At 67.1% G+C, this 258,975-nt stretch overlaps 2 protein-coding genes and 111 non-coding genes across 127 annotated transcripts in view; 76 read left to right on the top strand and 37 right to left on the bottom strand.

Annotated features, from left to right (window-relative positions):
• Positions 1-13,098, bottom strand: part of LOC100147417 (low affinity immunoglobulin gamma Fc region receptor III) — a 20,201-nt gene extending 7,103 nt beyond the window's left edge. Inside the window, exons 1-2 of one of the 5 annotated variants that reach the window (XM_070266872.1) lie at positions 12,977-13,098; positions 10,374-10,432 (exon numbers count right to left, since the gene is read on the bottom strand). The gene's annotated coding sequence lies outside the window, so the exon portion shown is untranslated. Of the gene's footprint in view, positions 1-10,373; positions 10,433-12,222; positions 12,342-12,976 lie in introns of those variants that run through there. The other 4 variants (XM_070266874.1, XM_070266873.1, XM_023640848.2 and 1 more) reach the window with 4 other exon arrangements.
• A 420-nt stretch (positions 13,099-13,518) lies between these two features.
• On the top strand, positions 13,519-13,601 carry TRNAL-CAG (transfer RNA leucine (anticodon CAG)). The gene has a single exon. It is a non-coding gene; the product is annotated as a tRNA-Leu (tRNA).
• A 3,770-nt stretch (positions 13,602-17,371) lies between these two features.
• On the bottom strand, positions 17,372-29,724 carry LOC100065733 (low affinity immunoglobulin gamma Fc region receptor III). Of its 11 annotated transcripts, none has more exons than XM_070266867.1 (6): positions 29,533-29,724; positions 22,768-22,893; positions 22,294-22,314; positions 21,697-21,951; positions 19,406-19,660; positions 17,372-18,318 (listed from the first exon to the last, which is right to left on the bottom strand). In XM_070266867.1, exons 2-6 carry the CDS (start codon positions 22,850-22,852, stop codon positions 18,140-18,142), a joined length of 795 nt encoding a protein of 264 aa, XP_070122968.1. In that variant the 5' UTR covers positions 22,853-22,893; positions 29,533-29,724; the 3' UTR covers positions 17,372-18,139. The 11 variants fall into 11 exon arrangements, with proteins under 11 accessions (XP_070122968.1, XP_070122972.1, XP_005609948.2 ...); XM_070266871.1 differs by having other exon boundaries at positions 21,697-21,954; positions 29,533-29,694; XM_005609891.4 differs by lacking the exon at positions 29,533-29,724 and adding an exon at positions 29,150-29,411 and having other exon boundaries at positions 21,697-21,954.
• Positions 29,725-37,534: 7,810 nt separating this feature from the next.
• Positions 37,535-37,617, top strand: TRNAL-CAG (transfer RNA leucine (anticodon CAG)). Its single transcript has one exon. It is a non-coding gene; the product is annotated as a tRNA-Leu (tRNA).
• Positions 37,618-51,146: 13,529 nt separating this feature from the next.
• Positions 51,147-51,217, bottom strand: TRNAG-GCC (transfer RNA glycine (anticodon GCC)). The gene has a single exon. It is a non-coding gene; the product is annotated as a tRNA-Gly (tRNA).
• Positions 51,218-52,953: 1,736 nt separating this feature from the next.
• Positions 52,954-53,036, bottom strand: TRNAL-CAG (transfer RNA leucine (anticodon CAG)). The gene has a single exon. It is a non-coding gene; the product is annotated as a tRNA-Leu (tRNA).
• Positions 53,037-57,817: 4,781 nt separating this feature from the next.
• TRNAG-GCC (transfer RNA glycine (anticodon GCC)) lies at positions 57,818-57,888 on the bottom strand. Its single transcript has one exon. It is a non-coding gene; the product is annotated as a tRNA-Gly (tRNA).
• Positions 57,889-59,622: 1,734 nt separating this feature from the next.
• TRNAL-CAG (transfer RNA leucine (anticodon CAG)) lies at positions 59,623-59,705 on the bottom strand. Its single transcript has one exon. It is a non-coding gene; the product is annotated as a tRNA-Leu (tRNA).
• A 4,796-nt stretch (positions 59,706-64,501) lies between these two features.
• Positions 64,502-64,572, bottom strand: TRNAG-GCC (transfer RNA glycine (anticodon GCC)). Its single transcript has one exon. It is a non-coding gene; the product is annotated as a tRNA-Gly (tRNA).
• A 1,734-nt stretch (positions 64,573-66,306) lies between these two features.
• TRNAL-CAG (transfer RNA leucine (anticodon CAG)) lies at positions 66,307-66,389 on the bottom strand. Its single transcript has one exon. It is a non-coding gene; the product is annotated as a tRNA-Leu (tRNA).
• A 4,795-nt stretch (positions 66,390-71,184) lies between these two features.
• Positions 71,185-71,255, bottom strand: TRNAG-GCC (transfer RNA glycine (anticodon GCC)). Its single transcript has one exon. It is a non-coding gene; the product is annotated as a tRNA-Gly (tRNA).
• Positions 71,256-72,989: 1,734 nt separating this feature from the next.
• Positions 72,990-73,072, bottom strand: TRNAL-CAG (transfer RNA leucine (anticodon CAG)). The gene has a single exon. It is a non-coding gene; the product is annotated as a tRNA-Leu (tRNA).
• Positions 73,073-73,637: 565 nt separating this feature from the next.
• Positions 73,638-73,709, top strand: TRNAD-GUC (transfer RNA aspartic acid (anticodon GUC)). The gene has a single exon. It is a non-coding gene; the product is annotated as a tRNA-Asp (tRNA).
• A 710-nt stretch (positions 73,710-74,419) lies between these two features.
• Positions 74,420-74,491, top strand: TRNAG-UCC (transfer RNA glycine (anticodon UCC)). Its single transcript has one exon. It is a non-coding gene; the product is annotated as a tRNA-Gly (tRNA).
• A 299-nt stretch (positions 74,492-74,790) lies between these two features.
• TRNAE-CUC (transfer RNA glutamic acid (anticodon CUC)) lies at positions 74,791-74,862 on the top strand. The gene has a single exon. It is a non-coding gene; the product is annotated as a tRNA-Glu (tRNA).
• Positions 74,863-77,868: 3,006 nt separating this feature from the next.
• On the bottom strand, positions 77,869-77,939 carry TRNAG-GCC (transfer RNA glycine (anticodon GCC)). The gene has a single exon. It is a non-coding gene; the product is annotated as a tRNA-Gly (tRNA).
• A 1,736-nt stretch (positions 77,940-79,675) lies between these two features.
• TRNAL-CAG (transfer RNA leucine (anticodon CAG)) lies at positions 79,676-79,758 on the bottom strand. The gene has a single exon. It is a non-coding gene; the product is annotated as a tRNA-Leu (tRNA).
• Positions 79,759-80,323: 565 nt separating this feature from the next.
• TRNAD-GUC (transfer RNA aspartic acid (anticodon GUC)) lies at positions 80,324-80,395 on the top strand. Its single transcript has one exon. It is a non-coding gene; the product is annotated as a tRNA-Asp (tRNA).
• Positions 80,396-81,105: 710 nt separating this feature from the next.
• TRNAG-UCC (transfer RNA glycine (anticodon UCC)) lies at positions 81,106-81,177 on the top strand. The gene has a single exon. It is a non-coding gene; the product is annotated as a tRNA-Gly (tRNA).
• Positions 81,178-81,476: 299 nt separating this feature from the next.
• TRNAE-CUC (transfer RNA glutamic acid (anticodon CUC)) lies at positions 81,477-81,548 on the top strand. Its single transcript has one exon. It is a non-coding gene; the product is annotated as a tRNA-Glu (tRNA).
• A 3,006-nt stretch (positions 81,549-84,554) lies between these two features.
• Positions 84,555-84,625, bottom strand: TRNAG-GCC (transfer RNA glycine (anticodon GCC)). The gene has a single exon. It is a non-coding gene; the product is annotated as a tRNA-Gly (tRNA).
• A 1,735-nt stretch (positions 84,626-86,360) lies between these two features.
• On the bottom strand, positions 86,361-86,443 carry TRNAL-CAG (transfer RNA leucine (anticodon CAG)). Its single transcript has one exon. It is a non-coding gene; the product is annotated as a tRNA-Leu (tRNA).
• A 565-nt stretch (positions 86,444-87,008) lies between these two features.
• Positions 87,009-87,080, top strand: TRNAD-GUC (transfer RNA aspartic acid (anticodon GUC)). The gene has a single exon. It is a non-coding gene; the product is annotated as a tRNA-Asp (tRNA).
• Positions 87,081-87,790: 710 nt separating this feature from the next.
• Positions 87,791-87,862, top strand: TRNAG-UCC (transfer RNA glycine (anticodon UCC)). The gene has a single exon. It is a non-coding gene; the product is annotated as a tRNA-Gly (tRNA).
• Positions 87,863-88,161: 299 nt separating this feature from the next.
• TRNAE-CUC (transfer RNA glutamic acid (anticodon CUC)) lies at positions 88,162-88,233 on the top strand. The gene has a single exon. It is a non-coding gene; the product is annotated as a tRNA-Glu (tRNA).
• Positions 88,234-91,238: 3,005 nt separating this feature from the next.
• TRNAG-GCC (transfer RNA glycine (anticodon GCC)) lies at positions 91,239-91,309 on the bottom strand. Its single transcript has one exon. It is a non-coding gene; the product is annotated as a tRNA-Gly (tRNA).
• Positions 91,310-93,043: 1,734 nt separating this feature from the next.
• On the bottom strand, positions 93,044-93,126 carry TRNAL-CAG (transfer RNA leucine (anticodon CAG)). The gene has a single exon. It is a non-coding gene; the product is annotated as a tRNA-Leu (tRNA).
• Positions 93,127-93,694: 568 nt separating this feature from the next.
• TRNAD-GUC (transfer RNA aspartic acid (anticodon GUC)) lies at positions 93,695-93,766 on the top strand. Its single transcript has one exon. It is a non-coding gene; the product is annotated as a tRNA-Asp (tRNA).
• A 710-nt stretch (positions 93,767-94,476) lies between these two features.
• Positions 94,477-94,548, top strand: TRNAG-UCC (transfer RNA glycine (anticodon UCC)). Its single transcript has one exon. It is a non-coding gene; the product is annotated as a tRNA-Gly (tRNA).
• Positions 94,549-94,847: 299 nt separating this feature from the next.
• On the top strand, positions 94,848-94,919 carry TRNAE-CUC (transfer RNA glutamic acid (anticodon CUC)). The gene has a single exon. It is a non-coding gene; the product is annotated as a tRNA-Glu (tRNA).
• Positions 94,920-97,926: 3,007 nt separating this feature from the next.
• Positions 97,927-97,997, bottom strand: TRNAG-GCC (transfer RNA glycine (anticodon GCC)). The gene has a single exon. It is a non-coding gene; the product is annotated as a tRNA-Gly (tRNA).
• Positions 97,998-99,741: 1,744 nt separating this feature from the next.
• On the bottom strand, positions 99,742-99,824 carry TRNAL-CAG (transfer RNA leucine (anticodon CAG)). Its single transcript has one exon. It is a non-coding gene; the product is annotated as a tRNA-Leu (tRNA).
• A 568-nt stretch (positions 99,825-100,392) lies between these two features.
• TRNAD-GUC (transfer RNA aspartic acid (anticodon GUC)) lies at positions 100,393-100,464 on the top strand. The gene has a single exon. It is a non-coding gene; the product is annotated as a tRNA-Asp (tRNA).
• A 710-nt stretch (positions 100,465-101,174) lies between these two features.
• TRNAG-UCC (transfer RNA glycine (anticodon UCC)) lies at positions 101,175-101,246 on the top strand. Its single transcript has one exon. It is a non-coding gene; the product is annotated as a tRNA-Gly (tRNA).
• A 299-nt stretch (positions 101,247-101,545) lies between these two features.
• Positions 101,546-101,617, top strand: TRNAE-CUC (transfer RNA glutamic acid (anticodon CUC)). Its single transcript has one exon. It is a non-coding gene; the product is annotated as a tRNA-Glu (tRNA).
• Positions 101,618-104,623: 3,006 nt separating this feature from the next.
• Positions 104,624-104,694, bottom strand: TRNAG-GCC (transfer RNA glycine (anticodon GCC)). Its single transcript has one exon. It is a non-coding gene; the product is annotated as a tRNA-Gly (tRNA).
• Positions 104,695-106,437: 1,743 nt separating this feature from the next.
• On the bottom strand, positions 106,438-106,520 carry TRNAL-CAG (transfer RNA leucine (anticodon CAG)). Its single transcript has one exon. It is a non-coding gene; the product is annotated as a tRNA-Leu (tRNA).
• Positions 106,521-107,088: 568 nt separating this feature from the next.
• Positions 107,089-107,160, top strand: TRNAD-GUC (transfer RNA aspartic acid (anticodon GUC)). The gene has a single exon. It is a non-coding gene; the product is annotated as a tRNA-Asp (tRNA).
• A 710-nt stretch (positions 107,161-107,870) lies between these two features.
• TRNAG-UCC (transfer RNA glycine (anticodon UCC)) lies at positions 107,871-107,942 on the top strand. Its single transcript has one exon. It is a non-coding gene; the product is annotated as a tRNA-Gly (tRNA).
• A 299-nt stretch (positions 107,943-108,241) lies between these two features.
• TRNAE-CUC (transfer RNA glutamic acid (anticodon CUC)) lies at positions 108,242-108,313 on the top strand. The gene has a single exon. It is a non-coding gene; the product is annotated as a tRNA-Glu (tRNA).
• Positions 108,314-111,319: 3,006 nt separating this feature from the next.
• On the bottom strand, positions 111,320-111,390 carry TRNAG-GCC (transfer RNA glycine (anticodon GCC)). Its single transcript has one exon. It is a non-coding gene; the product is annotated as a tRNA-Gly (tRNA).
• A 1,744-nt stretch (positions 111,391-113,134) lies between these two features.
• On the bottom strand, positions 113,135-113,217 carry TRNAL-CAG (transfer RNA leucine (anticodon CAG)). The gene has a single exon. It is a non-coding gene; the product is annotated as a tRNA-Leu (tRNA).
• A 568-nt stretch (positions 113,218-113,785) lies between these two features.
• On the top strand, positions 113,786-113,857 carry TRNAD-GUC (transfer RNA aspartic acid (anticodon GUC)). The gene has a single exon. It is a non-coding gene; the product is annotated as a tRNA-Asp (tRNA).
• A 710-nt stretch (positions 113,858-114,567) lies between these two features.
• TRNAG-UCC (transfer RNA glycine (anticodon UCC)) lies at positions 114,568-114,639 on the top strand. The gene has a single exon. It is a non-coding gene; the product is annotated as a tRNA-Gly (tRNA).
• Positions 114,640-114,938: 299 nt separating this feature from the next.
• Positions 114,939-115,010, top strand: TRNAE-CUC (transfer RNA glutamic acid (anticodon CUC)). The gene has a single exon. It is a non-coding gene; the product is annotated as a tRNA-Glu (tRNA).
• A 3,006-nt stretch (positions 115,011-118,016) lies between these two features.
• TRNAG-GCC (transfer RNA glycine (anticodon GCC)) lies at positions 118,017-118,087 on the bottom strand. Its single transcript has one exon. It is a non-coding gene; the product is annotated as a tRNA-Gly (tRNA).
• A 1,744-nt stretch (positions 118,088-119,831) lies between these two features.
• TRNAL-CAG (transfer RNA leucine (anticodon CAG)) lies at positions 119,832-119,914 on the bottom strand. Its single transcript has one exon. It is a non-coding gene; the product is annotated as a tRNA-Leu (tRNA).
• A 568-nt stretch (positions 119,915-120,482) lies between these two features.
• TRNAD-GUC (transfer RNA aspartic acid (anticodon GUC)) lies at positions 120,483-120,554 on the top strand. Its single transcript has one exon. It is a non-coding gene; the product is annotated as a tRNA-Asp (tRNA).
• Positions 120,555-121,264: 710 nt separating this feature from the next.
• On the top strand, positions 121,265-121,336 carry TRNAG-UCC (transfer RNA glycine (anticodon UCC)). Its single transcript has one exon. It is a non-coding gene; the product is annotated as a tRNA-Gly (tRNA).
• A 299-nt stretch (positions 121,337-121,635) lies between these two features.
• Positions 121,636-121,707, top strand: TRNAE-CUC (transfer RNA glutamic acid (anticodon CUC)). The gene has a single exon. It is a non-coding gene; the product is annotated as a tRNA-Glu (tRNA).
• A 3,006-nt stretch (positions 121,708-124,713) lies between these two features.
• TRNAG-GCC (transfer RNA glycine (anticodon GCC)) lies at positions 124,714-124,784 on the bottom strand. Its single transcript has one exon. It is a non-coding gene; the product is annotated as a tRNA-Gly (tRNA).
• A 1,744-nt stretch (positions 124,785-126,528) lies between these two features.
• TRNAL-CAG (transfer RNA leucine (anticodon CAG)) lies at positions 126,529-126,611 on the bottom strand. The gene has a single exon. It is a non-coding gene; the product is annotated as a tRNA-Leu (tRNA).
• A 568-nt stretch (positions 126,612-127,179) lies between these two features.
• TRNAD-GUC (transfer RNA aspartic acid (anticodon GUC)) lies at positions 127,180-127,251 on the top strand. The gene has a single exon. It is a non-coding gene; the product is annotated as a tRNA-Asp (tRNA).
• A 710-nt stretch (positions 127,252-127,961) lies between these two features.
• Positions 127,962-128,033, top strand: TRNAG-UCC (transfer RNA glycine (anticodon UCC)). The gene has a single exon. It is a non-coding gene; the product is annotated as a tRNA-Gly (tRNA).
• Positions 128,034-128,332: 299 nt separating this feature from the next.
• On the top strand, positions 128,333-128,404 carry TRNAE-CUC (transfer RNA glutamic acid (anticodon CUC)). The gene has a single exon. It is a non-coding gene; the product is annotated as a tRNA-Glu (tRNA).
• A 3,006-nt stretch (positions 128,405-131,410) lies between these two features.
• TRNAG-GCC (transfer RNA glycine (anticodon GCC)) lies at positions 131,411-131,481 on the bottom strand. The gene has a single exon. It is a non-coding gene; the product is annotated as a tRNA-Gly (tRNA).
• A 1,744-nt stretch (positions 131,482-133,225) lies between these two features.
• On the bottom strand, positions 133,226-133,308 carry TRNAL-CAG (transfer RNA leucine (anticodon CAG)). The gene has a single exon. It is a non-coding gene; the product is annotated as a tRNA-Leu (tRNA).
• Positions 133,309-133,876: 568 nt separating this feature from the next.
• On the top strand, positions 133,877-133,948 carry TRNAD-GUC (transfer RNA aspartic acid (anticodon GUC)). Its single transcript has one exon. It is a non-coding gene; the product is annotated as a tRNA-Asp (tRNA).
• Positions 133,949-134,658: 710 nt separating this feature from the next.
• On the top strand, positions 134,659-134,730 carry TRNAG-UCC (transfer RNA glycine (anticodon UCC)). The gene has a single exon. It is a non-coding gene; the product is annotated as a tRNA-Gly (tRNA).
• Positions 134,731-135,029: 299 nt separating this feature from the next.
• Positions 135,030-135,101, top strand: TRNAE-CUC (transfer RNA glutamic acid (anticodon CUC)). Its single transcript has one exon. It is a non-coding gene; the product is annotated as a tRNA-Glu (tRNA).
• A 3,006-nt stretch (positions 135,102-138,107) lies between these two features.
• Positions 138,108-138,178, bottom strand: TRNAG-GCC (transfer RNA glycine (anticodon GCC)). The gene has a single exon. It is a non-coding gene; the product is annotated as a tRNA-Gly (tRNA).
• Positions 138,179-139,921: 1,743 nt separating this feature from the next.
• Positions 139,922-140,004, bottom strand: TRNAL-CAG (transfer RNA leucine (anticodon CAG)). The gene has a single exon. It is a non-coding gene; the product is annotated as a tRNA-Leu (tRNA).
• A 566-nt stretch (positions 140,005-140,570) lies between these two features.
• On the top strand, positions 140,571-140,642 carry TRNAD-GUC (transfer RNA aspartic acid (anticodon GUC)). The gene has a single exon. It is a non-coding gene; the product is annotated as a tRNA-Asp (tRNA).
• A 710-nt stretch (positions 140,643-141,352) lies between these two features.
• On the top strand, positions 141,353-141,424 carry TRNAG-UCC (transfer RNA glycine (anticodon UCC)). Its single transcript has one exon. It is a non-coding gene; the product is annotated as a tRNA-Gly (tRNA).
• Positions 141,425-141,723: 299 nt separating this feature from the next.
• On the top strand, positions 141,724-141,795 carry TRNAE-CUC (transfer RNA glutamic acid (anticodon CUC)). The gene has a single exon. It is a non-coding gene; the product is annotated as a tRNA-Glu (tRNA).
• A 4,821-nt stretch (positions 141,796-146,616) lies between these two features.
• Positions 146,617-146,699, bottom strand: TRNAL-CAG (transfer RNA leucine (anticodon CAG)). Its single transcript has one exon. It is a non-coding gene; the product is annotated as a tRNA-Leu (tRNA).
• Positions 146,700-147,267: 568 nt separating this feature from the next.
• On the top strand, positions 147,268-147,339 carry TRNAD-GUC (transfer RNA aspartic acid (anticodon GUC)). Its single transcript has one exon. It is a non-coding gene; the product is annotated as a tRNA-Asp (tRNA).
• Positions 147,340-148,049: 710 nt separating this feature from the next.
• Positions 148,050-148,121, top strand: TRNAG-UCC (transfer RNA glycine (anticodon UCC)). The gene has a single exon. It is a non-coding gene; the product is annotated as a tRNA-Gly (tRNA).
• Positions 148,122-148,420: 299 nt separating this feature from the next.
• On the top strand, positions 148,421-148,492 carry TRNAE-CUC (transfer RNA glutamic acid (anticodon CUC)). Its single transcript has one exon. It is a non-coding gene; the product is annotated as a tRNA-Glu (tRNA).
• Positions 148,493-153,313: 4,821 nt separating this feature from the next.
• Positions 153,314-153,396, bottom strand: TRNAL-CAG (transfer RNA leucine (anticodon CAG)). The gene has a single exon. It is a non-coding gene; the product is annotated as a tRNA-Leu (tRNA).
• Positions 153,397-153,964: 568 nt separating this feature from the next.
• Positions 153,965-154,036, top strand: TRNAD-GUC (transfer RNA aspartic acid (anticodon GUC)). Its single transcript has one exon. It is a non-coding gene; the product is annotated as a tRNA-Asp (tRNA).
• A 710-nt stretch (positions 154,037-154,746) lies between these two features.
• On the top strand, positions 154,747-154,818 carry TRNAG-UCC (transfer RNA glycine (anticodon UCC)). The gene has a single exon. It is a non-coding gene; the product is annotated as a tRNA-Gly (tRNA).
• Positions 154,819-155,117: 299 nt separating this feature from the next.
• TRNAE-CUC (transfer RNA glutamic acid (anticodon CUC)) lies at positions 155,118-155,189 on the top strand. Its single transcript has one exon. It is a non-coding gene; the product is annotated as a tRNA-Glu (tRNA).
• Positions 155,190-160,010: 4,821 nt separating this feature from the next.
• On the bottom strand, positions 160,011-160,093 carry TRNAL-CAG (transfer RNA leucine (anticodon CAG)). The gene has a single exon. It is a non-coding gene; the product is annotated as a tRNA-Leu (tRNA).
• A 568-nt stretch (positions 160,094-160,661) lies between these two features.
• On the top strand, positions 160,662-160,733 carry TRNAD-GUC (transfer RNA aspartic acid (anticodon GUC)). The gene has a single exon. It is a non-coding gene; the product is annotated as a tRNA-Asp (tRNA).
• Positions 160,734-161,443: 710 nt separating this feature from the next.
• On the top strand, positions 161,444-161,515 carry TRNAG-UCC (transfer RNA glycine (anticodon UCC)). The gene has a single exon. It is a non-coding gene; the product is annotated as a tRNA-Gly (tRNA).
• A 299-nt stretch (positions 161,516-161,814) lies between these two features.
• On the top strand, positions 161,815-161,886 carry TRNAE-CUC (transfer RNA glutamic acid (anticodon CUC)). Its single transcript has one exon. It is a non-coding gene; the product is annotated as a tRNA-Glu (tRNA).
• Positions 161,887-166,706: 4,820 nt separating this feature from the next.
• On the bottom strand, positions 166,707-166,789 carry TRNAL-CAG (transfer RNA leucine (anticodon CAG)). The gene has a single exon. It is a non-coding gene; the product is annotated as a tRNA-Leu (tRNA).
• Positions 166,790-167,357: 568 nt separating this feature from the next.
• Positions 167,358-167,429, top strand: TRNAD-GUC (transfer RNA aspartic acid (anticodon GUC)). The gene has a single exon. It is a non-coding gene; the product is annotated as a tRNA-Asp (tRNA).
• Positions 167,430-168,139: 710 nt separating this feature from the next.
• Positions 168,140-168,211, top strand: TRNAG-UCC (transfer RNA glycine (anticodon UCC)). Its single transcript has one exon. It is a non-coding gene; the product is annotated as a tRNA-Gly (tRNA).
• A 299-nt stretch (positions 168,212-168,510) lies between these two features.
• TRNAE-CUC (transfer RNA glutamic acid (anticodon CUC)) lies at positions 168,511-168,582 on the top strand. The gene has a single exon. It is a non-coding gene; the product is annotated as a tRNA-Glu (tRNA).
• A 4,821-nt stretch (positions 168,583-173,403) lies between these two features.
• TRNAL-CAG (transfer RNA leucine (anticodon CAG)) lies at positions 173,404-173,486 on the bottom strand. Its single transcript has one exon. It is a non-coding gene; the product is annotated as a tRNA-Leu (tRNA).
• A 568-nt stretch (positions 173,487-174,054) lies between these two features.
• TRNAD-GUC (transfer RNA aspartic acid (anticodon GUC)) lies at positions 174,055-174,126 on the top strand. The gene has a single exon. It is a non-coding gene; the product is annotated as a tRNA-Asp (tRNA).
• Positions 174,127-174,836: 710 nt separating this feature from the next.
• On the top strand, positions 174,837-174,908 carry TRNAG-UCC (transfer RNA glycine (anticodon UCC)). The gene has a single exon. It is a non-coding gene; the product is annotated as a tRNA-Gly (tRNA).
• A 299-nt stretch (positions 174,909-175,207) lies between these two features.
• Positions 175,208-175,279, top strand: TRNAE-CUC (transfer RNA glutamic acid (anticodon CUC)). Its single transcript has one exon. It is a non-coding gene; the product is annotated as a tRNA-Glu (tRNA).
• A 4,821-nt stretch (positions 175,280-180,100) lies between these two features.
• Positions 180,101-180,183, bottom strand: TRNAL-CAG (transfer RNA leucine (anticodon CAG)). The gene has a single exon. It is a non-coding gene; the product is annotated as a tRNA-Leu (tRNA).
• Positions 180,184-180,751: 568 nt separating this feature from the next.
• TRNAD-GUC (transfer RNA aspartic acid (anticodon GUC)) lies at positions 180,752-180,823 on the top strand. Its single transcript has one exon. It is a non-coding gene; the product is annotated as a tRNA-Asp (tRNA).
• A 710-nt stretch (positions 180,824-181,533) lies between these two features.
• TRNAG-UCC (transfer RNA glycine (anticodon UCC)) lies at positions 181,534-181,605 on the top strand. Its single transcript has one exon. It is a non-coding gene; the product is annotated as a tRNA-Gly (tRNA).
• A 299-nt stretch (positions 181,606-181,904) lies between these two features.
• On the top strand, positions 181,905-181,976 carry TRNAE-CUC (transfer RNA glutamic acid (anticodon CUC)). Its single transcript has one exon. It is a non-coding gene; the product is annotated as a tRNA-Glu (tRNA).
• Positions 181,977-187,448: 5,472 nt separating this feature from the next.
• TRNAD-GUC (transfer RNA aspartic acid (anticodon GUC)) lies at positions 187,449-187,520 on the top strand. The gene has a single exon. It is a non-coding gene; the product is annotated as a tRNA-Asp (tRNA).
• A 710-nt stretch (positions 187,521-188,230) lies between these two features.
• On the top strand, positions 188,231-188,302 carry TRNAG-UCC (transfer RNA glycine (anticodon UCC)). Its single transcript has one exon. It is a non-coding gene; the product is annotated as a tRNA-Gly (tRNA).
• A 299-nt stretch (positions 188,303-188,601) lies between these two features.
• Positions 188,602-188,673, top strand: TRNAE-CUC (transfer RNA glutamic acid (anticodon CUC)). The gene has a single exon. It is a non-coding gene; the product is annotated as a tRNA-Glu (tRNA).
• Positions 188,674-194,145: 5,472 nt separating this feature from the next.
• On the top strand, positions 194,146-194,217 carry TRNAD-GUC (transfer RNA aspartic acid (anticodon GUC)). Its single transcript has one exon. It is a non-coding gene; the product is annotated as a tRNA-Asp (tRNA).
• Positions 194,218-194,927: 710 nt separating this feature from the next.
• TRNAG-UCC (transfer RNA glycine (anticodon UCC)) lies at positions 194,928-194,999 on the top strand. The gene has a single exon. It is a non-coding gene; the product is annotated as a tRNA-Gly (tRNA).
• Positions 195,000-195,298: 299 nt separating this feature from the next.
• On the top strand, positions 195,299-195,370 carry TRNAE-CUC (transfer RNA glutamic acid (anticodon CUC)). Its single transcript has one exon. It is a non-coding gene; the product is annotated as a tRNA-Glu (tRNA).
• A 5,472-nt stretch (positions 195,371-200,842) lies between these two features.
• Positions 200,843-200,914, top strand: TRNAD-GUC (transfer RNA aspartic acid (anticodon GUC)). The gene has a single exon. It is a non-coding gene; the product is annotated as a tRNA-Asp (tRNA).
• Positions 200,915-201,624: 710 nt separating this feature from the next.
• Positions 201,625-201,696, top strand: TRNAG-UCC (transfer RNA glycine (anticodon UCC)). The gene has a single exon. It is a non-coding gene; the product is annotated as a tRNA-Gly (tRNA).
• Positions 201,697-201,995: 299 nt separating this feature from the next.
• Positions 201,996-202,067, top strand: TRNAE-CUC (transfer RNA glutamic acid (anticodon CUC)). Its single transcript has one exon. It is a non-coding gene; the product is annotated as a tRNA-Glu (tRNA).
• A 5,482-nt stretch (positions 202,068-207,549) lies between these two features.
• TRNAD-GUC (transfer RNA aspartic acid (anticodon GUC)) lies at positions 207,550-207,621 on the top strand. The gene has a single exon. It is a non-coding gene; the product is annotated as a tRNA-Asp (tRNA).
• A 710-nt stretch (positions 207,622-208,331) lies between these two features.
• On the top strand, positions 208,332-208,403 carry TRNAG-UCC (transfer RNA glycine (anticodon UCC)). Its single transcript has one exon. It is a non-coding gene; the product is annotated as a tRNA-Gly (tRNA).
• Positions 208,404-208,702: 299 nt separating this feature from the next.
• TRNAE-CUC (transfer RNA glutamic acid (anticodon CUC)) lies at positions 208,703-208,774 on the top strand. Its single transcript has one exon. It is a non-coding gene; the product is annotated as a tRNA-Glu (tRNA).
• Positions 208,775-214,246: 5,472 nt separating this feature from the next.
• Positions 214,247-214,318, top strand: TRNAD-GUC (transfer RNA aspartic acid (anticodon GUC)). The gene has a single exon. It is a non-coding gene; the product is annotated as a tRNA-Asp (tRNA).
• Positions 214,319-215,028: 710 nt separating this feature from the next.
• TRNAG-UCC (transfer RNA glycine (anticodon UCC)) lies at positions 215,029-215,100 on the top strand. Its single transcript has one exon. It is a non-coding gene; the product is annotated as a tRNA-Gly (tRNA).
• Positions 215,101-215,399: 299 nt separating this feature from the next.
• Positions 215,400-215,471, top strand: TRNAE-CUC (transfer RNA glutamic acid (anticodon CUC)). The gene has a single exon. It is a non-coding gene; the product is annotated as a tRNA-Glu (tRNA).
• A 5,472-nt stretch (positions 215,472-220,943) lies between these two features.
• TRNAD-GUC (transfer RNA aspartic acid (anticodon GUC)) lies at positions 220,944-221,015 on the top strand. The gene has a single exon. It is a non-coding gene; the product is annotated as a tRNA-Asp (tRNA).
• Positions 221,016-221,725: 710 nt separating this feature from the next.
• On the top strand, positions 221,726-221,797 carry TRNAG-UCC (transfer RNA glycine (anticodon UCC)). Its single transcript has one exon. It is a non-coding gene; the product is annotated as a tRNA-Gly (tRNA).
• Positions 221,798-222,096: 299 nt separating this feature from the next.
• TRNAE-CUC (transfer RNA glutamic acid (anticodon CUC)) lies at positions 222,097-222,168 on the top strand. The gene has a single exon. It is a non-coding gene; the product is annotated as a tRNA-Glu (tRNA).
• A 5,471-nt stretch (positions 222,169-227,639) lies between these two features.
• Positions 227,640-227,711, top strand: TRNAD-GUC (transfer RNA aspartic acid (anticodon GUC)). The gene has a single exon. It is a non-coding gene; the product is annotated as a tRNA-Asp (tRNA).
• Positions 227,712-228,421: 710 nt separating this feature from the next.
• TRNAG-UCC (transfer RNA glycine (anticodon UCC)) lies at positions 228,422-228,493 on the top strand. Its single transcript has one exon. It is a non-coding gene; the product is annotated as a tRNA-Gly (tRNA).
• A 299-nt stretch (positions 228,494-228,792) lies between these two features.
• Positions 228,793-228,864, top strand: TRNAE-CUC (transfer RNA glutamic acid (anticodon CUC)). The gene has a single exon. It is a non-coding gene; the product is annotated as a tRNA-Glu (tRNA).
• An 11,585-nt stretch (positions 228,865-240,449) lies between these two features.
• On the top strand, positions 240,450-240,521 carry TRNAE-UUC (transfer RNA glutamic acid (anticodon UUC)). The gene has a single exon. It is a non-coding gene; the product is annotated as a tRNA-Glu (tRNA).
• A 787-nt stretch (positions 240,522-241,308) lies between these two features.
• Positions 241,309-241,380, bottom strand: TRNAE-UUC (transfer RNA glutamic acid (anticodon UUC)). Its single transcript has one exon. It is a non-coding gene; the product is annotated as a tRNA-Glu (tRNA).
• Positions 241,381-253,996: 12,616 nt separating this feature from the next.
• TRNAV-CAC (transfer RNA valine (anticodon CAC)) lies at positions 253,997-254,069 on the top strand. The gene has a single exon. It is a non-coding gene; the product is annotated as a tRNA-Val (tRNA).
• Positions 254,070-258,975: the final 4,906 nt, after the last annotated feature.

The following is a 258,975-nucleotide window of genomic DNA, read 5'->3' as shown; positions in this document are numbered from 1 at the left end:
TTGAGCTAACATGTGCTGCCAATCCTCCTCCTTTTGCTGAGGAAGATTGACCCTGAGCTAACATCTGTGCCCATCTTCCTCTACTTTATATGTGGGACACCTGCCACAGCATGGCTTGCCAAGTGATGTGATGTCCCCATGTGGGATGCAAACCATGAACCTCGGGCCGTGAAAGCAAAACGTGCAAACTTAACCACTGCGGCACTGGGCCGGCCCCTCATTTCTGGGTTTACATCCCAAAGAATTCAAAGCAAGATCTGAATGAGATATTTGCACATTCATGTTCATTGCAGCTTTATTCACAATCACCACCAGATAGAAGCCACCCACATGTTCATCGACAGATGTATGGGTAAACAAAATATGGTTTATATACACGAGGAATAGAATATTACTCAGCCTTAAAAAAAATTCTGCCACATGCTACAACATGGATGACCCTGAGGACATCATGCTAAGTGAAATAAGCCAGTCACCAAAACATAAATACTGTGTGTGAAGTACCTAAAGTAGTCAAACTGACAGAAACAGAAAACAGAATGGTGGTTGCCAAGCGCTGGGGAGGCGGAAATGGGCAGTTGTTGCTGAATGCTACAAAGTTGTAATTTTCCAAGATAAAAAATTGTAAAGACCTCTTGGACAGCAATGTTAATGGACTTAACAGTCCTGAACTGTGCGCTTAAAAATTGTTAAGACAGCTGGTTCGTTGTTATGTGTTTTTTCTTTTTACCATGGTTTAAAAAATACTTTTTAACTCAGACTATGAGATCTTGGACAAGGTACTTAAATGTCCAAAGCTTCATCTGTAAAATGGACACTAGCTGGTACCTAATAAATGTTCAAGTCAAAATGCATGAGCATTACCAAGGTTTTTAGCATTTGAGTTTTTCTGGAAGGATTGATTCATTATTGTCAAAATCTTTATGGTCGAAATCTCATCAAGGAGACACTGGAAGGGACAAAAGGAAACTTTCGGAAGTGACGGATATGTTTATTACCTTGATTCTGATGACGGTATCATGGGTGTATCCATATGTTCAAACTCATCCAACTGCAGACATTAAATATATGCAGTTTTTGTATAACAATTATATCTCAGTAAAGCTCAAAAAATATATATATAACACAAAAATGGGAAGAAGAAGGTGTTGGAGTAGTTTGCCCCCAGCAGGAGCCAAAGATGCAGGGATTACCTACAACCAGCAATGCAGCCTGCTGGAGAAGAAGGGACCCAGAGCCTGGGGAAGATGGCAGTGCGCTGCTACTTGCCATGGACAAAGGACAGAAAGCGAAAGCAGATTACCCTGTCGTTCACAGCATTTTCTCCCACTGAAAGTTTCTCCCATTGAAATTGTAAGCATGAGGCTCTGGACTGTTTCAGGTGGACGCAGGCATTTCCTTTCACCTACATAATGTAACGCTTCTGCATTCTTTAGGGAGAATCCCATTCCCATTCCCAGGACATCCTTCCCTGGCTTATGTTCTCAAAGGGCAGTTCCTCCTTTGATGTCCTTTCATTAACAAGCTCTCCCCTTTGAGACGACTGGGGCTTTGGCAACCATAGAGAACTGATAATGTCGAGCCATTTCAAGATAGGACCGCTCTTGTTTCTTTATTTATAGGAGAGTCTTCCTCTGTGAGGTTCTGTTTTGGCCCAAGGAGAAAGGGAGTCCACACTTAGGATTCTATTAAGTGACTTTTCAGATTCAATTCAGTTGAAGGGGAAAGACTGGCCCATAAGAGGGATTTACCACTGAAGCATCGCTCAAGAGGTGCTGTGGGATAATGAAAAGGAAACACAAGCAGTGTAAACAGCCTAAATGAGAATAAATGGAAAATTGTGAAACCATGCTACGTTTTACTACACGTACCCTCCTCCACTCCCAGGAGATGGCTGTAAGTATGAAAAGCGGTAAGACAAGTGTGATGGTAATTTATGTGTGGGCAGGCATGACGCAAGCCTTTAAGGGCAGAATAGACCAAAAAGGCAGAGGCAGGGCAAATTCCAGCTCTCTCTGCATGAGCTGACACATCCGTCTTCTGCTCTCAGACATCAGAGCTCCTGGTTCTCGGGCTTTCAGACTCACACGGGGACTTACACCATCAGGCCTAGGATTCTCAGGCCTTTGGACTCTGACTGAACACCACCAGCAGCTTTCCTGGTTCTCCAGCTTGTACACAGCAGATCTTGGGACTTCTCAACCTCTGTCACAGCATGAGCAATTCATATCATAAATCTCCCCTTAAGTGTATCTCGATATATCCTATAGGTTCTGTTTCTCTGAAAAACCCTAATACAGCAAATAAAAGCTGGCAAGTCTCTGCTCATAAGTGAGAAATGAATGATAATTTGGGGTCACCCAAATAACAATGTCCTCGGAGCATGCTGGGTTGGAGGCCTTGAGAAACAAGGGAAAATCTAAACTGGAAGTGATACGGTTTCACCTTCTCGGAAGATCAGAAAAGTTCTTTTTTAATATTCAAGTAGATAGAAAACTCTAGCTACAGACTTCCCAGCAAAAAGGAGTCCCAGAGAACCAAGACTTACTACCCAAGAGGGATTTGATATTAGGGAGTCTGGGCATATGAAACACGCTAAGACTTTGGAGCAATCAGTAGTAGTGAATGAGGTGTGTTTCTTCCCAAACCTCAGCTCCAGTGTGTTTCATGCCCCTAACTCTGCTTTTGCCCCGATACGCTAATATTTTACCTGTCCCACTTCGCTCAGCATCTGACCATGGACGTGCTCCCCGGTTTGGGCTTGTTCCTACCCACACTGTGCTGAGAGAGTAACATGGTCTCACCCCACTGTGCAGTAGAGACAGGAAAGAAATTGGAATTCAGACTACAACAATGGAAGAACAGGGAGCTTTTGAGGAGGAAATCTAAAAAGGAAATGATAACCTTACCCTCAGAACACATTAAAACTTTAAGTGGCACCTCAAACGCCAATAGATGGATATTTGTCCCTTCGAGAGAGAATTAGGGAAAGGTGCAAATGCACACACACAGGCAGGAGCCCATGAATTTGAGAGTACAATGACACCGAGTATAATGACTCCTCGAATATACTAGGAGAGCCTGAGGTTGCTTGCTTGCTTGTTTTGTGGTTTGGTTTGGTTTTGTGTGTGTGGGTGTGTGGTATATTTCTCCTAGGAAATGAAGTCGATGGAATTGATAAAGAAGCCGTGAAGATTAGTTGTATTTGCAGCCTTCAGAGACAGGCTTTATAGAAGAACAGCTCTTGAGAAGAATGCATAGAAAAGAAAAGAATTTGCTATGAAGTCTCAGGTAGACTTTTGAAGGTAGATGTGTGTTGAACCTAATGTTTAAATGTGAGATGGGCAGAGGAAGATTCATTTCTTCCAGAAGATCCAGGGCCTTCATGTCCACCTGTTTCCTGGTAACCTCTTCTGCTCTCTCAGATTAAATTTTACAGAACTGTGTCTATCCCAGGCTTGGGTTTTTAACAAGGCCTTCTGTAAGATTTCCTGGCCACCTACCCCAACACATTTCTCAGAACTTATAGAAACTCTATTCAGCATTCCAGTCCCAGGAGTGGCATTTTTGTGGTGCTAAAGAGGACTTCAAGCTCTGTGCACAAGATCTACAACAGTTTGAGGGTGAAGACTGCCTGTGAACAAGGGCAAGAATAGGGGTGTCATGACTCACAAAAATATAGATACGAAAGCTTCTCCCACCTCAAGAAGAATTTCATCAACAGGCAGAGCATTCTCTCTGAGGTAGGACAGCTGAAACGTGTCTGAGCATGATTGTGAATGGGAACATGGTTTTACCTGGGATTATACATTTTTCTGACTCATTAGAACGACAAAGTACAAAACAATGCTCCCAGGGGTGTCCTCAGGTATAACTGTGAGTGTTGCCTGGGAAAAAGCCTCAGAGCAACCAAACAACAGATTTTCATTCACTCATGGAATATCTATAAGGTGCTTACTACGTGCTAGACTGTCCTAAACACCTGAGGTACATTCATGAATGAAACAGACAAGATCCCTGAATTCAGGGAGCTTCCCTTCCATTAGGGAAAGATATAAAATAAAAAACAAACCTATTAAATAAGTAGAGTATATAATATTATATGAGATAAGAATATGGGGGAAAAGAGCAAGGGAAGGGATTGGAAGGGGGGGTGGATTGCAATTTTAAATATGGTGAGAATATGACATTGAGTAAAGATTTGAAAGATGAAGGGAACTGAGCTAGTGAATATCTAGGGAGAGAACATTCCATACAGATGGAACAGTCAGTCAAGGGATCTGTTGAAAGATAAACTGAGGTCGGCCCGCCCTGGGCCAAGTGGTTAAATGTGGGCTCCGTTTCCCTGGCCCAGGGTGTCAGATCCTGGGGGTGGATGTGGCACTGCTCATCAGGCCATGCTGAGGCGGCATCCTACATGCTGCAACTGGAAGGACCCACAACTAAAAATACACAACTATCTCATGGGGGGATTTGGGGAGAAACAGCAAAAAAAAAAAAAAAAAAAAAAGATTGGTAAGTTGTTAGCTCAGGTGTCAATCTTTAAAAAAAAAAAACAAAAGGTGCTGGCCCTGTGGCCCAGTGGTTAAGTTTGCGCGCTCCGCTGCAGGCGGCCCAGTGTTTCGTTGGTTCGAATCCTGGGCGCGGACATGGCATTGCTCGTCAGACCACGCTGAGGCAGCGTCCCACATACCACAACTAGAAGAACCCACAACGAGAAATATACAACTATGTACTGGGGGGCTTTGGGAAGAAAAAGGAAAAAATAAAATCTTTAAAAAAAAAAACAAACGATAAACTGAGGCATATTAAGAATTTAAAGATTTTATTTGAGCAAAAATCGATTCAAATCAGGCAATATCCAAACTTACAGAGAGAAAGGAGCTCCCAGGAGCTGTACAAAATGAAAGACTTGTATAGCCAGAAGAGGCAGGCACAGGAAGTGATAGGAGCCAAAGGAGCAGATTGGCAAATGCAATGTTCCTTTCCTTTAGGGATGGTAGGGCTCTATCAGGCAGCTTACCTAACTAGTGCTGATCAGGTGGTTCCTGACTGACCGGTTTAAGATTCCACTTCTGGAAGAGCCAAAACGGTAATGAAGTTGGGTCTCGGTTTGGTGACATGGGGCTTAACATAAGGCCCTCCATTTCGGGCTTGTTTTCTTGTCTTTTGAGAGCTTGAAACTGCTTTATGCGTGGAATGTTCAAGGAACTGTTTGGAGGAGCGGAAGTGAGTAAGGGAGAGAGCAGTAAGTGATAAGGTCAGAGAAAACATGGGAGACCAGATCGAGGGTAAACACTCTGAAATCGTTCCTTTTAGTCTGAATAAAATGGAAGAACCAGGGAAAGATTTTGAGCACGGGAGTGACATGAGCTGACGTGCTGTAAAAGGATCATTGTGAATGCTGTGTTGAGAACAGACTGAAAGGTGGTGAGAGCGGAAGCGGGAGACAAGTGAAGAGGCTACTGCAGTGATCCACGCGAGAGAAGATGGAGGCTGGAACCAGGGGAGTAGCGGTGGAAGTGGTGAGAAGTGTTAACTTCTAGGTTTATTTTAAGATAGAACCGACAGGATTTCCTGACAGATTGGCTACGGGAGTGATAGAAAAAGAGGGGTCAAGAATGAGCCCAGTGGGGGCCAGCCTGGATCTGGGGTGTGGAGATGGCACCAAGTGGCAAGCCATCCTGTGGCAGGCATCCCACATATGAAGTAGAGGAAGATGGGCACAGATGTTAGCTCAGGGCCGGGCTTCCTCAGCAAAAAGAGGAGGATTGGCAGCAGATGTTAGCTCTAGGCTAATCTTCCTAAAAAAAAAAAAAAAAAGAAAGAAAGAAAAAAACAGAATGAGTCCAAGACTTTTAACCTAAATGTCTTAGTTGTTTATTGCGCCATAACAAACACCCCTCAAAATTAATGGCTTAAAACCACCAGCTTCTTATTATCTCTTCTGGTTCTGTCGATTGACTGGGTTCAGCTGGGCAGTTCTGGTCTGCAGCCTCCTATGCTGTTGCAGTCAGATATCCGTGTGCAGAGCCTCATGGAGATTTCAATGTGGACAATGACCTGGACACTGATGCTTCCTGTGTTGACTGATATAAACACGCATAAAGGACACAATGATACTCTTGAGATGGATAATGCCAGTGAAGCTATAAGAGTTGGCGTGTAGAGGAGAGTGGTTCTTTGGGGCTCCCTCTTGATCCCTGTTAGCAAAAGAGTGGTTGCAAGCCCTGTGTTAGTTGTCAGTGTGTTAACCGCAGCTGATAGACTCGTGGTTGCCTGGGTAGTCACACTTTACTCCAAATATGTGGCCATTCTCGACCCCTGGTACAGGGGGACAAGGGTAGAAGTCTTGGGTGATCTAAGATCTTAGCGCCTGTGCACAGGGTCTGATCTTGACTTCTCTTGGGGAATTAACAGTTTTATCCACTGTGCTTCCTCTAGACCTTTGCTAGCCAATATGACAGTAGGCACCAGTCACCTACGCCTGTGGAGTACTTGAAATGCGCTCAGTCCAAATTGACATGTGTTGGAAGTATAAATACACACTGGCTTTTGAAGGCTTAGGATGGAAAAAAGAATATATAATAGCTTACTAATATTTTTATGATTACATGTTGAAATGATAATGTTTTTAATATATTGGGTTAAATAAAATATATTATTAAAATTAATCTCACCTGGTTTTTTCACCTTTTTAAATGTGGCTGCTAGCAATTTTAAAATTAGATGCATGGTTCCCATATTCCCATTGCACAGAGCTACCCTACACCCATGATGGGGTTGAAGACAGCTGAGGAATTCAAGTGTCACCCGAGTGCACGAGATCCTGCTGAACCCTCCTTAGAAGCATTGCTCTCCTTTCCCATATGGTTAGACCTCTGTGATCTCCTCTCTCTCTCTTAGAGTCAGAGATCCTAGAACTTCCAGGCTTCTGAGAGTCCCCAGCCCGAATGCCTTTGTGCCCTCTCCAGCCTCCTTTGTAGGTAGAAGTTTGGGCACAAAGTTCCCTTATTTTTTTGTAGCCTGCTCACTTTCCCATGTACAACTAGGCTCTCTAAACTCTCTTTATCCCAGCTTTCTTTCCAGTCTCCTTTGGAATATTTCATCGGCATGACCTGAATTGTTAACTTAGCGTTATCACAATCCTTCGTAAATGCTGCCGTTATTCCTTCTCATAATGAAATTGTTAATGCTACAGCTTGGATCTTGGTGGTTCAACTTAGCATCACCTAAATCATCACCAGAACATGCCCATTCACTCTGGATGCAAGGGTACTGAAGCGTCTGCATCTTGTTTCCAAATTTGAATTTCATGTATTTTTTTAAATTATTGCAGTAACATTGGTTTATAAAATTATATAAATTTCAGGTGTACATCATAAAATATTCCAAATTCTGTGTAGATTACATCATGCTCACCACCCAAAGACTAATTACAATCTATCACCACACACATGTGCCTAATCACCACTCTGGCCCTCCTCCTTCCCCCAAATTGGAATTTATGATAAATTGTTTGGTAGGCTTCCCCTATGCAGAAAGAGAAGAAAAAAGCGTGAAATGTGACATCAGCTGGCAGCTGATTTAAGCTGCTGACACCAGAATTTAAGGGCAGAAGTTTCATTTATACCATCATACGAATAGAATGCTGAAATCCAAACCCACCTTTCATTTTATAAACGAGGAAACCGTGGCCCAGACAGAGGCTGTTCATTATCTTGATCTAGTGATGTTTCCATATGTCAAAACTTATCAAATTCTATACCTTAAAAATGTACATTTTATTGTATGCCACTTATACATCAAGAAAGCTCAACTATACATCAATAAAAAAAGTTAATTGTAAAAATGTTTAAATAATACAGTAGGACAAATGACATAAGCCCCTACTTGCCATTTTATTATGTTATGAAGTTCAAGTGCTCATACAAAAAATTATATATATATGATTTATCATAATATAGTATGATAATACTACGGTACAATTTACTTTTGTATGTGGGTGTGTGAGGAAGATTGGCCCTGAGCTAACATCTGTTGCCAATCTTCTGCTTTTTGCTTGAGGAGGATTGTTGCTGAGTTAACATCTGTGCCAATCTGCCTCTATTTCATGTGGGATGCTGCCACAGCGTGGCCTGATGAGCGCTGCTAGGTCCACACCCGGGATCTGGGGAGCCAACCCCGGGCCACCAAAGTGGAGACTGCAAACTTACCCACTATGCCACCAGGCTGGCCCCCAATTTACTTTTTAACATACTATTTGTACTACTTATCTATGACTACATAACATATTACCACAAAACTTAGCAGCTTAAAACAACAAACATTTACAACGACACAGTTTCTGGAGTCAGGAATCCAGGACCATTTAGCTTCCTGGTTCAGGCTCAGGGTCCTCACGAGGTTGTCCTCAAGCTGTTGGCTGGGCTTACAGTCATCCGAAGCTTCAACTAGACCAGAGGATCCAATCCTGAACTCAGTCAGGTGGTTGTCCACTACCTAGCCTTGGTTCCTCCCCCTGGAGCCTCTCCATAGGCTGCCTGTGTTTCCTCAAAATGTCAACTGGCTTCTCCCAAAGCAGGTTAGGAAGGTGAGAAAGAGAGAGTGAGAGAAAGAGACAGACCGAGGGAGTGAGAGCGAGAGCCCAAGGTGGAAACCATGGTCGTTCCTAACCTAATCTGGGAAGTGACATACCTTCATTTTAGCTACATTTTATTGTTCACATGGAGAAACTCTCATACAATGTGGGAGGAGACAGCAGAGGGTTTGGAACCAGGAGGTGGGAATCATTAGAAGCTGTCTGGGAAGCTGACTACCACAAAAGTAAAACTGACATATGTACTTATCTTATCTACTCACACTTTTACACAGCTACATTGTGTTGTATATTTATTAACAGGTTCTTAACTATGAACACATGGGATATTTACTAGTTTTCTGTAGTAGAAATAATGAAACAATGAACATATAAGTTTGCCCACTAGGGCAAACATTTGGGTAAGATAAATTTCTTCAATGCATCTGTTTGATAAAAGATAAACACATTTAAAACTTAGATACATCCTGGGGTGGGCCCTGTGTCCCAGTCGTTAAAGTTCGCGTGCTCTGCTTAAGCGGCCAAGGTTCCCTGGTTTGGATCCTGGATGCGGACCTAGCACCTCCCATCAAGCCATGCTGTGGCAGTGTCCCACATAGCAGAACTAGAATGAGATACAACTAGGATATGTAACTAGGTAGAGAGGCTTTGGGGAGAAAAAAAGAAAAAAAAGAGGAAGATGGGCAACAGATGTTAGCTCCTGGCCAATCTTCCTCACCAAAATAAGCATTAAAAAAATCTTGGAAAAATTAAATAAAATTTAGATAGATCTAAATTTTTCTATAAAAACTTGGGAGTATAAGTTTACTTCCAACACAGTGGATGATATTGATCATTTCCTTAGACCCTCAGCAACACTGAATTGTTAAATATTTAAAATGTGGATAATATCTGATAAGGCTAAAAATATCACAAACTAGAAGTTCGAATACATAGGTGGATATGTGATAAAGGATGTAGAGTAGAACGTGGATTGTAAAATCTAGATGGTGGCTATGGAAACCGCATTCCTTTCCTAGGGCTGCCAGAACAAATTACCACACTGACTGGCTTAAAACAACACAAATTTATTCTCTCACAGTTCTGGAGGCTGGAAGTCTGCAGTCAAGGTGTCAGCAGGGCCCTGCTCCCTCTCAAGGTTCTATAGAGTTTTACTCTTGTGATTTCACATTTGTATGAAACCATTCATATTAGAATGGGAAAAGGTATTTAAAACATCACAAGCTTGTTTTCATCAGTATTTGATAGATTATTAGTGAGACTGAACATGTTCACATACAGATTGTGTATTTGAAATTCTTCTACGAATACCATCATGGACTTCATGGATTTTTTCCACTGTTCCCGTCTCCTTTTTGTATTGATTTCTGAGAAAACAAGTGAAGAATAAAACTGATTTCCCTGGTCCAGATATTGCAAATGTTTTCGTTTTATCTTTACCATGTGACCCTGTGTATGGTGAATGGAACCAGTTATATGTTTTTCAAGTAAAAACATGTGACTTTTGTCATGCAAGGGAAGAATTTACACACACCAATATAATAACGGCTATGGGACCATGATTTGAATTATGTAGGTTTAAATATTTGAACCAACACAAGTGTATTGAGATGTACAGAGGAGTAAAGAAACAATGAGCCTAAGATCCTATAAGCCAGATCCCATAGAACCACATGATATTCTGACAATATGTGTAATTGGACGAGCAAATGAATTACCAAAACCAGGTCATAGTTGTAGTGTCCAAATATCAAAAAAGAAAGAAGAAACATACCAGCAACGTAGAGAAACAGTACATGTTTAATATGATACCAGCTCCTCCAAAGGACACATCTACAAAATTAGGAAAGAGACTCTAATTATTTTCAAGTTTTAAAATACATCTTTGAAAAGTTAACATTCATACAATAAAGCAGAAGTCACAGAGCATCCATACTACAGGAAAGGGAAGGCAGACTGTCCTAAGATGCCACAGCCAGTCTGTATCCGCTTGAGGGAGAGCCAGGGGTGGAACCCTCCTACTAGAGAAAGGAGGACAGCGAAAGCCAACTTTGCCAACAGGCACTCCCACACTTCCACCTAAACTCAGTCCCCGCAAATTAGCCATACACCGGCTCCTGGCCGCTGCCTGGGTATGCGCCAGACACTGAAAAACTGGGCTTCAGTACCCAACAGTGTGGGGAGTACAACACAGGGAGCGCTACCTGCTCTTTTCAAATAAACAACAGTACAGTAAGGTGAACTGTAAGGCTGCAGAAACTTCAGAGGCAGCGTGGGAGAAGAAAAAGGAGGCGAAGCTACACTCCTCAGTTGACCTCACAACCAGGCTGTACAGCTGCCCTTAACCACCTGCAGAAAAGAAGAAAGGTCTGGACAGGTCCAGACCCAAACAAGGCCAACTGGGAGACTTGCCAAGGAAACACCAAGACAGCAATCAAGATGTTCCTAGACTAACGTGTAGTATACTGTTTGCAAGGCTCTAGCTTCAACTTCAAACTACTGAGGTTTACATGAGCAAGGAGATGATTGTTAGAAGACTAACACAGCTCGAGAATATCAAAATTCACAAAAGTTACACACCAGGTTTATCATTTCCTCATACGTAATTGACCAAAAGTAAACACTTACAATAAAGTTAAACTAATGGCGCTAATACAGACCAGTGAAGGTCTGGCAAAGGCGGGAAAGCGGGCGCGAGGGGCAAAAGAAGGGACCACAGGCCGCAGCAGGTGGCCCTCGCTGAGCAGGGAGACCCCTGTCCTCTCCCGGCCCAATCCCTAACCGGCAGCCCCACTTGAGGAGCGAGGAAGGGGGTTCTTGTGGGCCGCGAGCTTTGTCCCGGCCGCATCAGGGCTGCTGGAGAGTCGAAGCACGTGCGGCAACCGAGGCTGTGTGCTCCTGGCCACGGCGGGAGAGAAGCGGACGCGGCAAGTCTCCTTCGCGACTTTAAGGAAGGAGGGGAGCGAGGGGAGACCTCCAGGGAGCGAGCGGGGGCCAAAAGGTTGGCTGGGGTGGAGGTGGCATGGACAGGACGTGGCGGGAGACGCGTGGCAGTGTCAAGACGCCGAGACCAGGGGGCAAGGGGCGAAGCGAGCGAGCTCTGGCGCGGGATAAAACTATGTGGAGGGGAGCACTGTCGTGGGCGCGCCCGCCGCGCCGGGGATGTGGAGGTCGGCCGGCCGGCAGGCGGAGAGAAAGAAGAACGGCTTCCCTGACCGGGAATCGAACCTGAGCCGCGGCGGTGAGAGCGCCGAATCCTAACCACTGGAACACCAGGGACAGTCGGGTTTCCTGCCTCGCCTGCGCCTCCACGACAAGGGGCCCGCAGCCCGCCCGCTCGCCGCTCCCTCGCCACCGGGGCCCCCAGCCTTGCGCAGGCGAACCACCCACCGCCAAGGCCCAGGCACGCGCCCTCGCCGGCTTCCTGCTCGCCGCGCCCTCAAAACGCTGCGCGCGCCTCCTGCCCGCACGCACGCGCGCGCGCACACGCACACACACGCACAGCCGCACGCCCGCCGCCCGCCTCCGGGGCAGGAGGGCCCCGCGGATCGTCAAAACGTCGGCCTGCTGCGTTGGCCGGGAATCGAACCCGGGTCAACTGCTTGGAAGGCAGCTATGCTCACCACTATACCACCAACGCCGCACAGCCCGGCCTGCCCCGAGACGCCGGCCCGGGGCTCGCGCCACAGCCGTCCCGCCGCCGCAGCCTCCGCCGCCGCCAAGGCCGCCCCCTGGCGCAGCCCTGCTCCGACGCCCCGCCCGCCCACAGCGCGGCGCTGCCACCGGCGCCACCAACCGCCGCCCCGCGCCAGCGCCAGCGCCGCGCCCGACGCGGCAGCCCTCGTCCGCCGGGACCGACCGCCTCTGGGGGGCGCCCTCGCTGCCACTCCACCAAGCGACCGCCATTCCGACGCCGACCGCCCCGCCAAACCGCCGGCCAGGCGCACGCCCTCCACCGGCCACCTCGCCCCAGCCCTTCTCCACAGGCTGCACGGCGAGGCAACTTCGCGCACCGAGAGGGGACCCACCCGCCGCCCGTCCCGGCAGCTGTGCAGCGCGCGTCGCGTCGCAGGGAGCCCCGTACGCCAGCCGCTTGGGGCGGGCCGCTCGTCGGGTGCTGCGGGGAGCAGAGGAAGCCTTGGTTCGTCCGTGCGGAACCAGCGCCGGACAATGAGGAGGCCTCGGGGAGGTGTCCCGGTGGGCAGGCAGGGCACGGGTTGGGGGCCTGCGCCTGGCTGAAGGGCGGGGGTGGGAGAAGAAGGGCGCTCCTGGGCAAGCGGCCGGACGCAGAGCGGCGCCAGCAACCAAAAATGGGCGTCTTTCCTCCCCGTGGGAGAATCGAACCCCGGACTCCCGCGTGACAGGCGGGATACTCACCACTATGGAAGGAGGATGGCGGCGGCCTCCCCAGCGCCCGACTCCTCTCTGGCTGCCTGCTGACGCCGACCCCGCCCTCGAGGCCCTGCCCACCACCGGTGCCCAGTACGTGTGCCCCATCTGACCCGACAGCCAAACGACCGCATCATCCAACAAAGCGGACCGCGACCCGCACCCGGACCCCCACACGACCCCGACCGCAGGCCCGGCCCTGGCGGCTGGAAATGCCGTGTGGGCTGCCTCTTGCCTCCCGTGCTGACATCGCGCCGCGAGAAAGAGGACCTCTCGAGAGGGCCAGCGAGGCGGCGAGGAGAAGGGGGGCGCGCGCCGGGCCGCGTCCTTGTCCCGGCCGGCGCCCGGGGTGGGCGACGGGGCGGCTGCGGAGCCGGGCGAGTCCGCTGGCCTTGCTCCCCGTCGGCCGGCGCGCGCGTCCCGTCCGTGGCGCGCCCACAAAGACGCCCGCCAGGCGCCGCGGGCGGCCAAGGGCCCCGCCGGCCGCGTCGGCTCCCAGCCAGGCGAGCGGCCACGCGCCCAGGCCCGCCGTCAGGATGGCCGAGCGGTCTAAGGCGCTGCGTTCAGGTCGCAGTCTCCCCTGGAGGCGTGGGTTCGAATCCCACTCCTGACACGCTGACATTTTTGCCCTCCCAACCAACGCCCGCCTCCCGGGCCTCCCGCACACCCGAGCGCCGCCCTTGACCGCCTTCCTGGCCGGCCCGGGCTGGCGCTCCGACCTCTGGCCGCCACGCCAAACTCCAGGCCCCTACACGCACGCCTCTCGACCCCACCAGCTTCTCACGCCTGCCGCTGTGCGGGCCTGGCGCACTCAGCCCAGGAGGCTGCCCCAGCGCCTCGAACCCACTGGCAACTGTTCTTCCCGAAACAGCGCGCGCGCCACCACCCACTCACTCACACACCCTTCCCACCAGACCCCACACGCGGGGGCTTCAGGACTTCGCGCCACATCGTTCCACGCCTGCTCTCGCCTTACCCCTCGGCACACCCACCCCATGTGGTGGTTGTGTAGCCCTCCCTCCTACTCGCACTCCCACGCCCACTCCCGTTCCCACTCCCACTCCCATTTCCCCTCCCCCACCCAACACTGCGTGAGCAAAGCCCTCCACGGGTCACCTTCTGACTTCTGCCTGGTGCACAGCGTCTCGCTCTTGGAGCACCACGCCTGCGCAATGGGCGGCACACCGTCCAACACGCTGTCCTTTCCCACAGCCCCCGGCCGCCCGGCCCGTCCATTCTCTCCACACCCTGCTCAGGTCGCCGTCCCCATCTCGCTGGCCTGTGGTGCCCACCACGACTTTTCACGTCGGGGCCTCGCCCCGGCCCCACGCAGCCCCGCCTTCTGCTCGCCAGCCGACCACAGCGCCCTCCTTGCACGGAGCCTTCCTGGCACGTGGGACCAACCTGGCAAGCTGGCTCCGGGGAGCAGCGAGCCAAAGCCCTGGATCCCCGTCGCCCACACGCACACGTCGGACCCACGGCCGGGGCCAAGCCCCGTCTGCACGCGCGAAGGCGCCTCGGGGGCCCAAACCCACGACGATGGCGCGCGTCCTCCGCGGGCGGCCCGCCCGGCAGCAGACACTCTGCAATAGCGCGCCCGCGATCCAACACCGCGCTCCTGCCTCGCCAAGGCACCCTGGAGCCAGACCCTTGCGGGCGAACCGTCGGCCAGAGCGCAGGCGCCAGGCTCAGGCCCCTCGGGTCTCTTGGCCTGAGCGCCGCTCAGCGGCGGGCGGCCGAGGCGGCGCTCCCCAGCCTGCGGCTCCCACGGCCGCCCCCACGCCACGGCCCTCCCACCCAGCCCTGCCCTGCACGACCCTGCCCTGCCCTCGCCCGGCAGGCCGCGCCGTTCGCCCCCGCGCACGGCCACGAGCCCAGCGCACCCGTGGGGAAGCCCGCCGCCCAGGGGACTTGGGCACGGGCCCGTGGGTCGTCGAAAGGAACGTCACCCGCCACACATCGCAGACCCTCATTGGCATTCGAGCGCGGGCCAGGCTGGGGCGGCTCCTGGCTTCCTCTGGCGACGCTGGCAGGGTCGCGGCGGCCCTGGGCCGGAGACAAGGCGCGGGATGGGCCGGACAGCCCTGCTGTGTCTCGGTGCATGAGTGCCCTGGGGCCTCAGCGCCTGCCCTCAGTCCGAGCGCCCTCCTGGTCCCTGGAGGCTGTTTCAGCTCCCTTGTCCACCGCTTAGCTCAGTTGGAGCATTTGGCCACAGAGGGCAGTGATCAGTGTCGGACGGCTGGTGGGGAGCGCTGCTGGCCTGGCGTCTAGTGGTGGCGGTCATCTGCGCAGGGGTGGTTCAGTGGTACAATTGTTTGCCAGGGGTCACGGCTGGGGTTCGATTGCTGGCCAATGCATCTCAATGTTTTCTTTCAATCCGCTATTCTAATTCTTTCTTTTTCCATTGCAGCATTTATAACGCTGAAACAAACGAAAGCCGTTAGCTGAAGACTGGGTTCTTTTGATTAGGCTCCTCCTCATTTACGAAGTGGGTTTCTTGAAGGCAGCAGAGACCTGGTGACACGGCGCAGCGACTCCGGGGTGACCTCGTCCCCCTGCCCCCTCCTGGGAGAGAACTCGGCAATCAGAGAAGGAAGACGCAGATGAACTGTGGTGAAATGTCCCTCCTGTTGTTCAGACCCGTCCCTGGTGCTTGTGTCACCGTGGAGCATCGTACCCAGAGGCAGGTTGGAAGGCACCGTGTGCATTTTTCCCTGTGGCCAGGAGTCAGGTGGGGAGTTACCTCCTGCAGGCCACAGTCCATCCTATGCCCTGAAAGCCAGAGGGTGAGTGAGTTCGCTGCTCTGCGAAGCCACCTAGCTCCCGTCGGTCCTGCGGCCTTACAAATTGGGTCTCCACCGTATCTCACTTTCTTTAATCCAGAACATCCTATTTGAGCTTTCTAGTGTTTCTACCGGGCGTGGACTTCTGCTGAGAAGCCAAAAGGAGGAGCCTTTCCGGAGACGTGAATGTGGAAATGGAGGAAAGAGAAGCAAAAGGTCTCTGTAAGCTCCTGTCTCCCGGCTGACAGGCAGGGCTTCCACTGTACTGACGAGGATGCGATCTAACGGGAACGTGATACTTTCTAATGGTGAACTTTAGCAGTGTATTTGTTATAATATATCGTTATTTGCCTGATTCAAGGGAAACTAATTTTTAAAAAGAGAAACTAAAAACCCATGCTCGATAGTGGCTCTTTTCTCCTCAAATGGCTCAGAACCCTTTGGAAAGTTCCCGGGGCCTTTGAAGAGGAAGGAGGGGGTGAGGATACAGAGGTCAGTCCCCCTTCTGGACTGGGTTTCTTGGTCAACCCTCTCCCAGTGTACCACTGACAAAGAGCTGGCAAAGTCTTCTGCTACAGAGATCAGCTGTACTGGAAGGTGATCAGTCCACGAAAAAAGGGAATGCATGAAGAAGAGTGCAGTGAATGACTTCCAGAGTGGAAAATGAAACCATCCTCAAAAAGGAGGAACCTATTCTCTTTCATAACTCCAGGAACAAGAGAAGCTGCCAGCTTGCAATTCGTTCACTCTCACATTGTAGGCCAGACAGGCCTGGATGTCAGAGTCCAGACATTTTGTCCAAGGACCTGCAAGAGAAGGGTCCTCCCCTCAGAAGGGAAAAGGTGGTCTGGCCGTGGGTCTGTGCCCTGCTCTGTTCAGGGACTGCCTTGTCCAAGCTCCTCTAACCTTTGCTCCTAGCCCTCAGCAGCCTCGAAACCCCACCTACCCACCCAGCCCCGAGAGTTCCAGGAAAAGCCCTAAAGCAAGCACCTCCGTGCCTGCACATCAACCACAGCATCACACAGGCATTCTTCCGATCTCGTTCACTTCTTTACTTTGTAAGTCAGAGAGGTTGGAGTATAGGGGAGCTTATATATGCATTGCTAACTTTACAACATGCTTCCATGTATCCATTTATGTTTAGGAAGTCAGTTTGAGTATCTTTAAAAGTAGAACAGACATTAAAGTGATGACTGAAATAGACACTGTGAAGTGGAGGCATGCTCATGACCCAAGACTGAGTATGAAAAGCAAGCTGCAGAACAAGATGTGTAGTATGACCCAAAACTGCGTATATGATGGTCTGTGACACCAACTACCTGTCTATCCTTGAAGAAGTCATTTCAACTATCTGGGCCTCAGCTCACTCAGTTTTAAAATGAGGAGATTGGACTGTGTCATTTCCAAGGACTTTCTAGGTTTAAAATTCTCTGATTTCAAATGCTGAAGAATTTCCTCATTCCACAAATATTTATTGACTCCTTTATCATGTGCCAGACACTGACCCGGACTCAGGAATACGGTCGTGAACAAAATAGACACAGGGCCTGCTCTCCCGGAGCTCACAGGCTGATGGGAGGAGGAGTCACACAGTAAACAATTACACAAGAGATTGTTTATTAAACAATTGTCAATTAAACAATTAAACAAGGGGATTAGGGGATGGTGGGAGACTGGGCTTATACTAAAGGATCAAGGAGACCTCACTGATAAGGTGACACTTGAGGAAAGATCATAATGAAGTACGATGTAGATATCTGTAAGAAAGAACCTTCCAGAAACAGGAAATAGCATAAGCCCTAGGCAGAAGTAGAATTCGTGTGTTAAAGGAAGCAAGGAAGAGCAGGAGATGAGGTCAGAGAGGCAGTGAGGAGCAAGATCATGTAGCGCCTAGTAGAACGTTCCAAAGGTCTTAGCTTTCCTCTTAATTGCAAGGGGGAGCTCTGGCATGGCTTTGAGCAAGGAAGGGAAAGAGACAACACACATCTTAAAAAGATCACTTTGGCCGGTGTGGTGAGAATCGACTGTAGGGTGGCAGGGTGAGTGTAGGGAGACCCGTCAGGGAGCTACTGCAGTAACCCAAGTGAGACATGATGCTGGCTTGGACCGAGGTGCTGGTAGTACAGTCCTGAGAAGCGCTCAGATTGCTGGATTGATTGAAAGGAGAGGCAGGATTTACTGAGTTTTTCTAGATTTGAGGAGCCTCTGTTTAGGGGCTATGAAAACACATTTGCTGTGAGTCCTTGTCAAGCTAGGTGGGCTGGACTGTGCCTTGACCTTCAGGAGCTCAGTCAGGGTGTGGCCTGTTGGCATTTAGCTCTGAAGATCACAGGTCACAAGGGTGGTTGGAGTCTCCTTGGCCCAGACCTCATTTGTTTTCAGGGCTCTGGCTCCATCTCACGTTGCAATTCTTCCCATCTCCCACTGATCTTGGAAGGTCTCTCTGCACAGAAACATACAGCCCTGTATCCACTGCAAACAGGAGTCCCATCACCAGGCAGAAAGCGATTTGAAACCAATGTAGAAAGAAGAATACAGTTGCCGGACCTAATAAGAGAGGCAGAGGGATGAGATGATTGACAGTTGTTAAGGCAGTAATTTGGAATAAACAGTCAGGTCCCTGTTGGGGAGCCTTTGTGAAGTCACTCAAGCCAGGGGCTAAGGCCAAGGCCAAGAGCAGACAGGAGCCCAGGAAGTCTTCCTAGGATCTCTTCATCTCTCGCCTTCCCAAATAAAGCTCTGGATCAGCATTTCCCAAAGGGTGACCTTGCACGTGTGTTCTGAGGGACATTAATAGAAGTTAAACAGGAAAAAGGTTTTGTGGTCACCTAGGTTGGGTAGATGCCTTATAAAACTTAAGTTAAAAAAGTTTTTTTTTACAATACGACTTCCAGAAGTCTTTAACGAGCATTATGAATATAAATGGGAGGAACAGAGTACTCAGCATCTTCTGCACTAAGGACCACACAATCATTCATTCTGAAAAGCCTCTCAAGGAGTTTATTTTGGGAAATATTGAACTGGGAAATCCACAGACCACATCAACACGTTGTCACCTCCTCTGAGCCCAGGACTGGGTGGTATTCATGGACCAAGACTGTAGCTTGTGATGCCTCCTGAAAGGGCATCATATGGATTTCACAACACACAGTTTCTCAGGAGCAGACAGAAGCCTAGTTCTTTGCTTGTGGAGAGAGATCCTCATGCCAACATGGATGCCCAGAGCTTAGATGGGAGCCTAGGCTGGGAGGGTGAGCAGGGAGGCACAAGAAGCCTCAGAATCCTAGAGACAAGAGGGCCATATGGCAAAGTGGAGTGGTTTGAATGAGGTGGGAACAGGGAGGGTGGTTATGTCTGGTGGATGGATTTGGGGGGATGAAAAGGTGGCTTCTGTCCCCTGAAAGTTAAAACTTCAGGTGAATCACACCTGTTTCTGTAATCCCTGAGGAATGAGCTGAGACAGAGCTGCAAAGCCACACAGCCATCATGTCCAGCTAGGAGTTTTAGACTTCCTGTTGACATCAAAGAGGCCCACTCAGGAGGAGGCAGGTACTGAAATTCAAAAAAGATTAGTGATCCTCTCCCTACGCATCCTTCCAAGGCTGTAAGCTCCTAGAACAGCCTTGGTTCTCACCTTGGACAGTGATCTTCACAGGCTGTGACGAGAGCTGCATCCGATCTATAGTTCCTGAGCAGCGGTACTCGCCACTGTGGTTGCAGTTTGCTCGTAGGATGGAGAAGGTGGAAGTGTTATGGAAAAACGTCAGGGATTTTCCATTCTGGAAGAATGTGATCCTGAACAGACGCTTGCTTTGCAACTTGTGGCACCTCAGGTGGATGGGCTCCCCCTCTTGGAACACCAGGCGAGGGGTCTGGAGCAGCAACCAGTCTGAAAGACACAATGTTGGAAGGAAAAGTTCTAAGGCTGGATACCAAGGCCCTTGGAGCCTCATGCGTGGGGTGACATTACTTACAGAATTTGAAAAGATGTTGAGCAGAGGAACTGAAGATTCTTCATGGCAAGAGTGAGTGCTCTCTTACAGGGAAGACATGGTATTATCTGTGGGACCTCTAAAGGATAGTTTTCAGAAGTTCCAAAGATGAATAGTAGGAATCCCAATCCCAGGGCAGGGGTGTGGGGTGATTTTGAGGAATTCAAAACACTGTACAGGATAAGGAAATGAGTGCATTTCAGTAACTGTAGAGGTTGCTGAACAGGACCTGAAACCTTCAGTTTGTGTGGATACAGCATTTGTGGTCAGGGGATTATTAATTTAATGGTAACTTTTGAACTGTTTTGGAAAAGGAAGGTGAGCAGCCATTAACCATATTAGCAAGGAAGCAGAGCTTTAATAATGCCTCACCAACCCTGAATGGAATCTTCCATCCACATTAAAATGGAAATGTGTGACCTTACGAATTCAGTATTCAGTTGTGACTCTGAACAAGAGGAGCATTAAAGAAAGCTTTTTAACTTAAAATCACTTTTCCTCCCTCCTTACAAAGAGTCCCACTCCCAACCAAGGGCTCCCTTCACTGAGGGCACAGGAATCAGATTCTGAAGTGTGGCTACCTTGGAGGGCTATAGAGAGTGTTTCAATAAACCAAATAGAGAAGAAAATCAAATTATTCTATTTATTATAAAAAGAAATACTAGAATTTATTACATCTTATTTAAAAGAAAACTCATTTAAGAAAACAGTATCCTGTACACGAAAGGCAAGGTACTGTTGTTCAGACAGCGTGAGACAGAAATCTGAAGACAGGATTCTGATTGTGGCCCTACCGTTTCCCTCTGTGCTCCTAGGGCTCACGGGCTTAATCTCTTTGCACAATGGAGGATGGGACGAGGTGGTTTCCCTCTAATGACCATTCAGAACCAAGTTTTGCTAAATTTATACTTTTACATTTTAGTAGGAAGACTCAGAAGTACAACCAGCTGTTTCTGAGGTGGCAATGCACCAAGAGAAGAGTTGGGTAGCTGTGATGTCATTGGTCAGGTGTGTGAGGTTGAGTCAATATTTATTTCCCTTTCCATTGAGCACCATCAACAGAAAGTGACTCCACCACCAGCATCTCTGGCACAGGACCTTAAAAGACTACCAGAAAATCACCCTCCTGATGTGAAACAGAATTAAAACACTGAAAGCTCACATGTGACCATCTTCAGGGTTTATGCACCAAGATGCAGCTGAAGTCAACTACAATATAAATGGCTCATATTTCAGACATTGGAAGGGGGGTAATACAGTGTCTAGGAGCATTTCCCTACAGAGTCTATTAAACTGAACACAGTCAGATATTTACATAAACCTACGTCAGATCCTGTGACTCCTTTAATTAAACCCATCTAATGAATTCTCATCTCCTTCAGGAATATCAGTTCAAGTCATCATACCAGACTACCAGCTGCCAGATGGTTGGCCCCTTCCCAGCCCCCTCCCCTCTGACCTCATCTTCCAGATTCCATATCTCCCTCTGGTCTCCTGCAGCATGGGCAGAATGACCTCCTCACCTGCCAGGCACACTCTCAGCTTAGGACCTTTGCAGTCTGGTTGCCTTCAATCCCTGAGTTTTACCACACAGCCATGAGGGTAGGATGGTTTTATGGAGCAGAAATTTCCTTCTGCTTCTCTCACCTCCGGCTGCTTGTTTATGGCCAAGTAACCTTCCTACTCAACTAGGACTGAGGCCAAACAGCCTAACGTGTTCTGAGGAATCTCTTAGGAACTTCCACCCTGACCACACACACCAAGCAAAGAGGGTTGGTGAAAAGTTAAGTGAGTGGGCAAGAACTATGTCAAACAATTCACAGCGATGGTTTCCAGTAAACAGGCACCCCTGTTTCCTAAAAACTTCTACCACATCAATAGATTTCATCTCTCCTTGTCCTCCCAGACCTTCCCCAGAACTTCCTCCACTGACCGGAAATCACATCCAGATGCACAGGGTCACTGAGGCTCGTGTGGCCCGTCTGGCACCTGTAGTCTCCACTGTCATTGTTTTGGGCCTTAAAGCTGTAGCTGGGCTGGACCTGGGTCGGGATGGGGCTCCCATTATGGAACCACTGAGTGGGGTTGTCCTCAGGGGTATGGGCCCCCTGGCACTTCAGAGTCACATAATCATCCTGCAGCACGTTGATCCATGGGGGCTCAAGGCTCACCACAGCCTTCGGGAGACCTGCTGAGGGACAGAGAGCAGAAAGGGATGGGAATAAATAACCTTGGAGGGACCATAGATTCCAAAGGAGTTCCCAGGGGAGACCAGGGGCCAGAGAGTCCTACTGCAGACCCAATTAAAGATCTGTGTACTTCTAGCAGCCTCATTCCCTTTAGATCTTTGGTGGATCCAATGGGAATCCAACCAAGAATCAAATCCCAGGTCCCACTAAAATGGGGGAACCACCCCTGCTGAACCCAAGCCTGGTTCTTGGTGGAACAGACATTTCCCTACATGGGAAATAGAGCCTCACATTGTGAGGCAATAACACCATAAACCCAAGGAAACAAAGAGCAAACTCACCAGCTCCTCTGTCTGCAGAAGCTATAAAAGAGAAGAGAATGGATCAGTGTAGAGCAGGAAAGATGAGGGGAGCGAACGTAGCAGGATGGGTGTGGAGAGAGGGAGAGGGAGGTGATGTTGGGCTCCTTCTTCCCCAGGACCCATCTCAGAGCCTGTTTCTAGTCACGTTGTTTCCAGTTTCCAGCCTGTTTCCAGTCCTCTTATAAGAGTACTCATTTCTCATGTCCTCCTCACCTCAGCCCTGTCTCTCCACAAGGCTACAAGGGAAACATGAATGTGTGGGGGCAGGGACTGTGAAAGAACCTCTGAATTCCAATCTGAGGAACCAGTGGAATGGTAATAATTCAGGGTTCTCTCTCCCCTTTCCATCTGTCCCCCACTTCCAGGGCCCAGGGCTGCCCCTCATCACACTGACCCCTGGAGCCCTCACAGAAGTGACTGAAACTGCCCTGTTCCACGATGACCCTCACTCACCCAGCAGTAGCAAAACGGTCAGTGGTTGAAGCAGCCACAGGTTACCAGGATGTACATTTGGAAACATCAGGATCTCCATAGTCATCCCAGAACTGGGCCTGAGTCCAGTGGCGTTTGGGAGATGAACTTAGAAAAGAGGAAGGAAATTGTTACATCCTTTCATTCAGTTTCATAAGTCACCAGACTCCATTTCTGCTAATCAGTCAGTAACAAATCAGAGGAGCAGTTGAGTCTGCTTTACAGACAAATCTTTCTTTCATGTATCACCTTGTTTGGTCCTGTGAAAACCCTGGGCAGGGGTTCTTGTGCCGGTGAGGAAATTGACGAGGGGAAACACCAGGAAGCAGAGCTGACAATGGAGCCCTTGTCTTGGGTTCTCAGTTCAGCCCCTTCCGACCACACTCCCTGTGCTGCCTCTCTGGCCAGTAGACAGGAAGTTTTAAATGAATTTCAACACAGGCAAGATGAAGAAACCCATTAACTGTGCAACCAATAAGAATCAATGTTAAATGACCACAACACAGTGGAGCAGTTATCTGCAGGAAAGACTCCATCCAAGGAAGTCTCTAAGTACCCTGCAGGCAGGGCTATCTTTCTTTCACCTGCCCTTCACCCCTGGCCCTTCTAAGCCAAAAGAAAGTTTTCAAGTACGAGAAATAATTTTGCTAAGAAAGCCATAAAGTGTAGTATACCTGGTGTGCAGAGTTCATTGACTTCCCCATCTTCCGGAGACACTGGGCCCTGGGCCCTACATGAGAGAATGTGTCTATGCTTAGGGCCAGAGATGACCACTTCGACCGTGACCCCAAGGCTCAAGTTAATAAGAACATGTCGTGCGTCATGTTTCTTGTCTGGGCTGGCCACCCTGAGGGACACCTGACTGGACTATAGAAACATCCCATCAGTGGGAACAAGAAGAAATCACTCAAAGTATCCAAATACCTGAAACCCTGAGTTAGAACCCAGATAACCTTAGGATCAAAGGGAGTAACATGCACAGAACAAACGAGAGTCTCACTGAGGAGAGGATGCTGTGCCCCAGACCTGAATAATCGGCACTCCCGCCTGCTGTAAACCTTTTGGGACTTGCCCAGCTGATTGTGGTGTGGATGTTGTAAGTACTGATTTGTAGCTCTCTGCCTTCTTTTCCCCACTTTATTCCCCTCACAAACAAACTCTGATTGCTTAAACAACGAAGTAGCTTTGGCAGTACCTGTCATTTCTTATCCCCTACTGTTGTGGGAAACATTTTTTGGGGTAGTCAGCAGGATCTGCACTTATGGCCTTCTTGTTTAAGAAATCAGAGATCATTAAAGCTCCTATTGAGGTCCTGGGATGGGAGCACCCCTAGTTTTCTGCATTGGCCCAGGAATGGGGTCATAGATCAGTACTGTGTGAGGCATGGGATAATAAGCTCCCTATGTGGGAGCCTATTCATATAATGAAGGCATTGCAGACAGTAAAAGGAAAAGATGACACTGCCTTCTCGGCTAGAAGAGGGTGGTGCCTGTTACACGCCTTCCGTAGGGCCATAGAAGATTGGGACCACATATTGAAAGAAAAAGTATTACTGGAGAAAGAGCTGTCTGGTTGCCAGTCTCGGCTAGCCATGATGCAATGTCAGAAGTATGTGTGAGGGGATCAAGCTAGGACCTATCAACATGTTGCCAAAAAGGCGGCTGTGAGTCTGGCAAAGTATAAGCACCACCACCGCCAGGGGCAAGTGAATGTAGAAAAGGTTCATATGGCAATTGCCCTGGCTGGCCCTGATTGAGACCCTGATATTAGGATGGCGACATCTGGGATGATGATGAGAATCCCTCCTCAGATGAGGAGGCTTTGCCGGCCAGGACCATCCCTGCTAGACCCCCACGACGCCACCACCTAGAACAACAGGGAGATTGGGAAGTGTGGTGAGACGTAGTAGAAGACTTTACCCAGTAAGAAATTTCCGATATCCGAATACAACTGGATTCAGGAGATGCCTATAAATTTGTTACTGTTTCCACAGAGCCTACAGTGCATAGTGCTTTTAGAGACCGGGGTGTAGTGCCCCATGATGTTCAAGACAATCGAGCAGCTGATGGCATTACTTTGTTATCCTTGGCTGTTCGGGGGGCCCAGGACAAATATCCCACTGATGACGTGTGGCCAGATGCTGATCAGCCTCGGCATACCTTGAGGGATTGTTGTCAACGGATCAAGGAAGAGGCGATGAAGTGACCTTTTTTTCTGGGAGTGGCGGATGCATTGGCAAATATGCCTTTTAGTGTCCAAATACGTAATCGTATCATCAAAACAGCTCCACATGCCTATAAACGCCTATAAACAAGTCATTATGACACTATTGTTAAAGGAAACTGATACCATTATTTCAGAGGTATTGGAAAAGATTTCACAATTAGGAGATTTCGGAGATTGAGCAAACGCTTCTGAGGAAGTTGGCAGTCGCCAAGAGGACTTGCAAAACCGAAAGGAAGGAATTTCTCAGAAGGATATGTTGTCAGCCCTTCTACAGGCAGGGGTTCCTAAAGAACAGGTTGATGGGGCAGAAACTAGGGATCTGTGGCGTTTGTTCAAGGAAAAGGGTTTGCATGTACAAAAAGCCTCAGGAGGAATTCCACCAGAGAAAAAGGAGGTACCCCCAAGTAAACGAAATATAACCCCCTCGGCTGACCCTCTTTTTGCTGATTTATTAGCTTGACATGAGGGCCAAACCACTGTACAGGAGGTTAGGGCTGCTGTTAAAACGGATGCCCATCCTCATGGAGCTCTAACAATTTTTTGGAAGAATGGTTCAACAACAGTGACCCGAGCATTGGTGAATATGGGGGCAGAGGCCACCCTGATTTATGGCAATCCTACAAAATTTAGAGGTCAAAAAATTCGTATTACAGGTTTAGAAGGAAAAGAAATTTCTGCAGTAGGCACACGTTTGACCATACAGATAAGACAGCTACCAAAGCAAACGTATCTGGTGATGATAGTTCCAATTCCAGAATATATAATTGGCATCGACATTTTAAAGGGATTAACATCACAGTTAACAGATGGACAATATCAATTTGGGATACGTTCCTTGACATACTTTAACCTTTCTGTCATCATTGGATGTATTAAACACAAGGTGGAACTACCCCCTGCCACCTCAGTTGTACATATGCGGCAATATAAAATTCCAGGGGGTCAAGAGGAAATTTCAGATACTATTCAAGAATATCTTAACACTAAAGTATTGATACCCATAACCACAGAATGGAATAATCCTATTTGGCATGTTAAAAAAAGTGATGGCTTCTGATACATGACAGTAGATTATTGAGAACTAAACAAGGTGTCTCCTCCCTTAATTGCTGCTGTGCCTGATGTGGTCACCTTAATAGAAAAAATACAAAGACATCCTGGTGTTTGGTAAGCAGTAATTTATTTACCAAATGCTTTCTTTTCTTCTCTTTTTTTTTTTTTTTTGAGGAAGATTAGTCCTGAGCTAACATCTGCTGCCAATTCTCCTCTTTTTGCTGAGGAAGGCTGGCCCTGAGCTAACATCCACGCCAATCTTCCTCCACTTTATATGTGGGACGCCTACCACAGCATGGCTTGCCAAGCAGTGCCATGTCCACACCCAGGATCCAAACCGGCGAACCCCGGGCCGCCAAAGCAGAACGTGCGCACTTAACCGCTGAGCCACCAGGCAGCCCCAAACGCTTTCTTTTCTATACCTATTGCTAAGGCAGTTCAATCACAGTTTGCTTTCACCTGGTTGGGATGACAATATACGTTTACTAGATTGCCACAAGGATATATACATAGTCCAACTATCTGTCAGAGAGAGGTGACGGAAACACTGTCTCACACTTCAGTAGATTCAAGTACACAGTTAATACATTACACTGATGACATTTTAATTCAGGGATTAAGTCACGAAAGGGTAACTTGTGCTTTACAATCAGTGTTAGAAGTCCTACGGGAGGAAGGATGGAAGACGAATCCCGCCCAAATCCAAGAACTGGCACAAACTGTTACCTTCCTGGGGATAGTTTGGAATAAAGGACAGCAAGAAACTTTATCCAAAGTGAAGCAAAAGATCTTGAGCTTTGCCCCTCCTTGAAACAAAAAGGAGGCTCAAAAATTTATCGGTCTGTTTGGTTTCTGGTGGCAACACATTCCACATTTAAGTTAAATTTTAGCCCCTCTATATCCAGTTACCCGGAAAAAATATCAATTTCAATGGGACCAGCAAGAAAAGGATGCTTTTGAAAATGCTAAGCAGGCCATACAAATGGCTTTAGATTTATGGCCAGTATGAGAGATCCGCCTGGCCTATTGAATTGCAAGTCCACACAGCAGGTGGATATGCAAATTGGAGTACTTGGCAAAAACAGGATGGATAAAGGTACCTTTGGGGTTCTGGACTCGGAAGCTACTGGAGGCTGCCAAATGTTATACCCCTTTTGAGCAACAGTTATTATCACGTTATTGGGGGTTCTTGGAAAGTGAAGCACTGAGTATAGGACATGAAGTTATATTATGACCCCAAATACCTATTGGATCCAAGGGACACCTGCATCCCACCGAATTGAGCATGCTCAAGAAGCTAGTGTAATTAAATGGAAATGGTATATTCAAGATAGAATGAAACCAGGGCCCAAGGGACAAGCATTGTTGCCTGAACAAGTATTTGATCCCACACTCCAAGGCTCCCCAGAAATTAATAAGGAAAGCCCTCAGGAACAAGAGTCCCCCATTGGATCGGGACTACCCTTTCAGCAATTAACGGCAGAACAGCAACGGCATGCTTGGTTTACAGATGGTTCAGCACGAGTGGTAGCTGGAGCTCGGTGCTGGAAAGCGGTCACTTATAACCCCACATCCCAGAAAACTTTAGAAACCCAGGGAAAGGGAATGAGTAGCCAATATGCAGAGCTGTATGCAGTTTACCAGGCCATCAAGCAAGAGCTAGGAGGACAATGTTATTTATACACTGACTCATGGTCAGTAGCTAATGGGTTAGCAGTCTGGACGCCAAGATAGGATAAACATGAATGGATGCTTGGTAACGGAGAAATTTGGGAAATGCCATTATGGCAAGACATCTGGCTGTGGAGTTCCTCAATGATTATTACTGTGTTCCGTGTTGATGCTCATGTGTTGCCTACCTCTACAGAACACCTATATAATCAGCATGTGGATCATCTGGCTACAACCACATCAGTCGTTACAACAGCTTCTTCTTCAGAACTAGCCCAATGGGTCCACCAGAAAAGCAGTCACTTGGGAGCAGAAACTGCTTCCAAGTGGGCACAGCAGCGTGGGTTACCTGTAACATGGGATCAGCTCGAGAGTGCCTCATCAATGCCCTACTTGCCAAATTCAGAATAAAAAAGCAATTCCCCATCCCAAAATAGGGCAAATCAAGAATGGGCTTTATCCTGCACAAATATGTTAAATATATTATATTGGACCTTTGCCCTCACATCATGGAAAGATTTACATTTGTACTGTAGTAGATACATTTTCTGGGTTTTGGGTGGCCCACTCACATAGGCGGGCTACCGGATAGAGAACTCCTAAAATTTTGGGAATTATACAACTCTATTTTGGCACTCCTCAGCAGATCCAAAGTGATAACGGTACCCACTTTAGAGGTGAGTGAGTTCAGTGTTTGGCTAACACATGATATTCAGTGGATATATTATATACCTTATGATCCAGAAGCTGCTGTTCTTATTGAGAAAATGAAGGGTCTCTTAAAAACCCAACTGAAATGCCTACAGCCGGAGTGGCAGGGCGAGTAACGTACGTGGAGGGTGCCAGGCGGCCTTGTCGGAGTGCCAGGACACAGGGTAAAAGCAACAAGAATGCGACCTCTGGCGTAGGCTAAAAGTGTGTGTGGTGGGGGGAAGGGGTCGCGGCCGCCCGCACCACGCCAGGGATCGGGAGGTCGGTCGGCCGGCTGGCAGAGAGGAAGAAAAAAAAAATTGCTTCCCTGACCGGGAATCGAACCCGGGCCGCGGCGGTGAGAGCGCCGAATCCTAACCACTAGACCACCAGGGAGCGTCGGGCCTTCCGCCTTGTCTGTGCCTCCTGGACTCGGGGCCCGTAGCCCGCCCGCTCGCCGCTCCCTCGCCAACGGCCCCCTGCCTTCCGCAGGCCAGCCGCCCTCCGCCCAGGCCCAGGCACGCACCCTCGCCTGCTTCCTGCTCGCCGCGTCCTCAAAACGCTGCGCGCGCCTCCTGCCCGGACATGCACACACAGCCGCATGAATGCCTCCCGCCGCCCGCCTCCGGGGGCAGGAGGGCCCCGCAGCTCGGCAAAAGGTCGGCCCGCTGCGTTGGCCGGGAATCGAACCCGGGTCAACTGCTTGGAAGGCAGCTATGCTCACCACTATACCACCAACGCCGCACGGCCCGGTCTCTCCCGAGATGCCGACCCGGAGCTCCAGCCACAGCCGACTCGCCGCCGCCGCTGCCGCCTGGCGCAGCCCTGCTCAGAGGCCCCGCCCGCCCACAGCGCGGCGCTGCCACCGGCGCCACCAACCGCCGCCCCCCCCCCCCCCCCAGCGTTGCGCCCGGCGCGGCAGCCCTCGTCCGCCGGGACGGACCGCCTCTGGGGGGCGCCCTCGCTGCCATTCCACAAAGCGGACCCCGACGCCGACCGCCCCGCCAAACCCGCGGCCGGGCACACGTCCTCCACCGGCCGGCTCGCCCCAGCCCTTCTCCACCGGCTGCTCGGCGAGGCAGCTTCACGCACCAAGAGGGGACCCACCCGCCCCAAAAACCACGAACGAAAAGGCAGCTGTGCAGCTGCGCGTCGCGTCGCCCGGAGCCTAGTGCGCCAACAGCTTGGGGCGTGCCGCTCGTCGGGCGCGGCGGGGAGCAGAGGAAGCCTTGGCTCGGCCGTGCCGAAGGAGCGCCCGACGACGAGGGGGCCTCGGGGAGGGCTCCCCGTGGGCAGGCTGGGCACGGATTGGCGTGGAGGGCGGGGCAGGGCGAAGAAGCGCCCTCGGGGGCTGGAGGGCGGGGCGCGGCAGGGCGAAGAAGGGCCCTCAGGGGCAAGCGGCCGGAAGCAGAGCGGCGCCAGCCACCAAAAAGGGACGTCTTGCCTCCCCATCGGGGAATCGAACCCGGGTGTTCCGCGTGACAGGCAGGGATACTCACTGGCGGGGTCGGAAAGCCGAAGAGTGGAAAAGAAAGATTTCTTGGACTCTCAAGGTCTGGCAGTAGTGCTCTTTTATTTAGAGAATAGTGTGGAATAGCATGGGGACAGGACCCGTGGGCAGTAAAGAGCTGCTGCATGGGGACAGGACCCATGGGCAGTCAGAGCTGCTGCTGAAAACATGCGTTGAGAATAGGGCTAAATTTATAAGGCATGGGTACGTGACTTTTTACTGGAAAAAGAAAAGATGATGTAAAAAGTCATTAAACGGTTTCAGTGCAGATGGGGTCTGGTTATTGTGTGGTCGTATAACTTTAGATATGAATCTGGTCATATAGATTCGCATTAGGCCAGGTCACCTTGGGCTTCTCTCCCTGGGGCAGCCTTGATCCACATCATAAAATCCCCCCGAACCCATTTGGTCCCGAAATCTTTTGCGGATATGGACGATGGTCAATATTCTGTAACTACTTCTGGCTGTACAAGGTCATAGAGCTGTCCCTAAATGGGGCCATAGGTACAGGTAGGCAGTTCAGCGGACCAGAAGGTTGCACCCGTGGAGCCCAAGGCTGACAAGGTATACAGATCCTCTGGAGATGAGAGAATCATTTGACGAGAGGTGGTCCAGAAGGTGAAACTTTGTTGACATGCAGAAGACAAACAACGAAATAGACAACAAATTATAATAAGAAATACAAGCGATATGATTAACCCAACGAATAAGGTTTTGATAGTAGTCCAGAAACCTGGTCCTGACCAAGAGTTCAACCAATCATTTAGAGGTAGGGTAGGGTCAGACATGGATTTAATTTGGTGGCTCATATCAGATAGGAAGCCAGAGATATTTTGATGGTAGTCAGGAATATAGACCCAACATTCGGTTTTTATAATGGTGCAAGTGCCCCCGTGTGTTGCTGTCAAGACATCCAGTGCCATTTGGTTTTGGAGGACTGCCTTGGGCATTTGGGATACTTCTAAATCGAGCAGCGAAAGGCTATGTTGTGTATCATTTAATGCCTTCATAGTGAATTTGTTTAGGACTTCCATGTGCAAGATGACACTTTTGATTCCTAATTGGGGAAGGAAAATTGAGGCAACATGGTCATACCAGTGGAAGACACAGCAGGTCCAGCGCTGTTGCAGGTTGGGTAGGTTAGCAGGAGGAGATATCGTAAATGTAGTTCTACCTTGCATCCAGACAAAGCCTAGGGTGCATCGTCCAATCCATCCAGGTGGCAGCCAAGGCCGTAAGTTGGAGCCACATAACCACTGAGTGCCATTAAGGGCTAAGCAATGTATGCTGGGCCGTCTATCCCAGTCAGTGCCAAACCAATCAGTATTTTTTTAAGGCTATGATATGAGAACACATGTAATGGGGAATTTATCCCATATGTCGGGTGCTATTAGGCCATGTATCACAGGTGTGATCAGTTTGTTCCCAACATAGAGTGGCCTTTTGACTGAGTTGACCACTAGTAGGAGTGAGGCAAACATATTCATCCCAAATTTGCTATAGTCCATCCTGTGTGTATCAATAAGTTGGGGACTTTAACTTAGGAACTCATTGTTTATGGTCCACCTGTGACAAGGCAAATCTTGTTAGTATTTGGGCAGTAGAGCTGAAGGAAAAGGTTTCATTGCAGCCAGGGAGCTCCCAGGTATCAGAGATGGATGGCCACAAGGAGACATTATGATTAGTAGTAGATGAATCTTGTAAAAGAGAAGAGCTAGGATCTAATATCCATGAATGCGTACCATAGTTTCTACTGAAACATATTTTTTTCTCTCTAAAGTCACCCTCATTTTTACAATGTAGATAAATTAAGATTAACTGGTTTGCAAATAAAGTGTAGTTTCAATACAACTTGGTCCAATTATTTACATAAGTGCAGCAAGAATACCAATTAATTATACAGGCTCTCTTACATCTGCTTTGCTGGAATTTGTTTTATGAGGAATCTCAGATTGAACTGTAAAGGCCTCTCGAGGTCAGAAAAGCCAAGCCAAGGACTTGCCATCAGATTTTGCCTGCAATACCTACAGGTTTGGGTGGACTTCTCTCTTCTCGAGGTCCCCCAAAATATTCTGAGGTTCCTTGCACCTGCCAGATAAGCAAGCTTCCTTACTTACCAGGTAAGAGTGCCAGAATCTCTGTAAACAATGTACCAGGCCCATCTTTCCAAGTGGCTTTATTTCCAGAAAGTCCAATCTTTGTTCCTGAAAAGCTGTCTTGTCATATCTGAGCCTGTATGTTTCTCTCAAATATGACATTCCAGTCAAGGCTTTGGTAAGATAACCAATGTGTCCTGTTATAAGGAGACCAAATTCTTAGTGAGCTTATGCAAATAACTATATTGCCATGAAATAACCATACTCATAAAGAGTTTCCAAATTCTGGAGGGATCAAGTAGGGAGAAAAAGATAAATGTTTCAGTCTTGCTCATAAAGGTATAATTTCACTAAATTGCTGTAAATCATAGTTAGCATAAGAGAAAAGATTTCCTTAAATCTGAGAAAGTAAAACAACACATCAAAACTCAACAATATTTCAAACAGAAGTCATAAAAAAATTATAATCATCCTCATCAGTTCACACAGTCCTGTATAATCAATTCTTGAGCTTAATCTTCTGTTAGCAGATCTATGAGCTCAGTTTCTCCATTAGAATTCTATAATTTCTTACCCAGTCCAGTTTTACAATCTGAAAGTTTATCAGAAACCTGTAGTTTAGAACCCTTGTGTCAGAATCCTTTCCAGGAATTTCTCTGAAGATGAAACATATTTGCAAAAGCAAAATGCATCACAGCAAAACAGCAACTATCTGTAAATGGACAAAAGACTCAAAAGGGCAATTCACAAAGAAACTTGGCTACTTCTGGGACATACAACACTTCCAGATAATAACTAGAATTATGACTGATAACCAGGGCAGATCAGAATTTTAGGAATGTTATATAATTTTAAGACACTTATATTAATAACATTCACCCACATAATACCACCTAAGAAAGTTTATCGTCGCTTATTTGACAATACTTCCCATGTAGTTTAATAGACCAAATAAGCCTAATTAGTTTAGTATTTTCCTCCTTATAGGAAGAGAGAGAACAAATTTCTTTGAGAAGTCTCGGGCCCTCTGAAAATCCTCAGAGAAATTTTTCTTCCTTCTACGAGGTCAAAAGAAAGCCTTCATTCAGGATTTGAATATTTTTGAGGGAGAAGCTTGTCAAAAATATCAAAAGTTTTTAAAGTACTTGTTCAAATAGGAAACAATGCTCACTGTGAAACAATGCTCAGGTATCCATTCAAAGTGACAACAGAAACAGTCAAGAGCAAACAACACAGTCAAAAACTTTTAGAAGAGACCTCTTGCTTTCTGAACATAGGAAATTATTTTAACAAAACATAGATTTTCTGTCTTTGAGGTAGAGTTAGAGCAGGCCAAAAGTTCAAGAAACTTATCCTTTGAGAGAAAACCAAATTTTAATTTCTGCATCAGCTTACTTTTAACATTAAAATTCATTTACTTAATTGGATTTACTTTAATCTTATTCTACTTGACCAGGCATAAAACTCCTTTCTGAATTTCTCTTTCACAAACCTTCTACAACTTTCTTTTTATATTCAGAATTTGTCCCATGCTTGCTTTCTTCCCTTCTAGTACATTAGGACAAATTTATCTGTCTTAACCAAACAAACAAAAATACTTCCATTCTTTATACCCTCTTTTCTGAAAACATACATTTTAACTTTCCTTGAATACAGAGCTGTTTTCCTTATTAATTTCCAGAAGCTTTAATTATATATGTTAATTAGAACTTTTAACCATTAACAGACCCTAGTAAACGCTAAAAAGGTAAGCAATTATGAATTGTCTTTTATGTCAGCATTCTAAACACTTCATAATTTCTAGAAATACGCCGCTTTACAGTAACAGACCCAAAGACTTTTAACCCCTCTGCAATAAGAAGCCAAAAGTAGATAACTTAGATATGTTTAGCAATAATGTTTGTGTTCTATCCAATACAAAAATGACCCAGATACTCAGATTTTTATCATTTAACTTAACTTGGCAAAACTCAAGATTGTTATCAAAAAGAATTTGGAAGCTTTTTTTTTCCTCCATGTACACAAACCATAAAACAGTTATTGTACCCACTTTTATCTATTTAAATTATTTGTTTCCAACAATTAAGTTCAGATTACCTACGAAAACCTCATGAGACATTAGACAAATCTGGTCATCATTTAAAGCTATTATTTTGCTGATGAATTTCTAAGAGACAACATTAACTTATTTGACTAGTAAACCCAGGCTGAATGCATGCATCGTATGCAAATACCGACAACTCTGACAACAAGACTATTTTCAATCAAACCATCAAACTTAAACAAGCTTTCATTTACCAAAGATTAATTCACATCACGTTAACTTGAAAGACATTGGATTAATTTCTACTACATTTAGAATTTATGTAAGCGCTTACTTTAAGCCAATTAAACAGAGCTCTTAATTTTGGGGATACCATCCGGAGGTAAAATACCATACATATATTACATACACACAGACACACATACACAGAATCTCCACAGCTATTGTTTTTTTTACCAATATTTGTGGAGAAGACACTCAAGATGCTAGATTTTTTGCAAGGGCATGCTTATGGCCATTCCCCCCCTCCTTTTTTTCTTCAGTCTTAGGAATTAGTGATGGGCTAGATAGTAGTTCCTGGAGAGGGGAGATGATAATCCTTTTTGAGATAAAGGAACTGAGCGGAATCTGAACTGCCTCTAGAGCTGTATTTCCAGTCTTGCAAGGATTTTCTAAGGACAGTTGCTCTTGATTTCCCAGAAACTGGATTGTAACTTGAATGACATTCTAGGTTGATCTACCTGTCCAACTATATCATAAAGGCACAGAGAAACCCTTCAAGTTTTCTCCAAGATGGAGTTTCTGGGGCATAACCCATCCAATTGAAAGTGTTTCAAATTAGTTAAAATGCACCTGAGCAGTCAGTCTGGTCAGTCTCCGGGGATGCTTAGGGTATTCCCCATGGTGGTAAAGCCGGTGTCCAACTAACAGCAGCTGGAGAAAGGGTGCAGAAGCTGATTGCAGGTGTCAACATAGTTGTAAGATTTAGTCAAGTCCCGCTCAGCCTGGGCACTTTGTCCCTGAGCCAGTACAAGGGGAGCCAGGGAAGCAGGAAGCAAAGGCCTGAAACTGACTACTGGCTGGAGGCTGGGGCTCCCAGCACCAGGGTTGAGAGTTAAGTCCCTGGCAAAAGCATTTCAAGTTTTCAATTTTACACAAGGTCCAGGTTCTACTCAGGGCCAGCCTGAACTTAACCTCGACTTGGTGACAACAGGGGAGATGATGAACAAGACAGACAAAGAAAGGAAGAGAAGAGATCAGACCTCGCCCTCATGGCCTCTTCCTGAGGGTCATCAAGATAAGAGTCACAGAACAGTTCCCGTGCCGGGGCACACAACCCCAGCAGGACAGCTCACAGAATGAATCACAGGTCTCCTACCCTCATAGCCGACTCAGTAGGTGACTAAAATACTCAATGAATCAACCGTAAAGAGAGGGCACCCCACTTGGGGTCCCTGGGGTGATCAGGCCAGGAAACCAGAGTGCGGGAGGGGCTCCCAGGGGTGGAGCCTTTGACTCTAAAGATTTCTTTGTTTCCTGGTTGCAAAGCTCAAAAGGAAACCAAAATGGCCACTGCAACTCTAAGAGAGAGGAAAGAAATGGATCCATTACCTTGAAAATACCCCCTGAACCTAGGGCAGCATCCTGCCCGTTGTTCCTCCTGTGGGGTTCCTATAGCAAGGGGTGATGGGGGCGTCCCCCAGCATTGCATCCCTTGTATACCTTCCCTATTATGCCTGGCAGTAACAGGTGCCTGGTGAACGGCACCCGAGAGAAAAGGAGCCATTACCTTGAAGATCCCCCCTGTTGGGGTTCCTGTAGCAAGGGATGATGAGGGCAACCCTTGTGTATCTTCCCTATTATGCCTGGCAGCAATAGGTGCCTGGTGAATGGTCCCCGAGAGAAAAGGATAGAGAAAAACAGTGAGGAATTTTCTGCCGGTCTGGGGTACATTCTACCCAATTGCATCCTGGAGCCCTTCTCCAAAGAAGGGGTTCCCATACTCAACCAAATGTTAGAGTCTGGTACTTTCCTTGAACCGGAATCCCGATTGGGACTTTCCCGCAGTTCCGAGTGTGGTCAGGAGCCATAGGGAGGCATCCCAATCCAGCCTTAGGAAAAGAAACCTTCCACAGGAGTCTTGGAGATTGACAACCGTCCTAATAACTTAAGTGGTTGACCTGTGCCCACATAAAATTTATATATTACAGATGGGATTAGGAAAGAATGGATTAATTCATTCTACATCACCCTGAGGCTTAAGGTACTGATTCTCTTCAAGCTGAATGCCATGATTTGCCCCATAGAGTAGCCAGGGCAGCAAATGTGGATTCATACAGCTGACCAAGAAGGTTCCCCATGGAGAAGTGAATTTAGATCCATCCTTAAAAAAGAGAAAGACACAAGGGGAAAAAAAGGGCACTTACCAGAACTTGAGCTCACAAGCCAATGAAGCAAGATCCACGAACGGGCCACCAGAAATGATGCGGGGTTGGCGAGCAGAAGAGTGGAAAAGAAAGATTCCTTGGACTCTCAAGGTCTGGCAGTAGTGTGCTTTTCTTTAGAGAATAGTGTGGAATAACATGGGGACAGGACCCGTGGGCAGTAAAGAGCTGCTGCTGAAAACATGGGTTGAGAGTAGGGCTAAATTTATAAAGCATGGGTATGTGACTTATTTTTACTGGAAAAAGAAAAGATGATGTAAAAAGTCATTAAATGGTTTCAGTGCAGATGGGGTCTGGTTATTGTGTGGTCGTGTAACTTTAGACATGAATCTGGTCATATAGACCACATGTAGGCGAGAACGCCCTGGGCTTCACCCCCGGGGGCAGCCTTAATCCACAACATAAAATCCATCGAGTGATATACTTGGGGACATAGCCCAGGTAACCATGGGCTTTTCTACCTGGGGCAGCCTTGATGCACACGACTAAACACCATACTAATGAGGACGGCTGCGGCTGCCGACCCCGCCCACGAGGACCTGCCCGCCACCGGTGCCCGGCACATGTGCCCCACCCGACCCGACAGCCAAACGACCGCGTCATCCAACAAAGCGGACCGCGACCCGCACCCGGACCCGCACACGACCCCGACAACGACCGCGCGCCCGGCCCTGGCGGCGGCGGCTGGAAATGCCGAGTCTGCGACGCCTCTTGCCTCCCGTGCGGAGATCGCGCCGCGAGGAAGAGGCCCTCTCGAGAGGGCCAGCGAGGCGGCGAGGAGAAGGGGGCGCGCGCCGGGCCGCGTCCTTGTCCCCGCCGGCGCCCGGGGTGGGCGACGGGGCGGCGGCGGCGGTGGAGCCGGGCGAGTCCGCTGGCCTTGCTGCCCGTCGGCCGGCGCGCGCGTCCCGTCCGTGGCGCGCCCACAAAGACGCCCGCCAGGCGCCGCGGGCGGCCAAGGGCCCCGCCGGCCGCGTCGGCTCCCAGCCAGGCGAGCGGCCACGCGCCCAGGCCCGCCGTCAGGATGGCCGAGCGGTCTAAGGCGCTGCGTTCAGGTCGCAGTCTCCCCTGGAGGCGTGGGTTCGAATCCCACTCCTGACACGCCGACCTTTTGGCACGCCCAACCAACGCCCGCCTCCCGGGCCTCCCGCACACCCGAGCGCCGCCCTTGGCCGCCTTCCTGGCCGGCCCGGGGGCGCTCCAGCCTGTGGCCGCCGCGCCAAACTCCAGGCCCCTACACGCACGCCTCTCGACCCCACCAGCTTCTCACGCCCGCCGCTGCGCGGGCCTGGCGCACTCAGCCCAGGAGGCTGCCCCAGCGCCTCGAACCCACTGGCAACCGGCCTTCCCGACACAGCGCGCGCGCCCCCGCCCACTCACTCACACACCCTTCGCACCGGACCCCACACGCGGGGGCTTCAGGACTTCGCGCCACATCGTTCCTCGCCTGCTCTCCCCTTCCCCCTCCGCACACAAGCCCCCCCATTAGGGGGTTGTGTAGCCCTCCCTCCCACTCGCGCTCCCACTCCCACTCCCCCTCCCCCTCCCCCACCCCACCCCATCCCACCCCACCCGACCCTGCGTGAGCAAAGCCCTCCACGGGTCACCCTCCGACTTCTGCCTGGCGCACAGCGCCTCGCTCCTGGAGCGCCACGCCTGCGCAACGGGCGGCACACCGTCCAACACGCTGTCTTTTCCCACAGCCCCTGGCCGCCCGGCCCGTCCATCCTCTCCACACCCTGCTCAGGTCGCCGTCCCCATCTCGCTGGCCTGTGGTGCCCACCACGACTTTTCACCTCGGGGACTCGCCCGGGCCACACATGCCTGCCTCCCGGGCCCCACGCAGCCCGGCCTTCTGCTCGCCAGCCCAGCACAGCGCCCTCCCTGCACGGGGCCTGCCTGGCACGCGGGCCCAACCCGGCAAGCTGGCTCCGGGGAGCAGCGAGCCGAAGCCCTGGATCCCCGTCGCCCACACGCAACGTCGGGCCCACGGCCGGGGCCAAGCCCCGTCTGCACGCGCCAAGGCGCCTCGGGGGCCCAAACCCACGACCACACGACGGCGCGCCTCCTCCGCGGGCGGCCCGCCAGCCGGCAGCCACTCTGCCAAAGCGCGCCCGCCATCCAAGAACGCGCTCCTGCCTCGCCACCAAGGCACCCCGGAGCCGGACCCTTGCGGGCGAGCCGTCGGCCAGAGCGCAGGCGCCAGGCTCAGGCCCCTCGGGTCTCTTGGCCTGAGCGCCGCTCAGCGGCGGGCGGCCGAGGCGGCGCTCCCCAGCCCGCGGCTCCCACGGCCGCCCCCACGCCACGGCCCTCCCACCCAGCCCTGCCCTGCACGGCCCTGCCCTGCCCTGCCCTCGCCCGGCAGGCCGCGCCGTTCGCGCCCGCGCACGGCCACGCGCCCAGCGCACCCGCGGGGAAGCCCGCCGCCCAGGGGACTTGGGCACGGGCCCGTGGGTCGTCGAAGGGAACGTCGCCCGCCACAGATCGCCGCCCCTCGTTGGCATTCGAGCGCGGGCCAGGCTGGGCGCGGCTCGTGGCTTCCTCTGGCGACGCCGGCAGGGTCGCGGCGGCCCTGGGCCGGACACAAGGCGCGGGATGGGCCGAGGCCGCCCCGCTCTGTCGCAGCTCCTCCGCGCCTCGGCGCACAGGTGCCACCGCGCCTCCGGGTCTCCCTGCTCCGCACCCCCTCCTACCGCGCCTGCCCCCCCCCCCCCGCCCGCCCCCGAGCGCCCTCCAGGGCCCCGCAGTCTCTCTTTCAGCTGCCCCGTCCGCCGCCTGGCTCGGATGGAGGAGATGGCCCCGCAGGGCCGTGACCAATGTTAGTGGCGCCAACCACCGGTGCATGGGTGGTTCAGTGGTAGAATTCTCGCCTGCCACGCGGGAGGCCCCCGTTCGATTCCCGGCCCATGCAGCACCCCGTTCCCTTTTGGTCCCGCGGCCCCGACGTCCAGGTAGGCTCCGTCTCTCCTATTTCTGGGCACCTTTCCCACACTCGTTTGTCCCCCTTTCACTTCACTCCCGCACGTGCTCTCTCCTCCGTCCGGTTCTGTCCCTTCCCCCTCTCCCGTCTCTTTTCCGCTCTGAATAAGCTTATACTGTCTTGTCCCAAGCACTAGTAAGGAAGTTGATACATTGCATTCTCCCTGAGGGTCACAAAGTCGTTGTTGCCCTGGAGCAATTCAAAATCGTTCCACAGCGTCGGTTCAATGCATTCCCTGTATACACTTTATCCCTCTTGGCTGACGTATGCAATGTTTCCTACCCACAACTACCTCAATGCCCTGGACCATGGTTCATTTCTTTTGTCATTGACTGTTCCTGCCCCTCAGAGACTCACACCCTACCAGTAACAGACCTTTGTCCTCCTTGATCCTGATTCCGGTAGTTTTAATCAGGGAGGAACTGGGGAGTGAACAACAGTGCTGGAAAGCAGGCATTCAGCAGGGTGAGAGAAGGCAGGCCAGTGAGCAGGGCAGTGAATACTGTGGTCCCGCCCCTGATGCCTCTGCTCTGTGAGAAAGACCAGGGTGGAGGCACTGACAGGGCCTTTTCTTAATTCTGAGGTTTTGAGCAGGGAAAGCCTGTAAATCCACAGTCAGACTTGGTGGCCTCAGTGCTCATTCTTGGAGGTCACAAGGGGGTCACATCCTTGGAGGTCACAAGACTTGGCATGGAGATTTCAGGGGGAGGTGACTCAAGCAGTCTGGTTGGGAAATGGTCTGACCTGGAAATATACTAGCCAGGACAGCACCAGCTCACTAAGTTCTCAGGTCAGGAGGACCCAGCTATGTAAGGCATTAGGAAAGTCGGGATTTCTCCTCTATTCAACCTCTGCTGTCTGTTGGCTCAACACTAACAGCAGCTTATCACCTTCAACTGAACTTATCTCACAACAAGGATATGCTCTGGGCAGCCTGCAATTCCAGGCTATGAGGAGTAGGGGGATGGTTAACGGTGGTATAGGGCTCTGAGTGCATTTTAGTTGACCTTTGCTGTCTGCATTGCTGCAAGATATTTTTCAAGACTGATGCTCACATTCTCTTGAACATCACCATTTACCCTCGAGGACCCCATTTCCAGAATTGTCCTCAGCCAACTCACCTGCCAACATGGGAACACTGCTTTTCTTGATGGTCTTGACTTCTTCAGGCCTCTCTCTTCCAGTCAACTTCCAGCATGCAATGTTTGTGTGTTTGTGCATTAAAATACACATAACATAAAATTCACTATCTTAACCATGTTTAAGGGTACGGTTTAGTGATATTAATTACATTCACACTGTTGCACAGCCATCATCACCATCCATCCCCATAACTCCTTTCATCTTGTAAAACTGAACGTCTATACCTATTAAACAATAACTCCCCATGCTACCCTCTCCCCAGCCCCTGGAAACCACCATGCTACTTTCTGTCTCTTTTCTATGATTCTGACTACTCTAACTACCTCATATAAGTGGAATCACACAGTATTTGTCTTTTTGTGACTGGCTTATTTCACTTTGCATAATATCCTCATGATTCATCCATGTTGTAGCATATGTCAGAATTTCCTTCCTTTTAAAGACTGAATAATATTCCATTGTGTGAATATGCCATATTTTGCTCATCCATTCATCCATCGATGGACACTTGGGTTGCTTCCATGTTTTGGCTATTGTGAATAATCTGCTATGAACATAGGTGTATCTCTTCAAGAATCTTAAACAAATATTTCTTCAAGACCCCGCTTTCAATTTTTTAGGGATATACCCAAAAGTGGAATTGCTGGGCTATATGGTAATTCTATTTTTAAGTTTTTGAGGAACATTCCTACTGTTTTCCACAGTGGCTGTACCATTCTCACCAACAGTGCACAAGGGTTCCAATTTCTCCATATGCTTGCCAACATTTGTTGTTTTTTGTTCTTTTGTGTGTGTGTTTATTTTTTGATAGTAGCCACCCTAATGGGTGTGAGGTGGTATCTCATTGTAGTTTTGATTTGAATTTCCCTAATGATTACTGAGGTTGAGCATCTTTTCATGGGCTTCTTGGCCATTTGTATATCTTCTTTGGAGAAATACCTATTTAAGTCCTTTGCCCAGTTTTGAATTGAGTTGTCTGTTTTTTTTGTTGTTGAGTTCCAGCATGCAATCTTACAGCCATTCTCAAATGCAGGATTCTGTTGGTAACCCCACTTTCCCTGGCTCTCACCAGATTCCAAGCGAAGGCTCAAGGCCTCCTCAGCAAAGCTAATGCTCTAAGCACTGATCATTCTGCCATTCACAGTCCCAGCCACTTCATCTGATTCCAGAGCAGAATGTCCAGAGATAAGCTTTTTAAGTTGCTATCATAACTTTTAGGTTTGCAGAAATTTCATTGAATGGCTTCTCTATATCCACCCATGGTGTCTCTGTGAATGCTAGATCAGCTTCTAACAATGCCGAGGCCTAGCTCTTAAAACCAGCCCCATTCTCAGATGTCAGAGGCTTTTTAATCCAAAGTCCTGTTTCAGTTATTTGTTATTGTGTAACACACCACCCCCTACTTAGTAACTTAAAACAACAGCCATTTTATTAAACTCATTGATTCTGTGGGTCAGGAATTCAGGCAGGGCACAACAGGGGAAACTTGTCTCTCTTCCCTAACTTCTGAGGAATTGATTCAAATGGCTGGATGAAACTGGAATGTCTACAGGATGGAACATGTCTGGCTCACAGGCTGAGGTGACTACTGTCTACTGGAGCATACTCCTCACTGCTCTGTGTTGGTTGAACTTCTCCCAGCATGCCGACTAGGCTGTGGGAGAGGGTGAGAGGGAGCATCCAGAGATGGAGAGTTTGAAGACACCAAGGCAAAGGCTGCAAGTCATCTTCTGGCTGAGCATCAGAAGTTGCCTAGCATCTCTTGTGACCCATTCCATTGGTTATAAGCAGTCACTAAAGCCAGCCCAGGTTCAAGGAGAAGGGAACTAAACTACACCTTTTATTGGAGGAGTGGCAAAGTTGTATTAACAAAGATACATGAGGGATGGGCAAAAATTTTTCTAGGATCACTGGAAAATGCACTCTGCCACATGTCCCAATATCGTATTTGGTTGGTGTGTTTTAAAGCCCTTTTAGTCTCTTTTAACTGAGACCAGTTCAACCACTTGATTTGTTGAAGAAATGGATTCAGTTGTCCTTCAGAATGCCTGCACTCTGAATTTGTCTAATGGCTTCCCCATGATGTGTTTCACCTTGTTTTCTAATGAATTTCTACGCCTTTCCAGTAAACTGGAAGTTAGTTCTAAAGGCTTTATTAGATCCAGATTTGACATTTTGGAAAGAATACTTCATAGATGGTGCTACATATTTTATATTGTGTCATTTCAGGAGGCACATATTATAGACTTGTTCCACTTTTAGTGATGCTAAGATTAATTAATGTGTTCGGGTGGTGGTGAGAGCCTGATACCCCCCTCAGAAAACTAGACCTTTTCCCTTAACAACAAATTACTGGGCAGTAGATACTCCATCTCCCTGAAACAATTGTAAAAGAAGATTTAGAGAGAGAAGTATTTAAAAGGAAAAAAAGTCAGTTATCTAATACAAATACAAGTAATTAACTAAACACACACCCCCAAAATTATCGAGGTTACCGAGTTCACATTAGTCTCTTCATGAGAGCAAAAGAGCAACTGTACCACGCGATCGTCATATTCACCAGTCACAACATATCTTCAGACATCAGCATTACAAAAACTAGGAGTAAAATTGTTTAGTTAGGGAACCCAAGTTGACAGGAAATATTCAAGGTTTTGTTGTTCAGAGGACCAGAACTAGTCAAGGTGACCTTGTTATCTCAGGTTCATCTCAGGGTACAATTTTAATTTTGACTGTAGTATGTAAAATGCTGGTGATATTTCTAACTTGTTTTCCCTCTGATTTAGGATCATATATTGCGTTGGGTAGTTAGTCTCTCTCAATCTCAAAGAGTTCCCTAATCCTTCATCACTCTGTTTGCCATTACATTGGCTTTTGGAAAAGTCCAGTCAAGTTATCTTCACTACCTCTTTCTAACTTTGCCCAGGCTCTATGGACTGCACCCTTGCCTGCCTTCCTCCCCATCCCTGAGTCGCACTGCCTTGCTCCACACCATTCCTACCTGTCCCAGCCACCCATCTCTTCCATTGTGCTTTTTTTGACCCAGCATTGACTCCTAGCTTGCCATCTGGCAGTCTTCCAGCCGGCTACAATGTTCTTCTCTCACATGCCTGACTTGAGAATGCAAACCACTTATCCTAGCCTCCTATAGGCTTCTTAGATACATGCCCCCGCCTGAGCCACCCAGCGCACACTAAGCATGGTGTTCCAGTTCCCCGAATCCTCTACAGAGCCCTCCCTGACTGGCCAACTACACTCCCAGCCACTCTCAGCAAGCCTGTCACCTCCCTACCTGAGGTCCACTTGGACACACTGGACTCCTTCTCCCCACCTCCAAGCACTCAGCAAACGTCCCTCCTCTTTTTTTGTTCTTGGTTTTATGTCCTTTGTCTTGTGTGGAATGCCATCCCAGCCTATCCTCAACCTCAGCCTGGCAAAGAGCCACTAGGGTTTGCAGTCCAACATTCCCCCTACCCCAAGCTGGAGCCCTGCAACACACCATCAATCAACTTCACTGGCATCCCAAACCCCTCCTGCTAGCCACCTCTTTTCTTTTTCACATCTGAGTCCCTCACCCATCCATCCACAAGTACATAAACATATTCAATTTGGGTCCTGGACAGTGAGTGCCAAGCACGGGCACATGGTGGAAGAGCCAGGAACATTGCTGGAATGAGTGGTGAGATTCTCAAGGACAAGTGCCCTGTGTGGTTTGGCTGACCCTTGTCCACCTCTGTGCCCAATGCTGGACTCTAGCAGGTGGCCAGAATTCTAGCTGCACTCTCCACCTTGCTGCATGCATACCAGGGTGGTCCGGTGGCAGCAGAATGTGCAGCTGAGCATCCTGGATGCACACACAACACAGGAGCAGAGGCCAGTTTTGGTCATGGAGAAAAGGGTGGCAGAAGGCTCCTGCTGTGTGCCAGGGCAGAGTGGATAACATGCAATGTGGGTCCAGTCTCGGAAGCCAAAACTTACCCGTCTCCTGTCTACCTGCTCTGCTCAGCTCTACAGAGTGACTAACAAAGGAGATCAGAAAAGATAGGTGAGATATGGCACCTTCATTTTGTCCTACAAACAGCTAGCCAGAGTCATTGCCTTGGGAGGTGATCCATGAAGCACAAAGAGCCAGTCACTGGACTGTGCAGGAAGCACAGGAAGGAACCTTGGCTAAAAAAATACTTTAACCCAGTCTAAATAGTTGATCCCTAGCAGCAAGAGAGCTTCCAGTCTGCGTTTCCTGAGCACCACCAGTCTGAGAATCGGAATCCTCAAGACTCGGCCCCAGATTACTATCTCGCTGCAGTTACGGGCTGCCTCTACAAACCCACCATTTCCTGGCTTTCCTGCTTGTTTCAAGATCCTCAAAACTCAGTGCTCCTCATTTCAACTCATGCATAAAGCCCCCCCTACATATTCCCTTCATATCTTCCTGACCTTTCCACAGAAGTCAGCATGCTGCCGTGCATGCTGGAGATGTATTTCTGTTATTGTGGTAGAGAGATTATATATCCATATTACCTACCTTAACATACAATATTCTCACTTATTTTTTCCACTTGACCTGTATTGGACAGAGAGAGGTGTATTCAAGTCTACCAACATTAAGGTGTTTCTATTATTTCTCCTTACACATAATGAAGATTCTTAAAAATCTGTATGGTGTTATCTGGAACATAAATACTTATTAAATATCTTCAACGTTAATTGTAGTCTTTAGCATTACAAAGTACTATTCTCTCCTCCTTTGGTGCTTTTTGGCTTGGATATCTGATATGACCATGAACCCAGATTTTTTTCATGTTTGTATTTTCTGGGTTTACCATTTCCCTTCTGTGAGACCACACCTCTGACACTAATTGCAAAATCAGGGCTCTTCAAGACCACACTTAGGTTCAAACACCTGTTAGAGGAACTCACAGAACTCACTGAAAGTTGTTATACTCACAATTATGGTTTAATACAGAGAAAAGATACAAATTAAAATCACTTAAGGAAAGAAGCAGATAGGGCAGAATCCTGGAAAGAATGAGACTTAGAGATTCCAATTGTCCTCTCACCTTGAAGTAATGGACAAAATTACTTTCCGAGCACCGATGTGTGACAACACCCATGGATTATGCTCAAACAGAGAAGTTCAACTGAGCTTTGTGTCCAGATTTCATATTGGGGCTTCATCACCAAGGCAGGATTGACTCCCTAAGCAGCTGCTCTCAGTGCCAGACCTGTGGAGGTCAAGTGGTACGAGAGGATACTAGGAAACCCAACAACTAAGCATAAATTATGTTGTTAAACATTCAACTATGGACTGTCATCACCCCAAAATAAAGACAATCTTATCAGGCTGGACATTCCAAAGGCTTAAATACTGCCTCCCAGGGACAAGAGCAAAGACAACACCTCTCCTTGGCCAAGGTTAAATACTTACTATAAGTATACCTGTCCGTTTTTAACATTGTGTATCATTTTAGGGGTGTGTCAGTTGTATACACCAAGGGTAATATATTCTGTTTTATTTGAAAATAATTATCTTAAGTGAATTAAAACCACTAAGTATATTTTATTATAATCATACATGTAATCAACTTCTGGTGAAGTTATTTCATATTATTTTACATACTAACTGTACTTATAACACTCCCAGTAAACTGTAATTTAAAAAACATCATAGGAAAGACATATTAACAATAAAAAAAACACGGGGCAAACTCCTGCGATTCCATTTGACATGCAGAATGCAAATTTTGTGTTGATAATTTCAAACTTAAATAAAATAAATTATTGTCCCAGATGAAATGTTATGAGGTATGTAGAAAGTCTTGTACTTAAAAAGGTTGAGCAAGGCAGTACCAGAACATCCTTTTCTCTCTAATACAAAAACAAGATATCTCACATACATCGGAGCAAAACACGCATCCTTAACATCACCTGCTGGAGTCTCTAGGAAAACAGAAAGAGAGAATCGAAGCCCGACAAGGGCCCTGAGGACACAGCCATAATCGAACTCTGCCTCACAACACGATCCCACATTGGAGGCAACAGGCACCGCTCTATCGGAGTTAACAGCAGCGCCCGAGCAGGCTGCGGGTAGGGGTCCGCTTTGTCTGGTGAACCGGTCGTTTGGTTGTCAGGTCAGATCGGATCGCGCACACCTGCGGGGCACCGAGGGTGGGCAGGCGCTCCGGGGTGGGGGGGGGGGGGGTGTCGGCAGGCAGCCGGAGAGCGGACGGGCGCCGGGGAGACCGCCGCAGTCCTCGTTACTATAGTGGTGAGTATCACCGCCTTTCACGCGGCAGACCGGGGTTCGATACCCCGACGGGGAGGCAAGACGTCCCTTTTTGGTGGCTGGCGCCGCTCTGCGTCCGGCCGCTTGCCCCCGAGGGCCCTTCTTCGCCATGCCGCGCCTCGCCCTCCAGCCCCCGAGGGCGCTTCTTCGCCCTGCAGCCAGGCGCAGGCCGCCAACCCGTGCCCGGCCTGCCCACGGGGACCCCTCCCCGAGGCCCCCTCGCCGTCGGGCGGCGGTCGTTCGGCACGGCCGAGCCAAGGCTTCCTCTGCTCCCCGCAGCGCCCGACGAGCGGCCCGCCCCCAGCGGCTGGCGCACGGGGCTCCCTGCGACGCGACGCGCGACGCGCGCTGCACAGCTGCACAGCTGCACAGCTGCACAGCTGCACAGCTGCCGGGACGGGCGGCGGGTGGGTCCCCTCTCGGTGCGCGCAGCTGCCTCGCCGAGCAGCCGGTGGAGAAGGGCTGGGGCGAGCCGGCCGGTGGAGGGCGGGCGCCCGGCCGGGGCTTTGGCGGGGCGGTCGGCGTCGGAATGGCGGTCGCTTGGTGGAGTGGCAGCGAGGGCGCCCCCCAGAGGCGGTCCGTTCCGGCGGACGAGGGCTGCCGCGTCGGGCGCGGCGCTGGCGCTGGCGCGGGGCGGCGGTTGGTGGCCCCGGTGGCAGCGCCGCGCTGCGGGCGGGCGGGGCGTCGGAGCAGGGCTGCGCCAGGCGGCGGCGGCGGCGGCGGGACGGCTGTGGCGCGAGCCCCGGGCCGGCGTCTCGGGGCAGGCCGGGCTGTGCGGCGTTGGTGGTATAGTGGTGAGCATAGCTGCCTTCCAAGCAGTTGACCCGGGTTCGATTCCCGGCCAACGCAGCGGACCGACCTTTTGCCGAGCTGCAGGGCCCTCCCGCCCCGCAGGCGGGCGGCGGGCGGCGGGCGGCGGGCGTGCGGCTGTGCGTGTGTGTGTGTGTGCGCGCGCGTGCGTGCGGGCAGGAGGCGCGCGCAGCGTTTTGAGGGCGCGGCGAGCAGGAAGCCGGCGAGGGCGCGTGCCTGGGCCGGGGCGGCGGGCGGCTGGCCTGCGCAAGGCAGGGGGCCCCGGCGGCGAGGGAGCGGCGAGCGGGCGGGCTGCGGGCCCCGGGTCCAGGAGGCGCAGGCGAGGCCCGAAGCCCGACGCTCCCTGGTGGTCTAGTGGTTAGGATTCGGCGCTCTCACCGCCGCGGCCCGGGTTCGATTCCCGGTCAGGGAAGCCTTTCTTCTTCCTCTCCGCCTGCCCGCCTGCCGACCGCCCGACCTCCGCCTCCCCGGCGCGGCGCAGGCGGCCGCGACCCCTCCCCCCACCACGCACACTTTTAGCCCGCGCCGGAGCTCGCTCGCTTCGCCCCTCGCCCCCTGGCCTCGGCCTCCCGACAAGGCCACCCGCCACGTCCAGCCCTGACCCTGCCACGCTCCCTCCACCCCTGCCAACGGCAGACCTTTCGGCCCCCGCTCGCCCCCTGGGCGTCTCCCCTCCTCCTCCTCGGACGCTCGCCTCGCTTCCCCTCTTCCTCGGTGGCTGGGGCCGCCTCCCTCCCGCCGTGGCCGCGGGCGCACAGCCCCGCCGCCGGCCCCCGCACGCGCTTCGACTCTCCCGCAGCCTGGCTTCGGCCGCGACAGTGTCGCGGCCCCCAAGCCGCCCCTTGGTCCCTCCCGAGCTGGGGCCGCCGGTGGGGGCTGGGGCTGGAGCCGGGGCTGGGGGTGCGGGCGGGAGGGGGCAGGGGTCTCCCTGGACCGGTCGGGCCACCTGCCGAGACCTGTGGTCCCTGGCTTCGCCCCTCGCGCCAGCCAAGGCGCCGGCAGCTTTCCCGCCGCCGCCTGCCGGGTCCTGGCCCCGCTGCGTGTCCCGGGGGCCCGGCGATTGGGCGCCAGGGGCGTCTGGGTCTCGCGCGGGCGCGGGAGCCGAGGGCCCGGCCGCGGCGCCCGAGAGGCGGAGATGGGCCAGTGACCCTCGAGCCGTCCGTCCGTCGGGCTAGCGAGACCAGCCCGCCGCGGAGGACACAGAGCAGGGAGCTACAGGAGGCCGTTCCGGAAAACGCCACGGGCAAGCAGGTGGGGAGGGGCTGGGGGCGGAGGGGTGGCGGGGGTGGGGTGGGGCGACGCTTGGCCAGCGTTTTCTTCCAGTGGCCTCAGCGACGCTCCGCGTCCTATGGCCAAGTGGCCAGGGCGTTCCCCGGAACTCTTGCCTCCCCCGCGCCCCTCCCCACACCGAGATGGGACTTTGGACGGCGTTCCCCTTCCCGCCTCGGCGTCCACCCACGCCATCCCTCTCTCCAGCCCCGCATCCATCTTCTCCTGCGGGTGCTCCCCAAAGGAGATGGCAGCTCTCCGGCCCCTTGCCGCCACGACGGGCGCGCCGCCGTCAGCCAGCGGAGCTGAGTATCTGTCCAGGGACCGGTTCCGGCCGAGGCAGAGGGGAGGGCCGAGCCGATGAGCGGCAGGAAGCTGCCGCGGGCCCCACGCTGGACTTTGACGGAGCCGTTCTCCCCTGCGCCAAGGCGCCCCCGTGGGCATAGGGGTGCGCCCCGTGAGCGCGGGAAGTTCCCCCACGGGCCCGGCCGGGGTGCTGGGCGTGCGCGTGCGGGGGCGGGAGACGGTGCGGGATGGAGGCGTCGGTCCCGGTGGGTGGCCCCCCACGCGGGTCAGGGCACAGGGCCAAGTGACCCCAGGAAGAGGGCACGGCGGTGAGCCGCGCGGTGGGTGGCGTGAGGAGGAGTCCCGGGTGTGCGAGCGGAGCGCCGCGGGCCCGGAGGAGGTGCGGGGCTTGCGGGAACGGGCCGCTCAGGCAGGGGCTCCGGGCGGCCAGGCCCCTTGGCCGGCACGGGTGGCGGCGGGTGAGATCTAGGGTTGGGGTGGGGACGAGGGGCCTGAGGCGGGGGGGCGGGGGGGGACAGGGCCGGGGGAAGCGAGTCCTCGGGGCGGGTCGTGCGAGAGAGGACCATAGGGTCCGCGGGGTTGTTGGCGGATGGTGGGGCGGGGGTGCCTGGAGGCGGTAAGGAGCGGCGGGTGGCAAGCAGGGGCAGTGGGCTCCGGTGCGAGGAAGACGGAAGCCCCTGCGGTGGGAGAGGACGCCGGCGGGCGAGACTGGCTGTGCTGTGCTGCGCTGCGAGGTGGTGAGGCTAAGGAGTAGGGTGAGAGGAGGGGTGGGGAGCGGGCAAGGGCGGGGAATGCCACTGCCCCAGAGACAGAAACGACCTGTCCTGGGGACGGAGAGTCGCGTCTCGGGTGTGCGTTGGGGGTTGAGTTGAGAAGAGGCCAAAGGGACCAACGGAACGGAGGATCCCCGGCCGGGAAGGATTTGGAAAGTGGGGGCGCGGGGAGGAGGGGCCTGACAGGCGTCGGGGTGTTGGGGCAGTAGGGGGGTGGTGAGGGTGGAGGTGGAGGGGCTGGGGCTGGGGGTGCGGCTTGGGGCTTGCAGGCTGGGGTGGCGGCGGACTTGGCAGTGTCCTCGGGGCGTCCTGGGGACGGGGGTGGCGGCGAGGATTCGTCGTGGTGCCGGTGCTGACCCGTGGTGGACTTGGTGCTGGCGCCGGGGTGTGGGGGGGGAGGGGCGGGGTGGGTGGACTGGGTCGCGGTGGCGGCGCAGGTGGTTTCGGTGGTGGAGGGGCCGGCGAGCGTTGGCTACCGATGGCGGCCGAGCGGGATCAGGTGAACACACGGCGGGCGTGCATGGTGACGATCTCGCGGAACTCTTTGGAAAGACTCGAGGGCGCGCCACCAGGACACTGGGACCCTCCGGGAGAAGGCGGTGGGTCACCCGTAGGAGCGGCACGTTCCTTCCTGCCGGCAGTGCCAACGCCGCGTAACTTGCCGGCCGGGGTCAGGGCGAGCCGGAGAGCGGGGAAAGGTGGCGGAGCGTGAGGAGGTGGGGCGTGCATGGGCCCGCGTGTGCTGCGGGAGAGTGTCCCTCGAAGGGAAACGCGTGACTCGAGCGGGGTCACGGGAAGGAAGAGAAGAGGGACAAGGAAGGAAGGTGCGCGGGCACGAGAGTGGCTGGGCCGTGAATGTGTCAGGGCACGGGGGGTTGGGGGGCGGGCGTTTGGTTCCCGGGGTGCGTGTTTGGCGGGGGTGGGGGGGGACTTTTGTCTCCAGGGCGAGAGCGAGGGCCCGGGGCGGGCGGAAGGTGTTGGTGTGTGGCGGCGGCCTCGAGCGCAGGAGAGAGGCAGCCTAAGCTGGACGTCGGGGCCGCGGGACCAAAAGGGGACGGGGTGCTGCATGGGCCGGGAATCGAACCCGGGCCTCCCGCGTGGCAGGCGAGAATTCTACCACTGAACCACCCATGCACCGGTGGCCGGCGCCACCAGGCGCCGCCCCAGCGGCGCTCGCCACCAGCCGCCCGACACTGGTCACGGCCCTGCGGGGCCCTGGAGGGCGCTCGGGGGCGGGCGGGGGGGGGGGGCAGGCGCGGTCGGAGGGGGTGCGGTGCAGGGAGACACGGAGGCGCGGTGGCACCTGTGCGCCGAGGCGCGGAGGAGCCGCGACAGAGCGGGGCGGCCTCGGCCCATGCCGCGCCTTGTGTCCGGCCCAGGGCCGCCGCGACCCTGCCGGCGTCGCCAGAGGAAGCCAGGAGCCGCGTCCAGCCTGGCCCGCGCTCGGATGACAACGAGGGGCGGCGATGTGTGGCGGGCGACGTTCCCTTCGACGACCCACGGGCCCGTGCCCAAGTCCCCTGGGCGGCGGGCTTCCCCTCGGGTGCGCTGGGCGCGTGGCCGTGCGCGGGCGCCAACAGCGCGGCCTGCCGGGCGAGGGCAGGGCAGGGCAGGGCAGGGCCGTGCAGGGCAGGGCTGGGTGGGAGGGCCGTGGCGTGGGGGCGGCCGTGGGAGCCGCAGGCTGGGGAGCGCCGCCTCGGCCGCCCGCCGCTGAGCGGCGCTCATGCCAAGAGACCCGAGGGGCCTGAGCCTGGCGCCTGCGCTCTGGCCGACGGCTCGCCCGCAAGGGTCCGGCTCCGGGGTGCCTTGGTGGCGAGGCAGGAGCGCGTTCTTGGATGGCGGGCGCGCTTTGGCAGAGTGGCTGCCGGCTGGCGGGCCGCCCGCGGAGGAGGCGCGCCGTCGTGTGGTCGTGGGTTTGGGTCCCCGAGGCGCCTTGGCGCGTGCAGACGGGGCTTGGCCCCGGCCGTGGGCCCGACGTTGCGTGTGGGCGACGGGGATCCAGGGCTTCGGCTCGCTGCTCCCCGGAGCCAGCTTGCCGGGTTGGGCCCGCGTGCCAGGCAGGCCCCGTGCAGGGAGGGCGCTGTGCTGGGCTGGCGAGCAGAAGGCCGGGCTGCGTGGGGCCCGGGAGGCAGGCATGTGTGGCCCGGGCAAGGCCCCGAGGTGAAAAGTCGTGGTGGGCACCACAGGCCAGCGAGATGGGGACGGCGACCTGAGCAGGGTGTGGAGAGGATGGACGGGCCGGGCGGCGGGGGGCTGTGGGAAAGGCCAGCGTGTTGGACGGTGTGCCGCCCGTTGCGCAGGCGTGGCGCTCCAAGAGCGAGGCGCTGTGCGCCAGGCAGAAGTCGGAGGGTGACCCTTGGAGGGTTTTGCACACGCAGGGTCGGGTGGGGTGGGGTGGGGTGGGGTGGGGTGGGGTGGGGTGGGGTAGCGGGAGTGGGAGTGGGAGCGCGAGTGGGAGGGAGGGCTACACAACCCCCTAATGGGGGGGGGGGCTCGTGTGCGGAGGGGGAAGGGGAGAGCAGGCGAGGAACGATGTGGCGCGAAGTCCTGAAGCCCCCGCGTGTGGGGTCCGGTGCGAAGGGTGTGTGAGTGAGTGGGCGGGGGCGCGCGCGCTGTGTCGGGAAGGCCGGTTGCCAGTGGGTTCGAGGCGCTGGGGCAGCCTCCTGGGCTGAGTGCGCCAGGCCCGCGCAGCGGCGGGCGTGAGAAGCTGATGGGGTCGAGAGGCGTGCGTGTAGGGGCCTGGAGTTTGGCGCGGCGGCCACAGGCCGGAGCGCCAGCCCGGGCCGGCCAGGAAGGCGGCCAAGGGCGGCGCTCGGGTGTGCGGGAGGCCCGGGAGGCGGGCGTTGGTTGGGCGGGCTAAAAGGTCGGCGTGTCAGGAGTGGGATTCGAACCCACGCCTCCAGGGGAGACTGCGACCTGAACGCAGCGCCTTAGACCGCTCGGCCATCCTGACGGCGGGCCTGGGCGCGTGGCCGCTCGCCTGGCTGGGAGCCGACGCGGCCGGCGGGGCCCTTGGCCGCCCGCGGCGCCTGGCGGGCGTCTTTGTGGGCGCGCCACGGACGGGACGCGCGCGCCGGCCGACGGGGAGCAAGGCCAGCGGACTCGCCCGGCTCCACCGCCGCCGCCGCCCCGTCGCCCACCCCGGGCGCCGGCCGGGACAAGGACGCGGCCCGGCGCGCGCCCCCCTTCTCCTCGCCGCCTCGCTGGCCCTCTCGAGAGGGCCTCTTCCTCGCGGCGCGATCTCCGCACGGGAGGCAAGAGGCGGCGCAGACTCGGCATTTCCAGCCGCCGCCGCCGCCGCCGCCGCCAGGGCCGGGCGCGCGGCCGGGGTCGGGGTCGTGTGCGGGTCCGGGTGCGGGTCGCGGTCCGCTTTGCTGGATGACGCGGTCGTTTGGCTGTCGGGTCGGATGGGGCACACGTGCCGGGCACCGGTGGCGGGCAGGGCCTCGAGGGCGGGGGTCGGCGTCGGCAGGCAGCCGGAGAGCGGTCGTGCGCCAGGGCGGCCGCCGCCGTCCTCGTTAGTATAGTGGTGAGTATCCCCGCCTGTCACGCGGGAGACCGGGGTTCGATTCCCCGACGGGGAGGCAAGACGTCCCTTTTTGGTGGCTGGCGCCGCTCTGCGTCCTGCCGCTTGCCCCCGAGGGCGCTTCTTCGCCCTGCCCCGCCCTGCAGCCAGGCGCAGGCCGCCAACCCGTGCCCGGCCTGCCCACGGGGACCCCTCCCCGAGGCCCCCTCGCCGTCGGGCGGCGGTCGTTCGGCACGGCCGAGCCAAGGCTTCCTCTGCTCCCCGCAGCGCCCGACGAGCGGCCCGCCCCCAGCGGCTGGCGCACGGGGCTCCCTGCGACACGACGCGCGACGCGCGCTGCACAGCTGCACAGCTGCACAGCTGCACAGCTGCCGGGACGGGCGGCGGGTGGGTCCCCTCTCGGTGCGCGCAGCTGCCTCGCCGAGCAGCCGGTGGAGAAGGGCTGGGGCGAGCCGGCCGGTGGAGGGCGGGCGCCCGGCCGGGGCTTTGGCGGGGCGGTCGGCGTCGGAATGGCGGTCGCTTGGTGGAGTGGCAGCGAGGGCGTCCCCCAGAGGCGGTCCGTCCCGGCGGACGAGGGCTGCCGCGTCGGGCGCGGCGCTGGCGCTGGCGCGGGGCGGCGGTTGGTGGCGCCGGTGGCAGCGCCGCGCTGCGGGCGGGCGGGGCGTCGGAGCAGGGCTGCGCCAGGCGGCGGCGGCGGCGGCGGCGGGACGGCTGTGGCGCGAGCCCCGGGCCGGCGTCTCGGGGCAGGCCGGGCTGTGCGGCGTTGGTGGTATAGTGGTGAGCATAGCTGCCTTCCAAGCAGTTGACCCGGGTTCGATTCCCGGCCAACGCAGCGGACCGACCTTTTGCCGAGCTGCGGGGCCCTCCCGCCCCGCAGGCGGGCGGCGGGCGGCGGGCGGCGGGCGTGCGGCTGTGCGTGTGTGTGTGTGCGCGCGCGTGCGTGCGGGCAGGAGGCGCGCGCAGCGTTTTGAGGGCGCGGCGAGCAGGAAGCCGGCGAGGGCGCGTGCCTGGGCCGGGGCGGCGGGCGGCTGGCCTGCGCAAGGCAGGGGGCCCCGGCGGCGAGGGAGCGGCGAGCGGGCGGGCTGCGGGCCCCGGGTCCAGGAGGCGCAGGCGAGGCGCGAAGCCCGACGCTCCCTGGTGGTCTAGTGGTTAGGATTCGGCGCTCTCACCGCCGCGGCCCGGGTTCGATTCCCGGTCAGGGAAGCCTTTCTTCTTCCTCTCCGCCTGCCCGCCTGCCGACCGCCCGACCTCCGCCTCCCCGGCGCGGCGCGGGCGGCCGCGACCCCTCCCCCCACCACGCACACTTTTAGCCCGCGCCGGAGCTCGCTCGCTTCGCCCCTCGCCCCCTGGCCTCGGCCTCCCGACAAGGCCACCCGCCACGTCCAGCCCTGACCCTGCCACGCTCCCTCCACCCCTGCCAACGGCAGACCTTTCGGCCCCCGCTCGCCCCCTGGGCGTCTCCCCTCCTCCTCCTCGGACGCTCGCCTCGCTTCCCCTCTTCCTCGGTGGCTGGGGCCGCCTCCCTCCCGCCGTGGCCGCGGGCGCACAGCCCCGCCGCCGGCCCCCGCACGCGCTTCGACTCTCCCGCAGCCTGGCTTCGGCCGCGACAGTGTCGCGGCCCCCAAGCCGCCCCTTGGTCCCTCCCGAGCTGGGGCCGCCGGTGGGGGCGGGGGCTGGGGCTGGGGCCGGGGCTGGGGGTGCGGGCGGGATGGGGCAGGGGTCTCCCTGGACCGGTCGGGCCACCTGCCGAGACCTGTGGTCCCTGGCTTCGCCCCTCGCGCCAGCCAAGGCGCCGGCAGCTTTCCCGCCGCCGCCTGCCGGGTCCTGGCCCCGCTGCGTGTCCCGGGGGCCCGGCGATTGGGCGCCAGGGGCGTCTGGGTCTCGCGCGGGCGCGGGAGCCGAGGGCCCGGCCGCGGCGCCCGAGAGGCGGAGATGGGCCAGTGACCCTCGAGCCGTCCGTCCGTCGGGCTAGCGAGACCAGCCCGCCGCGGAGGACACAGAGCAGGGAGCTACAGGAGGCCGTTCCGGAAAACGCCACGGGCAAGCAGGTGGGGAGGGGCTGGGGGCGGAGGGGTGGCGGGGGTGGGGTGGGGCGACGCTTGGCCAGCGTTTTCTTCCAGTGGCCTCAGCGACGCTCCGCGTCCTATGGCCAAGTGGCCAGGGCGTTCCCCGGAACTCTTGCCTCCCCCGCGCCCCTCCCCACACCGAGATGGGACTTTGGACGGCGTTCCCCTTCCCGCCTCGGCGTCCACCCACGCCATCCCTCTCTCCAGCCCCGCATCCATCTTCTCCTGCGGGTGCTCCCCAAAGGAGATGGCAGCTCTCCGGCCCCTTGCCGCCACGACGGGCGCGCCGCCGTCAGCCAGCGGAGCTGAGTATCTGTCCAGGGACCGGTTCCGGCCGAGGCAGAGGGGAGGGCCGAGCCGATGAGCGGCAGGAAGCTGCCGCGGGCCCCACGCTGGACTTTGACGGAGCCGTTCTCCCCTGCGCCAAGGCGCCCCCGTGGGCATAGGGGTGCGCCCCGTGAGCGCGGGAAGTTCCCCCACGGGCCCGGCCGGGGTGCTGGGCGTGCGCGTGCGGGGGCGGGAGACGGTGCGGGATGGAGGCGTCGGTCCCGGTGGGTGGCCCCCCACGCGGGTCAGGGCACAGGGCCAAGTGACCCCAGGAAGAGGGCACGGCGGTGAGCCGCGCGGTGGGTGGCGTGAGGAGGAGTCCCGGGTGTGCGAGCGGAGCGCCGCGGGCCCGGAGGAGGTGCGGGGCTTGCGGGAACGGGCCGCTCAGGCAGGGGCTCCGGGCGGCCAGGCCCCTTGGCCGGCACGGGTGGCGGCGGGTGAGATCTAGGGTTGGGGTGGGGACGAGGGGCCTGAGGCGGGGGGGCGGGGGGGGACAGGGCCGGGGGAAGCGAGTCCTCGGGGCGGGTCGTGCGAGAGAGGACCATAGGGTCCGCGGGGTTGTTGGCGGATGGTGGGGCGGGGGTGCCTGGAGGCGGTAAGGAGCGGCGGGTGGCAAGCAGGGGCAGTGGGCTCCGGTGCGAGGAAGACGGAAGCCCCTGCGGTGGGAGAGGACGCCGGCGGGCGAGACTGGCTGTGCTGTGCTGCGCTGCGAGGTGGTGAGGCTAAGGAGTAGGGTGAGAGGAGGGGTGGGGAGCGGGCAAGGGCGGGGAATGCCACTGCCCCAGAGACAGAAACGACCTGTCCTGGGGACGGAGAGTCGCGTCTCGGGTGTGCGTTGGGGGTTGAGTTGAGAAGAGGCCAAAGGGACCAACGGAACGGAGGATCCCCGGCCGGGAAGGATTTGGAAAGTGGGGGCGCGGGGAGGAGGGGCCTGACAGGCGTCGGGGTGTTGGGGCAGTAGGGGGGTGGTGAGGGTGGAGGTGGAGGGGCTGGGGCTGGGGGTGCGGCTTGGGGCTTGCAGGCTGGGGTGGCGGCGGACTTGGCAGTGTCCTCGGGGCGTCCTGGGGACGGGGGTGGCGGCGAGGATTCGTCGTGGTGCCGGTGCTGACCCGTGGTGGACTTGGTGCTGGCGCCGGGGTGTGGGGGGGGAGGGGCGGGGTGGGTGGACTGGGTCGCGGTGGCGGCGCAGGTGGTTTCGGTGGTGGAGGGGCCGGCGAGCGTTGGCTACCGATGGCGGCCGAGCGGGATCAGGTGAACACACGGCGGGCGTGCATGGTGACGATCTCGCGGAACTCTTTGGAAAGACTCGAGGGCGCGCCACCAGGACACTGGGACCCTCCGGGAGAAGGCGGTGGGTCACCCGTAGGAGCGGCACGTTCCTTCCTGCCGGCAGTGCCAACGCCGCGTAACTTGCCGGCCGGGGTCAGGGCGAGCCGGAGAGCGGGGAAAGGTGGCGGAGCGTGAGGAGGTGGGGCGTGCATGGGCCCGCGTGTGCTGCGGGAGAGTGTCCCTCGAAGGGAAACGCGTGACTCGAGCGGGGTCACGGGAAGGAAGAGAAGAGGGACAAGGAAGGAAGGTGCGCGGGCACGAGAGTGGCTGGGCCGTGAATGTGTCAGGGCACGGGGGGTTGGGGGGCGGGCGTTTGGTTCCCGGGGTGCGTGTTTGGCGGGGGTGGGGGGGGACTTTTGTCTCCAGGGCGAGAGCGAGGGCCCGGGGCGGGCGGAAGGTGTTGGTGTGTGGCGGCGGCCTCGAGCGCAGGAGAGAGGCAGCCTAAGCTGGACGTCGGGGCCGCGGGACCAAAAGGGGACGGGGTGCTGCATGGGCCGGGAATCGAACCCGGGCCTCCCGCGTGGCAGGCGAGAATTCTACCACTGAACCACCCATGCACCGGTGGCCGGCGCCACCAGGCGCCGCCCCAGCGGCGCTCGCCACCAGCCGCCCGACACTGGTCACGGCCCTGCGGGGCCCTGGAGGGCGCTCGGGGGCGGGCGGGGGGGGGGGCAGGCGCGGTCGGAGGGGGTGCGGTGCAGGGAGACACGGAGGCGCGGTGGCACCTGTGCGCCGAGGCGCGGAGGAGCCGCGACAGAGCGGGGCGGCCTCGGCCCATGCCGCGCCTTGTGTCCGGCCCAGGGCCGCCGCGACCCTGCCGGCGTCGCCAGAGGAAGCCAGGAGCCGCGCCCAGCCTGGCCCGCGCTCGGATGACAACGAGGGGCGGCGATGTGTGGCGGGCGACGTTCCCTTCGACGACCCACGGGCCCGTGCCCAAGTCCCCTGGGCGGCGGGCTTCCCCTCGGGTGCGCTGGGCGCGTGGCCGTGCGCGGGCGCCAACGGCGCGGCCTGCCGGGCGAGGGCAGGGCAGGGCAGGGCAGGGCCGTGCAGGGCAGGGCTGGGTGGGAGGGCCGTGGCGTGGGGGCGGCCGTGGGAGCCGCAGGCTGGGGAGCGCCGCCTCGGCCGCCCGCCGCTGAGCGGCGCTCATGCCAAGAGACCCGAGGGGCCTGAGCCTGGCGCCTGCGCTCTGGCCGACGGCTCGCCCGCAAGGGTCCGGCTCCGGGGTGCCTTGGTGGCGAGGCAGGAGCGCGTTCTTGGATGGCGGGCGCGCTTTGGCAGAGTGGCTGCCGGCTGGCGGGCCGCCCGCGGAGGAGGCGCGCCGTCGTGTGGTCGTGGGTTTGGGTCCCCGAGGCGCCTTGGCGCGTGCAGACGGGGCTTGGCCCCGGCCGTGGGCCCGACGTTGCGTGTGGGCGACGGGGATCCAGGGCTTCGGCTCGCTGCTCCCCGGAGCCAGCTTGCCGGGTTGGGCCCGCGTGCCAGGCAGGCCCCGTGCAGGGAGGGCGCTGTGCTGGGCTGGCGAGCAGAAGGCCGGGCTGCGTGGGGCCCGGGAGGCAGGCATGTGTGGCCCGGGCGAGGCCCCGAGGTGAAAAGTCGTGGTGGGCACCACAGGCCAGCGAGATGGGGACGGCGACCTGAGCAGGGTGTGGAGAGGATGGACGGGCCGGGCGGCGGGGGGCTGTGGGAAAGGCCAGCGTGTTGGACGGTGTGCCGCCCGTTGCGCAGGCGTGGCGCTCCAAGAGCGAGGCGCTGTGCGCCAGGCAGAAGTCGGAGGGTGACCCTTGGAGGGTTTTGCACACGCAGTGTCGGGTGGGGTGGGGTGGGGTGGGGTGGGGTGGGGTGGGGTGGGGTAGCGGGAGTGGGAGTGGGAGCGCGAGTGGGAGGGAGGGCTACACAACCCCCTAATGGGGGGGGGGCTCGTGTGCGGAGGGGGAAGGGGAGAGCAGGCGAGGAACGATGTGGCGCGAAGTCCTGAAGCCCCCGCGTGTGGGGTCCGGTGCGAAGGGTGTGTGAGTGAGTGGGCGGGGGCGCGCGCGCTGTGTCGGGAAGGCCGGTTGCCAGTGGGTTCGAGGCGCTGGGGCAGCCTCCTGGGCTGAGTGCGCCAGGCCCGCGCAGCGGCGGGCGTGAGAAGCTGGTGGGGTCGAGAGGCGTGCGTGTAGGGGCCTGGAGTTTGGCGCGGCGGCCACAGGCCGGAGCGCCAGCCCGGGCCGGCCAGGAAGGCGGCCAAGGGCGGCGCTCGGGTGTGCGGGAGGCCCGGGAGGCGGGCGTTGGTTGGGCGGGCCAAAAGGTCGGCGTGTCAGGAGTGGGATTCGAACCCACGCCTCCAGGGGAGACTGCGACCTGAACGCAGCGCCTTAGACCGCTCGGCCATCCTGACGGCGGGCCTGGGCGCGTGGCCGCTCGCCTGGCTGGGAGCCGACGCGGCCGGCGGGGCCCTTGGCCGCCCGCGGCGCCTGGCGGGCGTCTTTGTGGGCGCGCCACGGACGGGACGCGCGCGCCGGCCGACGTGGAGCAAGGCCAGCGGACTCGCCCGGCTCCACCGCCGCCGCCGCCCCGTCGCCCACCCCGGGCGCCGGCCGGGACAAGGACGCGGCCCGGCGCGCGCCCCCCTTCTCCTCGCCGCCTCGCTGGCCCTCTCGAGAGGGCCTCTTCCTCGCGGCGCGATCTCCGCACGGGAGGCAAGAGGCGTCGCAGACTCGGCATTTCCAGCCGCCGCCGCCGCCGCCGCCGGCGCCGCCAGGGCCGGGCGCGCGGCCGGGGTCGGGGTCGTGTGCGGGTCCGGGTGCGGGTCGCGGTCCGCTTTGCTGGATGACGCGGTCGTTTGGCTGTCGGGTCGGATGGGGCACACGTGCCGGGCACCGGTGGCGGGCAGGGCCTCGAGGGCGGGGGTCGGCGTCGGCAGGCAGCCGGAGAGCGGTCGTGCGCCAGGGCGGCCGCCGCCGTCCTCGTTAGTATAGTGGTGAGTATCCCCGCCTGTCACGCGGGAGACCGGGGTTCGATTCCCCGACGGGGAGGCAAGACGTCCCTTTTTGGTGGCTGGCGCCGCTCTGCGTCCTGCCGCTTGCCCCCGAGGGCGCTTCTTCGCCCTGCCCCGCCCTGCAGCCAGGCGCAGGCCGCCAACCCGTGCCCGGCCTGCCCACGGGGACCCCTCCCCGAGGCCCCCTCGCCGTCGGGCGGCGGTCGTTCGGCACGGCCGAGCCAAGGCTTCCTCTGCTCCCCGCAGCGCCCGACGAGCGGCCCGCCCCCAGCGGCTGGCGCACGGGGCTCCCTGCGACGCGACGCGCGACGCGCGCTGCACAGCTGCACAGCTGCACAGCTGCACAGCTGCACAGCTGCCGGGACGGGCGGCGGGTGGGTCCCCTCTCGGTGCGCGCAGCTGCCTCGCCGAGCAGCCGGTGGAGAAGGGCTGGGGCGAGCCGGCCGGTGGAGGGCGGGCGCCCGGCCGGGGCTTTGGCGGGGCGGTCGGCGTCGGAATGGCGGTCGCTTGGTGGAGTGGCAGCGAGGGCGCCCCCCAGAGGCGGTCCGTCCCGGCGGACGAGGGCTGCCGCGTCGGGCGCGGCGCTGGCGCTGGCGCGGGGCGGCGGTTGGTGGCGCCGGTGGCAGCGCCGCGCTGCGGGCGGGCGGGGCGTCGGAGCAGGGCTGCGCCAGGCGGCGGCGGCGGCGGCGGCGGGACGGCTGTGGCGCGAGCCCCGGGCCGGCGTCTCGGGGCAGGCCGGGCTGTGCGGCGTTGGTGGTATAGTGGTGAGCATAGCTGCCTTCCAAGCAGTTGACCCGGGTTCGATTCCCGGCCAACGCAGCGGACCGACCTTTTGCCGAGCTGCGGGGCCCTCCCGCCCCGCAGGCGGGCGGCGGGCGGCGGGCGGCGGGCGTGCGGCTGTGCGTGTGTGTGTGTGCGCGCGCGTGCGTGCGGGCAGGAGGCGCGCGCAGCGTTTTGAGGGCGCGGCGAGCAGGAAGCCGGCGAGGGCGCGTGCCTGGGCCGGGGCGGCGGGCGGCTGGCCTGCGCAAGGCAGGGGGCCCCGGCGGCGAGGGAGCGGCGAGCGGGCGGGCTGCGGGCCCCGGGTCCAGGAGGCGCAGGCGAGGCGCGAAGCCCGACGCTCCCTGGTGGTCTAGTGGTTAGGATTCGGCGCTCTCACCGCCGCGGCCCGGGTTCGATTCCCGGTCAGGGAAGCCTTTCTTCTTCCTCTCCGCCTGCCCGCCTGCCGACCGCCCGACCTCCGCCTCCCCGGCGCGGCGCGGGCGGCCGCGACCCCTCCCCCCACCACGCACACTTTTAGCCCGCGCCGGAGCTCGCTCGCTTCGCCCCTCGCCCCCTGGCCTCGGCCTCCCGACAAGGCCACCCGCCACGTCCAGCCCTGACCCTGCCACGCTCCCTCCACCCCTGCCAACGGCAGACCTTTCGGCCCCCGCTCGCCCCCTGGGCGTCTCCCCTCCTCCTCCTCGGACGCTCGCCTCGCTTCCCCTCTTCCTCGGTGGCTGGGGCCGCCTCCCTCCCGCCGTGGCCGCGGGCGCACAGCCCCGCCGCCGGCCCCCGCACGCGCTTCGACTCTCCCGCAGCCTGGCTTCGGCCGCGACAGTGTCGCGGCCCCCAAGCCGCCCCTTGGTCCCTCCCGAGCTGGGGCCGCCGGTGGGGGCGGGGGCTGGGGCTGGGGCCGGGGCTGGGGGTGCGGGCGGGATGGGGCAGGGGTCTCCCTGGACCGGTCGGGCCACCTGCCGAGACCTGTGGTCCCTGGCTTCGCCCCTCGCGCCAGCCAAGGCGCCGGCAGCTTTCCCGCCGCCGCCTGCCGGGTCCTGGCCCCGCTGCGTGTCCCGGGGGCCCGGCGATTGGGCGCCAGGGGCGTCTGGGTCTCGCGCGGGCGCGGGAGCCGAGGGCCCGGCCGCGGCGCCCGAGAGGCGGAGATGGGCCAGTGACCCTCGAGCCGTCCGTCCGTCGGGCTAGCGAGACCAGCCCGCCGCGGAGGACACAGAGCAGGGAGCTACAGGAGGCCGTTCCGGAAAACGCCACGGGCAAGCAGGTGGGGAGGGGCTGGGGGCGGAGGGGTGGCGGGGGTGGGGTGGGGCGACGCTTGGCCAGCGTTTTCTTCCAGTGGCCTCAGCGACGCTCCGCGTCCTATGGCCAAGTGGCCAGGGCGTTCCCCGGAACTCTTGCCTCCCCCGCGCCCCTCCCCACACCGAGATGGGACTTTGGACGGCGTTCCCCTTCCCGCCTCGGCGTCCACCCACGCCATCCCTCTCTCCAGCCCCGCATCCATCTTCTCCTGCGGGTGCTCCCCAAAGGAGATGGCAGCTCTCCGGCCCCTTGCCGCCACGACGGGCGCGCCGCCGTCAGCCAGCGGAGCTGAGTATCTGTCCAGGGACCGGTTCCGGCCGAGGCAGAGGGGAGGGCCGAGCCGATGAGCGGCAGGAAGCTGCCGCGGGCCCCACGCTGGACTTTGACGGAGCCGTTCTCCCCTGCGCCAAGGCGCCCCCGTGGGCATAGGGGTGCGCCCCGTGAGCGCGGGAAGTTCCCCCACGGGCCCGGCCGGGGTGCTGGGCGTGCGCGTGCGGGGGCGGGAGACGGTGCGGGATGGAGGCGTCGGTCCCGGTGGGTGGCCCCCCACGCGGGTCAGGGCACAGGGCCAAGTGACCCCAGGAAGAGGGCACGGCGGTGAGCCGCGCGGTGGGTGGCGTGAGGAGGAGTCCCGGGTGTGCGAGCGGAGCGCCGCGGGCCCGGAGGAGGTGCGGGGCTTGCGGGAACGGGCCGCTCAGGCAGGGGCTCCGGGCGGCCAGGCCCCTTGGCCGGCACGGGTGGCGGCGGGTGAGATCTAGGGTTGGGGTGGGGACGAGGGGCCTGAGGCGGGGGGGCGGGGGGGGACAGGGCCGGGGGAAGCGAGTCCTCGGGGCGGGTCGTGCGAGAGAGGACCATAGGGTCCGCGGGGTTGTTGGCGGATGGTGGGGCGGGGGTGCCTGGAGGCGGTAAGGAGCGGCGGGTGGCAAGCAGGGGCAGTGGGCTCCGGTGCGAGGAAGACGGAAGCCCCTGCGGTGGGAGAGGACGCCGGCGGGCGAGACTGGCTGTGCTGTGCTGCGCTGCGAGGTGGTGAGGCTAAGGAGTAGGGTGAGAGGAGGGGTGGGGAGCGGGCAAGGGCGGGGAATGCCACTGCCCCAGAGACAGAAACGACCTGTCCTGGGGACGGAGAGTCGCGTCTCGGGTGTGCGTTGGGGGTTGAGTTGAGAAGAGGCCAAAGGGACCAACGGAACGGAGGATCCCCGGCCGGGAAGGATTTGGAAAGTGGGGGCGCGGGGAGGAGGGGCCTGACAGGCGTCGGGGTGTTGGGGCAGTAGGGGGGTGGTGAGGGTGGAGGTGGAGGGGCTGGGGCTGGGGGTGCGGCTTGGGGCTTGCAGGCTGGGGTGGCGGCGGACTTGGCAGTGTCCTCGGGGCGTCCTGGGGGCGGGGGTGGCGGCGAGGATTCGTCGTGGTGCCGGTGCTGACCCGTGGTGGACTTGGTGCTGGCGCCGGGGTGTGGGGGGGGGAGGGGCGGGGTGGGTGGACTGGGTCGCGGTGGCGGCGCAGGTGGTTTCGGTGGTGGAGGGGCCGGCGAGCGTTGGCTACCGATGGCGGCCGAGCGGGATCAGGTGAACACACGGCGGGCGTGCATGGTGACGATCTCGCGGAACTCTTTGGAAAGACTCGAGGGCGCGCCACCAGGACACTGGGACCCTCCGGGAGAAGGCGGTGGGTCACCCGTAGGAGCGGCACGTTCCTTCCTGCCGGCAGTGCCAACGCCGCGTAACTTGCCGGCCGGGGTCAGGGCGAGCCGGAGAGCGGGGAAAGGTGGCGGAGCGTGAGGAGGTGGGGCGTGCATGGGCCCGCGTGTGCTGCGGGAGAGTGTCCCTCGAAGGGAAACGCGTGACTCGAGCGGGGTCACGGGAAGGAAGAGAAGAGGGACAAGGAAGGAAGGTGCGCGGGCACGAGAGTGGCTGGGCCGTGAATGTGTCAGGGCACGGGGGGTTGGGGGGCGGGCGTTTGGTTCCCGGGGTGCGTGTTTGGCGGGGGTGGGGGGGGACTTTTGTCTCCAGGGCGAGAGCGAGGGCCCGGGGCGGGCGGAAGGTGTTGGTGTGTGGCGGTGGCCTCGAGCGCAGGAGAGAGGCAGCCTAAGCTGGACGTCGGGGCCGCGGGACCAAAAGGGGACGGGGTGCTGCATGGGCCGGGAATCGAACCCGGGCCTCCCGCGTGGCAGGCGAGAATTCTACCACTGAACCACCCATGCACCGGTGGCCGGCGCCACCAGGCGCCGCCCCAGCGGCGCTCGCCACCAGCCGCCCGACACTGGTCACGGCCCTGCGGGGCCCTGGAGGGCGCTCGGGGGCGGGCGGGGGGGGGGCAGGCGCGGTCGGAGGGGGTGCGGTGCAGGGAGACACGGAGGCGCGGTGGCACCTGTGCGCCGAGGCGCGGAGGAGCCGCGACAGAGCGGGGCGGCCTCGGCCCATGCCGCGCCTTGTGTCCGGCCCAGGGCCGCCGCGACCCTGCCGGCGTCGCCAGAGGAAGCCAGGAGCCGCGCCCAGCCTGGCCCGCGCTCGGATGACAACGAGGGGCGGCGATGTGTGGCGGGCGACGTTCCCTTCGACGACCCACGGGCCCGTGCCCAAGTCCCCTGGGCGGCGGGCTTCCCCTCGGGTGCGCTGGGCGCGTGGCCGTGCGCGGGCGCCAACGGCGCGGCCTGCCGGGCGAGGGCAGGGCAGGGCAGGGCAGGGCCGTGCAGGGCAGGGCTGGGTGGGAGGGCCGTGGCGTGGGGGCGGCCGTGGGAGCCGCAGGCTGGGGAGCGCCGCCTCGGCCGCCCGCCGCTGAGCGGCGCTCATGCCAAGAGACCCGAGGGGCCTGAGCCTGGCGCCTGCGCTCTGGCCGACGGCTCGCCCGCAAGGGTCCGGCTCCGGGGTGCCTTGGTGGCGAGGCAGGAGCGCGTTCTTGGATGGCGGGCGCGCTTTGGCAGAGTGGCTGCCGGCTGGCGGGCCGCCCGCGGAGGAGGCGCGCCGTCGTGTGGTCGTGGGTTTGGGTCCCCGAGGCGCCTTGGCGCGTGCAGACGGGGCTTGGCCCCGGCCGTGGGCCCGACGTTGCGTGTGGGCGACGGGGATCCAGGGCTTCGGCTCGCTGCTCCCCGGAGCCAGCTTGCCGGGTTGGGCCCGCGTGCCAGGCAGGCCCCGTGCAGGGAGGGCGCTGTGCTGGGCTGGCGAGCAGAAGGCCGGGCTGCGTGGGGCCCGGGAGGCAGGCATGTGTGGCCCGGGCGAGGCCCCGAGGTGAAAAGTCGTGGTGGGCACCACAGGCCAGCGAGATGGGGACGGCGACCTGAGCAGGGTGTGGAGAGGATGGACGGGCCGGGCGGCGGGGGGCTGTGGGAAAGGCCAGCGTGTTGGACGGTGTGCCGCCCGTTGCGTAGGCGTGGCGCTCCAAGAGCGAGGCGCTGTGCGCCAGGCAGAAGTCGGAGGGTGACCCTTGGAGGGTTTTGCACACGCAGGGTGGGGTGGGGTGGGGTGGGGTGGGGTGGGGTGGGGTGGGGTGGGGTAGCGGGAGTGGGAGTGGGAGCGCGAGTGGGAGGGAGGGCTACACAACCCCCTAATGGGGGGGGGGGCTCGTGTGCGGAGGGGGAAGGGGAGAGCAGGCGAGGAACGATGTGGCGCGAAGTCCTGAAGCCCCCGCGTGTGGGGTCCGGTGCGAAGGGTGTGTGAGTGAGTGGGCGGGGGCGCGCGCGCTGTGTCGGGAAGGCCGGTTGCCAGTGGGTTCGAGGCGCTGGGGCAGCCTCCTGGGCTGAGTGCGCCAGGCCCGCGCAGCGGCGGGCGTGAGAAGCTGGTGGGGTCGAGAGGCGTGCGTGTAGGGGCCTGGAGTTTGGCGCGGCGGCCACAGGCCGGAGCGCCAGCCCGGGCCGGCCAGGAAGGCGGCCAAGGGCGGCGCTCGGGTGTGCGGGAGGCCCGGGAGGCGGGCGTTGGTTGGGCGGGCCAAAAGGTCGGCGTGTCAGGAGTGGGATTCGAACCCACGCCTCCAGGGGAGACTGCGACCTGAACGCAGCGCCTTAGACCGCTCGGCCATCCTGACGGCGGGCCTGGGCGCGTGGCCGCTCGCCTGGCTGGGAGCCGACGCGGCCGGCGGGGCCCTTGGCCGCCCGCGGCGCCTGGCGGGCGTCTTTGTGGGCGCGCCACGGACGGGACGCGCGCGCCGGCCGACGTGGAGCAAGGCCAGCGGACTCGCCCGGCTCCACCGCCGCCGCCGCCCCGTCGCCCACCCCGGGCGCCGGCCGGGACAAGGACGCGGCCCGGCGCGCGCCCCCCTTCTCCTCGCCGCCTCGCTGGCCCTCTCGAGAGGGCCTCTTCCTCGCGGCGCGATCTCCGCACGGGAGGCAAGAGGCGTCGCAGACTCGGCATTTCCAGCCGCCGCCGCCGCCGCCGCCGGCGCCGCCAGGGCCGGGCGCGCGGCCGGGGTCGGGGTCGTGTGCGGTTCCGGGTGCGGGTCGCGGTCCGCTTTGCTGGATGACGCGGTCGTTTGGCTGTCGGGTCGGATGGGGCACACGTGCCGGGCACCGGTGGCGGGCAGGGCCTCGAGGGCGGGGGTCGGCGTCGGCAGGCAGCCGGAGAGCGGTCGTGCGCCAGGGCGGCCGCCGCCGTCCTCGTTAGTATAGTGGTGAGTATCCCCGCCTGTCACGCGGGAGACCGGGGTTCGATTCCCCGACGGGGAGGCAAGACGTCCCTTTTTGGTGGCTGGCGCCGCTCTGCGTCCTGCCGCTTGCCCCCGAGGGCGCTTCTTCGCCCTGCCCCGCCCTGCAGCCAGGCGCAGGCCGCCAACCCGTGCCCGGCCTGCCCACGGGGACCCCTCCCCGAGGCCCCCTCGCCGTCGGGCGGCGGTCGTTCGGCACGGCCGAGCCAAGGCTTCCTCTGCTCCCCGCAGCGCCCGACGAGCGGCCCGCCCCCAGCGGCTGGCGCACGGGGCTCCCTGCGACGCGACGCGCGACGCGCGCTGCACAGCTGCACAGCTGCACAGCTGCACAGCTGCACAGCTGCCGGGACGGGCGGCGGGTGGGTCCCCTCTCGGTGCGCGCAGCTGCCTCGCCGAGCAGCCGGTGGAGAAGGGCTGGGGCGAGCCGGCCGGTGGAGGGCGGGCGCCCGGCCGGGGCTTTGGCGGGGCGGTCGGCGTCGGAATGGCGGTCGCTTGGTGGAGTGGCAGCGAGGGCGCCCCCCAGAGGCGGTCCGTCCCGGCGGACGAGGGCTGCCGCGTCGGGCGCGGCGCTGGCGCTGGCGCGGGGCGGCGGTTGGTGGCGCCGGTGGCAGCGCCGCGCTGCGGGCGGGCGGGGCGTCGGAGCAGGGCTGCGCCAGGCGGCGGCGGCGGCGGCGGCGGGACGGCTGTGGCGCGAGCCCCGGGCCGGCGTCTCGGGGCAGGCCGGGCTGTGCGGCGTTGGTGGTATAGTGGTGAGCATAGCTGCCTTCCAAGCAGTTGACCCGGGTTCGATTCCCGGCCAACGCAGCGGACCGACCTTTTGCCGAGCTGCGGGGCCCTCCCGCCCCGCAGGCGGGCGGCGGGCGGCGGGCGGCGGGCGTGCGGCTGTGCGTGTGTGTGTGTGCGCGCGCGTGCGTGCGGGCAGGAGGCGCGCGCAGCGTTTTGAGGGCGCGGCGAGCAGGAAGCCGGCGAGGGCGCGTGCCTGGGCCGGGGCGGCGGGCGGCTGGCCTGCGCAAGGCAGGGGGCCCCGGCGGCGAGGGAGCGGCGAGCGGGCGGGCTGCGGGCCCCGGGTCCAGGAGGCGCAGGCGAGGCGCGAAGCCCGACGCTCCCTGGTGGTCTAGTGGTTAGGATTCGGCGCTCTCACCGCCGCGGCCCGGGTTCGATTCCCGGTCAGGGAAGCCTTTCTTCTTCCTCTCCGCCTGCCCGCCTGCCGACCGCCCGACCTCCGCCTCCCCGGCGCGGCGCGGGCGGCCGCGACCCCTCCCCCCACCACGCACACTTTTAGCCCGCGCCGGAGCTCGCTCGCTTCGCCCCTCGCCCCCTGGCCTCGGCCTCCCGACAAGGCCACCCGCCACGTCCAGCCCTGACCCTGCCACGCTCCCTCCACCCCTGCCAACGGCAGACCTTTCGGCCCCCGCTCGCCCCCTGGGCGTCTCCCCTCCTCCTCCTCGGACGCTCGCCTCGCTTCCCCTCTTCCTCGGTGGCTGGGGCCGCCTCCCTCCCGCCGTGGCCGCGGGCGCACAGCCCCGCCGCCGGCCCCCGCACGCGCTTCGACTCTCCCGCAGCCTGGCTTCGGCCGCGACAGTGTCGCGGCCCCCAAGCCGCCCCTTGGTCCCTCCCGAGCTGGGGCCGCCGGTGGGGGCGGGGGCTGGGGCTGGGGCCGGGGCTGGGGGTGCGGGCGGGATGGGGCAGGGGTCTCCCTGGACCGGTCGGGCCACCTGCCGAGACCTGTGGTCCCTGGCTTCGCCCCTCGCGCCAGCCAAGGCGCCGGCAGCTTTCCCGCCGCCGCCTGCCGGGTCCTGGCCCCGCTGCGTGTCCCGGGGGCCCGGCGATTGGGCGCCAGGGGCGTCTGGGTCTCGCGCGGGCGCGGGAGCCGAGGGCCCGGCCGCGGCGCCCGAGAGGCGGAGATGGGCCAGTGACCCTCGAGCCGTCCGTCCGTCGGGCTAGCGAGACCAGCCCGCCGCGGAGGACACAGAGCAGGGAGCTACAGGAGGCCGTTCCGGAAAACGCCACGGGCAAGCAGGTGGGGAGGGGCTGGGGGCGGAGGGGTGGCGGGGGTGGGGTGGGGCGACGCTTGGCCAGCGTTTTCTTCCAGTGGCCTCAGCGACGCTCCGCGTCCTATGGCCAAGTGGCCAGGGCGTTCCCCGGAACTCTTGCCTCCCCCGCGCCCCTCCCCACACCGAGATGGGACTTTGGACGGCGTTCCCCTTCCCGCCTCGGCGTCCACCCACGCCATCCCTCTCTCCAGCCCCGCATCCATCTTCTCCTGCGGGTGCTCCCCAAAGGAGATGGCAGCTCTCCGGCCCCTTGCCGCCACGACGGGCGCGCCGCCGTCAGCCAGCGGAGCTGAGTATCTGTCCAGGGACCGGTTCCGGCCGAGGCAGAGGGGAGGGCCGAGCCGATGAGCGGCAGGAAGCTGCCGCGGGCCCCACGCTGGACTTTGACGGAGCCGTTCTCCCCTGCGCCAAGGCGCCCCCGTGGGCATAGGGGTGCGCCCCGTGAGCGCGGGAAGTTCCCCCACGGGCCCGGCCGGGGTGCTGGGCGTGCGCGTGCGGGGGCGGGAGACGGTGCGGGATGGAGGCGTCGGTCCCGGTGGGTGGCCCCCCACGCGGGTCAGGGCACAGGGCCAAGTGACCCCAGGAAGAGGGCACGGCGGTGAGCCGCGCGGTGGGTGGCGTGAGGAGGAGTCCCGGGTGTGCGAGCGGAGCGCCGCGGGCCCGGAGGAGGTGCGGGGCTTGCGGGAACGGGCCGCTCAGGCAGGGGCTCCGGGCGGCCAGGCCCCTTGGCCGGCACGGGTGGCGGCGGGTGAGATCTAGGGTTGGGGTGGGGACGAGGGGCCTGAGGCGGGGGGGCGGGGGGGGACAGGGCCGGGGGAAGCGAGTCCTCGGGGCGGGTCGTGCGAGAGAGGACCATAGGGTCCGCGGGGTTGTTGGCGGATGGTGGGGCGGGGGTGCCTGGAGGCGGTAAGGAGCGGCGGGTGGCAAGCAGGGGCAGTGGGCTCCGGTGCGAGGAAGACGGAAGCCCCTGCGGTGGGAGAGGACGCCGGCGGGCGAGACTGGCTGTGCTGTGCTGCGCTGCGAGGTGGTGAGGCTAAGGAGTAGGGTGAGAGGAGGGGTGGGGAGCGGGCAAGGGCGGGGAATGCCACTGCCCCAGAGACAGAAACGACCTGTCCTGGGGACGGAGAGTCGCGTCTCGGGTGTGCGTTGGGGGTTGAGTTGAGAAGAGGCCAAAGGGACCAACGGAACGGAGGATCCCCGGCCGGGAAGGATTTGGAAAGTGGGGGCGCGGGGAGGAGGGGCCTGACAGGCGTCGGGGTGTTGGGGCAGTAGGGGGGTGGTGAGGGTGGAGGTGGAGGGGCTGGGGCTGGGGGTGCGGCTTGGGGCTTGCAGGCTGGGGTGGCGGCGGACTTGGCAGTGTCCTCGGGGCGTCCTGGGGGCGGGGGTGGCGGCGAGGATTCGTCGTGGTGCCGGTGCTGACCCGTGGTGGACTTGGTGCTGGCGCCGGGGTGTGGGGGGGGAGGGGCGGGGTGGGTGGACTGGGTCGCGGTGGCGGCGCAGGTGGTTTCGGTGGTGGAGGGGCCGGCGAGCGTTGGCTACCGATGGCGGCCGAGCGGGATCAGGTGAACACACGGCGGGCGTGCATGGTGACGATCTCGCGGAACTCTTTGGAAAGACTCGAGGGCGCGCCACCAGGACACTGGGACCCTCCGGGAGAAGGCGGTGGGTCACCCGTAGGAGCGGCACGTTCCTTCCTGCCGGCAGTGCCAACGCCGCGTAACTTGCCGGCCGGGGTCAGGGCGAGCCGGAGAGCGGGGAAAGGTGGCGGAGCGTGAGGAGGTGGGGCGTGCATGGGCCCGCGTGTGCTGCGGGAGAGTGTCCCTCGAAGGGAAACGCGTGACTCGAGCGGGGTCACGGGAAGGAAGAGAAGAGGGACAAGGAAGGAAGGTGCGCGGGCACGAGAGTGGCTGGGCCGTGAATGTGTCAGGGCACGGGGGGTTGGGGGGCGGGCGTTTGGTTCCCGGGGTGCGTGTTTGGCGGGGGTGGGGGGGGACTTTTGTCTCCAGGGCGAGAGCGAGGGCCCGGGGCGGGCGGAAGGTGTTGGTGTGTGGCGGCGGCCTCGAGCGCAGGAGAGAGGCAGCCTAAGCTGGACGTCGGGGCCGCGGGACCAAAAGGGGACGGGGTGCTGCATGGGCCGGGAATCGAACCCGGGCCTCCCGCGTGGCAGGCGAGAATTCTACCACTGAACCACCCATGCACCGGTGGCCGGCGCCACCAGGCGCCGCCCCAGCGGCGCTCGCCACCAGCCGCCCGACACTGGTCACGGCCCTGCGGGGCCCTGGAGGGCGCTCGGGGGCGGGCGGGGGGGGGGGCAGGCGCGGTCGGAGGGGGTGCGGTGCAGGGAGACACGGAGGCGCGGTGGCACCTGTGCGCCGAGGCGCGGAGGAGCCGCGACAGAGCGGGGCGGCCTCGGCCCATGCCGCGCCTTGTGTCCGGCCCAGGGCCGCCGCGACCCTGCCGGCGTCGCCAGAGGAAGCCAGGAGCCGCGCCCAGCCTGGCCCGCGCTCGGATGACAACGAGGGGCGGCGATGTGTGGCGGGCGACGTTCCCTTCGACGACCCACGGGCCCGTGCCCAAGTCCCCTGGGCGGCGGGCTTCCCCTCGGGTGCGCTGGGCGCGTGGCCGTGCGCGGGCGCCAACGGCGCGGCCTGCCGGGCGAGGGCAGGGCAGGGCAGGGCAGGGCCGTGCAGGGCAGGGCTGGGTGGGAGGGCCGTGGCGTGGGGGCGGCCGTGGGAGCCGCAGGCTGGGGAGCGCCGCCTCGGCCGCCCGCCGCTGAGCGGCGCTCATGCCAAGAGACCCGAGGGGCCTGAGCCTGGCGCCTGCGCTCTGGCCGACGGCTCGCCCGCAAGGGTCCGGCTCCGGGGTGCCTTGGTGGCGAGGCAGGAGCGCGTTCTTGGATGGCGGGCGCGCTTTGGCAGAGTGGCTGCCGGCTGGCGGGCCGCCCGCGGAGGAGGCGCGCCGTCGTGTGGTCGTGGGTTTGGGTCCCCGAGGCGCCTTGGCGCGTGCAGACGGGGCTTGGCCCCGGCCGTGGGCCCGACGTTGCGTGTGGGCGACGGGGATCCAGGGCTTCGGCTCGCTGCTCCCCGGAGCCAGCTTGCCGGGTTGGGCCCGCGTGCCAGGCAGGCCCCGTGCAGGGAGGGCGCTGTGCTGGGCTGGCGAGCAGAAGGCCGGGCTGCGTGGGGCCCGGGAGGCAGGCATGTGTGGCCCGGGCGAGGCCCCGAGGTGAAAAGTCGTGGTGGGCACCACAGGCCAGCGAGATGGGGACGGCGACCTGAGCAGGGTGTGGAGAGGATGGACGGGCCGGGCGGCGGGGGGCTGTGGGAAAGGCCAGCGTGTTGGACGGTGTGCCGCCCGTTGCGCAGGCGTGGCGCTCCAAGAGCGAGGCGCTGTGCGCCAGGCAGAAGTCGGAGGGTGACCCTTGGAGGGTTTTGCACACGCAGTGTCGGGTGGGGTGGGGTGGGGTGGGGTGGGGTGGGGTGGGGTGGGGTAGCGGGAGTGGGAGTGGGAGCGCGAGTGGGAGGGAGGGCTACACAACCCCCTAATGGGGGGGGGGCTCGTGTGCGGAGGGGGAAGGGGAGAGCAGGCGAGGAACGATGTGGCGCGAAGTCCTGAAGCCCCCGCGTGTGGGGTCCGGTGCGAAGGGTGTGTGAGTGAGTGGGCGGGGGCGCGCGCGCTGTGTCGGGAAGGCCGGTTGCCAGTGGGTTCGAGGCGCTGGGGCAGCCTCCTGGGCTGAGTGCGCCAGGCCCGCGCAGCGGCGGGCGTGAGAAGCTGGTGGGGTCGAGAGGCGTGCGTGTAGGGGCCTGGAGTTTGGCGCGGCGGCCACAGGCCGGAGCGCCAGCCCGGGCCGGCCAGGAAGGCGGCCAAGGGCGGCGCTCGGGTGTGCGGGAGGCCCGGGAGGCGGGCGTTGGTTGGGCGGGCCAAAAGGTCGGCGTGTCAGGAGTGGGATTCGAACCCACGCCTCCAGGGGAGACTGCGACCTGAACGCAGCGCCTTAGACCGCTCGGCCATCCTGACGGCGGGCCTGGGCGCGTGGCCGCTCGCCTGGCTGGGAGCCGACGCGGCCGGCGGGGCCCTTGGCCGCCCGCGGCGCCTGGCGGGCGTCTTTGTGGGCGCGCCACGGACGGGACGCGCGCGCCGGCCGACGTGGAGCAAGGCCAGCGGACTCGCCCGGCTCCACCGCCGCCGCCGCCCCGTCGCCCACCCCGGGCGCCGGCCGGGACAAGGACGCGGCCCGGCGCGCGCCCCCCTTCTCCTCGCCGCCTCGCTGGCCCTCTCGAGAGGGCCTCTTCCTCGCGGCGCGATCTCCGCACGGGAGGCAAGAGGCGTCGCAGACTCGGCATTTCCAGCCGCCGCCGCCGCCGCCGCCGGCGCCGCCAGGGCCGGGCGCGCGGCCGGGGTCGGGGTCGTGTGCGGGTCCGGGTGCGGGTCGCGGTCCGCTTTGCTGGATGACGCGGTCGTTTGGCTGTCGGGTCGGATGGGGCACACGTGCCGGGCACCGGTGGCGGGCAGGGCCTCGAGGGCGGGGGTCGGCGTCGGCAGGCAGCCGGAGAGCGGTCGTGCGCCAGGGCGGCCGCCGCCGTCCTCGTTAGTATAGTGGTGAGTATCCCCGCCTGTCACGCGGGAGACCGGGGTTCGATTCCCCGACGGGGAGGCAAGACGTCCCTTTTTGGTGGCTGGCGCCGCTCTGCGTCCTGCCGCTTGCCCCCGAGGGCGCTTCTTCGCCCTGCCCCGCCCTGCAGCCAGGCGCAGGCCGCCAACCCGTGCCCGGCCTGCCCACGGGGACCCCTCCCCGAGGCCCCCTCGCCGTCGGGCGGCGGTCGTTCGGCACGGCCGAGCCAAGGCTTCCTCTGCTCCCCGCAGCGCCCGACGAGCGGCCCGCCCCCAGCGGCTGGCGCACGGGGCTCCCTGCGACGCGACGCGCGACGCGCGCTGCACAGCTGCACAGCTGCACAGCTGCACAGCTGCACAGCTGCCGGGACGGGCGGCGGGTGGGTCCCCTCTCGGTGCGCGCAGCTGCCTCGCCGAGCAGCCGGTGGAGAAGGGCTGGGGCGAGCCGGCCGGTGGAGGGCGGGCGCCCGGCCGGGGCTTTGGCGGGGCGGTCGGCGTCGGAATGGCGGTCGCTTGGTGGAGTGGCAGCGAGGGCGCCCCCCAGAGGCGGTCCGTCCCGGCGGACGAGGGCTGCCGCGTCGGGCGCGGCGCTGGCGCTGGCGCGGGGCGGCGGTTGGTGGCGCCGGTGGCAGCGCCGCGCTGCGGGCGGGCGGGGCGTCGGAGCAGGGCTGCGCCAGGCGGCGGCGGCGGCGGCGGCGGGACGGCTGTGGCGCGAGCCCCGGGCCGGCGTCTCGGGGCAGGCCGGGCTGTGCGGCGTTGGTGGTATAGTGGTGAGCATAGCTGCCTTCCAAGCAGTTGACCCGGGTTCGATTCCCGGCCAACGCAGCGGACCGACCTTTTGCCGAGCTGCGGGGCCCTCCCGCCCCGCAGGCGGGCGGCGGGCGGCGGGCGGCGGGCGTGCGGCTGTGCGTGTGTGTGTGTGCGCGCGCGTGCGTGCGGGCAGGAGGCGCGCGCAGCGTTTTGAGGGCGCGGCGAGCAGGAAGCCGGCGAGGGCGCGTGCCTGGGCCGGGGCGGCGGGCGGCTGGCCTGCGCAAGGCAGGGGGCCCCGGCGGCGAGGGAGCGGCGAGCGGGCGGGCTGCGGGCCCCGGGTCCAGGAGGCGCAGGCGAGGCGCGAAGCCCGACGCTCCCTGGTGGTCTAGTGGTTAGGATTCGGCGCTCTCACCGCCGCGGCCCGGGTTCGATTCCCGGTCAGGGAAGCCTTTCTTCTTCCTCTCCGCCTGCCCGCCTGCCGACCGCCCGACCTCCGCCTCCCCGGCGCGGCGCGGGCGGCCGCGACCCCTCCCCCCACCACGCACACTTTTAGCCCGCGCCGGAGCTCGCTCGCTTCGCCCCTCGCCCCCTGGCCTCGGCCTCCCGACAAGGCCACCCGCCACGTCCAGCCCTGACCCTGCCACGCTCCCTCCACCCCTGCCAACGGCAGACCTTTCGGCCCCCGCTCGCCCCCTGGGCGTCTCCCCTCCTCCTCCTCGGACGCTCGCCTCGCTTCCCCTCTTCCTCGGTGGCTGGGGCCGCCTCCCTCCCGCCGTGGCCGCGGGCGCACAGCCCCGCCGCCGGCCCCCGCACGCGCTTCGACTCTCCCGCAGCCTGGCTTCGGCCGCGACAGTGTCGCGGCCCCCAAGCCGCCCCTTGGTCCCTCCCGAGCTGGGGCCGCCGGTGGGGGCGGGGGCTGGGGCTGGGGCCGGGGCTGGGGGTGCGGGCGGGATGGGGCAGGGGTCTCCCTGGACCGGTCGGGCCACCTGCCGAGACCTGTGGTCCCTGGCTTCGCCCCTCGCGCCAGCCAAGGCGCCGGCAGCTTTCCCGCCGCCGCCTGCCGGGTCCTGGCCCCGCTGCGTGTCCCGGGGGCCCGGCGATTGGGCGCCAGGGGCGTCTGGGTCTCGCGCGGGCGCGGGAGCCGAGGGCCCGGCCGCGGCGCCCGAGAGGCGGAGATGGGCCAGTGACCCTCGAGCCGTCCGTCCGTCGGGCTAGCGAGACCAGCCCGCCGCGGAGGACACAGAGCAGGGAGCTACAGGAGGCCGTTCCGGAAAACGCCACGGGCAAGCAGGTGGGGAGGGGCTGGGGGCGGAGGGGTGGCGGGGGTGGGGTGGGGCGACGCTTGGCCAGCGTTTTCTTCCAGTGGCCTCAGCGACGCTCCGCGTCCTATGGCCAAGTGGCCAGGGCGTTCCCCGGAACTCTTGCCTCCCCCGCGCCCCTCCCCACACCGAGATGGGACTTTGGACGGCGTTCCCCTTCCCGCCTCGGCGTCCACCCACGCCATCCCTCTCTCCAGCCCCGCATCCATCTTCTCCTGCGGGTGCTCCCCAAAGGAGATGGCAGCTCTCCGGCCCCTTGCCGCCACGACGGGCGCGCCGCCGTCAGCCAGCGGAGCTGAGTATCTGTCCAGGGACCGGTTCCGGCCGAGGCAGAGGGGAGGGCCGAGCCGATGAGCGGCAGGAAGCTGCCGCGGGCCCCACGCTGGACTTTGACGGAGCCGTTCTCCCCTGCGCCAAGGCGCCCCCGTGGGCATAGGGGTGCGCCCCGTGAGCGCGGGAAGTTCCCCCACGGGCCCGGCCGGGGTGCTGGGCGTGCGCGTGCGGGGGCGGGAGACGGTGCGGGATGGAGGCGTCGGTCCCGGTGGGTGGCCCCCCACGCGGGTCAGGGCACAGGGCCAAGTGACCCCAGGAAGAGGGCACGGCGGTGAGCCGCGCGGTGGGTGGCGTGAGGAGGAGTCCCGGGTGTGCGAGCGGAGCGCCGCGGGCCCGGAGGAGGTGCGGGGCTTGCGGGAACGGGCCGCTCAGGCAGGGGCTCCGGGCGGCCAGGCCCCTTGGCCGGCACGGGTGGCGGCGGGTGAGATCTAGGGTTGGGGTGGGGACGAGGGGCCTGAGGCGGGGGGGCGGGGGGGGACAGGGCCGGGGGAAGCGAGTCCTCGGGGCGGGTCGTGCGAGAGAGGACCATAGGGTCCGCGGGGTTGTTGGCGGATGGTGGGGCGGGGGTGCCTGGAGGCGGTAAGGAGCGGCGGGTGGCAAGCAGGGGCAGTGGGCTCCGGTGCGAGGAAGACGGAAGCCCCTGCGGTGGGAGAGGACGCCGGCGGGCGAGACTGGCTGTGCTGTGCTGCGCTGCGAGGTGGTGAGGCTAAGGAGTAGGGTGAGAGGAGGGGTGGGGAGCGGGCAAGGGCGGGGAATGCCACTGCCCCAGAGACAGAAACGACCTGTCCTGGGGACGGAGAGTCGCGTCTCGGGTGTGCGTTGGGGGTTGAGTTGAGAAGAGGCCAAAGGGACCAACGGAACGGAGGATCCCCGGCCGGGAAGGATTTGGAAAGTGGGGGCGCGGGGAGGAGGGGCCTGACAGGCGTCGGGGTGTTGGGGCAGTAGGGGGGTGGTGAGGGTGGAGGTGGAGGGGCTGGGGCTGGGGGTGCGGCTTGGGGCTTGCAGGCTGGGGTGGCGGCGGACTTGGCAGTGTCCTCGGGGCGTCCTGGGGGCGGGGGTGGCGGCGAGGATTCGTCGTGGTGCCGGTGCTGACCCGTGGTGGACTTGGTGCTGGCGCCGGGGTGGGGGGGGCGGAGGGGCGGGGTGGGTGGACTGGGTGGCGGTGGCGGCGCAGGTGGTTTCGGTGGTGGAGGGGCCGGCGAGCGTTGGCAACCGATGGCGGCCGAGCGGGATCAGGTGAACACACGGCGGGCGTGCATGGTGACGATCTCGCGGAACTCTTTGGAAAGACTCGAGGGCGCGCCACCAGGACACTGGGACCCTCCGGGAGAAGGCGGTGGGTCACCCGTAGGAGCGGCACGTTCCTTCCTGCCGGCAGTGCCAACGCCGCGTAACTTGCCGGCCGGGGTCAGGGCGAGCCGGAGAGCGGGGAAAGGTGGCGGAGCGTGAGGAGGTGGGGCGTGCATGGGCCCGCGTGTGCTGCGGGAGAGTGTCCCTCGAAGGGAAACGCGTGACTCGAGCGGGGTCACGGGAAGGAAGAGAAGAGGGACAAGGAAGGAAGGTGCGCGGGCACGAGAGTGGCTGGGCCGTGAATGTGTCAGGGCACGGGGGGTTGGGGGGCGGGCGTTTGGTTCCCGGGGTGCGTGTTTGGCGGGGGTGGGGGGGGACTTTTGTCTCCAGGGCGAGAGCGAGGGCCCGGGGCGGGCGGAAGGTGTTGGTGTGTGGCGGTGGCCTCGAGCGCAGGAGAGAGGCAGCCTAAGCTGGACGTCGGGGCCGCGGGACCAAAAGGGGACGGGGTGCTGCATGGGCCGGGAATCGAACCCGGGCCTCCCGCGTGGCAGGCGAGAATTCTACCACTGAACCACCCATGCACCGGTGGCCGGCGCCACCAGGCGCCGCCCCAGCGGCGCTCGCCACCAGCCGCCCGACACTGGTCACGGCCCTGCGGGGCCCTGGAGGGCGCTCGGGGGCGGGCGGGGGGGGGGGCAGGCGCGGTCGGAGGGGGTGCGGTGCAGGGAGACACGGAGGCGCGGTGGCACCTGTGCGCCGAGGCGCGGAGGAGCCGCGACAGAGCGGGGCGGCCTCGGCCCATGCCGCGCCTTGTGTCCGGCCCAGGGCCGCCGCGACCCTGCCGGCGTCGCCAGAGGAAGCCAGGAGCCGCGCCCAGCCTGGCCCGCGCTCGGATGACAACGAGGGGCGGCGATGTGTGGCGGGCGACGTTCCCTTCGACGACCCACGGGCCCGTGCCCAAGTCCCCTGGGCGGCGGGCTTCCCCTCGGGTGCGCTGGGCGCGTGGCCGTGCGCGGGCGCCAACGGCGCGGCCTGCCGGGCGAGGGCAGGGCAGGGCAGGGCAGGGCCGTGCAGGGCAGGGCTGGGTGGGAGGGCCGTGGCGTGGGGGCGGCCGTGGGAGCCGCAGGCTGGGGAGCGCCGCCTCGGCCGCCCGCCGCTGAGCGGCGCTCATGCCAAGAGACCCGAGGGGCCTGAGCCTGGCGCCTGCGCTCTGGCCGACGGCTCGCCCGCAAGGGTCCGGCTCCGGGGTGCCTTGGTGGCGAGGCAGGAGCGCGTTCTTGGATGGCGGGCGCGCTTTGGCAGAGTGGCTGCCGGCTGGCGGGCCGCCCGCGGAGGAGGCGCGCCGTCGTGTGGTCGTGGGTTTGGGTCCCCGAGGCGCCTTGGCGCGTGCAGACGGGGCTTGGCCCCGGCCGTGGGCCCGACGTTGCGTGTGGGCGACGGGGATCCAGGGCTTCGGCTCGCTGCTCCCCGGAGCCAGCTTGCCGGGTTGGGCCCGCGTGCCAGGCAGGCCCCGTGCAGGGAGGGCGCTGTGCTGGGCTGGCGAGCAGAAGGCCGGGCTGCGTGGGGCCCGGGAGGCAGGCATGTGTGGCCCGGGCGAGGCCCCGAGGTGAAAAGTCGTGGTGGGCACCACAGGCCAGCGAGATGGGGACGGCGACCTGAGCAGGGTGTGGAGAGGATGGACGGGCCGGGCGGCGGGGGGCTGTGGGAAAGGCCAGCGTGTTGGACGGTGTGCCGCCCGTTGCGCAGGCGTGGCGCTCCAAGAGCGAGGCGCTGTGCGCCAGGCAGAAGTCGGAGGGTGACCCTTGGAGGGTTTTGCACACGCAGGGTGGGGTGGGGTGGGGTGGGGTGGGGTGGGGTGGGGTGGGGTGGGGTAGCGGGAGTGGGAGTGGGAGTGCGAGTGGGAGGGAGGGCTACACAACCCCCTAATGGGGGGGGGGGGCTCGTGTGCGGAGGGGGAAGGGGAGAGCAGGCGAGGAACGATGTGGCGCGAAGTCCTGAAGCCCCCGCGTGTGGGGTCCGGTGCGAAGGGTGTGTGAGTGAGTGGGCGGGGGCGCGCGCGCTGTGTCGGGAAGGCCGGTTGCCAGTGGGTTCGAGGCGCTGGGGCAGCCTCCTGGGCTGAGTGCGCCAGGCCCGCGCAGCGGCGCGCGTGAGAAGCTGGTGGGGTCGAGAGGCGTGCGTGTAGGGGCCTGGAGTTTGGCGCGGCGGCCACAGGCCGGAGCGCCAGCCCGGGCCGGCCAGGAAGGCGGCCAAGGGCGGCGCTCGGGTGTGCGGGAGGCCCGGGAGGCGGGCGTTGGTTGGGCGGGCCAAAAGGTCGGCGTGTCAGGAGTGGGATTCGAACCCACGCCTCCAGGGGAGACTGCGACCTGAACGCAGCGCCTTAGACCGCTCGGCCATCCTGACGGCGGGCCTGGGCGCGTGGCCGCTCGCCTGGCTGGGAGCCGACGCGGCCGGCGGGGCCCTTGGCCGCCCGCGGCGCCTGGCGGGCGTCTTTGTGGGCGCGCCACGGACGGGACGCGCGCGCCGGCCGACGTGGAGCAAGGCCAGCGGACTCGCCCGGCTCCACCGCCGCCGCCGCCCCGTCGCCCACCCCGGGCGCCGGCCGGGACAAGGACGCGGCCCGGCGCGCGCCCCCCTTCTCCTCGCCGCCTCGCTGGCCCTCTCGAGAGGGCCTCTTCCTCGCGGCGCGATCTCCGCACGGGAGGCAAGAGGCGTCGCAGACTCGGCATTTCCAGCCGCCGCCGCCGCCGCCGCCGGCGCCGCCAGGGCCGGGCGCGCGGCCGGGGTCGGGGTCGTGTGCGGTTCCGGGTGCGGGTCGCGGTCCGCTTTGCTGGATGACGCGGTCGTTTGGCTGTCGGGTCGGATGGGGCACACGTGCCGGGCACCGGTGGCGGGCAGGGCCTCGAGGGCGGGGGTCGGCGTCGGCAGGCAGCCGGAGAGCGGTCGTGCGCCAGGGCGGCCGCCGCCGTCCTCGTTAGTATAGTGGTGAGTATCCCCGCCTGTCACGCGGGAGACCGGGGTTCGATTCCCCGACGGGGAGGCAAGACGTCCCTTTTTGGTGGCTGGCGCCGCTCTGCGTCCTGCCGCTTGCCCCCGAGGGCGCTTCTTCGCCCTGCCCCGCCCTGCAGCCAGGCGCAGGCCGCCAACCCGTGCCCGGCCTGCCCACGGGGACCCCTCCCCGAGGCCCCCTCGCCGTCGGGCGGCGGTCGTTCGGCACGGCCGAGCCAAGGCTTCCTCTGCTCCCCGCAGCGCCCGACGAGCGGCCCGCCCCCAGCGGCTGGCGCACGGGGCTCCCTGCGACGCGACGCGCGACGCGCGCTGCACAGCTGCACAGCTGCACAGCTGCACAGCTGCACAGCTGCCGGGACGGGCGGCGGGTGGGTCCCCTCTCGGTGCGCGCAGCTGCCTCGCCGAGCAGCCGGTGGAGAAGGGCTGGGGCGAGCCGGCCGGTGGAGGGCGGGCGCCCGGCCGGGGCTTTGGCGGGGCGGTCGGCGTCGGAATGGCGGTCGCTTGGTGGAGTGGCAGCGAGGGCGCCCCCCAGAGGCGGTCCGTCCCGGCGGACGAGGGCTGCCGCGTCGGGCGCGGCGCTGGCGCTGGCGCGGGGCGGCGGTTGGTGGCGCCGGTGGCAGCGCCGCGCTGCGGGCGGGCGGGGCGTCGGAGCAGGGCTGCGCCAGGCGGCGGCGGCGGCGGCGGCGGGACGGCTGTGGCGCGAGCCCCGGGCCGGCGTCTCGGGGCAGGCCGGGCTGTGCGGCGTTGGTGGTATAGTGGTGAGCATAGCTGCCTTCCAAGCAGTTGACCCGGGTTCGATTCCCGGCCAACGCAGCGGACCGACCTTTTGCCGAGCTGCGGGGCCCTCCCGCCCCGCAGGCGGGCGGCGGGCGGCGGGCGGCGGGCGTGCGGCTGTGCGTGTGTGTGTGTGCGCGCGCGTGCGTGCGGGCAGGAGGCGCGCGCAGCGTTTTGAGGGCGCGGCGAGCAGGAAGCCGGCGAGGGCGCGTGCCTGGGCCGGGGCGGCGGGCGGCTGGCCTGCGCAAGGCAGGGGGCCCCGGCGGCGAGGGAGCGGCGAGCGGGCGGGCTGCGGGCCCCGGGTCCAGGAGGCGCAGGCGAGGCGCGAAGCCCGACGCTCCCTGGTGGTCTAGTGGTTAGGATTCGGCGCTCTCACCGCCGCGGCCCGGGTTCGATTCCCGGTCAGGGAAGCCTTTCTTCTTCCTCTCCGCCTGCCCGCCTGCCGACCGCCCGACCTCCGCCTCCCCGGCGCGGCGCGGGCGGCCGCGACCCCTCCCCCCACCACGCACACTTTTAGCCCGCGCCGGAGCTCGCTCGCTTCGCCCCTCGCCCCCTGGCCTCGGCCTCCCGACAAGGCCACCCGCCACGTCCAGCCCTGACCCTGCCACGCTCCCTCCACCCCTGCCAACGGCAGACCTTTCGGCCCCCGCTCGCCCCCTGGGCGTCTCCCCTCCTCCTCCTCGGACGCTCGCCTCGCTTCCCCTCTTCCTCGGTGGCTGGGGCCGCCTCCCTCCCGCCGTGGCCGCGGGCGCACAGCCCCGCCGCCGGCCCCCGCACGCGCTTCGACTCTCCCGCAGCCTGGCTTCGGCCGCGACAGTGTCGCGGCCCCCAAGCCGCCCCTTGGTCCCTCCCGAGCTGGGGCCGCCGGTGGGGGCGGGGGCTGGGGCTGGGGCCGGGGCTGGGGGTGCGGGCGGGATGGGGCAGGGGTCTCCCTGGACCGGTCGGGCCACCTGCCGAGACCTGTGGTCCCTGGCTTCGCCCCTCGCGCCAGCCAAGGCGCCGGCAGCTTTCCCGCCGCCGCCTGCCGGGTCCTGGCCCCGCTGCGTGTCCCGGGGGCCCGGCGATTGGGCGCCAGGGGCGTCTGGGTCTCGCGCGGGCGCGGGAGCCGAGGGCCCGGCCGCGGCGCCCGAGAGGCGGAGATGGGCCAGTGACCCTCGAGCCGTCCGTCCGTCGGGCTAGCGAGACCAGCCCGCCGCGGAGGACACAGAGCAGGGAGCTACAGGAGGCCGTTCCGGAAAACGCCACGGGCAAGCAGGTGGGGAGGGGCTGGGGGCGGAGGGGTGGCGGGGGTGGGGTGGGGCGACGCTTGGCCAGCGTTTTCTTCCAGTGGCCTCAGCGACGCTCCGCGTCCTATGGCCAAGTGGCCAGGGCGTTCCCCGGAACTCTTGCCTCCCCCGCGCCCCTCCCCACACCGAGATGGGACTTTGGACGGCGTTCCCCTTCCCGCCTCGGCGTCCACCCACGCCATCCCTCTCTCCAGCCCCGCATCCATCTTCTCCTGCGGGTGCTCCCCAAAGGAGATGGCAGCTCTCCGGCCCCTTGCCGCCACGACGGGCGCGCCGCCGTCAGCCAGCGGAGCTGAGTATCTGTCCAGGGACCGGTTCCGGCCGAGGCAGAGGGGAGGGCCGAGCCGATGAGCGGCAGGAAGCTGCCGCGGGCCCCACGCTGGACTTTGACGGAGCCGTTCTCCCCTGCGCCAAGGCGCCCCCGTGGGCATAGGGGTGCGCCCCGTGAGCGCGGGAAGTTCCCCCACGGGCCCGGCCGGGGTGCTGGGCGTGCGCGTGCGGGGGCGGGAGACGGTGCGGGATGGAGGCGTCGGTCCCGGTGGGTGGCCCCCCACGCGGGTCAGGGCACAGGGCCAAGTGACCCCAGGAAGAGGGCACGGCGGTGAGCCGCGCGGTGGGTGGCGTGAGGAGGAGTCCCGGGTGTGCGAGCGGAGCGCCGCGGGCCCGGAGGAGGTGCGGGGCTTGCGGGAACGGGCCGCTCAGGCAGGGGCTCCGGGCGGCCAGGCCCCTTGGCCGGCACGGGTGGCGGCGGGTGAGATCTAGGGTTGGGGTGGGGACGAGGGGCCTGAGGCGGGGGGGCGGGGGGGGACAGGGCCGGGGGAAGCGAGTCCTCGGGGCGGGTCGTGCGAGAGAGGACCATAGGGTCCGCGGGGTTGTTGGCGGATGGTGGGGCGGGGGTGCCTGGAGGCGGTAAGGAGCGGCGGGTGGCAAGCAGGGGCAGTGGGCTCCGGTGCGAGGAAGACGGAAGCCCCTGCGGTGGGAGAGGACGCCGGCGGGCGAGACTGGCTGTGCTGTGCTGCGCTGCGAGGTGGTGAGGCTAAGGAGTAGGGTGAGAGGAGGGGTGGGGAGCGGGCAAGGGCGGGGAATGCCACTGCCCCAGAGACAGAAACGACCTGTCCTGGGGACGGAGAGTCGCGTCTCGGGTGTGCGTTGGGGGTTGAGTTGAGAAGAGGCCAAAGGGACCAACGGAACGGAGGATCCCCGGCCGGGAAGGATTTGGAAAGTGGGGGCGCGGGGAGGAGGGGCCTGACAGGCGTCGGGGTGTTGGGGCAGTAGGGGGGTGGTGAGGGTGGAGGTGGAGGGGCTGGGGCTGGGGGTGCGGCTTGGGGCTTGCAGGCTGGGGTGGCGGCGGACTTGGCAGTGTCCTCGGGGCGTCCTGGGGGCGGGGGTGGCGGCGAGGATTCGTCGTGGTGCCGGTGCTGACCCGTGGTGGACTTGGTGCTGGCGCCGGGGTGTGGGGGGGGGAGGGGCGGGGTGGGTGGACTGGGTCGCGGTGGCGGCGCAGGTGGTTTCGGTGGTGGAGGGGCCGGCGAGCGTTGGCTACCGATGGCGGCCGAGCGGGATCAGGTGAACACACGGCGGGCGTGCATGGTGACGATCTCGCGGAACTCTTTGGAAAGACTCGAGGGCGCGCCACCAGGACACTGGGACCCTCCGGGAGAAGGCGGTGGGTCACCCGTAGGAGCGGCACGTTCCTTCCTGCCGGCAGTGCCAACGCCGCGTAACTTGCCGGCCGGGGTCAGGGCGAGCCGGAGAGCGGGGAAAGGTGGCGGAGCGTGAGGAGGTGGGGCGTGCATGGGCCCGCGTGTGCTGCGGGAGAGTGTCCCTCGAAGGGAAACGCGTGACTCGAGCGGGGTCACGGGAAGGAAGAGAAGAGGGACAAGGAAGGAAGGTGCGCGGGCACGAGAGTGGCTGGGCCGTGAATGTGTCAGGGCACGGGGGGTTGGGGGGCGGGCGTTTGGTTCCCGGGGTGCGTGTTTGGCGGGGGTGGGGGGGGACTTTTGTCTCCAGGGCGAGAGCGAGGGCCCGGGGCGGGCGGAAGGTGTTGGTGTGTGGCGGTGGCCTCGAGCGCAGGAGAGAGGCAGCCTAAGCTGGACGTCGGGGCCGCGGGACCAAAAGGGGACGGGGTGCTGCATGGGCCGGGAATCGAACCCGGGCCTCCCGCGTGGCAGGCGAGAATTCTACCACTGAACCACCCATGCACCGGTGGCCGGCGCCACCAGGCGCCGCCCCAGCGGCGCTCGCCACCAGCCGCCCGACACTGGTCACGGCCCTGCGGGGCCCTGGAGGGCGCTCGGGGGCGGGCGGGGGGGGGGCAGGCGCGGTCGGAGGGGGTGCGGTGCAGGGAGACACGGAGGCGCGGTGGCACCTGTGCGCCGAGGCGCGGAGGAGCCGCGACAGAGCGGGGCGGCCTCGGCCCATGCCGCGCCTTGTGTCCGGCCCAGGGCCGCCGCGACCCTGCCGGCGTCGCCAGAGGAAGCCAGGAGCCGCGCCCAGCCTGGCCCGCGCTCGGATGACAACGAGGGGCGGCGATGTGTGGCGGGCGACGTTCCCTTCGACGACCCACGGGCCCGTGCCCAAGTCCCCTGGGCGGCGGGCTTCCCCTCGGGTGCGCTGGGCGCGTGGCCGTGCGCGGGCGCCAACAGCGCGGCCTGCCGGGCGAGGGCAGGGCAGGGCAGGGCAGGGCCGTGCAGGGCAGGGCTGGGTGGGAGGGCCGTGGCGTGGGGGCGGCCGTGGGAGCCGCAGGCTGGGGAGCGCCGCCTCGGCCGCCCGCCGCTGAGCGGCGCTCATGCCAAGAGACCCGAGGGGCCTGAGCCTGGCGCCTGCGCTCTGGCCGACGGCTCGCCCGCAAGGGTCCGGCTCCGGGGTGCCTTGGTGGCGAGGCAGGAGCGCGTTCTTGGATGGCGGGCGCGCTTTGGCAGAGTGGCTGCCGGCTGGCGGGCCGCCCGCGGAGGAGGCGCGCCGTCGTGTGGTCGTGGGTTTGGGTCCCCGAGGCGCCTTGGCGCGTGCAGACGGGGCTTGGCCCCGGCCGTGGGCCCGACGTTGCGTGTGGGCGACGGGGATCCAGGGCTTCGGCTCGCTGCTCCCCGGAGCCAGCTTGCCGGGTTGGGCCCGCGTGCCAGGCAGGCCCCGTGCAGGGAGGGCGCTGTGCTGGGCTGGCGAGCAGAAGGCCGGGCTGCGTGGGGCCCGGGAGGCAGGCATGTGTGGCCCGGGCGAGGCCCCGAGGTGAAAAGTCGTGGTGGGCACCACAGGCCAGCGAGATGGGGACGGCGACCTGAGCAGGGTGTGGAGAGGATGGACGGGCCGGGCGGCGGGGGGCTGTGGGAAAGGCCAGCGTGTTGGACGGTGTGCCGCCCGTTGCGCAGGCGTGGCGCTCCAAGAGCGAGGCGCTGTGCGCCAGGCAGAAGTCGGAGGGTGACCCTTGGAGGGTTTTGCACACGCAGGGTGGGGTGGGGTGGGGTGGGGTGGGGTGGGGTGGGGTGGGGTGGGGTAGCGGGAGTGGGAGTGGGAGTGCGAGTGGGAGGGAGGGCTACACAACCCCCTAATGGGGGGGGGGGGCTCGTGTGCGGAGGGGGAAGGGGAGAGCAGGCGAGGAACGATGTGGCGCGAAGTCCTGAAGCCCCCGCGTGTGGGGTCCGGTGCGAAGGGTGTGTGAGTGAGTGGGCGGGGGCGCGCGCGCTGTGTCGGGAAGGCCGGTTGCCAGTGGGTTCGAGGCGCTGGGGCAGCCTCCTGGGCTGAGTGCGCCAGGCCCGCGCAGCGGCGCGCGTGAGAAGCTGGTGGGGTCGAGAGGCGTGCGTGTAGGGGCCTGGAGTTTGGCGCGGCGGCCACAGGCCGGAGCGCCAGCCCGGGCCGGCCAGGAAGGCGGCCAAGGGCGGCGCTCGGGTGTGCGGGAGGCCCGGGAGGCGGGCGTTGGTTGGGCGGGCCAAAAGGTCGGCGTGTCAGGAGTGGGATTCGAACCCACGCCTCCAGGGGAGACTGCGACCTGAACGCAGCGCCTTAGACCGCTCGGCCATCCTGACGGCGGGCCTGGGCGCGTGGCCGCTCGCCTGGCTGGGAGCCGACGCGGCCGGCGGGGCCCTTGGCCGCCCGCGGCGCCTGGCGGGCGTCTTTGTGGGCGCGCCACGGACGGGACGCGCGCGCCGGCCGACGTGGAGCAAGGCCAGCGGACTCGCCCGGCTCCACCGCCGCCGCCGCCCCGTCGCCCACCCCGGGCGCCGGCCGGGACAAGGACGCGGCCCGGCGCGCGCCCCCCTTCTCCTCGCCGCCTCGCTGGCCCTCTCGAGAGGGCCTCTTCCTCGCGGCGCGATCTCCGCACGGGAGGCAAGAGGCGTCGCAGACTCGGCATTTCCAGCCGCCGCCGCCGCCGCCGCCGGCGCCGCCAGGGCCGGGCGCGCGGCCGGGGTCGGGGTCGTGTGCGGTTCCGGGTGCGGGTCGCGGTCCGCTTTGCTGGATGACGCGGTCGTTTGGCTGTCGGGTCGGATGGGGCACACGTGCCGGGCACCGGTGGCGGGCAGGGCCTCGAGGGCGGGGGTCGGCGTCGGCAGGCAGCCGGAGAGCGGTCGTGCGCCAGGGCGGCCGCCGCCGTCCTCGTTAGTATAGTGGTGAGTATCCCCGCCTGTCACGCGGGAGACCGGGGTTCGATTCCCCGACGGGGAGGCAAGACGTCCCTTTTTGGTGGCTGGCGCCGCTCTGCGTCCTGCCGCTTGCCCCCGAGGGCGCTTCTTCGCCCTGCCCCGCCCTGCAGCCAGGCGCAGGCCGCCAACCCGTGCCCGGCCTGCCCACGGGGACCCCTCCCCGAGGCCCCCTCGCCGTCGGGCGGCGGTCGTTCGGCACGGCCGAGCCAAGGCTTCCTCTGCTCCCCGCAGCGCCCGACGAGCGGCCCGCCCCCAGCGGCTGGCGCACGGGGCTCCCTGCGACGCGACGCGCGACGCGCGCTGCACAGCTGCACAGCTGCACAGCTGCACAGCTGCACAGCTGCCGGGACGGGCGGCGGGTGGGTCCCCTCTCGGTGCGCGCAGCTGCCTCGCCGAGCAGCCGGTGGAGAAGGGCTGGGGCGAGCCGGCCGGTGGAGGGCGGGCGCCCGGCCGGGGCTTTGGCGGGGCGGTCGGCGTCGGAATGGCGGTCGCTTGGTGGAGTGGCAGCGAGGGCGCCCCCCAGAGGCGGTCCGTCCCGGCGGACGAGGGCTGCCGCGTCGGGCGCGGCGCTGGCGCTGGCGCGGGGCGGCGGTTGGTGGCGCCGGTGGCAGCGCCGCGCTGCGGGCGGGCGGGGCGTCGGAGCAGGGCTGCGCCAGGCGGCGGCGGCGGCGGCGGCGGGACGGCTGTGGCGCGAGCCCCGGGCCGGCGTCTCGGGGCAGGCCGGGCTGTGCGGCGTTGGTGGTATAGTGGTGAGCATAGCTGCCTTCCAAGCAGTTGACCCGGGTTCGATTCCCGGCCAACGCAGCGGACCGACCTTTTGCCGAGCTGCGGGGCCCTCCCGCCCCGCAGGCGGGCGGCGGGCGGCGGGCGGCGGGCGTGCGGCTGTGCGTGTGTGTGTGTGCGCGCGCGTGCGTGCGGGCAGGAGGCGCGCGCAGCGTTTTGAGGGCGCGGCGAGCAGGAAGCCGGCGAGGGCGCGTGCCTGGGCCGGGGCGGCGGGCGGCTGGCCTGCGCAAGGCAGGGGGCCCCGGCGGCGAGGGAGCGGCGAGCGGGCGGGCTGCGGGCCCCGGGTCCAGGAGGCGCAGGCGAGGCGCGAAGCCCGACGCTCCCTGGTGGTCTAGTGGTTAGGATTCGGCGCTCTCACCGCCGCGGCCCGGGTTCGATTCCCGGTCAGGGAAGCCTTTCTTCTTCCTCTCCGCCTGCCCGCCTGCCGACCGCCCGACCTCCGCCTCCCCGGCGCGGCGCGGGCGGCCGCGACCCCTCCCCCCACCACGCACACTTTTAGCCCGCGCCGGAGCTCGCTCGCTTCGCCCCTCGCCCCCTGGCCTCGGCCTCCCGACAAGGCCACCCGCCACGTCCAGCCCTGACCCTGCCACGCTCCCTCCACCCCTGCCAACGGCAGACCTTTCGGCCCCCGCTCGCCCCCTGGGCGTCTCCCCTCCTCCTCCTCGGACGCTCGCCTCGCTTCCCCTCTTCCTCGGTGGCTGGGGCCGCCTCCCTCCCGCCGTGGCCGCGGGCGCACAGCCCCGCCGCCGGCCCCCGCACGCGCTTCGACTCTCCCGCAGCCTGGCTTCGGCCGCGACAGTGTCGCGGCCCCCAAGCCGCCCCTTGGTCCCTCCCGAGCTGGGGCCGCCGGTGGGGGCGGGGGCTGGGGCTGGGGCCGGGGCTGGGGGTGCGGGCGGGATGGGGCAGGGGTCTCCCTGGACCGGTCGGGCCACCTGCCGAGACCTGTGGTCCCTGGCTTCGCCCCTCGCGCCAGCCAAGGCGCCGGCAGCTTTCCCGCCGCCGCCTGCCGGGTCCTGGCCCCGCTGCGTGTCCCGGGGGCCCGGCGATTGGGCGCCAGGGGCGTCTGGGTCTCGCGCGGGCGCGGGAGCCGAGGGCCCGGCCGCGGCGCCCGAGAGGCGGAGATGGGCCAGTGACCCTCGAGCCGTCCGTCCGTCGGGCTAGCGAGACCAGCCCGCCGCGGAGGACACAGAGCAGGGAGCTACAGGAGGCCGTTCCGGAAAACGCCACGGGCAAGCAGGTGGGGAGGGGCTGGGGGCGGAGGGGTGGCGGGGGTGGGGTGGGGCGACGCTTGGCCAGCGTTTTCTTCCAGTGGCCTCAGCGACGCTCCGCGTCCTATGGCCAAGTGGCCAGGGCGTTCCCCGGAACTCTTGCCTCCCCCGCGCCCCTCCCCACACCGAGATGGGACTTTGGACGGCGTTCCCCTTCCCGCCTCGGCGTCCACCCACGCCATCCCTCTCTCCAGCCCCGCATCCATCTTCTCCTGCGGGTGCTCCCCAAAGGAGATGGCAGCTCTCCGGCCCCTTGCCGCCACGACGGGCGCGCCGCCGTCAGCCAGCGGAGCTGAGTATCTGTCCAGGGACCGGTTCCGGCCGAGGCAGAGGGGAGGGCCGAGCCGATGAGCGGCAGGAAGCTGCCGCGGGCCCCACGCTGGACTTTGACGGAGCCGTTCTCCCCTGCGCCAAGGCGCCCCCGTGGGCATAGGGGTGCGCCCCGTGAGCGCGGGAAGTTCCCCCACGGGCCCGGCCGGGGTGCTGGGCGTGCGCGTGCGGGGGCGGGAGACGGTGCGGGATGGAGGCGTCGGTCCCGGTGGGTGGCCCCCCACGCGGGTCAGGGCACAGGGCCAAGTGACCCCAGGAAGAGGGCACGGCGGTGAGCCGCGCGGTGGGTGGCGTGAGGAGGAGTCCCGGGTGTGCGAGCGGAGCGCCGCGGGCCCGGAGGAGGTGCGGGGCTTGCGGGAACGGGCCGCTCAGGCAGGGGCTCCGGGCGGCCAGGCCCCTTGGCCGGCACGGGTGGCGGCGGGTGAGATCTAGGGTTGGGGTGGGGACGAGGGGCCTGAGGCGGGGGGGCGGGGGGGGACAGGGCCGGGGGAAGCGAGTCCTCGGGGCGGGTCGTGCGAGAGAGGACCATAGGGTCCGCGGGGTTGTTGGCGGATGGTGGGGCGGGGGTGCCTGGAGGCGGTAAGGAGCGGCGGGTGGCAAGCAGGGGCAGTGGGCTCCGGTGCGAGGAAGACGGAAGCCCCTGCGGTGGGAGAGGACGCCGGCGGGCGAGACTGGCTGTGCTGTGCTGCGCTGCGAGGTGGTGAGGCTAAGGAGTAGGGTGAGAGGAGGGGTGGGGAGCGGGCAAGGGCGGGGAATGCCACTGCCCCAGAGACAGAAACGACCTGTCCTGGGGACGGAGAGTCGCGTCTCGGGTGTGCGTTGGGGGTTGAGTTGAGAAGAGGCCAAAGGGACCAACGGAACGGAGGATCCCCGGCCGGGAAGGATTTGGAAAGTGGGGGCGCGGGGAGGAGGGGCCTGACAGGCGTCGGGGTGTTGGGGCAGTAGGGGGGTGGTGAGGGTGGAGGTGGAGGGGCTGGGGCTGGGGGTGCGGCTTGGGGCTTGCAGGCTGGGGTGGCGGCGGACTTGGCAGTGTCCTCGGGGCGTCCTGGGGGCGGGGGTGGCGGCGAGGATTCGTCGTGGTGCCGGTGCTGACCCGTGGTGGACTTGGTGCTGGCGCCGGGGTGTGGGGGGGGAGGGGCGGGGTGGGTGGACTGGGTCGCGGTGGCGGCGCAGGTGGTTTCGGTGGTGGAGGGGCCGGCGAGCGTTGGCTACCGATGGCGGCCGAGCGGGATCAGGTGAACACACGGCGGGCGTGCATGGTGACGATCTCGCGGAACTCTTTGGAAAGACTCGAGGGCGCGCCACCAGGACACTGGGACCCTCCGGGAGAAGGCGGTGGGTCACCCGTAGGAGCGGCACGTTCCTTCCTGCCGGCAGTGCCAACGCCGCGTAACTTGCCGGCCGGGGTCAGGGCGAGCCGGAGAGCGGGGAAAGGTGGCGGAGCGTGAGGAGGTGGGGCGTGCATGGGCCCGCGTGTGCTGCGGGAGAGTGTCCCTCGAAGGGAAACGCGTGACTCGAGCGGGGTCACGGGAAGGAAGAGAAGAGGGACAAGGAAGGAAGGTGCGCGGGCACGAGAGTGGCTGGGCCGTGAATGTGTCAGGGCACGGGGGGTTGGGGGGCGGGCGTTTGGTTCCCGGGGTGCGTGTTTGGCGGGGGTGGGGGGGGACTTTTGTCTCCAGGGCGAGAGCGAGGGCCCGGGGCGGGCGGAAGGTGTTGGTGTGTGGCGGCGGCCTCGAGCGCAGGAGAGAGGCAGCCTAAGCTGGACGTCGGGGCCGCGGGACCAAAAGGGGACGGGGTGCTGCATGGGCCGGGAATCGAACCCGGGCCTCCCGCGTGGCAGGCGAGAATTCTACCACTGAACCACCCATGCACCGGTGGCCGGCGCCACCAGGCGCCGCCCCAGCGGCGCTCGCCACCAGCCGCCCGACACTGGTCACGGCCCTGCGGGGCCCTGGAGGGCGCTCGGGGGCGGGCGGGTGGGGGGGCAGGCGCGGTCGGAGGGGGTGCGGTGCAGGGAGACACGGAGGCGCGGTGGCACCTGTGCGCCGAGGCGCGGAGGAGCCGCGACAGAGCGGGGCGGCCTCGGCCCATGCCGCGCCTTGTGTCCGGCCCAGGGCCGCCGCGACCCTGCCGGCGTCGCCAGAGGAAGCCAGGAGCCGCGCCCAGCCTGGCCCGCGCTCGGATGACAACGAGGGGCGGCGATGTGTGGCGGGCGACGTTCCCTTCGACGACCCACGGGCCCGTGCCCAAGTCCCCTGGGCGGCGGGCTTCCCCTCGGGTGCGCTGGGCGCGTGGCCGTGCGCGGGCGCCAACGGCGCGGCCTGCCGGGCGAGGGCAGGGCAGGGCAGGGCAGGGCCGTGCAGGGCAGGGCTGGGTGGGAGGGCCGTGGCGTGGGGGCGGCCGTGGGAGCCGCAGGCTGGGGAGCGCCGCCTCGGCCGCCCGCCGCTGAGCGGCGCTCATGCCAAGAGACCCGAGGGGCCTGAGCCTGGCGCCTGCGCTCTGGCCGACGGCTCGCCCGCAAGGGTCCGGCTCCGGGGTGCCTTGGTGGCGAGGCAGGAGCGCGTTCTTGGATGGCGGGCGCGCTTTGGCAGAGTGGCTGCCGGCTGGCGGGCCGCCCGCGGAGGAGGCGCGCCGTCGTGTGGTCGTGGGTTTGGGTCCCCGAGGCGCCTTGGCGCGTGCAGACGGGGCTTGGCCCCGGCCGTGGGCCCGACGTTGCGTGTGGGCGACGGGGATCCAGGGCTTCGGCTCGCTGCTCCCCGGAGCCAGCTTGCCGGGTTGGGCCCGCGTGCCAGGCAGGCCCCGTGCAGGGAGGGCGCTGTGGTGGGCTGGCGAGCAGAAGGCCGGGCTGCGTGGGGCCCGGGAGGCAGGCATGTGTGGCCCGGGCGAGGCCCCGAGGTGAAAAGTCGTGGTGGGCACCACAGGCCAGCGAGATGGGGACGGCGACCTGAGCAGGGTGTGGAGAGGATGGACGGGCCGGGCGGCGGGGGGCTGTGGGAAAGGCCAGCGTGTTGGACGGTGTGCCGCCCGTTGCGCAGGCGTGGCGCTCCAAGAGCGAGGCGCTGTGCGCCAGGCAGAAGTCGGAGGGTGACCCTTGGAGGGTTTTGCACACGCAGGGTCGGGTGGGGTGGGGTGGGGTGGGGTGGGGTGGGGTGGGGTGGGGTAGCGGGAGTGGGAGTGGGAGCGCGAGTGGGAGGGAGGGCTACACAACCCCCTAATGGGGGGGGGGCTCGTGTGCGGAGGGGGAAGGGGAGAGCAGGCGAGGAACGATGTGGCGCGAAGTCCTGAAGCCCCCGCGTGTGGGGTCCGGTGCGAAGGGTGTGTGAGTGAGTGGGCGGGGGCGCGCGCGCTGTGTCGGGAAGGCCGGTTGCCAGTGGGTTCGAGGCGCTGGGGCAGCCTCCTGGGCTGAGTGCGCCAGGCCCGCGCAGCGGCGGGCGTGAGAAGCTGGTGGGGTCGAGAGGCGTGCGTGTAGGGGCCTGGAGTTTGGCGCGGCGGCCACAGGCCGGAGCGCCAGCCCGGGCCGGCCAGGAAGGCGGCCAAGGGCGGCGCTCGGGTGTGCGGGAGGCCCGGGAGGCGGGCGTTGGTTGGGCGGGCCAAAAGGTCGGCGTGTCAGGAGTGGGATTCGAACCCACGCCTCCAGGGGAGACTGCGACCTGAACGCAGCGCCTTAGACCGCTCGGCCATCCTGACGGCGGGCCTGGGCGCGTGGCCGCTCGCCTGGCTGGGAGCCGACGCGGCCGGCGGGGCCCTTGGCCGCCCGCGGCGCCTGGCGGGCGTCTTTGTGGGCGCGCCACGGACGGGACGCGCGCGCCGGCCGACGTGGAGCAAGGCCAGCGGACTCGCCCGGCTCCACCGCCGCCGCCGCCCCGTCGCCCACCCCGGGCGCCGGCCGGGACAAGGACGCGGCCCGGCGCGCGCCCCCCTTCTCCTCGCCGCCTCGCTGGCCCTCTCGAGAGGGCCTCTTCCTCGCGGCGCGATCTCCGCACGGGAGGCAAGAGGCGTCGCAGACTCGGCATTTCCAGCCGCCGCCGCCGCCGCCGCCGCCGGCGCCGCCAGGGCCGGGCGCGCGGCCGGGGTCGGGGTCGTGTGCGGGTCCGGGTGCGGGTCGCGGTCCGCTTTGCTGGATGACGCGGTCGTTTGGCTGTCGGGTCGGATGGGGCACACGTGCCGGGCACCGGTGGCGGGCAGGGCCTCGAGGGCGGGGGTCGGCGTCGGCAGGCAGCCGGAGAGCGGTCGTGCGCCAGGGCGGCCGCCGCCGTCCTCGTTAGTATAGTGGTGAGTATCCCCGCCTGTCACGCGGGAGACCGGGGTTCGATTCCCCGACGGGGAGGCAAGACGTCCCTTTTTGGTGGCTGGCGCCGCTCTGCGTCCTGCCGCTTGCCCCCGAGGGCGCTTCTTCGCCCTGCCCCGCCCTGCAGCCAGGCGCAGGCCGCCAACCCGTGCCCGGCCTGCCCACGGGGACCCCTCCCCGAGGCCCCCTCGCCGTCGGGCGGCGGTCGTTCGGCACGGCCGAGCCAAGGCTTCCTCTGCTCCCCGCAGCGCCCGACGAGCGGCCCGCCCCCAGCGGCTGGCGCACGGGGCTCCCTGCGACGCGACGCGCGACGCGCGCTGCACAGCTGCACAGCTGCACAGCTGCACAGCTGCACAGCTGCCGGGACGGGCGGCGGGTGGGTCCCCTCTCGGTGCGCGCAGCTGCCTCGCCGAGCAGCCGGTGGAGAAGGGCTGGGGCGAGCCGGCCGGTGGAGGGCGGGCGCCCGGCCGGGGCTTTGGCGGGGCGGTCGGCGTCGGAATGGCGGTCGCTTGGTGGAGTGGCAGCGAGGGCGCCCCCCAGAGGCGGTCCGTCCCGGCGGACGAGGGCTGCCGCGTCGGGCGCGGCGCTGGCGCTGGCGCGGGGCGGCGGTTGGTGGCGCCGGTGGCAGCGCCGCGCTGCGGGCGGGCGGGGCGTCGGAGCAGGGCTGCGCCAGGCGGCGGCGGCGGCGGCGGCGGGACGGCTGTGGCGCGAGCCCCGGGCCGGCGTCTCGGGGCAGGCCGGGCTGTGCGGCGTTGGTGGTATAGTGGTGAGCATAGCTGCCTTCCAAGCAGTTGACCCGGGTTCGATTCCCGGCCAACGCAGCGGACCGACCTTTTGCCGAGCTGCGGGGCCCTCCCGCCCCGCAGGCGGGCGGCGGGCGGCGGGCGGCGGGCGTGCGGCTGTGCGTGTGTGTGTGTGCGCGCGCGTGCGTGCGGGCAGGAGGCGCGCGCAGCGTTTTGAGGGCGCGGCGAGCAGGAAGCCGGCGAGGGCGCGTGCCTGGGCCGGGGCGGCGGGCGGCTGGCCTGCGCAAGGCAGGGGGCCCCGGCGGCGAGGGAGCGGCGAGCGGGCGGGCTGCGGGCCCCGGGTCCAGGAGGCGCAGGCGAGGCGCGAAGCCCGACGCTCCCTGGTGGTCTAGTGGTTAGGATTCGGCGCTCTCACCGCCGCGGCCCGGGTTCGATTCCCGGTCAGGGAAGCCTTTCTTCTTCCTCTCCGCCTGCCCGCCTGCCGACCGCCCGACCTCCGCCTCCCCGGCGCGGCGCGGGCGGCCGCGACCCCTCCCCCCACCACGCACACTTTTAGCCCGCGCCGGAGCTCGCTCGCTTCGCCCCTCGCCCCCTGGCCTCGGCCTCCCGACAAGGCCACCCGCCACGTCCAGCCCTGACCCTGCCACGCTCCCTCCACCCCTGCCAACGGCAGACCTTTCGGCCCCCGCTCGCCCCCTGGGCGTCTCCCCTCCTCCTCCTCGGACGCTCGCCTCGCTTCCCCTCTTCCTCGGTGGCTGGGGCCGCCTCCCTCCCGCCGTGGCCGCGGGCGCACAGCCCCGCCGCCGGCCCCCGCACGCGCTTCGACTCTCCCGCAGCCTGGCTTCGGCCGCGACAGTGTCGCGGCCCCCAAGCCGCCCCTTGGTCCCTCCCGAGCTGGGGCCGCCGGTGGGGGCGGGGGCTGGGGCTGGGGCCGGGGCTGGGGGTGCGGGCGGGATGGGGCAGGGGTCTCCCTGGACCGGTCGGGCCACCTGCCGAGACCTGTGGTCCCTGGCTTCGCCCCTCGCGCCAGCCAAGGCGCCGGCAGCTTTCCCGCCGCCGCCTGCCGGGTCCTGGCCCCGCTGCGTGTCCCGGGGGCCCGGCGATTGGGCGCCAGGGGCGTCTGGGTCTCGCGCGGGCGCGGGAGCCGAGGGCCCGGCCGCGGCGCCCGAGAGGCGGAGATGGGCCAGTGACCCTCGAGCCGTCCGTCCGTCGGGCTAGCGAGACCAGCCCGCCGCGGAGGACACAGAGCAGGGAGCTACAGGAGGCCGTTCCGGAAAACGCCACGGGCAAGCAGGTGGGGAGGGGCTGGGGGCGGAGGGGTGGCGGGGGTGGGGTGGGGCGACGCTTGGCCAGCGTTTTCTTCCAGTGGCCTCAGCGACGCTCCGCGTCCTATGGCCAAGTGGCCAGGGCGTTCCCCGGAACTCTTGCCTCCCCCGCGCCCCTCCCCACACCGAGATGGGACTTTGGACGGCGTTCCCCTTCCCGCCTCGGCGTCCACCCACGCCATCCCTCTCTCCAGCCCCGCATCCATCTTCTCCTGCGGGTGCTCCCCAAAGGAGATGGCAGCTCTCCGGCCCCTTGCCGCCACGACGGGCGCGCCGCCGTCAGCCAGCGGAGCTGAGTATCTGTCCAGGGACCGGTTCCGGCCGAGGCAGAGGGGAGGGCCGAGCCGATGAGCGGCAGGAAGCTGCCGCGGGCCCCACGCTGGACTTTGACGGAGCCGTTCTCCCCTGCGCCAAGGCGCCCCCGTGGGCATAGGGGTGCGCCCCGTGAGCGCGGGAAGTTCCCCCACGGGCCCGGCCGGGGTGCTGGGCGTGCGCGTGCGGGGGCGGGAGACGGTGCGGGATGGAGGCGTCGGTCCCGGTGGGTGGCCCCCCACGCGGGTCAGGGCACAGGGCCAAGTGACCCCAGGAAGAGGGCACGGCGGTGAGCCGCGCGGTGGGTGGCGTGAGGAGGAGTCCCGGGTGTGCGAGCGGAGCGCCGCGGGCCCGGAGGAGGTGCGGGGCTTGCGGGAACGGGCCGCTCAGGCAGGGGCTCCGGGCGGCCAGGCCCCTTGGCCGGCACGGGTGGCGGCGGGTGAGATCTAGGGTTGGGGTGGGGACGAGGGGCCTGAGGCGGGGGGGCGGGGGGGGACAGGGCCGGGGGAAGCGAGTCCTCGGGGCGGGTCGTGCGAGAGAGGACCATAGGGTCCGCGGGGTTGTTGGCGGATGGTGGGGCGGGGGTGCCTGGAGGCGGTAAGGAGCGGCGGGTGGCAAGCAGGGGCAGTGGGCTCCGGTGCGAGGAAGACGGAAGCCCCTGCGGTGGGAGAGGACGCCGGCGGGCGAGACTGGCTGTGCTGTGCTGCGCTGCGAGGTGGTGAGGCTAAGGAGTAGGGTGAGAGGAGGGGTGGGGAGCGGGCAAGGGCGGGGAATGCCACTGCCCCAGAGACAGAAACGACCTGTCCTGGGGACGGAGAGTCGCGTCTCGGGTGTGCGTTGGGGGTTGAGTTGAGAAGAGGCCAAAGGGACCAACGGAACGGAGGATCCCCGGCCGGGAAGGATTTGGAAAGTGGGGGCGCGGGGAGGAGGGGCCTGACAGGCGTCGGGGTGTTGGGGCAGTAGGGGGGTGGTGAGGGTGGAGGTGGAGGGGCTGGGGCTGGGGGTGCGGCTTGGGGCTTGCAGGCTGGGGTGGCGGCGGACTTGGCAGTGTCCTCGGGGCGTCCTGGGGGCGGGGGTGGCGGCGAGGATTCGTCGTGGTGCCGGTGCTGACCCGTGGTGGACTTGGTGCTGGCGCCGGGGTGTGGGGGGGGGAGGGGCGGGGTGGGTGGACTGGGTCGCGGTGGCGGCGCAGGTGGTTTCGGTGGTGGAGGGGCCGGCGAGCGTTGGCTACCGATGGCGGCCGAGCGGGATCAGGTGAACACACGGCGGGCGTGCATGGTGACGATCTCGCGGAACTCTTTGGAAAGACTCGAGGGCGCGCCACCAGGACACTGGGACCCTCCGGGAGAAGGCGGTGGGTCACCCGTAGGAGCGGCACGTTCCTTCCTGCCGGCAGTGCCAACGCCGCGTAACTTGCCGGCCGGGGTCAGGGCGAGCCGGAGAGCGGGGAAAGGTGGCGGAGCGTGAGGAGGTGGGGCGTGCATGGGCCCGCGTGTGCTGCGGGAGAGTGTCCCTCGAAGGGAAACGCGTGACTCGAGCGGGGTCACGGGAAGGAAGAGAAGAGGGACAAGGAAGGAAGGTGCGCGGGCACGAGAGTGGCTGGGCCGTGAATGTGTCAGGGCACGGGGGGTTGGGGGGGCGGGCGTTTGGTTCCCGGGGTGCGTGTTTGGCGGGGGTGGGGGGGGACTTTTGTCTCCAGGGCGAGAGCGAGGGCCCGGGGCGGGCGGAAGGTGTTGGTGTGTGGCGGCGGCCTCGAGCGCAGGAGAGAGGCAGCCTAAGCTGGACGTCGGGGCCGCGGGACCAAAAGGGGACGGGGTGCTGCATGGGCCGGGAATCGAACCCGGGCCTCCCGCGTGGCAGGCGAGAATTCTACCACTGAACCACCCATGCACCGGTGGCCGGCGCCACCAGGCGCCGCCCCAGCGGCGCTCGCCACCAGCCGCCCGACACTGGTCACGGCCCTGCGGGGCCCTGGAGGGCGCTCGGGGGCGGGCGGGGGGGGGGCAGGCGCGGTCGGAGGGGGTGCGGTGCAGGGAGACACGGAGGCGCGGTGGCACCTGTGCGCCGAGGCGCGGAGGAGCCGCGACAGAGCGGGGCGGCCTCGGCCCATGCCGCGCCTTGTGTCCGGCCCAGGGCCGCCGCGACCCTGCCGGCGTCGCCAGAGGAAGCCAGGAGCCGCGCCCAGCCTGGCCCGCGCTCGGATGACAACGAGGGGCGGCGATGTGTGGCGGGCGACGTTCCCTTCGACGACCCACGGGCCCGTGCCCAAGTCCCCTGGGCGGCGGGCTTCCCCTCGGGTGCGCTGGGCGCGTGGCCGTGCGCGGGCGCCAACGGCGCGGCCTGCCGGGCGAGGGCAGGGCAGGGCAGGGCAGGGCAGGGCCGTGCAGGGCAGGGCTGGGTGGGAGGGCCGTGGCGTGGGGGCGGCCGTGGGAGCCGCAGGCTGGGGAGCGCCGCCTCGGCCGCCCGCCGCTGAGCGGCGCTCATGCCAAGAGACCCGAGGGGCCTGAGCCTGGCGCCTGCGCTCTGGCCGACGGCTCGCCCGCAAGGGTCCGGCTCCGGGGTGCCTTGGTGGCGAGGCAGGAGCGCGTTCTTGGATGGCGGGCGCGCTTTGGCAGAGTGGCTGCCGGCTGGCGGGCCGCCCGCGGAGGAGGCGCGCCGTCGTGTGGTCGTGGGTTTGGGTCCCCGAGGCGCCTTGGCGCGTGCAGACGGGGCTTGGCCCCGGCCGTGGGCCCGACGTTGCGTGTGGGCGACGGGGATCCAGGGCTTCGGCTCGCTGCTCCCCGGAGCCAGCTTGCCGGGTTGGGCCCGCGTGCCAGGCAGGCCCCGTGCAGGGAGGGCGCTGTGCTGGGCTGGCGAGCAGAAGGCCGGGCTGCGTGGGGCCCGGGAGGCAGGCATGTGTGGCCCGGGCGAGGCCCCGAGGTGAAAAGTCGTGGTGGGCACCACAGGCCAGCGAGATGGGGACGGCGACCTGAGCAGGGTGTGGAGAGGATGGACGGGCCGGGCGGCCGGGGGCTGTGGGAAAGGCCAGCGTGTTGGACGGTGTGCCGCCCGTTGCGCAGGCGTGGCGCTCCAAGAGCGAGGCGCTGTGCGCCAGGCAGAAGTCGGAGGGTGACCCTTGGAGGGTTTTGCACACGCAGGGTCGGGTGGGGTGGGGTGGGGTGGGGTGGGGTGGGGTCGGGTGGGGTGGGGTAGCGGGAGTGGGAGTGGGAGCGCGAGTGTGAGGGAGGGCTACACAACCCCCTAATGGGGGGGGGGGCTCGTGTGCGGAGGGGGAAGGGGAGAGCAGGCGAGGAACGATGTGGCGCGAAGTCCTGAAGCCCCCGCGTGTGGGGTCCGGTGCGAAGGGTGTGTGAGTGAGTGGGCGGGGGCGCGCGCGCTGTGTCGGGAAGGCCGGTTGCCAGTGGGTTCGAGGCGCTGGGGCAGCCTCCTGGGCTGAGTGCGCCAGGCCCGCGCAGCGGCGGGCGTGAGAAGCTGGTGGGGTCGAGAGGCGTGCGTGTAGGGGCCTGGAGTTTGGCGCGGCGGCCACAGGCCGGAGCGCCAGCCCGGGCCGGCCAGGAAGGCGGCCAAGGGCGGCGCTCGGGTGTGCGGGAGGCCCGGGAGGCGGGCGTTGGTTGGGCGGGCCAAAAGGTCGGCGTGTCAGGAGTGGGATTCGAACCCACGCCTCCAGGGGAGACTGCGACCTGAACGCAGCGCCTTAGACCGCTCGGCCATCCTGACGGCGGGCCTGGGCGCGTGGCCGCTCGCCTGGCTGGGAGCCGACGCGGCCGGCGGGGCCCTTGGCCGCCCGCGGCGCCTGGCGGGCGTCTTTGTGGGCGCGCCACGGACGGGACGCGCGCGCCGGCCGACGTGGAGCAAGGCCAGCGGACTCGCCCGGCTCCACCGCCGCCGCCGCCCCGTCGCCCACCCCGGGCGCCGGCCGGGACAAGGACGCGGCCCGGCGCGCGCCCCCCTTCTCCTCGCCGCCTCGCTGGCCCTCTCGAGAGGGCCTCTTCCTCGCGGCGCGATCTCCGCACGGGAGGCAAGAGGCGTCGCAGACTCGGCATTTCCAGCCGCCGCCGCCGCCGCCGCCGCCGGCGCCGCCAGGGCCGGGCGCGCGGCCGGGGTCGGGGTCGTGTGCGGGTCCGGGTGCGGGTCGCGGTCCGCTTTGCTGGATGACGCGGTCGTTTGGCTGTCGGGTCGGATGGGGCACACGTGCCGGGCACCGGTGGCGGGCAGGGCCTCGAGGGCGGGGGTCGGCGTCGGCAGGCAGCCGGAGAGCGGTCGTGCGCCAGGGCGGCCGCCGCCGTCCTCGTTAGTATAGTGGTGAGTATCCCCGCCTGTCACGCGGGAGACCGGGGTTCGATTCCCCGACGGGGAGGCAAGACGTCCCTTTTTGGTGGCTGGCGCCGCTCTGCGTCCTGCCGCTTGCCCCCGAGGGCGCTTCTTCGCCCTGCCCCGCCCTGCAGCCAGGCGCAGGCCGCCAACCCGTGCCCGGCCTGCCCACGGGGACCCCTCCCCGAGGCCCCCTCGCCGTCGGGCGGCGGTCGTTCGGCACGGCCGAGCCAAGGCTTCCTCTGCTCCCCGCAGCGCCCGACGAGCGGCCCGCCCCCAGCGGCTGGCGCACGGGGCTCCCTGCGACGCGACGCGCGACGCGCGCTGCACAGCTGCACAGCTGCACAGCTGCACAGCTGCACAGCTGCCGGGACGGGCGGCGGGTGGGTCCCCTCTCGGTGCGCGCAGCTGCCTCGCCGAGCAGCCGGTGGAGAAGGGCTGGGGCGAGCCGGCCGGTGGAGGGCGGGCGCCCGGCCGGGGCTTTGGCGGGGCGGTCGGCGTCGGAATGGCGGTCGCTTGGTGGAGTGGCAGCGAGGGCGCCCCCCAGAGGCGGTCCGTCCCGGCGGACGAGGGCTGCCGCGTCGGGCGCGGCGCTGGCGCTGGCGCGGGGCGGCGGTTGGTGGCGCCGGTGGCAGCGCCGCGCTGCGGGCGGGCGGGGCGTCGGAGCAGGGCTGCGCCAGGCGGCGGCGGCGGCGGCGGCGGGACGGCTGTGGCGCGAGCCCCGGGCCGGCGTCTCGGGGCAGGCCGGGCTGTGCGGCGTTGGTGGTATAGTGGTGAGCATAGCTGCCTTCCAAGCAGTTGACCCGGGTTCGATTCCCGGCCAACGCAGCGGACCGACCTTTTGCCGAGCTGCGGGGCCCTCCCGCCCCGCAGGCGGGCGGCGGGCGGCGGGCGGCGGGCGTGCGGCTGTGCGTGTGTGTGTGTGCGCGCGCGTGCGTGCGGGCAGGAGGCGCGCGCAGCGTTTTGAGGGCGCGGCGAGCAGGAAGCCGGCGAGGGCGCGTGCCTGGGCCGGGGCGGCGGGCGGCTGGCCTGCGCAAGGCAGGGGGCCCCGGCGGCGAGGGAGCGGCGAGCGGGCGGGCTGCGGGCCCCGGGTCCAGGAGGCGCAGGCGAGGCGCGAAGCCCGACGCTCCCTGGTGGTCTAGTGGTTAGGATTCGGCGCTCTCACCGCCGCGGCCCGGGTTCGATTCCCGGTCAGGGAAGCCTTTCTTCTTCCTCTCCGCCTGCCCGCCTGCCGACCGCCCGACCTCCGCCTCCCCGGCGCGGCGCGGGCGGCCGCGACCCCTCCCCCCACCACGCACACTTTTAGCCCGCGCCGGAGCTCGCTCGCTTCGCCCCTCGCCCCCTGGCCTCGGCCTCCCGACAAGGCCACCCGCCACGTCCAGCCCTGACCCTGCCACGCTCCCTCCACCCCTGCCAACGGCAGACCTTTCGGCCCCCGCTCGCCCCCTGGGCGTCTCCCCTCCTCCTCCTCGGACGCTCGCCTCGCTTCCCCTCTTCCTCGGTGGCTGGGGCCGCCTCCCTCCCGCCGTGGCCGCGGGCGCACAGCCCCGCCGCCGGCCCCCGCACGCGCTTCGACTCTCCCGCAGCCTGGCTTCGGCCGCGACAGTGTCGCGGCCCCCAAGCCGCCCCTTGGTCCCTCCCGAGCTGGGGCCGCCGGTGGGGGCGGGGGCTGGGGCTGGGGCCGGGGCTGGGGGTGCGGGCGGGATGGGGCAGGGGTCTCCCTGGACCGGTCGGGCCACCTGCCGAGACCTGTGGTCCCTGGCTTCGCCCCTCGCGCCAGCCAAGGCGCCGGCAGCTTTCCCGCCGCCGCCTGCCGGGTCCTGGCCCCGCTGCGTGTCCCGGGGGCCCGGCGATTGGGCGCCAGGGGCGTCTGGGTCTCGCGCGGGCGCGGGAGCCGAGGGCCCGGCCGCGGCGCCCGAGAGGCGGAGATGGGCCAGTGACCCTCGAGCCGTCCGTCCGTCGGGCTAGCGAGACCAGCCCGCCGCGGAGGACACAGAGCAGGGAGCTACAGGAGGCCGTTCCGGAAAACGCCACGGGCAAGCAGGTGGGGAGGGGCTGGGGGCGGAGGGGTGGCGGGGGTGGGGTGGGGCGACGCTTGGCCAGCGTTTTCTTCCAGTGGCCTCAGCGACGCTCCGCGTCCTATGGCCAAGTGGCCAGGGCGTTCCCCGGAACTCTTGCCTCCCCCGCGCCCCTCCCCACACCGAGATGGGACTTTGGACGGCGTTCCCCTTCCCGCCTCGGCGTCCACCCACGCCATCCCTCTCTCCAGCCCCGCATCCATCTTCTCCTGCGGGTGCTCCCCAAAGGAGATGGCAGCTCTCCGGCCCCTTGCCGCCACGACGGGCGCGCCGCCGTCAGCCAGCGGAGCTGAGTATCTGTCCAGGGACCGGTTCCGGCCGAGGCAGAGGGGAGGGCCGAGCCGATGAGCGGCAGGAAGCTGCCGCGGGCCCCACGCTGGACTTTGACGGAGCCGTTCTCCCCTGCGCCAAGGCGCCCCCGTGGGCATAGGGGTGCGCCCCGTGAGCGCGGGAAGTTCCCCCACGGGCCCGGCCGGGGTGCTGGGCGTGCGCGTGCGGGGGCGGGAGACGGTGCGGGATGGAGGCGTCGGTCCCGGTGGGTGGCCCCCCACGCGGGTCAGGGCACAGGGCCAAGTGACCCCAGGAAGAGGGCACGGCGGTGAGCCGCGCGGTGGGTGGCGTGAGGAGGAGTCCCGGGTGTGCGAGCGGAGCGCCGCGGGCCCGGAGGAGGTGCGGGGCTTGCGGGAACGGGCCGCTCAGGCAGGGGCTCCGGGCGGCCAGGCCCCTTGGCCGGCACGGGTGGCGGCGGGTGAGATCTAGGGTTGGGGTGGGGACGAGGGGCCTGAGGCGGGGGGGCGGGGGGGGACAGGGCCGGGGGAAGCGAGTCCTCGGGGCGGGTCGTGCGAGAGAGGACCATAGGGTCCGCGGGGTTGTTGGCGGATGGTGGGGCGGGGGTGCCTGGAGGCGGTAAGGAGCGGCGGGTGGCAAGCAGGGGCAGTGGGCTCCGGTGCGAGGAAGACGGAAGCCCCTGCGGTGGGAGAGGACGCCGGCGGGCGAGACTGGCTGTGCTGTGCTGCGCTGCGAGGTGGTGAGGCTAAGGAGTAGGGTGAGAGGAGGGGTGGGGAGCGGGCAAGGGCGGGGAATGCCACTGCCCCAGAGACAGAAACGACCTGTCCTGGGGACGGAGAGTCGCGTCTCGGGTGTGCGTTGGGGGTTGAGTTGAGAAGAGGCCAAAGGGACCAACGGAACGGAGGATCCCCGGCCGGGAAGGATTTGGAAAGTGGGGGCGCGGGGAGGAGGGGCCTGACAGGCGTCGGGGTGTTGGGGCAGTAGGGGGGTGGTGAGGGTGGAGGTGGAGGGGCTGGGGCTGGGGGTGCGGCTTGGGGCTTGCAGGCTGGGGTGGCGGCGGACTTGGCAGTGTCCTCGGGGCGTCCTGGGGGCGGGGGTGGCGGCGAGGATTCGTCGTGGTGCCGGTGCTGACCCGTGGTGGACTTGGTGCTGGCGCCGGGGTGTGGGGGGGGAGGGGCGGGGTGGGTGGACTGGGTCGCGGTGGCGGCGCAGGTGGTTTCGGTGGTGGAGGGGCCGGCGAGCGTTGGCTACCGATGGCGGCCGAGCGGGATCAGGTGAACACACGGCGGGCGTGCATGGTGACGATCTCGCGGAACTCTTTGGAAAGACTCGAGGGCGCGCCACCAGGACACTGGGACCCTCCGGGAGAAGGCGGTGGGTCACCCGTAGGAGCGGCACGTTCCTTCCTGCCGGCAGTGCCAACGCCGCGTAACTTGCCGGCCGGGGTCAGGGCGAGCCGGAGAGCGGGGAAAGGTGGCGGAGCGTGAGGAGGTGGGGCGTGCATGGGCCCGCGTGTGCTGCGGGAGAGTGTCCCTCGAAGGGAAACGCGTGACTCGAGCGGGGTCACGGGAAGGAAGAGAAGAGGGACAAGGAAGGAAGGTGCGCGGGCACGAGAGTGGCTGGGCCGTGAATGTGTCAGGGCACGGGGGGTTGGGGGGGCGGGCGTTTGGTTCCCGGGGTGCGTGTTTGGCGGGGGTGGGGGGGGACTTTTGTCTCCAGGGCGAGAGCGAGGGCCCGGGGCGGGCGGAAGGTGTTGGTGTGTGGCGGCGGCCTCGAGCGCAGGAGAGAGGCAGCCTAAGCTGGACGTCGGGGCCGCGGGACCAAAAGGGGACGGGGTGCTGCATGGGCCGGGAATCGAACCCGGGCCTCCCGCGTGGCAGGCGAGAATTCTACCACTGAACCACCCATGCACCGGTGGCCGGCGCCACCAGGCGCCGCCCCAGCGGCGCTCGCCACCAGCCGCCCGACACTGGTCACGGCCCTGCGGGGCCCTGGAGGGCGCTCGGGGGCGGGCGGGGGGGGGGCAGGCGCGGTCGGAGGGGGTGCGGTGCAGGGAGACACGGAGGCGCGGTGGCACCTGTGCGCCGAGGCGCGGAGGAGCCGCGACAGAGCGGGGCGGCCTCGGCCCATGCCGCGCCTTGTGTCCGGCCCAGGGCCGCCGCGACCCTGCCGGCGTCGCCAGAGGAAGCCAGGAGCCGCGCCCAGCCTGGCCCGCGCTCGGATGACAACGAGGGGCGGCGATGTGTGGCGGGCGACGTTCCCTTCGACGACCCACGGGCCCGTGCCCAAGTCCCCTGGGCGGCGGGCTTCCCCTCGGGTGCGCTGGGCGCGTGGCCGTGCGCGGGCGCCAACGGCGCGGCCTGCCGGGCGAGGGCAGGGCAGGGCAGGGCAGGGCAGGGCCGTGCAGGGCAGGGCTGGGTGGGAGGGCCGTGGCGTGGGGGCGGCCGTGGGAGCCGCAGGCTGGGGAGCGCCGCCTCGGCCGCCCGCCGCTGAGCGGCGCTCATGCCAAGAGACCCGAGGGGCCTGAGCCTGGCGCCTGCGCTCTGGCCGACGGCTCGCCCGCAAGGGTCCGGCTCCGGGGTGCCTTGGTGGCGAGGCAGGAGCGCGTTCTTGGATGGCGGGCGCGCTTTGGCAGAGTGGCTGCCGGCTGGCGGGCCGCCCGCGGAGGAGGCGCGCCGTCGTGTGGTCGTGGGTTTGGGTCCCCGAGGCGCCTTGGCGCGTGCAGACGGGGCTTGGCCCCGGCCGTGGGCCCGACGTTGCGTGTGGGCGACGGGGATCCAGGGCTTCGGCTCGCTGCTCCCCGGAGCCAGCTTGCCGGGTTGGGCCCGCGTGCCAGGCAGGCCCCGTGCAGGGAGGGCGCTGTGCTGGGCTGGCGAGCAGAAGGCCGGGCTGCGTGGGGCCCGGGAGGCAGGCATGTGTGGCCCGGGCGAGGCCCCGAGGTGAAAAGTCGTGGTGGGCACCACAGGCCAGCGAGATGGGGACGGCGACCTGAGCAGGGTGTGGAGAGGATGGACGGGCCGGGCGGCCGGGGGCTGTGGGAAAGGCCAGCGTGTTGGACGGTGTGCCGCCCGTTGCGCAGGCGTGGCGCTCCAAGAGCGAGGCGCTGTGCGCCAGGCAGAAGTCGGAGGGTGACCCTTGGAGGGTTTTGCACACGCAGGGTCGGGTGGGGTGGGGTGGGGTGGGGTGGGGTGGGGTCGGGTGGGGTGGGGTAGCGGGAGTGGGAGTGGGAGCGCGAGTGTGAGGGAGGGCTACACAACCCCCTAATGGGGGGGGGGCTCGTGTGCGGAGGGGGAAGGGGAGAGCAGGCGAGGAACGATGTGGCGCGAAGTCCTGAAGCCCCCGCGTGTGGGGTCCGGTGCGAAGGGTGTGTGAGTGAGTGGGCGGGGGCGCGCGCGCTGTGTCGGGAAGGCCGGTTGCCAGTGGGTTCGAGGCGCTGGGGCAGCCTCCTGGGCTGAGTGCGCCAGGCCCGCGCAGCGGCGGGCGTGAGAAGCTGGTGGGGTCGAGAGGCGTGCGTGTAGGGGCCTGGAGTTTGGCGCGGCGGCCACAGGCCGGAGCGCCAGCCCGGGCCGGCCAGGAAGGCGGCCAAGGGCGGCGCTCGGGTGTGCGGGAGGCCCGGGAGGCGGGCGTTGGTTGGGCGGGCCAAAAGGTCGGCGTGTCAGGAGTGGGATTCGAACCCACGCCTCCAGGGGAGACTGCGACCTGAACGCAGCGCCTTAGACCGCTCGGCCATCCTGACGGCGGGCCTGGGCGCGTGGCCGCTCGCCTGGCTGGGAGCCGACGCGGCCGGCGGGGCCCTTGGCCGCCCGCGGCGCCTGGCGGGCGTCTTTGTGGGCGCGCCACGGACGGGACGCGCGCGCCGGCCGACGTGGAGCAAGGCCAGCGGACTCGCCCGGCTCCACCGCCGCCGCCGCCCCGTCGCCCACCCCGGGCGCCGGCCGGGACAAGGACGCGGCCCGGCGCGCGCCCCCCTTCTCCTCGCCGCCTCGCTGGCCCTCTCGAGAGGGCCTCTTCCTCGCGGCGCGATCTCCGCACGGGAGGCAAGAGGCGTCGCAGACTCGGCATTTCCAGCCGCCGCCGCCGCCGCCGCCGCCGGCGCCGCCAGGGCCGGGCGCGCGGCCGGGGTCGGGGTCGTGTGCGGGTCCGGGTGCGGGTCGCGGTCCGCTTTGCTGGATGACGCGGTCGTTTGGCTGTCGGGTCGGATGGGGCACACGTGCCGGGCACCGGTGGCGGGCAGGGCCTCGAGGGCGGGGGTCGGCGTCGGCAGGCAGCCGGAGAGCGGTCGTGCGCCAGGGCGGCCGCCGCCGTCCTCGTTAGTATAGTGGTGAGTATCCCCGCCTGTCACGCGGGAGACCGGGGTTCGATTCCCCGACGGGGAGGCAAGACGTCCCTTTTTGGTGGCTGGCGCCGCTCTGCGTCCTGCCGCTTGCCCCCGAGGGCGCTTCTTCGCCCTGCCCCGCCCTGCAGCCAGGCGCAGGCCGCCAACCCGTGCCCGGCCTGCCCACGGGGACCCCTCCCCGAGGCCCCCTCGCCGTCGGGCGGCGGTCGTTCGGCACGGCCGAGCCAAGGCTTCCTCTGCTCCCCGCAGCGCCCGACGAGCGGCCCGCCCCCAGCGGCTGGCGCACGGGGCTCCCTGCGACGCGACGCGCGACGCGCGCTGCACAGCTGCACAGCTGCACAGCTGCACAGCTGCACAGCTGCCGGGACGGGCGGCGGGTGGGTCCCCTCTCGGTGCGCGCAGCTGCCTCGCCGAGCAGCCGGTGGAGAAGGGCTGGGGCGAGCCGGCCGGTGGAGGGCGGGCGCCCGGCCGGGGCTTTGGCGGGGCGGTCGGCGTCGGAATGGCGGTCGCTTGGTGGAGTGGCAGCGAGGGCGCCCCCCAGAGGCGGTCCGTCCCGGCGGACGAGGGCTGCCGCGTCGGGCGCGGCGCTGGCGCTGGCGCGGGGCGGCGGTTGGTGGCGCCGGTGGCAGCGCCGCGCTGCGGGCGGGCGGGGCGTCGGAGCAGGGCTGCGCCAGGCGGCGGCGGCGGCGGCGGCGGGACGGCTGTGGCGCGAGCCCCGGGCCGGCGTCTCGGGGCAGGCCGGGCTGTGCGGCGTTGGTGGTATAGTGGTGAGCATAGCTGCCTTCCAAGCAGTTGACCCGGGTTCGATTCCCGGCCAACGCAGCGGACCGACCTTTTGCCGAGCTGCGGGGCCCTCCCGCCCCGCAGGCGGGCGGCGGGCGGCGGGCGGCGGGCGTGCGGCTGTGCGTGTGTGTGTGTGCGCGCGCGTGCGTGCGGGCAGGAGGCGCGCGCAGCGTTTTGAGGGCGCGGCGAGCAGGAAGCCGGCGAGGGCGCGTGCCTGGGCCGGGGCGGCGGGCGGCTGGCCTGCGCAAGGCAGGGGGCCCCGGCGGCGAGGGAGCGGCGAGCGGGCGGGCTGCGGGCCCCGGGTCCAGGAGGCGCAGGCGAGGCGCGAAGCCCGACGCTCCCTGGTGGTCTAGTGGTTAGGATTCGGCGCTCTCACCGCCGCGGCCCGGGTTCGATTCCCGGTCAGGGAAGCCTTTCTTCTTCCTCTCCGCCTGCCCGCCTGCCGACCGCCCGACCTCCGCCTCCCCGGCGCGGCGCGGGCGGCCGCGACCCCTCCCCCCACCACGCACACTTTTAGCCCGCGCCGGAGCTCGCTCGCTTCGCCCCTCGCCCCCTGGCCTCGGCCTCCCGACAAGGCCACCCGCCACGTCCAGCCCTGACCCTGCCACGCTCCCTCCACCCCTGCCAACGGCAGACCTTTCGGCCCCCGCTCGCCCCCTGGGCGTCTCCCCTCCTCCTCCTCGGACGCTCGCCTCGCTTCCCCTCTTCCTCGGTGGCTGGGGCCGCCTCCCTCCCGCCGTGGCCGCGGGCGCACAGCCCCGCCGCCGGCCCCCGCACGCGCTTCGACTCTCCCGCAGCCTGGCTTCGGCCGCGACAGTGTCGCGGCCCCCAAGCCGCCCCTTGGTCCCTCCCGAGCTGGGGCCGCCGGTGGGGGCGGGGGCTGGGGCTGGGGCCGGGGCTGGGGGTGCGGGCGGGATGGGGCAGGGGTCTCCCTGGACCGGTCGGGCCACCTGCCGAGACCTGTGGTCCCTGGCTTCGCCCCTCGCGCCAGCCAAGGCGCCGGCAGCTTTCCCGCCGCCGCCTGCCGGGTCCTGGCCCCGCTGCGTGTCCCGGGGGCCCGGCGATTGGGCGCCAGGGGCGTCTGGGTCTCGCGCGGGCGCGGGAGCCGAGGGCCCGGCCGCGGCGCCCGAGAGGCGGAGATGGGCCAGTGACCCTCGAGCCGTCCGTCCGTCGGGCTAGCGAGACCAGCCCGCCGCGGAGGACACAGAGCAGGGAGCTACAGGAGGCCGTTCCGGAAAACGCCACGGGCAAGCAGGTGGGGAGGGGCTGGGGGCGGAGGGGTGGCGGGGGTGGGGTGGGGCGACGCTTGGCCAGCGTTTTCTTCCAGTGGCCTCAGCGACGCTCCGCGTCCTATGGCCAAGTGGCCAGGGCGTTCCCCGGAACTCTTGCCTCCCCCGCGCCCCTCCCCACACCGAGATGGGACTTTGGACGGCGTTCCCCTTCCCGCCTCGGCGTCCACCCACGCCATCCCTCTCTCCAGCCCCGCATCCATCTTCTCCTGCGGGTGCTCCCCAAAGGAGATGGCAGCTCTCCGGCCCCTTGCCGCCACGACGGGCGCGCCGCCGTCAGCCAGCGGAGCTGAGTATCTGTCCAGGGACCGGTTCCGGCCGAGGCAGAGGGGAGGGCCGAGCCGATGAGCGGCAGGAAGCTGCCGCGGGCCCCACGCTGGACTTTGACGGAGCCGTTCTCCCCTGCGCCAAGGCGCCCCCGTGGGCATAGGGGTGCGCCCCGTGAGCGCGGGAAGTTCCCCCACGGGCCCGGCCGGGGTGCTGGGCGTGCGCGTGCGGGGGCGGGAGACGGTGCGGGATGGAGGCGTCGGTCCCGGTGGGTGGCCCCCCACGCGGGTCAGGGCACAGGGCCAAGTGACCCCAGGAAGAGGGCACGGCGGTGAGCCGCGCGGTGGGTGGCGTGAGGAGGAGTCCCGGGTGTGCGAGCGGAGCGCCGCGGGCCCGGAGGAGGTGCGGGGCTTGCGGGAACGGGCCGCTCAGGCAGGGGCTCCGGGCGGCCAGGCCCCTTGGCCGGCACGGGTGGCGGCGGGTGAGATCTAGGGTTGGGGTGGGGACGAGGGGCCTGAGGCGGGGGGGCGGGGGGGGACAGGGCCGGGGGAAGCGAGTCCTCGGGGCGGGTCGTGCGAGAGAGGACCATAGGGTCCGCGGGGTTGTTGGCGGATGGTGGGGCGGGGGTGCCTGGAGGCGGTAAGGAGCGGCGGGTGGCAAGCAGGGGCAGTGGGCTCCGGTGCGAGGAAGACGGAAGCCCCTGCGGTGGGAGAGGACGCCGGCGGGCGAGACTGGCTGTGCTGTGCTGCGCTGCGAGGTGGTGAGGCTAAGGAGTAGGGTGAGAGGAGGGGTGGGGAGCGGGCAAGGGCGGGGAATGCCACTGCCCCAGAGACAGAAACGACCTGTCCTGGGGACGGAGAGTCGCGTCTCGGGTGTGCGTTGGGGGTTGAGTTGAGAAGAGGCCAAAGGGACCAACGGAACGGAGGATCCCCGGCCGGGAAGGATTTGGAAAGTGGGGGCGCGGGGAGGAGGGGCCTGACAGGCGTCGGGGTGTTGGGGCAGTAGGGGGGTGGTGAGGGTGGAGGTGGAGGGGCTGGGGCTGGGGGTGCGGCTTGGGGCTTGCAGGCTGGGGTGGCGGCGGACTTGGCAGTGTCCTCGGGGCGTCCTGGGGGCGGGGGTGGCGGCGAGGATTCGTCGTGGTGCCGGTGCTGACCCGTGGTGGACTTGGTGCTGGCGCCGGGGTGTGGGGGGGGAGGGGCGGGGTGGGTGGACTGGGTCGCGGTGGCGGCGCAGGTGGTTTCGGTGGTGGAGGGGCCGGCGAGCGTTGGCTACCGATGGCGGCCGAGCGGGATCAGGTGAACACACGGCGGGCGTGCATGGTGACGATCTCGCGGAACTCTTTGGAAAGACTCGAGGGCGCGCCACCAGGACACTGGGACCCTCCGGGAGAAGGCGGTGGGTCACCCGTAGGAGCGGCACGTTCCTTCCTGCCGGCAGTGCCAACGCCGCGTAACTTGCCGGCCGGGGTCAGGGCGAGCCGGAGAGCGGGGAAAGGTGGCGGAGCGTGAGGAGGTGGGGCGTGCATGGGCCCGCGTGTGCTGCGGGAGAGTGTCCCTCGAAGGGAAACGCGTGACTCGAGCGGGGTCACGGGAAGGAAGAGAAGAGGGACAAGGAAGGAAGGTGCGCGGGCACGAGAGTGGCTGGGCCGTGAATGTGTCAGGGCACGGGGGGTTGGGGGGGCGGGCGTTTGGTTCCCGGGGTGCGTGTTTGGCGGGGGTGGGGGGGGACTTTTGTCTCCAGGGCGAGAGCGAGGGCCCGGGGCGGGCGGAAGGTGTTGGTGTGTGGCGGCGGCCTCGAGCGCAGGAGAGAGGCAGCCTAAGCTGGACGTCGGGGCCGCGGGACCAAAAGGGGACGGGGTGCTGCATGGGCCGGGAATCGAACCCGGGCCTCCCGCGTGGCAGGCGAGAATTCTACCACTGAACCACCCATGCACCGGTGGCCGGCGCCACCAGGCGCCGCCCCAGCGGCGCTCGCCACCAGCCGCCCGACACTGGTCACGGCCCTGCGGGGCCCTGGAGGGCGCTCGGGGGCGGGCGGGGGGGGGGCAGGCGCGGTCGGAGGGGGTGCGGTGCAGGGAGACACGGAGGCGCGGTGGCACCTGTGCGCCGAGGCGCGGAGGAGCCGCGACAGAGCGGGGCGGCCTCGGCCCATGCCGCGCCTTGTGTCCGGCCCAGGGCCGCCGCGACCCTGCCGGCGTCGCCAGAGGAAGCCAGGAGCCGCGCCCAGCCTGGCCCGCGCTCGGATGACAACGAGGGGCGGCGATGTGTGGCGGGCGACGTTCCCTTCGACGACCCACGGGCCCGTGCCCAAGTCCCCTGGGCGGCGGGCTTCCCCTCGGGTGCGCTGGGCGCGTGGCCGTGCGCGGGCGCCAACGGCGCGGCCTGCCGGGCGAGGGCAGGGCAGGGCAGGGCAGGGCAGGGCCGTGCAGGGCAGGGCTGGGTGGGAGGGCCGTGGCGTGGGGGCGGCCGTGGGAGCCGCAGGCTGGGGAGCGCCGCCTCGGCCGCCCGCCGCTGAGCGGCGCTCATGCCAAGAGACCCGAGGGGCCTGAGCCTGGCGCCTGCGCTCTGGCCGACGGCTCGCCCGCAAGGGTCCGGCTCCGGGGTGCCTTGGTGGCGAGGCAGGAGCGCGTTCTTGGATGGCGGGCGCGCTTTGGCAGAGTGGCTGCCGGCTGGCGGGCCGCCCGCGGAGGAGGCGCGCCGTCGTGTGGTCGTGGGTTTGGGTCCCCGAGGCGCCTTGGCGCGTGCAGACGGGGCTTGGCCCCGGCCGTGGGCCCGACGTTGCGTGTGGGCGACGGGGATCCAGGGCTTCGGCTCGCTGCTCCCCGGAGCCAGCTTGCCGGGTTGGGCCCGCGTGCCAGGCAGGCCCCGTGCAGGGAGGGCGCTGTGCTGGGCTGGCGAGCAGAAGGCCGGGCTGCGTGGGGCCCGGGAGGCAGGCATGTGTGGCCCGGGCGAGGCCCCGAGGTGAAAAGTCGTGGTGGGCACCACAGGCCAGCGAGATGGGGACGGCGACCTGAGCAGGGTGTGGAGAGGATGGACGGGCCGGGCGGCCGGGGGCTGTGGGAAAGGCCAGCGTGTTGGACGGTGTGCCGCCCGTTGCGCAGGCGTGGCGCTCCAAGAGCGAGGCGCTGTGCGCCAGGCAGAAGTCGGAGGGTGACCCTTGGAGGGTTTTGCACACGCAGGGTCGGGTGGGGTGGGGTGGGGTGGGGTGGGGTGGGGTCGGGTGGGGTGGGGTAGCGGGAGTGGGAGTGGGAGCGCGAGTGTGAGGGAGGGCTACACAACCCCCTAATGGGGGGGGGGGCTCGTGTGCGGAGGGGGAAGGGGAGAGCAGGCGAGGAACGATGTGGCGCGAAGTCCTGAAGCCCCCGCGTGTGGGGTCCGGTGCGAAGGGTGTGTGAGTGAGTGGGCGGGGGCGCGCGCGCTGTGTCGGGAAGGCCGGTTGCCAGTGGGTTCGAGGCGCTGGGGCAGCCTCCTGGGCTGAGTGCGCCAGGCCCGCGCAGCGGCGGGCGTGAGAAGCTGGTGGGGTCGAGAGGCGTGCGTGTAGGGGCCTGGAGTTTGGCGCGGCGGCCACAGGCCGGAGCGCCAGCCCGGGCCGGCCAGGAAGGCGGCCAAGGGCGGCGCTCGGGTGTGCGGGAGGCCCGGGAGGCGGGCGTTGGTTGGGCGGGCCAAAAGGTCGGCGTGTCAGGAGTGGGATTCGAACCCACGCCTCCAGGGGAGACTGCGACCTGAACGCAGCGCCTTAGACCGCTCGGCCATCCTGACGGCGGGCCTGGGCGCGTGGCCGCTCGCCTGGCTGGGAGCCGACGCGGCCGGCGGGGCCCTTGGCCGCCCGCGGCGCCTGGCGGGCGTCTTTGTGGGCGCGCCACGGACGGGACGCGCGCGCCGGCCGACGTGGAGCAAGGCCAGCGGACTCGCCCGGCTCCACCGCCGCCGCCGCCCCGTCGCCCACCCCGGGCGCCGGCCGGGACAAGGACGCGGCCCGGCGCGCGCCCCCCTTCTCCTCGCCGCCTCGCTGGCCCTCTCGAGAGGGCCTCTTCCTCGCGGCGCGATCTCCGCACGGGAGGCAAGAGGCGTCGCAGACTCGGCATTTCCAGCCGCCGCCGCCGCCGCCGCCGCCGGCGCCGCCAGGGCCGGGCGCGCGGCCGGGGTCGGGGTCGTGTGCGGGTCCGGGTGCGGGTCGCGGTCCGCTTTGCTGGATGACGCGGTCGTTTGGCTGTCGGGTCGGATGGGGCACACGTGCCGGGCACCGGTGGCGGGCAGGGCCTCGAGGGCGGGGGTCGGCGTCGGCAGGCAGCCGGAGAGCGGTCGTGCGCCAGGGCGGCCGCCGCCGTCCTCGTTAGTATAGTGGTGAGTATCCCCGCCTGTCACGCGGGAGACCGGGGTTCGATTCCCCGACGGGGAGGCAAGACGTCCCTTTTTGGTGGCTGGCGCCGCTCTGCGTCCTGCCGCTTGCCCCCGAGGGCGCTTCTTCGCCCTGCCCCGCCCTGCAGCCAGGCGCAGGCCGCCAACCCGTGCCCGGCCTGCCCACGGGGACCCCTCCCCGAGGCCCCCTCGCCGTCGGGCGGCGGTCGTTCGGCACGGCCGAGCCAAGGCTTCCTCTGCTCCCCGCAGCGCCCGACGAGCGGCCCGCCCCCAGCGGCTGGCGCACGGGGCTCCCTGCGACGCGACGCGCGACGCGCGCTGCACAGCTGCACAGCTGCACAGCTGCACAGCTGCACAGCTGCCGGGACGGGCGGCGGGTGGGTCCCCTCTCGGTGCGCGCAGCTGCCTCGCCGAGCAGCCGGTGGAGAAGGGCTGGGGCGAGCCGGCCGGTGGAGGGCGGGCGCCCGGCCGGGGCTTTGGCGGGGCGGTCGGCGTCGGAATGGCGGTCGCTTGGTGGAGTGGCAGCGAGGGCGCCCCCCAGAGGCGGTCCGTCCCGGCGGACGAGGGCTGCCGCGTCGGGCGCGGCGCTGGCGCTGGCGCGGGGCGGCGGTTGGTGGCGCCGGTGGCAGCGCCGCGCTGCGGGCGGGCGGGGCGTCGGAGCAGGGCTGCGCCAGGCGGCGGCGGCGGCGGCGGCGGGACGGCTGTGGCGCGAGCCCCGGGCCGGCGTCTCGGGGCAGGCCGGGCTGTGCGGCGTTGGTGGTATAGTGGTGAGCATAGCTGCCTTCCAAGCAGTTGACCCGGGTTCGATTCCCGGCCAACGCAGCGGACCGACCTTTTGCCGAGCTGCGGGGCCCTCCCGCCCCGCAGGCGGGCGGCGGGCGGCGGGCGGCGGGCGTGCGGCTGTGCGTGTGTGTGTGTGCGCGCGCGTGCGTGCGGGCAGGAGGCGCGCGCAGCGTTTTGAGGGCGCGGCGAGCAGGAAGCCGGCGAGGGCGCGTGCCTGGGCCGGGGCGGCGGGCGGCTGGCCTGCGCAAGGCAGGGGGCCCCGGCGGCGAGGGAGCGGCGAGCGGGCGGGCTGCGGGCCCCGGGTCCAGGAGGCGCAGGCGAGGCGCGAAGCCCGACGCTCCCTGGTGGTCTAGTGGTTAGGATTCGGCGCTCTCACCGCCGCGGCCCGGGTTCGATTCCCGGTCAGGGAAGCCTTTCTTCTTCCTCTCCGCCTGCCCGCCTGCCGACCGCCCGACCTCCGCCTCCCCGGCGCGGCGCGGGCGGCCGCGACCCCTCCCCCCACCACGCACACTTTTAGCCCGCGCCGGAGCTCGCTCGCTTCGCCCCTCGCCCCCTGGCCTCGGCCTCCCGACAAGGCCACCCGCCACGTCCAGCCCTGACCCTGCCACGCTCCCTCCACCCCTGCCAACGGCAGACCTTTCGGCCCCCGCTCGCCCCCTGGGCGTCTCCCCTCCTCCTCCTCGGACGCTCGCCTCGCTTCCCCTCTTCCTCGGTGGCTGGGGCCGCCTCCCTCCCGCCGTGGCCGCGGGCGCACAGCCCCGCCGCCGGCCCCCGCACGCGCTTCGACTCTCCCGCAGCCTGGCTTCGGCCGCGACAGTGTCGCGGCCCCCAAGCCGCCCCTTGGTCCCTCCCGAGCTGGGGCCGCCGGTGGGGGCGGGGGCTGGGGCTGGGGCCGGGGCTGGGGGTGCGGGCGGGATGGGGCAGGGGTCTCCCTGGACCGGTCGGGCCACCTGCCGAGACCTGTGGTCCCTGGCTTCGCCCCTCGCGCCAGCCAAGGCGCCGGCAGCTTTCCCGCCGCCGCCTGCCGGGTCCTGGCCCCGCTGCGTGTCCCGGGGGCCCGGCGATTGGGCGCCAGGGGCGTCTGGGTCTCGCGCGGGCGCGGGAGCCGAGGGCCCGGCCGCGGCGCCCGAGAGGCGGAGATGGGCCAGTGACCCTCGAGCCGTCCGTCCGTCGGGCTAGCGAGACCAGCCCGCCGCGGAGGACACAGAGCAGGGAGCTACAGGAGGCCGTTCCGGAAAACGCCACGGGCAAGCAGGTGGGGAGGGGCTGGGGGCGGAGGGGTGGCGGGGGTGGGGTGGGGCGACGCTTGGCCAGCGTTTTCTTCCAGTGGCCTCAGCGACGCTCCGCGTCCTATGGCCAAGTGGCCAGGGCGTTCCCCGGAACTCTTGCCTCCCCCGCGCCCCTCCCCACACCGAGATGGGACTTTGGACGGCGTTCCCCTTCCCGCCTCGGCGTCCACCCACGCCATCCCTCTCTCCAGCCCCGCATCCATCTTCTCCTGCGGGTGCTCCCCAAAGGAGATGGCAGCTCTCCGGCCCCTTGCCGCCACGACGGGCGCGCCGCCGTCAGCCAGCGGAGCTGAGTATCTGTCCAGGGACCGGTTCCGGCCGAGGCAGAGGGGAGGGCCGAGCCGATGAGCGGCAGGAAGCTGCCGCGGGCCCCACGCTGGACTTTGACGGAGCCGTTCTCCCCTGCGCCAAGGCGCCCCCGTGGGCATAGGGGTGCGCCCCGTGAGCGCGGGAAGTTCCCCCACGGGCCCGGCCGGGGTGCTGGGCGTGCGCGTGCGGGGGCGGGAGACGGTGCGGGATGGAGGCGTCGGTCCCGGTGGGTGGCCCCCCACGCGGGTCAGGGCACAGGGCCAAGTGACCCCAGGAAGAGGGCACGGCGGTGAGCCGCGCGGTGGGTGGCGTGAGGAGGAGTCCCGGGTGTGCGAGCGGAGCGCCGCGGGCCCGGAGGAGGTGCGGGGCTTGCGGGAACGGGCCGCTCAGGCAGGGGCTCCGGGCGGCCAGGCCCCTTGGCCGGCACGGGTGGCGGCGGGTGAGATCTAGGGTTGGGGTGGGGACGAGGGGCCTGAGGCGGGGGGGCGGGGGGGGACAGGGCCGGGGGAAGCGAGTCCTCGGGGCGGGTCGTGCGAGAGAGGACCATAGGGTCCGCGGGGTTGTTGGCGGATGGTGGGGCGGGGGTGCCTGGAGGCGGTAAGGAGCGGCGGGTGGCAAGCAGGGGCAGTGGGCTCCGGTGCGAGGAAGACGGAAGCCCCTGCGGTGGGAGAGGACGCCGGCGGGCGAGACTGGCTGTGCTGTGCTGCGCTGCGAGGTGGTGAGGCTAAGGAGTAGGGTGAGAGGAGGGGTGGGGAGCGGGCAAGGGCGGGGAATGCCACTGCCCCAGAGACAGAAACGACCTGTCCTGGGGACGGAGAGTCGCGTCTCGGGTGTGCGTTGGGGGTTGAGTTGAGAAGAGGCCAAAGGGACCAACGGAACGGAGGATCCCCGGCCGGGAAGGATTTGGAAAGTGGGGGCGCGGGGAGGAGGGGCCTGACAGGCGTCGGGGTGTTGGGGCAGTAGGGGGGTGGTGAGGGTGGAGGTGGAGGGGCTGGGGCTGGGGGTGCGGCTTGGGGCTTGCAGGCTGGGGTGGCGGCGGACTTGGCAGTGTCCTCGGGGCGTCCTGGGGGCGGGGGTGGCGGCGAGGATTCGTCGTGGTGCCGGTGCTGACCCGTGGTGGACTTGGTGCTGGCGCCGGGGTGTGGGGGGGGAGGGGCGGGGTGGGTGGACTGGGTCGCGGTGGCGGCGCAGGTGGTTTCGGTGGTGGAGGGGCCGGCGAGCGTTGGCTACCGATGGCGGCCGAGCGGGATCAGGTGAACACACGGCGGGCGTGCATGGTGACGATCTCGCGGAACTCTTTGGAAAGACTCGAGGGCGCGCCACCAGGACACTGGGACCCTCCGGGAGAAGGCGGTGGGTCACCCGTAGGAGCGGCACGTTCCTTCCTGCCGGCAGTGCCAACGCCGCGTAACTTGCCGGCCGGGGTCAGGGCGAGCCGGAGAGCGGGGAAAGGTGGCGGAGCGTGAGGAGGTGGGGCGTGCATGGGCCCGCGTGTGCTGCGGGAGAGTGTCCCTCGAAGGGAAACGCGTGACTCGAGCGGGGTCACGGGAAGGAAGAGAAGAGGGACAAGGAAGGAAGGTGCGCGGGCACGAGAGTGGCTGGGCCGTGAATGTGTCAGGGCACGGGGGGTTGGGGGGGCGGGCGTTTGGTTCCCGGGGTGCGTGTTTGGCGGGGGTGGGGGGGGACTTTTGTCTCCAGGGCGAGAGCGAGGGCCCGGGGCGGGCGGAAGGTGTTGGTGTGTGGCGGCGGCCTCGAGCGCAGGAGAGAGGCAGCCTAAGCTGGACGTCGGGGCCGCGGGACCAAAAGGGGACGGGGTGCTGCATGGGCCGGGAATCGAACCCGGGCCTCCCGCGTGGCAGGCGAGAATTCTACCACTGAACCACCCATGCACCGGTGGCCGGCGCCACCAGGCGCCGCCCCAGCGGCGCTCGCCACCAGCCGCCCGACACTGGTCACGGCCCTGCGGGGCCCTGGAGGGCGCTCGGGGGCGGGCGGGGGGGGGGCAGGCGCGGTCGGAGGGGGTGCGGTGCAGGGAGACACGGAGGCGCGGTGGCACCTGTGCGCCGAGGCGCGGAGGAGCCGCGACAGAGCGGGGCGGCCTCGGCCCATGCCGCGCCTTGTGTCCGGCCCAGGGCCGCCGCGACCCTGCCGGCGTCGCCAGAGGAAGCCAGGAGCCGCGCCCAGCCTGGCCCGCGCTCGGATGACAACGAGGGGCGGCGATGTGTGGCGGGCGACGTTCCCTTCGACGACCCACGGGCCCGTGCCCAAGTCCCCTGGGCGGCGGGCTTCCCCTCGGGTGCGCTGGGCGCGTGGCCGTGCGCGGGCGCCAACGGCGCGGCCTGCCGGGCGAGGGCAGGGCAGGGCAGGGCAGGGCAGGGCCGTGCAGGGCAGGGCTGGGTGGGAGGGCCGTGGCGTGGGGGCGGCCGTGGGAGCCGCAGGCTGGGGAGCGCCGCCTCGGCCGCCCGCCGCTGAGCGGCGCTCATGCCAAGAGACCCGAGGGGCCTGAGCCTGGCGCCTGCGCTCTGGCCGACGGCTCGCCCGCAAGGGTCCGGCTCCGGGGTGCCTTGGTGGCGAGGCAGGAGCGCGTTCTTGGATGGCGGGCGCGCTTTGGCAGAGTGGCTGCCGGCTGGCGGGCCGCCCGCGGAGGAGGCGCGCCGTCGTGTGGTCGTGGGTTTGGGTCCCCGAGGCGCCTTGGCGCGTGCAGACGGGGCTTGGCCCCGGCCGTGGGCCCGACGTTGCGTGTGGGCGACGGGGATCCAGGGCTTCGGCTCGCTGCTCCCCGGAGCCAGCTTGCCGGGTTGGGCCCGCGTGCCAGGCAGGCCCCGTGCAGGGAGGGCGCTGTGCTGGGCTGGCGAGCAGAAGGCCGGGCTGCGTGGGGCCCGGGAGGCAGGCATGTGTGGCCCGGGCGAGGCCCCGAGGTGAAAAGTCGTGGTGGGCACCACAGGCCAGCGAGATGGGGACGGCGACCTGAGCAGGGTGTGGAGAGGATGGACGGGCCGGGCGGCCGGGGGCTGTGGGAAAGGCCAGCGTGTTGGACGGTGTGCCGCCCGTTGCGCAGGCGTGGCGCTCCAAGAGCGAGGCGCTGTGCGCCAGGCAGAAGTCGGAGGGTGACCCTTGGAGGGTTTTGCACACGCAGGGTCGGGTGGGGTGGGGTGGGGTGGGGTGGGGTGGGGTCGGGTGGGGTGGGGTAGCGGGAGTGGGAGTGGGAGCGCGAGTGTGAGGGAGGGCTACACAACCCCCTAATGGGGGGGGGGGCTCGTGTGCGGAGGGGGAAGGGGAGAGCAGGCGAGGAACGATGTGGCGCGAAGTCCTGAAGCCCCCGCGTGTGGGGTCCGGTGCGAAGGGTGTGTGAGTGAGTGGGCGGGGGCGCGCGCGCTGTGTCGGGAAGGCCGGTTGCCAGTGGGTTCGAGGCGCTGGGGCAGCCTCCTGGGCTGAGTGCGCCAGGCCCGCGCAGCGGCGGGCGTGAGAAGCTGGTGGGGTCGAGAGGCGTGCGTGTAGGGGCCTGGAGTTTGGCGCGGCGGCCACAGGCCGGAGCGCCAGCCCGGGCCGGCCAGGAAGGCGGCCAAGGGCGGCGCTCGGGTGTGCGGGAGGCCCGGGAGGCGGGCGTTGGTTGGGCGGGCCAAAAGGTCGGCGTGTCAGGAGTGGGATTCGAACCCACGCCTCCAGGGGAGACTGCGACCTGAACGCAGCGCCTTAGACCGCTCGGCCATCCTGACGGCGGGCCTGGGCGCGTGGCCGCTCGCCTGGCTGGGAGCCGACGCGGCCGGCGGGGCCCTTGGCCGCCCGCGGCGCCTGGCGGGCGTCTTTGTGGGCGCGCCACGGACGGGACGCGCGCGCCGGCCGACGTGGAGCAAGGCCAGCGGACTCGCCCGGCTCCACCGCCGCCGCCGCCCCGTCGCCCACCCCGGGCGCCGGCCGGGACAAGGACGCGGCCCGGCGCGCGCCCCCCTTCTCCTCGCCGCCTCGCTGGCCCTCTCGAGAGGGCCTCTTCCTCGCGGCGCGATCTCCGCACGGGAGGCAAGAGGCGTCGCAGACTCGGCATTTCCAGCCGCCGCCGCCGCCGCCGCCGCCGGCGCCGCCAGGGCCGGGCGCGCGGCCGGGGTCGGGGTCGTGTGCGGGTCCGGGTGCGGGTCGCGGTCCGCTTTGCTGGATGACGCGGTCGTTTGGCTGTCGGGTCGGATGGGGCACACGTGCCGGGCACCGGTGGCGGGCAGGGCCTCGAGGGCGGGGGTCGGCGTCGGCAGGCAGCCGGAGAGCGGTCGTGCGCCAGGGCGGCCGCCGCCGTCCTCGTTAGTATAGTGGTGAGTATCCCCGCCTGTCACGCGGGAGACCGGGGTTCGATTCCCCGACGGGGAGGCAAGACGTCCCTTTTTGGTGGCTGGCGCCGCTCTGCGTCCTGCCGCTTGCCCCCGAGGGCGCTTCTTCGCCCTGCCCCGCCCTGCAGCCAGGCGCAGGCCGCCAACCCGTGCCCGGCCTGCCCACGGGGACCCCTCCCCGAGGCCCCCTCGCCGTCGGGCGGCGGTCGTTCGGCACGGCCGAGCCAAGGCTTCCTCTGCTCCCCGCAGCGCCCGACGAGCGGCCCGCCCCCAGCGGCTGGCGCACGGGGCTCCCTGCGACGCGACGCGCGACGCGCGCTGCACAGCTGCACAGCTGCACAGCTGCACAGCTGCACAGCTGCCGGGACGGGCGGCGGGTGGGTCCCCTCTCGGTGCGCGCAGCTGCCTCGCCGAGCAGCCGGTGGAGAAGGGCTGGGGCGAGCCGGCCGGTGGAGGGCGGGCGCCCGGCCGGGGCTTTGGCGGGGCGGTCGGCGTCGGAATGGCGGTCGCTTGGTGGAGTGGCAGCGAGGGCGCCCCCCAGAGGCGGTCCGTCCCGGCGGACGAGGGCTGCCGCGTCGGGCGCGGCGCTGGCGCTGGCGCGGGGCGGCGGTTGGTGGCGCCGGTGGCAGCGCCGCGCTGCGGGCGGGCGGGGCGTCGGAGCAGGGCTGCGCCAGGCGGCGGCGGCGGCGGCGGCGGGACGGCTGTGGCGCGAGCCCCGGGCCGGCGTCTCGGGGCAGGCCGGGCTGTGCGGCGTTGGTGGTATAGTGGTGAGCATAGCTGCCTTCCAAGCAGTTGACCCGGGTTCGATTCCCGGCCAACGCAGCGGACCGACCTTTTGCCGAGCTGCGGGGCCCTCCCGCCCCGCAGGCGGGCGGCGGGCGGCGGGCGGCGGGCGTGCGGCTGTGCGTGTGTGTGTGTGCGCGCGCGTGCGTGCGGGCAGGAGGCGCGCGCAGCGTTTTGAGGGCGCGGCGAGCAGGAAGCCGGCGAGGGCGCGTGCCTGGGCCGGGGCGGCGGGCGGCTGGCCTGCGCAAGGCAGGGGGCCCCGGCGGCGAGGGAGCGGCGAGCGGGCGGGCTGCGGGCCCCGGGTCCAGGAGGCGCAGGCGAGGCGCGAAGCCCGACGCTCCCTGGTGGTCTAGTGGTTAGGATTCGGCGCTCTCACCGCCGCGGCCCGGGTTCGATTCCCGGTCAGGGAAGCCTTTCTTCTTCCTCTCCGCCTGCCCGCCTGCCGACCGCCCGACCTCCGCCTCCCCGGCGCGGCGCGGGCGGCCGCGACCCCTCCCCCCACCACGCACACTTTTAGCCCGCGCCGGAGCTCGCTCGCTTCGCCCCTCGCCCCCTGGCCTCGGCCTCCCGACAAGGCCACCCGCCACGTCCAGCCCTGACCCTGCCACGCTCCCTCCACCCCTGCCAACGGCAGACCTTTCGGCCCCCGCTCGCCCCCTGGGCGTCTCCCCTCCTCCTCCTCGGACGCTCGCCTCGCTTCCCCTCTTCCTCGGTGGCTGGGGCCGCCTCCCTCCCGCCGTGGCCGCGGGCGCACAGCCCCGCCGCCGGCCCCCGCACGCGCTTCGACTCTCCCGCAGCCTGGCTTCGGCCGCGACAGTGTCGCGGCCCCCAAGCCGCCCCTTGGTCCCTCCCGAGCTGGGGCCGCCGGTGGGGGCGGGGGCTGGGGCTGGGGCCGGGGCTGGGGGTGCGGGCGGGATGGGGCAGGGGTCTCCCTGGACCGGTCGGGCCACCTGCCGAGACCTGTGGTCCCTGGCTTCGCCCCTCGCGCCAGCCAAGGCGCCGGCAGCTTTCCCGCCGCCGCCTGCCGGGTCCTGGCCCCGCTGCGTGTCCCGGGGGCCCGGCGATTGGGCGCCAGGGGCGTCTGGGTCTCGCGCGGGCGCGGGAGCCGAGGGCCCGGCCGCGGCGCCCGAGAGGCGGAGATGGGCCAGTGACCCTCGAGCCGTCCGTCCGTCGGGCTAGCGAGACCAGCCCGCCGCGGAGGACACAGAGCAGGGAGCTACAGGAGGCCGTTCCGGAAAACGCCACGGGCAAGCAGGTGGGGAGGGGCTGGGGGCGGAGGGGTGGCGGGGGTGGGGTGGGGCGACGCTTGGCCAGCGTTTTCTTCCAGTGGCCTCAGCGACGCTCCGCGTCCTATGGCCAAGTGGCCAGGGCGTTCCCCGGAACTCTTGCCTCCCCCGCGCCCCTCCCCACACCGAGATGGGACTTTGGACGGCGTTCCCCTTCCCGCCTCGGCGTCCACCCACGCCATCCCTCTCTCCAGCCCCGCATCCATCTTCTCCTGCGGGTGCTCCCCAAAGGAGATGGCAGCTCTCCGGCCCCTTGCCGCCACGACGGGCGCGCCGCCGTCAGCCAGCGGAGCTGAGTATCTGTCCAGGGACCGGTTCCGGCCGAGGCAGAGGGGAGGGCCGAGCCGATGAGCGGCAGGAAGCTGCCGCGGGCCCCACGCTGGACTTTGACGGAGCCGTTCTCCCCTGCGCCAAGGCGCCCCCGTGGGCATAGGGGTGCGCCCCGTGAGCGCGGGAAGTTCCCCCACGGGCCCGGCCGGGGTGCTGGGCGTGCGCGTGCGGGGGCGGGAGACGGTGCGGGATGGAGGCGTCGGTCCCGGTGGGTGGCCCCCCACGCGGGTCAGGGCACAGGGCCAAGTGACCCCAGGAAGAGGGCACGGCGGTGAGCCGCGCGGTGGGTGGCGTGAGGAGGAGTCCCGGGTGTGCGAGCGGAGCGCCGCGGGCCCGGAGGAGGTGCGGGGCTTGCGGGAACGGGCCGCTCAGGCAGGGGCTCCGGGCGGCCAGGCCCCTTGGCCGGCACGGGTGGCGGCGGGTGAGATCTAGGGTTGGGGTGGGGACGAGGGGCCTGAGGCGGGGGGGCGGGGGGGGACAGGGCCGGGGGAAGCGAGTCCTCGGGGCGGGTCGTGCGAGAGAGGACCATAGGGTCCGCGGGGTTGTTGGCGGATGGTGGGGCGGGGGTGCCTGGAGGCGGTAAGGAGCGGCGGGTGGCAAGCAGGGGCAGTGGGCTCCGGTGCGAGGAAGACGGAAGCCCCTGCGGTGGGAGAGGACGCCGGCGGGCGAGACTGGCTGTGCTGTGCTGCGCTGCGAGGTGGTGAGGCTAAGGAGTAGGGTGAGAGGAGGGGTGGGGAGCGGGCAAGGGCGGGGAATGCCACTGCCCCAGAGACAGAAACGACCTGTCCTGGGGACGGAGAGTCGCGTCTCGGGTGTGCGTTGGGGGTTGAGTTGAGAAGAGGCCAAAGGGACCAACGGAACGGAGGATCCCCGGCCGGGAAGGATTTGGAAAGTGGGGGCGCGGGGAGGAGGGGCCTGACAGGCGTCGGGGTGTTGGGGCAGTAGGGGGGTGGTGAGGGTGGAGGTGGAGGGGCTGGGGCTGGGGGTGCGGCTTGGGGCTTGCAGGCTGGGGTGGCGGCGGACTTGGCAGTGTCCTCGGGGCGTCCTGGGGGCGGGGGTGGCGGCGAGGATTCGTCGTGGTGCCGGTGCTGACCCGTGGTGGACTTGGTGCTGGCGCCGGGGTGTGGGGGGGGAGGGGCGGGGTGGGTGGACTGGGTCGCGGTGGCGGCGCAGGTGGTTTCGGTGGTGGAGGGGCCGGCGAGCGTTGGCTACCGATGGCGGCCGAGCGGGATCAGGTGAACACACGGCGGGCGTGCATGGTGACGATCTCGCGGAACTCTTTGGAAAGACTCGAGGGCGCGCCACCAGGACACTGGGACCCTCCGGGAGAAGGCGGTGGGTCACCCGTAGGAGCGGCACGTTCCTTCCTGCCGGCAGTGCCAACGCCGCGTAACTTGCCGGCCGGGGTCAGGGCGAGCCGGAGAGCGGGGAAAGGTGGCGGAGCGTGAGGAGGTGGGGCGTGCATGGGCCCGCGTGTGCTGCGGGAGAGTGTCCCTCGAAGGGAAACGCGTGACTCGAGCGGGGTCACGGGAAGGAAGAGAAGAGGGACAAGGAAGGAAGGTGCGCGGGCACGAGAGTGGCTGGGCCGTGAATGTGTCAGGGCACGGGGGGTTGGGGGGGCGGGCGTTTGGTTCCCGGGGTGCGTGTTTGGCGGGGGTGGGGGGGGACTTTTGTCTCCAGGGCGAGAGCGAGGGCCCGGGGCGGGCGGAAGGTGTTGGTGTGTGGCGGCGGCCTCGAGCGCAGGAGAGAGGCAGCCTAAGCTGGACGTCGGGGCCGCGGGACCAAAAGGGGACGGGGTGCTGCATGGGCCGGGAATCGAACCCGGGCCTCCCGCGTGGCAGGCGAGAATTCTACCACTGAACCACCCATGCACCGGTGGCCGGCGCCACCAGGCGCCGCCCCAGCGGCGCTCGCCACCAGCCGCCCGACACTGGTCACGGCCCTGCGGGGCCCTGGAGGGCGCTCGGGGGCGGGCGGGGGGGGGGCAGGCGCGGTCGGAGGGGGTGCGGTGCAGGGAGACACGGAGGCGCGGTGGCACCTGTGCGCCGAGGCGCGGAGGAGCCGCGACAGAGCGGGGCGGCCTCGGCCCATGCCGCGCCTTGTGTCCGGCCCAGGGCCGCCGCGACCCTGCCGGCGTCGCCAGAGGAAGCCAGGAGCCGCGCCCAGCCTGGCCCGCGCTCGGATGACAACGAGGGGCGGCGATGTGTGGCGGGCGACGTTCCCTTCGACGACCCACGGGCCCGTGCCCAAGTCCCCTGGGCGGCGGGCTTCCCCTCGGGTGCGCTGGGCGCGTGGCCGTGCGCGGGCGCCAACGGCGCGGCCTGCCGGGCGAGGGCAGGGCAGGGCAGGGCAGGGCAGGGCCGTGCAGGGCAGGGCTGGGTGGGAGGGCCGTGGCGTGGGGGCGGCCGTGGGAGCCGCAGGCTGGGGAGCGCCGCCTCGGCCGCCCGCCGCTGAGCGGCGCTCATGCCAAGAGACCCGAGGGGCCTGAGCCTGGCGCCTGCGCTCTGGCCGACGGCTCGCCCGCAAGGGTCCGGCTCCGGGGTGCCTTGGTGGCGAGGCAGGAGCGCGTTCTTGGATGGCGGGCGCGCTTTGGCAGAGTGGCTGCCGGCTGGCGGGCCGCCCGCGGAGGAGGCGCGCCGTCGTGTGGTCGTGGGTTTGGGTCCCCGAGGCGCCTTGGCGCGTGCAGACGGGGCTTGGCCCCGGCCGTGGGCCCGACGTTGCGTGTGGGCGACGGGGATCCAGGGCTTCGGCTCGCTGCTCCCCGGAGCCAGCTTGCCGGGTTGGGCCCGCGTGCCAGGCAGGCCCCGTGCAGGGAGGGCGCTGTGCTGGGCTGGCGAGCAGAAGGCCGGGCTGCGTGGGGCCCGGGAGGCAGGCATGTGTGGCCCGGGCGAGGCCCCGAGGTGAAAAGTCGTGGTGGGCACCACAGGCCAGCGAGATGGGGACGGCGACCTGAGCAGGGTGTGGAGAGGATGGACGGGCCGGGCGGCCGGGGGCTGTGGGAAAGGCCAGCGTGTTGGACGGTGTGCCGCCCGTTGCGCAGGCGTGGCGCTCCAAGAGCGAGGCGCTGTGCGCCAGGCAGAAGTCGGAGGGTGACCCTTGGAGGGTTTTGCACACGCAGGGTCGGGTGGGGTGGGGTGGGGTGGGGTGGGGTGGGGTCGGGTGGGGTGGGGTAGCGGGAGTGGGAGTGGGAGCGCGAGTGTGAGGGAGGGCTACACAACCCCCTAATGGGGGGGGGGGCTCGTGTGCGGAGGGGGAAGGGGAGAGCAGGCGAGGAACGATGTGGCGCGAAGTCCTGAAGCCCCCGCGTGTGGGGTCCGGTGCGAAGGGTGTGTGAGTGAGTGGGCGGGGGCGCGCGCGCTGTGTCGGGAAGGCCGGTTGCCAGTGGGTTCGAGGCGCTGGGGCAGCCTCCTGGGCTGAGTGCGCCAGGCCCGCGCAGCGGCGGGCGTGAGAAGCTGGTGGGGTCGAGAGGCGTGCGTGTAGGGGCCTGGAGTTTGGCGCGGCGGCCACAGGCCGGAGCGCCAGCCCGGGCCGGCCAGGAAGGCGGCCAAGGGCGGCGCTCGGGTGTGCGGGAGGCCCGGGAGGCGGGCGTTGGTTGGGCGGGCCAAAAGGTCGGCGTGTCAGGAGTGGGATTCGAACCCACGCCTCCAGGGGAGACTGCGACCTGAACGCAGCGCCTTAGACCGCTCGGCCATCCTGACGGCGGGCCTGGGCGCGTGGCCGCTCGCCTGGCTGGGAGCCGACGCGGCCGGCGGGGCCCTTGGCCGCCCGCGGCGCCTGGCGGGCGTCTTTGTGGGCGCGCCACGGACGGGACGCGCGCGCCGGCCGACGTGGAGCAAGGCCAGCGGACTCGCCCGGCTCCACCGCCGCCGCCGCCCCGTCGCCCACCCCGGGCGCCGGCCGGGACAAGGACGCGGCCCGGCGCGCGCCCCCCTTCTCCTCGCCGCCTCGCTGGCCCTCTCGAGAGGGCCTCTTCCTCGCGGCGCGATCTCCGCACGGGAGGCAAGAGGCGTCGCAGACTCGGCATTTCCAGCCGCCGCCGCCGCCGCCGCCGCCGGCGCCGCCAGGGCCGGGCGCGCGGCCGGGGTCGGGGTCGTGTGCGGGTCCGGGTGCGGGTCGCGGTCCGCTTTGCTGGATGACGCGGTCGTTTGGCTGTCGGGTCGGATGGGGCACACGTGCCGGGCACCGGTGGCGGGCAGGGCCTCGAGGGCGGGGGTCGGCGTCGGCAGGCAGCCGGAGAGCGGTCGTGCGCCAGGGCGGCCGCCGCCGTCCTCGTTAGTATAGTGGTGAGTATCCCCGCCTGTCACGCGGGAGACCGGGGTTCGATTCCCCGACGGGGAGGCAAGACGTCCCTTTTTGGTGGCTGGCGCCGCTCTGCGTCCTGCCGCTTGCCCCCGAGGGCGCTTCTTCGCCCTGCCCCGCCCTGCAGCCAGGCGCAGGCCGCCAACCCGTGCCCGGCCTGCCCACGGGGACCCCTCCCCGAGGCCCCCTCGCCGTCGGGCGGCGGTCGTTCGGCACGGCCGAGCCAAGGCTTCCTCTGCTCCCCGCAGCGCCCGACGAGCGGCCCGCCCCCAGCGGCTGGCGCACGGGGCTCCCTGCGACGCGACGCGCGACGCGCGCTGCACAGCTGCACAGCTGCACAGCTGCACAGCTGCACAGCTGCCGGGACGGGCGGCGGGTGGGTCCCCTCTCGGTGCGCGCAGCTGCCTCGCCGAGCAGCCGGTGGAGAAGGGCTGGGGCGAGCCGGCCGGTGGAGGGCGGGCGCCCGGCCGGGGCTTTGGCGGGGCGGTCGGCGTCGGAATGGCGGTCGCTTGGTGGAGTGGCAGCGAGGGCGCCCCCCAGAGGCGGTCCGTCCCGGCGGACGAGGGCTGCCGCGTCGGGCGCGGCGCTGGCGCTGGCGCGGGGCGGCGGTTGGTGGCGCCGGTGGCAGCGCCGCGCTGCGGGCGGGCGGGGCGTCGGAGCAGGGCTGCGCCAGGCGGCGGCGGCGGCGGCGGCGGGACGGCTGTGGCGCGAGCCCCGGGCCGGCGTCTCGGGGCAGGCCGGGCTGTGCGGCGTTGGTGGTATAGTGGTGAGCATAGCTGCCTTCCAAGCAGTTGACCCGGGTTCGATTCCCGGCCAACGCAGCGGACCGACCTTTTGCCGAGCTGCGGGGCCCTCCCGCCCCGCAGGCGGGCGGCGGGCGGCGGGCGGCGGGCGTGCGGCTGTGCGTGTGTGTGTGTGCGCGCGCGTGCGTGCGGGCAGGAGGCGCGCGCAGCGTTTTGAGGGCGCGGCGAGCAGGAAGCCGGCGAGGGCGCGTGCCTGGGCCGGGGCGGCGGGCGGCTGGCCTGCGCAAGGCAGGGGGCCCCGGCGGCGAGGGAGCGGCGAGCGGGCGGGCTGCGGGCCCCGGGTCCAGGAGGCGCAGGCGAGGCGCGAAGCCCGACGCTCCCTGGTGGTCTAGTGGTTAGGATTCGGCGCTCTCACCGCCGCGGCCCGGGTTCGATTCCCGGTCAGGGAAGCCTTTCTTCTTCCTCTCCGCCTGCCCGCCTGCCGACCGCCCGACCTCCGCCTCCCCGGCGCGGCGCGGGCGGCCGCGACCCCTCCCCCCACCACGCACACTTTTAGCCCGCGCCGGAGCTCGCTCGCTTCGCCCCTCGCCCCCTGGCCTCGGCCTCCCGACAAGGCCACCCGCCACGTCCAGCCCTGACCCTGCCACGCTCCCTCCACCCCTGCCAACGGCAGACCTTTCGGCCCCCGCTCGCCCCCTGGGCGTCTCCCCTCCTCCTCCTCGGACGCTCGCCTCGCTTCCCCTCTTCCTCGGTGGCTGGGGCCGCCTCCCTCCCGCCGTGGCCGCGGGCGCACAGCCCCGCCGCCGGCCCCCGCACGCGCTTCGACTCTCCCGCAGCCTGGCTTCGGCCGCGACAGTGTCGCGGCCCCCAAGCCGCCCCTTGGTCCCTCCCGAGCTGGGGCCGCCGGTGGGGGCGGGGGCTGGGGCTGGGGCCGGGGCTGGGGGTGCGGGCGGGATGGGGCAGGGGTCTCCCTGGACCGGTCGGGCCACCTGCCGAGACCTGTGGTCCCTGGCTTCGCCCCTCGCGCCAGCCAAGGCGCCGGCAGCTTTCCCGCCGCCGCCTGCCGGGTCCTGGCCCCGCTGCGTGTCCCGGGGGCCCGGCGATTGGGCGCCAGGGGCGTCTGGGTCTCGCGCGGGCGCGGGAGCCGAGGGCCCGGCCGCGGCGCCCGAGAGGCGGAGATGGGCCAGTGACCCTCGAGCCGTCCGTCCGTCGGGCTAGCGAGACCAGCCCGCCGCGGAGGACACAGAGCAGGGAGCTACAGGAGGCCGTTCCGGAAAACGCCACGGGCAAGCAGGTGGGGAGGGGCTGGGGGCGGAGGGGTGGCGGGGGTGGGGTGGGGCGACGCTTGGCCAGCGTTTTCTTCCAGTGGCCTCAGCGACGCTCCGCGTCCTATGGCCAAGTGGCCAGGGCGTTCCCCGGAACTCTTGCCTCCCCCGCGCCCCTCCCCACACCGAGATGGGACTTTGGACGGCGTTCCCCTTCCCGCCTCGGCGTCCACCCACGCCATCCCTCTCTCCAGCCCCGCATCCATCTTCTCCTGCGGGTGCTCCCCAAAGGAGATGGCAGCTCTCCGGCCCCTTGCCGCCACGACGGGCGCGCCGCCGTCAGCCAGCGGAGCTGAGTATCTGTCCAGGGACCGGTTCCGGCCGAGGCAGAGGGGAGGGCCGAGCCGATGAGCGGCAGGAAGCTGCCGCGGGCCCCACGCTGGACTTTGACGGAGCCGTTCTCCCCTGCGCCAAGGCGCCCCCGTGGGCATAGGGGTGCGCCCCGTGAGCGCGGGAAGTTCCCCCACGGGCCCGGCCGGGGTGCTGGGCGTGCGCGTGCGGGGGCGGGAGACGGTGCGGGATGGAGGCGTCGGTCCCGGTGGGTGGCCCCCCACGCGGGTCAGGGCACAGGGCCAAGTGACCCCAGGAAGAGGGCACGGCGGTGAGCCGCGCGGTGGGTGGCGTGAGGAGGAGTCCCGGGTGTGCGAGCGGAGCGCCGCGGGCCCGGAGGAGGTGCGGGGCTTGCGGGAACGGGCCGCTCAGGCAGGGGCTCCGGGCGGCCAGGCCCCTTGGCCGGCACGGGTGGCGGCGGGTGAGATCTAGGGTTGGGGTGGGGACGAGGGGCCTGAGGCGGGGGGGCGGGGGGGGACAGGGCCGGGGGAAGCGAGTCCTCGGGGCGGGTCGTGCGAGAGAGGACCATAGGGTCCGCGGGGTTGTTGGCGGATGGTGGGGCGGGGGTGCCTGGAGGCGGTAAGGAGCGGCGGGTGGCAAGCAGGGGCAGTGGGCTCCGGTGCGAGGAAGACGGAAGCCCCTGCGGTGGGAGAGGACGCCGGCGGGCGAGACTGGCTGTGCTGTGCTGCGCTGCGAGGTGGTGAGGCTAAGGAGTAGGGTGAGAGGAGGGGTGGGGAGCGGGCAAGGGCGGGGAATGCCACTGCCCCAGAGACAGAAACGACCTGTCCTGGGGACGGAGAGTCGCGTCTCGGGTGTGCGTTGGGGGTTGAGTTGAGAAGAGGCCAAAGGGACCAACGGAACGGAGGATCCCCGGCCGGGAAGGATTTGGAAAGTGGGGGCGCGGGGAGGAGGGGCCTGACAGGCGTCGGGGTGTTGGGGCAGTAGGGGGGTGGTGAGGGTGGAGGTGGAGGGGCTGGGGCTGGGGGTGCGGCTTGGGGCTTGCAGGCTGGGGTGGCGGCGGACTTGGCAGTGTCCTCGGGGCGTCCTGGGGGCGGGGGTGGCGGCGAGGATTCGTCGTGGTGCCGGTGCTGACCCGTGGTGGACTTGGTGCTGGCGCCGGGGTGTGGGGGGGGAGGGGCGGGGTGGGTGGACTGGGTCGCGGTGGCGGCGCAGGTGGTTTCGGTGGTGGAGGGGCCGGCGAGCGTTGGCTACCGATGGCGGCCGAGCGGGATCAGGTGAACACACGGCGGGCGTGCATGGTGACGATCTCGCGGAACTCTTTGGAAAGACTCGAGGGCGCGCCACCAGGACACTGGGACCCTCCGGGAGAAGGCGGTGGGTCACCCGTAGGAGCGGCACGTTCCTTCCTGCCGGCAGTGCCAACGCCGCGTAACTTGCCGGCCGGGGTCAGGGCGAGCCGGAGAGCGGGGAAAGGTGGCGGAGCGTGAGGAGGTGGGGCGTGCATGGGCCCGCGTGTGCTGCGGGAGAGTGTCCCTCGAAGGGAAACGCGTGACTCGAGCGGGGTCACGGGAAGGAAGAGAAGAGGGACAAGGAAGGAAGGTGCGCGGGCACGAGAGTGGCTGGGCCGTGAATGTGTCAGGGCACGGGGGGTTGGGGGGGCGGGCGTTTGGTTCCCGGGGTGCGTGTTTGGCGGGGGTGGGGGGGGACTTTTGTCTCCAGGGCGAGAGCGAGGGCCCGGGGCGGGCGGAAGGTGTTGGTGTGTGGCGGCGGCCTCGAGCGCAGGAGAGAGGCAGCCTAAGCTGGACGTCGGGGCCGCGGGACCAAAAGGGGACGGGGTGCTGCATGGGCCGGGAATCGAACCCGGGCCTCCCGCGTGGCAGGCGAGAATTCTACCACTGAACCACCCATGCACCGGTGGCCGGCGCCACCAGGCGCCGCCCCAGCGGCGCTCGCCACCAGCCGCCCGACACTGGTCACGGCCCTGCGGGGCCCTGGAGGGCGCTCGGGGGCGGGCGGGGGGGGGGCAGGCGCGGTCGGAGGGGGTGCGGTGCAGGGAGACACGGAGGCGCGGTGGCACCTGTGCGCCGAGGCGCGGAGGAGCCGCGACAGAGCGGGGCGGCCTCGGCCCATGCCGCGCCTTGTGTCCGGCCCAGGGCCGCCGCGACCCTGCCGGCGTCGCCAGAGGAAGCCAGGAGCCGCGCCCAGCCTGGCCCGCGCTCGGATGACAACGAGGGGCGGCGATGTGTGGCGGGCGACGTTCCCTTCGACGACCCACGGGCCCGTGCCCAAGTCCCCTGGGCGGCGGGCTTCCCCTCGGGTGCGCTGGGCGCGTGGCCGTGCGCGGGCGCCAACGGCGCGGCCTGCCGGGCGAGGGCAGGGCAGGGCAGGGCAGGGCAGGGCCGTGCAGGGCAGGGCTGGGTGGGAGGGCCGTGGCGTGGGGGCGGCCGTGGGAGCCGCAGGCTGGGGAGCGCCGCCTCGGCCGCCCGCCGCTGAGCGGCGCTCATGCCAAGAGACCCGAGGGGCCTGAGCCTGGCGCCTGCGCTCTGGCCGACGGCTCGCCCGCAAGGGTCCGGCTCCGGGGTGCCTTGGTGGCGAGGCAGGAGCGCGTTCTTGGATGGCGGGCGCGCTTTGGCAGAGTGGCTGCCGGCTGGCGGGCCGCCCGCGGAGGAGGCGCGCCGTCGTGTGGTCGTGGGTTTGGGTCCCCGAGGCGCCTTGGCGCGTGCAGACGGGGCTTGGCCCCGGCCGTGGGCCCGACGTTGCGTGTGGGCGACGGGGATCCAGGGCTTCGGCTCGCTGCTCCCCGGAGCCAGCTTGCCGGGTTGGGCCCGCGTGCCAGGCAGGCCCCGTGCAGGGAGGGCGCTGTGCTGGGCTGGCGAGCAGAAGGCCGGGCTGCGTGGGGCCCGGGAGGCAGGCATGTGTGGCCCGGGCGAGGCCCCGAGGTGAAAAGTCGTGGTGGGCACCACAGGCCAGCGAGATGGGGACGGCGACCTGAGCAGGGTGTGGAGAGGATGGACGGGCCGGGCGGCCGGGGGCTGTGGGAAAGGCCAGCGTGTTGGACGGTGTGCCGCCCGTTGCGCAGGCGTGGCGCTCCAAGAGCGAGGCGCTGTGCGCCAGGCAGAAGTCGGAGGGTGACCCTTGGAGGGTTTTGCACACGCAGGGTCGGGTGGGGTGGGGTGGGGTGGGGTGGGGTGGGGTCGGGTGGGGTGGGGTAGCGGGAGTGGGAGTGGGAGCGCGAGTGTGAGGGAGGGCTACACAACCCCCTAATGGGGGGGGGGGCTCGTGTGCGGAGGGGGAAGGGGAGAGCAGGCGAGGAACGATGTGGCGCGAAGTCCTGAAGCCCCCGCGTGTGGGGTCCGGTGCGAAGGGTGTGTGAGTGAGTGGGCGGGGGCGCGCGCGCTGTGTCGGGAAGGCCGGTTGCCAGTGGGTTCGAGGCGCTGGGGCAGCCTCCTGGGCTGAGTGCGCCAGGCCCGCGCAGCGGCGGGCGTGAGAAGCTGGTGGGGTCGAGAGGCGTGCGTGTAGGGGCCTGGAGTTTGGCGCGGCGGCCACAGGCCGGAGCGCCAGCCCGGGCCGGCCAGGAAGGCGGCCAAGGGCGGCGCTCGGGTGTGCGGGAGGCCCGGGAGGCGGGCGTTGGTTGGGCGGGCCAAAAGGTCGGCGTGTCAGGAGTGGGATTCGAACCCACGCCTCCAGGGGAGACTGCGACCTGAACGCAGCGCCTTAGACCGCTCGGCCATCCTGACGGCGGGCCTGGGCGCGTGGCCGCTCGCCTGGCTGGGAGCCGACGCGGCCGGCGGGGCCCTTGGCCGCCCGCGGCGCCTGGCGGGCGTCTTTGTGGGCGCGCCACGGACGGGACGCGCGCGCCGGCCGACGTGGAGCAAGGCCAGCGGACTCGCCCGGCTCCACCGCCGCCGCCGCCCCGTCGCCCACCCCGGGCGCCGGCCGGGACAAGGACGCGGCCCGGCGCGCGCCCCCCTTCTCCTCGCCGCCTCGCTGGCCCTCTCGAGAGGGCCTCTTCCTCGCGGCGCGATCTCCGCACGGGAGGCAAGAGGCGTCGCAGACTCGGCATTTCCAGCCGCCGCCGCCGCCGCCGCCGCCGGCGCCGCCAGGGCCGGGCGCGCGGCCGGGGTCGGGGTCGTGTGCGGGTCCGGGTGCGGGTCGCGGTCCGCTTTGCTGGATGACGCGGTCGTTTGGCTGTCGGGTCGGATGGGGCACACGTGCCGGGCACCGGTGGCGGGCAGGGCCTCGAGGGCGGGGGTCGGCGTCGGCAGGCAGCCGGAGAGCGGTCGTGCGCCAGGGCGGCCGCCGCCGTCCTCGTTAGTATAGTGGTGAGTATCCCCGCCTGTCACGCGGGAGACCGGGGTTCGATTCCCCGACGGGGAGGCAAGACGTCCCTTTTTGGTGGCTGGCGCCGCTCTGCGTCCTGCCGCTTGCCCCCGAGGGCGCTTCTTCGCCCTGCCCCGCCCTGCAGCCAGGCGCAGGCCGCCAACCCGTGCCCGGCCTGCCCACGGGGACCCCTCCCCGAGGCCCCCTCGCCGTCGGGCGGCGGTCGTTCGGCACGGCCGAGCCAAGGCTTCCTCTGCTCCCCGCAGCGCCCGACGAGCGGCCCGCCCCCAGCGGCTGGCGCACGGGGCTCCCTGCGACGCGACGCGCGACGCGCGCTGCACAGCTGCACAGCTGCACAGCTGCACAGCTGCACAGCTGCCGGGACGGGCGGCGGGTGGGTCCCCTCTCGGTGCGCGCAGCTGCCTCGCCGAGCAGCCGGTGGAGAAGGGCTGGGGCGAGCCGGCCGGTGGAGGGCGGGCGCCCGGCCGGGGCTTTGGCGGGGCGGTCGGCGTCGGAATGGCGGTCGCTTGGTGGAGTGGCAGCGAGGGCGCCCCCCAGAGGCGGTCCGTCCCGGCGGACGAGGGCTGCCGCGTCGGGCGCGGCGCTGGCGCTGGCGCGGGGCGGCGGTTGGTGGCGCCGGTGGCAGCGCCGCGCTGCGGGCGGGCGGGGCGTCGGAGCAGGGCTGCGCCAGGCGGCGGCGGCGGCGGCGGCGGGACGGCTGTGGCGCGAGCCCCGGGCCGGCGTCTCGGGGCAGGCCGGGCTGTGCGGCGTTGGTGGTATAGTGGTGAGCATAGCTGCCTTCCAAGCAGTTGACCCGGGTTCGATTCCCGGCCAACGCAGCGGACCGACCTTTTGCCGAGCTGCGGGGCCCTCCCGCCCCGCAGGCGGGCGGCGGGCGGCGGGCGGCGGGCGTGCGGCTGTGCGTGTGTGTGTGTGCGCGCGCGTGCGTGCGGGCAGGAGGCGCGCGCAGCGTTTTGAGGGCGCGGCGAGCAGGAAGCCGGCGAGGGCGCGTGCCTGGGCCGGGGCGGCGGGCGGCTGGCCTGCGCAAGGCAGGGGGCCCCGGCGGCGAGGGAGCGGCGAGCGGGCGGGCTGCGGGCCCCGGGTCCAGGAGGCGCAGGCGAGGCGCGAAGCCCGACGCTCCCTGGTGGTCTAGTGGTTAGGATTCGGCGCTCTCACCGCCGCGGCCCGGGTTCGATTCCCGGTCAGGGAAGCCTTTCTTCTTCCTCTCCGCCTGCCCGCCTGCCGACCGCCCGACCTCCGCCTCCCCGGCGCGGCGCGGGCGGCCGCGACCCCTCCCCCCACCACGCACACTTTTAGCCCGCGCCGGAGCTCGCTCGCTTCGCCCCTCGCCCCCTGGCCTCGGCCTCCCGACAAGGCCACCCGCCACGTCCAGCCCTGACCCTGCCACGCTCCCTCCACCCCTGCCAACGGCAGACCTTTCGGCCCCCGCTCGCCCCCTGGGCGTCTCCCCTCCTCCTCCTCGGACGCTCGCCTCGCTTCCCCTCTTCCTCGGTGGCTGGGGCCGCCTCCCTCCCGCCGTGGCCGCGGGCGCACAGCCCCGCCGCCGGCCCCCGCACGCGCTTCGACTCTCCCGCAGCCTGGCTTCGGCCGCGACAGTGTCGCGGCCCCCAAGCCGCCCCTTGGTCCCTCCCGAGCTGGGGCCGCCGGTGGGGGCGGGGGCTGGGGCTGGGGCCGGGGCTGGGGGTGCGGGCGGGATGGGGCAGGGGTCTCCCTGGACCGGTCGGGCCACCTGCCGAGACCTGTGGTCCCTGGCTTCGCCCCTCGCGCCAGCCAAGGCGCCGGCAGCTTTCCCGCCGCCGCCTGCCGGGTCCTGGCCCCGCTGCGTGTCCCGGGGGCCCGGCGATTGGGCGCCAGGGGCGTCTGGGTCTCGCGCGGGCGCGGGAGCCGAGGGCCCGGCCGCGGCGCCCGAGAGGCGGAGATGGGCCAGTGACCCTCGAGCCGTCCGTCCGTCGGGCTAGCGAGACCAGCCCGCCGCGGAGGACACAGAGCAGGGAGCTACAGGAGGCCGTTCCGGAAAACGCCACGGGCAAGCAGGTGGGGAGGGGCTGGGGGCGGAGGGGTGGCGGGGGTGGGGTGGGGCGACGCTTGGCCAGCGTTTTCTTCCAGTGGCCTCAGCGACGCTCCGCGTCCTATGGCCAAGTGGCCAGGGCGTTCCCCGGAACTCTTGCCTCCCCCGCGCCCCTCCCCACACCGAGATGGGACTTTGGACGGCGTTCCCCTTCCCGCCTCGGCGTCCACCCACGCCATCCCTCTCTCCAGCCCCGCATCCATCTTCTCCTGCGGGTGCTCCCCAAAGGAGATGGCAGCTCTCCGGCCCCTTGCCGCCACGACGGGCGCGCCGCCGTCAGCCAGCGGAGCTGAGTATCTGTCCAGGGACCGGTTCCGGCCGAGGCAGAGGGGAGGGCCGAGCCGATGAGCGGCAGGAAGCTGCCGCGGGCCCCACGCTGGACTTTGACGGAGCCGTTCTCCCCTGCGCCAAGGCGCCCCCGTGGGCATAGGGGTGCGCCCCGTGAGCGCGGGAAGTTCCCCCACGGGCCCGGCCGGGGTGCTGGGCGTGCGCGTGCGGGGGCGGGAGACGGTGCGGGATGGAGGCGTCGGTCCCGGTGGGTGGCCCCCCACGCGGGTCAGGGCACAGGGCCAAGTGACCCCAGGAAGAGGGCACGGCGGTGAGCCGCGCGGTGGGTGGCGTGAGGAGGAGTCCCGGGTGTGCGAGCGGAGCGCCGCGGGCCCGGAGGAGGTGCGGGGCTTGCGGGAACGGGCCGCTCAGGCAGGGGCTCCGGGCGGCCAGGCCCCTTGGCCGGCACGGGTGGCGGCGGGTGAGATCTAGGGTTGGGGTGGGGACGAGGGGCCTGAGGCGGGGGGGCGGGGGGGGACAGGGCCGGGGGAAGCGAGTCCTCGGGGCGGGTCGTGCGAGAGAGGACCATAGGGTCCGCGGGGTTGTTGGCGGATGGTGGGGCGGGGGTGCCTGGAGGCGGTAAGGAGCGGCGGGTGGCAAGCAGGGGCAGTGGGCTCCGGTGCGAGGAAGACGGAAGCCCCTGCGGTGGGAGAGGACGCCGGCGGGCGAGACTGGCTGTGCTGTGCTGCGCTGCGAGGTGGTGAGGCTAAGGAGTAGGGTGAGAGGAGGGGTGGGGAGCGGGCAAGGGCGGGGAATGCCACTGCCCCAGAGACAGAAACGACCTGTCCTGGGGACGGAGAGTCGCGTCTCGGGTGTGCGTTGGGGGTTGAGTTGAGAAGAGGCCAAAGGGACCAACGGAACGGAGGATCCCCGGCCGGGAAGGATTTGGAAAGTGGGGGCGCGGGGAGGAGGGGCCTGACAGGCGTCGGGGTGTTGGGGCAGTAGGGGGGTGGTGAGGGTGGAGGTGGAGGGGCTGGGGCTGGGGGTGCGGCTTGGGGCTTGCAGGCTGGGGTGGCGGCGGACTTGGCAGTGTCCTCGGGGCGTCCTGGGGGCGGGGGTGGCGGCGAGGATTCGTCGTGGTGCCGGTGCTGACCCGTGGTGGACTTGGTGCTGGCGCCGGGGTGTGGGGGGGGAGGGGCGGGGTGGGTGGACTGGGTCGCGGTGGCGGCGCAGGTGGTTTCGGTGGTGGAGGGGCCGGCGAGCGTTGGCTACCGATGGCGGCCGAGCGGGATCAGGTGAACACACGGCGGGCGTGCATGGTGACGATCTCGCGGAACTCTTTGGAAAGACTCGAGGGCGCGCCACCAGGACACTGGGACCCTCCGGGAGAAGGCGGTGGGTCACCCGTAGGAGCGGCACGTTCCTTCCTGCCGGCAGTGCCAACGCCGCGTAACTTGCCGGCCGGGGTCAGGGCGAGCCGGAGAGCGGGGAAAGGTGGCGGAGCGTGAGGAGGTGGGGCGTGCATGGGCCCGCGTGTGCTGCGGGAGAGTGTCCCTCGAAGGGAAACGCGTGACTCGAGCGGGGTCACGGGAAGGAAGAGAAGAGGGACAAGGAAGGAAGGTGCGCGGGCACGAGAGTGGCTGGGCCGTGAATGTGTCAGGGCACGGGGGGTTGGGGGGGCGGGCGTTTGGTTCCCGGGGTGCGTGTTTGGCGGGGGTGGGGGGGGACTTTTGTCTCCAGGGCGAGAGCGAGGGCCCGGGGCGGGCGGAAGGTGTTGGTGTGTGGCGGCGGCCTCGAGCGCAGGAGAGAGGCAGCCTAAGCTGGACGTCGGGGCCGCGGGACCAAAAGGGGACGGGGTGCTGCATGGGCCGGGAATCGAACCCGGGCCTCCCGCGTGGCAGGCGAGAATTCTACCACTGAACCACCCATGCACCGGTGGCCGGCGCCACCAGGCGCCGCCCCAGCGGCGCTCGCCACCAGCCGCCCGACACTGGTCACGGCCCTGCGGGGCCCTGGAGGGCGCTCGGGGGCGGGCGGGGGGGGGGCAGGCGCGGTCGGAGGGGGTGCGGTGCAGGGAGACACGGAGGCGCGGTGGCACCTGTGCGCCGAGGCGCGGAGGAGCCGCGACAGAGCGGGGCGGCCTCGGCCCATGCCGCGCCTTGTGTCCGGCCCAGGGCCGCCGCGACCCTGCCGGCGTCGCCAGAGGAAGCCAGGAGCCGCGCCCAGCCTGGCCCGCGCTCGGATGACAACGAGGGGCGGCGATGTGTGGCGGGCGACGTTCCCTTCGACGACCCACGGGCCCGTGCCCAAGTCCCCTGGGCGGCGGGCTTCCCCTCGGGTGCGCTGGGCGCGTGGCCGTGCGCGGGCGCCAACGGCGCGGCCTGCCGGGCGAGGGCAGGGCAGGGCAGGGCAGGGCAGGGCCGTGCAGGGCAGGGCTGGGTGGGAGGGCCGTGGCGTGGGGGCGGCCGTGGGAGCCGCAGGCTGGGGAGCGCCGCCTCGGCCGCCCGCCGCTGAGCGGCGCTCATGCCAAGAGACCCGAGGGGCCTGAGCCTGGCGCCTGCGCTCTGGCCGACGGCTCGCCCGCAAGGGTCCGGCTCCGGGGTGCCTTGGTGGCGAGGCAGGAGCGCGTTCTTGGATGGCGGGCGCGCTTTGGCAGAGTGGCTGCCGGCTGGCGGGCCGCCCGCGGAGGAGGCGCGCCGTCGTGTGGTCGTGGGTTTGGGTCCCCGAGGCGCCTTGGCGCGTGCAGACGGGGCTTGGCCCCGGCCGTGGGCCCGACGTTGCGTGTGGGCGACGGGGATCCAGGGCTTCGGCTCGCTGCTCCCCGGAGCCAGCTTGCCGGGTTGGGCCCGCGTGCCAGGCAGGCCCCGTGCAGGGAGGGCGCTGTGCTGGGCTGGCGAGCAGAAGGCCGGGCTGCGTGGGGCCCGGGAGGCAGGCATGTGTGGCCCGGGCGAGGCCCCGAGGTGAAAAGTCGTGGTGGGCACCACAGGCCAGCGAGATGGGGACGGCGACCTGAGCAGGGTGTGGAGAGGATGGACGGGCCGGGCGGCCGGGGGCTGTGGGAAAGGCCAGCGTGTTGGACGGTGTGCCGCCCGTTGCGCAGGCGTGGCGCTCCAAGAGCGAGGCGCTGTGCGCCAGGCAGAAGTCGGAGGGTGACCCTTGGAGGGTTTTGCACACGCAGGGTCGGGTGGGGTGGGGTGGGGTGGGGTGGGGTGGGGTCGGGTGGGGTGGGGTAGCGGGAGTGGGAGTGGGAGCGCGAGTGTGAGGGAGGGCTACACAACTCCCTAATGGGGGGGGGGCTCGTGTGCGGAGGGGGAAGGGGAGAGCAGGCGAGGAACGATGTGGCGCGAAGTCCTGAAGCCCCCGCGTGTGGGGTCCGGTGCGAAGGGTGTGTGAGTGAGTGGGCGGGGGCGCGCGCGCTGTGTCGGGAAGGCCGGTTGCCAGTGGGTTCGAGGCGCTGGGGCAGCCTCCTGGGCTGAGTGCGCCAGGCCCGCGCAGCGGCGGGCGTGAGAAGCTGGTGGGGTCGAGAGGCGTGCGTGTAGGGGCCTGGAGTTTGGCGCGGCGGCCACAGGCCGGAGCGCCAGCCCGGGCCGGCCAGGAAGGCGGCCAAGGGCGGCGCTCGGGTGTGCGGGAGGCCCGGGAGGCGGGCGTTGGTTGGGCGGGCCAAAAGGTCGGCGTGTCAGGAGTGGGATTCGAACCCACGCCTCCAGGGGAGACTGCGACCTGAACGCAGCGCCTTAGACCGCTCGGCCATCCTGACGGCGGGCCTGGGCGCGTGGCCGCTCGCCTGGCTGGGAGCCGACGCGGCCGGCGGGGCCCTTGGCCGCCCGCGGCGCCTGGCGGGCGTCTTTGTGGGCGCGCCACGGACGGGACGCGCGCGCCGGCCGACGTGGAGCAAGGCCAGCGGACTCGCCCGGCTCCACCGCCGCCGCCGCCCCGTCGCCCACCCCGGGCGCCGGCCGGGACAAGGACGCGGCCCGGCGCGCGCCCCCCTTCTCCTCGCCGCCTCGCTGGCCCTCTCGAGAGGGCCTCTTCCTCGCGGCGCGATCTCCGCACGGGAGGCAAGAGGCGTCGCAGACTCGGCATTTCCAGCCGCCGCCGCCGCCGCCGCCGGGCGCCGCCAGGGCCGGGCGCGCGGCCGGGGTCGGGGTCGTGTGCGGGTCCGGGTGCGGGTCGCGGTCCGCTTTGCTGGATGACGCGGTCGTTTGGCTGTCGGGTCGGATGGGGCACACGTGCCGGGCACCGGTGGCGGGCAGGGCCTCGAGGGCGGGGGTCGGCGTCGGCAGGCAGCCGGAGAGCGGTCGTGCGCCAGGGCGGCCGCCGCCGTCCTCGTTAGTATAGTGGTGAGTATCCCCGCCTGTCACGCGGGAGACCGGGGTTCGATTCCCCGACGGGGAGGCAAGACGTCCCTTTTTGGTGGCTGGCGCCGCTCTGCGTCCTGCCGCTTGCCCCCGAGGGCGCTTCTTCGCCCTGCCCCGCCCTGCAGCCAGGCGCAGGCCGCCAACCCGTGCCCGGCCTGCCCACGGGGACCCCTCCCCGAGGCCCCCTCGCCGTCGGGCGGCGGTCGTTCGGCACGGCCGAGCCAAGGCTTCCTCTGCTCCCCGCAGCGCCCGACGAGCGGCCCGCCCCCAGCGGCTGGCGCACGGGGCTCCCTGCGACGCGACGCGCGACGCGCGCTGCACAGCTGCACAGCTGCACAGCTGCACAGCTGCACAGCTGCCGGGACGGGCGGCGGGTGGGTCCCCTCTCGGTGCGCGCAGCTGCCTCGCCGAGCAGCCGGTGGAGAAGGGCTGGGGCGAGCCGGCCGGTGGAGGGCGGGCGCCCGGCCGGGGCTTTGGCGGGGCGGTCGGCGTCGGAATGGCGGTCGCTTGGTGGAGTGGCAGCGAGGGCGCCCCCCAGAGGCGGTCCGTCCCGGCGGACGAGGGCTGCCGCGTCGGGCGCGGCGCTGGCGCTGGCGCGGGGCGGCGGTTGGTGGCGCCGGTGGCAGCGCCGCGCTGCGGGCGGGCGGGGCGTCGGAGCAGGGCTGCGCCAGGCGGCGGCGGCGGCGGCGGCGGGACGGCTGTGGCGCGAGCCCCGGGCCGGCGTCTCGGGGCAGGCCGGGCTGTGCGGCGTTGGTGGTATAGTGGTGAGCATAGCTGCCTTCCAAGCAGTTGACCCGGGTTCGATTCCCGGCCAACGCAGCGGACCGACCTTTTGCCGAGCTGCGGGGCCCTCCCGCCCCGCAGGCGGGCGGCGGGCGGCGGGCGGCGGGCGTGCGGCTGTGCGTGTGTGTGTGTGCGCGCGCGTGCGTGCGGGCAGGAGGCGCGCGCAGCGTTTTGAGGGCGCGGCGAGCAGGAAGCCGGCGAGGGCGCGTGCCTGGGCCGGGGCGGCGGGCGGCTGGCCTGCGCAAGGCAGGGGGCCCCGGCGGCGAGGGAGCGGCGAGCGGGCGGGCTGCGGGCCCCGGGTCCAGGAGGCGCAGGCGAGGCGCGAAGCCCGACGCTCCCTGGTGGTCTAGTGGTTAGGATTCGGCGCTCTCACCGCCGCGGCCCGGGTTCGATTCCCGGTCAGGGAAGCCTTTCTTCTTCCTCTCCGCCTGCCCGCCTGCCGACCGCCCGACCTCCGCCTCCCCGGCGCGGCGCGGGCGGCCGCGACCCCTCCCCCCACCACGCACACTTTTAGCCCGCGCCGGAGCTCGCTCGCTTCGCCCCTCGCCCCCTGGCCTCGGCCTCCCGACAAGGCCACCCGCCACGTCCAGCCCTGACCCTGCCACGCTCCCTCCACCCCTGCCAACGGCAGACCTTTCGGCCCCCGCTCGCCCCCTGGGCGTCTCCCCTCCTCCTCCTCGGACGCTCGCCTCGCTTCCCCTCTTCCTCGGTGGCTGGGGCCGCCTCCCTCCCGCCGTGGCCGCGGGCGCACAGCCCCGCCGCCGGCCCCCGCACGCGCTTCGACTCTCCCGCAGCCTGGCTTCGGCCGCGACAGTGTCGCGGCCCCCAAGCCGCCCCTTGGTCCCTCCCGAGCTGGGGCCGCCGGTGGGGGCGGGGGCTGGGGCTGGGGCCGGGGCTGGGGGTGCGGGCGGGATGGGGCAGGGGTCTCCCTGGACCGGTCGGGCCACCTGCCGAGACCTGTGGTCCCTGGCTTCGCCCCTCGCGCCAGCCAAGGCGCCGGCAGCTTTCCCGCCGCCGCCTGCCGGGTCCTGGCCCCGCTGCGTGTCCCGGGGGCCCGGCGATTGGGCGCCAGGGGCGTCTGGGTCTCGCGCGGGCGCGGGAGCCGAGGGCCCGGCCGCGGCGCCCGAGAGGCGGAGATGGGCCAGTGACCCTCGAGCCGTCCGTCCGTCGGGCTAGCGAGACCAGCCCGCCGCGGAGGACACAGAGCAGGGAGCTACAGGAGGCCGTTCCGGAAAACGCCACGGGCAAGCAGGTGGGGAGGGGCTGGGGGCGGAGGGGTGGCGGGGGTGGGGTGGGGCGACGCTTGGCCAGCGTTTTCTTCCAGTGGCCTCAGCGACGCTCCGCGTCCTATGGCCAAGTGGCCAGGGCGTTCCCCGGAACTCTTGCCTCCCCCGCGCCCCTCCCCACACCGAGATGGGACTTTGGACGGCGTTCCCCTTCCCGCCTCGGCGTCCACCCACGCCATCCCTCTCTCCAGCCCCGCATCCATCTTCTCCTGCGGGTGCTCCCCAAAGGAGATGGCAGCTCTCCGGCCCCTTGCCGCCACGACGGGCGCGCCGCCGTCAGCCAGCGGAGCTGAGTATCTGTCCAGGGACCGGTTCCGGCCGAGGCAGAGGGGAGGGCCGAGCCGATGAGCGGCAGGAAGCTGCCGCGGGCCCCACGCTGGACTTTGACGGAGCCGTTCTCCCCTGCGCCAAGGCGCCCCCGTGGGCATAGGGGTGCGCCCCGTGAGCGCGGGAAGTTCCCCCACGGGCCCGGCCGGGGTGCTGGGCGTGCGCGTGCGGGGGCGGGAGACGGTGCGGGATGGAGGCGTCGGTCCCGGTGGGTGGCCCCCCACGCGGGTCAGGGCACAGGGCCAAGTGACCCCAGGAAGAGGGCACGGCGGTGAGCCGCGCGGTGGGTGGCGTGAGGAGGAGTCCCGGGTGTGCGAGCGGAGCGCCGCGGGCCCGGAGGAGGTGCGGGGCTTGCGGGAACGGGCCGCTCAGGCAGGGGCTCCGGGCGGCCAGGCCCCTTGGCCGGCACGGGTGGCGGCGGGTGAGATCTAGGGTTGGGGTGGGGACGAGGGGCCTGAGGCGGGGGGGCGGGGGGGGACAGGGCCGGGGGAAGCGAGTCCTCGGGGCGGGTCGTGCGAGAGAGGACCATAGGGTCCGCGGGGTTGTTGGCGGATGGTGGGGCGGGGGTGCCTGGAGGCGGTAAGGAGCGGCGGGTGGCAAGCAGGGGCAGTGGGCTCCGGTGCGAGGAAGACGGAAGCCCCTGCGGTGGGAGAGGACGCCGGCGGGCGAGACTGGCTGTGCTGTGCTGCGCTGCGAGGTGGTGAGGCTAAGGAGTAGGGTGAGAGGAGGGGTGGGGAGCGGGCAAGGGCGGGGAATGCCACTGCCCCAGAGACAGAAACGACCTGTCCTGGGGACGGAGAGTCGCGTCTCGGGTGTGCGTTGGGGGTTGAGTTGAGAAGAGGCCAAAGGGACCAACGGAACGGAGGATCCCCGGCCGGGAAGGATTTGGAAAGTGGGGGCGCGGGGAGGAGGGGCCTGACAGGCGTCGGGGTGTTGGGGCAGTAGGGGGGTGGTGAGGGTGGAGGTGGAGGGGCTGGGGCTGGGGGTGCGGCTTGGGGCTTGCAGGCTGGGGTGGCGGCGGACTTGGCAGTGTCCTCGGGGCGTCCTGGGGGCGGGGGTGGCGGCGAGGATTCGTCGTGGTGCCGGTGCTGACCCGTGGTGGACTTGGTGCTGGCGCCGGGGTGTGGGGGGGGAGGGGCGGGGTGGGTGGACTGGGTCGCGGTGGCGGCGCAGGTGGTTTCGGTGGTGGAGGGGCCGGCGAGCGTTGGCTACCGATGGCGGCCGAGCGGGATCAGGTGAACACACGGCGGGCGTGCATGGTGACGATCTCGCGGAACTCTTTGGAAAGACTCGAGGGCGCGCCACCAGGACACTGGGACCCTCCGGGAGAAGGCGGTGGGTCACCCGTAGGAGCGGCACGTTCCTTCCTGCCGGCAGTGCCAACGCCGCGTAACTTGCCGGCCGGGGTCAGGGCGAGCCGGAGAGCGGGGAAAGGTGGCGGAGCGTGAGGAGGTGGGGCGTGCATGGGCCCGCGTGTGCTGCGGGAGAGTGTCCCTCGAAGGGAAACGCGTGACTCGAGCGGGGTCACGGGAAGGAAGAGAAGAGGGACAAGGAAGGAAGGTGCGCGGGCACGAGAGTGGCTGGGCCGTGAATGTGTCAGGGCACGGGGGGTTGGGGGGGCGGGCGTTTGGTTCCCGGGGTGCGTGTTTGGCGGGGGTGGGGGGGGACTTTTGTCTCCAGGGCGAGAGCGAGGGCCCGGGGCGGGCGGAAGGTGTTGGTGTGTGGCGGCGGCCTCGAGCGCAGGAGAGAGGCAGCCTAAGCTGGACGTCGGGGCCGCGGGACCAAAAGGGGACGGGGTGCTGCATGGGCCGGGAATCGAACCCGGGCCTCCCGCGTGGCAGGCGAGAATTCTACCACTGAACCACCCATGCACCGGTGGCCGGCGCCACCAGGCGCCGCCCCAGCGGCGCTCGCCACCAGCCGCCCGACACTGGTCACGGCCCTGCGGGGCCCTGGAGGGCGCTCGGGGGCGGGCGGGGGGGGGGCAGGCGCGGTCGGAGGGGGTGCGGTGCAGGGAGACACGGAGGCGCGGTGGCACCTGTGCGCCGAGGCGCGGAGGAGCCGCGACAGAGCGGGGCGGCCTCGGCCCATGCCGCGCCTTGTGTCCGGCCCAGGGCCGCCGCGACCCTGCCGGCGTCGCCAGAGGAAGCCAGGAGCCGCGCCCAGCCTGGCCCGCGCTCGGATGACAACGAGGGGCGGCGATGTGTGGCGGGCGACGTTCCCTTCGACGACCCACGGGCCCGTGCCCAAGTCCCCTGGGCGGCGGGCTTCCCCTCGGGTGCGCTGGGCGCGTGGCCGTGCGCGGGCGCCAACGGCGCGGCCTGCCGGGCGAGGGCAGGGCAGGGCAGGGCAGGGCAGGGCCGTGCAGGGCAGGGCTGGGTGGGAGGGCCGTGGCGTGGGGGCGGCCGTGGGAGCCGCAGGCTGGGGAGCGCCGCCTCGGCCGCCCGCCGCTGAGCGGCGCTCATGCCAAGAGACCCGAGGGGCCTGAGCCTGGCGCCTGCGCTCTGGCCGACGGCTCGCCCGCAAGGGTCCGGCTCCGGGGTGCCTTGGTGGCGAGGCAGGAGCGCGTTCTTGGATGGCGGGCGCGCTTTGGCAGAGTGGCTGCCGGCTGGCGGGCCGCCCGCGGAGGAGGCGCGCCGTCGTGTGGTCGTGGGTTTGGGTCCCCGAGGCGCCTTGGCGCGTGCAGACGGGGCTTGGCCCCGGCCGTGGGCCCGACGTTGCGTGTGGGCGACGGGGATCCAGGGCTTCGGCTCGCTGCTCCCCGGAGCCAGCTTGCCGGGTTGGGCCCGCGTGCCAGGCAGGCCCCGTGCAGGGAGGGCGCTGTGCTGGGCTGGCGAGCAGAAGGCCGGGCTGCGTGGGGCCCGGGAGGCAGGCATGTGTGGCCCGGGCGAGGCCCCGAGGTGAAAAGTCGTGGTGGGCACCACAGGCCAGCGAGATGGGGACGGCGACCTGAGCAGGGTGTGGAGAGGATGGACGGGCCGGGCGGCCGGGGGCTGTGGGAAAGGCCAGCGTGTTGGACGGTGTGCCGCCCGTTGCGCAGGCGTGGCGCTCCAAGAGCGAGGCGCTGTGCGCCAGGCAGAAGTCGGAGGGTGACCCTTGGAGGGTTTTGCACACGCAGGGTCGGGTGGGGTGGGGTGGGGTGGGGTGGGGTGGGGTCGGGTGGGGTGGGGTAGCGGGAGTGGGAGTGGGAGCGCGAGTGTGAGGGAGGGCTACACAACCCCCTAATGGGGGGGGGGGCTCGTGTGCGGAGGGGGAAGGGGAGAGCAGGCGAGGAACGATGTGGCGCGAAGTCCTGAAGCCCCCGCGTGTGGGGTCCGGTGCGAAGGGTGTGTGAGTGAGTGGGCGGGGGCGCGCGCGCTGTGTCGGGAAGGCCGGTTGCCAGTGGGTTCGAGGCGCTGGGGCAGCCTCCTGGGCTGAGTGCGCCAGGCCCGCGCAGCGGCGGGCGTGAGAAGCTGGTGGGGTCGAGAGGCGTGCGTGTAGGGGCCTGGAGTTTGGCGCGGCGGCCACAGGCCGGAGCGCCAGCCCGGGCCGGCCAGGAAGGCGGCCAAGGGCGGCGCTCGGGTGTGCGGGAGGCCCGGGAGGCGGGCGTTGGTTGGGCGGGCCAAAAGGTCGGCGTGTCAGGAGTGGGATTCGAACCCACGCCTCCAGGGGAGACTGCGACCTGAACGCAGCGCCTTAGACCGCTCGGCCATCCTGACGGCGGGCCTGGGCGCGTGGCCGCTCGCCTGGCTGGGAGCCGACGCGGCCGGCGGGGCCCTTGGCCGCCCGCGGCGCCTGGCGGGCGTCTTTGTGGGCGCGCCACGGACGGGACGCGCGCGCCGGCCGACGTGGAGCAAGGCCAGCGGACTCGCCCGGCTCCACCGCCGCCGCCGCCCCGTCGCCCACCCCGGGCGCCGGCCGGGACAAGGACGCGGCCCGGCGCGCGCCCCCCTTCTCCTCGCCGCCTCGCTGGCCCTCTCGAGAGGGCCTCTTCCTCGCGGCGCGATCTCCGCACGGGAGGCAAGAGGCGTCGCAGACTCGGCATTTCCAGCCGCCGCCGCCGCCGCCGCCGCCGGCGCCGCCAGGGCCGGGCGCGCGGCCGGGGTCGGGGTCGTGTGCGGGTCCGGGTGCGGGTCGCGGTCCGCTTTGCTGGATGACGCGGTCGTTTGGCTGTCGGGTCGGATGGGGCACACGTGCCGGGCACCGGTGGCGGGCAGGGCCTCGAGGGCGGGGGTCGGCGTCGGCAGGCAGCCGGAGAGCGGTCGTGCGCCAGGGCGGCCGCCGCCGTCCTCGTTAGTATAGTGGTGAGTATCCCCGCCTGTCACGCGGGAGACCGGGGTTCGATTCCCCGACGGGGAGGCAAGACGTCCCTTTTTGGTGGCTGGCGCCGCTCTGCGTCCTGCCGCTTGCCCCCGAGGGCGCTTCTTCGCCCTGCCCCGCCCTGCAGCCAGGCGCAGGCCGCCAACCCGTGCCCGGCCTGCCCACGGGGACCCCTCCCCGAGGCCCCCTCGCCGTCGGGCGGCGGTCGTTCGGCACGGCCGAGCCAAGGCTTCCTCTGCTCCCCGCAGCGCCCGACGAGCGGCCCGCCCCCAGCGGCTGGCGCACGGGGCTCCCTGCGACGCGACGCGCGACGCGCGCTGCACAGCTGCACAGCTGCACAGCTGCACAGCTGCACAGCTGCCGGGACGGGCGGCGGGTGGGTCCCCTCTCGGTGCGCGCAGCTGCCTCGCCGAGCAGCCGGTGGAGAAGGGCTGGGGCGAGCCGGCCGGTGGAGGGCGGGCGCCCGGCCGGGGCTTTGGCGGGGCGGTCGGCGTCGGAATGGCGGTCGCTTGGTGGAGTGGCAGCGAGGGCGCCCCCCAGAGGCGGTCCGTCCCGGCGGACGAGGGCTGCCGCGTCGGGCGCGGCGCTGGCGCTGGCGCGGGGCGGCGGTTGGTGGCGCCGGTGGCAGCGCCGCGCTGCGGGCGGGCGGGGCGTCGGAGCAGGGCTGCGCCAGGCGGCGGCGGCGGCGGCGGCGGGACGGCTGTGGCGCGAGCCCCGGGCCGGCGTCTCGGGGCAGGCCGGGCTGTGCGGCGTTGGTGGTATAGTGGTGAGCATAGCTGCCTTCCAAGCAGTTGACCCGGGTTCGATTCCCGGCCAACGCAGCGGACCGACCTTTTGCCGAGCTGCGGGGCCCTCCCGCCCCGCAGGCGGGCGGCGGGCGGCGGGCGGCGGGCGTGCGGCTGTGCGTGTGTGTGTGTGCGCGCGCGTGCGTGCGGGCAGGAGGCGCGCGCAGCGTTTTGAGGGCGCGGCGAGCAGGAAGCCGGCGAGGGCGCGTGCCTGGGCCGGGGCGGCGGGCGGCTGGCCTGCGCAAGGCAGGGGGCCCCGGCGGCGAGGGAGCGGCGAGCGGGCGGGCTGCGGGCCCCGGGTCCAGGAGGCGCAGGCGAGGCGCGAAGCCCGACGCTCCCTGGTGGTCTAGTGGTTAGGATTCGGCGCTCTCACCGCCGCGGCCCGGGTTCGATTCCCGGTCAGGGAAGCCTTTCTTCTTCCTCTCCGCCTGCCCGCCTGCCGACCGCCCGACCTCCGCCTCCCCGGCGCGGCGCGGGCGGCCGCGACCCCTCCCCCCACCACGCACACTTTTAGCCCGCGCCGGAGCTCGCTCGCTTCGCCCCTCGCCCCCTGGCCTCGGCCTCCCGACAAGGCCACCCGCCACGTCCAGCCCTGACCCTGCCACGCTCCCTCCACCCCTGCCAACGGCAGACCTTTCGGCCCCCGCTCGCCCCCTGGGCGTCTCCCCTCCTCCTCCTCGGACGCTCGCCTCGCTTCCCCTCTTCCTCGGTGGCTGGGGCCGCCTCCCTCCCGCCGTGGCCGCGGGCGCACAGCCCCGCCGCCGGCCCCCGCACGCGCTTCGACTCTCCCGCAGCCTGGCTTCGGCCGCGACAGTGTCGCGGCCCCCAAGCCGCCCCTTGGTCCCTCCCGAGCTGGGGCCGCCGGTGGGGGCGGGGGCTGGGGCTGGGGCCGGGGCTGGGGGTGCGGGCGGGATGGGGCAGGGGTCTCCCTGGACCGGTCGGGCCACCTGCCGAGACCTGTGGTCCCTGGCTTCGCCCCTCGCGCCAGCCAAGGCGCCGGCAGCTTTCCCGCCGCCGCCTGCCGGGTCCTGGCCCCGCTGCGTGTCCCGGGGGCCCGGCGATTGGGCGCCAGGGGCGTCTGGGTCTCGCGCGGGCGCGGGAGCCGAGGGCCCGGCCGCGGCGCCCGAGAGGCGGAGATGGGCCAGTGACCCTCGAGCCGTCCGTCCGTCGGGCTAGCGAGACCAGCCCGCCGCGGAGGACACAGAGCAGGGAGCTACAGGAGGCCGTTCCGGAAAACGCCACGGGCAAGCAGGTGGGGAGGGGCTGGGGGCGGAGGGGTGGCGGGGGTGGGGTGGGGCGACGCTTGGCCAGCGTTTTCTTCCAGTGGCCTCAGCGACGCTCCGCGTCCTATGGCCAAGTGGCCAGGGCGTTCCCCGGAACTCTTGCCTCCCCCGCGCCCCTCCCCACACCGAGATGGGACTTTGGACGGCGTTCCCCTTCCCGCCTCGGCGTCCACCCACGCCATCCCTCTCTCCAGCCCCGCATCCATCTTCTCCTGCGGGTGCTCCCCAAAGGAGATGGCAGCTCTCCGGCCCCTTGCCGCCACGACGGGCGCGCCGCCGTCAGCCAGCGGAGCTGAGTATCTGTCCAGGGACCGGTTCCGGCCGAGGCAGAGGGGAGGGCCGAGCCGATGAGCGGCAGGAAGCTGCCGCGGGCCCCACGCTGGACTTTGACGGAGCCGTTCTCCCCTGCGCCAAGGCGCCCCCGTGGGCATAGGGGTGCGCCCCGTGAGCGCGGGAAGTTCCCCCACGGGCCCGGCCGGGGTGCTGGGCGTGCGCGTGCGGGGGCGGGAGACGGTGCGGGATGGAGGCGTCGGTCCCGGTGGGTGGCCCCCCACGCGGGTCAGGGCACAGGGCCAAGTGACCCCAGGAAGAGGGCACGGCGGTGAGCCGCGCGGTGGGTGGCGTGAGGAGGAGTCCCGGGTGTGCGAGCGGAGCGCCGCGGGCCCGGAGGAGGTGCGGGGCTTGCGGGAACGGGCCGCTCAGGCAGGGGCTCCGGGCGGCCAGGCCCCTTGGCCGGCACGGGTGGCGGCGGGTGAGATCTAGGGTTGGGGTGGGGACGAGGGGCCTGAGGCGGGGGGGCGGGGGGGGACAGGGCCGGGGGAAGCGAGTCCTCGGGGCGGGTCGTGCGAGAGAGGACCATAGGGTCCGCGGGGTTGTTGGCGGATGGTGGGGCGGGGGTGCCTGGAGGCGGTAAGGAGCGGCGGGTGGCAAGCAGGGGCAGTGGGCTCCGGTGCGAGGAAGACGGAAGCCCCTGCGGTGGGAGAGGACGCCGGCGGGCGAGACTGGCTGTGCTGTGCTGCGCTGCGAGGTGGTGAGGCTAAGGAGTAGGGTGAGAGGAGGGGTGGGGAGCGGGCAAGGGCGGGGAATGCCACTGCCCCAGAGACAGAAACGACCTGTCCTGGGGACGGAGAGTCGCGTCTCGGGTGTGCGTTGGGGGTTGAGTTGAGAAGAGGCCAAAGGGACCAACGGAACGGAGGATCCCCGGCCGGGAAGGATTTGGAAAGTGGGGGCGCGGGGAGGAGGGGCCTGACAGGCGTCGGGGTGTTGGGGCAGTAGGGGGGTGGTGAGGGTGGAGGTGGAGGGGCTGGGGCTGGGGGTGCGGCTTGGGGCTTGCAGGCTGGGGTGGCGGCGGACTTGGCAGTGTCCTCGGGGCGTCCTGGGGGCGGGGGTGGCGGCGAGGATTCGTCGTGGTGCCGGTGCTGACCCGTGGTGGACTTGGTGCTGGCGCCGGGGTGTGGGGGGGGAGGGGCGGGGTGGGTGGACTGGGTCGCGGTGGCGGCGCAGGTGGTTTCGGTGGTGGAGGGGCCGGCGAGCGTTGGCTACCGATGGCGGCCGAGCGGGATCAGGTGAACACACGGCGGGCGTGCATGGTGACGATCTCGCGGAACTCTTTGGAAAGACTCGAGGGCGCGCCACCAGGACACTGGGACCCTCCGGGAGAAGGCGGTGGGTCACCCGTAGGAGCGGCACGTTCCTTCCTGCCGGCAGTGCCAACGCCGCGTAACTTGCCGGCCGGGGTCAGGGCGAGCCGGAGAGCGGGGAAAGGTGGCGGAGCGTGAGGAGGTGGGGCGTGCATGGGCCCGCGTGTGCTGCGGGAGAGTGTCCCTCGAAGGGAAACGCGTGACTCGAGCGGGGTCACGGGAAGGAAGAGAAGAGGGACAAGGAAGGAAGGTGCGCGGGCACGAGAGTGGCTGGGCCGTGAATGTGTCAGGGCACGGGGGGTTGGGGGGGCGGGCGTTTGGTTCCCGGGGTGCGTGTTTGGCGGGGGTGGGGGGGGACTTTTGTCTCCAGGGCGAGAGCGAGGGCCCGGGGCGGGCGGAAGGTGTTGGTGTGTGGCGGCGGCCTCGAGCGCAGGAGAGAGGCAGCCTAAGCTGGACGTCGGGGCCGCGGGACCAAAAGGGGACGGGGTGCTGCATGGGCCGGGAATCGAACCCGGGCCTCCCGCGTGGCAGGCGAGAATTCTACCACTGAACCACCCATGCACCGGTGGCCGGCGCCACCAGGCGCCGCCCCAGCGGCGCTCGCCACCAGCCGCCCGACACTGGTCACGGCCCTGCGGGGCCCTGGAGGGCGCTCGGGGGCGGGCGGGGGGGGGGCAGGCGCGGTCGGAGGGGGTGCGGTGCAGGGAGACACGGAGGCGCGGTGGCACCTGTGCGCCGAGGCGCGGAGGAGCCGCGACAGAGCGGGGCGGCCTCGGCCCATGCCGCGCCTTGTGTCCGGCCCAGGGCCGCCGCGACCCTGCCGGCGTCGCCAGAGGAAGCCAGGAGCCGCGCCCAGCCTGGCCCGCGCTCGGATGACAACGAGGGGCGGCGATGTGTGGCGGGCGACGTTCCCTTCGACGACCCACGGGCCCGTGCCCAAGTCCCCTGGGCGGCGGGCTTCCCCTCGGGTGCGCTGGGCGCGTGGCCGTGCGCGGGCGCCAACGGCGCGGCCTGCCGGGCGAGGGCAGGGCAGGGCAGGGCAGGGCAGGGCCGTGCAGGGCAGGGCTGGGTGGGAGGGCCGTGGCGTGGGGGCGGCCGTGGGAGCCGCAGGCTGGGGAGCGCCGCCTCGGCCGCCCGCCGCTGAGCGGCGCTCATGCCAAGAGACCCGAGGGGCCTGAGCCTGGCGCCTGCGCTCTGGCCGACGGCTCGCCCGCAAGGGTCCGGCTCCGGGGTGCCTTGGTGGCGAGGCAGGAGCGCGTTCTTGGATGGCGGGCGCGCTTTGGCAGAGTGGCTGCCGGCTGGCGGGCCGCCCGCGGAGGAGGCGCGCCGTCGTGTGGTCGTGGGTTTGGGTCCCCGAGGCGCCTTGGCGCGTGCAGACGGGGCTTGGCCCCGGCCGTGGGCCCGACGTTGCGTGTGGGCGACGGGGATCCAGGGCTTCGGCTCGCTGCTCCCCGGAGCCAGCTTGCCGGGTTGGGCCCGCGTGCCAGGCAGGCCCCGTGCAGGGAGGGCGCTGTGCTGGGCTGGCGAGCAGAAGGCCGGGCTGCGTGGGGCCCGGGAGGCAGGCATGTGTGGCCCGGGCGAGGCCCCGAGGTGAAAAGTCGTGGTGGGCACCACAGGCCAGCGAGATGGGGACGGCGACCTGAGCAGGGTGTGGAGAGGATGGACGGGCCGGGCGGCCGGGGGCTGTGGGAAAGGCCAGCGTGTTGGACGGTGTGCCGCCCGTTGCGCAGGCGTGGCGCTCCAAGAGCGAGGCGCTGTGCGCCAGGCAGAAGTCGGAGGGTGACCCTTGGAGGGTTTTGCACACGCAGGGTCGGGTGGGGTGGGGTGGGGTGGGGTGGGGTGGGGTCGGGTGGGGTGGGGTAGCGGGAGTGGGAGTGGGAGCGCGAGTGTGAGGGAGGGCTACACAACCCCCTAATGGGGGGGGGGGCTCGTGTGCGGAGGGGGAAGGGGAGAGCAGGCGAGGAACGATGTGGCGCGAAGTCCTGAAGCCCCCGCGTGTGGGGTCCGGTGCGAAGGGTGTGTGAGTGAGTGGGCGGGGGCGCGCGCGCTGTGTCGGGAAGGCCGGTTGCCAGTGGGTTCGAGGCGCTGGGGCAGCCTCCTGGGCTGAGTGCGCCAGGCCCGCGCAGCGGCGGGCGTGAGAAGCTGGTGGGGTCGAGAGGCGTGCGTGTAGGGGCCTGGAGTTTGGCGCGGCGGCCACAGGCCGGAGCGCCAGCCCGGGCCGGCCAGGAAGGCGGCCAAGGGCGGCGCTCGGGTGTGCGGGAGGCCCGGGAGGCGGGCGTTGGTTGGGCGGGCCAAAAGGTCGGCGTGTCAGGAGTGGGATTCGAACCCACGCCTCCAGGGGAGACTGCGACCTGAACGCAGCGCCTTAGACCGCTCGGCCATCCTGACGGCGGGCCTGGGCGCGTGGCCGCTCGCCTGGCTGGGAGCCGACGCGGCCGGCGGGGCCCTTGGCCGCCCGCGGCGCCTGGCGGGCGTCTTTGTGGGCGCGCCACGGACGGGACGCGCGCGCCGGCCGACGTGGAGCAAGGCCAGCGGACTCGCCCGGCTCCACCGCCGCCGCCGCCCCGTCGCCCACCCCGGGCGCCGGCCGGGACAAGGACGCGGCCCGGCGCGCGCCCCCCTTCTCCTCGCCGCCTCGCTGGCCCTCTCGAGAGGGCCTCTTCCTCGCGGCGCGATCTCCGCACGGGAGGCAAGAGGCGTCGCAGACTCGGCATTTCCAGCCGCCGCCGCCGCCGCCGCCGCCGGCGCCGCCAGGGCCGGGCGCGCGGCCGGGGTCGGGGTCGTGTGCGGGTCCGGGTGCGGGTCGCGGTCCGCTTTGCTGGATGACGCGGTCGTTTGGCTGTCGGGTCGGATGGGGCACACGTGCCGGGCACCGGTGGCGGGCAGGGCCTCGAGGGCGGGGGTCGGCGTCGGCAGGCAGCCGGAGAGCGGTCGTGCGCCAGGGCGGCCGCCGCCGTCCTCGTTAGTATAGTGGTGAGTATCCCCGCCTGTCACGCGGGAGACCGGGGTTCGATTCCCCGACGGGGAGGCAAGACGTCCCTTTTTGGTGGCTGGCGCCGCTCTGCGTCCTGCCGCTTGCCCCCGAGGGCGCTTCTTCGCCCTGCCCCGCCCTGCAGCCAGGCGCAGGCCGCCAACCCGTGCCCGGCCTGCCCACGGGGACCCCTCCCCGAGGCCCCCTCGCCGTCGGGCGGCGGTCGTTCGGCACGGCCGAGCCAAGGCTTCCTCTGCTCCCCGCAGCGCCCGACGAGCGGCCCGCCCCCAGCGGCTGGCGCACGGGGCTCCCTGCGACGCGACGCGCGACGCGCGCTGCACAGCTGCACAGCTGCACAGCTGCACAGCTGCACAGCTGCCGGGACGGGCGGCGGGTGGGTCCCCTCTCGGTGCGCGCAGCTGCCTCGCCGAGCAGCCGGTGGAGAAGGGCTGGGGCGAGCCGGCCGGTGGAGGGCGGGCGCCCGGCCGGGGCTTTGGCGGGGCGGTCGGCGTCGGAATGGCGGTCGCTTGGTGGAGTGGCAGCGAGGGCGCCCCCCAGAGGCGGTCCGTCCCGGCGGACGAGGGCTGCCGCGTCGGGCGCGGCGCTGGCGCTGGCGCGGGGCGGCGGTTGGTGGCGCCGGTGGCAGCGCCGCGCTGCGGGCGGGCGGGGCGTCGGAGCAGGGCTGCGCCAGGCGGCGGCGGCGGCGGCGGCGGGACGGCTGTGGCGCGAGCCCCGGGCCGGCGTCTCGGGGCAGGCCGGGCTGTGCGGCGTTGGTGGTATAGTGGTGAGCATAGCTGCCTTCCAAGCAGTTGACCCGGGTTCGATTCCCGGCCAACGCAGCGGACCGACCTTTTGCCGAGCTGCGGGGCCCTCCCGCCCCGCAGGCGGGCGGCGGGCGGCGGGCGGCGGGCGTGCGGCTGTGCGTGTGTGTGTGTGCGCGCGCGTGCGTGCGGGCAGGAGGCGCGCGCAGCGTTTTGAGGGCGCGGCGAGCAGGAAGCCGGCGAGGGCGCGTGCCTGGGCCGGGGCGGCGGGCGGCTGGCCTGCGCAAGGCAGGGGGCCCCGGCGGCGAGGGAGCGGCGAGCGGGCGGGCTGCGGGCCCCGGGTCCAGGAGGCGCAGGCGAGGCGCGAAGCCCGACGCTCCCTGGTGGTCTAGTGGTTAGGATTCGGCGCTCTCACCGCCGCGGCCCGGGTTCGATTCCCGGTCAGGGAAGCCTTTCTTCTTCCTCTCCGCCTGCCCGCCTGCCGACCGCCCGACCTCCGCCTCCCCGGCGCGGCGCGGGCGGCCGCGACCCCTCCCCCCACCACGCACACTTTTAGCCCGCGCCGGAGCTCGCTCGCTTCGCCCCTCGCCCCCTGGCCTCGGCCTCCCGACAAGGCCACCCGCCACGTCCAGCCCTGACCCTGCCACGCTCCCTCCACCCCTGCCAACGGCAGACCTTTCGGCCCCCGCTCGCCCCCTGGGCGTCTCCCCTCCTCCTCCTCGGACGCTCGCCTCGCTTCCCCTCTTCCTCGGTGGCTGGGGCCGCCTCCCTCCCGCCGTGGCCGCGGGCGCACAGCCCCGCCGCCGGCCCCCGCACGCGCTTCGACTCTCCCGCAGCCTGGCTTCGGCCGCGACAGTGTCGCGGCCCCCAAGCCGCCCCTTGGTCCCTCCCGAGCTGGGGCCGCCGGTGGGGGCGGGGGCTGGGGCTGGGGCCGGGGCTGGGGGTGCGGGCGGGATGGGGCAGGGGTCTCCCTGGACCGGTCGGGCCACCTGCCGAGACCTGTGGTCCCTGGCTTCGCCCCTCGCGCCAGCCAAGGCGCCGGCAGCTTTCCCGCCGCCGCCTGCCGGGTCCTGGCCCCGCTGCGTGTCCCGGGGGCCCGGCGATTGGGCGCCAGGGGCGTCTGGGTCTCGCGCGGGCGCGGGAGCCGAGGGCCCGGCCGCGGCGCCCGAGAGGCGGAGATGGGCCAGTGACCCTCGAGCCGTCCGTCCGTCGGGCTAGCGAGACCAGCCCGCCGCGGAGGACACAGAGCAGGGAGCTACAGGAGGCCGTTCCGGAAAACGCCACGGGCAAGCAGGTGGGGAGGGGCTGGGGGCGGAGGGGTGGCGGGGGTGGGGTGGGGCGACGCTTGGCCAGCGTTTTCTTCCAGTGGCCTCAGCGACGCTCCGCGTCCTATGGCCAAGTGGCCAGGGCGTTCCCCGGAACTCTTGCCTCCCCCGCGCCCCTCCCCACACCGAGATGGGACTTTGGACGGCGTTCCCCTTCCCGCCTCGGCGTCCACCCACGCCATCCCTCTCTCCAGCCCCGCATCCATCTTCTCCTGCGGGTGCTCCCCAAAGGAGATGGCAGCTCTCCGGCCCCTTGCCGCCACGACGGGCGCGCCGCCGTCAGCCAGCGGAGCTGAGTATCTGTCCAGGGACCGGTTCCGGCCGAGGCAGAGGGGAGGGCCGAGCCGATGAGCGGCAGGAAGCTGCCGCGGGCCCCACGCTGGACTTTGACGGAGCCGTTCTCCCCTGCGCCAAGGCGCCCCCGTGGGCATAGGGGTGCGCCCCGTGAGCGCGGGAAGTTCCCCCACGGGCCCGGCCGGGGTGCTGGGCGTGCGCGTGCGGGGGCGGGAGACGGTGCGGGATGGAGGCGTCGGTCCCGGTGGGTGGCCCCCCACGCGGGTCAGGGCACAGGGCCAAGTGACCCCAGGAAGAGGGCACGGCGGTGAGCCGCGCGGTGGGTGGCGTGAGGAGGAGTCCCGGGTGTGCGAGCGGAGCGCCGCGGGCCCGGAGGAGGTGCGGGGCTTGCGGGAACGGGCCGCTCAGGCAGGGGCTCCGGGCGGCCAGGCCCCTTGGCCGGCACGGGTGGCGGCGGGTGAGATCTAGGGTTGGGGTGGGGACGAGGGGCCTGAGGCGGGGGGGCGGGGGGGGACAGGGCCGGGGGAAGCGAGTCCTCGGGGCGGGTCGTGCGAGAGAGGACCATAGGGTCCGCGGGGTTGTTGGCGGATGGTGGGGCGGGGGTGCCTGGAGGCGGTAAGGAGCGGCGGGTGGCAAGCAGGGGCAGTGGGCTCCGGTGCGAGGAAGACGGAAGCCCCTGCGGTGGGAGAGGACGCCGGCGGGCGAGACTGGCTGTGCTGTGCTGCGCTGCGAGGTGGTGAGGCTAAGGAGTAGGGTGAGAGGAGGGGTGGGGAGCGGGCAAGGGCGGGGAATGCCACTGCCCCAGAGACAGAAACGACCTGTCCTGGGGACGGAGAGTCGCGTCTCGGGTGTGCGTTGGGGGTTGAGTTGAGAAGAGGCCAAAGGGACCAACGGAACGGAGGATCCCCGGCCGGGAAGGATTTGGAAAGTGGGGGCGCGGGGAGGAGGGGCCTGACAGGCGTCGGGGTGTTGGGGCAGTAGGGGGGTGGTGAGGGTGGAGGTGGAGGGGCTGGGGCTGGGGGTGCGGCTTGGGGCTTGCAGGCTGGGGTGGCGGCGGACTTGGCAGTGTCCTCGGGGCGTCCTGGGGGCGGGGGTGGCGGCGAGGATTCGTCGTGGTGCCGGTGCTGACCCGTGGTGGACTTGGTGCTGGCGCCGGGGTGTGGGGGGGGAGGGGCGGGGTGGGTGGACTGGGTCGCGGTGGCGGCGCAGGTGGTTTCGGTGGTGGAGGGGCCGGCGAGCGTTGGCTACCGATGGCGGCCGAGCGGGATCAGGTGAACACACGGCGGGCGTGCATGGTGACGATCTCGCGGAACTCTTTGGAAAGACTCGAGGGCGCGCCACCAGGACACTGGGACCCTCCGGGAGAAGGCGGTGGGTCACCCGTAGGAGCGGCACGTTCCTTCCTGCCGGCAGTGCCAACGCCGCGTAACTTGCCGGCCGGGGTCAGGGCGAGCCGGAGAGCGGGGAAAGGTGGCGGAGCGTGAGGAGGTGGGGCGTGCATGGGCCCGCGTGTGCTGCGGGAGAGTGTCCCTCGAAGGGAAACGCGTGACTCGAGCGGGGTCACGGGAAGGAAGAGAAGAGGGACAAGGAAGGAAGGTGCGCGGGCACGAGAGTGGCTGGGCCGTGAATGTGTCAGGGCACGGGGGGTTGGGGGGGCGGGCGTTTGGTTCCCGGGGTGCGTGTTTGGCGGGGGTGGGGGGGGACTTTTGTCTCCAGGGCGAGAGCGAGGGCCCGGGGCGGGCGGAAGGTGTTGGTGTGTGGCGGCGGCCTCGAGCGCAGGAGAGAGGCAGCCTAAGCTGGACGTCGGGGCCGCGGGACCAAAAGGGGACGGGGTGCTGCATGGGCCGGGAATCGAACCCGGGCCTCCCGCGTGGCAGGCGAGAATTCTACCACTGAACCACCCATGCACCGGTGGCCGGCGCCACCAGGCGCCGCCCCAGCGGCGCTCGCCACCAGCCGCCCGACACTGGTCACGGCCCTGCGGGGCCCTGGAGGGCGCTCGGGGGCGGGCGGGGGGGGGGCAGGCGCGGTCGGAGGGGGTGCGGTGCAGGGAGACACGGAGGCGCGGTGGCACCTGTGCGCCGAGGCGCGGAGGAGCCGCGACAGAGCGGGGCGGCCTCGGCCCATGCCGCGCCTTGTGTCCGGCCCAGGGCCGCCGCGACCCTGCCGGCGTCGCCAGAGGAAGCCAGGAGCCGCGCCCAGCCTGGCCCGCGCTCGGATGACAACGAGGGGCGGCGATGTGTGGCGGGCGACGTTCCCTTCGACGACCCACGGGCCCGTGCCCAAGTCCCCTGGGCGGCGGGCTTCCCCTCGGGTGCGCTGGGCGCGTGGCCGTGCGCGGGCGCCAACGGCGCGGCCTGCCGGGCGAGGGCAGGGCAGGGCAGGGCAGGGCAGGGCCGTGCAGGGCAGGGCTGGGTGGGAGGGCCGTGGCGTGGGGGCGGCCGTGGGAGCCGCAGGCTGGGGAGCGCCGCCTCGGCCGCCCGCCGCTGAGCGGCGCTCATGCCAAGAGACCCGAGGGGCCTGAGCCTGGCGCCTGCGCTCTGGCCGACGGCTCGCCCGCAAGGGTCCGGCTCCGGGGTGCCTTGGTGGCGAGGCAGGAGCGCGTTCTTGGATGGCGGGCGCGCTTTGGCAGAGTGGCTGCCGGCTGGCGGGCCGCCCGCGGAGGAGGCGCGCCGTCGTGTGGTCGTGGGTTTGGGTCCCCGAGGCGCCTTGGCGCGTGCAGACGGGGCTTGGCCCCGGCCGTGGGCCCGACGTTGCGTGTGGGCGACGGGGATCCAGGGCTTCGGCTCGCTGCTCCCCGGAGCCAGCTTGCCGGGTTGGGCCCGCGTGCCAGGCAGGCCCCGTGCAGGGAGGGCGCTGTGCTGGGCTGGCGAGCAGAAGGCCGGGCTGCGTGGGGCCCGGGAGGCAGGCATGTGTGGCCCGGGCGAGGCCCCGAGGTGAAAAGTCGTGGTGGGCACCACAGGCCAGCGAGATGGGGACGGCGACCTGAGCAGGGTGTGGAGAGGATGGACGGGCCGGGCGGCCGGGGGCTGTGGGAAAGGCCAGCGTGTTGGACGGTGTGCCGCCCGTTGCGCAGGCGTGGCGCTCCAAGAGCGAGGCGCTGTGCGCCAGGCAGAAGTCGGAGGGTGACCCTTGGAGGGTTTTGCACACGCAGGGTCGGGTGGGGTGGGGTGGGGTGGGGTGGGGTGGGGTCGGGTGGGGTGGGGTAGCGGGAGTGGGAGTGGGAGCGCGAGTGTGAGGGAGGGCTACACAACCCCCTAATGGGGGGGGGGGCTCGTGTGCGGAGGGGGAAGGGGAGAGCAGGCGAGGAACGATGTGGCGCGAAGTCCTGAAGCCCCCGCGTGTGGGGTCCGGTGCGAAGGGTGTGTGAGTGAGTGGGCGGGGGCGCGCGCGCTGTGTCGGGAAGGCCGGTTGCCAGTGGGTTCGAGGCGCTGGGGCAGCCTCCTGGGCTGAGTGCGCCAGGCCCGCGCAGCGGCGGGCGTGAGAAGCTGGTGGGGTCGAGAGGCGTGCGTGTAGGGGCCTGGAGTTTGGCGCGGCGGCCACAGGCCGGAGCGCCAGCCCGGGCCGGCCAGGAAGGCGGCCAAGGGCGGCGCTCGGGTGTGCGGGAGGCCCGGGAGGCGGGCGTTGGTTGGGCGGGCCAAAAGGTCGGCGTGTCAGGAGTGGGATTCGAACCCACGCCTCCAGGGGAGACTGCGACCTGAACGCAGCGCCTTAGACCGCTCGGCCATCCTGACGGCGGGCCTGGGCGCGTGGCCGCTCGCCTGGCTGGGAGCCGACGCGGCCGGCGGGGCCCTTGGCCGCCCGCGGCGCCTGGCGGGCGTCTTTGTGGGCGCGCCACGGACGGGACGCGCGCGCCGGCCGACGTGGAGCAAGGCCAGCGGACTCGCCCGGCTCCACCGCCGCCGCCGCCCCGTCGCCCACCCCGGGCGCCGGCCGGGACAAGGACGCGGCCCGGCGCGCGCCCCCCTTCTCCTCGCCGCCTCGCTGGCCCTCTCGAGAGGGCCTCTTCCTCGCGGCGCGATCTCCGCACGGGAGGCAAGAGGCGTCGCAGACTCGGCATTTCCAGCCGCCGCCGCCGCCGCCGCCGCCGGCGCCGCCAGGGCCGGGCGCGCGGCCGGGGTCGGGGTCGTGTGCGGGTCCGGGTGCGGGTCGCGGTCCGCTTTGCTGGATGACGCGGTCGTTTGGCTGTCGGGTCGGATGGGGCACACGTGCCGGGCACCGGTGGCGGGCAGGGCCTCGAGGGCGGGGGTCGGCGTCGGCAGGCAGCCGGAGAGCGGTCGTGCGCCAGGGCGGCCGCCGCCGTCCTCGTTAGTATAGTGGTGAGTATCCCCGCCTGTCACGCGGGAGACCGGGGTTCGATTCCCCGACGGGGAGGCAAGACGTCCCTTTTTGGTGGCTGGCGCCGCTCTGCGTCCTGCCGCTTGCCCCCGAGGGCGCTTCTTCGCCCTGCCCCGCCCTGCAGCCAGGCGCAGGCCGCCAACCCGTGCCCGGCCTGCCCACGGGGACCCCTCCCCGAGGCCCCCTCGCCGTCGGGCGGCGGTCGTTCGGCACGGCCGAGCCAAGGCTTCCTCTGCTCCCCGCAGCGCCCGACGAGCGGCCCGCCCCCAGCGGCTGGCGCACGGGGCTCCCTGCGACGCGACGCGCGACGCGCGCTGCACAGCTGCACAGCTGCACAGCTGCACAGCTGCACAGCTGCCGGGACGGGCGGCGGGTGGGTCCCCTCTCGGTGCGCGCAGCTGCCTCGCCGAGCAGCCGGTGGAGAAGGGCTGGGGCGAGCCGGCCGGTGGAGGGCGGGCGCCCGGCCGGGGCTTTGGCGGGGCGGTCGGCGTCGGAATGGCGGTCGCTTGGTGGAGTGGCAGCGAGGGCGCCCCCCAGAGGCGGTCCGTCCCGGCGGACGAGGGCTGCCGCGTCGGGCGCGGCGCTGGCGCTGGCGCGGGGCGGCGGTTGGTGGCGCCGGTGGCAGCGCCGCGCTGCGGGCGGGCGGGGCGTCGGAGCAGGGCTGCGCCAGGCGGCGGCGGCGGCGGCGGCGGGACGGCTGTGGCGCGAGCCCCGGGCCGGCGTCTCGGGGCAGGCCGGGCTGTGCGGCGTTGGTGGTATAGTGGTGAGCATAGCTGCCTTCCAAGCAGTTGACCCGGGTTCGATTCCCGGCCAACGCAGCGGACCGACCTTTTGCCGAGCTGCGGGGCCCTCCCGCCCCGCAGGCGGGCGGCGGGCGGCGGGCGGCGGGCGTGCGGCTGTGCGTGTGTGTGTGTGCGCGCGCGTGCGTGCGGGCAGGAGGCGCGCGCAGCGTTTTGAGGGCGCGGCGAGCAGGAAGCCGGCGAGGGCGCGTGCCTGGGCCGGGGCGGCGGGCGGCTGGCCTGCGCAAGGCAGGGGGCCCCGGCGGCGAGGGAGCGGCGAGCGGGCGGGCTGCGGGCCCCGGGTCCAGGAGGCGCAGGCGAGGCGCGAAGCCCGACGCTCCCTGGTGGTCTAGTGGTTAGGATTCGGCGCTCTCACCGCCGCGGCCCGGGTTCGATTCCCGGTCAGGGAAGCCTTTCTTCTTCCTCTCCGCCTGCCCGCCTGCCGACCGCCCGACCTCCGCCTCCCCGGCGCGGCGCGGGCGGCCGCGACCCCTCCCCCCACCACGCACACTTTTAGCCCGCGCCGGAGCTCGCTCGCTTCGCCCCTCGCCCCCTGGCCTCGGCCTCCCGACAAGGCCACCCGCCACGTCCAGCCCTGACCCTGCCACGCTCCCTCCACCCCTGCCAACGGCAGACCTTTCGGCCCCCGCTCGCCCCCTGGGCGTCTCCCCTCCTCCTCCTCGGACGCTCGCCTCGCTTCCCCTCTTCCTCGGTGGCTGGGGCCGCCTCCCTCCCGCCGTGGCCGCGGGCGCACAGCCCCGCCGCCGGCCCCCGCACGCGCTTCGACTCTCCCGCAGCCTGGCTTCGGCCGCGACAGTGTCGCGGCCCCCAAGCCGCCCCTTGGTCCCTCCCGAGCTGGGGCCGCCGGTGGGGGCGGGGGCTGGGGCTGGGGCCGGGGCTGGGGGTGCGGGCGGGATGGGGCAGGGGTCTCCCTGGACCGGTCGGGCCACCTGCCGAGACCTGTGGTCCCTGGCTTCGCCCCTCGCGCCAGCCAAGGCGCCGGCAGCTTTCCCGCCGCCGCCTGCCGGGTCCTGGCCCCGCTGCGTGTCCCGGGGGCCCGGCGATTGGGCGCCAGGGGCGTCTGGGTCTCGCGCGGGCGCGGGAGCCGAGGGCCCGGCCGCGGCGCCCGAGAGGCGGAGATGGGCCAGTGACCCTCGAGCCGTCCGTCCGTCGGGCTAGCGAGACCAGCCCGCCGCGGAGGACACAGAGCAGGGAGCTACAGGAGGCCGTTCCGGAAAACGCCACGGGCAAGCAGGTGGGGAGGGGCTGGGGGCGGAGGGGTGGCGGGGGTGGGGTGGGGCGACGCTTGGCCAGCGTTTTCTTCCAGTGGCCTCAGCGACGCTCCGCGTCCTATGGCCAAGTGGCCAGGGCGTTCCCCGGAACTCTTGCCTCCCCCGCGCCCCTCCCCACACCGAGATGGGACTTTGGACGGCGTTCCCCTTCCCGCCTCGGCGTCCACCCACGCCATCCCTCTCTCCAGCCCCGCATCCATCTTCTCCTGCGGGTGCTCCCCAAAGGAGATGGCAGCTCTCCGGCCCCTTGCCGCCACGACGGGCGCGCCGCCGTCAGCCAGCGGAGCTGAGTATCTGTCCAGGGACCGGTTCCGGCCGAGGCAGAGGGGAGGGCCGAGCCGATGAGCGGCAGGAAGCTGCCGCGGGCCCCACGCTGGACTTTGACGGAGCCGTTCTCCCCTGCGCCAAGGCGCCCCCGTGGGCATAGGGGTGCGCCCCGTGAGCGCGGGAAGTTCCCCCACGGGCCCGGCCGGGGTGCTGGGCGTGCGCGTGCGGGGGCGGGAGACGGTGCGGGATGGAGGCGTCGGTCCCGGTGGGTGGCCCCCCACGCGGGTCAGGGCACAGGGCCAAGTGACCCCAGGAAGAGGGCACGGCGGTGAGCCGCGCGGTGGGTGGCGTGAGGAGGAGTCCCGGGTGTGCGAGCGGAGCGCCGCGGGCCCGGAGGAGGTGCGGGGCTTGCGGGAACGGGCCGCTCAGGCAGGGGCTCCGGGCGGCCAGGCCCCTTGGCCGGCACGGGTGGCGGCGGGTGAGATCTAGGGTTGGGGTGGGGACGAGGGGCCTGAGGCGGGGGGGCGGGGGGGGACAGGGCCGGGGGAAGCGAGTCCTCGGGGCGGGTCGTGCGAGAGAGGACCATAGGGTCCGCGGGGTTGTTGGCGGATGGTGGGGCGGGGGTGCCTGGAGGCGGTAAGGAGCGGCGGGTGGCAAGCAGGGGCAGTGGGCTCCGGTGCGAGGAAGACGGAAGCCCCTGCGGTGGGAGAGGACGCCGGCGGGCGAGACTGGCTGTGCTGTGCTGCGCTGCGAGGTGGTGAGGCTAAGGAGTAGGGTGAGAGGAGGGGTGGGGAGCGGGCAAGGGCGGGGAATGCCACTGCCCCAGAGACAGAAACGACCTGTCCTGGGGACGGAGAGTCGCGTCTCGGGTGTGCGTTGGGGGTTGAGTTGAGAAGAGGCCAAAGGGACCAACGGAACGGAGGATCCCCGGCCGGGAAGGATTTGGAAAGTGGGGGCGCGGGGAGGAGGGGCCTGACAGGCGTCGGGGTGTTGGGGCAGTAGGGGGGTGGTGAGGGTGGAGGTGGAGGGGCTGGGGCTGGGGGTGCGGCTTGGGGCTTGCAGGCTGGGGTGGCGGCGGACTTGGCAGTGTCCTCGGGGCGTCCTGGGGGCGGGGGTGGCGGCGAGGATTCGTCGTGGTGCCGGTGCTGACCCGTGGTGGACTTGGTGCTGGCGCCGGGGTGTGGGGGGGGAGGGGCGGGGTGGGTGGACTGGGTCGCGGTGGCGGCGCAGGTGGTTTCGGTGGTGGAGGGGCCGGCGAGCGTTGGCTACCGATGGCGGCCGAGCGGGATCAGGTGAACACACGGCGGGCGTGCATGGTGACGATCTCGCGGAACTCTTTGGAAAGACTCGAGGGCGCGCCACCAGGACACTGGGACCCTCCGGGAGAAGGCGGTGGGTCACCCGTAGGAGCGGCACGTTCCTTCCTGCCGGCAGTGCCAACGCCGCGTAACTTGCCGGCCGGGGTCAGGGCGAGCCGGAGAGCGGGGAAAGGTGGCGGAGCGTGAGGAGGTGGGGCGTGCATGGGCCCGCGTGTGCTGCGGGAGAGTGTCCCTCGAAGGGAAACGCGTGACTCGAGCGGGGTCACGGGAAGGAAGAGAAGAGGGACAAGGAAGGAAGGTGCGCGGGCACGAGAGTGGCTGGGCCGTGAATGTGTCAGGGCACGGGGGGTTGGGGGGGCGGGCGTTTGGTTCCCGGGGTGCGTGTTTGGCGGGGGTGGGGGGGGACTTTTGTCTCCAGGGCGAGAGCGAGGGCCCGGGGCGGGCGGAAGGTGTTGGTGTGTGGCGGCGGCCTCGAGCGCAGGAGAGAGGCAGCCTAAGCTGGACGTCGGGGCCGCGGGACCAAAAGGGGACGGGGTGCTGCATGGGCCGGGAATCGAACCCGGGCCTCCCGCGTGGCAGGCGAGAATTCTACCACTGAACCACCCATGCACCGGTGGCCGGCGCCACCAGGCGCCGCCCCAGCGGCGCTCGCCACCAGCCGCCCGACACTGGTCACGGCCCTGCGGGGCCCTGGAGGGCGCTCGGGGGCGGGCGGGGGGGGGGCAGGCGCGGTCGGAGGGGGTGCGGTGCAGGGAGACACGGAGGCGCGGTGGCACCTGTGCGCCGAGGCGCGGAGGAGCCGCGACAGAGCGGGGCGGCCTCGGCCCATGCCGCGCCTTGTGTCCGGCCCAGGGCCGCCGCGACCCTGCCGGCGTCGCCAGAGGAAGCCAGGAGCCGCGCCCAGCCTGGCCCGCGCTCGGATGACAACGAGGGGCGGCGATGTGTGGCGGGCGACGTTCCCTTCGACGACCCACGGGCCCGTGCCCAAGTCCCCTGGGCGGCGGGCTTCCCCTCGGGTGCGCTGGGCGCGTGGCCGTGCGCGGGCGCCAACGGCGCGGCCTGCCGGGCGAGGGCAGGGCAGGGCAGGGCAGGGCAGGGCCGTGCAGGGCAGGGCTGGGTGGGAGGGCCGTGGCGTGGGGGCGGCCGTGGGAGCCGCAGGCTGGGGAGCGCCGCCTCGGCCGCCCGCCGCTGAGCGGCGCTCATGCCAAGAGACCCGAGGGGCCTGAGCCTGGCGCCTGCGCTCTGGCCGACGGCTCGCCCGCAAGGGTCCGGCTCCGGGGTGCCTTGGTGGCGAGGCAGGAGCGCGTTCTTGGATGGCGGGCGCGCTTTGGCAGAGTGGCTGCCGGCTGGCGGGCCGCCCGCGGAGGAGGCGCGCCGTCGTGTGGTCGTGGGTTTGGGTCCCCGAGGCGCCTTGGCGCGTGCAGACGGGGCTTGGCCCCGGCCGTGGGCCCGACGTTGCGTGTGGGCGACGGGGATCCAGGGCTTCGGCTCGCTGCTCCCCGGAGCCAGCTTGCCGGGTTGGGCCCGCGTGCCAGGCAGGCCCCGTGCAGGGAGGGCGCTGTGCTGGGCTGGCGAGCAGAAGGCCGGGCTGCGTGGGGCCCGGGAGGCAGGCATGTGTGGCCCGGGCGAGGCCCCGAGGTGAAAAGTCGTGGTGGGCACCACAGGCCAGCGAGATGGGGACGGCGACCTGAGCAGGGTGTGGAGAGGATGGACGGGCCGGGCGGCCGGGGGCTGTGGGAAAGGCCAGCGTGTTGGACGGTGTGCCGCCCGTTGCGCAGGCGTGGCGCTCCAAGAGCGAGGCGCTGTGCGCCAGGCAGAAGTCGGAGGGTGACCCTTGGAGGGTTTTGCACACGCAGGGTCGGGTGGGGTGGGGTGGGGTGGGGTGGGGTGGGGTCGGGTGGGGTGGGGTAGCGGGAGTGGGAGTGGGAGCGCGAGTGTGAGGGAGGGCTACACAACTCCCTAATGGGGGGGGGGCTCGTGTGCGGAGGGGGAAGGGGAGAGCAGGCGAGGAACGATGTGGCGCGAAGTCCTGAAGCCCCCGCGTGTGGGGTCCGGTGCGAAGGGTGTGTGAGTGAGTGGGCGGGGGCGCGCGCGCTGTGTCGGGAAGGCCGGTTGCCAGTGGGTTCGAGGCGCTGGGGCAGCCTCCTGGGCTGAGTGCGCCAGGCCCGCGCAGCGGCGGGCGTGAGAAGCTGGTGGGGTCGAGAGGCGTGCGTGTAGGGGCCTGGAGTTTGGCGCGGCGGCCACAGGCCGGAGCGCCAGCCCGGGCCGGCCAGGAAGGCGGCCAAGGGCGGCGCTCGGGTGTGCGGGAGGCCCGGGAGGCGGGCGTTGGTTGGGCGGGCCAAAAGGTCGGCGTGTCAGGAGTGGGATTCGAACCCACGCCTCCAGGGGAGACTGCGACCTGAACGCAGCGCCTTAGACCGCTCGGCCATCCTGACGGCGGGCCTGGGCGCGTGGCCGCTCGCCTGGCTGGGAGCCGACGCGGCCGGCGGGGCCCTTGGCCGCCCGCGGCGCCTGGCGGGCGTCTTTGTGGGCGCGCCACGGACGGGACGCGCGCGCCGGCCGACGTGGAGCAAGGCCAGCGGACTCGCCCGGCTCCACCGCCGCCGCCGCCCCGTCGCCCACCCCGGGCGCCGGCCGGGACAAGGACGCGGCCCGGCGCGCGCCCCCCTTCTCCTCGCCGCCTCGCTGGCCCTCTCGAGAGGGCCTCTTCCTCGCGGCGCGATCTCCGCACGGGAGGCAAGAGGCGTCGCAGACTCGGCATTTCCAGCCGCCGCCGCCGCCGCCGCCGCCGGCGCCGCCAGGGCCGGGCGCGCGGCCGGGGTCGGGGTCGTGTGCGGGTCCGGGTGCGGGTCGCGGTCCGCTTTGCTGGATGACGCGGTCGTTTGGCTGTCGGGTCGGATGGGGCACACGTGCCGGGCACCGGTGGCGGGCAGGGCCTCGAGGGCGGGGGTCGGCGTCGGCAGGCAGCCGGAGAGCGGTCGTGCGCCAGGGCGGCCGCCGCCGTCCTCGTTAGTATAGTGGTGAGTATCCCCGCCTGTCACGCGGGAGACCGGGGTTCGATTCCCCGACGGGGAGGCAAGACGTCCCTTTTTGGTGGCTGGCGCCGCTCTGCGTCCTGCCGCTTGCCCCCGAGGGCGCTTCTTCGCCCTGCCCCGCCCTGCAGCCAGGCGCAGGCCGCCAACCCGTGCCCGGCCTGCCCACGGGGACCCCTCCCCGAGGCCCCCTCGCCGTCGGGCGGCGGTCGTTCGGCACGGCCGAGCCAAGGCTTCCTCTGCTCCCCGCAGCGCCCGACGAGCGGCCCGCCCCCAGCGGCTGGCGCACGGGGCTCCCTGCGACGCGACGCGCGACGCGCGCTGCACAGCTGCACAGCTGCACAGCTGCACAGCTGCACAGCTGCCGGGACGGGCGGCGGGTGGGTCCCCTCTCGGTGCGCGCAGCTGCCTCGCCGAGCAGCCGGTGGAGAAGGGCTGGGGCGAGCCGGCCGGTGGAGGGCGGGCGCCCGGCCGGGGCTTTGGCGGGGCGGTCGGCGTCGGAATGGCGGTCGCTTGGTGGAGTGGCAGCGAGGGCGCCCCCCAGAGGCGGTCCGTCCCGGCGGACGAGGGCTGCCGCGTCGGGCGCGGCGCTGGCGCTGGCGCGGGGCGGCGGTTGGTGGCGCCGGTGGCAGCGCCGCGCTGCGGGCGGGCGGGGCGTCGGAGCAGGGCTGCGCCAGGCGGCGGCGGCGGCGGCGGCGGGACGGCTGTGGCGCGAGCCCCGGGCCGGCGTCTCGGGGCAGGCCGGGCTGTGCGGCGTTGGTGGTATAGTGGTGAGCATAGCTGCCTTCCAAGCAGTTGACCCGGGTTCGATTCCCGGCCAACGCAGCGGACCGACCTTTTGCCGAGCTGCGGGGCCCTCCCGCCCCGCAGGCGGGCGGCGGGCGGCGGGCGGCGGGCGTGCGGCTGTGCGTGTGTGTGTGTGCGCGCGCGTGCGTGCGGGCAGGAGGCGCGCGCAGCGTTTTGAGGGCGCGGCGAGCAGGAAGCCGGCGAGGGCGCGTGCCTGGGCCGGGGCGGCGGGCGGCTGGCCTGCGCAAGGCAGGGGGCCCCGGCGGCGAGGGAGCGGCGAGCGGGCGGGCTGCGGGCCCCGGGTCCAGGAGGCGCAGGCGAGGCGCGAAGCCCGACGCTCCCTGGTGGTCTAGTGGTTAGGATTCGGCGCTCTCACCGCCGCGGCCCGGGTTCGATTCCCGGTCAGGGAAGCCTTTCTTCTTCCTCTCCGCCTGCCCGCCTGCCGACCGCCCGACCTCCGCCTCCCCGGCGCGGCGCGGGCGGCCGCGACCCCTCCCCCCACCACGCACACTTTTAGCCCGCGCCGGAGCTCGCTCGCTTCGCCCCTCGCCCCCTGGCCTCGGCCTCCCGACAAGGCCACCCGCCACGTCCAGCCCTGACCCTGCCACGCTCCCTCCACCCCTGCCAACGGCAGACCTTTCGGCCCCCGCTCGCCCCCTGGGCGTCTCCCCTCCTCCTCCTCGGACGCTCGCCTCGCTTCCCCTCTTCCTCGGTGGCTGGGGCCGCCTCCCTCCCGCCGTGGCCGCGGGCGCACAGCCCCGCCGCCGGCCCCCGCACGCGCTTCGACTCTCCCGCAGCCTGGCTTCGGCCGCGACAGTGTCGCGGCCCCCAAGCCGCCCCTTGGTCCCTCCCGAGCTGGGGCCGCCGGTGGGGGCGGGGGCTGGGGCTGGGGCCGGGGCTGGGGGTGCGGGCGGGATGGGGCAGGGGTCTCCCTGGACCGGTCGGGCCACCTGCCGAGACCTGTGGTCCCTGGCTTCGCCCCTCGCGCCAGCCAAGGCGCCGGCAGCTTTCCCGCCGCCGCCTGCCGGGTCCTGGCCCCGCTGCGTGTCCCGGGGGCCCGGCGATTGGGCGCCAGGGGCGTCTGGGTCTCGCGCGGGCGCGGGAGCCGAGGGCCCGGCCGCGGCGCCCGAGAGGCGGAGATGGGCCAGTGACCCTCGAGCCGTCCGTCCGTCGGGCTAGCGAGACCAGCCCGCCGCGGAGGACACAGAGCAGGGAGCTACAGGAGGCCGTTCCGGAAAACGCCACGGGCAAGCAGGTGGGGAGGGGCTGGGGGCGGAGGGGTGGCGGGGGTGGGGTGGGGCGACGCTTGGCCAGCGTTTTCTTCCAGTGGCCTCAGCGACGCTCCGCGTCCTATGGCCAAGTGGCCAGGGCGTTCCCCGGAACTCTTGCCTCCCCCGCGCCCCTCCCCACACCGAGATGGGACTTTGGACGGCGTTCCCCTTCCCGCCTCGGCGTCCACCCACGCCATCCCTCTCTCCAGCCCCGCATCCATCTTCTCCTGCGGGTGCTCCCCAAAGGAGATGGCAGCTCTCCGGCCCCTTGCCGCCACGACGGGCGCGCCGCCGTCAGCCAGCGGAGCTGAGTATCTGTCCAGGGACCGGTTCCGGCCGAGGCAGAGGGGAGGGCCGAGCCGATGAGCGGCAGGAAGCTGCCGCGGGCCCCACGCTGGACTTTGACGGAGCCGTTCTCCCCTGCGCCAAGGCGCCCCCGTGGGCATAGGGGTGCGCCCCGTGAGCGCGGGAAGTTCCCCCACGGGCCCGGCCGGGGTGCTGGGCGTGCGCGTGCGGGGGCGGGAGACGGTGCGGGATGGAGGCGTCGGTCCCGGTGGGTGGCCCCCCACGCGGGTCAGGGCACAGGGCCAAGTGACCCCAGGAAGAGGGCACGGCGGTGAGCCGCGCGGTGGGTGGCGTGAGGAGGAGTCCCGGGTGTGCGAGCGGAGCGCCGCGGGCCCGGAGGAGGTGCGGGGCTTGCGGGAACGGGCCGCTCAGGCAGGGGCTCCGGGCGGCCAGGCCCCTTGGCCGGCACGGGTGGCGGCGGGTGAGATCTAGGGTTGGGGTGGGGACGAGGGGCCTGAGGCGGGGGGGCGGGGGGGGACAGGGCCGGGGGAAGCGAGTCCTCGGGGCGGGTCGTGCGAGAGAGGACCATAGGGTCCGCGGGGTTGTTGGCGGATGGTGGGGCGGGGGTGCCTGGAGGCGGTAAGGAGCGGCGGGTGGCAAGCAGGGGCAGTGGGCTCCGGTGCGAGGAAGACGGAAGCCCCTGCGGTGGGAGAGGACGCCGGCGGGCGAGACTGGCTGTGCTGTGCTGCGCTGCGAGGTGGTGAGGCTAAGGAGTAGGGTGAGAGGAGGGGTGGGGAGCGGGCAAGGGCGGGGAATGCCACTGCCCCAGAGACAGAAACGACCTGTCCTGGGGACGGAGAGTCGCGTCTCGGGTGTGCGTTGGGGGTTGAGTTGAGAAGAGGCCAAAGGGACCAACGGAACGGAGGATCCCCGGCCGGGAAGGATTTGGAAAGTGGGGGCGCGGGGAGGAGGGGCCTGACAGGCGTCGGGGTGTTGGGGCAGTAGGGGGGTGGTGAGGGTGGAGGTGGAGGGGCTGGGGCTGGGGGTGCGGCTTGGGGCTTGCAGGCTGGGGTGGCGGCGGACTTGGCAGTGTCCTCGGGGCGTCCTGGGGGCGGGGGTGGCGGCGAGGATTCGTCGTGGTGCCGGTGCTGACCCGTGGTGGACTTGGTGCTGGCGCCGGGGTGTGGGGGGGGAGGGGCGGGGTGGGTGGACTGGGTCGCGGTGGCGGCGCAGGTGGTTTCGGTGGTGGAGGGGCCGGCGAGCGTTGGCTACCGATGGCGGCCGAGCGGGATCAGGTGAACACACGGCGGGCGTGCATGGTGACGATCTCGCGGAACTCTTTGGAAAGACTCGAGGGCGCGCCACCAGGACACTGGGACCCTCCGGGAGAAGGCGGTGGGTCACCCGTAGGAGCGGCACGTTCCTTCCTGCCGGCAGTGCCAACGCCGCGTAACTTGCCGGCCGGGGTCAGGGCGAGCCGGAGAGCGGGGAAAGGTGGCGGAGCGTGAGGAGGTGGGGCGTGCATGGGCCCGCGTGTGCTGCGGGAGAGTGTCCCTCGAAGGGAAACGCGTGACTCGAGCGGGGTCACGGGAAGGAAGAGAAGAGGGACAAGGAAGGAAGGTGCGCGGGCACGAGAGTGGCTGGGCCGTGAATGTGTCAGGGCACGGGGGGTTGGGGGGGCGGGCGTTTGGTTCCCGGGGTGCGTGTTTGGCGGGGGTGGGGGGGGACTTTTGTCTCCAGGGCGAGAGCGAGGGCCCGGGGCGGGCGGAAGGTGTTGGTGTGTGGCGGCGGCCTCGAGCGCAGGAGAGAGGCAGCCTAAGCTGGACGTCGGGGCCGCGGGACCAAAAGGGGACGGGGTGCTGCATGGGCCGGGAATCGAACCCGGGCCTCCCGCGTGGCAGGCGAGAATTCTACCACTGAACCACCCATGCACCGGTGGCCGGCGCCACCAGGCGCCGCCCCAGCGGCGCTCGCCACCAGCCGCCCGACACTGGTCACGGCCCTGCGGGGCCCTGGAGGGCGCTCGGGGGCGGGCGGGGGGGGGGCAGGCGCGGTCGGAGGGGGTGCGGTGCAGGGAGACACGGAGGCGCGGTGGCACCTGTGCGCCGAGGCGCGGAGGAGCCGCGACAGAGCGGGGCGGCCTCGGCCCATGCCGCGCCTTGTGTCCGGCCCAGGGCCGCCGCGACCCTGCCGGCGTCGCCAGAGGAAGCCAGGAGCCGCGCCCAGCCTGGCCCGCGCTCGGATGACAACGAGGGGCGGCGATGTGTGGCGGGCGACGTTCCCTTCGACGACCCACGGGCCCGTGCCCAAGTCCCCTGGGCGGCGGGCTTCCCCTCGGGTGCGCTGGGCGCGTGGCCGTGCGCGGGCGCCAACGGCGCGGCCTGCCGGGCGAGGGCAGGGCAGGGCAGGGCAGGGCAGGGCCGTGCAGGGCAGGGCTGGGTGGGAGGGCCGTGGCGTGGGGGCGGCCGTGGGAGCCGCAGGCTGGGGAGCGCCGCCTCGGCCGCCCGCCGCTGAGCGGCGCTCATGCCAAGAGACCCGAGGGGCCTGAGCCTGGCGCCTGCGCTCTGGCCGACGGCTCGCCCGCAAGGGTCCGGCTCCGGGGTGCCTTGGTGGCGAGGCAGGAGCGCGTTCTTGGATGGCGGGCGCGCTTTGGCAGAGTGGCTGCCGGCTGGCGGGCCGCCCGCGGAGGAGGCGCGCCGTCGTGTGGTCGTGGGTTTGGGTCCCCGAGGCGCCTTGGCGCGTGCAGACGGGGCTTGGCCCCGGCCGTGGGCCCGACGTTGCGTGTGGGCGACGGGGATCCAGGGCTTCGGCTCGCTGCTCCCCGGAGCCAGCTTGCCGGGTTGGGCCCGCGTGCCAGGCAGGCCCCGTGCAGGGAGGGCGCTGTGCTGGGCTGGCGAGCAGAAGGCCGGGCTGCGTGGGGCCCGGGAGGCAGGCATGTGTGGCCCGGGCGAGGCCCCGAGGTGAAAAGTCGTGGTGGGCACCACAGGCCAGCGAGATGGGGACGGCGACCTGAGCAGGGTGTGGAGAGGATGGACGGGCCGGGCGGCCGGGGGCTGTGGGAAAGGCCAGCGTGTTGGACGGTGTGCCGCCCGTTGCGCAGGCGTGGCGCTCCAAGAGCGAGGCGCTGTGCGCCAGGCAGAAGTCGGAGGGTGACCCTTGGAGGGTTTTGCACACGCAGGGTCGGGTGGGGTGGGGTGGGGTGGGGTGGGGTGGGGTCGGGTGGGGTGGGGTAGCGGGAGTGGGAGTGGGAGCGCGAGTGTGAGGGAGGGCTACACAACCCCCTAATGGGGGGGGGGGCTCGTGTGCGGAGGGGGAAGGGGAGAGCAGGCGAGGAACGATGTGGCGCGAAGTCCTGAAGCCCCCGCGTGTGGGGTCCGGTGCGAAGGGTGTGTGAGTGAGTGGGCGGGGGCGCGCGCGCTGTGTCGGGAAGGCCGGTTGCCAGTGGGTTCGAGGCGCTGGGGCAGCCTCCTGGGCTGAGTGCGCCAGGCCCGCGCAGCGGCGGGCGTGAGAAGCTGGTGGGGTCGAGAGGCGTGCGTGTAGGGGCCTGGAGTTTGGCGCGGCGGCCACAGGCCGGAGCGCCAGCCCGGGCCGGCCAGGAAGGCGGCCAAGGGCGGCGCTCGGGTGTGCGGGAGGCCCGGGAGGCGGGCGTTGGTTGGGCGGGCCAAAAGGTCGGCGTGTCAGGAGTGGGATTCGAACCCACGCCTCCAGGGGAGACTGCGACCTGAACGCAGCGCCTTAGACCGCTCGGCCATCCTGACGGCGGGCCTGGGCGCGTGGCCGCTCGCCTGGCTGGGAGCCGACGCGGCCGGCGGGGCCCTTGGCCGCCCGCGGCGCCTGGCGGGCGTCTTTGTGGGCGCGCCACGGACGGGACGCGCGCGCCGGCCGACGTGGAGCAAGGCCAGCGGACTCGCCCGGCTCCACCGCCGCCGCCGCCCCGTCGCCCACCCCGGGCGCCGGCCGGGACAAGGACGCGGCCCGGCGCGCGCCCCCCTTCTCCTCGCCGCCTCGCTGGCCCTCTCGAGAGGGCCTCTTCCTCGCGGCGCGATCTCCGCACGGGAGGCAAGAGGCGTCGCAGACTCGGCATTTCCAGCCGCCGCCGCCGCCGCCGCCGCCGGCGCCGCCAGGGCCGGGCGCGCGGCCGGGGTCGGGGTCGTGTGCGGGTCCGGGTGCGGGTCGCGGTCCGCTTTGCTGGATGACGCGGTCGTTTGGCTGTCGGGTCGGATGGGGCACACGTGCCGGGCACCGGTGGCGGGCAGGGCCTCGAGGGCGGGGGTCGGCGTCGGCAGGCAGCCGGAGAGCGGTCGTGCGCCAGGGCGGCCGCCGCCGTCCTCGTTAGTATAGTGGTGAGTATCCCCGCCTGTCACGCGGGAGACCGGGGTTCGATTCCCCGACGGGGAGGCAAGACGTCCCTTTTTGGTGGCTGGCGCCGCTCTGCGTCCTGCCGCTTGCCCCCGAGGGCGCTTCTTCGCCCTGCCCCGCCCTGCAGCCAGGCGCAGGCCGCCAACCCGTGCCCGGCCTGCCCACGGGGACCCCTCCCCGAGGCCCCCTCGCCGTCGGGCGGCGGTCGTTCGGCACGGCCGAGCCAAGGCTTCCTCTGCTCCCCGCAGCGCCCGACGAGCGGCCCGCCCCCAGCGGCTGGCGCACGGGGCTCCCTGCGACGCGACGCGCGACGCGCGCTGCACAGCTGCACAGCTGCACAGCTGCACAGCTGCACAGCTGCCGGGACGGGCGGCGGGTGGGTCCCCTCTCGGTGCGCGCAGCTGCCTCGCCGAGCAGCCGGTGGAGAAGGGCTGGGGCGAGCCGGCCGGTGGAGGGCGGGCGCCCGGCCGGGGCTTTGGCGGGGCGGTCGGCGTCGGAATGGCGGTCGCTTGGTGGAGTGGCAGCGAGGGCGCCCCCCAGAGGCGGTCCGTCCCGGCGGACGAGGGCTGCCGCGTCGGGCGCGGCGCTGGCGCTGGCGCGGGGCGGCGGTTGGTGGCGCCGGTGGCAGCGCCGCGCTGCGGGCGGGCGGGGCGTCGGAGCAGGGCTGCGCCAGGCGGCGGCGGCGGCGGCGGCGGGACGGCTGTGGCGCGAGCCCCGGGCCGGCGTCTCGGGGCAGGCCGGGCTGTGCGGCGTTGGTGGTATAGTGGTGAGCATAGCTGCCTTCCAAGCAGTTGACCCGGGTTCGATTCCCGGCCAACGCAGCGGACCGACCTTTTGCCGAGCTGCGGGGCCCTCCCGCCCCGCAGGCGGGCGGCGGGCGGCGGGCGGCGGGCGTGCGGCTGTGCGTGTGTGTGTGTGCGCGCGCGTGCGTGCGGGCAGGAGGCGCGCGCAGCGTTTTGAGGGCGCGGCGAGCAGGAAGCCGGCGAGGGCGCGTGCCTGGGCCGGGGCGGCGGGCGGCTGGCCTGCGCAAGGCAGGGGGCCCCGGCGGCGAGGGAGCGGCGAGCGGGCGGGCTGCGGGCCCCGGGTCCAGGAGGCGCAGGCGAGGCGCGAAGCCCGACGCTCCCTGGTGGTCTAGTGGTTAGGATTCGGCGCTCTCACCGCCGCGGCCCGGGTTCGATTCCCGGTCAGGGAAGCCTTTCTTCTTCCTCTCCGCCTGCCCGCCTGCCGACCGCCCGACCTCCGCCTCCCCGGCGCGGCGCGGGCGGCCGCGACCCCTCCCCCCACCACGCACACTTTTAGCCCGCGCCGGAGCTCGCTCGCTTCGCCCCTCGCCCCCTGGCCTCGGCCTCCCGACAAGGCCACCCGCCACGTCCAGCCCTGACCCTGCCACGCTCCCTCCACCCCTGCCAACGGCAGACCTTTCGGCCCCCGCTCGCCCCCTGGGCGTCTCCCCTCCTCCTCCTCGGACGCTCGCCTCGCTTCCCCTCTTCCTCGGTGGCTGGGGCCGCCTCCCTCCCGCCGTGGCCGCGGGCGCACAGCCCCGCCGCCGGCCCCCGCACGCGCTTCGACTCTCCCGCAGCCTGGCTTCGGCCGCGACAGTGTCGCGGCCCCCAAGCCGCCCCTTGGTCCCTCCCGAGCTGGGGCCGCCGGTGGGGGCGGGGGCTGGGGCTGGGGCCGGGGCTGGGGGTGCGGGCGGGATGGGGCAGGGGTCTCCCTGGACCGGTCGGGCCACCTGCCGAGACCTGTGGTCCCTGGCTTCGCCCCTCGCGCCAGCCAAGGCGCCGGCAGCTTTCCCGCCGCCGCCTGCCGGGTCCTGGCCCCGCTGCGTGTCCCGGGGGCCCGGCGATTGGGCGCCAGGGGCGTCTGGGTCTCGCGCGGGCGCGGGAGCCGAGGGCCCGGCCGCGGCGCCCGAGAGGCGGAGATGGGCCAGTGACCCTCGAGCCGTCCGTCCGTCGGGCTAGCGAGACCAGCCCGCCGCGGAGGACACAGAGCAGGGAGCTACAGGAGGCCGTTCCGGAAAACGCCACGGGCAAGCAGGTGGGGAGGGGCTGGGGGCGGAGGGGTGGCGGGGGTGGGGTGGGGCGACGCTTGGCCAGCGTTTTCTTCCAGTGGCCTCAGCGACGCTCCGCGTCCTATGGCCAAGTGGCCAGGGCGTTCCCCGGAACTCTTGCCTCCCCCGCGCCCCTCCCCACACCGAGATGGGACTTTGGACGGCGTTCCCCTTCCCGCCTCGGCGTCCACCCACGCCATCCCTCTCTCCAGCCCCGCATCCATCTTCTCCTGCGGGTGCTCCCCAAAGGAGATGGCAGCTCTCCGGCCCCTTGCCGCCACGACGGGCGCGCCGCCGTCAGCCAGCGGAGCTGAGTATCTGTCCAGGGACCGGTTCCGGCCGAGGCAGAGGGGAGGGCCGAGCCGATGAGCGGCAGGAAGCTGCCGCGGGCCCCACGCTGGACTTTGACGGAGCCGTTCTCCCCTGCGCCAAGGCGCCCCCGTGGGCATAGGGGTGCGCCCCGTGAGCGCGGGAAGTTCCCCCACGGGCCCGGCCGGGGTGCTGGGCGTGCGCGTGCGGGGGCGGGAGACGGTGCGGGATGGAGGCGTCGGTCCCGGTGGGTGGCCCCCCACGCGGGTCAGGGCACAGGGCCAAGTGACCCCAGGAAGAGGGCACGGCGGTGAGCCGCGCGGTGGGTGGCGTGAGGAGGAGTCCCGGGTGTGCGAGCGGAGCGCCGCGGGCCCGGAGGAGGTGCGGGGCTTGCGGGAACGGGCCGCTCAGGCAGGGGCTCCGGGCGGCCAGGCCCCTTGGCCGGCACGGGTGGCGGCGGGTGAGATCTAGGGTTGGGGTGGGGACGAGGGGCCTGAGGCGGGGGGGCGGGGGGGGACAGGGCCGGGGGAAGCGAGTCCTCGGGGCGGGTCGTGCGAGAGAGGACCATAGGGTCCGCGGGGTTGTTGGCGGATGGTGGGGCGGGGGTGCCTGGAGGCGGTAAGGAGCGGCGGGTGGCAAGCAGGGGCAGTGGGCTCCGGTGCGAGGAAGACGGAAGCCCCTGCGGTGGGAGAGGACGCCGGCGGGCGAGACTGGCTGTGCTGTGCTGCGCTGCGAGGTGGTGAGGCTAAGGAGTAGGGTGAGAGGAGGGGTGGGGAGCGGGCAAGGGCGGGGAATGCCACTGCCCCAGAGACAGAAACGACCTGTCCTGGGGACGGAGAGTCGCGTCTCGGGTGTGCGTTGGGGGTTGAGTTGAGAAGAGGCCAAAGGGACCAACGGAACGGAGGATCCCCGGCCGGGAAGGATTTGGAAAGTGGGGGCGCGGGGAGGAGGGGCCTGACAGGCGTCGGGGTGTTGGGGCAGTAGGGGGGTGGTGAGGGTGGAGGTGGAGGGGCTGGGGCTGGGGGTGCGGCTTGGGGCTTGCAGGCTGGGGTGGCGGCGGACTTGGCAGTGTCCTCGGGGCGTCCTGGGGGCGGGGGTGGCGGCGAGGATTCGTCGTGGTGCCGGTGCTGACCCGTGGTGGACTTGGTGCTGGCGCCGGGGTGTGGGGGGGGAGGGGCGGGGTGGGTGGACTGGGTCGCGGTGGCGGCGCAGGTGGTTTCGGTGGTGGAGGGGCCGGCGAGCGTTGGCTACCGATGGCGGCCGAGCGGGATCAGGTGAACACACGGCGGGCGTGCATGGTGACGATCTCGCGGAACTCTTTGGAAAGACTCGAGGGCGCGCCACCAGGACACTGGGACCCTCCGGGAGAAGGCGGTGGGTCACCCGTAGGAGCGGCACGTTCCTTCCTGCCGGCAGTGCCAACGCCGCGTAACTTGCCGGCCGGGGTCAGGGCGAGCCGGAGAGCGGGGAAAGGTGGCGGAGCGTGAGGAGGTGGGGCGTGCATGGGCCCGCGTGTGCTGCGGGAGAGTGTCCCTCGAAGGGAAACGCGTGACTCGAGCGGGGTCACGGGAAGGAAGAGAAGAGGGACAAGGAAGGAAGGTGCGCGGGCACGAGAGTGGCTGGGCCGTGAATGTGTCAGGGCACGGGGGGTTGGGGGGGCGGGCGTTTGGTTCCCGGGGTGCGTGTTTGGCGGGGGTGGGGGGGGACTTTTGTCTCCAGGGCGAGAGCGAGGGCCCGGGGCGGGCGGAAGGTGTTGGTGTGTGGCGGCGGCCTCGAGCGCAGGAGAGAGGCAGCCTAAGCTGGACGTCGGGGCCGCGGGACCAAAAGGGGACGGGGTGCTGCATGGGCCGGGAATCGAACCCGGGCCTCCCGCGTGGCAGGCGAGAATTCTACCACTGAACCACCCATGCACCGGTGGCCGGCGCCACCAGGCGCCGCCCCAGCGGCGCTCGCCACCAGCCGCCCGACACTGGTCACGGCCCTGCGGGGCCCTGGAGGGCGCTCGGGGGCGGGCGGGGGGGGGGCAGGCGCGGTCGGAGGGGGTGCGGTGCAGGGAGACACGGAGGCGCGGTGGCACCTGTGCGCCGAGGCGCGGAGGAGCCGCGACAGAGCGGGGCGGCCTCGGCCCATGCCGCGCCTTGTGTCCGGCCCAGGGCCGCCGCGACCCTGCCGGCGTCGCCAGAGGAAGCCAGGAGCCGCGCCCAGCCTGGCCCGCGCTCGGATGACAACGAGGGGCGGCGATGTGTGGCGGGCGACGTTCCCTTCGACGACCCACGGGCCCGTGCCCAAGTCCCCTGGGCGGCGGGCTTCCCCTCGGGTGCGCTGGGCGCGTGGCCGTGCGCGGGCGCCAACGGCGCGGCCTGCCGGGCGAGGGCAGGGCAGGGCAGGGCAGGGCAGGGCCGTGCAGGGCAGGGCTGGGTGGGAGGGCCGTGGCGTGGGGGCGGCCGTGGGAGCCGCAGGCTGGGGAGCGCCGCCTCGGCCGCCCGCCGCTGAGCGGCGCTCATGCCAAGAGACCCGAGGGGCCTGAGCCTGGCGCCTGCGCTCTGGCCGACGGCTCGCCCGCAAGGGTCCGGCTCCGGGGTGCCTTGGTGGCGAGGCAGGAGCGCGTTCTTGGATGGCGGGCGCGCTTTGGCAGAGTGGCTGCCGGCTGGCGGGCCGCCCGCGGAGGAGGCGCGCCGTCGTGTGGTCGTGGGTTTGGGTCCCCGAGGCGCCTTGGCGCGTGCAGACGGGGCTTGGCCCCGGCCGTGGGCCCGACGTTGCGTGTGGGCGACGGGGATCCAGGGCTTCGGCTCGCTGCTCCCCGGAGCCAGCTTGCCGGGTTGGGCCCGCGTGCCAGGCAGGCCCCGTGCAGGGAGGGCGCTGTGCTGGGCTGGCGAGCAGAAGGCCGGGCTGCGTGGGGCCCGGGAGGCAGGCATGTGTGGCCCGGGCGAGGCCCCGAGGTGAAAAGTCGTGGTGGGCACCACAGGCCAGCGAGATGGGGACGGCGACCTGAGCAGGGTGTGGAGAGGATGGACGGGCCGGGCGGCCGGGGGCTGTGGGAAAGGCCAGCGTGTTGGACGGTGTGCCGCCCGTTGCGCAGGCGTGGCGCTCCAAGAGCGAGGCGCTGTGCGCCAGGCAGAAGTCGGAGGGTGACCCTTGGAGGGTTTTGCACACGCAGGGTCGGGTGGGGTGGGGTGGGGTGGGGTGGGGTGGGGTCGGGTGGGGTGGGGTAGCGGGAGTGGGAGTGGGAGCGCGAGTGTGAGGGAGGGCTACACAACCCCCTAATGGGGGGGGGGGCTCGTGTGCGGAGGGGGAAGGGGAGAGCAGGCGAGGAACGATGTGGCGCGAAGTCCTGAAGCCCCCGCGTGTGGGGTCCGGTGCGAAGGGTGTGTGAGTGAGTGGGCGGGGGCGCGCGCGCTGTGTCGGGAAGGCCGGTTGCCAGTGGGTTCGAGGCGCTGGGGCAGCCTCCTGGGCTGAGTGCGCCAGGCCCGCGCAGCGGCGGGCGTGAGAAGCTGGTGGGGTCGAGAGGCGTGCGTGTAGGGGCCTGGAGTTTGGCGCGGCGGCCACAGGCCGGAGCGCCAGCCCGGGCCGGCCAGGAAGGCGGCCAAGGGCGGCGCTCGGGTGTGCGGGAGGCCCGGGAGGCGGGCGTTGGTTGGGCGGGCCAAAAGGTCGGCGTGTCAGGAGTGGGATTCGAACCCACGCCTCCAGGGGAGACTGCGACCTGAACGCAGCGCCTTAGACCGCTCGGCCATCCTGACGGCGGGCCTGGGCGCGTGGCCGCTCGCCTGGCTGGGAGCCGACGCGGCCGGCGGGGCCCTTGGCCGCCCGCGGCGCCTGGCGGGCGTCTTTGTGGGCGCGCCACGGACGGGACGCGCGCGCCGGCCGACGTGGAGCAAGGCCAGCGGACTCGCCCGGCTCCACCGCCGCCGCCGCCCCGTCGCCCACCCCGGGCGCCGGCCGGGACAAGGACGCGGCCCGGCGCGCGCCCCCCTTCTCCTCGCCGCCTCGCTGGCCCTCTCGAGAGGGCCTCTTCCTCGCGGCGCGATCTCCGCACGGGAGGCAAGAGGCGTCGCAGACTCGGCATTTCCAGCCGCCGCCGCCGCCGCCGCCGCCGGCGCCGCCAGGGCCGGGCGCGCGGCCGGGGTCGGGGTCGTGTGCGGGTCCGGGTGCGGGTCGCGGTCCGCTTTGCTGGATGACGCGGTCGTTTGGCTGTCGGGTCGGATGGGGCACACGTGCCGGGCACCGGTGGCGGGCAGGGCCTCGAGGGCGGGGGTCGGCGTCGGCAGGCAGCCGGAGAGCGGTCGTGCGCCAGGGCGGCCGCCGCCGTCCTCGTTAGTATAGTGGTGAGTATCCCCGCCTGTCACGCGGGAGACCGGGGTTCGATTCCCCGACGGGGAGGCAAGACGTCCCTTTTTGGTGGCTGGCGCCGCTCTGCGTCCTGCCGCTTGCCCCCGAGGGCGCTTCTTCGCCCTGCCCCGCCCTGCAGCCAGGCGCAGGCCGCCAACCCGTGCCCGGCCTGCCCACGGGGACCCCTCCCCGAGGCCCCCTCGCCGTCGGGCGGCGGTCGTTCGGCACGGCCGAGCCAAGGCTTCCTCTGCTCCCCGCAGCGCCCGACGAGCGGCCCGCCCCCAGCGGCTGGCGCACGGGGCTCCCTGCGACGCGACGCGCGACGCGCGCTGCACAGCTGCACAGCTGCACAGCTGCACAGCTGCACAGCTGCCGGGACGGGCGGCGGGTGGGTCCCCTCTCGGTGCGCGCAGCTGCCTCGCCGAGCAGCCGGTGGAGAAGGGCTGGGGCGAGCCGGCCGGTGGAGGGCGGGCGCCCGGCCGGGGCTTTGGCGGGGCGGTCGGCGTCGGAATGGCGGTCGCTTGGTGGAGTGGCAGCGAGGGCGCCCCCCAGAGGCGGTCCGTCCCGGCGGACGAGGGCTGCCGCGTCGGGCGCGGCGCTGGCGCTGGCGCGGGGCGGCGGTTGGTGGCGCCGGTGGCAGCGCCGCGCTGCGGGCGGGCGGGGCGTCGGAGCAGGGCTGCGCCAGGCGGCGGCGGCGGCGGCGGCGGGACGGCTGTGGCGCGAGCCCCGGGCCGGCGTCTCGGGGCAGGCCGGGCTGTGCGGCGTTGGTGGTATAGTGGTGAGCATAGCTGCCTTCCAAGCAGTTGACCCGGGTTCGATTCCCGGCCAACGCAGCGGACCGACCTTTTGCCGAGCTGCGGGGCCCTCCCGCCCCGCAGGCGGGCGGCGGGCGGCGGGCGGCGGGCGTGCGGCTGTGCGTGTGTGTGTGTGCGCGCGCGTGCGTGCGGGCAGGAGGCGCGCGCAGCGTTTTGAGGGCGCGGCGAGCAGGAAGCCGGCGAGGGCGCGTGCCTGGGCCGGGGCGGCGGGCGGCTGGCCTGCGCAAGGCAGGGGGCCCCGGCGGCGAGGGAGCGGCGAGCGGGCGGGCTGCGGGCCCCGGGTCCAGGAGGCGCAGGCGAGGCGCGAAGCCCGACGCTCCCTGGTGGTCTAGTGGTTAGGATTCGGCGCTCTCACCGCCGCGGCCCGGGTTCGATTCCCGGTCAGGGAAGCCTTTCTTCTTCCTCTCCGCCTGCCCGCCTGCCGACCGCCCGACCTCCGCCTCCCCGGCGCGGCGCGGGCGGCCGCGACCCCTCCCCCCACCACGCACACTTTTAGCCCGCGCCGGAGCTCGCTCGCTTCGCCCCTCGCCCCCTGGCCTCGGCCTCCCGACAAGGCCACCCGCCACGTCCAGCCCTGACCCTGCCACGCTCCCTCCACCCCTGCCAACGGCAGACCTTTCGGCCCCCGCTCGCCCCCTGGGCGTCTCCCCTCCTCCTCCTCGGACGCTCGCCTCGCTTCCCCTCTTCCTCGGTGGCTGGGGCCGCCTCCCTCCCGCCGTGGCCGCGGGCGCACAGCCCCGCCGCCGGCCCCCGCACGCGCTTCGACTCTCCCGCAGCCTGGCTTCGGCCGCGACAGTGTCGCGGCCCCCAAGCCGCCCCTTGGTCCCTCCCGAGCTGGGGCCGCCGGTGGGGGCGGGGGCTGGGGCTGGGGCCGGGGCTGGGGGTGCGGGCGGGATGGGGCAGGGGTCTCCCTGGACCGGTCGGGCCACCTGCCGAGACCTGTGGTCCCTGGCTTCGCCCCTCGCGCCAGCCAAGGCGCCGGCAGCTTTCCCGCCGCCGCCTGCCGGGTCCTGGCCCCGCTGCGTGTCCCGGGGGCCCGGCGATTGGGCGCCAGGGGCGTCTGGGTCTCGCGCGGGCGCGGGAGCCGAGGGCCCGGCCGCGGCGCCCGAGAGGCGGAGATGGGCCAGTGACCCTCGAGCCGTCCGTCCGTCGGGCTAGCGAGACCAGCCCGCCGCGGAGGACACAGAGCAGGGAGCTACAGGAGGCCGTTCCGGAAAACGCCACGGGCAAGCAGGTGGGGAGGGGCTGGGGGCGGAGGGGTGGCGGGGGTGGGGTGGGGCGACGCTTGGCCAGCGTTTTCTTCCAGTGGCCTCAGCGACGCTCCGCGTCCTATGGCCAAGTGGCCAGGGCGTTCCCCGGAACTCTTGCCTCCCCCGCGCCCCTCCCCACACCGAGATGGGACTTTGGACGGCGTTCCCCTTCCCGCCTCGGCGTCCACCCACGCCATCCCTCTCTCCAGCCCCGCATCCATCTTCTCCTGCGGGTGCTCCCCAAAGGAGATGGCAGCTCTCCGGCCCCTTGCCGCCACGACGGGCGCGCCGCCGTCAGCCAGCGGAGCTGAGTATCTGTCCAGGGACCGGTTCCGGCCGAGGCAGAGGGGAGGGCCGAGCCGATGAGCGGCAGGAAGCTGCCGCGGGCCCCACGCTGGACTTTGACGGAGCCGTTCTCCCCTGCGCCAAGGCGCCCCCGTGGGCATAGGGGTGCGCCCCGTGAGCGCGGGAAGTTCCCCCACGGGCCCGGCCGGGGTGCTGGGCGTGCGCGTGCGGGGGCGGGAGACGGTGCGGGATGGAGGCGTCGGTCCCGGTGGGTGGCCCCCCACGCGGGTCAGGGCACAGGGCCAAGTGACCCCAGGAAGAGGGCACGGCGGTGAGCCGCGCGGTGGGTGGCGTGAGGAGGAGTCCCGGGTGTGCGAGCGGAGCGCCGCGGGCCCGGAGGAGGTGCGGGGCTTGCGGGAACGGGCCGCTCAGGCAGGGGCTCCGGGCGGCCAGGCCCCTTGGCCGGCACGGGTGGCGGCGGGTGAGATCTAGGGTTGGGGTGGGGACGAGGGGCCTGAGGCGGGGGGGCGGGGGGGGACAGGGCCGGGGGAAGCGAGTCCTCGGGGCGGGTCGTGCGAGAGAGGACCATAGGGTCCGCGGGGTTGTTGGCGGATGGTGGGGCGGGGGTGCCTGGAGGCGGTAAGGAGCGGCGGGTGGCAAGCAGGGGCAGTGGGCTCCGGTGCGAGGAAGACGGAAGCCCCTGCGGTGGGAGAGGACGCCGGCGGGCGAGACTGGCTGTGCTGTGCTGCGCTGCGAGGTGGTGAGGCTAAGGAGTAGGGTGAGAGGAGGGGTGGGGAGCGGGCAAGGGCGGGGAATGCCACTGCCCCAGAGACAGAAACGACCTGTCCTGGGGACGGAGAGTCGCGTCTCGGGTGTGCGTTGGGGGTTGAGTTGAGAAGAGGCCAAAGGGACCAACGGAACGGAGGATCCCCGGCCGGGAAGGATTTGGAAAGTGGGGGCGCGGGGAGGAGGGGCCTGACAGGCGTCGGGGTGTTGGGGCAGTAGGGGGGTGGTGAGGGTGGAGGTGGAGGGGCTGGGGCTGGGGGTGCGGCTTGGGGCTTGCAGGCTGGGGTGGCGGCGGACTTGGCAGTGTCCTCGGGGCGTCCTGGGGGCGGGGGTGGCGGCGAGGATTCGTCGTGGTGCCGGTGCTGACCCGTGGTGGACTTGGTGCTGGCGCCGGGGTGTGGGGGGGGAGGGGCGGGGTGGGTGGACTGGGTCGCGGTGGCGGCGCAGGTGGTTTCGGTGGTGGAGGGGCCGGCGAGCGTTGGCTACCGATGGCGGCCGAGCGGGATCAGGTGAACACACGGCGGGCGTGCATGGTGACGATCTCGCGGAACTCTTTGGAAAGACTCGAGGGCGCGCCACCAGGACACTGGGACCCTCCGGGAGAAGGCGGTGGGTCACCCGTAGGAGCGGCACGTTCCTTCCTGCCGGCAGTGCCAACGCCGCGTAACTTGCCGGCCGGGGTCAGGGCGAGCCGGAGAGCGGGGAAAGGTGGCGGAGCGTGAGGAGGTGGGGCGTGCATGGGCCCGCGTGTGCTGCGGGAGAGTGTCCCTCGAAGGGAAACGCGTGACTCGAGCGGGGTCACGGGAAGGAAGAGAAGAGGGACAAGGAAGGAAGGTGCGCGGGCACGAGAGTGGCTGGGCCGTGAATGTGTCAGGGCACGGGGGGTTGGGGGGGCGGGCGTTTGGTTCCCGGGGTGCGTGTTTGGCGGGGGTGGGGGGGGACTTTTGTCTCCAGGGCGAGAGCGAGGGCCCGGGGCGGGCGGAAGGTGTTGGTGTGTGGCGGCGGCCTCGAGCGCAGGAGAGAGGCAGCCTAAGCTGGACGTCGGGGCCGCGGGACCAAAAGGGGACGGGGTGCTGCATGGGCCGGGAATCGAACCCGGGCCTCCCGCGTGGCAGGCGAGAATTCTACCACTGAACCACCCATGCACCGGTGGCCGGCGCCACCAGGCGCCGCCCCAGCGGCGCTCGCCACCAGCCGCCCGACACTGGTCACGGCCCTGCGGGGCCCTGGAGGGCGCTCGGGGGCGGGCGGGGGGGGGGCAGGCGCGGTCGGAGGGGGTGCGGTGCAGGGAGACACGGAGGCGCGGTGGCACCTGTGCGCCGAGGCGCGGAGGAGCCGCGACAGAGCGGGGCGGCCTCGGCCCATGCCGCGCCTTGTGTCCGGCCCAGGGCCGCCGCGACCCTGCCGGCGTCGCCAGAGGAAGCCAGGAGCCGCGCCCAGCCTGGCCCGCGCTCGGATGACAACGAGGGGCGGCGATGTGTGGCGGGCGACGTTCCCTTCGACGACCCACGGGCCCGTGCCCAAGTCCCCTGGGCGGCGGGCTTCCCCTCGGGTGCGCTGGGCGCGTGGCCGTGCGCGGGCGCCAACGGCGCGGCCTGCCGGGCGAGGGCAGGGCAGGGCAGGGCAGGGCAGGGCCGTGCAGGGCAGGGCTGGGTGGGAGGGCCGTGGCGTGGGGGCGGCCGTGGGAGCCGCAGGCTGGGGAGCGCCGCCTCGGCCGCCCGCCGCTGAGCGGCGCTCATGCCAAGAGACCCGAGGGGCCTGAGCCTGGCGCCTGCGCTCTGGCCGACGGCTCGCCCGCAAGGGTCCGGCTCCGGGGTGCCTTGGTGGCGAGGCAGGAGCGCGTTCTTGGATGGCGGGCGCGCTTTGGCAGAGTGGCTGCCGGCTGGCGGGCCGCCCGCGGAGGAGGCGCGCCGTCGTGTGGTCGTGGGTTTGGGTCCCCGAGGCGCCTTGGCGCGTGCAGACGGGGCTTGGCCCCGGCCGTGGGCCCGACGTTGCGTGTGGGCGACGGGGATCCAGGGCTTCGGCTCGCTGCTCCCCGGAGCCAGCTTGCCGGGTTGGGCCCGCGTGCCAGGCAGGCCCCGTGCAGGGAGGGCGCTGTGCTGGGCTGGCGAGCAGAAGGCCGGGCTGCGTGGGGCCCGGGAGGCAGGCATGTGTGGCCCGGGCGAGGCCCCGAGGTGAAAAGTCGTGGTGGGCACCACAGGCCAGCGAGATGGGGACGGCGACCTGAGCAGGGTGTGGAGAGGATGGACGGGCCGGGCGGCCGGGGGCTGTGGGAAAGGCCAGCGTGTTGGACGGTGTGCCGCCCGTTGCGCAGGCGTGGCGCTCCAAGAGCGAGGCGCTGTGCGCCAGGCAGAAGTCGGAGGGTGACCCTTGGAGGGTTTTGCACACGCAGGGTCGGGTGGGGTGGGGTGGGGTGGGGTGGGGTGGGGTCGGGTGGGGTGGGGTAGCGGGAGTGGGAGTGGGAGCGCGAGTGTGAGGGAGGGCTACACAACCCCCTAATGGGGGGGGGGGCTCGTGTGCGGAGGGGGAAGGGGAGAGCAGGCGAGGAACGATGTGGCGCGAAGTCCTGAAGCCCCCGCGTGTGGGGTCCGGTGCGAAGGGTGTGTGAGTGAGTGGGCGGGGGCGCGCGCGCTGTGTCGGGAAGGCCGGTTGCCAGTGGGTTCGAGGCGCTGGGGCAGCCTCCTGGGCTGAGTGCGCCAGGCCCGCGCAGCGGCGGGCGTGAGAAGCTGGTGGGGTCGAGAGGCGTGCGTGTAGGGGCCTGGAGTTTGGCGCGGCGGCCACAGGCCGGAGCGCCAGCCCGGGCCGGCCAGGAAGGCGGCCAAGGGCGGCGCTCGGGTGTGCGGGAGGCCCGGGAGGCGGGCGTTGGTTGGGCGGGCCAAAAGGTCGGCGTGTCAGGAGTGGGATTCGAACCCACGCCTCCAGGGGAGACTGCGACCTGAACGCAGCGCCTTAGACCGCTCGGCCATCCTGACGGCGGGCCTGGGCGCGTGGCCGCTCGCCTGGCTGGGAGCCGACGCGGCCGGCGGGGCCCTTGGCCGCCCGCGGCGCCTGGCGGGCGTCTTTGTGGGCGCGCCACGGACGGGACGCGCGCGCCGGCCGACGTGGAGCAAGGCCAGCGGACTCGCCCGGCTCCACCGCCGCCGCCGCCCCGTCGCCCACCCCGGGCGCCGGCCGGGACAAGGACGCGGCCCGGCGCGCGCCCCCCTTCTCCTCGCCGCCTCGCTGGCCCTCTCGAGAGGGCCTCTTCCTCGCGGCGCGATCTCCGCACGGGAGGCAAGAGGCGTCGCAGACTCGGCATTTCCAGCCGCCGCCGCCGCCGCCGCCGCCGGCGCCGCCAGGGCCGGGCGCGCGGCCGGGGTCGGGGTCGTGTGCGGGTCCGGGTGCGGGTCGCGGTCCGCTTTGCTGGATGACGCGGTCGTTTGGCTGTCGGGTCGGATGGGGCACACGTGCCGGGCACCGGTGGCGGGCAGGGCCTCGAGGGCGGGGGTCGGCGTCGGCAGGCAGCCGGAGAGCGGTCGTGCGCCAGGGCGGCCGCCGCCGTCCTCGTTAGTATAGTGGTGAGTATCCCCGCCTGTCACGCGGGAGACCGGGGTTCGATTCCCCGACGGGGAGGCAAGACGTCCCTTTTTGGTGGCTGGCGCCGCTCTGCGTCCTGCCGCTTGCCCCCGAGGGCGCTTCTTCGCCCTGCCCCGCCCTGCAGCCAGGCGCAGGCCGCCAACCCGTGCCCGGCCTGCCCACGGGGACCCCTCCCCGAGGCCCCCTCGCCGTCGGGCGGCGGTCGTTCGGCACGGCCGAGCCAAGGCTTCCTCTGCTCCCCGCAGCGCCCGACGAGCGGCCCGCCCCCAGCGGCTGGCGCACGGGGCTCCCTGCGACGCGACGCGCGACGCGCGCTGCACAGCTGCACAGCTGCACAGCTGCACAGCTGCACAGCTGCCGGGACGGGCGGCGGGTGGGTCCCCTCTCGGTGCGCGCAGCTGCCTCGCCGAGCAGCCGGTGGAGAAGGGCTGGGGCGAGCCGGCCGGTGGAGGGCGGGCGCCCGGCCGGGGCTTTGGCGGGGCGGTCGGCGTCGGAATGGCGGTCGCTTGGTGGAGTGGCAGCGAGGGCGCCCCCCAGAGGCGGTCCGTCCCGGCGGACGAGGGCTGCCGCGTCGGGCGCGGCGCTGGCGCTGGCGCGGGGCGGCGGTTGGTGGCGCCGGTGGCAGCGCCGCGCTGCGGGCGGGCGGGGCGTCGGAGCAGGGCTGCGCCAGGCGGCGGCGGCGGCGGCGGCGGGACGGCTGTGGCGCGAGCCCCGGGCCGGCGTCTCGGGGCAGGCCGGGCTGTGCGGCGTTGGTGGTATAGTGGTGAGCATAGCTGCCTTCCAAGCAGTTGACCCGGGTTCGATTCCCGGCCAACGCAGCGGACCGACCTTTTGCCGAGCTGCGGGGCCCTCCCGCCCCGCAGGCGGGCGGCGGGCGGCGGGCGGCGGGCGTGCGGCTGTGCGTGTGTGTGTGTGCGCGCGCGTGCGTGCGGGCAGGAGGCGCGCGCAGCGTTTTGAGGGCGCGGCGAGCAGGAAGCCGGCGAGGGCGCGTGCCTGGGCCGGGGCGGCGGGCGGCTGGCCTGCGCAAGGCAGGGGGCCCCGGCGGCGAGGGAGCGGCGAGCGGGCGGGCTGCGGGCCCCGGGTCCAGGAGGCGCAGGCGAGGCGCGAAGCCCGACGCTCCCTGGTGGTCTAGTGGTTAGGATTCGGCGCTCTCACCGCCGCGGCCCGGGTTCGATTCCCGGTCAGGGAAGCCTTTCTTCTTCCTCTCCGCCTGCCCGCCTGCCGACCGCCCGACCTCCGCCTCCCCGGCGCGGCGCGGGCGGCCGCGACCCCTCCCCCCACCACGCACACTTTTAGCCCGCGCCGGAGCTCGCTCGCTTCGCCCCTCGCCCCCTGGCCTCGGCCTCCCGACAAGGCCACCCGCCACGTCCAGCCCTGACCCTGCCACGCTCCCTCCACCCCTGCCAACGGCAGACCTTTCGGCCCCCGCTCGCCCCCTGGGCGTCTCCCCTCCTCCTCCTCGGACGCTCGCCTCGCTTCCCCTCTTCCTCGGTGGCTGGGGCCGCCTCCCTCCCGCCGTGGCCGCGGGCGCACAGCCCCGCCGCCGGCCCCCGCACGCGCTTCGACTCTCCCGCAGCCTGGCTTCGGCCGCGACAGTGTCGCGGCCCCCAAGCCGCCCCTTGGTCCCTCCCGAGCTGGGGCCGCCGGTGGGGGCGGGGGCTGGGGCTGGGGCCGGGGCTGGGGGTGCGGGCGGGATGGGGCAGGGGTCTCCCTGGACCGGTCGGGCCACCTGCCGAGACCTGTGGTCCCTGGCTTCGCCCCTCGCGCCAGCCAAGGCGCCGGCAGCTTTCCCGCCGCCGCCTGCCGGGTCCTGGCCCCGCTGCGTGTCCCGGGGGCCCGGCGATTGGGCGCCAGGGGCGTCTGGGTCTCGCGCGGGCGCGGGAGCCGAGGGCCCGGCCGCGGCGCCCGAGAGGCGGAGATGGGCCAGTGACCCTCGAGCCGTCCGTCCGTCGGGCTAGCGAGACCAGCCCGCCGCGGAGGACACAGAGCAGGGAGCTACAGGAGGCCGTTCCGGAAAACGCCACGGGCAAGCAGGTGGGGAGGGGCTGGGGGCGGAGGGGTGGCGGGGGTGGGGTGGGGCGACGCTTGGCCAGCGTTTTCTTCCAGTGGCCTCAGCGACGCTCCGCGTCCTATGGCCAAGTGGCCAGGGCGTTCCCCGGAACTCTTGCCTCCCCCGCGCCCCTCCCCACACCGAGATGGGACTTTGGACGGCGTTCCCCTTCCCGCCTCGGCGTCCACCCACGCCATCCCTCTCTCCAGCCCCGCATCCATCTTCTCCTGCGGGTGCTCCCCAAAGGAGATGGCAGCTCTCCGGCCCCTTGCCGCCACGACGGGCGCGCCGCCGTCAGCCAGCGGAGCTGAGTATCTGTCCAGGGACCGGTTCCGGCCGAGGCAGAGGGGAGGGCCGAGCCGATGAGCGGCAGGAAGCTGCCGCGGGCCCCACGCTGGACTTTGACGGAGCCGTTCTCCCCTGCGCCAAGGCGCCCCCGTGGGCATAGGGGTGCGCCCCGTGAGCGCGGGAAGTTCCCCCACGGGCCCGGCCGGGGTGCTGGGCGTGCGCGTGCGGGGGCGGGAGACGGTGCGGGATGGAGGCGTCGGTCCCGGTGGGTGGCCCCCCACGCGGGTCAGGGCACAGGGCCAAGTGACCCCAGGAAGAGGGCACGGCGGTGAGCCGCGCGGTGGGTGGCGTGAGGAGGAGTCCCGGGTGTGCGAGCGGAGCGCCGCGGGCCCGGAGGAGGTGCGGGGCTTGCGGGAACGGGCCGCTCAGGCAGGGGCTCCGGGCGGCCAGGCCCCTTGGCCGGCACGGGTGGCGGCGGGTGAGATCTAGGGTTGGGGTGGGGACGAGGGGCCTGAGGCGGGGGGGCGGGGGGGGACAGGGCCGGGGGAAGCGAGTCCTCGGGGCGGGTCGTGCGAGAGAGGACCATAGGGTCCGCGGGGTTGTTGGCGGATGGTGGGGCGGGGGTGCCTGGAGGCGGTAAGGAGCGGCGGGTGGCAAGCAGGGGCAGTGGGCTCCGGTGCGAGGAAGACGGAAGCCCCTGCGGTGGGAGAGGACGCCGGCGGGCGAGACTGGCTGTGCTGTGCTGCGCTGCGAGGTGGTGAGGCTAAGGAGTAGGGTGAGAGGAGGGGTGGGGAGCGGGCAAGGGCGGGGAATGCCACTGCCCCAGAGACAGAAACGACCTGTCCTGGGGACGGAGAGTCGCGTCTCGGGTGTGCGTTGGGGGTTGAGTTGAGAAGAGGCCAAAGGGACCAACGGAACGGAGGATCCCCGGCCGGGAAGGATTTGGAAAGTGGGGGCGCGGGGAGGAGGGGCCTGACAGGCGTCGGGGTGTTGGGGCAGTAGGGGGGTGGTGAGGGTGGAGGTGGAGGGGCTGGGGCTGGGGGTGCGGCTTGGGGCTTGCAGGCTGGGGTGGCGGCGGACTTGGCAGTGTCCTCGGGGCGTCCTGGGGGCGGGGGTGGCGGCGAGGATTCGTCGTGGTGCCGGTGCTGACCCGTGGTGGACTTGGTGCTGGCGCCGGGGTGTGGGGGGGGAGGGGCGGGGTGGGTGGACTGGGTCGCGGTGGCGGCGCAGGTGGTTTCGGTGGTGGAGGGGCCGGCGAGCGTTGGCTACCGATGGCGGCCGAGCGGGATCAGGTGAACACACGGCGGGCGTGCATGGTGACGATCTCGCGGAACTCTTTGGAAAGACTCGAGGGCGCGCCACCAGGACACTGGGACCCTCCGGGAGAAGGCGGTGGGTCACCCGTAGGAGCGGCACGTTCCTTCCTGCCGGCAGTGCCAACGCCGCGTAACTTGCCGGCCGGGGTCAGGGCGAGCCGGAGAGCGGGGAAAGGTGGCGGAGCGTGAGGAGGTGGGGCGTGCATGGGCCCGCGTGTGCTGCGGGAGAGTGTCCCTCGAAGGGAAACGCGTGACTCGAGCGGGGTCACGGGAAGGAAGAGAAGAGGGACAAGGAAGGAAGGTGCGCGGGCACGAGAGTGGCTGGGCCGTGAATGTGTCAGGGCACGGGGGGTTGGGGGGGCGGGCGTTTGGTTCCCGGGGTGCGTGTTTGGCGGGGGTGGGGGGGGACTTTTGTCTCCAGGGCGAGAGCGAGGGCCCGGGGCGGGCGGAAGGTGTTGGTGTGTGGCGGCGGCCTCGAGCGCAGGAGAGAGGCAGCCTAAGCTGGACGTCGGGGCCGCGGGACCAAAAGGGGACGGGGTGCTGCATGGGCCGGGAATCGAACCCGGGCCTCCCGCGTGGCAGGCGAGAATTCTACCACTGAACCACCCATGCACCGGTGGCCGGCGCCACCAGGCGCCGCCCCAGCGGCGCTCGCCACCAGCCGCCCGACACTGGTCACGGCCCTGCGGGGCCCTGGAGGGCGCTCGGGGGCGGGCGGGGGGGGGGCAGGCGCGGTCGGAGGGGGTGCGGTGCAGGGAGACACGGAGGCGCGGTGGCACCTGTGCGCCGAGGCGCGGAGGAGCCGCGACAGAGCGGGGCGGCCTCGGCCCATGCCGCGCCTTGTGTCCGGCCCAGGGCCGCCGCGACCCTGCCGGCGTCGCCAGAGGAAGCCAGGAGCCGCGCCCAGCCTGGCCCGCGCTCGGATGACAACGAGGGGCGGCGATGTGTGGCGGGCGACGTTCCCTTCGACGACCCACGGGCCCGTGCCCAAGTCCCCTGGGCGGCGGGCTTCCCCTCGGGTGCGCTGGGCGCGTGGCCGTGCGCGGGCGCCAACGGCGCGGCCTGCCGGGCGAGGGCAGGGCAGGGCAGGGCAGGGCAGGGCCGTGCAGGGCAGGGCTGGGTGGGAGGGCCGTGGCGTGGGGGCGGCCGTGGGAGCCGCAGGCTGGGGAGCGCCGCCTCGGCCGCCCGCCGCTGAGCGGCGCTCATGCCAAGAGACCCGAGGGGCCTGAGCCTGGCGCCTGCGCTCTGGCCGACGGCTCGCCCGCAAGGGTCCGGCTCCGGGGTGCCTTGGTGGCGAGGCAGGAGCGCGTTCTTGGATGGCGGGCGCGCTTTGGCAGAGTGGCTGCCGGCTGGCGGGCCGCCCGCGGAGGAGGCGCGCCGTCGTGTGGTCGTGGGTTTGGGTCCCCGAGGCGCCTTGGCGCGTGCAGACGGGGCTTGGCCCCGGCCGTGGGCCCGACGTTGCGTGTGGGCGACGGGGATCCAGGGCTTCGGCTCGCTGCTCCCCGGAGCCAGCTTGCCGGGTTGGGCCCGCGTGCCAGGCAGGCCCCGTGCAGGGAGGGCGCTGTGCTGGGCTGGCGAGCAGAAGGCCGGGCTGCGTGGGGCCCGGGAGGCAGGCATGTGTGGCCCGGGCGAGGCCCCGAGGTGAAAAGTCGTGGTGGGCACCACAGGCCAGCGAGATGGGGACGGCGACCTGAGCAGGGTGTGGAGAGGATGGACGGGCCGGGCGGCCGGGGGCTGTGGGAAAGGCCAGCGTGTTGGACGGTGTGCCGCCCGTTGCGCAGGCGTGGCGCTCCAAGAGCGAGGCGCTGTGCGCCAGGCAGAAGTCGGAGGGTGACCCTTGGAGGGTTTTGCACACGCAGGGTCGGGTGGGGTGGGGTGGGGTGGGGTGGGGTGGGGTCGGGTGGGGTGGGGTAGCGGGAGTGGGAGTGGGAGCGCGAGTGTGAGGGAGGGCTACACAACCCCCTAATGGGGGGGGGGGCTCGTGTGCGGAGGGGGAAGGGGAGAGCAGGCGAGGAACGATGTGGCGCGAAGTCCTGAAGCCCCCGCGTGTGGGGTCCGGTGCGAAGGGTGTGTGAGTGAGTGGGCGGGGGCGCGCGCGCTGTGTCGGGAAGGCCGGTTGCCAGTGGGTTCGAGGCGCTGGGGCAGCCTCCTGGGCTGAGTGCGCCAGGCCCGCGCAGCGGCGGGCGTGAGAAGCTGGTGGGGTCGAGAGGCGTGCGTGTAGGGGCCTGGAGTTTGGCGCGGCGGCCACAGGCCGGAGCGCCAGCCCGGGCCGGCCAGGAAGGCGGCCAAGGGCGGCGCTCGGGTGTGCGGGAGGCCCGGGAGGCGGGCGTTGGTTGGGCGGGCCAAAAGGTCGGCGTGTCAGGAGTGGGATTCGAACCCACGCCTCCAGGGGAGACTGCGACCTGAACGCAGCGCCTTAGACCGCTCGGCCATCCTGACGGCGGGCCTGGGCGCGTGGCCGCTCGCCTGGCTGGGAGCCGACGCGGCCGGCGGGGCCCTTGGCCGCCCGCGGCGCCTGGCGGGCGTCTTTGTGGGCGCGCCACGGACGGGACGCGCGCGCCGGCCGACGTGGAGCAAGGCCAGCGGACTCGCCCGGCTCCACCGCCGCCGCCGCCCCGTCGCCCACCCCGGGCGCCGGCCGGGACAAGGACGCGGCCCGGCGCGCGCCCCCCTTCTCCTCGCCGCCTCGCTGGCCCTCTCGAGAGGGCCTCTTCCTCGCGGCGCGATCTCCGCACGGGAGGCAAGAGGCGTCGCAGACTCGGCATTTCCAGCCGCCGCCGCCGCCGCCGCCGCCGGCGCCGCCAGGGCCGGGCGCGCGGCCGGGGTCGGGGTCGTGTGCGGGTCCGGGTGCGGGTCGCGGTCCGCTTTGCTGGATGACGCGGTCGTTTGGCTGTCGGGTCGGATGGGGCACACGTGCCGGGCACCGGTGGCGGGCAGGGCCTCGAGGGCGGGGGTCGGCGTCGGCAGGCAGCCGGAGAGCGGTCGTGCGCCAGGGCGGCCGCCGCCGTCCTCGTTAGTATAGTGGTGAGTATCCCCGCCTGTCACGCGGGAGACCGGGGTTCGATTCCCCGACGGGGAGGCAAGACGTCCCTTTTTGGTGGCTGGCGCCGCTCTGCGTCCTGCCGCTTGCCCCCGAGGGCGCTTCTTCGCCCTGCCCCGCCCTGCAGCCAGGCGCAGGCCGCCAACCCGTGCCCGGCCTGCCCACGGGGACCCCTCCCCGAGGCCCCCTCGCCGTCGGGCGGCGGTCGTTCGGCACGGCCGAGCCAAGGCTTCCTCTGCTCCCCGCAGCGCCCGACGAGCGGCCCGCCCCCAGCGGCTGGCGCACGGGGCTCCCTGCGACGCGACGCGCGACGCGCGCTGCACAGCTGCACAGCTGCACAGCTGCACAGCTGCACAGCTGCCGGGACGGGCGGCGGGTGGGTCCCCTCTCGGTGCGCGCAGCTGCCTCGCCGAGCAGCCGGTGGAGAAGGGCTGGGGCGAGCCGGCCGGTGGAGGGCGGGCGCCCGGCCGGGGCTTTGGCGGGGCGGTCGGCGTCGGAATGGCGGTCGCTTGGTGGAGTGGCAGCGAGGGCGCCCCCCAGAGGCGGTCCGTCCCGGCGGACGAGGGCTGCCGCGTCGGGCGCGGCGCTGGCGCTGGCGCGGGGCGGCGGTTGGTGGCGCCGGTGGCAGCGCCGCGCTGCGGGCGGGCGGGGCGTCGGAGCAGGGCTGCGCCAGGCGGCGGCGGCGGCGGCGGCGGGACGGCTGTGGCGCGAGCCCCGGGCCGGCGTCTCGGGGCAGGCCGGGCTGTGCGGCGTTGGTGGTATAGTGGTGAGCATAGCTGCCTTCCAAGCAGTTGACCCGGGTTCGATTCCCGGCCAACGCAGCGGACCGACCTTTTGCCGAGCTGCGGGGCCCTCCCGCCCCGCAGGCGGGCGGCGGGCGGCGGGCGGCGGGCGTGCGGCTGTGCGTGTGTGTGTGTGCGCGCGCGTGCGTGCGGGCAGGAGGCGCGCGCAGCGTTTTGAGGGCGCGGCGAGCAGGAAGCCGGCGAGGGCGCGTGCCTGGGCCGGGGCGGCGGGCGGCTGGCCTGCGCAAGGCAGGGGGCCCCGGCGGCGAGGGAGCGGCGAGCGGGCGGGCTGCGGGCCCCGGGTCCAGGAGGCGCAGGCGAGGCGCGAAGCCCGACGCTCCCTGGTGGTCTAGTGGTTAGGATTCGGCGCTCTCACCGCCGCGGCCCGGGTTCGATTCCCGGTCAGGGAAGCCTTTCTTCTTCCTCTCCGCCTGCCCGCCTGCCGACCGCCCGACCTCCGCCTCCCCGGCGCGGCGCGGGCGGCCGCGACCCCTCCCCCCACCACGCACACTTTTAGCCCGCGCCGGAGCTCGCTCGCTTCGCCCCTCGCCCCCTGGCCTCGGCCTCCCGACAAGGCCACCCGCCACGTCCAGCCCTGACCCTGCCACGCTCCCTCCACCCCTGCCAACGGCAGACCTTTCGGCCCCCGCTCGCCCCCTGGGCGTCTCCCCTCCTCCTCCTCGGACGCTCGCCTCGCTTCCCCTCTTCCTCGGTGGCTGGGGCCGCCTCCCTCCCGCCGTGGCCGCGGGCGCACAGCCCCGCCGCCGGCCCCCGCACGCGCTTCGACTCTCCCGCAGCCTGGCTTCGGCCGCGACAGTGTCGCGGCCCCCAAGCCGCCCCTTGGTCCCTCCCGAGCTGGGGCCGCCGGTGGGGGCGGGGGCTGGGGCTGGGGCCGGGGCTGGGGGTGCGGGCGGGATGGGGCAGGGGTCTCCCTGGACCGGTCGGGCCACCTGCCGAGACCTGTGGTCCCTGGCTTCGCCCCTCGCGCCAGCCAAGGCGCCGGCAGCTTTCCCGCCGCCGCCTGCCGGGTCCTGGCCCCGCTGCGTGTCCCGGGGGCCCGGCGATTGGGCGCCAGGGGCGTCTGGGTCTCGCGCGGGCGCGGGAGCCGAGGGCCCGGCCGCGGCGCCCGAGAGGCGGAGATGGGCCAGTGACCCTCGAGCCGTCCGTCCGTCGGGCTAGCGAGACCAGCCCGCCGCGGAGGACACAGAGCAGGGAGCTACAGGAGGCCGTTCCGGAAAACGCCACGGGCAAGCAGGTGGGGAGGGGCTGGGGGCGGAGGGGTGGCGGGGGTGGGGTGGGGCGACGCTTGGCCAGCGTTTTCTTCCAGTGGCCTCAGCGACGCTCCGCGTCCTATGGCCAAGTGGCCAGGGCGTTCCCCGGAACTCTTGCCTCCCCCGCGCCCCTCCCCACACCGAGATGGGACTTTGGACGGCGTTCCCCTTCCCGCCTCGGCGTCCACCCACGCCATCCCTCTCTCCAGCCCCGCATCCATCTTCTCCTGCGGGTGCTCCCCAAAGGAGATGGCAGCTCTCCGGCCCCTTGCCGCCACGACGGGCGCGCCGCCGTCAGCCAGCGGAGCTGAGTATCTGTCCAGGGACCGGTTCCGGCCGAGGCAGAGGGGAGGGCCGAGCCGATGAGCGGCAGGAAGCTGCCGCGGGCCCCACGCTGGACTTTGACGGAGCCGTTCTCCCCTGCGCCAAGGCGCCCCCGTGGGCATAGGGGTGCGCCCCGTGAGCGCGGGAAGTTCCCCCACGGGCCCGGCCGGGGTGCTGGGCGTGCGCGTGCGGGGGCGGGAGACGGTGCGGGATGGAGGCGTCGGTCCCGGTGGGTGGCCCCCCACGCGGGTCAGGGCACAGGGCCAAGTGACCCCAGGAAGAGGGCACGGCGGTGAGCCGCGCGGTGGGTGGCGTGAGGAGGAGTCCCGGGTGTGCGAGCGGAGCGCCGCGGGCCCGGAGGAGGTGCGGGGCTTGCGGGAACGGGCCGCTCAGGCAGGGGCTCCGGGCGGCCAGGCCCCTTGGCCGGCACGGGTGGCGGCGGGTGAGATCTAGGGTTGGGGTGGGGACGAGGGGCCTGAGGCGGGGGGGCGGGGGGGGACAGGGCCGGGGGAAGCGAGTCCTCGGGGCGGGTCGTGCGAGAGAGGACCATAGGGTCCGCGGGGTTGTTGGCGGATGGTGGGGCGGGGGTGCCTGGAGGCGGTAAGGAGCGGCGGGTGGCAAGCAGGGGCAGTGGGCTCCGGTGCGAGGAAGACGGAAGCCCCTGCGGTGGGAGAGGACGCCGGCGGGCGAGACTGGCTGTGCTGTGCTGCGCTGCGAGGTGGTGAGGCTAAGGAGTAGGGTGAGAGGAGGGGTGGGGAGCGGGCAAGGGCGGGGAATGCCACTGCCCCAGAGACAGAAACGACCTGTCCTGGGGACGGAGAGTCGCGTCTCGGGTGTGCGTTGGGGGTTGAGTTGAGAAGAGGCCAAAGGGACCAACGGAACGGAGGATCCCCGGCCGGGAAGGATTTGGAAAGTGGGGGCGCGGGGAGGAGGGGCCTGACAGGCGTCGGGGTGTTGGGGCAGTAGGGGGGTGGTGAGGGTGGAGGTGGAGGGGCTGGGGCTGGGGGTGCGGCTTGGGGCTTGCAGGCTGGGGTGGCGGCGGACTTGGCAGTGTCCTCGGGGCGTCCTGGGGGCGGGGGTGGCGGCGAGGATTCGTCGTGGTGCCGGTGCTGACCCGTGGTGGACTTGGTGCTGGCGCCGGGGTGTGGGGGGGGAGGGGCGGGGTGGGTGGACTGGGTCGCGGTGGCGGCGCAGGTGGTTTCGGTGGTGGAGGGGCCGGCGAGCGTTGGCTACCGATGGCGGCCGAGCGGGATCAGGTGAACACACGGCGGGCGTGCATGGTGACGATCTCGCGGAACTCTTTGGAAAGACTCGAGGGCGCGCCACCAGGACACTGGGACCCTCCGGGAGAAGGCGGTGGGTCACCCGTAGGAGCGGCACGTTCCTTCCTGCCGGCAGTGCCAACGCCGCGTAACTTGCCGGCCGGGGTCAGGGCGAGCCGGAGAGCGGGGAAAGGTGGCGGAGCGTGAGGAGGTGGGGCGTGCATGGGCCCGCGTGTGCTGCGGGAGAGTGTCCCTCGAAGGGAAACGCGTGACTCGAGCGGGGTCACGGGAAGGAAGAGAAGAGGGACAAGGAAGGAAGGTGCGCGGGCACGAGAGTGGCTGGGCCGTGAATGTGTCAGGGCACGGGGGGTTGGGGGGGCGGGCGTTTGGTTCCCGGGGTGCGTGTTTGGCGGGGGTGGGGGGGGACTTTTGTCTCCAGGGCGAGAGCGAGGGCCCGGGGCGGGCGGAAGGTGTTGGTGTGTGGCGGCGGCCTCGAGCGCAGGAGAGAGGCAGCCTAAGCTGGACGTCGGGGCCGCGGGACCAAAAGGGGACGGGGTGCTGCATGGGCCGGGAATCGAACCCGGGCCTCCCGCGTGGCAGGCGAGAATTCTACCACTGAACCACCCATGCACCGGTGGCCGGCGCCACCAGGCGCCGCCCCAGCGGCGCTCGCCACCAGCCGCCCGACACTGGTCACGGCCCTGCGGGGCCCTGGAGGGCGCTCGGGGGCGGGCGGGGGGGGGGCAGGCGCGGTCGGAGGGGGTGCGGTGCAGGGAGACACGGAGGCGCGGTGGCACCTGTGCGCCGAGGCGCGGAGGAGCCGCGACAGAGCGGGGCGGCCTCGGCCCATGCCGCGCCTTGTGTCCGGCCCAGGGCCGCCGCGACCCTGCCGGCGTCGCCAGAGGAAGCCAGGAGCCGCGCCCAGCCTGGCCCGCGCTCGGATGACAACGAGGGGCGGCGATGTGTGGCGGGCGACGTTCCCTTCGACGACCCACGGGCCCGTGCCCAAGTCCCCTGGGCGGCGGGCTTCCCCTCGGGTGCGCTGGGCGCGTGGCCGTGCGCGGGCGCCAACGGCGCGGCCTGCCGGGCGAGGGCAGGGCAGGGCAGGGCAGGGCAGGGCCGTGCAGGGCAGGGCTGGGTGGGAGGGCCGTGGCGTGGGGGCGGCCGTGGGAGCCGCAGGCTGGGGAGCGCCGCCTCGGCCGCCCGCCGCTGAGCGGCGCTCATGCCAAGAGACCCGAGGGGCCTGAGCCTGGCGCCTGCGCTCTGGCCGACGGCTCGCCCGCAAGGGTCCGGCTCCGGGGTGCCTTGGTGGCGAGGCAGGAGCGCGTTCTTGGATGGCGGGCGCGCTTTGGCAGAGTGGCTGCCGGCTGGCGGGCCGCCCGCGGAGGAGGCGCGCCGTCGTGTGGTCGTGGGTTTGGGTCCCCGAGGCGCCTTGGCGCGTGCAGACGGGGCTTGGCCCCGGCCGTGGGCCCGACGTTGCGTGTGGGCGACGGGGATCCAGGGCTTCGGCTCGCTGCTCCCCGGAGCCAGCTTGCCGGGTTGGGCCCGCGTGCCAGGCAGGCCCCGTGCAGGGAGGGCGCTGTGCTGGGCTGGCGAGCAGAAGGCCGGGCTGCGTGGGGCCCGGGAGGCAGGCATGTGTGGCCCGGGCGAGGCCCCGAGGTGAAAAGTCGTGGTGGGCACCACAGGCCAGCGAGATGGGGACGGCGACCTGAGCAGGGTGTGGAGAGGATGGACGGGCCGGGCGGCCGGGGGCTGTGGGAAAGGCCAGCGTGTTGGACGGTGTGCCGCCCGTTGCGCAGGCGTGGCGCTCCAAGAGCGAGGCGCTGTGCGCCAGGCAGAAGTCGGAGGGTGACCCTTGGAGGGTTTTGCACACGCAGGGTCGGGTGGGGTGGGGTGGGGTGGGGTGGGGTGGGGTCGGGTGGGGTGGGGTAGCGGGAGTGGGAGTGGGAGCGCGAGTGTGAGGGAGGGCTACACAACCCCCTAATGGGGGGGGGGGCTCGTGTGCGGAGGGGGAAGGGGAGAGCAGGCGAGGAACGATGTGGCGCGAAGTCCTGAAGCCCCCGCGTGTGGGGTCCGGTGCGAAGGGTGTGTGAGTGAGTGGGCGGGGGCGCGCGCGCTGTGTCGGGAAGGCCGGTTGCCAGTGGGTTCGAGGCGCTGGGGCAGCCTCCTGGGCTGAGTGCGCCAGGCCCGCGCAGCGGCGGGCGTGAGAAGCTGGTGGGGTCGAGAGGCGTGCGTGTAGGGGCCTGGAGTTTGGCGCGGCGGCCACAGGCCGGAGCGCCAGCCCGGGCCGGCCAGGAAGGCGGCCAAGGGCGGCGCTCGGGTGTGCGGGAGGCCCGGGAGGCGGGCGTTGGTTGGGCGGGCCAAAAGGTCGGCGTGTCAGGAGTGGGATTCGAACCCACGCCTCCAGGGGAGACTGCGACCTGAACGCAGCGCCTTAGACCGCTCGGCCATCCTGACGGCGGGCCTGGGCGCGTGGCCGCTCGCCTGGCTGGGAGCCGACGCGGCCGGCGGGGCCCTTGGCCGCCCGCGGCGCCTGGCGGGCGTCTTTGTGGGCGCGCCACGGACGGGACGCGCGCGCCGGCCGACGTGGAGCAAGGCCAGCGGACTCGCCCGGCTCCACCGCCGCCGCCGCCCCGTCGCCCACCCCGGGCGCCGGCCGGGACAAGGACGCGGCCCGGCGCGCGCCCCCCTTCTCCTCGCCGCCTCGCTGGCCCTCTCGAGAGGGCCTCTTCCTCGCGGCGCGATCTCCGCACGGGAGGCAAGAGGCGTCGCAGACTCGGCATTTCCAGCCGCCGCCGCCGCCGCCGCCGCCGGCGCCGCCAGGGCCGGGCGCGCGGCCGGGGTCGGGGTCGTGTGCGGGTCCGGGTGCGGGTCGCGGTCCGCTTTGCTGGATGACGCGGTCGTTTGGCTGTCGGGTCGGATGGGGCACACGTGCCGGGCACCGGTGGCGGGCAGGGCCTCGAGGGCGGGGGTCGGCGTCGGCAGGCAGCCGGAGAGCGGTCGTGCGCCAGGGCGGCCGCCGCCGTCCTCGTTAGTATAGTGGTGAGTATCCCCGCCTGTCACGCGGGAGACCGGGGTTCGATTCCCCGACGGGGAGGCAAGACGTCCCTTTTTGGTGGCTGGCGCCGCTCTGCGTCCTGCCGCTTGCCCCCGAGGGCGCTTCTTCGCCCTGCCCCGCCCTGCAGCCAGGCGCAGGCCGCCAACCCGTGCCCGGCCTGCCCACGGGGACCCCTCCCCGAGGCCCCCTCGCCGTCGGGCGGCGGTCGTTCGGCACGGCCGAGCCAAGGCTTCCTCTGCTCCCCGCAGCGCCCGACGAGCGGCCCGCCCCCAGCGGCTGGCGCACGGGGCTCCCTGCGACGCGACGCGCGACGCGCGCTGCACAGCTGCACAGCTGCACAGCTGCACAGCTGCACAGCTGCCGGGACGGGCGGCGGGTGGGTCCCCTCTCGGTGCGCGCAGCTGCCTCGCCGAGCAGCCGGTGGAGAAGGGCTGGGGCGAGCCGGCCGGTGGAGGGCGGGCGCCCGGCCGGGGCTTTGGCGGGGCGGTCGGCGTCGGAATGGCGGTCGCTTGGTGGAGTGGCAGCGAGGGCGCCCCCCAGAGGCGGTCCGTCCCGGCGGACGAGGGCTGCCGCGTCGGGCGCGGCGCTGGCGCTGGCGCGGGGCGGCGGTTGGTGGCGCCGGTGGCAGCGCCGCGCTGCGGGCGGGCGGGGCGTCGGAGCAGGGCTGCGCCAGGCGGCGGCGGCGGCGGCGGCGGGACGGCTGTGGCGCGAGCCCCGGGCCGGCGTCTCGGGGCAGGCCGGGCTGTGCGGCGTTGGTGGTATAGTGGTGAGCATAGCTGCCTTCCAAGCAGTTGACCCGGGTTCGATTCCCGGCCAACGCAGCGGACCGACCTTTTGCCGAGCTGCGGGGCCCTCCCGCCCCGCAGGCGGGCGGCGGGCGGCGGGCGGCGGGCGTGCGGCTGTGCGTGTGTGTGTGTGCGCGCGCGTGCGTGCGGGCAGGAGGCGCGCGCAGCGTTTTGAGGGCGCGGCGAGCAGGAAGCCGGCGAGGGCGCGTGCCTGGGCCGGGGCGGCGGGCGGCTGGCCTGCGCAAGGCAGGGGGCCCCGGCGGCGAGGGAGCGGCGAGCGGGCGGGCTGCGGGCCCCGGGTCCAGGAGGCGCAGGCGAGGCGCGAAGCCCGACGCTCCCTGGTGGTCTAGTGGTTAGGATTCGGCGCTCTCACCGCCGCGGCCCGGGTTCGATTCCCGGTCAGGGAAGCCTTTCTTCTTCCTCTCCGCCTGCCCGCCTGCCGACCGCCCGACCTCCGCCTCCCCGGCGCGGCGCGGGCGGCCGCGACCCCTCCCCCCACCACGCACACTTTTAGCCCGCGCCGGAGCTCGCTCGCTTCGCCCCTCGCCCCCTGGCCTCGGCCTCCCGACAAGGCCACCCGCCACGTCCAGCCCTGACCCTGCCACGCTCCCTCCACCCCTGCCAACGGCAGACCTTTCGGCCCCCGCTCGCCCCCTGGGCGTCTCCCCTCCTCCTCCTCGGACGCTCGCCTCGCTTCCCCTCTTCCTCGGTGGCTGGGGCCGCCTCCCTCCCGCCGTGGCCGCGGGCGCACAGCCCCGCCGCCGGCCCCCGCACGCGCTTCGACTCTCCCGCAGCCTGGCTTCGGCCGCGACAGTGTCGCGGCCCCCAAGCCGCCCCTTGGTCCCTCCCGAGCTGGGGCCGCCGGTGGGGGCGGGGGCTGGGGCTGGGGCCGGGGCTGGGGGTGCGGGCGGGATGGGGCAGGGGTCTCCCTGGACCGGTCGGGCCACCTGCCGAGACCTGTGGTCCCTGGCTTCGCCCCTCGCGCCAGCCAAGGCGCCGGCAGCTTTCCCGCCGCCGCCTGCCGGGTCCTGGCCCCGCTGCGTGTCCCGGGGGCCCGGCGATTGGGCGCCAGGGGCGTCTGGGTCTCGCGCGGGCGCGGGAGCCGAGGGCCCGGCCGCGGCGCCCGAGAGGCGGAGATGGGCCAGTGACCCTCGAGCCGTCCGTCCGTCGGGCTAGCGAGACCAGCCCGCCGCGGAGGACACAGAGCAGGGAGCTACAGGAGGCCGTTCCGGAAAACGCCACGGGCAAGCAGGTGGGGAGGGGCTGGGGGCGGAGGGGTGGCGGGGGTGGGGTGGGGCGACGCTTGGCCAGCGTTTTCTTCCAGTGGCCTCAGCGACGCTCCGCGTCCTATGGCCAAGTGGCCAGGGCGTTCCCCGGAACTCTTGCCTCCCCCGCGCCCCTCCCCACACCGAGATGGGACTTTGGACGGCGTTCCCCTTCCCGCCTCGGCGTCCACCCACGCCATCCCTCTCTCCAGCCCCGCATCCATCTTCTCCTGCGGGTGCTCCCCAAAGGAGATGGCAGCTCTCCGGCCCCTTGCCGCCACGACGGGCGCGCCGCCGTCAGCCAGCGGAGCTGAGTATCTGTCCAGGGACCGGTTCCGGCCGAGGCAGAGGGGAGGGCCGAGCCGATGAGCGGCAGGAAGCTGCCGCGGGCCCCACGCTGGACTTTGACGGAGCCGTTCTCCCCTGCGCCAAGGCGCCCCCGTGGGCATAGGGGTGCGCCCCGTGAGCGCGGGAAGTTCCCCCACGGGCCCGGCCGGGGTGCTGGGCGTGCGCGTGCGGGGGCGGGAGACGGTGCGGGATGGAGGCGTCGGTCCCGGTGGGTGGCCCCCCACGCGGGTCAGGGCACAGGGCCAAGTGACCCCAGGAAGAGGGCACGGCGGTGAGCCGCGCGGTGGGTGGCGTGAGGAGGAGTCCCGGGTGTGCGAGCGGAGCGCCGCGGGCCCGGAGGAGGTGCGGGGCTTGCGGGAACGGGCCGCTCAGGCAGGGGCTCCGGGCGGCCAGGCCCCTTGGCCGGCACGGGTGGCGGCGGGTGAGATCTAGGGTTGGGGTGGGGACGAGGGGCCTGAGGCGGGGGGGCGGGGGGGGACAGGGCCGGGGGAAGCGAGTCCTCGGGGCGGGTCGTGCGAGAGAGGACCATAGGGTCCGCGGGGTTGTTGGCGGATGGTGGGGCGGGGGTGCCTGGAGGCGGTAAGGAGCGGCGGGTGGCAAGCAGGGGCAGTGGGCTCCGGTGCGAGGAAGACGGAAGCCCCTGCGGTGGGAGAGGACGCCGGCGGGCGAGACTGGCTGTGCTGTGCTGCGCTGCGAGGTGGTGAGGCTAAGGAGTAGGGTGAGAGGAGGGGTGGGGAGCGGGCAAGGGCGGGGAATGCCACTGCCCCAGAGACAGAAACGACCTGTCCTGGGGACGGAGAGTCGCGTCTCGGGTGTGCGTTGGGGGTTGAGTTGAGAAGAGGCCAAAGGGACCAACGGAACGGAGGATCCCCGGCCGGGAAGGATTTGGAAAGTGGGGGCGCGGGGAGGAGGGGCCTGACAGGCGTCGGGGTGTTGGGGCAGTAGGGGGGTGGTGAGGGTGGAGGTGGAGGGGCTGGGGCTGGGGGTGCGGCTTGGGGCTTGCAGGCTGGGGTGGCGGCGGACTTGGCAGTGTCCTCGGGGCGTCCTGGGGGCGGGGGTGGCGGCGAGGATTCGTCGTGGTGCCGGTGCTGACCCGTGGTGGACTTGGTGCTGGCGCCGGGGTGTGGGGGGGGAGGGGCGGGGTGGGTGGACTGGGTCGCGGTGGCGGCGCAGGTGGTTTCGGTGGTGGAGGGGCCGGCGAGCGTTGGCTACCGATGGCGGCCGAGCGGGATCAGGTGAACACACGGCGGGCGTGCATGGTGACGATCTCGCGGAACTCTTTGGAAAGACTCGAGGGCGCGCCACCAGGACACTGGGACCCTCCGGGAGAAGGCGGTGGGTCACCCGTAGGAGCGGCACGTTCCTTCCTGCCGGCAGTGCCAACGCCGCGTAACTTGCCGGCCGGGGTCAGGGCGAGCCGGAGAGCGGGGAAAGGTGGCGGAGCGTGAGGAGGTGGGGCGTGCATGGGCCCGCGTGTGCTGCGGGAGAGTGTCCCTCGAAGGGAAACGCGTGACTCGAGCGGGGTCACGGGAAGGAAGAGAAGAGGGACAAGGAAGGAAGGTGCGCGGGCACGAGAGTGGCTGGGCCGTGAATGTGTCAGGGCACGGGGGGTTGGGGGGGCGGGCGTTTGGTTCCCGGGGTGCGTGTTTGGCGGGGGTGGGGGGGGACTTTTGTCTCCAGGGCGAGAGCGAGGGCCCGGGGCGGGCGGAAGGTGTTGGTGTGTGGCGGCGGCCTCGAGCGCAGGAGAGAGGCAGCCTAAGCTGGACGTCGGGGCCGCGGGACCAAAAGGGGACGGGGTGCTGCATGGGCCGGGAATCGAACCCGGGCCTCCCGCGTGGCAGGCGAGAATTCTACCACTGAACCACCCATGCACCGGTGGCCGGCGCCACCAGGCGCCGCCCCAGCGGCGCTCGCCACCAGCCGCCCGACACTGGTCACGGCCCTGCGGGGCCCTGGAGGGCGCTCGGGGGCGGGCGGGGGGGGGGCAGGCGCGGTCGGAGGGGGTGCGGTGCAGGGAGACACGGAGGCGCGGTGGCACCTGTGCGCCGAGGCGCGGAGGAGCCGCGACAGAGCGGGGCGGCCTCGGCCCATGCCGCGCCTTGTGTCCGGCCCAGGGCCGCCGCGACCCTGCCGGCGTCGCCAGAGGAAGCCAGGAGCCGCGCCCAGCCTGGCCCGCGCTCGGATGACAACGAGGGGCGGCGATGTGTGGCGGGCGACGTTCCCTTCGACGACCCACGGGCCCGTGCCCAAGTCCCCTGGGCGGCGGGCTTCCCCTCGGGTGCGCTGGGCGCGTGGCCGTGCGCGGGCGCCAACGGCGCGGCCTGCCGGGCGAGGGCAGGGCAGGGCAGGGCAGGGCAGGGCAGGGCAGGGCCGTGCAGGGCAGGGCTGGGTGGGAGGGCCGTGGCGTGGGGGCGGCCGTGGGAGCCGCAGGCTGGGGAGCGCCGCCTCGGCCGCCCGCCGCTGAGCGGCGCTCATGCCAAGAGACCCGAGGGGCCTGAGCCTGGCGCCTGCGCTCTGGCCGACGGCTCGCCCGCAAGGGTCCGGCTCCGGGGTGCCTTGGTGGCGAGGCAGGAGCGCGTTCTTGGATGGCGGGCGCGCTTTGGCAGAGTGGCTGCCGGCTGGCGGGCCGCCCGCGGAGGAGGCGCGCCGTCGTGTGGTCGTGGGTTTGGGTCCCCGAGGCGCCTTGGCGCGTGCAGACGGGGCTTGGCCCCGGCCGTGGGCCCGACGTTGCGTGTGGGCGACGGGGATCCAGGGCTTCGGCTCGCTGCTCCCCGGAGCCAGCTTGCCGGGTTGGGCCCGCGTGCCAGGCAGGCCCCGTGCAGGGAGGGCGCTGTGCTGGGCTGGCGAGCAGAAGGCCGGGCTGCGTGGGGCCCGGGAGGCAGGCATGTGTGGCCCGGGCGAGGCCCCGAGGTGAAAAGTCGTGGTGGGCACCACAGGCCAGCGAGATGGGGACGGCGACCTGAGCAGGGTGTGGAGAGGATGGACGGGCCGGGCGGCCGGGGGCTGTGGGAAAGGCCAGCGTGTTGGACGGTGTGCCGCCCGTTGCGCAGGCGTGGCGCTCCAAGAGCGAGGCGCTGTGCGCCAGGCAGAAGTCGGAGGGTGACCCTTGGAGGGTTTTGCACACGCAGGGTCGGGTGGGGTGGGGTGGGGTGGGGTGGGGTGGGGTCGGGTGGGGTGGGGTAGCGGGAGTGGGAGTGGGAGCGCGAGTGTGAGGGAGGGCTACACAACCCCCTAATGGGGGGGGGGGCTCGTGTGCGGAGGGGGAAGGGGAGAGCAGGCGAGGAACGATGTGGCGCGAAGTCCTGAAGCCCCCGCGTGTGGGGTCCGGTGCGAAGGGTGTGTGAGTGAGTGGGCGGGGGCGCGCGCGCTGTGTCGGGAAGGCCGGTTGCCAGTGGGTTCGAGGCGCTGGGGCAGCCTCCTGGGCTGAGTGCGCCAGGCCCGCGCAGCGGCGGGCGTGAGAAGCTGGTGGGGTCGAGAGGCGTGCGTGTAGGGGCCTGGAGTTTGGCGCGGCGGCCACAGGCCGGAGCGCCAGCCCGGGCCGGCCAGGAAGGCGGCCAAGGGCGGCGCTCGGGTGTGCGGGAGGCCCGGGAGGCGGGCGTTGGTTGGGCGGGCCAAAAGGTCGGCGTGTCAGGAGTGGGATTCGAACCCACGCCTCCAGGGGAGACTGCGACCTGAACGCAGCGCCTTAGACCGCTCGGCCATCCTGACGGCGGGCCTGGGCGCGTGGCCGCTCGCCTGGCTGGGAGCCGACGCGGCCGGCGGGGCCCTTGGCCGCCCGCGGCGCCTGGCGGGCGTCTTTGTGGGCGCGCCACGGACGGGACGCGCGCGCCGGCCGACGTGGAGCAAGGCCAGCGGACTCGCCCGGCTCCACCGCCGCCGCCGCCCCGTCGCCCACCCCGGGCGCCGGCCGGGACAAGGACGCGGCCCGGCGCGCGCCCCCCTTCTCCTCGCCGCCTCGCTGGCCCTCTCGAGAGGGCCTCTTCCTCGCGGCGCGATCTCCGCACGGGAGGCAAGAGGCGTCGCAGACTCGGCATTTCCAGCCGCCGCCGCCGCCGCCGCCGCCGGCGCCGCCAGGGCCGGGCGCGCGGCCGGGGTCGGGGTCGTGTGCGGGTCCGGGTGCGGGTCGCGGTCCGCTTTGCTGGATGACGCGGTCGTTTGGCTGTCGGGTCGGATGGGGCACACGTGCCGGGCACCGGTGGCGGGCAGGGCCTCGAGGGCGGGGGTCGGCGTCGGCAGGCAGCCGGAGAGCGGTCGTGCGCCAGGGCGGCCGCCGCCGTCCTCGTTAGTATAGTGGTGAGTATCCCCGCCTGTCACGCGGGAGACCGGGGTTCGATTCCCCGACGGGGAGGCAAGACGTCCCTTTTTGGTGGCTGGCGCCGCTCTGCGTCCTGCCGCTTGCCCCCGAGGGCGCTTCTTCGCCCTGCCCCGCCCTGCAGCCAGGCGCAGGCCGCCAACCCGTGCCCGGCCTGCCCACGGGGACCCCTCCCCGAGGCCCCCTCGCCGTCGGGCGGCGGTCGTTCGGCACGGCCGAGCCAAGGCTTCCTCTGCTCCCCGCAGCGCCCGACGAGCGGCCCGCCCCCAGCGGCTGGCGCACGGGGCTCCCTGCGACGCGACGCGCGACGCGCGCTGCACAGCTGCACAGCTGCACAGCTGCACAGCTGCACAGCTGCCGGGACGGGCGGCGGGTGGGTCCCCTCTCGGTGCGCGCAGCTGCCTCGCCGAGCAGCCGGTGGAGAAGGGCTGGGGCGAGCCGGCCGGTGGAGGGCGGGCGCCCGGCCGGGGCTTTGGCGGGGCGGTCGGCGTCGGAATGGCGGTCGCTTGGTGGAGTGGCAGCGAGGGCGCCCCCCAGAGGCGGTCCGTCCCGGCGGACGAGGGCTGCCGCGTCGGGCGCGGCGCTGGCGCTGGCGCGGGGCGGCGGTTGGTGGCGCCGGTGGCAGCGCCGCGCTGCGGGCGGGCGGGGCGTCGGAGCAGGGCTGCGCCAGGCGGCGGCGGCGGCGGCGGCGGGACGGCTGTGGCGCGAGCCCCGGGCCGGCGTCTCGGGGCAGGCCGGGCTGTGCGGCGTTGGTGGTATAGTGGTGAGCATAGCTGCCTTCCAAGCAGTTGACCCGGGTTCGATTCCCGGCCAACGCAGCGGACCGACCTTTTGCCGAGCTGCGGGGCCCTCCCGCCCCGCAGGCGGGCGGCGGGCGGCGGGCGGCGGGCGTGCGGCTGTGCGTGTGTGTGTGTGCGCGCGCGTGCGTGCGGGCAGGAGGCGCGCGCAGCGTTTTGAGGGCGCGGCGAGCAGGAAGCCGGCGAGGGCGCGTGCCTGGGCCGGGGCGGCGGGCGGCTGGCCTGCGCAAGGCAGGGGGCCCCGGCGGCGAGGGAGCGGCGAGCGGGCGGGCTGCGGGCCCCGGGTCCAGGAGGCGCAGGCGAGGCGCGAAGCCCGACGCTCCCTGGTGGTCTAGTGGTTAGGATTCGGCGCTCTCACCGCCGCGGCCCGGGTTCGATTCCCGGTCAGGGAAGCCTTTCTTCTTCCTCTCCGCCTGCCCGCCTGCCGACCGCCCGACCTCCGCCTCCCCGGCGCGGCGCGGGCGGCCGCGACCCCTCCCCCCACCACGCACACTTTTAGCCCGCGCCGGAGCTCGCTCGCTTCGCCCCTCGCCCCCTGGCCTCGGCCTCCCGACAAGGCCACCCGCCACGTCCAGCCCTGACCCTGCCACGCTCCCTCCACCCCTGCCAACGGCAGACCTTTCGGCCCCCGCTCGCCCCCTGGGCGTCTCCCCTCCTCCTCCTCGGACGCTCGCCTCGCTTCCCCTCTTCCTCGGTGGCTGGGGCCGCCTCCCTCCCGCCGTGGCCGCGGGCGCACAGCCCCGCCGCCGGCCCCCGCACGCGCTTCGACTCTCCCGCAGCCTGGCTTCGGCCGCGACAGTGTCGCGGCCCCCAAGCCGCCCCTTGGTCCCTCCCGAGCTGGGGCCGCCGGTGGGGGCGGGGGCTGGGGCTGGGGCCGGGGCTGGGGGTGCGGGCGGGATGGGGCAGGGGTCTCCCTGGACCGGTCGGGCCACCTGCCGAGACCTGTGGTCCCTGGCTTCGCCCCTCGCGCCAGCCAAGGCGCCGGCAGCTTTCCCGCCGCCGCCTGCCGGGTCCTGGCCCCGCTGCGTGTCCCGGGGGCCCGGCGATTGGGCGCCAGGGGCGTCTGGGTCTCGCGCGGGCGCGGGAGCCGAGGGCCCGGCCGCGGCGCCCGAGAGGCGGAGATGGGCCAGTGACCCTCGAGCCGTCCGTCCGTCGGGCTAGCGAGACCAGCCCGCCGCGGAGGACACAGAGCAGGGAGCTACAGGAGGCCGTTCCGGAAAACGCCACGGGCAAGCAGGTGGGGAGGGGCTGGGGGCGGAGGGGTGGCGGGGGTGGGGTGGGGCGACGCTTGGCCAGCGTTTTCTTCCAGTGGCCTCAGCGACGCTCCGCGTCCTATGGCCAAGTGGCCAGGGCGTTCCCCGGAACTCTTGCCTCCCCCGCGCCCCTCCCCACACCGAGATGGGACTTTGGACGGCGTTCCCCTTCCCGCCTCGGCGTCCACCCACGCCATCCCTCTCTCCAGCCCCGCATCCATCTTCTCCTGCGGGTGCTCCCCAAAGGAGATGGCAGCTCTCCGGCCCCTTGCCGCCACGACGGGCGCGCCGCCGTCAGCCAGCGGAGCTGAGTATCTGTCCAGGGACCGGTTCCGGCCGAGGCAGAGGGGAGGGCCGAGCCGATGAGCGGCAGGAAGCTGCCGCGGGCCCCACGCTGGACTTTGACGGAGCCGTTCTCCCCTGCGCCAAGGCGCCCCCGTGGGCATAGGGGTGCGCCCCGTGAGCGCGGGAAGTTCCCCCACGGGCCCGGCCGGGGTGCTGGGCGTGCGCGTGCGGGGGCGGGAGACGGTGCGGGATGGAGGCGTCGGTCCCGGTGGGTGGCCCCCCACGCGGGTCAGGGCACAGGGCCAAGTGACCCCAGGAAGAGGGCACGGCGGTGAGCCGCGCGGTGGGTGGCGTGAGGAGGAGTCCCGGGTGTGCGAGCGGAGCGCCGCGGGCCCGGAGGAGGTGCGGGGCTTGCGGGAACGGGCCGCTCAGGCAGGGGCTCCGGGCGGCCAGGCCCCTTGGCCGGCACGGGTGGCGGCGGGTGAGATCTAGGGTTGGGGTGGGGACGAGGGGCCTGAGGCGGGGGGGCGGGGGGGGACAGGGCCGGGGGAAGCGAGTCCTCGGGGCGGGTCGTGCGAGAGAGGACCATAGGGTCCGCGGGGTTGTTGGCGGATGGTGGGGCGGGGGTGCCTGGAGGCGGTAAGGAGCGGCGGGTGGCAAGCAGGGGCAGTGGGCTCCGGTGCGAGGAAGACGGAAGCCCCTGCGGTGGGAGAGGACGCCGGCGGGCGAGACTGGCTGTGCTGTGCTGCGCTGCGAGGTGGTGAGGCTAAGGAGTAGGGTGAGAGGAGGGGTGGGGAGCGGGCAAGGGCGGGGAATGCCACTGCCCCAGAGACAGAAACGACCTGTCCTGGGGACGGAGAGTCGCGTCTCGGGTGTGCGTTGGGGGTTGAGTTGAGAAGAGGCCAAAGGGACCAACGGAACGGAGGATCCCCGGCCGGGAAGGATTTGGAAAGTGGGGGCGCGGGGAGGAGGGGCCTGACAGGCGTCGGGGTGTTGGGGCAGTAGGGGGGTGGTGAGGGTGGAGGTGGAGGGGCTGGGGCTGGGGGTGCGGCTTGGGGCTTGCAGGCTGGGGTGGCGGCGGACTTGGCAGTGTCCTCGGGGCGTCCTGGGGGCGGGGGTGGCGGCGAGGATTCGTCGTGGTGCCGGTGCTGACCCGTGGTGGACTTGGTGCTGGCGCCGGGGTGTGGGGGGGGAGGGGCGGGGTGGGTGGACTGGGTCGCGGTGGCGGCGCAGGTGGTTTCGGTGGTGGAGGGGCCGGCGAGCGTTGGCTACCGATGGCGGCCGAGCGGGATCAGGTGAACACACGGCGGGCGTGCATGGTGACGATCTCGCGGAACTCTTTGGAAAGACTCGAGGGCGCGCCACCAGGACACTGGGACCCTCCGGGAGAAGGCGGTGGGTCACCCGTAGGAGCGGCACGTTCCTTCCTGCCGGCAGTGCCAACGCCGCGTAACTTGCCGGCCGGGGTCAGGGCGAGCCGGAGAGCGGGGAAAGGTGGCGGAGCGTGAGGAGGTGGGGCGTGCATGGGCCCGCGTGTGCTGCGGGAGAGTGTCCCTCGAAGGGAAACGCGTGACTCGAGCGGGGTCACGGGAAGGAAGAGAAGAGGGACAAGGAAGGAAGGTGCGCGGGCACGAGAGTGGCTGGGCCGTGAATGTGTCAGGGCACGGGGGGTTGGGGGGGCGGGCGTTTGGTTCCCGGGGTGCGTGTTTGGCGGGGGTGGGGGGGGACTTTTGTCTCCAGGGCGAGAGCGAGGGCCCGGGGCGGGCGGAAGGTGTTGGTGTGTGGCGGCGGCCTCGAGCGCAGGAGAGAGGCAGCCTAAGCTGGACGTCGGGGCCGCGGGACCAAAAGGGGACGGGGTGCTGCATGGGCCGGGAATCGAACCCGGGCCTCCCGCGTGGCAGGCGAGAATTCTACCACTGAACCACCCATGCACCGGTGGCCGGCGCCACCAGGCGCCGCCCCAGCGGCGCTCGCCACCAGCCGCCCGACACTGGTCACGGCCCTGCGGGGCCCTGGAGGGCGCTCGGGGGCGGGCGGGGGGGGGGCAGGCGCGGTCGGAGGGGGTGCGGTGCAGGGAGACACGGAGGCGCGGTGGCACCTGTGCGCCGAGGCGCGGAGGAGCCGCGACAGAGCGGGGCGGCCTCGGCCCATGCCGCGCCTTGTGTCCGGCCCAGGGCCGCCGCGACCCTGCCGGCGTCGCCAGAGGAAGCCAGGAGCCGCGCCCAGCCTGGCCCGCGCTCGGATGACAACGAGGGGCGGCGATGTGTGGCGGGCGACGTTCCCTTCGACGACCCACGGGCCCGTGCCCAAGTCCCCTGGGCGGCGGGCTTCCCCTCGGGTGCGCTGGGCGCGTGGCCGTGCGCGGGCGCCAACGGCGCGGCCTGCCGGGCGAGGGCAGGGCAGGGCAGGGCAGGGCAGGGCCGTGCAGGGCAGGGCTGGGTGGGAGGGCCGTGGCGTGGGGGCGGCCGTGGGAGCCGCAGGCTGGGGAGCGCCGCCTCGGCCGCCCGCCGCTGAGCGGCGCTCATGCCAAGAGACCCGAGGGGCCTGAGCCTGGCGCCTGCGCTCTGGCCGACGGCTCGCCCGCAAGGGTCCGGCTCCGGGGTGCCTTGGTGGCGAGGCAGGAGCGCGTTCTTGGATGGCGGGCGCGCTTTGGCAGAGTGGCTGCCGGCTGGCGGGCCGCCCGCGGAGGAGGCGCGCCGTCGTGTGGTCGTGGGTTTGGGTCCCCGAGGCGCCTTGGCGCGTGCAGACGGGGCTTGGCCCCGGCCGTGGGCCCGACGTTGCGTGTGGGCGACGGGGATCCAGGGCTTCGGCTCGCTGCTCCCCGGAGCCAGCTTGCCGGGTTGGGCCCGCGTGCCAGGCAGGCCCCGTGCAGGGAGGGCGCTGTGCTGGGCTGGCGAGCAGAAGGCCGGGCTGCGTGGGGCCCGGGAGGCAGGCATGTGTGGCCCGGGCGAGGCCCCGAGGTGAAAAGTCGTGGTGGGCACCACAGGCCAGCGAGATGGGGACGGCGACCTGAGCAGGGTGTGGAGAGGATGGACGGGCCGGGCGGCCGGGGGCTGTGGGAAAGGCCAGCGTGTTGGACGGTGTGCCGCCCGTTGCGCAGGCGTGGCGCTCCAAGAGCGAGGCGCTGTGCGCCAGGCAGAAGTCGGAGGGTGACCCTTGGAGGGTTTTGCACACGCAGGGTCGGGTGGGGTGGGGTGGGGTGGGGTGGGGTGGGGTCGGGTGGGGTGGGGTAGCGGGAGTGGGAGTGGGAGCGCGAGTGTGAGGGAGGGCTACACAACCCCCTAATGGGGGGGGGGGCTCGTGTGCGGAGGGGGAAGGGGAGAGCAGGCGAGGAACGATGTGGCGCGAAGTCCTGAAGCCCCCGCGTGTGGGGTCCGGTGCGAAGGGTGTGTGAGTGAGTGGGCGGGGGCGCGCGCGCTGTGTCGGGAAGGCCGGTTGCCAGTGGGTTCGAGGCGCTGGGGCAGCCTCCTGGGCTGAGTGCGCCAGGCCCGCGCAGCGGCGGGCGTGAGAAGCTGGTGGGGTCGAGAGGCGTGCGTGTAGGGGCCTGGAGTTTGGCGCGGCGGCCACAGGCCGGAGCGCCAGCCCGGGCCGGCCAGGAAGGCGGCCAAGGGCGGCGCTCGGGTGTGCGGGAGGCCCGGGAGGCGGGCGTTGGTTGGGCGGGCCAAAAGGTCGGCGTGTCAGGAGTGGGATTCGAACCCACGCCTCCAGGGGAGACTGCGACCTGAACGCAGCGCCTTAGACCGCTCGGCCATCCTGACGGCGGGCCTGGGCGCGTGGCCGCTCGCCTGGCTGGGAGCCGACGCGGCCGGCGGGGCCCTTGGCCGCCCGCGGCGCCTGGCGGGCGTCTTTGTGGGCGCGCCACGGACGGGACGCGCGCGCCGGCCGACGTGGAGCAAGGCCAGCGGACTCGCCCGGCTCCACCGCCGCCGCCGCCCCGTCGCCCACCCCGGGCGCCGGCCGGGACAAGGACGCGGCCCGGCGCGCGCCCCCCTTCTCCTCGCCGCCTCGCTGGCCCTCTCGAGAGGGCCTCTTCCTCGCGGCGCGATCTCCGCACGGGAGGCAAGAGGCGTCGCAGACTCGGCATTTCCAGCCGCCGCCGCCGCCGCCGCCGCCGGCGCCGCCAGGGCCGGGCGCGCGGCCGGGGTCGGGGTCGTGTGCGGGTCCGGGTGCGGGTCGCGGTCCGCTTTGCTGGATGACGCGGTCGTTTGGCTGTCGGGTCGGATGGGGCACACGTGCCGGGCACCGGTGGCGGGCAGGGCCTCGAGGGCGGGGGTCGGCGTCGGCAGGCAGCCGGAGAGCGGTCGTGCGCCAGGGCGGCCGCCGCCGTCCTCGTTAGTATAGTGGTGAGTATCCCCGCCTGTCACGCGGGAGACCGGGGTTCGATTCCCCGACGGGGAGGCAAGACGTCCCTTTTTGGTGGCTGGCGCCGCTCTGCGTCCTGCCGCTTGCCCCCGAGGGCGCTTCTTCGCCCTGCCCCGCCCTGCAGCCAGGCGCAGGCCGCCAACCCGTGCCCGGCCTGCCCACGGGGACCCCTCCCCGAGGCCCCCTCGCCGTCGGGCGGCGGTCGTTCGGCACGGCCGAGCCAAGGCTTCCTCTGCTCCCCGCAGCGCCCGACGAGCGGCCCGCCCCCAGCGGCTGGCGCACGGGGCTCCCTGCGACGCGACGCGCGACGCGCGCTGCACAGCTGCACAGCTGCACAGCTGCACAGCTGCACAGCTGCCGGGACGGGCGGCGGGTGGGTCCCCTCTCGGTGCGCGCAGCTGCCTCGCCGAGCAGCCGGTGGAGAAGGGCTGGGGCGAGCCGGCCGGTGGAGGGCGGGCGCCCGGCCGGGGCTTTGGCGGGGCGGTCGGCGTCGGAATGGCGGTCGCTTGGTGGAGTGGCAGCGAGGGCGCCCCCCAGAGGCGGTCCGTCCCGGCGGACGAGGGCTGCCGCGTCGGGCGCGGCACTGGCGCTGGCGCGGGGCGGCGGTTGGTGGCGCCGGTGGCAGCGCCGCGCTGCGGGCGGGCGGGGCGTCGGAGCAGGGCTGCGCCAGGCGGCGGCGGCGGCGGCGGCGGGACGGCTGTGGCGCGAGCCCCGGGCCGGCGTCTCGGGGCAGGCCGGGCTGTGCGGCGTTGGTGGTATAGTGGTGAGCATAGCTGCCTTCCAAGCAGTTGACCCGGGTTCGATTCCCGGCCAACGCAGCGGACCGACCTTTTGCCGAGCTGCGGGGCCCTCCCGCCCCGCAGGCGGGCGGCGGGCGGCGGGCGGCGGGCGTGCGGCTGTGCGTGTGTGTGTGTGCGCGCGCGTGCGTGCGGGCAGGAGGCGCGCGCAGCGTTTTGAGGGCGCGGCGAGCAGGAAGCCGGCGAGGGCGCGTGCCTGGGCCGGGGCGGCGGGCGGCTGGCCTGCGCAAGGCAGGGGGCCCCGGCGGCGAGGGAGCGGCGAGCGGGCGGGCTGCGGGCCCCGGGTCCAGGAGGCGCAGGCGAGGCGCGAAGCCCGACGCTCCCTGGTGGTCTAGTGGTTAGGATTCGGCGCTCTCACCGCCGCGGCCCGGGTTCGATTCCCGGTCAGGGAAGCCTTTCTTCTTCCTCTCCGCCTGCCCGCCTGCCGACCGCCCGACCTCCGCCTCCCCGGCGCGGCGCGGGCGGCCGCGACCCCTCCCCCCACCACGCACACTTTTAGCCCGCGCCGGAGCTCGCTCGCTTCGCCCCTCGCCCCCTGGCCTCGGCCTCCCGACAAGGCCACCCGCCACGTCCAGCCCTGACCCTGCCACGCTCCCTCCACCCCTGCCAACGGCAGACCTTTCGGCCCCCGCTCGCCCCCTGGGCGTCTCCCCTCCTCCTCCTCGGACGCTCGCCTCGCTTCCCCTCTTCCTCGGTGGCTGGGGCCGCCTCCCTCCCGCCGTGGCCGCGGGCGCACAGCCCCGCCGCCGGCCCCCGCACGCGCTTCGACTCTCCCGCAGCCTGGCTTCGGCCGCGACAGTGTCGCGGCCCCCAAGCCGCCCCTTGGTCCCTCCCGAGCTGGGGCCGCCGGTGGGGGCGGGGGCTGGGGCTGGGGCCGGGGCTGGGGGTGCGGGCGGGATGGGGCAGGGGTCTCCCTGGACCGGTCGGGCCACCTGCCGAGACCTGTGGTCCCTGGCTTCGCCCCTCGCGCCAGCCAAGGCGCCGGCAGCTTTCCCGCCGCCGCCTGCCGGGTCCTGGCCCCGCTGCGTGTCCCGGGGGCCCGGCGATTGGGCGCCAGGGGCGTCTGGGTCTCGCGCGGGCGCGGGAGCCGAGGGCCCGGCCGCGGCGCCCGAGAGGCGGAGATGGGCCAGTGACCCTCGAGCCGTCCGTCCGTCGGGCTAGCGAGACCAGCCCGCCGCGGAGGACACAGAGCAGGGAGCTACAGGAGGCCGTTCCGGAAAACGCCACGGGCAAGCAGGTGGGGAGGGGCTGGGGGCGGAGGGGTGGCGGGGGTGGGGTGGGGCGACGCTTGGCCAGCGTTTTCTTCCAGTGGCCTCAGCGACGCTCCGCGTCCTATGGCCAAGTGGCCAGGGCGTTCCCCGGAACTCTTGCCTCCCCCGCGCCCCTCCCCACACCGAGATGGGACTTTGGACGGCGTTCCCCTTCCCGCCTCGGCGTCCACCCACGCCATCCCTCTCTCCAGCCCCGCATCCATCTTCTCCTGCGGGTGCTCCCCAAAGGAGATGGCAGCTCTCCGGCCCCTTGCCGCCACGACGGGCGCGCCGCCGTCAGCCAGCGGAGCTGAGTATCTGTCCAGGGACCGGTTCCGGCCGAGGCAGAGGGGAGGGCCGAGCCGATGAGCGGCAGGAAGCTGCCGCGGGCCCCACGCTGGACTTTGACGGAGCCGTTCTCCCCTGCGCCAAGGCGCCCCCGTGGGCATAGGGGTGCGCCCCGTGAGCGCGGGAAGTTCCCCCACGGGCCCGGCCGGGGTGCTGGGCGTGCGCGTGCGGGGGCGGGAGACGGTGCGGGATGGAGGCGTCGGTCCCGGTGGGTGGCCCCCCACGCGGGTCAGGGCACAGGGCCAAGTGACCCCAGGAAGAGGGCACGGCGGTGAGCCGCGCGGTGGGTGGCGTGAGGAGGAGTCCCGGGTGTGCGAGCGGAGCGCCGCGGGCCCGGAGGAGGTGCGGGGCTTGCGGGAACGGGCCGCTCAGGCAGGGGCTCCGGGCGGCCAGGCCCCTTGGCCGGCACGGGTGGCGGCGGGTGAGATCTAGGGTTGGGGTGGGGACGAGGGGCCTGAGGCGGGGGGGCGGGGGGGGACAGGGCCGGGGGAAGCGAGTCCTCGGGGCGGGTCGTGCGAGAGAGGACCATAGGGTCCGCGGGGTTGTTGGCGGATGGTGGGGCGGGGGTGCCTGGAGGCGGTAAGGAGCGGCGGGTGGCAAGCAGGGGCAGTGGGCTCCGGTGCGAGGAAGACGGAAGCCCCTGCGGTGGGAGAGGACGCCGGCGGGCGAGACTGGCTGTGCTGTGCTGCGCTGCGAGGTGGTGAGGCTAAGGAGTAGGGTGAGAGGAGGGGTGGGGAGCGGGCAAGGGCGGGGAATGCCACTGCCCCAGAGACAGAAACGACCTGTCCTGGGGACGGAGAGTCGCGTCTCGGGTGTGCGTTGGGGGTTGAGTTGAGAAGAGGCCAAAGGGACCAACGGAACGGAGGATCCCCGGCCGGGAAGGATTTGGAAAGTGGGGGCGCGGGGAGGAGGGGCCTGACAGGCGTCGGGGTGTTGGGGCAGTAGGGGGGTGGTGAGGGTGGAGGTGGAGGGGCTGGGGCTGGGGGTGCGGCTTGGGGCTTGCAGGCTGGGGTGGCGGCGGACTTGGCAGTGTCCTCGGGGCGTCCTGGGGGCGGGGGTGGCGGCGAGGATTCGTCGTGGTGCCGGTGCTGACCCGTGGTGGACTTGGTGCTGGCGCCGGGGTGTGGGGGGGGAGGGGCGGGGTGGGTGGACTGGGTCGCGGTGGCGGCGCAGGTGGTTTCGGTGGTGGAGGGGCCGGCGAGCGTTGGCTACCGATGGCGGCCGAGCGGGATCAGGTGAACACACGGCGGGCGTGCATGGTGACGATCTCGCGGAACTCTTTGGAAAGACTCGAGGGCGCGCCACCAGGACACTGGGACCCTCCGGGAGAAGGCGGTGGGTCACCCGTAGGAGCGGCACGTTCCTTCCTGCCGGCAGTGCCAACGCCGCGTAACTTGCCGGCCGGGGTCAGGGCGAGCCGGAGAGCGGGGAAAGGTGGCGGAGCGTGAGGAGGTGGGGCGTGCATGGGCCCGCGTGTGCTGCGGGAGAGTGTCCCTCGAAGGGAAACGCGTGACTCGAGCGGGGTCACGGGAAGGAAGAGAAGAGGGACAAGGAAGGAAGGTGCGCGGGCACGAGAGTGGCTGGGCCGTGAATGTGTCAGGGCACGGGGGGTTGGGGGGGCGGGCGTTTGGTTCCCGGGGTGCGTGTTTGGCGGGGGTGGGGGGGGACTTTTGTCTCCAGGGCGAGAGCGAGGGCCCGGGGCGGGCGGAAGGTGTTGGTGTGTGGCGGCGGCCTCGAGCGCAGGAGAGAGGCAGCCTAAGCTGGACGTCGGGGCCGCGGGACCAAAAGGGGACGGGGTGCTGCATGGGCCGGGAATCGAACCCGGGCCTCCCGCGTGGCAGGCGAGAATTCTACCACTGAACCACCCATGCACCGGTGGCCGGCGCCACCAGGCGCCGCCCCAGCGGCGCTCGCCACCAGCCGCCCGACACTGGTCACGGCCCTGCGGGGCCCTGGAGGGCGCTCGGGGGCGGGCGGGGGGGGGGCAGGCGCGGTCGGAGGGGGTGCGGTGCAGGGAGACACGGAGGCGCGGTGGCACCTGTGCGCCGAGGCGCGGAGGAGCCGCGACAGAGCGGGGCGGCCTCGGCCCATGCCGCGCCTTGTGTCCGGCCCAGGGCCGCCGCGACCCTGCCGGCGTCGCCAGAGGAAGCCAGGAGCCGCGCCCAGCCTGGCCCGCGCTCGGATGACAACGAGGGGCGGCGATGTGTGGCGGGCGACGTTCCCTTCGACGACCCACGGGCCCGTGCCCAAGTCCCCTGGGCGGCGGGCTTCCCCTCGGGTGCGCTGGGCGCGTGGCCGTGCGCGGGCGCCAACGGCGCGGCCTGCCGGGCGAGGGCAGGGCAGGGCAGGGCAGGGCAGGGCCGTGCAGGGCAGGGCTGGGTGGGAGGGCCGTGGCGTGGGGGCGGCCGTGGGAGCCGCAGGCTGGGGAGCGCCGCCTCGGCCGCCCGCCGCTGAGCGGCGCTCATGCCAAGAGACCCGAGGGGCCTGAGCCTGGCGCCTGCGCTCTGGCCGACGGCTCGCCCGCAAGGGTCCGGCTCCGGGGTGCCTTGGTGGCGAGGCAGGAGCGCGTTCTTGGATGGCGGGCGCGCTTTGGCAGAGTGGCTGCCGGCTGGCGGGCCGCCCGCGGAGGAGGCGCGCCGTCGTGTGGTCGTGGGTTTGGGTCCCCGAGGCGCCTTGGCGCGTGCAGACGGGGCTTGGCCCCGGCCGTGGGCCCGACGTTGCGTGTGGGCGACGGGGATCCAGGGCTTCGGCTCGCTGCTCCCCGGAGCCAGCTTGCCGGGTTGGGCCCGCGTGCCAGGCAGGCCCCGTGCAGGGAGGGCGCTGTGCTGGGCTGGCGAGCAGAAGGCCGGGCTGCGTGGGGCCCGGGAGGCAGGCATGTGTGGCCCGGGCGAGGCCCCGAGGTGAAAAGTCGTGGTGGGCACCACAGGCCAGCGAGATGGGGACGGCGACCTGAGCAGGGTGTGGAGAGGATGGACGGGCCGGGCGGCCGGGGGCTGTGGGAAAGGCCAGCGTGTTGGACGGTGTGCCGCCCGTTGCGCAGGCGTGGCGCTCCAAGAGCGAGGCGCTGTGCGCCAGGCAGAAGTCGGAGGGTGACCCTTGGAGGGTTTTGCACACGCAGGGTCGGGTGGGGTGGGGTGGGGTGGGGTGGGGTGGGGTCGGGTGGGGTGGGGTAGCGGGAGTGGGAGTGGGAGCGCGAGTGTGAGGGAGGGCTACACAACCCCCTAATGGGGGGGGGGGCTCGTGTGCGGAGGGGGAAGGGGAGAGCAGGCGAGGAACGATGTGGCGCGAAGTCCTGAAGCCCCCGCGTGTGGGGTCCGGTGCGAAGGGTGTGTGAGTGAGTGGGCGGGGGCGCGCGCGCTGTGTCGGGAAGGCCGGTTGCCAGTGGGTTCGAGGCGCTGGGGCAGCCTCCTGGGCTGAGTGCGCCAGGCCCGCGCAGCGGCGGGCGTGAGAAGCTGGTGGGGTCGAGAGGCGTGCGTGTAGGGGCCTGGAGTTTGGCGCGGCGGCCACAGGCCGGAGCGCCAGCCCGGGCCGGCCAGGAAGGCGGCCAAGGGCGGCGCTCGGGTGTGCGGGAGGCCCGGGAGGCGGGCGTTGGTTGGGCGGGCCAAAAGGTCGGCGTGTCAGGAGTGGGATTCGAACCCACGCCTCCAGGGGAGACTGCGACCTGAACGCAGCGCCTTAGACCGCTCGGCCATCCTGACGGCGGGCCTGGGCGCGTGGCCGCTCGCCTGGCTGGGAGCCGACGCGGCCGGCGGGGCCCTTGGCCGCCCGCGGCGCCTGGCGGGCGTCTTTGTGGGCGCGCCACGGACGGGACGCGCGCGCCGGCCGACGTGGAGCAAGGCCAGCGGACTCGCCCGGCTCCACCGCCGCCGCCGCCCCGTCGCCCACCCCGGGCGCCGGCCGGGACAAGGACGCGGCCCGGCGCGCGCCCCCCTTCTCCTCGCCGCCTCGCTGGCCCTCTCGAGAGGGCCTCTTCCTCGCGGCGCGATCTCCGCACGGGAGGCAAGAGGCGTCGCAGACTCGGCATTTCCAGCCGCCGCCGCCGCCGCCGCCGCCGGCGCCGCCAGGGCCGGGCGCGCGGCCGGGGTCGGGGTCGTGTGCGGGTCCGGGTGCGGGTCGCGGTCCGCTTTGCTGGATGACGCGGTCGTTTGGCTGTCGGGTCGGATGGGGCACACGTGCCGGGCACCGGTGGCGGGCAGGGCCTCGAGGGCGGGGGTCGGCGTCGGCAGGCAGCCGGAGAGCGGTCGTGCGCCAGGGCGGCCGCCGCCGTCCTCGTTAGTATAGTGGTGAGTATCCCCGCCTGTCACGCGGGAGACCGGGGTTCGATTCCCCGACGGGGAGGCAAGACGTCCCTTTTTGGTGGCTGGCGCCGCTCTGCGTCCTGCCGCTTGCCCCCGAGGGCGCTTCTTCGCCCTGCCCCGCCCTGCAGCCAGGCGCAGGCCGCCAACCCGTGCCCGGCCTGCCCACGGGGACCCCTCCCCGAGGCCCCCTCGCCGTCGGGCGGCGGTCGTTCGGCACGGCCGAGCCAAGGCTTCCTCTGCTCCCCGCAGCGCCCGACGAGCGGCCCGCCCCCAGCGGCTGGCGCACGGGGCTCCCTGCGACGCGACGCGCGACGCGCGCTGCACAGCTGCACAGCTGCACAGCTGCACAGCTGCACAGCTGCCGGGACGGGCGGCGGGTGGGTCCCCTCTCGGTGCGCGCAGCTGCCTCGCCGAGCAGCCGGTGGAGAAGGGCTGGGGCGAGCCGGCCGGTGGAGGGCGGGCGCCCGGCCGGGGCTTTGGCGGGGCGGTCGGCGTCGGAATGGCGGTCGCTTGGTGGAGTGGCAGCGAGGGCGCCCCCCAGAGGCGGTCCGTCCCGGCGGACGAGGGCTGCCGCGTCGGGCGCGGCACTGGCGCTGGCGCGGGGCGGCGGTTGGTGGCGCCGGTGGCAGCGCCGCGCTGCGGGCGGGCGGGGCGTCGGAGCAGGGCTGCGCCAGGCGGCGGCGGCGGCGGCGGCGGGACGGCTGTGGCGCGAGCCCCGGGCCGGCGTCTCGGGGCAGGCCGGGCTGTGCGGCGTTGGTGGTATAGTGGTGAGCATAGCTGCCTTCCAAGCAGTTGACCCGGGTTCGATTCCCGGCCAACGCAGCGGACCGACCTTTTGCCGAGCTGCGGGGCCCTCCCGCCCCGCAGGCGGGCGGCGGGCGGCGGGCGGCGGGCGTGCGGCTGTGCGTGTGTGTGTGTGCGCGCGCGTGCGTGCGGGCAGGAGGCGCGCGCAGCGTTTTGAGGGCGCGGCGAGCAGGAAGCCGGCGAGGGCGCGTGCCTGGGCCGGGGCGGCGGGCGGCTGGCCTGCGCAAGGCAGGGGGCCCCGGCGGCGAGGGAGCGGCGAGCGGGCGGGCTGCGGGCCCCGGGTCCAGGAGGCGCAGGCGAGGCGCGAAGCCCGACGCTCCCTGGTGGTCTAGTGGTTAGGATTCGGCGCTCTCACCGCCGCGGCCCGGGTTCGATTCCCGGTCAGGGAAGCCTTTCTTCTTCCTCTCCGCCTGCCCGCCTGCCGACCGCCCGACCTCCGCCTCCCCGGCGCGGCGCGGGCGGCCGCGACCCCTCCCCCCACCACGCACACTTTTAGCCCGCGCCGGAGCTCGCTCGCTTCGCCCCTCGCCCCCTGGCCTCGGCCTCCCGACAAGGCCACCCGCCACGTCCAGCCCTGACCCTGCCACGCTCCCTCCACCCCTGCCAACGGCAGACCTTTCGGCCCCCGCTCGCCCCCTGGGCGTCTCCCCTCCTCCTCCTCGGACGCTCGCCTCGCTTCCCCTCTTCCTCGGTGGCTGGGGCCGCCTCCCTCCCGCCGTGGCCGCGGGCGCACAGCCCCGCCGCCGGCCCCCGCACGCGCTTCGACTCTCCCGCAGCCTGGCTTCGGCCGCGACAGTGTCGCGGCCCCCAAGCCGCCCCTTGGTCCCTCCCGAGCTGGGGCCGCCGGTGGGGGCGGGGGCTGGGGCTGGGGCCGGGGCTGGGGGTGCGGGCGGGATGGGGCAGGGGTCTCCCTGGACCGGTCGGGCCACCTGCCGAGACCTGTGGTCCCTGGCTTCGCCCCTCGCGCCAGCCAAGGCGCCGGCAGCTTTCCCGCCGCCGCCTGCCGGGTCCTGGCCCCGCTGCGTGTCCCGGGGGCCCGGCGATTGGGCGCCAGGGGCGTCTGGGTCTCGCGCGGGCGCGGGAGCCGAGGGCCCGGCCGCGGCGCCCGAGAGGCGGAGATGGGCCAGTGACCCTCGAGCCGTCCGTCCGTCGGGCTAGCGAGACCAGCCCGCCGCGGAGGACACAGAGCAGGGAGCTACAGGAGGCCGTTCCGGAAAACGCCACGGGCAAGCAGGTGGGGAGGGGCTGGGGGCGGAGGGGTGGCGGGGGTGGGGTGGGGCGACGCTTGGCCAGCGTTTTCTTCCAGTGGCCTCAGCGACGCTCCGCGTCCTATGGCCAAGTGGCCAGGGCGTTCCCCGGAACTCTTGCCTCCCCCGCGCCCCTCCCCACACCGAGATGGGACTTTGGACGGCGTTCCCCTTCCCGCCTCGGCGTCCACCCACGCCATCCCTCTCTCCAGCCCCGCATCCATCTTCTCCTGCGGGTGCTCCCCAAAGGAGATGGCAGCTCTCCGGCCCCTTGCCGCCACGACGGGCGCGCCGCCGTCAGCCAGCGGAGCTGAGTATCTGTCCAGGGACCGGTTCCGGCCGAGGCAGAGGGGAGGGCCGAGCCGATGAGCGGCAGGAAGCTGCCGCGGGCCCCACGCTGGACTTTGACGGAGCCGTTCTCCCCTGCGCCAAGGCGCCCCCGTGGGCATAGGGGTGCGCCCCGTGAGCGCGGGAAGTTCCCCCACGGGCCCGGCCGGGGTGCTGGGCGTGCGCGTGCGGGGGCGGGAGACGGTGCGGGATGGAGGCGTCGGTCCCGGTGGGTGGCCCCCCACGCGGGTCAGGGCACAGGGCCAAGTGACCCCAGGAAGAGGGCACGGCGGTGAGCCGCGCGGTGGGTGGCGTGAGGAGGAGTCCCGGGTGTGCGAGCGGAGCGCCGCGGGCCCGGAGGAGGTGCGGGGCTTGCGGGAACGGGCCGCTCAGGCAGGGGCTCCGGGCGGCCAGGCCCCTTGGCCGGCACGGGTGGCGGCGGGTGAGATCTAGGGTTGGGGTGGGGACGAGGGGCCTGAGGCGGGGGGGCGGGGGGGGACAGGGCCGGGGGAAGCGAGTCCTCGGGGCGGGTCGTGCGAGAGAGGACCATAGGGTCCGCGGGGTTGTTGGCGGATGGTGGGGCGGGGGTGCCTGGAGGCGGTAAGGAGCGGCGGGTGGCAAGCAGGGGCAGTGGGCTCCGGTGCGAGGAAGACGGAAGCCCCTGCGGTGGGAGAGGACGCCGGCGGGCGAGACTGGCTGTGCTGTGCTGCGCTGCGAGGTGGTGAGGCTAAGGAGTAGGGTGAGAGGAGGGGTGGGGAGCGGGCAAGGGCGGGGAATGCCACTGCCCCAGAGACAGAAACGACCTGTCCTGGGGACGGAGAGTCGCGTCTCGGGTGTGCGTTGGGGGTTGAGTTGAGAAGAGGCCAAAGGGACCAACGGAACGGAGGATCCCCGGCCGGGAAGGATTTGGAAAGTGGGGGCGCGGGGAGGAGGGGCCTGACAGGCGTCGGGGTGTTGGGGCAGTAGGGGGGTGGTGAGGGTGGAGGTGGAGGGGCTGGGGCTGGGGGTGCGGCTTGGGGCTTGCAGGCTGGGGTGGCGGCGGACTTGGCAGTGTCCTCGGGGCGTCCTGGGGGCGGGGGTGGCGGCGAGGATTCGTCGTGGTGCCGGTGCTGACCCGTGGTGGACTTGGTGCTGGCGCCGGGGTGTGGGGGTGAGGGGCGGGGTGGGTGGACTGGGTGGCGGTGGCGGCGCAGGTGGTTTCGGTGGTGGAGGGGCCGGCGAGCGTTGGCAACCGATGGCGGCCGAGCGGGATCAGGTGAACACACGGCGGGCGTGCATGGTGACGATCTCGCGGAACTCTTTGGAAAGACTCGAGGGCGCGCCACCAGGACACTGGGACCCTCCGGGAGAAGGCGGTGGGTCACCCGTAGGAGCGGCACGTTCCTTCCTGCCGGCAGTGCCAACGCCGCGTAACTTGCCGGCCGGGGTCAGGGCGAGCCGGAGAGCGGGGAAAGGTGGCGGAGCGTGAGGAGGTGGGGCGTGCATGGGCCCGCGTGTGCTGCGGGAGAGTGTCCCTCGAAGGGAAACGCGTGACTCGAGCGGGGTCACGGGAAGGAAGAGAAGAGGGACAAGGAAGGAAGGTGCGCGGGCACGAGAGTGGCTGGGCCGTGAATGTGTCAGGGCACGGGGGGTTGGGGGGGCGGGCGTTTGGTTCCCGGGGTGCGTGTTTGGCGGGGGTGGGGGGGGACTTTTGTCTCCAGGGCGAGAGCGAGGGCCCGGGGCGGGCGGAAGGTGTTGGTGTGTGGCGGCGGCCTCGAGCGCAGGAGAGAGGCAGCCTAAGCTGGACGTCGGGGCCGCGGGACCAAAAGGGGACGGGGTGCTGCATGGGCCGGGAATCGAACCCGGGCCTCCCGCGTGGCAGGCGAGAATTCTACCACTGAACCACCCATGCACCGGTGGCCGGCGCCACCAGGCGCCGCCCCAGCGGCGCTCGCCACCAGCCGCCCGACACTGGTCACGGCCCTGCGGGGCCCTGGAGGGCGCTCGGGGGCGGGCGGGGGGGGGGCAGGCGCGGTCGGAGGGGGTGCGGTGCAGGGAGACACGGAGGCGCGGTGGCACCTGTGCGCCGAGGCGCGGAGGAGCCGCGACAGAGCGGGGCGGCCTCGGCCCATGCCGCGCCTTGTGTCCGGCCCAGGGCCGCCGCGACCCTGCCGGCGTCGCCAGAGGAAGCCAGGAGCCGCGCCCAGCCTGGCCCGCGCTCGGATGACAACGAGGGGCGGCGATGTGTGGCGGGCGACGTTCCCTTCGACGACCCACGGGCCCGTGCCCAAGTCCCCTGGGCGGCGGGCTTCCCCTCGGGTGCGCTGGGCGCGTGGCCGTGCGCGGGCGCCAACGGCGCGGCCTGCCGGGCGAGGGCAGGGCAGGGCAGGGCAGGGCAGGGCCGTGCAGGGCAGGGCTGGGTGGGAGGGCCGTGGCGTGGGGGCGGCCGTGGGAGCCGCAGGCTGGGGAGCGCCGCCTCGGCCGCCCGCCGCTGAGCGGCGCTCATGCCAAGAGACCCGAGGGGCCTGAGCCTGGCGCCTGCGCTCTGGCCGACGGCTCGCCCGCAAGGGTCCGGCTCCGGGGTGCCTTGGTGGCGAGGCAGGAGCGCGTTCTTGGATGGCGGGCGCGCTTTGGCAGAGTGGCTGCCGGCTGGCGGGCCGCCCGCGGAGGAGGCGCGCCGTCGTGTGGTCGTGGGTTTGGGTCCCCGAGGCGCCTTGGCGCGTGCAGACGGGGCTTGGCCCCGGCCGTGGGCCCGACGTTGCGTGTGGGCGACGGGGATCCAGGGCTTCGGCTCGCTGCTCCCCGGAGCCAGCTTGCCGGGTTGGGCCCGCGTGCCAGGCAGGCCCCGTGCAGGGAGGGCGCTGTGCTGGGCTGGCGAGCAGAAGGCCGGGCTGCGTGGGGCCCGGGAGGCAGGCATGTGTGGCCCGGGCGAGGCCCCGAGGTGAAAAGTCGTGGTGGGCACCACAGGCCAGCGAGATGGGGACGGCGACCTGAGCAGGGTGTGGAGAGGATGGACGGGCCGGGCGGCCGGGGGCTGTGGGAAAGGCCAGCGTGTTGGACGGTGTGCCGCCCGTTGCGCAGGCGTGGCGCTCCAAGAGCGAGGCGCTGTGCGCCAGGCAGAAGTCGGAGGGTGACCCTTGGAGGGTTTTGCACACGCAGGGTCGGGTGGGGTGGGGTGGGGTGGGGTGGGGTGGGGTCGGGTGGGGTGGGGTAGCGGGAGTGGGAGTGGGAGCGCGAGTGTGAGGGAGGGCTACACAACCCCCTAATGGGGGGGGGGGCTCGTGTGCGGAGGGGGAAGGGGAGAGCAGGCGAGGAACGATGTGGCGCGAAGTCCTGAAGCCCCCGCGTGTGGGGTCCGGTGCGAAGGGTGTGTGAGTGAGTGGGCGGGGGCGCGCGCGCTGTGTCGGGAAGGCCGGTTGCCAGTGGGTTCGAGGCGCTGGGGCAGCCTCCTGGGCTGAGTGCGCCAGGCCCGCGCAGCGGCGGGCGTGAGAAGCTGGTGGGGTCGAGAGGCGTGCGTGTAGGGGCCTGGAGTTTGGCGCGGCGGCCACAGGCCGGAGCGCCAGCCCGGGCCGGCCAGGAAGGCGGCCAAGGGCGGCGCTCGGGTGTGCGGGAGGCCCGGGAGGCGGGCGTTGGTTGGGCGGGCCAAAAGGTCGGCGTGTCAGGAGTGGGATTCGAACCCACGCCTCCAGGGGAGACTGCGACCTGAACGCAGCGCCTTAGACCGCTCGGCCATCCTGACGGCGGGCCTGGGCGCGTGGCCGCTCGCCTGGCTGGGAGCCGACGCGGCCGGCGGGGCCCTTGGCCGCCCGCGGCGCCTGGCGGGCGTCTTTGTGGGCGCGCCACGGACGGGACGCGCGCGCCGGCCGACGTGGAGCAAGGCCAGCGGACTCGCCCGGCTCCACCGCCGCCGCCGCCCCGTCGCCCACCCCGGGCGCCGGCCGGGACAAGGACGCGGCCCGGCGCGCGCCCCCCTTCTCCTCGCCGCCTCGCTGGCCCTCTCGAGAGGGCCTCTTCCTCGCGGCGCGATCTCCGCACGGGAGGCAAGAGGCGTCGCAGACTCGGCATTTCCAGCCGCCGCCGCCGCCGCCGCCGCCGGCGCCGCCAGGGCCGGGCGCGCGGCCGGGGTCGGGGTCGTGTGCGGGTCCGGGTGCGGGTCGCGGTCCGCTTTGCTGGATGACGCGGTCGTTTGGCTGTCGGGTCGGATGGGGCACACGTGCCGGGCACCGGTGGCGGGCAGGGCCTCGAGGGCGGGGGTCGGCGTCGGCAGGCAGCCGGAGAGCGGTCGTGCGCCAGGGCGGCCGCCGCCGTCCTCGTTAGTATAGTGGTGAGTATCCCCGCCTGTCACGCGGGAGACCGGGGTTCGATTCCCCGACGGGGAGGCAAGACGTCCCTTTTTGGTGGCTGGCGCCGCTCTGCGTCCTGCCGCTTGCCCCCGAGGGCGCTTCTTCGCCCTGCCCCGCCCTGCAGCCAGGCGCAGGCCGCCAACCCGTGCCCGGCCTGCCCACGGGGACCCCTCCCCGAGGCCCCCTCGCCGTCGGGCGGCGGTCGTTCGGCACGGCCGAGCCAAGGCTTCCTCTGCTCCCCGCAGCGCCCGACGAGCGGCCCGCCCCCAGCGGCTGGCGCACGGGGCTCCCTGCGACGCGACGCGCGACGCGCGCTGCACAGCTGCACAGCTGCACAGCTGCACAGCTGCACAGCTGCCGGGACGGGCGGCGGGTGGGTCCCCTCTCGGTGCGCGCAGCTGCCTCGCCGAGCAGCCGGTGGAGAAGGGCTGGGGCGAGCCGGCCGGTGGAGGGCGGGCGCCCGGCCGGGGCTTTGGCGGGGCGGTCGGCGTCGGAATGGCGGTCGCTTGGTGGAGTGGCAGCGAGGGCGCCCCCCAGAGGCGGTCCGTCCCGGCGGACGAGGGCTGCCGCGTCGGGCGCGGCGCTGGCGCTGGCGCGGGGCGGCGGTTGGTGGCGCCGGTGGCAGCGCCGCGCTGCGGGCGGGCGGGGCGTCGGAGCAGGGCTGCGCCAGGCGGCGGCGGCGGCGGCGGCGGGACGGCTGTGGCGCGAGCCCCGGGCCGGCGTCTCGGGGCAGGCCGGGCTGTGCGGCGTTGGTGGTATAGTGGTGAGCATAGCTGCCTTCCAAGCAGTTGACCCGGGTTCGATTCCCGGCCAACGCAGCGGACCGACCTTTTGCCGAGCTGCGGGGCCCTCCCGCCCCGCAGGCGGGCGGCGGGCGGCGGGCGGCGGGCGTGCGGCTGTGCGTGTGTGTGTGTGCGCGCGCGTGCGTGCGGGCAGGAGGCGCGCGCAGCGTTTTGAGGGCGCGGCGAGCAGGAAGCCGGCGAGGGCGCGTGCCTGGGCCGGGGCGGCGGGCGGCTGGCCTGCGCAAGGCAGGGGGCCCCGGCGGCGAGGGAGCGGCGAGCGGGCGGGCTGCGGGCCCCGGGTCCAGGAGGCGCAGGCGAGGCGCGAAGCCCGACGCTCCCTGGTGGTCTAGTGGTTAGGATTCGGCGCTCTCACCGCCGCGGCCCGGGTTCGATTCCCGGTCAGGGAAGCCTTTCTTCTTCCTCTCCGCCTGCCCGCCTGCCGACCGCCCGACCTCCGCCTCCCCGGCGCGGCGCGGGCGGCCGCGACCCCTCCCCCCACCACGCACACTTTTAGCCCGCGCCGGAGCTCGCTCGCTTCGCCCCTCGCCCCCTGGCCTCGGCCTCCCGACAAGGCCACCCGCCACGTCCAGCCCTGACCCTGCCACGCTCCCTCCACCCCTGCCAACGGCAGACCTTTCGGCCCCCGCTCGCCCCCTGGGCGTCTCCCCTCCTCCTCCTCGGACGCTCGCCTCGCTTCCCCTCTTCCTCGGTGGCTGGGGCCGCCTCCCTCCCGCCGTGGCCGCGGGCGCACAGCCCCGCCGCCGGCCCCCGCACGCGCTTCGACTCTCCCGCAGCCTGGCTTCGGCCGCGACAGTGTCGCGGCCCCCAAGCCGCCCCTTGGTCCCTCCCGAGCTGGGGCCGCCGGTGGGGGCGGGGGCTGGGGCTGGGGCCGGGGCTGGGGGTGCGGGCGGGATGGGGCAGGGGTCTCCCTGGACCGGTCGGGCCACCTGCCGAGACCTGTGGTCCCTGGCTTCGCCCCTCGCGCCAGCCAAGGCGCCGGCAGCTTTCCCGCCGCCGCCTGCCGGGTCCTGGCCCCGCTGCGTGTCCCGGGGGCCCGGCGATTGGGCGCCAGGGGCGTCTGGGTCTCGCGCGGGCGCGGGAGCCGAGGGCCCGGCCGCGGCGCCCGAGAGGCGGAGATGGGCCAGTGACCCTCGAGCCGTCCGTCCGTCGGGCTAGCGAGACCAGCCCGCCGCGGAGGACACAGAGCAGGGAGCTACAGGAGGCCGTTCCGGAAAACGCCACGGGCAAGCAGGTGGGGAGGGGCTGGGGGCGGAGGGGTGGCGGGGGTGGGGTGGGGCGACGCTTGGCCAGCGTTTTCTTCCAGTGGCCTCAGCGACGCTCCGCGTCCTATGGCCAAGTGGCCAGGGCGTTCCCCGGAACTCTTGCCTCCCCCGCGCCCCTCCCCACACCGAGATGGGACTTTGGACGGCGTTCCCCTTCCCGCCTCGGCGTCCACCCACGCCATCCCTCTCTCCAGCCCCGCATCCATCTTCTCCTGCGGGTGCTCCCCAAAGGAGATGGCAGCTCTCCTGCTGCTTGACGCCAAGACGGCCGGGCCGCTGTCAGCCAGTTGAGTTTAGTATCTGTTCACGAATTGGTTCCCCAAAGTACATAGCAGATCTCAGTTCTCTTCTTCCCAAATCTCTGCACCCCCGTGGTATCTGCATTATATTTAAGGTCCTTGAATAAATGCTCCACCTTCTTGTCTTGCCTTAACCTTTGTTTGCCTTTCTCATCGATGCCTATCCTTTGTAGACCTCTTTCCCGAACATGTGTTCCCCTTTTTCACTCTTTTCACTCTAGTTGATATCTTTTCTCTAACGCCATCCTCACATTCCAGGAAATGCCCTCTTCCATTGTTGCGGAGTTCCTTTAAGTTCAGCTCCCAGCTCCTGTCAGCTCTCTTAATATTTTCCTGGGCTATTACCCCTCTATTTATGTGAGAATGTTGGTGTTCAAGTCAATACCCCTTTTAGGTTCTGTAGCTACCTGGCCTTCCCCTTTCTTATAGGAGTTGATCATCAGATCTTGTAAGAAAATTTACGGAAAAAAAGATGCATCTCGGCTCTGTGGAGTCAGACTTTCTGCGGTGGCTCCTGTACCTTTAGCAAACCTCGACTATGGAACAGTGTAGGTTGTTTTTCTGAGCTTAAGTAAGTGTAACATATGGTCTGAATTTCTCTAGTTATGTCCTTCTGAATGCGAGATCTACCAATGGAAATGTCAGAAGGTTAGGTAAAATGGCCCAGGCTCTACAGAACTTTGAAAAGTTAACTGCTTTTAAAATTCCAAAGATTCTGGGGAGATTACATTTATTACTAAAACTAATTTTCTTGTTTCGAAGTAACTTGCAGGTCAGTTTCAGGGTTTCATGTAAAAAATTCTAGTTGTACTCATAAATTAGTGATTCTCTATGAAGAGCCATGGCTCATTAGTGATATTTTTGAATTACTCCTTGTGTGGTGGGATGGGGAGCTGGTGGGGGAGCGTTCCACCTACTCCTTCTCTCAGGTGCCCAGATGATGTTTTGCCTCTCCATGGGATATTTAGTGCTTCTTGAGAATCATATTCAGGTAGAGCTTCAGAGCTCACTTCCATATCGAAGTTAGTCTTTGAATAAATGCTCAGCATATGGGTTTAAAATTCATAGAGAGATGATGAAACTGGGCTTCAAAGGAATTCACTGAAGTAAGGACACCAGCCTGACTTCCCAAGCAGGGGTGTTATTTTAAATCAGTGTTGAGCTATTTCCCCACTACTCACCGGCCCCTGCTCCATTCGCTCAAGCTACTCTCATTTCTCTCAGCTTGTGAATTTGGTTTTACTCGCGTCTAGGTCTCAACTTTGGGAGAAAAAGGCATTTGTTTCCTGCTGTCGCTAAGGAATTGGGAAGAAAGGAAGCCAGGACCTTAGTGTCAGTTTGTGGGAATGGTTTCCTGTCGTGGCTTTTAGAATCACACAACTCAGACCTACTTGCAGTCTCAGGGTGAAGAGGCTGGAATCCAGGCAGGGGAATAACAGTGTTTCATTAAAGATCTATAAATATGATCTGCAAGAAGCTAAGTACTGATGTGGTCTCTGTGGTGCAATCAGTTAGCGCATTTGGCTGTTAACTGAAAGGTTGGTGGTTCAGTCCCACTCAGGGGCACTTGAAATCTTGAGTCACCATCACCAAAGAGCCTTCTCTTGACCATAGCCTGCCTTTTTCCTGATCCTTCCTTCCTCTTAGATATCGAAGTTCTAATTCTAATCCAAAGGTCTATGAATTACTTGTCCAGGAGGAGATGCTTCCAAGCTTCTCTTATCCTACATGCTCAGGAGTCATCTATGGCCAAACTAGAGGTTCCTGTACTTCTTTTCCCTCCAGAAGAGAATCCTTTGAGTGCTGTTTTGCTACAGAATCTCACAGCCAGAAGTTCTTTGCAAGTGGGCGCTGCTACTACAGAAAACAGCTAAGGCTCTTTCCCACTCAGTTAATTCTTGCAGCAGATGCCAAACAGCTGGAGAAACCCAATGACCTCTGGCCAATTTTAAAGGGCAGCCCAGTATTTCACGCATTAATGTGCTCTAATTTATCCAGCTATTCTCCTATAGCTGGACACGCCTCTTATACATACGGCTGCAGTGAAGGTCCTAAAGAAATAACCCTTTATGTGCTTTCCCATTGGCCCTAACTCTTCTCATTTCATATTACACTCTATTTGGGTGATTTCACCACTCTTGTGTCTGCAGTTATACAGACAACTGTCAAATTTGTGTCTCCAGTACTTCTCTGAGTTCTAAATCCATCCAGGCATCCACTTACTTGCTCCACACGACCCCTTGGCTCTCGGGGTCATCATCTCCCAAACTGAGTCCATCTTCTCCCCACGCCCTAAGCAGCAGTCTTTTCCAATGTCCCCTCTCTCAATAAATGGTGGTAACATCCCTTTAGGGAAACAAGACAGACAGGAAGGGGACTTCCTTGAAGTCCCCTTAGCCAGCAAATCCATTAGTCATCAAGCCCTTCCCATTTTAACTTCTCTGGCTTCCCTTCCTGTTAGCCCACTGTCAACTCCCTGGGGAGTGGACCCATGTCACCTTGAGAAGTTCTGATGTAGTATAAGAAATGTGTTGCCAGGACTCCAGTCTGTGTTTGTCCTCACACCAGGAACTCCAGTGAGCTGGCCTTTCCCCTCAGCCAAAGCCGACTTTTCATCCTCTCAGGTGTCCTTCGTAGCTCAGAAGTCAGGACAGGAAGACCATGGAGAGGAAATTCTCTTTTGACTAAAGCAAACTTTCTTATAATTGGCTGGTCTTCCTGAAGGCTTTTAGAAAAACACAAAATCCTGGCTTGTCCCTAGTCTCTGAATATGTACCTATTATTCATCTATTTGTTCATGCACGCATGCATTCATTCATTCATCAAACATTATGTTGACAACTGTTATGTGCCAGGTACTCTGCAAGGAGCTGCAAATAAAATGATGAGCAAGACAACAGATACAGTTACCGTGGTTATTCAGCTCATAACCTCCTTCCTGGAATTCCTGACAACAAGAATAGTGTGAACTGAGTCTGATCCTTGGGGAACTTCCAGGACAAACAGGGTACCATGGTCCCTAATTCTTCCTCCTGTTCTTCCATTTACAAAGCTATGGAGGCTACAAGGCTGTGCTATGCAATCACCCATACTGGCTGAAGGAAACTGGCTTTTGGAATCAGCCACATCTGTTGTGCTTCCAGGTTCTCAGGCCCAGGATGGCGAGGCAGAGACCTTGGCTGCAGAGGATCGAGATCTGCCCCAAGTGCTGGAGCTGGGACCTGGAGGTTAACGCAGGGTGCACTCTAGGGTTTGGCTGCAAATAATTCAAGAGGAGCTGTCAGCCCCTGGCCTCTACCTGATCTTCACAGTGTAGGGGGTTAGGCTTTCTGCTGTTAGGTTAAAGCTTGATGGGTCACAGCCCACTCAGAGACTGCTGTCCTTTGGTTCACAAAATATCCTTCCTTTGCCCCAGAACTTCACGTTCTCCACCTCTTCATAAGCTACTCGTCTCATTTCTGAGTTGTTACTGGCATAGATGAGGCTCCTTGGGTAGTTTCTTCTTGGTCAAAAGTCTTGAGTAAAAGGATGAGTTATCTGGCCCCCATATATCCAACATACAGTATCGAGACAGGCATGGGTTAACTGCTATCAACATTCCTGTTCAAAAGGGGGAAATTGGAGACAGACAGCAATCACTGGTCCATAGCAATTCTGACATCCAGTCAGGTACCTATTGCCAGGTCCTTAAGGCCAGTACTACTCACTGGGAATGATTCTCTGTGTCCCTCCCTTCCATCTCCTGAGTCATTCTATCTTTTCCATAAGAATAGCCAGTGTTTGCAGCTGAGCATTTTCTTAGCCTGCTTCCTGTCCGTAGAAGTTTGGAGGGCCAAAGGCTTCTTTGAATTTTGTACTGTCTCTGTCCCTTTCAGTTCAAGCTGATACACTTCCTTTGAAAGCTTGGACAGTTTCTTACATATCAATATATATTCCCCTTATTAGACAAAAGTCACATTCACAAATCTCTTTGAGATAAGCCCGTTTCTACTTTGGGCTCCTAGTGAGGTTGCTGGGGGGGGTCAATGACCTTAAGATTCTTAAGAGCCTCATTAACAGGAAAGATCTTTAAGGTATGCCCTTAAGACTGATAGAATGCCTTCTTTCTATCTGAAAGAGTCTATGATGCATGACTTCAACCCACCAGAGGTCTTAATAAACATTTCCAAAGGTATAGCCTTAGCTTCATCTTTCCCCTGTGACCGTGTTTTGCTGACACTGCCCGGATTTGACTTTTGTGTGGAAGCCTTCTCTTTCTTTGAGAAGCACTTACTAGATGGAAACTGCCCCAAGCCTTTACATTTCCTCCAAATTCCAATTGATAACTGAGCTGTTAGTTCTTTTGTTCATCTCTCTTTTCTAGTGTTTTGTCATAGGCAGTGTAGGGGAAGAAAAAATTCTTATTCCTTATACCCTCTTGGGTTCTCCAGCTGCGGCCCTGTAAAATTAGACTGACAAAAGATATATTAACAAGAGAAAACAGTTTATTAACACATGCAGGACACATCACGCAGGGGAAAACGCATGATGAGAAACTCAAAGGGGTAGTTAGAACTTGGGTTTATATAGCATTGTAGGGGAGGAAGATAGATCTACCCTCTGGGTTCTTCTGGCTGGGCTAATGAATTAAATTGACATGAGACAGAGTAACAGGAGAAAATCAAACAAAGCTTTATAACATGTATACAGGGAAGACACTCAGGAAAACTGAGCAACTCGCCAAAATGGCAGAGGCTCTCCTCTTAAATACCATCTTCAGCTAAAGACATAGGAGGATGTTGAGGATGGGAAGAGTCAGTTATGGGAGATTACCAGAAAAGCACAGTAAACTAGAGTAAGGTTATTATACAGATTTAAGTCCTTGCCTTCCGCATTGATAAGAGTTTCTAGAGAGAAGGTCTTCCCCTCTTCTTCCTGGTACAGAGAGGGAGACACCTTTCCAGATGGAGATTTCCTTTACAAATGTAAATATCTCTTACAAAGGGTAAATTCTGCTTTCTAGAGCTTCTCTCAAGTCTGCAGTTTTTAAAAGTAACCAGCCCAAAATAATCCTCATTCCAAAGAGACACATTTTGGGGTGGCCAATTCTGATCCCCCACAGCATCTTAAGTAAAGAGAAATAAATTGCTTCATTTAGTCACAAGACAAAGGAAAAGAGTTTTAGACTTTCAAGGGCAGCAAACTGTAGGAAGGTAAATATATGGGAGAAGTAATGGAGTAAGGCTTGTGCAGGTCCATCTCGACGCTGACTTTCTGTCTTCTTCGTGGCTATAAATCTTCCCTGGCAGAGCAGATGGATCGTAGTCCTCACTTTCCAGCAGTTTCTGCTTTTAGTCAGATAAAGAAGCTCTGGGAAGGCTTCTTTCTGCATCTGGTGATTCTCACTTGCCTCCAGCTCAAAATCATCCTTATGCCCAAGTGGCATATTTTGGGGTGGCATATTCTGGTCCCCTACAGCAACTCGAAGAATACAAGCAGTTCCTTTGGTACTCTGCATGGAAAATTACTTGGCTAGATCACTGAATTCGTTAGGTACAGTTCCTATTTTCACAGCGCTACACACAACAATGCTGATGTGCTTTCTAACACTACAAAACAAAGGTCCTTCTTCATCTGGATTCAATAATATATTCTTGACTTTGCTTTAAGCCATTGCTATCAGCCATCAGGCTTCGGATGCCAGCCAGTCCCCAAAACAGCACCACATGTTTTAGGTATTGTTATGGTAACATCCCACTTCCAGGCACCAAATTCGGTTTTGATTATCTATTGCTGCATATAAAAACCACCCGAATGTAGTAGCATAAAAACAATGTTAATTGTATTATGCTCATGGACTCTGTGAGTCAGGATTCAAATATAATTTCTACCAACCATTCAAGAAACAGAGCTTCTATTTTACACAAAATCTCTGGGAGACTAGAAAAAAGGCAGTACTTCCCACCCCACTGTAGGCAGTGAAGATAACCTGGCTGAAAGCCACTCAAGCCCCGGAAGAAGGAGAAAAAATACAGGCATAGTAGTTGCCTCTGGGGGAAATGAGGGGAAGGATTTGGTGAGAATAATAGAGAGGGTTTCAAAGGCACTGGTAATCTTATATTCTATATTAGCATCCAGGAAACATTTGTGTTTTTTTTTTAATTATTCTTTATACTGTGTATTTATGTTACTTATAGATTTACGTTTATAATAGATTTCATTTCGTTTAAGTTTAGTGAATCAGGAGAGTTGATGGGGATGAGTACAGTGATTTCCTCACTTTTCATTGCCAACTGTCAATATGTGTATTTTAAATACAATAAAAAAAGAAAGGGCCTGCCCAGGTGGCATAGTGGTTAAGTTCATGCACTCCGCTTTGGTGGCCCGGGTATGCAGGTTTGCATCCCAGGCACAAATTTAGCACCACTCATCAAGCCACACTGTGGCAGAATCCCACATAAAGTAGAGGAAGATTGGCATAGAGGTTAGCTCGGCAACAATCTTCCTCAAGCAAAAAGTGGAAGATTGGCAACAGATGGTTCAGGGCCAATCTTCCTCACCAAAAGAAAACAAAACAAAACAAAAACTGAATGAAATTAAAATTTACCATCATTACTATAGTGAATCAAATTGTGTCCCCCAAAACGATTTATATTCAAGTGTTAACTGGCAGTACCTGCAAATGTGACCTTATTTGGAAATAGCGTCTTTACAGATATATCCAGGTTAAGGTGAGATCATACTGGGTTAGAGTGAACCCTCAACCCAATGACTACTGTCCTTATAAGAAGAGGAGAGAGCATACAGAGACACAGGGAAGAAGACCTTGTGAAGACAAAGACAGAGCTTGGCATGTTCCAGCTATTAGCCAAGGATGCCAGGGGTTGCAGGGAAGTCAGGAAGAGGCAAGGAAAGATTTAAAAAACAACAATTGAAAATGAAAAGTGGGGCCTGGCCCTGTGGCCGAGTGGTTAAGTTCGTGCTCTCCATTATGGCGGCCCAGGGTTTCGCTGGTTCGGATCCTGGGCGCGGACATGGCACTGCTCATCAGGCCACATTGAGGTGGCCTCCCACGTACTACAACTAGAAGGACCCACAACTAAAATATACAACTATATACTGGGGGGATTTGGGGAGAAAAAAGCAGAAAGAGAAAAAAAGAAAAAAAGAAGATTGGCAACAGTTGTTAGCTCAGGTGCCAATCTTTAAAAAAAACAACCAGAAAATGAAAAGTGTTGGCAGGGATGTGGAGCAATTGGAGTCAGCGTGCATTGCTGGTGGGAAGGTAAGTGATCCAGCAATTCCACTACTAGGTATACCCAAAAGAATTAAAAGCAGGTACTCAAACAAATACTTGTACATGAATGTCCATAGCAGCACTATGCATAACAGCCAAAAGGTGGAGACAACCCAAATGTCCATCAACAGACGAACAGAGAAACGAAATGTAGTGTATCCATACAATGGAATATTATTCAGCCATAGAGAGGAATGAAGTACTGGTACATGCTACAACATGAATGAACTCCAAAAATATGCTAAGTGAAACAAGCCAGACACAAAATGTCACATATTGTGTGATTCCATTTATTTGAAATATCTAGAGTAGGTAAGTCCCTAGAAACAGCAGACTCGCAGCTTCAAGGGCTGGGAAGAGGGCCAATTGAGGAGTAATTGCTTGACGGATATACGGTTTTATTGGGGGATGTTTCAGAGCTAGAAGGGATGGTGGTTGCACTACCTTGTGAATGTATGAAACACCACTGAATTGTTCACTTTAAAATGGTTAATTTTATGTTATATGAATTTCACTTAAAAAAACAACAACTCAGCATGATCCCTGAAGTCCAGTGGTCGGCAGGTTTGACTGTGAATCAACATATTGGTGGTTCAAGCACAGGCGAGGTGGGTTTTTAGCCTACTCTTCCCCAGACCTGCCATTTCTCTGCCAGAAGGGGCTTTTTCTCTCTTAATTCATCTTATATAACAGATGAAAACGTCTTTGCACTATATCCAGATAGGGCAGAAGCATAAGTGCTCTGAAAAAAGAGCTGTCCCAAACTAAAGGCCGGCCAAGGCAGTTTTCTCTTCTGTGTGCTTAGTATAAGGTGTCACCATCTGTGATGGTTAATGTTATGTGTCAACTTGACAGGGCCGTGGGGTGCCCAGATGTTTGCTCAGACCTTCTTCTGAGTGTTTCTGTGAGGATGTTTTTGAATGAGATTAGCATTTAAATCAGCAGTCTGAGTAAAGCAGATAGCCCTCCCTAGTGTGGGTGGACCTCATCCAATCAGTTGGAGGCCTGAGTAGAACAAAAATCCTGCCCTCCCCCTAGGAAGAGGGGAACTCCTCCTGCCCAACTGCCATTGACCTGGGACATTGGGTTTTTCCCTCCTTCAGACTTGGACTGCAACACCAGCTCTTCCTGGGTCTTGAGTCTGCCGGCCTTGGCCTTCGCCCTTGAACTACACTAGCAGCTCTCCTGGTTCTCAGGTCTTCAGACTCCAATGGAACTAAATCATCAGCCCTCCTGGGTCTCCAGCTTGCCAACTCATCCTGCAGATCTTGAGATGCCGTAATCACATGAGCCAATTCTTTATAGTAAATCTCTCTCTCTTTTCTTTCTCTATATAGCTATAGATGTGGACATAGATATAGATATAGGTACAGATACAGGTATAGATCTCCTATTGATTCTGTTTCTCTGGCGAACCCTGCCTACTACACCATTCATCCAGTCCAACATCCAAGAAACTTTATAGTCCCCTTCTCCTCCCTCTTCTCATTAACTCCTAGCAGGAAATCTGAAGATTCCTCAAGTTAAAGGAAGCAGAAACAGTTTTACCAATTTTTTTTTAAAGATTGGCACCTGAGCTAACAACTGTTGCTGATCTTTTTTTTTTTTTTTCCTGCTTTTTTCTCCCCAAATCCCCCCGGTATATAGTTGTATATTTTAGTTGTGGGTCCTTCTAGTTGTGGCATGTGGGACACCGCCTCACCATGGCCTGATGACTGGTGCCATGTCCGCGCCCAGGATCTGAACCGGTGAAACCCTGGGCCGCTGAAGCAGAGCACGCGAACTTAACCACTCGGCCACGGGGCTGGCCCCCTCAATTTTTTTTTAATTGGAAACATGCTACTGAGTACAATTTTAAGGAGAAAATGCATCCCTGTTAGTCCACTACCTTTAAACCATATGGGGGCTGCTTGCGCTGCGGAGGTGATAGCACTACTCCACGAACTTGGCAGTGTCCTCACTAGACGGGGAGCCTCAGAGGTTAAAGCAGAAAGGACTCAGTGCTTCATAGACATGGTGGGTAGGAAAGGCTTCTTTCCAAGGGTGCTGTGATTCACTGGGGGTGGGGCCTGGGGAGGGTTTCCTGGTTGGAGGAGTGAAGAAATGACTCAGTTTGAGAGAGGGTGACCTTGGATCCAAGTGGTTGAGGTGAGGGGGTGACGGCTGGATACATGGACAGGCCTGGAAGGTCAGAGAAGTAGGGAAGAGTACAAATAGAGGCCCACATACTATATGTCTAAATATTTTAAACTTATAAGTTAAGCTAATAAACAGTAAAATAAGGTGACATCTTTCCTCCTACCTTCGTAAAAATACTTCCTTAAGGACCCATGGGGCCAGATTTGCCCTTCGAACAGACGCATCACCGTTCTGTGCCTGAGCATGGTGGTGCAGGCAGAACCCTGTCCTTTAGCCCCAGCTCCTTCCTGCACTGAGAGGGGTCTTGTGCAGGTGTATGGACACCTCACCCCCCACCAGCAAGCTCTGTCCAAACCCCTGCAAACGTCCTTCTTTTGGCCACTTGCTGATCCTTGCCTGCACAATCTGGAGACGTAATCCACCTCAGCAGTACTGATGGGGAAGAGGCCTAATCAGACTTCAGGCATTTGTGAAGGCCATTCCCAGGTCTCAAATAACAGAGCATGGCCCAGGAGAGGGGTGCAGCTCCAGGTGAGCATGTCCCCTTGGTCCTGAATGTTCCTCCCTCTGTACTAGGGAGGGGCGTATTCAGAGGAGATCAGGAATAGGATCCCTTTTGGGGGGTGGGAGAGCAAAAGAGGGACGTGTTTTCCTCAGTCAACCATGGGGAAACCATAGACGTGAGAGAGGCACAGAGATTTTAGCAATGAAGAAGGGAAAAAAGAAAGAAATGTGAGAAATCCTTGTGGTGAGTGACAAACATGTCGTAGGAAAAATTGTTCTCTTCCCCGGTTTGACTTGTGACAATCTTTCTTCCAATTTTTCTGCCACTAAAGTCTCCTTTCACCCTCTGACCCAGGTGGCAGTCACCGCACCCAGCACCACATATACCACTTCAAAACATTCTTCAGACGTCCCTAAATGTCTGTAACAGGTGTCTGAATCATTCCTAAGGTCTTTTTCTAGAAGATGCTGCAAACCTCTACAGGCGTTTCTCCCTGGTGGTCTAGTGGTTAGGATTCGGCGCTTTCACCGCCGCGGCCCGGGTTCGATTCCCGGTCAGGGAATTTAATCTTTCTTTTCTGCATACCGACATTCTATTATTGTTGCGGCTCGGAACGCCTCGATTTTAACCAAGACTTGCTTGCGCACAATCTTCAAGACCAGCAAGTGATCGTATGGCTCCTCTTGTCCCCAGGGCCATCCTACGGCATCCTCAGGTTAAGACGATGGCACGGGAATTCCGCATGCCTCTCAAACTTCTCCCAGGTGACCTGAAGTCAGTTTTGAGAACCACGGGACCAGGTCGCTGAAGGTCTGTTGTCATATAACTTGCTATTTTAATAAGATCATTCTTGATCTATTTTCGTAGTTCCGGTCTTACACGGAAAGTTACCTAATTACCATATAGAAACGTGTTCTCATTTTCACAAAAGACCAAATGGCAGTGGTAAAATTACCTCGGCTGTCTACGTCTCTGGAATGTAACTGCTCAAAGGGTTTCAATGAACTCGGGGAAAAATTACACCCATTACTAAAACTGTGCCTATGCCAATCAAACCTTAATGGATTTAGAAGTCATTTTATATAACTCGTTTCATGTAGAAATTACCTTTATTATTTTTTAAAACCCCACATAAATCAGTAATTTCTAATACAATGAGGCAGAGGCAAGTGAGTTTGAATCTGCATACAGGAATTTTTCATTCTTCACAGGCACCTTGTTTCCTCGGTACAGATATACCCCAAGATGGGATGACATGCGGGGTGCGCGCAAGGGAGCCTCGGTTAGCATGGAGGCATTTGGAGCCGCAGCAACAACAGAATGTCGGTATGCAAAAAAACAAAGCTAACTTCCCTGACCGGGAATCGAACCCGGGCCGCGGCGGTGAAAGCGCCGAATCCTAGCCACTAGACCACCAGGGAAAGATGCATAGGTACGTGCCGCAGCATCTTCTAGAAAAAGATCCTGAGAATGATTCACGCACATATTAGAAACTTTTAGGGAGGTCTGAAAAGTGTCCTTGAAATTTTAAATAATTTGTTCTTTGAACATGAGTTTTGTAACTGAAATCCGATAGAATGGCGCCTACGCATGAGCAGAGAAGATAGCAGCAATATTCTTGTCTGCCTTTCTTGTTGCCCATTTGTGTATAGCATTCGCTATGCTTGATGAACACAGAATTCCAGGTGGACCCACTATGCAGTGGGAGTTCAGAGGCTCAAAGCAAGTATAAGATAAGCACGTTGCCTCTATGACTGAATAAGTTGACCTGACAGCGCCAAAGGCCACACTCTCCCTTCACAGAAGAACTTGGTTCAAATGCAAAAAGGAGGCAATGGCATTCTAAGAAAAATGAACGACCAAGGAATCCTGTCATGTCCTTTCTTATGTTACTTCCCTGTATTTGCCAACCACTTATGCTGAAAACGATGACATGAAAGGAAAGAGAAAGACTGGACAACCCATAGTTCCTTTTCCTTCCTGTCCTTCCTTCCTTGTCGACAAGCTGAAGGTAGAGAATGTTGATAGAATGTGTGTATCAAGAAGTAAAATGAACACAGTTGAGCTACTTCTGTGCATCATTTCCACTGTTCTGATAAGGACAAAAATTCATGTGCGTGTAGATGCCACGAAATATGGATTCTGCGATTTCAGTGATTCTGCATGTGAGTTAAACGCTTTTATATTTGCATTGTCAAACAAAAACACATCTAGACTTAGATAAGGAGGGACTTTTCGAAAAGACTGTTGCAATAGGAAGAATGCTCCAATCTCAGAAGCCTACAAATCTCTCGAAATCACACAGAAAAAAAGTGTTTCTTTCATAGGGACAGGTAAGCAGAGCTTAGCAGAAACTTTTAAGGGGAAGCTGAGGAAGGAAGAGAGAGTGAACAGACAGCATAGAGGTTCAGGGCAGTTTCCCAGGAAATGTGTCTCCCTTTGGTCAACTGATTCCCAGGATGAGCTGGTAAAAGGGACATGTTCTGCATTTTAGCGCTTGCTTAATTCTCCTGGGCAAGCCAAAATTCAACAGCCTGTGGGGAGGAGAGAAGCCAGACTAAAGTTAGGTCAGAACAAAGCAGAGGATAAGAAACGGGCTATAGTGAGCACTTGGTCAACATTTAAAACTGGCATCGCACAATATAAAGATAACGGGTAGGGGCTGCCCCGTGGCCAAGTGGTTAAGTTTGCATGCTCTGCTTTGTCGGCCCAGGGTTTCGCTGGTTGGAATCCTGGGCGCGCACAAGGCACTACTCATCAGGCCATGGTGAGGCGGTGTCCCACATGCCACAACTAGAAGGACCCACAACTAAAAATACACAACTATGTATCGGGGGGTTGGGGGGAGAAAAAAGAAAAGTAAAGTCTTTAAAAAAAAAAAGATAACGGATAAAATCCATGGTAATTATTTAAATTCTTAATTTTTCATGACTTTAAATAGCAAATAAAAAAACACCATGACAAGTCGAGAGAGCGACCATGGAAGAAAGGAAAAAGCTTTACATTTCACTACCTTTAACAGCACTTTTTTCTTGCTGCTTTCTGAACAAGGGGCTCCCATTTTCATTTTGCGCTGAGCCCCACAAGCGATGTACCTGATCCTGGTACCGGAAGGTAGGATTAGTTTCCTGGTATACATTTACATTTTAGTAGTTAAGGCTTCTTTCTCAAACTTCCCGGCTGGAGTTTGAGTCTTGGTTTTGTTATCCATTTTTCTTCCCACTACTGAGCTCCCAATGCTGTGCCACCATTTCCCATTGTTCTAGGGCTCAAGCAGCCAAAGGACCTGAGAAAACCCAGGCTGCACCGCCCATCCAGGCATTCAGCTGGGCCCTATGCCCACCTGATTGCTTTTCTGCTTTGCCTATCAGATAGAGGTAGACAGCTTCTTCCCAGACCGTTCTTTTTGGTGGCCTCACTCCCCCTCCTTCAGACCTCAGCTCAGCAGGGCAGGCATCTCGCCAGCGCAAGTGGTTGGATTGTCCTGAGCCACTGCTTCTGCAACGCCAAACCTCGCCTCTACTCCGCCTGCTCCCACTGCTACCCTGTGAGGCAGCCTCACACCTCCCAGGCCACTGCAGCACCATCTTCATCCCTGGGGGGAAGAAGGGGCTGTCTGTGACCACCTACCACGGCATGGAAGGATGCCGGTGGGTTGGGGTGGGTGTGGAGAGTCGACAATATTTCTGGCATTTCCACCATGTGACACTGTTGTGCTGGTCTCACTCTCTCCCGCTGGAAAGGGATTGGACACTGGGTGGTTGCCAGGGAGCGAACGAGACAAGAGCAATCAATGCCTTGTAGCTAGTTGGACCCAAGGTAGAACCACACAGTTGAAGAAGATAAACGCCCTTGATGAGAGCCCCTCTCCTTCCTCATTAGTATTGTGGTGACTGTTCCTGTCTGTCATGGGAGATTAGGGTTTGATTCTCCAGCCATTTAACATCACTTTTGTTTATTTGTTTTATTTCCTAGTTTACAAGTAAAATTAACCAGTTAGTTACCATATAGAAATACGTTCCTATTTTACAAGAAATCCAAATGGATGAAGTTTGACATCTCTGATTTTTGCAAGCCCAGTAAATGTATCGAGTGGCTCTAGACTTCCTTTTGAGACACCTTAAACACCTGGCGACAGCCACCAGTGGAAAGACCAAAAAAGTAAAATTACTGGGCTGCCTAGAACTCTAATTTTAACTACTTTTAGGATTTCAAAATGGGAGGAAGTTTCATAATTACTGATACTGTACCTATATGATAACACAACTATTCCAGATTTAGAAGATTTCTGAAATACTATTGTGCGTGCTTCAGCATGAAAATTAATTTTAAAAAGTATAAATCAATGATTATCAACAGAGGGTGGGGGTCTTTTGGAATTACTTGAAAGATATTTTCAACCTTCACAAGCTCCCTACTTCTCAGGTGCTGTCAACCTAGCAGCTGGGTGTCTGGCCCCGCCCTTAGTTTCCCTTGAGAATTACGGCTAGAGAGATCAGGAGCTCACTGCTATTCTTAATTTACACCTTTTGGTAAACAATCAGCATTTTTATTTTTAAAATGTGTTTCAGAAAGAAGTGATGAAACTGGCCCACAGAAGAGGTTGCTGAGATGTGTGGTCATCAGGCTAAGGGGCTCTGGGATGGGCATTCCCCCACCCCAACCCCTGGCCGTCCCCTTCCTCAGTCCAAGGGAAGGGTCTCCCCTTCAACCAGCTCAGAGTTCAGCTTAGTTCTTGACTCGGGTCTCATCTCCGGGGGTAAAGGCCATCACCTTGGCTGGAGCAGGGATCTGGGAGAGAAGCCCAGGGTACAGGGAGGTGGTGGCGATGATTTCAGGTTCAGGCTTTTGGAATCACCCACATCTGTGGTGCTTCCAGGCTGTGGATCACAGTGCTGGGTCCTTGGCCGTGGTGAGTTCCAGTGCTGGAGCTAGGGCCTGGCAGGACTGAGGACGAAGTAAAGCTCTACCTCTCAGAAGTGACGGCCTCGACAAGACTTACCCTCGAAGCTGTGCTGCTGAGGACACGTGGCACAGGGGTTGCACGGTCAGCTTTTAATGCAATGTGCGGTGATGCAGATCCTGTCCCTGGACAACCTTTTTTTGAGGCGACTATCCTGCTACCCTCTACGTTTCGGTTTGCCTTCACTGGTTCTCTAACTTTCTGAGTCTTTGTTTTGGTCAAGTGTGTAAATATCAGGATGCTTCCTACTCTCCCCTGCAGGCCCCTTCTCCTCCCCTCCCTCAATGAAAAGTGACAGTCAGGGCTGGCGTCTGCCTGGCTTAATGTGAATGCTGAGACTTGTAAAATCATCATGGCCAGTCCCATTGTGCCAAGTGTCTGAAAGACCCTGTATAGGTACTGTGATAAGAAATAGATATTTCGGTGAGTCATCCCAGGCTCCTGACCACAGCTCTTAAAATCTTGTAATTTCCTAAGGGATAAATGTGCTAGGAGCATCTTTTGTTCTAATAATTGGTCTTTGGCCCAGTTCTTCTCACAGAAATCCCTTGGAACTTCCTGGATGATAGGACTGTCTTATGTTCTAACGAAGCAAGTCTTGGTGGGCTCTGGGATAGCTTCAGGATGGAGGCTGGTCCTGAGAAACCCCAAGCTATGATTAGAAGCTTGGAACTTTCAGCCCCACCGCCCATCCTCTGGATAGGGACTGGAGACTGAGTTAATAATCGATCGTGGATGAAGCCTATTGGATGAAACCTCCTGAAAATCCCTGAACTAGGTGGTTCAGAGAGCTTTTGGGTTGGTGAACACACGGAGGTGCTGGGAGGGTGGTATGCATGGAGAGGGCATGGAACCTCTTCCCACATACCTTGCCCTATGCGCTTCTTCCATCTCGCTCTTCTGGAACTGTATTCTTTTATAATAAACTGATAATCCAGTAAGCAAACTGTTTTCCTGAGTGAGTCATTCTAGCAAGTTATCAAACCAGAGAAGGGGTCATGGGAACCTCAGATTCACAGCCATTTGATTAGAAGCACAGGTGACAACCTGGACTTGCCAAAGGTATCTGAAGTAGGGGTGGGAGCAATCTTGTGGGACTGAGCCCTTAACCTGTGGGGTCTGCACTAACCCCAAGTAGATAGTGTCAGAATTGAATTGAATTGTAGGACACCCAGCTGGTGTCAGAGAACTGGTCTGTGTGTGGAAAAAAACCCACACATCTCTGTCTGAAGTGTTCAGTGTGTACAGGAATAGAGCTTTCCAGATAAGATACTCTTATCCCGGCAGCTCAGAAACCATCCTTGCATATTTTAGAAATTGGTTACCAACTTGCATAACATATTGCCTTATTTTCTGGGTTATTTCAATTTCCCATTCTGTGCACTTGCCATCCTGGATTAACTGATTAAATGGTTACAGAAAAGATGTTTCACTTCAGTTAGAGTCAAACGAAAATAATCTACAAACAGATATCATTTCCAACTCGTTTCAGCCCTTCGTGTCTGTGAAAGATTAAGTTATCAAAACAAACAAATAAAAAACACAAATGTTGAGGGCTGGCCCCATGGTCGAGTGGTTAAGTTCGCGCGCTCCGCTGCAGGCGGCCCAGTGTTTCTTTAGTTCGAATCCTGGGTGCGGACATGGCACTGCTCGTCAGACCACGCTGAGGCAGCGTCCCACATGCCACAACTAGAAGGATACACAACTATGTACCGGGGGGCTTTGGGGAGAAAAAGGAAAAAATAAAAAAATCTTTAAAAAAAAAAAACACAAAGGTTGCATGTATTTGGGTTTTTGAGAAAATAAACCATCATCAATTTTATTTCTGTTGTAGTTGAAAGAAAATCTTAAATCATTCATATAGCAATACTAAAGTTAATCAACCTTTTAAATGGCTTGAATAAAATTTCCCTGTTAAGAAAAGCTTACAGTAAAGCCTTTAACATCATCTGATACAATTGTTTCAAACATCTCCGTCTTGCAGGGGGTGCTACATGTTCTGACATGTAGCAGACAGTGGCTTGAAGGGTCATGGGCACACGGAAGATTCTGTGGCTTCACACAAGTGGAGTCAGAGGCCACGATAAGAAGTAAGGGATGATGAGAGCCAACCAAGAGTAGGAAAAGCCTAAAGGCCCCTTCATTTCAATTTAATTTGGAGTTTTCAGTTACATCTTCCTACTCCTTGTTCAGCAATGTATACAGTACCATGGCCCACAGACCCTACCTCTGTCTTTAGCAGCTTGGCTTCTGATGACTTAACCCATATCTTGCCATTTGTAGATAAGGAGTAATAATATTTATTTAATCCTTTGGTCACTTCCTGTCTTCTTGTAATTGGTATATTCTCATCAAATTGTAAGCCATCAAATTGTAACCCTGATTGTAAGCAAACATGTCGGGAAATTTGTTTTGAAACCTACACTTGGTTGTTTTTTCTCCTACTTCAGGTTCCTTTTCCCTATGAGCCATAGACTCTTTCTCCCGGTTTGGCAACGTAGGCTGGGCCACTTTTAACTCTTCACCTGGTGTTTGTTTTTACCTTTTTTTTTTTAAATGGATGATAAATTTGCATACTTCAAAAGGTACTGTGAACATTCTTCACATTCCTATCTTCTGCCACCCAGTTCTGTCCAGGGGCAGTGAACTTATCAATTTCTTGTGTATCCTTCCAGAAATGTTTCATGGTTTTACACCTAGTGTCTGTAATTGTACTCCCCATTTACACAAATAGTGCCATACTACATATATTTTTCTATACTTTGCCTTTTTTTTATTTGCAGGGAAAGATTCGTCCTGAGCTAACATCTCTTGCCAATCTTCCTCTTTTTTTTTTCTCCCCAAAGCCCCAGTGCATGGTTGTATATCCTAGTTGTAAGTCCTTCTAGTTCTTCTGTGTGAGTCGCTGGCAACTGACAGATGACTGGTGTGGCTCTGAGATGGAGAAATGAACCTGGGCCACTGAAGCGATGTGAGTGCCAAAGTTAACCACTAGACCATTAGGGCTGGCTCTACACTTTGTGTTTTTCATTTAAATGATCTTTTTTATTTCTTTTTGTGGCTGTATAATATTCCACTGCATAGGTATTCATAATTTATTTCACCAATCCTTTATTAATAGACATTCAGGTTGTTTCCAATCTTTTGCTCTTACGAATGATGCTGCTATGGATAATCTTGTACGTGTATCATTTTGAAAATGTGCACACATGCCTGGAGAAAAAATTCATAGAAGAGGATTTGCTGAGTCAAAAGATATGTGCATTTGTAATTTTAAAGAAATCTTATTTTATTCAATTTATTTATTTTTAGGAAATTGCCTTTTATTTTATTACTTTTTCTTTTTATTGAGATTTAAAGTGCACTAATATTAAACTTACAGCTTGACGAGTTTTTACATATGCATACACCTTTGTAATCACTACTCAAATCAAGATATAGAACATTTCCAGCATCCTAGATGGTTCTCTCCTTCTCCTTCTCGAACTATATCCCCACCAGAGGGAGCCACTATTCTGACTTTTATCACAATCAGTTAGTTCTTAAACTTCATATAAATGAAAGCACACAGTAAGTTCTCTTTTGTGTCTAGCTTCTTTCACTCACATAATGCTTATTAATACATCCATATTATTGCAAATATAAGTAGATAGTTACTTTTATTGCTGTGAGTATTCCATTATATAAATGCATCACAATTTATTTATTCACTCTCTTGGTAATGAACATTTGGATGTTTTTCCCCGTTTTTAATATTGTCACACCAGTTTTCTTTTGATTAGTAGTTGCATAGTACATTACTTTCCATCATTTTACTTTCAACCAATTTGTGTCTATTAACAATACTTAAGGTGTACTGTATGTATTGTAAACAACACATAGTTGGGTCTTGGGTTTGGTTTTATTTTTGATTCAGTCTGACAATTTTCGTTTTTAAATTGGAGGATATAGTCTATTTACATTTAATGTGATTACTCATATAGTTAAGTTTAAATCTTATATCTTGCTATTTGTTTCCTATTTACTCCATATGTTCTTTATTTCTCTATTACTACTTTCCAGTTTTGTGTTAATTATATGTTTTGTTATTCAATTTTATCTCCTTTATTAGCTTGCTAGTTATATCTTTTTTTGTATTATTCTCTTAGTAGTTACCCTAGAGATTACAATAGGCATCGTTGACTTCTTACTCTAATTTAATTAGTATATTTACCACTTCATAAACAATGCAAGAGTCTTTCAACTGCTCAATTCTATTTACCTCTCCTGCCATGTATGCTGTCGTTGTCATATATTTTACTTCATTTTAGGTTATAAACCCCACAAGACATGGTTATCATTGTCACTTAAAACTGGCAATATTCTTCATATTCACTCAGGTATTTACCCTTGCCAGTGCTCTTCATTTTGTCTTATGCATACATGTTTCTCTGTGGAGTCATTTTCGTTCAGCCTGAAAAACTCCCTTCTGTCTGCTGGAAACATATTGTGCAGCTTTTGTTTGTCTGAAAAATGTCTTTATTTTGTTTTCATATTAAGGATATTTTTGCTGATTATATAATTCTAGGATGACAGGTGTTTCTTCTATTTTTCAGCATTTTAGACATACCATTACATGTCTTCTGGTTTCTGTTGGAAAATCAGACATCATTTTTATGTTGCCCTTTTGAAAGTGATATCGTTTTTTCTCTATCTACTTTTTTTTTTAAGATTTTATTTTTCCTTTTTCTTCCCAAAGCACCCCAGTACATAGCTGTGTATTTTTAGTTGTGGGTCCTTCTAGTTGTGGCATGTGGGACACCGCCTCACCATGGCTTGATGAGCGGTGCCATGTCTGTGCCCAGGATGTGAACCAACGAAACCCTGGGCCACCGAAGCTGAACATGTGAACTTAACTGCTGCACCACCAGGCCGGCCCCTCGCTGAACTTTGTTATAGTTACCCACTCTTTGGTCCAGTCCATAGCATCACCCTGCACTGGGCACATAAGTGCTCCATAAATATTAGTTGTGTGAGTGGTTAAATGAAAAAACAAATGTCACAGATTGAGTATGTAAATACAGTGGCATTACTATAGTTTGAATGTTTATGTCCCCACCCAAAATTCATATGTTGAAATCTCAACCCCCAAAGATGATGGTATTAGGAGGTGGGGACTTGGGAAGTGCTTTGATCATGGAGGTGGTGCCCTCATGAATGGGATGAGTGCCTTATAAAAGAGGCTCCAGAGAGATCCCTAGTCCCTTCCACCAGGTGAGGATGCAGCGAGAAGGCACTGGCTGTGAGCCATGAAGAGCGCCTTCACCAGAATTCGACCATGCTGGCACCTTGATCTTGGACTTCCCATCTTCTAGAACTGTGAGCAATAAATTTTTCCTGTTTCTAAGCCCCCCACCCTCTGGCATTTTGTCACAGCAGCCTCAGTGGACTAAGACAAGCAGCAAGGAAGTTTCACATGAAGACAGTAGATTGGATACATGTATCTAACTTCACTCCCTCTTCAAACCTTAATAAAACAACAGTAGGAGATTTTTAAAACACGTCAACCACAAAGATGGTTGTTTACAAGTTCCCCAGTCTGTGGTATTACGTTACAGCAGCCCCAGCGGACTAAGACAGGAGGTTAGTGTCGCTGCTGAGAATCGCACCGCAGCTCTGATTTCCATTTCTTTGTATGTAACCAATTTTTTCTCTATAGAAGCTAGTGAGTTTGAACATTACTTCATATGCTTATTGGTCACCTATTCTCTTCCAAAAAATACTTATTTTTCTTGAGTTGTCTTTGTCTTACAGATTTGTGGGAGCACTTTTGATAGTATGTTGTGAATCTTTTCATCTGAGTCAGTCCTCTGCCTTTTGCCTTAAAGTGCATTGGATACTTTCACTTTTTCTTCTCTTGTCACCCTCAGCTGCACAAAATCGAGTTAATCATCTCCCTCACTTTATTGCACACTATAGTCACCGATCGGGTAAGATTCCTCTTCTATTATAATTTTTTCATTTTTTCTCTTCATTTCTCATCCACACACAACCATTCCATTCCCTCAAAATGCACCAGTGTGGTGTATTTATTATGTCTATTTAAATACATTTGAATTCTGGAAATATATATAGTATTACTGTTTGTGTATGTGAGAGCATGCGTTTATTTTACAAAATGCAATATTATGTATTTACAAAAATGGGTTTGTGCTATAAATTTTGTGCTGTTTCTTACTCCTTTTTCACTGTGTTTTTGTGAATACAGTATATTTTGTATTCTATCCATGTTGCATAAGTAAACCAAGCATAAGTACATCTAGGCATTAGTGATGGACATCTGGATTGCCTTCAGTTCTCACTATCACTCACAGTCCTGTCATGAACATCCTGATACATGTCTCTTTATCGACCTAGACCTAAGTGCTCTGTGGTCTGTAGCTAGAAGGATTGCTGAGTCATAGGGTGACTTCCAGGATGCTTTCCAGTATGCTGTACCTGTTTGAACTCTACCAGCAGGACATGAGTATTCTCATTTCTCTGTATTTTACCCAAGACGACTTAACTAACTTCCTAATGTTTCCCAAAGATGTAAAGTGGTATCTCACTTTACAAATGTTCACTCACAAATGTTTTATTTGCATTTCTCTGATTACTAATAAGGTTCACCATCTCTGCATATTTTTAGCCACCTAGCTTTCCCTTTCTGTGAATTGACTAATCACATTCTTTGCTCATTTTTTCTATTGGGTTTCCTGTTGGCTTTTTGTTATTAGTGTTTCTAGTTTCAGAAGCTCTTCACATGTCAGTTATATTTCAGTAAAAAGAAAAAGAAGTTTCTTCTACATTCTAGAATCTAGATATTAATCCCTTGATCATTTTAGATGTTGTATCTTACTTACATTTTAGATGTTGTATTTAGATGTTGTATGTTACTGTTAACTTTGTTCCATCTTAAGCAAGTCAAATTTTCTTAGCAAATCTTTACACATTTTAAAACATCTTTAATACTTCTCTCTTAGGGGCCAGCCCCATGGTGGGGTGGTTAAGTTCCAGCACTCCGCTGCCGCAGCCCAGGGTTTCACCAGTTCGGATCCTGGGCGTGGACATGGTACCGCTCCTCAGGCCACGTTGAGGAGGCATCCCACATGCCACAACTGGAAGGACCTGCAACTAAGATATACAACTATGTACTGGGGGGATTTGGGGGAGATAAAGCAGAAAAAAAAAAAAAGATTGGCAACAGTTGGTAGCTCAGATACCAATCTTTAAAAAAAAAAAATCTTCCCTCTTAGCAGTATTATAAAAACAAATTGAATGCGCGAGAGTGTGAAAGCACTAAAAAGAAAATCTCAGTTCTTCTGTGTAGGGAAAACCCCAGTTCTTCCCCACTGTGTGCTTCCTTCCCCGTGAGTCTCCTTCACTTCTCACACAGCACTTCTGGTCACCAAATGTGTCTTAAAGACTGATCAAAGGGCCGGGGCCAGGTGATAGAGTGGAATGATTATTAACAGCTGCTGGGGTTTTAGTAATGTGCCAGTATCTTTTGACTTGTTTGTCATTTTGCTGTAAGGAGTCCATGACCAGAGACCAGGGAGAGGGCTGTGAGAGAGAGAAAATATAAAATGTATATATTGGTCTCTACCTGCACCCTCCACCTCCACCCCAGTTCCTGGCACAGAGCTCCTGAAACCCTTGTAATTTCCTGAGTGATAAGAACCCTAGAAGCATCTCTTGTTCTAATACTTGTCTTTGACCCCGTCCCTGACACAGGCTCCTAAAATCCTTGTAAATTCCTAAGTGTTGAGAGCACCAAGAGCGTCCTTTTTCTATTGAGGTGACTCTGGATGGGCTCCTGGCTGGCTCCTGGACGGGGCTGGTCACCAGAAAGACTAAGCTAAGATTACAAGCTTCAAATGTTCCGCCCTACTCCCTCATCCTCCAGAGAGGGGAGAGGGGCTGGAAATGGACTTAATGATCAATCAAGCCTACACGATGAAGCCTCCATAGAAGCCCAAAAGTATGAGGTTCAGAGAGCTTCCAGGTTGGAGACAATATCCACGCTGGGAGAGTGACACACCCCAACTCCACAAGGACAGAAGCTTCTGTGCTTGAGACCCTCCCAGACCTTAATCTGTGTACGTCTTCATCTGACTGTTCAACTGTATCCTTTATCCTTTAAGAAACTAATAAACGTCAGTGTTTCCCTGAGTTCTGTGAGCTGCTCTAGCAACTTAAGGGAACCTGAGAAGAGGATGGTTGGTCCCCTCAATCTGTAGCCCTGGTGGGTCAGAAAGGGGGGTGTGGGGCATGTGGCACCAGACGGGACAGGACGTGACACAGACGGGAGGGCAGTCTTGTAGGACTGAGCCCTTAACCTGTGGGATCTGACGCTGTCTCTGAGTACATAGTGCCAGAATTGAGTTAAATTGTAGGACACCCGCCTGGTGTCACAGACAGAGAATTGCTTGGCGTGGGGAAAATCCTCCACACATTTGGTGACCAGAAGTGAAGTGTTTGTGTGTGACTAATAAAGCAGACTCACAGGAAAGAAAGACACAGGAAGGGAAAAAGTGAGTTTTTCCTTTTACAAGTGCCTTCTAAATCAAGTGCTGGGCAAACGGAAGGTGTATTTTTATTGTTTCAAATATGAGCCGGTTTCCTTTATCTTGACCAAGTCGGTCACCGAGGTCTGTTCCTACCTGTAGTTACTGCACCATTTTTCTCCAGTCCCGGGACAGGGGGCGCGCGCTAACTGCCAGCGGCTGGCCTGACCCCAGCCAGGCGTTCCTGCGGGCCCTGGAAGATGGGGAAAACTGCACGCCGAGGGTTGCGGAAGCCTGGAGCGCTGGCCCTCAGACTCGGGCTTTCAATAGCAACGACACTGCCTGGAGCCCCGCTAGTGCCAGGAGTTTCCTGAGCAGGCACCACTGAGATCGCCGCGTGCTGATGGCCGAGGTGCCGGGCGAGCAGCCCGGGCCCTGAGGGCTACCTCCAGGCGCGAGGGTGAGGCGGTGCTGCGGCTGGCCGCCCGAGTCCTCTTCCGGGAGCTGCTATGCTTCAAGACCGGCTTTCAAGGATCTTTCCAGCAGCTGGTTTCCGTAGTGTAGTGGTTATCACGTTCGCCTCACACGCGAAAGGTCCCCGGTTCGAAACCGGGCGGAAACATCGTGCTTCGGCGTTTCGCTTTTCTTCCCCCACCCCCAGGTTTCTTCGAATCCTATAGAAGTTGGGAAGGGGATAGACATGTTATCTTAATTGTGGTAGAGTTGCATTATGATTTTCATCGGTCCTTGGTGCTTTCCCCTTCGTGGGCCCCTCCTTCATAAAATATATTTTCTGAATATTAAAAATCTTTAAAAATATATTAATACGAAAATACAGCTGCATTGGTATAAAGATAAGTGTATTAATATCATATAAAAATTTTTCTTTGATATAAAAGTTTATTACCTTTGAATTTAAAACAATTTTTTAAGAATTAAAGCATTTTGAATTTAAAATAAAACATTTTTGTGGGTATATGCCTACTGTGCCTAATGGGTAAATTGGCTCTAGATTGTGAGGATGATTTCTCAGGTCTATACATGCGTCAAAACTTAACAACTTGTACATTTTAAATATGTCCAATTTATTGTATGTCAATTATTCCTTAATGTAGCTGTTAAAAATTGTTTTTAGTATCCCTCAGGAAAAAGTAAACAAATATTTGAAGCCTGTTCTGGATACTCATATAAATACATATTTTTAAGTTTCTAATGAAAAAGTTTGTATGAAACAAAATACATTTCACAACACTAAGTAATTTTTGGGTTGACCTTAGGCACAGTGCTAATCTCAATTCATCGCCTTCTATCCACATGGATGGGTACAAGGGTCTTCCCTTGCTTTATTTATTTTTGTCTTAATTATTTTTTATGCCTGTTCCCTACTTCCACCCCCTCTCTAATGTGTTTGATATATATATCTTGAATTTGTATCTATCCTTGTAAAATGGGTAGTTGTTTCTTGATTTTGCTTGTAATTTTTTCACTCAGCACTGTGACTTTATGGTCCACTCAAGTTGCTGTGTGCACATTTAGTCATTTGTTTCTAACTGCTGTAAATAATCTCACTGTAGGCACCCAGCCATTTTACTTTTCTTTCCCCCATAAGGAATATCAGATTGTCACCTCCCTGCTGTGACAAACAATGACATCATACATTCTTTACTAAACAAATGTTTATAGAGCACCTACTATGTGCCAGGTATGGTTCTAACCTCTGGGGATTCAGTACAGTAGACCCCGTTACCCTTGAGGGATACATTTCAAAACCCCCAGTGGATGCTTGGAACTTCAGATGGTACCGAACCCTATATATACTATGTTTTTCCTATACATACATACCCATGATAAAGTTTAATTTATAAATTAGGCACAGTAAGAGATTAACAACAACAACTTCTCTTTGGCATATCCAAATTGCCAGCATCACTACTCTCGCGATTTGGAGCCATTATTAAGTAAAACAAAGGTTATTTGAACACAAGCACTGAGATACACAACTGTCAATCTGATAACCGAGATAGCTATTAAGTGACTCGCAGGCAGGTGATGTATACAGTGTGGATGCTCCAGACAAAGGGATAATTTACCTCCCAGGCGAGATGGAGTGAGATTTCATCACACTCTTCAAAACAGCAAAATTTTAAACTTATGAATTGTTTATTTCTGGAATTTTCCATTTAATATTTTCAGACTTCAGTTGACTGGAGGTAACTGAAAGCACAGAAAGAGAACATGGATAAGGGGGGACTACTGTAATGACAAAGAGACGAAAACAAATCCCTGCCTGCATGGACTTTACATTCTAGTGGGTGAGGCAGACAGTAGCAAGATAAAATATATAGCATGTTCGATGATGATAAGTACTAAGGAGAAATAAAGAGGGCAGTGGGATATGAAATGTCTGGGGGATCAAGGTACAATTTTAGGTAGTGCGGCCAAGGAGGGGCCCCAGAGAAAGTGACTTTTGAGTGAAAATTTGCAAGAAGTGAGGAAACTAGCCATGAAGATATCTGGGGGACAAGCTTCCAGACTGAGGGGCAGCAAGTGCAAAGGTCCTATGGCAGGAGCTAGGTATTATATCCAGAAATAGCAAAAAGACAGTGTAGTTGGATCAGAGTGAGCTAGAGGGAGGTAGAGTGCCTTGTAGGATGCAGTAAGGAATTTGGCTTTCACTCTGCATGAGATGGGAACCTGGTAAATGCATTTCCCTGCAACGCAGAACACGCAGAACACGGCAGAGGAGAGCAGAGAATGGATCTGAGAAGAAATGCAAATAATCAGCCCAACATGTGGTTTCACTGGGGCTTGTTGATGGCATGGGAGAGAGAAACTACAGCCAAATAGCAGCAGGAAAGGATTAACTACAGCTCCCTTGGGGTCCTGCTTTCTTCTCTATCCTGAGCCTAATGTGGTTGATTATTCTCCCTCATCCTTGTCCCAGACCAACTACTCTAGCCCTCCTAGGTTACCTCTCTACTAGCTCCTTTCTGAGCAGATGCCAGTAACCTGGGCTAGCTGGGGAGGAAGAGGATGGGCAAATTCCTCAGAGCTGTGTGGACCTTCGAAGGAGACCATCCCTGTTGGTCAGACTATTTCAGGACTATACGCAGAGTACAAAGAAATAGTAGGGTGATAGGCCTGCACCACCCAGACTGGCCAGGGTCTTCCAAAGTCTGATCCTTGGTGGGACACAAAAGGGAAATCCAGGGGCAGGGAGACAGGCCTTGTTTATGCAAGCAAACGGGACCAAGGCTTCCCATGGAGGTTATAAGGTAAATTTCAGTAAGCGCTGGCCCTGAGCTTAGTCAGCATTTCCCTAAGGGCATAGGTGGTCTTCTTAACCCTGCTCCCTTCTCTGCTGTCAGGCAGAGCCCAGGCTGCTGTCACTCCGGGTCCTAGGACAGTATGATAAGCCTTCTGATGAATTTGAGGTTAGAATCAGTGAGGCTTGCCTAAGAAATAAGAAAACAGCTGGGTCACATGCACTTTGGGTCTGAAAGGAGTGGTCTGCACAACTGCTTCCTATTTGGGGAGGCTCTGGGATCTCCCGCTGATACAAAACAGCCTTGGCTTTCAAAGAGGGTGCTGCGCAGGCCAGTCATCGTTCTCAGGCTTAGGGACTTCAGGCAAGAGCTATACACACCGCTGGGGAAATGGGCCCCATCTGGCTGAGTCAGGAGTCTCAGGCATCACCGTCCTGCGGAACTTCAGTAAGAATACTGGACAAACGTTTCCCTTTGTTTAGAAACAGCCAATGCATGGCAAGAGCCAGAAATGCACTTATAATTCCCACAGTTGGGCTCTCTGCCTTTATTGGCAAAAAGCTGGAAGTACTTTAAAGCCCACCATAGAACACAGTTTTTAATCACTCTTCATCTTGCATACCGTCTCACTTTTGCACTTGTTCAGAGTCTCCAAGACACACTATTTGAAAAAGACTCTGGTGCTGATCAGTGTGTATATGTGGCATTTGGGTAAGGAAAATGGAGGAACTATCTTTAAGCACTTATAAATATATACATGTATAGATTACCTATGAAGGGCACACAAGAAACTGGTAACCATGGTTGCTTCTGGGAAAGAGAATGGGGAACTGAGGGTAGGGCTGGAAAGGAGACGTCCTTGCATATACTTTCTTAACGTCTGAATTTATTTTTATTACGTTCATATATTAGCTAGCCAAAAAATGTCAACTGTTTTTAAAATGAAGAAACAAAACCAAACCAAAAAACCATTAAGACTAAACAGAAACGGGAAGTGTGTGTGACCTAAGTGAGACTGTCAGTGCAACACAAACCTCAAGCATGAGAAAAAGACATGCGGTCTCGTGGGAAAGGAGCAGTCCAGTTAGGTAAAGACGAGATTATGAGTAAATTTTCATTACAAAGACAAAATATGGACACGTTAATGCGCATTTTCCCAAAATTAATTCGTCACATGGTGATTTCGCCTTCCTCCTCGCGAGGGCGTCCAGGCTTCCCCCATCCCTCTCCCCTTCTCCCGGGCTCCGGGCTCGAAGAGCCGAGAGCCGGGCCGCGGACGTCCCCACCCCCACCGCCGCCCCAGACCGCGCCCTCGTGCGCCCGCTCGCAGCGGTCTGGAGCCTTCCTGTAAGTCAGGCCTGAGTCAGGACCGGAAGGGTGACCTCGGTTCCCGACAGTGCGGGCAGGATGACACCGTAACAGCCACTCGCCGGTGGGAGGGAAGAGCAGCAGAGCGCGGGGTGGCGCGTGGGGTGGGGAGAAGGGCAGCCTCCCGTAGGCGTCCCCGGCTTGGCCCCAGGAGCTGGAAAAGACCAGGCCTTGTCCTTGTCCTCCAGGCGGGGGGGAGGGCCCATAGACCTCAACACCTCGTCCTCGTGTGTGGGCCTGTCCCACCGGCTCCCCTTCACTCCGGCTCCCCCGGCTCCACCCTAATCCTTTTCTTATTCCAATTATAGATGTGCTATTTAAAAGGGTTCTGTGGACGGATCAACCTGGAAAATTCAGCAGTTTTCTGGTCAGATAGCTTTGAGAATCTTTAATTTGCTAATATATGCTTCATAATCTAATGACTGACATTTGTTTTACGCTTACTTTGTGTCAGACTAATTTACGTCATTTAATCATTTTAACAATCTTAGGGGATAGTCATCATCAAAATGTTACAGATGAAGAAATAAAGTTGTAAACAGACATGCCCGAGGTCCCATCCTAGTGATGGAGCTAGGTCCAAACCCAGGTCATTTCCACGGATTGTCCACAAATCCCTTTTTAAATTGGAGCATCACTGGACACTAGTCCCATAGAGAAGGCACTTTGTCTTGGAGTCCCAGGAGGGGGCAGCTGCTGTGGCCTCCCCGTGAGGTCTCTCTGCTTCCTCACATTGGGGTGGCTGGATTCCAAGAGAAAGCATGTAAAGAGAACCATGCAACTGAGTAGATCATGTGCCCAAGGAGCCAGCCAGGTGACTCCCAGTGAGTCAGGTGTGCAAGCTGCACTGGTTGTGCCCAGTGGCAGTGGCGGTTCAGGACACCAATGCTGCAG

The sequence above is a fragment of the Equus caballus genome, chromosome 5 (genome assembly GCF_041296265.1).
Source record: "Equus caballus isolate H_3958 breed thoroughbred chromosome 5, TB-T2T, whole genome shotgun sequence".
NCBI lineage: Eukaryota > Metazoa > Chordata > Mammalia > Perissodactyla > Equidae > Equus > Equus caballus.
The sequence above is the reverse complement of the archived record's forward strand: the minus strand, read 5'-3'. Positions and strand labels throughout refer to the sequence as shown.

What these genes read in the sequence shown, in the direction of transcription:
- LOC100065733 (XM_005609891.4), bottom strand. Translation starts at nt 29,396, where the DNA reads ATGGCAGCGAGGGCGCCCCCCAGAGGCGGTCCGTCCCGGCGGACGAGG. An exon ending in GCATCTGGATGTGATTTCCG is followed by an intron (nt 19,661 to 21,696) that starts GTCAGTGGAGGA and finishes TGTGTCTTTCAG; the next exon opens with ACTGGTTGCTGCTCCAGACC. An exon ending in TGTGAAGATCACTGTCCAAG is followed by an intron (nt 18,319 to 19,405) that starts GTGAGAACCAAG and finishes CTCTCTTATTAG; the next exon opens with GTCCGGCAACTGTATTCTTC.